This window comes from Toxotes jaculatrix, chromosome 4 (assembly GCF_017976425.1).
Source record: "Toxotes jaculatrix isolate fToxJac2 chromosome 4, fToxJac2.pri, whole genome shotgun sequence".
Taxonomy (NCBI): domain Eukaryota; kingdom Metazoa; phylum Chordata; class Actinopteri; family Toxotidae; genus Toxotes; species Toxotes jaculatrix.
This window is the reverse complement of record NC_054397.1, coordinates 13,800,527-14,088,884: the sequence shown is the minus strand read 5'-3', so window position 1 is coordinate 14,088,884 and position 288,358 is coordinate 13,800,527. Positions and strand designations below refer to the sequence as shown.

The 288,358-nt window shown below is 41.3% G+C and overlaps 10 protein-coding genes across 13 annotated transcripts; 6 read left to right on the top strand and 4 right to left on the bottom strand.

Annotated features, from left to right (window-relative positions):
* Positions 1–37,214: 37,214 nt before the first annotated feature.
* Positions 37,215–43,016, top strand: tyrp1b (tyrosinase-related protein 1b). The gene is made up of 9 exons (XM_041036252.1): positions 37,215–37,256; positions 38,207–38,565; positions 38,853–38,961; positions 39,722–39,935; positions 40,342–40,546; positions 41,819–41,986; positions 42,248–42,427; positions 42,525–42,671; positions 42,755–43,016. Exons 1-9 carry the CDS (start codon positions 37,243–37,245, stop codon positions 42,958–42,960), a joined length of 1,602 nt encoding a protein of 533 aa, XP_040892186.1. The 5' UTR covers positions 37,215–37,242; the 3' UTR covers positions 42,961–43,016.
* A 14,069-nt stretch (positions 43,017–57,085) lies between these two features.
* si:dkey-92j12.5 (multiple PDZ domain protein) lies at positions 57,086–91,061 on the bottom strand. The gene is made up of 44 exons (XM_041036245.1): positions 91,049–91,061; positions 90,031–90,197; positions 88,473–88,700; positions 88,095–88,163; positions 87,767–87,889; positions 87,377–87,460; positions 86,538–86,645; positions 86,245–86,347; positions 85,962–86,053; positions 85,294–85,507; positions 84,887–84,961; positions 84,195–84,274; positions 83,823–83,969; positions 82,576–82,761; positions 82,216–82,377; positions 81,521–81,730; positions 80,466–80,636; positions 78,622–78,745; positions 75,967–76,165; positions 74,451–74,492; positions 72,140–72,472; positions 70,131–70,331; positions 69,353–69,530; positions 68,510–68,620; positions 68,023–68,088; positions 67,521–67,592; positions 66,944–67,043; positions 65,433–65,641; positions 64,964–65,055; positions 64,726–64,855; positions 64,369–64,461; positions 63,751–63,825; positions 63,306–63,650; positions 63,002–63,085; positions 62,465–62,658; positions 60,937–61,084; positions 60,750–60,821; positions 60,501–60,624; positions 60,315–60,358; positions 59,878–60,000; positions 59,282–59,386; positions 58,649–58,752; positions 57,856–57,979; positions 57,086–57,232 (listed from the first exon to the last, which is right to left on the bottom strand). The coding sequence occupies exons 1-44, from the start codon at positions 91,059–91,061 to the stop codon at positions 57,086–57,088; spliced, it is 5,871 nt and encodes a 1,956-aa protein (XP_040892179.1).
* A 2,818-nt stretch (positions 91,062–93,879) lies between these two features.
* adgrl3.1 (adhesion G protein-coupled receptor L3.1) lies at positions 93,880–201,135 on the top strand. The gene is made up of 25 exons (XM_041035833.1): positions 93,880–93,986; positions 121,517–121,682; positions 127,447–127,660; positions 140,620–140,729; positions 148,120–148,134; positions 149,323–150,111; positions 161,826–162,254; positions 163,219–163,322; positions 164,034–164,219; positions 165,782–165,820; positions 171,640–171,823; positions 175,973–176,095; positions 176,306–176,511; positions 178,162–178,338; positions 179,321–179,530; positions 183,878–184,098; positions 186,905–186,971; positions 188,112–188,203; positions 190,885–191,053; positions 192,536–192,664; positions 193,241–193,334; positions 195,782–195,910; positions 196,705–196,722; positions 197,389–197,691; positions 198,586–201,135. Exons 2-25 carry the CDS (start codon positions 121,523–121,525, stop codon positions 199,227–199,229), a joined length of 4,812 nt encoding a protein of 1,603 aa, XP_040891767.1. The 5' UTR covers positions 93,880–93,986; positions 121,517–121,522; the 3' UTR covers positions 199,230–201,135.
* Positions 201,136–239,728: 38,593 nt separating this feature from the next.
* gtf2e2 (general transcription factor IIE, polypeptide 2, beta) lies at positions 239,729–249,695 on the top strand. Of its 2 annotated transcripts, none has more exons than XM_041036779.1 (8): positions 239,729–239,938; positions 240,712–240,872; positions 246,444–246,526; positions 247,186–247,293; positions 247,841–248,023; positions 248,168–248,261; positions 248,989–249,104; positions 249,270–249,695. In XM_041036779.1, exons 2-8 carry the CDS (start codon positions 240,713–240,715, stop codon positions 249,387–249,389), a joined length of 864 nt encoding a protein of 287 aa, XP_040892713.1. In that variant the 5' UTR covers positions 239,729–239,938; position 240,712; the 3' UTR covers positions 249,390–249,695. The 2 variants fall into 2 exon arrangements, with proteins under 2 accessions (XP_040892713.1, XP_040892712.1); XM_041036778.1 differs by having other exon boundaries at positions 240,708–240,872.
* Positions 241,705–245,397, bottom strand: smim18 (small integral membrane protein 18). Its single transcript, XM_041036782.1, has 2 exons — positions 245,184–245,397; positions 241,705–242,828 (listed from the first exon to the last, which is right to left on the bottom strand). Exon 2 carries the CDS (start codon positions 242,818–242,820, stop codon positions 242,497–242,499), a length of 324 nt encoding a protein of 107 aa, XP_040892716.1. The 5' UTR covers positions 242,821–242,828; positions 245,184–245,397; the 3' UTR covers positions 241,705–242,496.
* Positions 249,696–250,306: 611 nt separating the features above from the next.
* On the bottom strand, positions 250,307–252,344 carry LOC121181024 (dynactin subunit 6-like). Its single transcript, XM_041036781.1, has 7 exons — positions 252,224–252,344; positions 251,967–252,031; positions 251,698–251,803; positions 251,475–251,560; positions 251,311–251,358; positions 251,022–251,164; positions 250,307–250,650 (listed from the first exon to the last, which is right to left on the bottom strand). The coding sequence occupies exons 1-7, from the start codon at positions 252,250–252,252 to the stop codon at positions 250,558–250,560; spliced, it is 570 nt and encodes a 189-aa protein (XP_040892715.1). The 5' UTR covers positions 252,253–252,344; the 3' UTR covers positions 250,307–250,557.
* Positions 252,345–252,848: 504 nt separating this feature from the next.
* hgsnat (heparan-alpha-glucosaminide N-acetyltransferase) lies at positions 252,849–261,866 on the top strand. 2 transcript variants are annotated; one of them, XM_041036998.1, is made up of 18 exons: positions 252,849–253,041; positions 253,915–254,030; positions 254,207–254,343; positions 254,567–254,685; positions 254,831–254,900; positions 255,242–255,311; positions 255,811–255,914; positions 256,252–256,328; positions 256,443–256,473; positions 256,958–257,118; positions 257,275–257,390; positions 257,567–257,688; positions 258,096–258,222; positions 258,372–258,458; positions 258,610–258,687; positions 258,866–258,936; positions 259,520–259,632; positions 259,971–261,866. In XM_041036998.1, exons 1-18 carry the CDS (start codon positions 252,876–252,878, stop codon positions 260,150–260,152), a joined length of 1,947 nt encoding a protein of 648 aa, XP_040892932.1. In that variant the 5' UTR covers positions 252,849–252,875; the 3' UTR covers positions 260,153–261,866. The 2 variants fall into 2 exon arrangements, with proteins under 2 accessions (XP_040892932.1, XP_040892933.1); XM_041036999.1 differs by lacking the exon at positions 252,849–253,041 and adding an exon at positions 253,429–253,570.
* Positions 261,867–262,395: 529 nt separating this feature from the next.
* Positions 262,396–268,684, top strand: rbpja (recombination signal binding protein for immunoglobulin kappa J region a). The gene is made up of 11 exons (XM_041036791.1): positions 262,396–262,513; positions 263,339–263,377; positions 263,524–263,619; positions 263,740–263,905; positions 264,248–264,422; positions 264,623–264,760; positions 264,988–265,100; positions 265,873–266,013; positions 266,718–266,873; positions 267,021–267,124; positions 267,207–268,684. Exons 1-11 carry the CDS (start codon positions 262,494–262,496, stop codon positions 267,547–267,549), a joined length of 1,491 nt encoding a protein of 496 aa, XP_040892725.1. The 5' UTR covers positions 262,396–262,493; the 3' UTR covers positions 267,550–268,684.
* Positions 268,685–271,142: 2,458 nt separating this feature from the next.
* Positions 271,143–281,808, top strand: stim2a (tromal interaction molecule 2a). Its single transcript, XM_041036918.1, has 12 exons — positions 271,143–271,949; positions 274,329–274,459; positions 275,498–275,609; positions 275,733–275,844; positions 275,973–276,088; positions 276,528–276,705; positions 276,804–276,981; positions 277,137–277,298; positions 277,427–277,527; positions 277,634–277,887; positions 278,216–278,402; positions 278,528–281,808. Exons 1-12 carry the CDS (start codon positions 271,826–271,828, stop codon positions 280,047–280,049), a joined length of 3,177 nt encoding a protein of 1,058 aa, XP_040892852.1. The 5' UTR covers positions 271,143–271,825; the 3' UTR covers positions 280,050–281,808.
* A 132-nt stretch (positions 281,809–281,940) lies between these two features.
* Positions 281,941–287,801, bottom strand: LOC121180035. Of its 2 annotated transcripts, none has more exons than XM_041035151.1 (5): positions 287,729–287,801; positions 287,161–287,547; positions 286,343–286,477; positions 286,107–286,168; positions 281,941–283,443 (listed from the first exon to the last, which is right to left on the bottom strand). In XM_041035151.1, exons 1-5 carry the CDS (start codon positions 287,763–287,765, stop codon positions 283,381–283,383), a joined length of 684 nt encoding a protein of 227 aa, XP_040891085.1. In that variant the 5' UTR covers positions 287,766–287,801; the 3' UTR covers positions 281,941–283,380. The 2 variants fall into 2 exon arrangements, with proteins under 2 accessions (XP_040891085.1, XP_040891084.1); XM_041035150.1 differs by having other exon boundaries at positions 281,942–283,443; positions 286,331–286,477.
* Between the last annotated feature and the right edge of the window lie 557 nt (positions 287,802–288,358).

The following is a 288,358-nucleotide window of genomic DNA, read 5'->3' as shown; positions in this document are numbered from 1 at the left end:
TATATAGAGGCAAACTCCTCATCCCTCTGTCTTAATTATCCATCCCCTGGGCTGTCATCATTAAGGCAAGCCAGACACTGGGACATATTTGGCATTATATTTTTAATGCTACAACAACCGGCTCAGCAAAAAAAAAACCACCACAGATTATTCACAGCATGTGTCTCGGCTTGGCTCCATATACTGTGACATATTATTATACTTTCAGCCCTCCCTTTCTTCCCCTCCTCTTCCCCCTTCTCTTCCCCCTTCCTCATCTACTCCCCTTCCCCTCCTCTTACCTCCTCCCTTCCTTCATCCTCCCTTTCCCTCCTCAGATGCTTTTCTTGTCCTCTCTGGAATGAGAGGAAAGAACAAAGCACCTTCATACATGTTCTGTTGATTCGCTTACAAGGTCTGTATTGCCATGTCAGTGTGTGCGCTCTTTCCGAGTGGGGCTGACGGTGCATTGTATGTGTGCCAGTTGTTTGTGTGCATCTCTGTGTGCAGCAGGAAATTCAAAAACTAGGCCATATCGACCACCCAGGGGTTTGAAAGCTCAGGGGGTACCAAAGCAACATGGTTTAAATAAGAAAAAAAAAAAAAGCGTTTCAAATGCCATAAAGGGGGAAAAAAAGACAACACATATGCACACATGCATACACACACACACACAGATAGACACCCCTCCCATCTGATAAACCCCTGCCTCACATTGTGCTCAGAGAGTAACATCAAACACTTAATCACACACATATCTAAGTAAATCTTATAGAGGTTGATAAACATCCATATTTCATTTATATGGTCTTCCTCCAGCTTGTGCTGGTGCCCAGCCATTTTCCTATAGATTAGGGCTTCCCCTGCTGACAGGCCCAGAGCGATGAGCTGCAGACCTTGTCACTATCGATCCAGTTCAGAGTATAATGGATATGAATGGGATCGGCTCTGATTGGTTTTGAATTTTATCTCAGAGGTGGTGATTTAACTCACCCTTTGACCACATCAGTAGTTGGACGCATTAAAGCCAGAGAGGTGTGTGCTGGGTTTGAAATTGCTCATACTGATAGGACATGGTTGCATTACTAGATTAAAATCTTTAGTGAGGAACATGTGAACATAAAGACTTCAGACACTCATTTTTTAGAGAGTTTATATATGTTGGAGAAAGTAAAAGAAACTACTATTAGTCTGAAAACCTAACAATGGCATTTGTATGCAAGAGGGCGGAGAGGGGGTGGGCTGGGATTTAAGTGTTTCTCTTTCAAAATGACTGGGTATATCAATAATGCCATTAATATTAGCCTATATCCTCTTCTGTTACTGCAGGTCATCGGCCTCCAACTGCATCTCCATTTAGAAATTGATTATGTCATTCCAGTGTTGACCTTAGGACCTTAAGCTCCGACACACCAGCAGAAAATAGAAGCCTAATGTAACCTCACACGGTAAGGTCAAGTCACCCTGTTGGATATTGGAGGTTTAAAAAAAATTATTTACGATGCCGCCTTTCAATTGAGGAAGGGGAGGCAGCAGCTGAAAAACACTGAGTCATCTTAGGGATTGTGGCCTCTAAGCCTTTCATGTGAAACACACTGTTGGTTATATAACACTTTTTTTAACCCCACTGTCTACAACCCATGCTTCTGCTGTTACTGATTCACCATTACTAAAGGTGCAATCAGTGAAAAACACTAGAAGATGATAACAACAGGACAGCTAAAGCTTCTCAAACATAAGAAGTGGTAATGAAAAAGTATCAATGGACAGAACGGCAGAGCTCACACTGTCACACAGACACACAGTAAAGTACAACACTATGTCTTTTTAAACTGTTTTATTATTAGTATGCTGCGGCTGTTTCACTACTGAAAGTAATACCTCTTGACTGAACTGATGTTTCTCACTTTAAGTCATTCAAGGTTAAGAAGATAAATGTTACTAACTTTAACACTGGCAAATAGAACAGTCACTGTTAATATTATCGGCTTCTCTTTAATAAGGCATCATAGTGTCTGTTGTGAAAAAGGCCTATTGCAAAGCACATGTGGGGTAGCTCTGAAAGAGAAGTTTGGTCATGGATTGGCGTGCATGGTGCTTTGCTGTCGCTTTCCCAGAAAATGCAGTAGACACAATCAGGCCAAATTTAAGTGAAACAGCAAATGATTTAACAGAGTAGCGAATGACTTTGGGCAGCCGCACTTGCAACCAATACTGATATATGAATTATTTTGTGCAAAGAGCCAGTGAAATATCACTGATAGCCACAGATTGGGAAAGTTACTAAAATAATCCTAATTTATTCTCTTCTAAAAAACTGAAATTACGTCACTACAATTCCTCCACAAGGTAATCACATTACTCATTCTTTCTAAAATTCACAGTAATGTGTGGTTGTCACTGGGACCTTGTTCAGAATTTATCAGACAGTCGCTGATTCTGCTGTGGACATGCACTTCACTACACAGCCCGGTCTCTCTGTAGGAACAATGTCCATAATGGATGCAGCATAAGATTTATACACAATACCAATGTTCAGTGGCAATGCATTAGGTGATGTTATATTTACTGTGGTGAAAGGTAACAGTGTGATGATCGGACACGTGTTGGTGGATGGCTGTGTTATACATTCTCCAATCTCAGACCAGCAACATTCATACTTTAACCCTACTTTGGCTGCCATGCCTTTGTAGGAGTAATTAATGAAAATATGCAGGCAATAATTATTGAAAAATGCTGCATTGAACAGGTTTTACAAAATCATCCAATTTCAGTGGTCTGTTTGGTGAGAGGGCTGAGGCTGTTACAAGCCTCTCCATCTCTCTGTGTTACCTTCTGTGCACATGGTCAAAAACCTGTTCAACAGTGGTTGAGGCAATCTCAATAATATCAGTAATAGGATGAAGATCTTCTGTCAATAAGTTTGATATATATATGTATACATTACAATACACAACTAATCACATTCAGCAGAACATTTAAATTTAAATACTGGAAATTAAACCAATTGCAATACAGTACTATGATACATGGAAGAATAACACGATGACTTGCTGATTGCACATTTATGATGTGGTCACAAATTACTACGGGGATAGGTGTGCAGATGAGGCTCGCCAAATTATAAAAACACAACATAAAACGTTCTGCTACTGTATAAACAGCAAGTGGCTCAAACTCAGGAAGAGGTTTCAGAGAAAATTTTCATTCCCTCTATGCAGAAGCAAACCACAGTATGAAGGGAAAGAAGAGAGTGCAGAAAGGGAGCAGATGAGTACATTGTAGCCCGTCTCTGTGGCTTAAGATGTTGTGCATTAATTCTCTAAGGGGCCTTGGGGTCCCAGTTTCCCATGTTAATTGATATGCCCATTAAAGAGATAAGTAGGTTCTAGGAGGAAGAGAGGGCCAGAGAGCAGAGAAGTTACTGCAGGGTGTAGTCAAAAAGAGGAAGGAGAGGAGGAGGAAGATGGGGATGAAGATGACAGGATGGAACGAGGAAGGAAGACTTAAGACGAGAGAGGGCAGGGAACACAGTACACCAGTCAGCCACTTGGAGGTGACCCCTAATATTTTAGGGTTAGTTTTGGGGAAAGGTGTGCAAGCGTCTCAATAAATGTCTGAGTGGGTACCCTACAGTGTGTGCTTATGTGTGTCTGTGTGAGAGAAACACAAAGAGAAATAGAGAACAAGAGAAGACCACAGAGAGGAGAGAGCGAGAGAGAGAGAAAAAGAGAGAGAGAGAGAGAGAGAGAGAGAGAGAGAGAGAGAGAGAGTGCTTATTGGCTGACAGAGCTGCTCTCACCTAGTTTGGGATGAGTCACAGTTCGCAGAACCGTTAATTACGCCGACGGCTGAATCAAAACTCGGAGAACGAGAGCAGCTGTCTGCGCATTTACATATCACACAGCCTACATGGAGAGGAAGGGAGGGAGGCATGAAAGATGGAGAGTGGAGAAAGGTAAAGGGAAATTGATACAGAAAAGGAAAAAGGACAGAGGGACAGGAAAAAAGATTCAAAGAGAAGAGAAAATTCATGAGAAAACGAAAGTAAAGGATCCTGATGGGGGGGGGAAAGGTGGTTGAAGGGACATGCAATGAAACAGTGACAGAACTGAAGTGATCAGAGAAAAATGCAGTGATGATCACTTCATCTACAGCACCAGTCATGGGCCCTTAATTTTTTGTTTTTTGAGTCTTTCTCCAGATCTCTTTCATTTTTGTATGATAAAGTCACATTTTTCAAGACCCCAAAACTTGCTCCTGGCCAGACCTGCTCAACTTAGGAAAGGAAAAACACACTTAGCACTTACCTTCTAAATGACTAGTTGCCCCATAGTTTCCTGAGTCTTTTGTCAATAACAAAAACTAAATTGGTTTAATGTCATTCTTTTTTTTTCATCGCGTTCCCAAAAACTGACAGCCTTAAGGCCAGCACTGACCAGAATAAGACTTTCTTTGATATCAAAGTCACAAACAAGGCAAGCCATTAGCATACAGCTGCCAACAGGCTAGCCTGCAGCTGCACTTAAATCCTTTACTTTCCTTTCAAAAATAAAGCTACAAAACAACGCAAGAAGCACAACACCAAACCAAGAGGCTGCTTTGTATTGGTTTACCATTGGAAAACCAAACACACTGTCTACATTTATACAAGTGGCTGGTGTATGTGGCATCAGTGAGTACACTTACACCAAGAATTTTAACAGTCTGATCTGAGTTACTTCCACTAGCTTCAAAAACATGTTTCCTCTGAAATGTGTTAACATGAAGATTGCACACACTTTGTGGTGTTGAGGAGAAGAATGTACCGCTGATGTACGATGTGAAATTTAGCTCATTGGTATGATTGCAATTCTTTATCCTTGAAATGACTGTCATTTTACAAATGTAAAACACACCTTCTAACTGAGCTCAGGGCTGGAGAGCTTTCGAGGAAGGATGAGAGAAAAGCAGAAAATTGGGAAAAAAAAAAAGAGGTGATAAAGAAGGCGAAGGACAAGTAAATCACAGAAGGAGAGCTGTGAGTCAGTGACGGCAGTTGTACTTTGCCGCTGGGAACAAATTTAATTGAGGTGATTTCCAGCTCCAACTCAAATTTAAAATGCCGTTTCTGGGAACACTTTAAAATCAAGTTTATGATCTGCTCTCATCAAACAGACTAGGTCACTGCTTTTTGGCCGCGATGTTTGCGGCGCGTGAGGGGAAGGCAGATGAGATAGTTGTGTCAATCACAAAGACTTCGTTCATGACAAACAGGTGGCTGCGGTGGTGGTGGTGGTGGGGTGTGTGTAGGGTCTCTAGTGAACAGTCTCTCTCAGTCTTAGTCATCACAGAAACCGCACTCAGCTGAGTTAGAGAGAAAAAAAGGACGGGACTCGATGTCCACAGACGTGGGTTTGAAACTCAATTGATGTTTTCTTTATGCAACAAATTTAATGTTACATCTAACATCGATATGCAACAACAGAAACGACATAACGTAATAATGATACACTTTCAATCGAAAAAAGTAAGGAAACTATAACAACAAAATGCATCTATGATTTATTTGCACAGCATGACTCCAGTGTGTATTCTTCACTGCACTTTTAGAAGTTGCACATCTTCGAAATATATTTTCTCAGATTTTTACATCTGGCAGCTACGTGCTTTGTCTTTATCGCTTCTTTTTTGTTACAAAGAGATTATGTTTTTTACAGAGTTTTGGACATGGGGTCTGGTATTTCCATATTCAAAAGATCGTTCAGTTGCGGGTCATTGCTCAAACTGTTAACAAAACAGAAACGTGATTCACTAAATCCTAAAACTCACAGATGCTGCCCCACTATCCTGTGAGTGAGAAAAAGCCAAAAATGTAAAATGAACAAATAAGAATAGAAAATAAACAATTTGAGTTTTTTTTTTCTTTTTTAAATATGGAAGCTAAGAAAGATGTAGAGGTGCAGCAGCACACAGTTCATGAATACGTTTCGAACATGTCAAAACATCACAGACATTAACACACTCTTATTAGAGTCAGCTAAACTAAAAAACAAACCATCTCCCACACCCTGTCATCCTCACACACAACAGATCAATCAGTCAAAATAAACAAATACACATCATCTAGGTGTGAATCACACTTTCCTGACAAGTTGCTGGTTGATATTTGCATTATTTTGCTTAAAAAAAAAATCACAGTCTGTCTTTTATTTTTTTAAACAGAAGCACATGTGCTGGGTGTAAGAAGGAAAACGTAAGAAGCTCAAGTAAGAAGAAACAATCAGAAAATAAATGTGTTCTTCAGACAAAAGTACATGTACAAGAATAGTCAATAATTCACTGACTGATATGAATAGTTGATGAATTACAAATTACAAGTAAGATCAAACACCTTAAAGGGTAGTTTACAATAATAATAAAAAATAAATAAATGAAAAAGAAATTGTTCCACAAATTGTTTTAAATTTTCTGTTTGTGTATGATTTAACCAAACAGGATACAGTGTAGTTAATTTGTGAACTTCAGAGGCATTGGTATGTGTTTTTTTTTGAGAGAGCCAGGATATGTGTTTCTCCTTCCTTGTAGCATTTATGCTAAGATAGGCTAATTATGGCTTGAGCTCAGAGGCATGAGAGTGATATTGATTTTCTCATCTCACTCTTGAAAAGGAGGACAGTAAGCACATTTCCCAAACTGTTTAGCTATTCCTTTGACACATTATGCTTTATCTGATTCAACTTCAAATTAAGAGGTAATTATTGTGACAGTCAAGTTAGTACTTTGATCTTTTAAACATTCAGTGCCATGTAGCTGACGTTTACACTGTATCTTTAATACAGTGCTGTAGTTTTCCAGCTTTACGAATATTGAGGAACGGTGGGATGAATCCAGAAACCACAGCGAGATAGGTGGTAACGCAAAAAAGTGTAGAACTGTTCTCTTTTGATGAATCATGCAAAATTACTGAAATGACAAAGGGTACATTGGTGAGACCTGCCAATACAGTTATGATGACAATGATTCTGAAAGCCCTCAGTTTAGCACTGTTCATCACACTGAGCTCCTGTTTCCTGTCTCCTGGTCCAGGTCGTACAAGTGCTCGAAGTGTCTCAACACAACAAAAGAGCTGCACCAGAAACCAGATGAAGGCCATAGCAAAAGACACATAGTGAATAGCTGGATATGGTACCCACATAAGGATTATACAACACACCAGCACTATCAGCCAAGAAGTCATACATCCAGCTAGTCTGTATCTCAATAGCTTGTACTTCAGGAATGTCACAGGATGTACAACTGCCAAATAGCAGTCCAAACAGACACAGCTCATGAACAGTGGACGCCCTGAAAAAAGGAATCCTAAGGAAAATCTGGCAATATACCAGAGGCAGGTAAAACTTGAAACATTAAACCTCATAATATATATTGCAGTTAAAAATATCCCATTTGTCAAACAGATGAAAACTTCACAGATGGCCTGGTTGAGAGAAAAGATTTCTGCAGTTTTATTTCCAGGTCCTGACAATATTAACCACATGACACAGATGTTGGCAGGGAGACCAATAATAATATTGATCATAAATGGAACCTGGATATCTGCACAGAGGATCAGATGAGATACAACAAACGGTAGACTACCATTTCCATCCATCTGGCCATCTAGTTACCCTACAAAAAGATGAGAAGTATTCTATCATTGGGCAGTGAAGACAGTTGAACAATCAATTCCCTCAGTGATTCACAAAATAAATATAATCAGATAACTTAAATCTCTTGCAAGCTGCTGACATGCAGCAAACCCCTGATGACTGCTGTTATACCCTGGCATTAATGTTGACATAATTAGCTGTTATGTCAACTACAAAATAGCTTGGTCAGATTTTTTTTTTCTTCAGTAGATACCAGTAGTCTTGACAAATGCTTCTGATATGTGTGCATTAAAAGTCATGGTTAGCCTCGCCTCCAGTATAGCATCAGAAAAGTCCTAAGTCCTAAGTACACTTAGGATGTGCCAGAAAGCTCATGAATTAAACCAATGCAGCCATTGGTTGGGTATCAAAAAGTAAGTAAGAATATACAATCAGAGTGCTGTGTTGGTTGATATTGGTAGTAGCCAGTCACAAGTATGGTTTGAATCTTCATGTATAATATTAAACTAAAATTCAAATAAACAAAACAATACAGAACCTCTGTGGTTTTACTTACCAGGGCAAAAAACAAAAAAAGATTCTTGGTTGTAACTTTGTCACAAAAATGGACAAACCTAGATGACGTTTGGCAGAGAGACTGCGGCTTGTGCACTCTCCAATTTAAACTGACAAGCTAAATCTTACTTTGCAGCATGTTACTTTGGTACCAGCACAACCCTGGTGTTTTTTTTTTTTTGAAAAGACAGTCCATCTGTTCCAGTGTGCTTCTCAGCTCTTTGAAACCGGAGCGCTGGTGTAAACTATTTTGCAAATGATATGCAAACACACAAAAGTCCATGAACTAAAGTCAGGATTTGATTGTTTGTGGCACAAATTGTAGTCTTGCATGAATATACAAAACTTTTAAAGACTCACCCTAAATCTGCTGCGCTATTGAAAAATATAAATTGTAAGTTTTTCATGATAAGGCTGAAATCAGAGGCAATTCGTGAAGAATGGTGTTTAGCACTAATTTTATATTTTATATGTCATCTTGAAAATGCAGCATCATGCAAGATCATTCAGGTTTGACACTCAAACTTACATGTTATGGCCACTTGATAAAAGACAGTTTACCAAACCTTTGGAGGAACAGAAAAGCCTGCACAAACTCTGAAAAGCTAGTGCAAGTATAGCACACATTCATCAGGTCCCTAAACTGTTGCCATGTCAAGTAATATTTAAAAAAAACAGCAACCATCAAGGGGAGATACATGAAAATAACTGATACTGTGATGGTCAATATTATCCTAAAAGCCTTAAGTTTGGGTTTGCTTACCCCCTCTCTTACTCCTTCTCCTGGACCACGCTGTTTTAGGACCACAAGACTAACAACACAACAATATAGCTTTGTTACGCAACATATTGTGATCTGCACTACCAAAATGTAGTGAAATCCTGAATCCATAAAGAAACTGCACCAGCCAGAAGCCAGTGTCGCCAACCAGATTGTCCCAGTCAAGGCCAGTTTGTACTTCAGTGTCTTTAACCCCAAGAAAAACACAGGTTTAGCTACTGCTAGGTAACGCTCCACACAGATTAATGTCAGAAGACTTGGCCGACCTGTGACTATGAATCCCAAGAGAAAGTTTCTGATCATTGTCAAGTATGTGTTATGACTGAAGTATGTAACCAATCCAAAAATGTCGTAGAGGTAGATGAAGATTTCAAAAATTGCCTCATTGAAAGTGTAGAACTCCGATGTGATCATGTGTCTTGATATTATCAGCTGCAGGATGTAGATATTGACAGGAAGTCGTAATAGGCCGACTACACTTAATGCCATTTTTACATTAGTGTTTAAGAGCTCGTCACAGCAGGACAGCAAGGAGCTGTTTCCAAGAGCAGTGTTATTCATCCTGACGGTCTATGGAAAGAAACAAGACTTATAAGCTTGTGTGTTCATTTGTTTTTTTCTTTTTAAAAACAAATCAGGAAACACTTTTTAAAAATAAAAAATTCTAATTTATTTGCTTTATGTTTATTTGACAGTTTGATATACAATTAGAACTGTCATTCAGCAAGTGTGTAATCTGATCTGTAATTTCAAATATACAAATAGTTTAGCAGTTTTTGTCCAAATTGTAATAAATTGCTTTTTGTTTTTGTAATATGTAGTTTACATTATATCATGTGATTATCATATGAAATCAGAACAAAACACTACATATTAAGGTTAAAACAGCCCATAGTAAAACTCATAGATATTTTAAAAACTGAAATAATAATTCTACTGCCAAACCTGGTGAAGGCGGAGTTATCTCGCTTCTCTTGAATATGTGTTTCTGTTGTCTTTTCTCAAATGTTCTCCAATAGACTGATACTTTCTGCACTTTCTGAAATCTAAGGTAGACACAGTTAATGGCATGCAAATACGTAGGGCATGGGCCATCACCAGTGACATGATTGATCACTCTGTGGCTGCATGGTCACTGGCCCAAGCTGAAGTTGACAACTGAGGAAGCTGCAGTGATTATGGTCTGACCATATCAGGACAGTGTAGAGAGATGAGCTGTTTATATATTTTGCAGTGGACTGTTTTCGAAAAAGCAATAAAATATCATATTAAAAGATCACAGAAGTAAAAACCAGATCATAAATTTGATAAAAGTAATTATTTAAATGGGCATACGGTTTATTGTGTATGTTCACAAGGAGAAAAAAAGTAAGACGTGTGGTGATTGATATAATTATCACTGACTCATCTTAATAACTCGTGATATAATGTTTTCATTTGCTATTACATGAAGACTTAAAATTTGTTTGGGTTTATCGCACATAATCTGTAGCGGCATAAACATGGTGTTTAATGAGGTGATGCTGTTGATAAACAAAAGTCAGGCTTAACATGAAATCAACAAAAAGTACAGATGTGTGTTTGGAGAATTCCCGATGTGTTTGAGGTTGTACTGGAAGGCAAGTGGCGAGTACTTCAGGAAGTTGGCGGCTGCTCGGTAGCTCTCCAAACAGATGAAGAACAGCTAGCCACAGGAGTCAGCATCAGTCAGAAGATAAAGTACTGATGATGTCTGTTTCAGAGGAAATAGATTTCATTAAAGGTACTGGGTGAGCTAGAGCTCACCAAACCAGCAAAGCAATGTCAAAACAACCAGCTTTGAGGGACCAAATACCAAACACCATCTGATTACAGCTTCTTACAGACTGAAGGAGAAAGATGAACTTGTTCCTGACAATGATTTGAGCCACCCAGGATTTCTCAGCAAATCCTTACTATATTGTGTGTTTGGATCAACCAAGCCTGTCCAACTCCACAAACACCAGTTCATCACTATACAGAAAACGCTGTACGGTAGATAAGCTCAGATCTCTTTATTTTAGTGTCCAGAATATACTGCTATCCCTTGTGTTAAACCACAGTGTTTTATGCCAGTCAAGCACAAGCACAAGGGGTGTCAGATCAGAAAGCACTTCTAAACAACCCATTTTGTCATTTAATTCTGAGCATTTGTTGTCTAAATCACCTGTGGACACTGGATTTACATTTAGGATGATAGGAAAACCTTATAAACACATACACCACCACTTCACATACTCATGCATATACATATACATATACATGGTCACAATATTCTAATAACATTTAAATCATGTCCATATCTCATGTCCTATCATACTGTACTTTTTGCATCTACTACCTATTAGCCTATTGAGATACCTCTGTAATGGGTCACTGAATTTAATCCTGGTCTTGCTGAAACACATTTAAGATGGCTCAATAATCTGTTATCTTGAAACAAGATATGGTACAACTCTAAGACTGAAGTGACATTTCCATGAAAATCTAAGTGTAAATTGTCCAAAAATGATTTGCAAAAACGACAGAGAACTAAACAAACACTGTTTTTCTTAACCTTCCAGAACAGAACATCCACATTTGCATACTTGACATTTGTGTATAAGTTCATGCAAAAACGGGTGGACAGAGCTCAGGAAACAAACTTTAGATGAGCAGCACAGCATTCACTAACATCTACTAGGCGCTCACTTGTTTGACTTAATGGATGAACAAAACCTTTGAGACTTTGAATAAGATAACTTTGTCTTTTTAGGCCTCACTGATCACAGAGATAGAGAGTAGTTTTACAGCCTTCTTGAGGTAGAGGAGAAAGTGGAAAAGCACACGGTAATAACAAATGTAGAGGCTAAGTCTCTTGAGATTAATACCCTCATAAGTTTGGGAATGAGTGATCACAATTTAAGGAACGTAATTAATCAGTGCAACAAGGGTTACTGAAATAATGAAACTGATGAAACTATTGTTAATCATTCTTCTGTCCTCACTCCTAAGCCAGCAGTAAACTTGTTGAACAGTTTCCAAGAAAAAAATGGTAGTATTATAACAAGTAGAGATAAACAACAGATGACAGATGACAACACATTACCATTAGGAAAGTGTACACTTTTAGGTATTGTAATTTTGTATGGAATATAAACTGCATGCAAAATGATCTTAGACACTGCCAGGTGGGTAGTACAAAAAACACTGACTGCACAAGCTTATTCCATTTACTATCAAGGAAATGTGCTTGACTAAATGCTACAAATAGGAGTTTATGATTGATATAACAGTCAGTGAATCATAGCCATGTGGGAGGAGAAACACTCTGTTTTGGTTGCCTGCTGTGCAAAAACTAAACTAATGATCCAGATTAATGATCTATGTTATTAAAAATTTTTGGTATGCTCAGTTGGTAAGGCACGAGTTTCAGGCTGGTTCAAGTCTGGTTTGGGTTGGTCACATTTGTTGCTTTGGGCCATTTGCTGAAACAACTAATGCAACTAATTTTTCTTGGGAGGGTAGTCTCCTGTAACAACATCTGGGAGAAGACAGTCATCCTTAGCACTCCCACAACAGGTTGCTCACAATAAATCGTAAACATCTGTTGTTTACTGACACCATGTTTATCAGGTATGTCAGTCCCCACAAAATGCTGTAATTTTACTGCATAAGCTACTTCTACCTTGATTCAGTTTTAACATTTATGTGCTTAGGGAGAGGAGGAGTCTGTCCAATAAGTAAGCCACTGAGTGTTAAGTTTTTTTGCAAGGTGACTTATTAATATTGCTGTGAATGTGCTGAATGTACCAAAAAATCTACACAGGTCTCTAAACCAAGTGCTCCAAAAACAAACCCAGAGAACTGCCAACCAGAGTAATAATTACAGTCCTGAGACAAGTCGGAAGGCCTTGGTTTATTATGTGAAACAGTGTTAAAGAAAAGGGAAAATAAGGAAACCGAAACAATATAGCATGACAAGATTTAAGCGGGAACACCACATCTGTTATTAGGTTTTACAATTCACACCCATTTATCATTTCACACAGAATGCTGTTTCAGTGACCCGGAACTGTCCAATCATTATCTGTGGATAGAAATATCTTTTCAAAGCTGGGAACCAAAACTAATCTATCATGCCAAACAGATGTACTGCCTTAAGCAGACAACAAAAATGTCTTATTTATTTTATTTAGTTTTTGACAGTTAAGTACTTCGTCTTAATGTTTGCAACCTTAGGAGGGCTCTATTACAAATATGCTGTCATACTGTCATTTCTAGAAGGGCAATGTAGTCCTAACATGTACATGAAATGTCAGATTTTAATACTGAAATTCAGTGCTGTTTCCATTTTATACTATGAATATGCCTAACACAGATGGGCTCTTTTGAGTAGTGGTACTGTACAGCTGCCATTAAATCCCTGACTAGTTAAATGGTCTCAGATTGCCAAAAGCAAAGTAAAAGCACTAGAACTATCATTTCATTACATTTCAATGGGACATTAACAGTATTTCCTGCAGGACTGAATATTATGTCCTCTAACATAAGACTTGCCTGTTCAGATAACCAGCCGGACTTTCTAGGTGTAGAGCGTTTCTCAATATTGTTTTACTATGGTGATTAAGAAAAGTTCATATTTAGATTGTAAAAGACAGTCAAGCTGACTCACGATGGATGAAATGTTGGAGAAAACACATCAGGTTTTCAACAATACATGTTAGATTCATGTGTGACAAAAGTTCATGAAAAATCATCCAAACTAAAAGCCCCGGAAACATCAAGGTATGAAGTTTAATGATAAAAAAAATTGTTTCATTATTTTCTCGCAGTTGGCTGATACATTTAAAAATAAGGAAATAAAGTGTATAAACCTGTAAACGTTTTCTGACTGAGAATGTTTTGTGTAGCTGCCAATATGGGGAAACAAGTTAACACACACATGCTGAGTGGGAAGAATGAGAAAGCCTCTCTCTTGTGGGCAGCAAGTTTCACTATTTTCATGATTATTATTATCTTGTCAGGATTGTTTACACCTACATTATTCTTTTCTTCAGATGCCACCAGTGATTTATGGCTAAGATGAGTTACACTTCAGTGAAAGACAACTCTTCATTAAAGACCACTGTGTCCAGCTTGATATTCTGTCATTTAATTTTCTTCAGCTACTTCACCAAATATCACTAGTTATACAACCACTATCAAACCTGCACTGTGATGACACGTCAAGAGCATGCTAGAAACGTAGGTTTCTCTTGTGTAAAGCAGAAAGGACTCGTTTAAAATGGAAAGTGGCCACAGTCAGTGCTTTTATTGTTTACTCACAATGAAAGCAAAATACTGATGATATAATGGAAACTCTTGTTCTGGTCTGAATTGTTTTTAAATTTGAATTCCAGGCAACACACCAATGTGCCCAATAATGATGTACAGTTACTAATGTCAGACCGAATTTTCCAATCTGTGCATACCCGCGTAATCAGCCATCATTACAGAGAATGCAGCTATTACAGGGTGTATTGGAAGCACCCTTTTCACTGGACGTTTTGACATGTCATTGCAGGCAAAACACAGGTGTAATTAAAAACACTGCCAACGACTGCATCCCGTTTAGGTTTCCCAGCTTCAGGGCCCTTTTATTGTGCACGCTGTTTTGCTTGCATGGCCTACTGGAACTATCACTGCTGTCACTGGTTACACCTGTGCGTTCACATGCCAAAACGTCTGCTGTGAGAACGGTCTACTGGGTGCCAGTGCAAACATTTCCACTGGGCGCTCAGGCCCTCTGAGCTGGCCAGATCTTTTAATTAGCCCACCAGGCCCCGGCACCCACACAGGTGTTTTCATGTATTGTGGCTAATTAGACCACTGCTCAGGAGAAAGCTGGGTGGACTTTTAGTGGGAATTACATGATGTCACCATCATGAGAGTGAAGGAGGTATTAACTAACGATGATCTGTGCACAGCCACACTGTTCAGTGTCTCCTGGAAATTATGTATATATACTACTAATTTGTTTTCCAAATTAGGTTGGGAAAACAAATAATCTCTGCCTGTTAGCAGACAACATTTTTTACAGTGCCACATTTATGTATCACACCTGGGTCCTAGGGAATTGATCCAGGTGGAGACTAGGGGTTCATATCTATGGTTAGATTTAGACAACAACAGCACTTTGCATTAAGGAAAAGATTGTGATTTTGTTTAAACGGTAACAGTCCCACTGTGTTTGAAGTCATTGTGAAGTTTTTTTTTTTGTATTAGTCCAAGTCTATGATCTTTCTCTAACTTCAACTAAATGCCGATACTGCCTAAATATGACTGTTATAATGTCAAATAATGTTCAATACAAGTGGATTCTGTATTGAATAGAATACCAATGGTTTAAATGTTGGTTTTTGTTTCACACGAAAAACGAATAGTGGTCCATCCACCCCAACACTTGTCCTCCTCCTAATATGGAATTTGTTGCTCTATACACTCGGTCTCGTAGCTTTTTCCTACAGCCCGTAGAGGTCACCTTGAAATAAAAAGTAATGGTGGGTTGTAATAAGCTGCTTGCACAGACAATCTTTGGTGGCAGGAAGACAGCTCTGAACATCTGTGTACATCAGTGGATGTCAGCTTACTGTGTGTAAGCTACCTAATAAGTGGCGCCGACTGAATTAGTGAACACATGGCACCTTTAAGGCACCTTCAGAGCAGCGATAGAGATGACACATCATCATACATCATACATCTGCCAGGTTGTGCCATTTTATGATTGCCATTGTGTCGAACAGATCATCTATTCAATGTTCATTTATTCAGTTGATCGTTTTTAGCATGGTTAGCCTCACTTTTTTGAGGCTAGCTATTTTTCTGTTGAGTCTGAGTACTGCAAATCATAAAAAATATTCTTACAGAGAGAAAATATGTCTCATGTATAGCATAGTTCCAACAAGGAGTTAACCAAACAAGATCTGATAACATTAACCTGAATACCATAAGATAAACTGGTGCCAGGTATCACGATCTACAGATAAAGCTCTGGAAGCTCTTGTATGTCTGATGAAAAGTAATATTGTGGAAAAGCCTGCATTTTGAAGGCTCCATGCACAGATTAAACTCCACAAAAAAAAAACCCTGAAGCCAATTAAGATGAAGATGGTCTTCGAAGCGGTTCGAATGAGAAGAACTCCCCTCTCTGCTCCACTTACTATCAGCCACAGGATGTAGGCAGTGGTGGGAGGACCCCGCATGCAGCAAAGAGAGTAGGCAACAGTGAAGAAGTACTTGGTGGGTCGCATGTAATGCTCCAGGAAAGTTTCTGAGTGGGAGAAAGTTGAGCTGTTGCCTGAAGAGATGCTCAATTCAGCAGCCATTAAAATGTTCCTCAGGTTCTGTGATCTTTAGATTTACAGGGCTCCTGGAGGCGAGATAGAGCGAGAGAACTCAACAGTCAGGGATCCCAGAGGCAAGACAACAACCAGAAAACAGTGTAATTGGATGAATCCCATTAGATGAGGATGTTTAACACTCAATGGCCGGAAAATCATTAGTAATCGTTGTAACTGTTTGCATATAGCAGCGTTAACTCAGCACTGTTATCATTCCATTTTGGATTGGAGTTTTTTGCTGGCATCCAGTCAAACTTTGATCAACCATTAATAATACTGGGGAAATTAGTGACAACGCAATCCAAGTTGGATGTCTTCTGTATTTAAACAACATGATCAAGAACACAATGCATGTTTCTTGTCACTTCTACATAAATTACTGATGTCTAAATGAAAAATGTAGGTTAAACTTTTGCTTAGATTGCCACTGCTTTTAGGCACAAAAGGCAAAAAGCTCTTATGCTATACTGACAGTAAAACATGTCACCAAGAAAGGCTTCATCATATGTTATTGACTTTAGTGTTGACTTATGTGTTTGCCTAAAAAGAATCACCTATTTTTATCTCCATGTGAAAACTACATCCATGAACTTTACAAGTTGTTTTGCTGTCTTAATAAATCTTGCTGGACCTGAATCTTTAAAGGCTCCTGTTTACTGTACCACACGAATCAGGTTAGTGGACAAAGGTGACTTTCTGTGTTTATTTTTGGGGTGTGACCCTGTAATGTGACACAAAATAGTCAAAGGTGCTGATTTTATGAAACTGAATTTTAACTATGTTCCCCCCAAAAAGTAGAGTTACTGTGTCGAATCTTTCAGCCAACAGCATTTCTTCTGTTCACTTCTACAGAAACTACACATTGGAGGGCATCACGCTGATAAGTTGAGAGCAAACATCCGGAACAATGAACAATGTTGAATTGTTTTCTTCTATCTTACATCATTTGCAAGGTGTCTCATTGTCAGTTTCAGGGAGGAACAGTACAGAGAAAGTGTGCCACCTGTCAGACGATATATTTCACTCCCTTTTGCTCACTTCCTTGTTTGCCTCATTGTGCCTCTGTGTTTTCCCACCCTCCCGAGCATTACTGCAGAATTACCTCTTTCATCTTCACACCTAGCAGCTCGGAAAGTACTCATTTTGTGAGAAGGATATAATTTAAATGTTACTTTATTTAAAATGTAATGTCAAATATGTATTTGTGTATTTCACAAAGTTACACGTGTGATATGCCTTTTATTTGCTGAAGTTGTCATCCAAGGTTGACAGCTAAGTGGTTTATTTTTTATATCTAGGTGAGGCATCAGGGACACTTGTCAAACACACACACACACGCACGCACACATGCACACACGCACGCACACACATTTACATAAAGAGATACAGTGCACACACACAGACACACACATGTACTGGTGTCAATGCTGCGTAACAGTTAAAACTGTAGGGAGGAGAGAAAGTGACTGATTGCTTAATTTTTTTTTTTTTCTTATCAGAGGAATTTTAGAGAGACAGAAAGCAGAAGAAGAGAGAGCTGTCATCTCTCCTCTGCTGGTGACGGGATATAAATAGCAAGTAGGTTCTCTTAAAAGTCGAGATGAAAACATATGCTTTGTTTCCGGTGCGTAGCTGTAACACGGCTTTGAAACCTGAAGTAGGGAGAAGATGCTCCTTCATGTCTCCCTCAGTAAGCTAGAGAATAACGAACAACAAGAAGGCTCCTCTGAAATGCCTGACCTAATATTTGACAGATAGTCAAGACATATGTATCCAGGGACCAAAAACAGATTCAAGGGAAAGATGAGCTCATATTATATTTTATTGTACAATTTTATTAGGTTGCTGTGTCTGAACCACCAGTCCAAAAGGAAAACTATTGCCTTTCTTCTTCTGTTGTCAGAGGAAAACCCAGCACATAATCAGTTGCGCTGTGTGAAATGAAAACACCCATCAGTGCTCATGACATTTCCAATCTGGAAGCCGTTAATTCATCATAAATGATAAATATTCCAAATGTGTATCATAGCTACGACATAGGATTTCCTCACTTGCCCTGAGGTAGCAACAGTCTGTGGCACTTACCGTCTAGCACAGAAGTAGAGTTTATAGGATTCGTCAAAAGTAAGGGGAACCCTCTGAAAAGAAAGAGTTGGCGGAGTACATAATGAGGCAAGGTATTCATGAGATCCACCAGAGTTTCCTTATCATACTCCCTGTTGTGTAATTGACTAATCAACATCATCCGAAGTACACAGTCTTTGTTCTCTGGTTAATGCATTCTGATGGGTTCAAAGGCATCGAAAACATGGAATGAGTGAGCAAGCATGAGAGTAAGTGAGTGAGTGAGTGTGTGTATGTGCGTCTATGTGGAAATGCATATGTCAGGAGACCAATTACATGTCCAAGTTGTACTTCAAATGAGGCTCAACCAATCACTGCCCTTCACTGATTTGGCTCCTGCAAAAAAGAAAGCAAACCTTGGCTGTATGTATGCATGCGAGCACACGCATATACAAACACACACACACACACACACTCACAGAAACCTGTCCTTTGTCTACAGTAAATCATCTGTTCATTTTGGCGGGCTCCATACTGAGTTGCATAAGGTCTTTTTCCTGTGATGGCAGCTGCTTTGCTTAGCAGGTGAGGATGTAACAAAAATATTGATTCTGGACAAACAAATAGCTACCGACTCACTGACTGAGCAGAACTTGCAAGTAAACAGAATATAAAAATACCAATATTGATCCGGAACAAACAAATAGCCACCAACTGACTGACACTGGCTCAACTTGTAGGTAAACAACACGGCATGATTCAAATTTGAAATGGAGAAGGCGTATCTCAACAGTTTGTCATGTGTCGATTTAGATTTGCTGACTAATCTTCCCTCCATCACTCTCTGTGTTTGAAAGGCTCAAAGTGCCCCAAGTCTCTGAGGTAATCTCACCGCAAGTAATGTTTAAGATGTATGAACATAGAAGGAGTAAGGCCCTGGCTTCAGAGCACATATAAATGCATAAGTACACATGCTGTAGGAACATAACCCAACACTGTATCCATACATCCATTAATCCTTGGTGGTGAGTAATCCCTGTGTGTTTATGTACTGGGCTAATCTCCCTCTCTTCTGCTAAGGGAATGAGGAATAGGCTCCCACTCGCAGGTAAGCCTCATTCCCATACCTCGGCCATAACCACTAATCCCACTTCCAGATACAGAGGAAAGGAGCTGGAGAAAGAGAGCGAGAGAGAGGCAGCTTATGTGTGTTTGCGTCAGTTTTGTTTGTGTGTCTGGCAAATAGACACCACATTCAAACCATGATTCAGTGGCTGCTGACTAATTTCAGTGACTTCTGTCAGCAGGTTAGGACCTAGATGTACCAAGATTCACCATTAAACACAATATCAGACTACGAAGTTAAAATTAAACTAGTCTGTGAACTTAGTAGAACATGAATAACACTATTTTGTCTACTTGTAAAGCTATGTGAAAAATAATTTCAGTCTTTCAGTAGAAAGATGGAGGTTTAGTTTCAATCTTTTAGTTTATGTGATGAGATCAAATTCATAGTTCAACCAGCATGAGGCTCTTGCTCTGACAGAAAGTGCCAGTTTGCTTACCCCATCAGAAAAATTGGTTTAAGACACTGGAGTATTTTGGGGATTATTCTAAAACAGACTTTCTGAATTCAAATTGCTGTCACATCTGCTTGTGTATTTAATGGTTGGCAGGCAGGATTTTAAGCAATCATTTTCTAAACTTTCCCAAAGTTAGCTGAGGACATATTTAAAATGAGTGAAAATATTTTGGAGAAAAATTATAGATTATGTCACAGCTTTCTGTTTCAACAACATCTATAATTAATGTTCAGAACTATGAGTCTAAAACAAAACCAAAAACAACAAAGCTAGAATCGTAATAAACATGAACTACTTTGATTTATGGGAACAGAAATGCCAAACAAAATAAAGCAAAATAAAACATTATTATTATCTAGATTATTATTGTAATAATTTTCAGATTTCAGGGTAGCCTCATCGATTACTTCAGTGATTTTTCTTTCCCATGCAGTCCATGTTGTCAGCCATATATTGTGGTCCCAATGTCCAGGAGATGCTACTGATGGTCTGTGCTGTCCCACTGCACGTTTGCATCTAAACTATGATTAGTTTGTTGTCCAATCACACAGTCCCATGCAAATGCCCACTTGTGGTGGCAGTGCCATGTCCAATCACATGCTTTAATGCGAAGTTGACCTTTGTTCAACACAGTGTTACTGAATTTCTGTAAAACACACAAAAATTATAGAGTAGGACACAGACTTTGTCTCTGTATGTTTGTTCAGTACATGTCATGTTTTGTATGGGCTATTATTATGGTAATATAATGTAAACTGATGGCTTTTTTTGCATTAGTTTTACATAGTTGCATGCCATTTTGTGTACTGTACATATATGTAAGTAGTGTGTGTTTGTGTGTGTGACAGAGACAGAGATACATAGAGGCCAGCCTCCCTGACTCTAGAGGCCCTGAGGCTCTCTGACCTATTTTTGCCTGGGAGTAGCTGCTTCATCACAAGCAGACACCAACCACTGCACCTGGATGGTGTGTGTGTGTGACTTTGCGTGCATGTGTGTGTTGTGTGTGTGTGAAACGATGCACCCCGTGTCTCTCAGGTATTACTATACAGCTCTGTTTGTTGCTCGCTGATGTGAATGCACTCTCACTCTCTCCTCCTGTCTTCTTTCTCCTTTTCATACAGCAGCACTTTCTCACCACACACACACACACACACACACACACACACACACACACACACACACACACACACACACACACACACACACACACACACACACACACACATACAAACACACATACAGCTCCTTTTCTCAGCCTCTCTCAGGTGCTGCCTGCTGTGATGTCCAGTGCTGAGTGTTGCTGTATCTGCGTTCACAGCAGGAGATGCACACACGTGCGCGCTCACACAAACCCACGCGTACACCCACGCCGATCCTGTTACACTAAATGTGTTCACAGCAGGGTAAACCTGATTCAAACAGCTAGCGAGAAAGTCTAATGATTGATGATAAGACCGGAATATCCGCAGCCACAGCAAAATCACACAAACAGGTTATCTGGGACCTCCAGGCACTGAGCTGCTTTTACATGGCAGAGGAGGAGTGCGAGGGATCATTAGCCCCCACTCACATAGGGCTGTAAAACCCTCAACCCACATTCACATGCATGCATGCACCAACAGACCAGGGCAGTGAATATGCACAATTGTCTGTACATGTCAACCGACTCCCCCCTCCCCAACCACCTTCCCCCAGCACACACTGGAACTCAGATGCTCTCTGCTGCTGCCTCCTTTTCTCTCCCATTCTCTTGTGCACTTTGAGACAACTTTCTGCTGAACTGCTGAGGAGGCAAGCAGGTAAGCAGGCACATCAGCAGCGGGGCAGAGGTGCTGTTAGTCTGATGAGCAGTAAAGCTGTCTAGAACACCAGAATAGCTATGAGGAGCTGCATTTGCTCTCACGTTTACCATCCTGAAATCCATCCTGCCTCGTAACAATCCCCTTAAAGTTACAGTATATTAAAAATCATAGTTTAAACTTCAGAGAATGTAATGTGCGGTGAGTGATGGCCAAATCTCGCATGAGCCAAAGTGAATGCCATATATCTTCAGGAGTGTTAGGAGCTGTTAGGAGTTGAAGGACTGTGTTTGTTGTTGTGTTATAGCATGATGAAGGTGTTGCTCCTGTACCAACAGTGTGATTGGAGTCTTTCCCACTGACGTAAGCCCGAGAGGAGTATTCTCATAGAGAACAGTGATGTAATGGACTGTGAAGGTACTAGTCAGGCTCCTTCTTTTCGCTCCCTCCTCCTCTCTCTCTCTCACTGTTTCACCCTCCCTCCTCTCTCTGTTCCCATCTCTGTGCTTTTTTCTCTCTTTCTTTTTCGTCTTGGCAGGCTACTCCTTCTACTCCTCTGGGATCACTGAATTAAAACCCAACAGCTCCCTCGGTCGTTGAAAGAGGGGAACTACAATATTTTCAGAGATGTCAGCTGCCGCTTGTGTACTCCCTACTGTATGTCCATCTGTGTATACATTCCATAGATCCATAAATATGCTGGACACTCCTCCTCCCTCTGTCCTGTATTTTCCTCCGTGATATTCCATTCAGTTGCCAGTCACCACACTATGATACCCAGATCGGTCCTTGAATGGTTTGTCAGATACTTTCTAGACACAGACAGATTTTTTGTCACATTAACTGTCAGAAACGTGAAACATTTATTAGACTCAAGTTCCCACTAAGGAGTCCCATACTAGTGCTCCTCCTTCTCTTCTTCTCTTCTTGTTCGCTGTCTACTTCAAAGAAGAACCACCAGCTCTGTCTGCCCCTGGGAGACACCACAATGAGACAGACAAACCTCCCAGCTCTCTCCTCTACTTGACCATCCCAGTGTGAGGCGAAGGAAAAAAAAAAAAAACAAAAAACATATGCACACATAAATGCAATAATAGCAGCACTGTTTCATCTGCACGCACACAGACACGCACACTCTAGCAGTCTTGACTTTCTCCTGTGGGGGGCCCTCCGTGACTTTCCATGTCCAGCATTACAAAGGATTCAAACCACCACACAAACAGACCCACACATGGACTTTGTATATCTCTTTTTGAATGATTCTACTACTAAGATGACTGCTGTTATTTTCCTTCCAAGAAAACTGCAAAAGCAAAAAAGAAGATGGGAACACACATACACACACACACACAGACACACACACACACAAAGCCCAATGCACACATGCAGGTGCACGTGCACATGCATGCACACACACATAGAGTATGCATGAATGCGTACATAGACAGACACAGTGCAACTATATATATACTATACATACACACATCCACAAATACCACAGTGCAATGGGGGTTTTGAGAGAGGAAGCCCACAACATAAATATCCAATTACCAAACACATCAAACGCACAGAGGATGAAATATTGATAACTTTGAGACATTTATGTAATCCACAATGGTGCCTTATATAAGTGTTCCATTTACAAGGAGAAGCAGAAATTGTGCAGGGAGGTATTGTTTTTTTTTTTTTTGTTTTTTTTTAACATCACAGAAAAAGAAAGAAACTCTGTTGTATGTTGGCAGACAACAGCGCAAGCATGTGAGACTAATGATTAAAAGCAGTTGGAAAAACTTGCTCCCTCTCGAGCTGTTTCTGTCTCCGTCATGGCATAAGCGCTCACATACCTGAATACATGTGCGCAAGCACACCTATAAAAACAAAAGATTCCTTCTTTGAGAAACTCTACATATCATTATCATGCTATCTAAACACACGCAACCCATCAGCTGGAAATGAAAGCAAAACGAGTGATGACTTAACCACTAGTGGAGCTCTGTTCTGATGTTGGGTGTACATTTATGAGGAGGAGTGACTGGGATATTTTATTTGGCAGTTCATGCGTAGCTGTCAATCGTTCAGTGATAAAGGCTGTTCCAAGCATATGGAGCTGACGGGGGAGGTTTTGGACTTCTTCACTGCTCTGCTTTGAGCCGGCGATCATACAGCCTTTGCAAAGGCATAAACAAGGACGGAAATATGGATTCTCTCTAATTAATTGTAAATTGTCACCGCTTGAAGTGGGGATGCTGAGTGATGTGTGCATGTAGAGTACGTGTTTGTGTTTTCATGTGTGAGCGAAAATGAGAGGGAAAAACAGAGGGGAAGACTGAATAATTCGACGTAACTTTCGTGCCTTATCAACAAGCCACTCTTCATGGTTTTTCCTTTGAAACTGCTGTTCCCCACTAAGGCCGAATAAATTAGAACTCTAAATAGGAATAATAATGAGAGCATACATTATTTCTGTTGTTGGTACTGGTTGATGTTGTTGTTTGTGTCGGCAGGAAGGCTCAGATCTCCATATATGCAAAAAAAGGTAACTTCTCTGCATGTTTCATAAGTTTGGAGGATCATTTTAATGGTGACCCAAAAAGATGTCCTAGATATTTGGGGAACATCCTTTTGAAAAATTCCTGAAACTACGGGAGGGAGAGAAAGAGAGAGAGAGAGAGAGAGAGAGAGAGAGCAGAGATGAGGAAAGAGAGAAAGACACTAGAGGAGAGACAGAGAAAAGAAGGAGAGAAGCGAGGGATGGGATGAAACAACCTCTTATATAGTGAATGACAATTTCAATGTCTCTGTTACAACGATCAAAAACACAGTTCTCTTTTCAAATGTGTAAGTCTTCAATATGTTTACTACGTTCTAGAGACAAAGCATGGTTGTATGTTACGCAGTTATTAACACTGATGCTCTCAAACCACTGCTTAGTGTGAGTAAGTGGTGAATTGCCAACGTTATTAATATCCATTTAAAGCTGATAGCCCCCCCTGCTGGCCTCTGGCAATGACCTCAACCTCAAAGGTTTCTTACCCCGAGTGGGTTCCACCACAGTGGCGGTTTAACAAACTATTGCTGACTTCCCATCTGCATTCCTCCTTGGGGGAATCCCAGCAGCCATTTTAAATACTGTTCCATTACTTTGAAAACCCAAGAGGCCATTTGTGCAGTTGACCCCTGAATGTCTAATGTCCACTCAAGAGGCAAATTTTATCCTGACTCCACTCTGAACCTTCACAAGGCAATATCTTTTTCTTCACCATCTGACATTGCCAATTAATTTTCTTTTAATTTTTTAAAAATTCTCACACCCTATAATGTCTTGTTTTACCCTAATCGCCATCTTAATACAAGTGTCCAAGGCAACTATATGTGTCATGTACAGTACTTTTGGTGCTGATGAGTAGGTAGTGTTGGTGAGTACAGCCACTGGGCCAAGGTAGAGGTTAGTGTGGATTACTCACCTCCACTGCCCTCTTTTCATGGAGAGGACGTCTGAAATTCCAATACTGGCATGTGAAATACCGACAGCTACTCCTATGGCCTCACAGCACTGCACAGGGTGCTGCTCCTCCCAGTCCTAAACACAGACCATGCACCAGTTTCACTTTCACAAAGAACTTTTTGGTTTATTAAATAACATGTAACAAGAGTGATCTAACCGCTGGGGTACTTTGAGGAAAATCATTACTTTGAGAGAGAGTAACATTTAATGGTCTGAGAGTGTGATTTCGTTTTTGTGATTTTTTTTCTTATTTAATAATATACAGAAATTTTGAATTGTTTCTTTTATCTGACTGAGAAAAGAATATTTGTTTTACACATCAAAGTCACAGATTACAAGCAAACATGAAATTAGGCCTCTGAAAGATTTGTGTTTGAACCTCCACTTCAGTTCAGCTTTTCCGATACTGCTGAGTGTTCCAGAGTTTGTGTGTGATGTGAGTATGTGTGTGTTGAGACAGAGAGGTAAAGAGGCTGAAGTGGCTGTGTGCATGTAAAAAATATACAGTGTGTCTCGTTCTAATAATCCCCCTCTCCAGCCCAGTCACAAGCCAAGTATGAAGTGCTACTGCCTGGTAGCACAAAGCACAATGTGAAGCTCATGTGACTGTATTAACCTTTCAAATCTAATCTCCTGCAGTCACAAATAAGAGAGAGAGAGATTGGTAAATTGAAAGTTAGAGGGAATTCAAAAGAATGCAAGAAAGTAAGCAGAGAAAAAAACAATTCAGATATGTTTTGTTGCTTCTCTGAAGCCCTCAAGTCTCAGTTTCTATCTATGGTTTGTTTTGAGACAGAGAACAGAGACGCCTGATATGCAGAAGTACAGATTTGGCTCTGAATTGTCAAGTAAATCGGATTGAAGCAGAGATCACTGAGCGGCACACCCTGTGGCTTCAAAAGCAACACAAAGACCACAGAGAAAACACTGACATATTCTATATCAAAACTGTCAGCAAAAAAGACTCTATTATTTCTGTTAGTCTGGAGCAGACTGTCAGAGTTCCTGCTGAAGAGCCAGCAAGATAATAAAACTGGTGGGTCAAGGAGTCTCAGTGGCTCCATGACACAGGTTTATAGTTTTGTCACGCTGGTCTTTTGGTAGAAAGAGAATCAATAGAGCCTTTGGTCAGGATCAGCTGATTTCATTGAAAGGCGAGATACAGTAAAGCGTCCCAGAAGGGCTACTATTATTGGCCAGATCACAGGGCAACAACGTATGACCTAACAAAGGCATGTTATTTATCTGGCGACAGATATCAGACAGAATTTTGGAAAAAATTATCTTTACCCCAGGGGCAAAAAGTCACAAAATTCACCATTCAAGTTAGCATTTCATTGCTTGGGCACATTAATTAATTTTAAATTCAACCACTTAACCTCGAGTACTTATTTCCCAATGACCCTATCATTAATGAATACAGCATAAATGGCTCTATTCAAATTCTCACAGTTGATGTTAGAGTAGTTAGCATGACAACAAATTATCACAATTGAATTAAGCAGCTGAATTTAAAATGTAAAGATGGAAAACTGATCCCATTACACTTTTATAGTATTACAAACAACATTTGAGATCATCCAGTTGGTGTTATTTCAAAAAACTGGATGATCTGGGCCTGGCCAGCATCACCTCAGTCCCCATTAACTCCACTGTATGTATAAATCCTTAAGTCTGTTTGGTCACTTCAGTCCCAAAGTCCTTAACTTCCCACTTCCTGCGTGCTTCCCTGCATTAACACAAGCATAACTGTCATCATATTTCCCATCGTGTAAAGACAGATTAGTGAGTAGAAAACACAGATGCTCAATCTCATACCCAGCTTTATCCACAGAGAAAATTTAAACACTTCAGTCCAAGTGCTTGTTGTGTACGCTTGGGATGTCTCAGTGATGCTAACCTGGATGTGAATATAAATAAACTGCTGAACAAAATCTCAATTGGGGATTTCTCATTGCCTCTAGCAATACAACATGGATGGCACTTTACCTTTACAGATAGAGCCCAATTAATGTAACACCTGTTTCCAATTTCCGTGTATTTGTACTGTAACCATGCCATTGTGAGACTGAACATGGACACGCCAAATATTCATGTAACAGAAACATTCTGTGTTGCATAACATGATGGACATGGATGTCTTTGTTATATTAACCTAACAGTTGGAAACCATGAGGCATCACTGTGCTGTTCTAATCCCAGCTATGCACACAAGACTGGTGAGATAGATGTACAGAGCATAGTGTAGGAAAAAGTTCACATAAAGAGATTAATAAAAAATATGTGTAACGCACAGATTCAAGAGAACCTTTATATTACATATATAGGAATGAATGTCAGATGCATTGTGATATTATTAACTTTTGTCTACAGTATTTCTGTGCTGCACTCAGATCTACTCCCTCTAGCTCTATGTCAAGTCCTAATGGTAACATCACTCACACCCCAAACTCACAGTCCACCTATAATTGCTCCACCAGAGTTCACTGTGTGTGTGACATGCCGCCCAAGCCGCTCCACAGTCCTTGTAAGGATCTGAAAAGCATTTAACACTGAAGTGCTACGTTATCCCCCCCCAACTCCCAGAGAGACACCTGGTGGTACGGAGACACCCCGGGGTGGCAATATTTAACATGGCGATGTTCGTTTTTTCACCCTCCTTCATTTTCAGCGTCACCTGCTAACATCACCCTCCCTGCCCAGGCCCAATTTACTGTCCAACCATCAAGAGTCTACACACTCAGTGTATGTCTTGTGGTGTTGTACACACACACACTTGACATTTGAGCAAGATTGAAGGAACAAACGGAGGTGAAGAGTGTTTCCCTGGGAGAAACTGGGATTGTTTTGGAGGATATTTTTTATGTTTTCTCTGACAACATGGAGTACTGCTTTTTGAAAGGATTCCTGGTGGTTTTGTTGACACAACACTGCACATCTGAAGGTAGGGTGGCATCATACAAATAGATTTGTTTATCTATGTGGTATTTTTGTATGACACTAAACCACAAATGTATTTATTTTTCCAATAGCTTTGCATATATGTGTGTGTGTGTGTGTGTGTGTGTGTGTAACTCTGAATGAATGCACTGATGACACAATCAATCAATCAATGTTAAAGACACTGATTGTCACTAGATTTCTTATGATTATGGCTTCACATATGGCATTACAATCAAACGTGATAATTATAACCCTTGCGTCTGCTCTTTGAACGGTAAGTATTCCTCCATCATCAGTATCAATGTAACACACAACACCACAAATCATATATTTCAGGCTTGTCTTGTGTTTAATGCGGCCACAACCCACCAAAAATGTCTAATATTTCCTTCCTAGGTCTGGCATCCTCCATTCAATCCTCCACAGTGGTCACCCTCCAAGATGGCCAGACCTCACCCCAGGAATCAGAGCTGCCCCCTGCGGAGGTAGTGCCAGTAGTGGCCCCACCAAGCCTGAAGGAGGTGCAGCAGGCCGTACAAGAGGCCTCAGAGCAGGTGGAAGGTCGTGGGGCAGAGGAAGTGCTGAAGGAGCTGCTGGAGAGGGTGGTAGGGGCAGCTCTGGGGCAGGTGGAAGGAGGGAGTGAAGTGAAAGCAGATGAGGCAGCAGCAGAAGAGGATGCACTGGGAGTTGAAAAAGGGGAGGCTGAAGCTGACACAGAGGCAGAGGTGCTGGAGCAGGCTGTGGAGAAGGAGGTGGAAGGTGAAGTTGTAGACATCAAGGAAGGAGATACTGCGGCTGGGGAGGAGCAGGAGGTAGCAGAGGTGGATGCATTTGAAGGTGTAGCTGTGGAGGGGAAAGGAGTTGTTGAAGGAGAGGGGGAAACAGCAGCTGGGTCTGTGGAGGAGACCACAGCAGGTGCAGAAACTGGAGGCAGAGAAGCAGATGGAGTGGAGGTTATCGATGAGTCTCCGGACAGTGAAGTCAGTCAGGAGGTTGCAGAGGGAACAGTAGCTGCTCTAGAAGAGACAGGAGGGGATTCAGCATTAGAGGAGGCAGGGATGGAGGACAACAATGAGCAGGTTGTGTTATCAGAAGAAAAAGGAGCAGCTGAAACAGAAACACAGGAGGCAGAGGAAACGGCAGCTGTTGCGGAGGTGGCAGCGGGCGCAGAGCCAGAGATGGAGAGTGTTGAAAAGTCTGACCCTAGCCTGGCTGTGCTTGATGTGGATCAGGTAGGGGATGTTTGGGGTAAAGAAGAAGTTGTGGAGGAAGAAACACAGGTAGATGAATTAGAAGGTGAGGTGACAGTATTGCCTTTTGGTAATTATGTGACTGAGACTACACACACTGTAGTAGGAGAGCCAGTAGAGGAGGAGGATGCCACAGGACCAGAAGTAGAGGATGAACAAGGCCATTTAGTGGTGGAGGGAGGAGCTGCTGAAGAGGCAGAGGCAGAAGGTACAGATGTGGGGGAGGCAGCAGGAGGTGAAAGAGATGGAGAGAGTGACATAAAGGAGGTATCTGTGGCATTGGTGAATGAGGAGGGTGACCAACAAGTAAGAGAAGAGGAGGAGGTTGCTTCGGAGACCTCACATGGCAATCAAACAGAGGATCAAGGTGAGATATGAGGTAGAGGTTGCAAAAATGTAGAAAATGAACTGTACTGGACTGAAACCAGGCATAAAGAAATTCGGCTTCGGTGCTGCGGCCTGAACGTGGCACCATGCCCCCGTGTAGGTTACAAGCAGTGTCTGAAACCTCAACATTTCAAGAAAAATCCAAATCTTATAGTCAATTTTCTCATCATTTCATGGATGAACTCCAAATTTTAGCCACCCCATTCAATTTACTGTGAGCACATCTCTATTAACCGTCTAGGATGCTGAATATGTAACACTTGTTCATAATTTGGGTCACAAAAACCTAAAACTGCAATGGTATTTGTCTTTAAACATTCAGTTGAATTAGACTCAGCAGCTTTGGTTAAGCTTGCATTGTTTGCATCTTAACCTAATTTAAGAGAGGAGAGCTCTTAAACACAGATTATAAGCTCCTTTAATACATTTTACAATAATACCAGTTGCCAGCCCATGTCCTGACAAACTAAGGTAAAAATGTCCGACATAAGCTGCTCCTGTTGCTTTGGCTGTGCAGTTTGGTTGGAAAATGAGCGAGGTCTTAAAATGTTTTTCAGTGTCAGAACGGGCGTTAGCAGAGAGCACTCGGCAACATGTTTACTCAGAAAATCCTGACATGGACATTAATGATTTATCAGGCTAAACTTTTAAAATTCTCTTATAGCTTGATGATGATTGTGACACATGCAAAGGTTGCTATGTTTTCATTCATTCCACACCGCAAATGATACTCACAAATGCAGACAAACCATAACCCACCTACTGCTCTCACCTACAGCACATCTATGCATTATTCTACATTCCATAGGTCCACTCGACAAACCCTAACCCTTGGCCTCTTGGCTTCATTTTCATGTGTGTGTCACATACCAAACCCCTCTTCTAGAAGTGCTGGTGATCTCTGCCCCAGAGCCTGAAGATGCTGCTGAAGCTTCTATAGAGCAGATACCTGAGAACCAGGCCCCCACTCCGAGCCCATCCCTAGGTGGGGTGGAGACAGGAGAAAATACACCTGGCGACGAGAAACCTTACCATGGCAATGAGATCATCACCCCTACCCATGACCTTTTGCCACACAACCCAGTTGCGGCCCAACCTACACTGGATAATTTTGTGAAGGACGCTCTGGCTGAACCCCCTCAGGCAGAAGGGGAGGAACCAGGGGAGGCCAATGAACTGGTGGAAGATATAGCTGGAACCACAGGTAAAAATGGAATACAGCATTCAATACGTACACAGCTGACTGTAAATGTAGACAAACGTGTAGGGAATTCTACTCGTTTTCTAAAGAAAGTTAATATGTACTGTAGTTCTCAAGTGCGGTTTCAGAACTGCACCTTAGGCTATAAAAGGGCTCGGGTATGCATTATAGCAGATTTTCTGCAACTCAACACTCAAAACAGATCTTGATCACGATTCTGACAACAAAATATGGAGATGGCAAAGTGGGTGTTCACCCATTTGAATAAGCACTGGAGCAGACTACCTGCACACTCTGACTGATGGATGAAGATGAGAAGGTTGGGACCATCCTGTCACAGCACCGTATGCTATTATCTGCCTCTCTTAAGTATTTGCTTTATACTGTTTCTAGGTCCCTATGTATCACACACATGCTCCTTTGAGCTGGCGTAATTTAAAAGAGTTAGATAGTGGAAAATAGATGGGACATCAGAGTACGGCTTCCTTTTAGTGCAGGTGAGGAACAGCTGGTTTAGTTTGTAGCAAAGATTTCATGTTTTTTTATGGGTAATCAAGTACTTAGAGATGAGTACAGACTATTCACCTCCAATGCCTCCCTCTTCTTCTGCTCTCTCTCTGCCTTAATGTATCCGTTTAGAGACCAGTGAGCTGGGCCTGGAGGCATGGAAGATTGGGGCCATTTCTGCTGCAGTCTTCCTGGTTTTAGAGACTGCTGTTATCATTATCTATATTCTCAAATGTCGTAACAAAAACAGGTAGGTTGCACAGATTTCTGTGCTCTTAATCGTCAGGAAAACACATTCAAAAAAGTTGTCTCGTAGCCCGAACATTTTCTGGTGATCTTAATTCATAACCCCAATGTACTTTACTTAACATTGCTCAGCTTATAGCCAGTATTATTTTCTGTAGCCTGCCCTCCATTGTCTTAATTTGGGAAGGCTGGGCTACATTATACATCCAGCAGCCTCATACAAAAATAGATTTCCATTATAACCCTAATCTTTCTGTAGTGTAGCATGAATTTGTGTTCTGGCTTTGTCTTTGTAAAACACTCTTTTCCCCTCTTTATTTTTTATGAATAGGAATCCAAATAATACTTAGTCTGTATTCAACCGCATCCCAGTGCTTTTTCTCTAATAGCTGAAATAAGCCATCTGATTGCTAGCAATAGTACCAACAGTGCTACAATCACAGATGGGACTTACAACACATGATTGCTTCTGATGTTGCCCACGCTGCAGCTAACACTTCTGCACTAATAAATGATGAAATGAGGAGACTGTGCTTAATATTGGTTCAGTATTTCTCTCTTTGTTTCATGACAGTCTTTCATCAGTTACATGCGGTACTAGTTTTTATTATTTTACCACATGGCCCAGTGCAACAAGCAGATAATTTGTAGAAGAGCAGTGGTGGTAAGCAACAACAGTAATATCTGAGATTTCGTGTGTCTTGTTTGTGTATATGTGTGTCTGCAGTACCCGAGCTCTTCAGCGGGCATGTGAGGAAGGGTGTGTTGAACCAGAGGCAGCAACAGGAGGGGACTGCAGTGATGACACACTGCCTGCAGGCAACGGGGACACTCAACAGTATGTTCACATTTCAAAATATCTAAAATCGTGGCATAGATAAGTACAGACAGCACATATAATTACAGATAGGTTAATAATTAAAGGGAAAAAAATCCAAAAGTGTCATAAAAAGTGTCAGTGCTCTCTACTGGAGAGCTGAACACCATTATTTCCTCATTTGTGTTTTGAAGGTATTGGTGGAGGGTGACATCTAACACAGTGGTCTGAAATCTTCAGGTGCTCCGTGGAGATGAGCCCATACAGTGGCATATTACTCTGTTTCTCTACTTATTTTTCATGTTTTTCTTTTAGTTTATCAACCGTCTAAACATACAGAACACAAACATTTATACATTTACAATATGCAATTATATGGTAATATTTCTTAGACCATTCCAAAGCAGATAAGCAGTGTTGAGTGCAAAAATAAAACTTTTATATGAGCTGAATAAAAAATTTAAACTGAAGGCAGAAACCAGACAAAACATCCTGATAATAGTTCCTGATAAATTTAATAAAGCAAAGAAGAATGAAGATCTCATTGTCAGCCTTCACCCAGCTTCATCACAGATTGAACATGATAAGGACAAATATCTCTAAATATTGCTCTGCTGAATTTATTAGAATACACTGTGCAGGTCTTTTGTCTGATTTAAACCACTTCAAGGTTTCATTTCAAGGTTTACATGATCTCACTGAGCTCAGAGAGTACCTCTCTGCTAGGCCCCTCACTGCTCTCTCCCAGATTTCCTTCCCGGGTCAGATTTTCTGCTACCACCAAACTTACTTGGACAGTATCAGTCTCCTTGTCAGTAACACCAGCCAGTTGTCAGATTTGCCCATTGTCAGCCGACTAAATGTGGTGCACTGACCTGAAAACTTGTGGTTCATAGGAACCACCAGTTGTGTGCTTCTCAGCTGATTCCCTCCTGGCAATTTTAGTAAGTTATGCGCTCAGGAGGCTGCTCACTGCGTCACATGAGCGTATGAGTCCCGTGAACCCAGAGCATTAATGGGTAATACCACCATTTTTCCTAATCAGACTAGCAGGCTTGGATCAATAATAAGCCAAAGGTGTGCGTGTGTGTGTGTGGAGTGACTGTGTGAAAGTATGGAGTAACAGCAGTGTGTGGAAAAAAATTAGAAGAAACAAGACAGAAGTCAAGACAGAGATTGCGAGAGTCTGTGTGTAGAAAAAATAAACTTGTGCACACAAAGTTGAGTGTATGTGAAGCTGTGAGTGCGTGTCTGTTGCCTGTGCAAGTGAGAGTGCGCAAAGACACACAAAGAAATCTGATGCGTGCCTAGCACAGATGATAACAAAGCAACACTGAATTATTAAACAGTCGACAGAGTCATCTTGAAATGTGTCCTTGTTAAGAGACTTTACAGCAGCAGTGACAATCCAGTTGTCACTGGAAGAGGGAATCACTAAAAACACTGCCAACAAATAACCAAAGTCACTTTGAGAATACTATCTAAAAGTCACATCTCTAGCAGCAGCAGCATCATCTGAACAATGAAGGCACAAAGGGCTGCTCCTTGTACACACGAGGATGCCAGAAGCCATGGTGCAAAGAAAACAAATTTAACGAGTGTACATAAACCGTGGAAGTCAGGAGAAAAGCCATACGCATGTACATTTTACAAACTGTAATGTTCTACTTTAGCCTCTTCTGATGTGATGTACATTTCAAAAACTGAGGTGACTGTGCAGGTTGTGCTGGAAGCAACAAAATCAGTATTCACACAGTATCTTGATGTAGGCTACTCAGAATTTTACTGAACTCGATATAAAGTATTTATAATGGCTAAACGCAGGGTTTGCAGTCACAAGGAGGGCCTGCATCTGACTTTAACTGTTGCACGATCCTGTGTCAGGCCCGCTGAACTTGTACTCCATTGGCTATTTAACATGCCTTCCTTCATTCCTCTTTGAAACTCACTAATATGTAGCACTATACATCACACACGTAGCCGCCTGCAGAGTGGGGAGGGAGGATCTGAGGGGCAGTAAGGGATTCGTAATGCAAAGTCCCAACTGTGAAGCAGGGTTAATAACTTACAATAAAGAAAAGGGAGATTCACAAGTTAGTTTAATAAAGACGTCTCCTAAAATTAGTTATTACACAAAATGTGATTGAATTTTCCTTTAGACCAGACCAGTCTGAAACTGACTGGTATCTGTAATTTTCAAATAATTTTATCTTCTCCATATCTTAGGTTCTGCTTTTATTGTAAATGTTAATGTTTTCATTGTAAAGCACTTTGTAACTTTGTTTACAAAAGGTGATATATAAATAAAGTTTATTACAAATTTTTACCATCAAATTTGATGCCCAACATCAAATCAGGAACTGAAGCTACTGTATATGTTTGCTTTTTCTTCTCCATTACTGACCAATAGCGACAGAGACCAGCTACACTGGTCTCTGTCCCACTTGCAGCACAGTACATGGATACAATTAGACAATTGTTGCCAACAGAAAGAAAATGAACTTTTTATAATACATGTGAAAACAATGCAACGTTAACATGATGTAAGTTTAAAGCCCCAACCTTTCCCAAAAAAACTCATACTTTGGCAGGACCCATCATTTTCAGACAGCAGAGGTCTGTTGTGCATCACGGCAGATTATTTAAGAGGAAATGATGATAACAATTTATTCTAGGCAAGATGCAGCACTTCAGCATTCATGTGTTATATATTTGGAAAGACACAAAAATTGTTCCTTGGATAACCTTCTGAATAAATCATCTAGGGCATGCTGAAATGCAATTTCAGAATTTTTTTCACCCAGGACACCGTCACCTGCAATTAGTCAATAGCGTGCCATGTGATCTATTTATATCTGTCATTACCTCCCAGCGAATCTCCTTCCACCACAGTTTGTAAGCTCCTCCATCTGGTGTGGAAGTCATTAAATAAACAGACCTTGCAGTGACAATATTAGCATTTGCTCACAGTGGCATTTGAATTTTTACTCGTACCTTAAAAGTCCCATCAGAATGAGCCTGTCTGTTTTCATATATAACAAATATTTGTCCTCATTTGGATCAAGTAGATCCTCTTGCATGCATTGTCAGTGATTATTATTGCTACCAAACAGCCCTGTCTTCCCCCTTTCTGAAATGTATCCATTACAACTGTTAAATCTCTGCCCTACTGTCCTCTCCACCAGGATAGCAGCACTTGACCCATCTGATGTGGCTTCAACCCTGGCCCAAAACAAAGAGCGGCACCAAGAGGAGCACGCGATAGCCATGTCAGACATCCCGCCCAGCTCCAGAGACGAGACGACCAACCCTGGACCAGGACCAGACTCCTCACAAGACCTTAGGACTTCCACTCTCTAGGGGGTCTAACTGTTCATCTGTTCCTACTGTATCTAAATAAAAGCCACTCGCCACCACTGCACCCAATCCCAATTTACCCAGTGACACCCAGTGAATTGCCCTGTCTCAAACCCTAACCCAACACAGACTGCCTTGGATTCTGACTGTAATAACTACTGTATATGTAACACATTTGTATTTGGTGTGTATGGCTCTTGACTGTATGCCTGTCTGTGTGAGTGTATGTGTAAGCTGAAAGAAAGAGATACTGTAACACATTTGGCATGTGTGAACGTGTGGAGGGAAGGCGTGTGCATTAACAGGCGAGCACGGTCTCGTGTGAGTGAGCGAGAGCATGTTTTAAAATACTCTGCATGTATGTGAGAAGAAAAGTGGTAAAATGTTATGAATCTAGTTTGATGTCTGTACGCTCTTTGGGGTACAATGAGCTTGTTAAATATTTTTCGTACTGACCACATTAGTCAACCTGTACAGAGCTGTTAAAAACTATGTAAAAGGGGCTTCTGTTTCAGAAGTACTCTGCACAGTCTCATTAAAATGTACAACACAAGCCTACAAGAAAAGAAAAAAACAAACTCCCCAAAAAGCGGATTTTTCATTATCGACCTGAAGTTTAAAACTTTAAATTTAATTTTTATTCTACATAACCCCTGACCTTTGTATCATCATTTCTGATTTGAGAGTACCAAATTAAAAGGATAATATTGAGTGTGTGCTTTCCTTCTTGCCTCCCAGTATGGATTTTTCTGCAGCTGCTCTGCAGGGTACAGTTTAAATTTTCGATTATTTAAAACACACAAATTAAGTAATTATAGGAAACAAATGACTAATTTGTGCGCACAAATTATCAAGAATTTTTCCCCAGACATCTGTCTGCCTCCACAGATAACAAACCATTACCATGTTTTTATTTGGCTGAAAGGGAGTAAATTCTGTATGACTTAAAAAGTGTGACTTAAGCATGAATACTATCCCACAGTCGAGCCTTTTATTGTGCGAGTGACCACACAGACAGACATCATTTGGGTTATGATCACAAGGCATGTGAATGAGTGTTTGAAAAAGCACTTGAACCCTCAAGTGTATCCATGTGTACTGTGTATGTGTGTGTACAGTGTGTGTGTGTGTGTGTGTATGTGCTTACACAAGCTCCAGAAAGGTCTGGTCATGCGCTCTGATAGCTATTTAAGCCAGGAGAGGGGAATGAGCCGACTCTTGGGGGGCTACAGCTCTGCAGACAGAGAGGAGCAGCATGCATAGTGAGAGGTAGGGGCAACACGTTACGCTGATGCTTTTTCACATGACGAACTGCAGAATGCAACAAGTCTTACGACTGAATAACTGCTTCAGCACAATGTACACCATTTACTCCGCTCAAAGTGAACATCAGGCTATTGTACAGTTAAGCTGTTGGCAAAATCAAAAAGAGAAAAGTTTTATTTCAGATGATATACAACGGACTGCCACAAAACAGCCCATGTTGCACTGAGTATTAAATTCTTAGCATAAGCAGTGCATTTAGTCATTCATAATATTCTGTATCTCTGCAAAAGAGCAACACATAAAACATTTTACAAAGGTTTTTTTTTTGTTTTTTTTTATTAGTAACTTCACTTGGGTGGTTATCATTGTTTTGTTGTAAAATAATTGCTCCTGCCAAATTATTAGTCTCTCCTTCATTCATTCCTAATCATCAAGCTTCAAAAGGCAAGCAAATCTAGCTACAAAAAAGGTTGAAGCAAATTGTCTCTTTCCATCTATTGTTGAAAGCTTTTCTGAACATGTAAGAGTTGAAAGCTAATGGCTTCGTGAATTATGAATAATGACTTGTACTGCTTGCAGGGGCGTGTAAGAAGTGAAGTTTCAGAATAATGTTAAGACAATTGGCTTTAACAAGAGAACACAAAGCGAGAGCGTTGTTCTTGAGCTTAATTGAAGTGTATGTCTGCAGTGTATTGAATTTTTTTTTTTGTCTTCATCTTACAAAATCTGTGTTGGGGTTGACTCCAGTCCCTTACAACTCTCAACATGATAAGTGTTTAGAAAAAGATGGATGGATGGATGTAAAACGATAATTCTCAACACGTAAAACGTGTCCACTCTCTCTCTCTCTCTGTTTCTAAAAATTCCTAACCTAATTTTTTCTTACCTTACTTTCCCATCTAATTCACCTCATGTCCCCTTTTTTCACCTTCTTTCTCTCTGGATTTTGGTAGCATGTGGAGAGCAGGACTCTTGGTGGTGACGCTATGTGCCACCCTAACACTGGGCCAGTTCCCGCGGGAGTGCATTACCCCCGAGGGGTTGCGGAGCGGGCAGTGCTGCCCATCCCCTACAGGGGTGGCAGGGGACGAGTGTGGCTCCAGCACAGGAAGGGGCCAGTGTGTGACCATCGCGGCAGACAACCGGCGCCACGGACCCCAGTACCCTTATGCTGGGCGGGATGACAGAGAGAGGTGGCCGCTGAGATTCTTCAACCGCACTTGCCAGTGTAATGGGAATTTCAGTGGCTACAACTGTGGGCGATGCCGACATGGGCTAACAGGACCAAACTGTGATCAGAGGATCTCTGTGGGTAAGAGAACGAATGCCGTCTAAACTCAAAACTGGTGACCTAAAAATTCAGTGTCTATCTCCTACTGTACCCTTTAAGATCTCAGTGGGCCACAAAGACATCGGAAAGTACTTCAGCCATGGGAACGAAAGCTGCATTTATTGTTAGTGAAAGGAAATGTCTATGTTAATTTTTAATAACATTTTCCTTTCTCCCCATCTTCCTTCACCCCTCCCACACCTCAACAACCCCTCATTCTCTCTCTTCGTGCCCTCCTGTCTTCCTCTAACCCATTAACCTCACACCAGTAAGGAGGAATATCATGCAGATGAGCACGTCTGAGAAGCAGGCATTTGTGAATGCTTTGGACCGAGCCAAGAGGACTGTCCACCCAGACCTGGTCATCTGTACAAGACGGTACATAAGCATTTTCATGGTTACATAATTCTAATTATTCTGATGGGCTTCATTATAATGAAAAATAATATAATGAATACTTCAAAAAGATTTAATGACCTAATTTCAAAGGGAGATTGATCTTTACTTAGCCGGTCTTTGCTCTTGTATCACTACTGTGGAACAAACAGCCGAGCTTTGCCCGAGGACCTACAGGCTTAGTCTAGCTAAGTCTGGTGGCTGAAAGCTCAGTAATACAGCTATGGGTGAACCCATGCTGTGTTTTGAAAATTATCAGTAGAATCATAAAAATTTCTCATGGCAGCTTTCTTTTTAAGCTGCAGGTGGAAGAGCAAATTATCAGTTTAGGCAGGAGTAAAGGGATTTATAGTCTTCTAAGTAACAGCACATAAATCTGTGAATAACTGCCTTCCAAATCAGCTGAGGATTGTAGTAGATTAATTTTTGAAGCAATTTTCAGCTGCAGGTAGAACAACCCTTTTAAACTCCTAATCTAAAAATTAAATTTCTCCTGTCTTTAACGGCCACGTCCAGGTTCTGAGCTACAGTCAGTCCCCCTTGGCATCTGCAGACAGAAACAAAATGTACATACAGTCTCTACCAATTTGTAGTTCACCTAAAAGCATATATCCTCTCTCTCTTTATAAAATCAATCAAGATGACTTTTGGAGAAGGTTTCTGCATTGGATGGGATAAGCAAGCTAACTTAGAGCAGTGTGGAGGAGAAATAAACAAGGTGACGTGTCCCTTCCCTCTTTAGGTACCAGGAGGTGTTTGGGCCCGATGGCAACACCCCACAGTTTGAGAACATCACCATTTACAACTATTTTGTCTGGAGCCACTACTACTCAGTCAGTAAAACCTTCCTGGGGCCAGGCCAGACCAGCTTCGGAGGCATAGACTTCTCCCACGAGGGCCCAGGTTTTGTCACCTGGCACCGTTTTCATCTGCTGCAACTGGAGAGAGACATGCAGGTGAGAGTAGAGAAGGTAGGGCAAAAAAGGGGGGGGGGGGGGGGGGGGGGGGGGGGTGTAGTGGAAAGAAAAAGAGGAAGGAGAGGAGGCTTTGGGGCGGATGGAATGATGATGAAGGAAGTGAGGAGGAAAGGAAAGAGTTCAGGGATTTGAAGAGATGGAGACAGAGCGGAAAGCTATTCTAGAGGAGTAGGGGGAGTAGGGAGGGAGGAGGACAGACGGAGAGGTATGGGAGAAATAGTCTGAGGTGAAAAGTGGGAGAAAATGCTATGAAAATGTGAAAAAAATGTGGGATTTAAAGTGCAAAGAAAGTGCAAAGGAGCTTGAAATGTCTTTCTTCACCCACATATCTATCAGTCAGTCCATCCACGAACACCTGCCTTCCTCCTTTACTCCATCTATGCAGGACATGCTGGGTGACCCCACCTTCGCCCTACCCTACTGGAACTTTGCCATCGGAGGCGGCGAGTGCGACATCTGCACCGACGACCTGCTGGGATCCAGGAGCACCTTTGATATGAACTCCATCAGCTCTAACTCTGTGTTCTCCCAGTGGAGGGTCATCTGTGAGAGTGTAGATGACTACGACTCCTTGGGCACCATCTGTAACAGTAAGGACAGTCGCAGAAACACACCATATCTCACTCTGCAAGGGAGCGGTGTTGATATACAGCGTAGTCTCAGCTGCATCAGAAAAGAGGGCAAAGAGCTCATAAAGAGAGCATGTAGAACATAAGCTGCTATAAATAATACCACACAGCTGTTGTGCTGAATTTGATATTGCTCGCTATTACTACAGTTTGTTTGAAACTACTCTACTTGTCAAACATCACCTTCTGAATTGCTGTGTGCATCTTAAAACACTGGATTTTGAAACATTTTTGATTCAGTTACCTTAATTTCTCTGCAGCAGACAGTAGTTTTTCAAGCGTTAATTCCCAATGGGTCAAGCAGTTCAGACTACAATAAGAGAACTCTGTGTGTAACGCTGCTCTAAGCTGGACTTTAGGTGATCAGATTTGCGGAGATTGGATCTTATTCCACACTGGCACCAGATCACAATCCTAGATCCGTTTTCAAATACCCCTCATTCATACAGTATTTTCTTTTCATCTGGAAGTGTGGAATAATGAAGAATGTCAATCCGCTTTCACCGCACTGCTCTGATACAAACAAATGAAAAGGGGGGCCTTTTCAAACAACTGCATGTGCATAAGGAAAAAGCTGAGGAAATTCAGTTAACAGGTAGAACACGTGAGTGGCCGGCATGCGAGCGATCTATCTCATTAATCCTCCTTAGAGAGTCATGACAGGCCTGGTATTTCCTGCGTCAACAAGCAACATCTCCTTAAATGGGTTAGGGGGGGTTGCCTCATTTGTGCATGTGCTTGTTTAAGACAGGAATCTAGCAGTCTACTGGTTCCTTTGATCTGAGGGAATAGTCTTCAAACAGACAGACAACTCAGTTATGTAGCCTTCTGTTTATGTAGCTTGTGTGTGTGCGTGTGTGTGTAGGAGAGTGAGCACAAAAAAAGAAAGCTCATGCATGCAAGAGAAAAAAAAAACTTCTGTTCAGTCACAGAGCTCCCACTCACTACTGTTGACTTGTGGTGAATAATTAAAAAAGAAAACTGCCATCCTGTTATGTTTAAGACTGATCAAACTAGTCTAGTCTCCCACATAGAATTAGAAAGTGGTTAAATAATACAACATTTCTAACCATCTTTCTTTCCATTTCTGTGGGGACCACTGGCATGAATCTGAGCTACGATCTGAGTGCCCCACTAACAAAAAAAAAAACTGTCACTGTTCAAGTTATCTTTTGTCTGAGTGTAGAGATAATTAGATTTCACCTCAGTTTGAGTTCTGTCCCTATCATCCAGACACAGAAACAAGCCCCATCAGGAGAAACCCAGGGGGCAACGTGGCGCGACCCATGGTGCAGAGGCTGCCGGAGCCCCAGGATGTGTTGGACTGTCTGGAGCTCAACACCTTCGACACTCCTCCTTACTACTCCACCTCCTCTGAGAGCTTCAGGAACACCATTGAAGGTGCGCAGTTAATGTTCAAGGGTTAGAATCAAAGCAGCACTTAATATTTAACATCCCTCCATCAACCAAAGGGGGCTATTCAGATCTCAGAGCTGCTGAAGTTACTGTGTGACTGCACAGATACAAACACAAAGCCAAAACACACAAACTAGATCTTCCACCCACATGCACATATGGTTAGCTCCAACACAGCATTTGTTGCTCCTAATTTTGGTAAACCAGTGCTTTCATTTAATGGCTTTGTTGTTCTGTGTTCTCTAGGCTACAGCGCCCCGCAGGGGATGTACGACCCGGTGATCCGGAGCCTCCACAACCTGGCCCACCTCTTCCTCAACGGAACGGGTGGACAGACCCACCTCTCGCCCAATGATCCCATCTTTGTCTTGCTGCACACTTTCACCGATGCAGTGTTTGACGAGTGGCTAAGCAGGCACCAGCCAGGTAAACACAGGCTGAACTAGATGCAGATAAAGAAACATAACTCACTCTGAGGCATGACTAGATAGATAAACCTTTTTTTATTTTTCTCATTCACCAGGTGAAATAGTGTACCCTGAGGAGAACGCTCCAATTGGGCACAACCGCAGGTTCAACATGGTTCCTTTCTGGCCCCCTGTCACCAATGCTGAGATGTTTGTCTCTGCCCCAGAAAACTTGGGATACTCCTATGAAGTCCAGTGGCCAGGTGAGTTGCAGCGCGCGCGCACACACACACACACACACACAAAACCCAGTTACCTCAAATGACCTTCCTTTCTTTATTCATAGCTCGTGCCTACACCCTGTCTGAGATCATCACCATAGCTATTGTTGCTGCGGTGCTGGTGGTGGCAGTGGTGGGTGGCGTCATCGCCTGTGCTGTGCGTGCCCGTTCCTACCGCTCGGCTGAGGCCTTGGAGCCGCTGCTGGGAGAGACTTTCCGCCGCTACTCAGAGGACGACCGGAGGTTGGACAAATCACAGTCTGTTGTCTAAATCCATGCCTTTCTGGAGAGGCCTTAACATTTTCATGCGTTTGTTTTGCTTTTTTAAATACCCCTACTTCTTCTAATAAAGGTTACCTGGTTACAGACCCAGAGTCTGTGTATCTGTGTCAACTGCATTTGCTATAAATTGTAGGGCTGGCTACTGAGTCTTTTGTTTGATACATACAGAAGAAGAGATCAGGCTGCAGCCAAGGAGGCAGATGGCCTGGAGCAGCTCAGCTTATAATGAATGAGAAAGAAGCTACTAGTATGCATTTATTGGCCTTTTTCACTGGATATCTAAAATCATTGATGACTCTTGTCATCATTTGGTGACTCTAAAACATAACTGCTCCCTTTCATTGTCCCTTCTTCAGTTCTCAGATGCATAATACCACTGTGTTCATACGGATATGAGTGAATAATATGCTGTAACTGTATGAACAGACCACAGACTGGTCTTAATACCAGAGGCCTTTTGCTGCAGGTGCAAATTTGCTTGTCTGAAGCCTGAGGCAAATTACACCACTTGTAATGTTGCTTCTAACCAATGAGTCAGATCTAGTCCATGCAAATTTACATGGGTTCATAACAGCACACACACACCGCCCTCAAGTGGATATAACACGTTACTGCGACAGGATTCAATTTACAAGTTATTTGCTTTTTCCACAATCTTTGGCCATGTAGTGAACTCATATGCAAATAAGGACCAAAATATCTTGCTGCTTGAAGGAAATAACAGTGGACCAAAGCAAAAACTGAAGAATAACTAATTTTGCAGGATTTGGACAACTTCAACTATGAGCAAATGATCTTAAACTTGTGAAGCCTGATTAAATAACCACATTTTCAACTTCTGTCTCTTGATTAAATGACAACCCAGAAAACTACCCTGTTAACTATGACAAAGTCACCACAGAGCTGCTACATAGCTCACACACACACTGTCCACACTTGTCATAGTGGTACAACAGGGTCAGGGTCAGAGATGACTTCAGTTTCAAGGTCAGTGACATTTTGTACTGTACATGAATCTGGCCACACTGCCTTTGTTTTACATTTTTATATGAAAACTTGCCTTGACATCACCAAAACAAATGTAGATTATGTTTAAGAGACATTACCTAATGCAAGTGCTGAACTGCACAATGCATGAAGGATAAATATTTTCCCTGTCCTGTTAAGACCTTTACATCTGTAAGGAAACGACTGGCTGAGCCTTCGAATCCAGGCCTCTCATAAATTGCCACCACCTGTCCTCACAAAACAAGCGTGCAGTATGCACTGCCCTGTTAGGATCCCATGATGCATTTGTGGAAACTTCTGAGCCAGGGATGTGGGTACCACTGATGTCACACAGGTCACGTCCTCCCTTTATTTTTTTCTTGGGGATTTGGGAGGCTGAGGTGCACTTTAACTTTTATGCAATTCCATTTTATTTATGTGGCTCCAGATCAGAACATACATTATCTCAAGTCACTTTACAGGGTAAGGTTAAGACCATACAACTCAGGGTGGATGGCCTGCATCAATCAGTTGGGTTGAGAGGGGAGAAAAAGGGGAAAGAAGAGAAAGTAGGGAGAGACCAACGTCTGTATACACTGCTGCATTCAAACACTTTCAGACTGGTTGTTGTAATGGTAACATTAGTGATACTAATCAAAGTTTTTAGTGTTATTGATAATAACAGCACTATGACACCAGCACCAGTTAATTTAAAATTTTACTGAGTTTTTAAAGGACAGATATAAATATTTTTTAGACTCAATGTGTCTTAAATTTGACCATTTTAAAACTAGAATCCAGTTTTTTTAAGCCACATTTTACACTGTGCTGTTTTACCAATCTGTTTTAAAGATTTTAGTCATCTGATGCTCGGACTTTAAGTTATAAAAATCTTCGCTCGTCGCTAGCGAAAACGCTGCTAGCACAGCGCATCGTGTTTTTAGCATGTGGGGTAGCTAGCTAACCCGGTCCCGCAGCAACTTAACCCCAACATGGCACCACTCACCTCTCCACCCGGGTGCCACGGGTGTCTCCGATTCCACAATCCCGGTCGTCCAACACTCGGCAGAGGACTGCTGGCTGCTTCAAGGAGATGAACCGAAGAAACCGGTGAGCTCCGCTCCAGCGCAGATGCAATGGTCCATAGTCCATAAGAACAGCCGGAGAACCCCGTCATCCTCCACCTCCCTGCCGGCTCCAACTGAGTAACAGGTACAACATCCTGGACGAGCAGGACTCCCCTGCTGTATTGTCGCTGCCATCATTACTCCTCTGCACAGTCATCACACGGCCATGCACCACTGCCCGCTGACCTCCCGGCTCTGCCAGGCCGCTCGGCAAAGCAGCCAAAGGCCCTGCACACAGCTCTATCTCGATCCTGGCGCCATTTCTGGACTTCTTGGATACATTTCCTGACATCATTAAATCCCACCCGGAGGCTAACCAGTGGCGGTTTTTTTGGCACGGGCGAACCGGACAGCCGCCGGGGCGGCATCACATTGGGGGGCGGCACAACCACGTGAAAAGAAAATCATCTGCGCCGCTGTTTTCTATTATCTATCATATTACTGTGGGGGGAAATTGGCGAATTGGTGCCGTCCCCCATCTCCCACCATGCACCACCAGCATATGCATGTAGAAACGGCACCCTGACTTAGGGTGTGGGAGTCGTCCCTAGTGATGGTTTTCTAACACTAGAGGCTCCGACATGTGCGGTAGCTCATGAGACACTTGTATTGAACCACTGTGCCGAGGTGTGGTTTGAAGCACTCGAGTGACGTTCGAAGCAGGTGAGTGCCTCGGACGTCATACGAATCACCTGATTGGTTCGGTTTGTCACGTGAATCACGTGGCGGGATCGAGTGTGTTCAGAGATAGAATAGCTCTGTATAGTGGCGGTCATTTGAATTTTTCTTTGCAGACTATGTCGGTTTGTTGCGTTTGTTAGGTGTTTTGAGAGTTAGTTGTGTTGATAGTGTATTTTTGGAGAATCAGTGTAGATAGAGCAATAGATATATAATATATAAATTAGATATAAAGACTTATATAGATAGGTATATAGATATATAATTCTAAATAATGTTAGATATTGATAAGACATATAGATTCATTACATGTAAATACACACACACACACCCCAGCCTCATCTGTGCCGTCTGAACGGGTTTTTTCCAAGGCTGGGGAAATAGTTTGTGAAAGAAGAAACCGACTGAGTCAAAAAACTGTTATTTCTTAATAAAAACTCAGTTACAAATAAACAGTTATACAAGCACACCCACTGCCCTGTTCTTCAAGCACACCCTCTTTACCCACGTACGCATAAACCTCTTTACCAACAAAGCCCAAAACCATACCATGATATAATCTGTATTTGCACCAGTACCATGTGAAAATGACAACAGTCTGTATTTGTAGAGCACATCTCACGAATGTACCAGCACCATTTCAGTGTTTCACTACACAAAATATAAGTGAAGATTATGTAGGGTTACAATCAGCCAAGCAAAATGACAAACATGGTCTTCTATTATTATTATTAATAATAATAATAATAATAATAATAATAATGATAATAATCCACTTGAAACCACATTATCATCTGGTGCAGTCAAACAGAAAAGTACTATTTATCTAGCTCCATGACAGTCAGACTCCCCATCTCCCAGCATATACATGTATAGACGGCACGCTAACTCAGGGTGGTGACTGGCTTTATGGAGAGTGTGGGAGCCATCCCCATCTCCCAGCATGCCCCAGCAGCATATGCATGTATAGACGACACCCTGACTAAGATGAAAGTGCACAGGCTCTCAGGCCTGTGCACAGGCCCGGGGGACATCGCACAGCCCGAGAGAGGAACATGAGAGCGCCTGGAGGATATGTGTTGTCAACCAGAGTACTCATTGTTGCATCACCTATTAACCTGTCCATAATTGTTGGCTGTGTGCATTGTTCTGTTTGAGTGTCAGGCACCATGGGGAAGTTGTTTAAGTCCCCTGAGTGAAGCTGCAGCTCAACAACAGATCTATGAAGCATGCTGTCCTCCTCAGAAATTCCAACTGCTAAATGAGAATAAATGCAGTTAAATCACAGGATTTCAATGATTTGGTTTTTTTTTTTTTTTTTTTTGAAAGCAAACTTACTTTTCTTGTTATCTGTGAAACTAATCTGCTGGCCAATGGGATGATCATCATATGACCCCTCCTTGACAAAGATGAGATCAGGTTCCCTTTCCATCAAGTCTATTGCCTACCGACAAGACAGGTGACAAACAGCTATGAACATAAAAATCATTTGATCATCTCTGTTCACTAAAGAAGTTATTGCACTGAAGATGAAAACCAAAACCAGTTGGTAAATGATCCACTGACCTGTACTCCCATGCTTGTCATCGCAGCAGGCTCCATTGTGCCTTTTCTGTGAGAGAGGTGTTTCTCTTCTCTCCAAAAGTCCATACACCAGTCCTTTCCAAAAACTCCATCGATGGCTGGAGCAGGCTGCTGCTGCTCTGGAAGAAGAAGGAGATATGAAATTGTAGGCTCCTATAGAATGTTATCATAGTGTAAATATATACACCAAGTTCAAATAAAACTTCAGAACAGGTGGCCTTGGCTGAGGCCCCTGTCAACAAGGTCTTCATGTTATGTGGCAGCTCTGCTGCCCTGGGGTTTGTGCTTTTTTTTCCTTCTTTTCTGTTTTCTCCTTTTGTTCTCTATGTGTGTGTGTGGGTGTGGTTTGGTGTGTTTTTTAGTTCCAGGATTCCTGGGCGGTTCCTCCCCACTCCTGCCTCCTGCTCGGGCTGATTGGACACACCTGAGTGCAATCAGTCTTCGCAGGAAAGTATAAGAGGCTCAGCATTCCAGCTCTTCCTCGCCAGTTCGTTTCGTCATGTTCCTCGGTGACTAGACTGTGCTTTACTCCTCGTGAGCGTATCTTGGAATTTACTTACCTTTTGAACTCTGTTTTCCGGATCCCCTCTAACCTGTGTGCTCTCTCCTTCCCCAGTTCCACCGGCCGGATACCCTCACCACGATTCTCGCTGCTCCAGCTTGCTCTGCCACGCCGCCCAGGAATCCCTTCACCGCCCTGCATATTCCACTAGATCTCTTGCATTAACTGAACTGAACGGCTAATAATAAACCTTTTGACACCCATTTCCCCTCGCCTGTCTGCTTTTGGGTCCAGGCCTGATTAAGGAACTCAGCCCTAACAGAACGAACTGGCCAGAACATGGACCCAGCAGACGCGGAGAAACTCCCGCAGGCGGTCTCCTCCCAGGGAGTACTCATTGGCCGCCATCACCAGATACTCCAGGACCTTCAAGAACAGCAACATGCCCTCGGACAACAGGTGACTCAGATCAGCCACATCCTGAGCTCCCTCGCCGAGCGGATCGCTTCCTCATCACCGCCCTCGGCAACCGGCGGCACGGTTCCCGCACCCACCAACCCTGCTCAGCTGGATGTGCCAGTTCCCACACCCGAGTTGTTTCATGGAGATCCTGACAAGAGTAAAGGCTTCCTGCTTCAATGTCGCCAGTTTTTTGACATGCAGCCGAACACTTATTACTCGGATATGAGCCGGATCGCTTACTTCACCGGTCTTCTCCGAGGTAGAGCACTGGCGTGGGCAGAATCCTTTCTGGGTGAGGTGGGGGCGAGCAGGTATTCATACTCACATTTCCTGTCAGAATTCAAACTGGTTTTTGCTCTTCCTAATGCTCCTGCTAACGCCTCCAAAAGACTCCTTAATCTCCGGCAGGGTTCCCGATTCGCCGCCGATTACGCAATCGAGTTCCGCACTCTGGCAGCAGAAGCTGGCTGGAACGAGGCGGCGCTCCGAGCCGGCTACATCAACGGCTTATGTGAGCAGCTAAAAGACGACCTGGCAGCTAGGGACGAGCCAGTATCGTTTAACGATCTTGTCACACTAACCATCCGCTTAGATTCCAGACAAAGAGAGAGGAAACGTGAACGCACCCTCCGGCCGCCTATACAATATGTCGAAGCCAGAGCGGGAGGCTATGGAGAGTTACATCCAAGACTCTCTCCAAACTGGTTTAATCCGTCCATCCTCCTCTCCCCTGGGAGCCGGATTCTTCTTTGTGGAAAAGAAGGATAAAACTCTCAGACCCTGCATCGATTACAAGGAGCTCAACAACATCACCGTCAAAAATAAGTACCCGCTACCCCTCATCTCCTCAGCCTTCGAGTGTCTGCACGGCTCCACCATCTTCACTAAACTAGATCTTCGCAACGCCTACCACCTGGTAAGAATCCGAGAGGGGGATGAATGGAAGACAGCATTCAACACCCCTCTCGGCCATTTTGAATATCTAGTCATGCCATTCGGGCTTACCAATGCTCCAGCCATTTTTCAAGGCCTAGTAAACGATGTATTAAGGGACTTCCTGAACCGTTTTGTCTTTGTCTACCTGGACGATATTCTAATCTTTTCCAAAGGTCCCCTCGAGCACCGTGAACACGTCCGCCTGGTCCTGCAGAGACTCCTGGAGAACCGTCTCTACATAAAAGCGGAGAAGTGTGAGTTCCATGCAGACACCGTTTCATTCCTGGGCTTCATCATCAAGCAGGGCCAGGTTCAAGCAGACCCCAGCAAAGTTCAAGCGGTGGTAGATTGGCCTACTCCTGCTGACAGAAAACAACTTCAGCGCTTCTTGGGGTTTGCCAATTTCTACCGCCGATTCATTCGTAACTACAGCACTATTGCTGCCCCATTAACCAGTCTCACTTCCACATCTATCCCTTTTCAGTGGACATCCGAGGCTGAGCAGGCGTTCACCCAGCTCAAGAGGCGGTTCACCTCCGCACCAATCTTAACCCAACCTGACCATGCTCTCCAGTTCATTGTGGAAGTGGACGCCTCCAATGTGGGCGTGGGGGCCGTCCTCTCCCAAAGGTCCTCCACCGACCAGAAACTGCATCCCTGTGCCTTCTTCTCCCGTCGCCTCTCCCCGGCAGAACGCAACTATGATGTAGGCAACAGAGAACTCCTGGCAGTGAAGTTGGCTTTGGAGGAGTGGCGACACTGGTTGGAGGGGGCTGAGCTACCTTTTGTGGTGTGGACAGACCATAAGAATTTAGCGTACCTGCAGTCGGCTAAGAGGTTAAACTCTCGACAGGCCCGGTGGGCGCTGTTCTTTGGTCGCTTCAGATTCACTATCACTTATCGCCCAGGCTCAAAAAATGTCAAACCTGACGCTCTGTCCCGCCAATTTGACACAGATCCCAGTCCATCCACTCCCGAGTCCATTTTGCCGACTTCCTGCGTGATAGGAGCCTTGACATGGCCATTTGAAACTGAGTTGCGTTCTGCTCTGGTGGATGAACCTGATCCTGGCACTGGTCCCCCCGGCAAGCATTATGTTCCCCAGTCTGTACGCTCCTCTGTCCTCCAGTGGGGGCATGACTCCAAGCTGTTTTGTCACCCCGGGATCAAAAGGACTCTCTCTCTCCTTCGCAGCCATTTCTGGTGGCCTACTCTGGAAACAGACACCCGGGACTACATTGCCGCATGCACCAACTGTTCCAGAAACAAGCCCTCCCATCGGCCCCCTGCTGGAGAACTACTACCCCTTTCTGTCCCTCATCGCCCATGGTCTCACATCGCCATAGACTTTGTAACAGGATTACCTCCCTCCAACGGCTATACCACCATCTTCACTGTTGTCGATCGCTTTTCCAAATCTGCCCACTTCATTCCCCTACCTAAACTCCCCTCCGCCCGTGAAACTGCTGACACCCTGGTTTCACAAATATTCAGACTCCATGGCATTCCTTCTGACATAGTTTCTGACCGAGGTCCACAATTCACTTCACAAGTCTGGAAAGCTTTCTGTACTTCCCTAGGTGCCACTGTCAGCCTTTCCTCTGGTTTCCATCCCCAGTCCAACGGACAAACTGAAAGGACTAACCAGGAGTTGGAAGCCGCTCTCCGCTGCCTCTCCTCCCACAACCCCTCCACCTGGTCAACGCAACTTCCCTGGATTGAATATGCGCACAACACTTTGGTGTCATCGGCAACTGGTTTATCCCCATTCGAGTGCTCCCTGGGCTATCAGCCACCTCTCTTCCCTGAGGATGAAAAAGACCTCGCTGTTCCTTCTGTCCAGGCACACATGCATCGCTGCAGACGTGTTTGGAGGGATGCTCGCAAAGCACTGCTTCGAACCAGCGCCATCAACAAACGTCAGGCTGACCGACACAGGAATCCAGCCCCTGAGTACATCCCCGGACAAAAGGTGTGGCTGTCTACTAAAGACATTCCTTTAAAGGTGGTCTCCAAAAAACTGGCTCCTAGGTTCATTGGCCCTTTTGAGGTAGAAAGTATCATTAACCCTGTTGCTGTCCGTTTGAAACTGCCTCAGTCCCTTCGCATTCACCCCACATTCCATGTCTCCCTGCTTAAACCACTCTCCACCAGCCCTCTCAGCCCCCCGACCGTTCCCCCACCTCCCGCCCGAGTGGTGGATGATTGGCCCGCCTTTTCAGTCCGTCGGTTGCTAGACGTCCGCCGCCGGGGTCGGGGTCTGCAGTACTTGGTGGACTGGGAAGGTTATGGCCCCGAGGAGCGCTCCTGGGTGTCCAGGTCCCTCATCCTGGACCCTCAGCTCATTAAGGACTTTCATACGGCTCACCCTGACAAGCCTGCTGGACCGCCTGGAGGCGGTCGTTGAGGGGGGGGTACTGTTATGTGGCAGCTCTGCTGCCCTGGGGTTTGTGCTTTTTTTTCCTTCTTTTCTGTTTTCTCCTTTTGTTCTCTATGTGTGTGTGTGGGTGTGGTTTGGTGTGTTTTTTAGTTCCAGGATTCCTGGGCGGTTCCTCCCCACTCCTGCCTCCTGCTCGGGCTGATTGGACACACCTGAGTGCAATCAGTCTTCGCAGGAAAGTATAAGAGGCTCAGCATTCCAGCTCTTCCTCGCCAGTTCGTTTCGTCATGTTCCTCGGTGACTAGACTGTGCTTTACTCCTCGTGAGCGTATCTTGGAATTTACTTACCTTTTGAACTCTGTTTTCCGGATCCCCTCTAACCTGTGTGCTCTCTCCTTCCCCAGTTCCACCGGCCGGATACCCTCACCACGATTCTCGCTGCTCCAGCTTGCTCTGCCACGCCGCCCAGGAATCCCTTCACCGCCCTGCATATTCCACTAGATCTCTTGCATTAACTGAACTGAACGGCTAATAATAAACCTTTTGACACCCATTTCCCCTCGCCTGTCTGCTTTTGGGTCCAGGCCTGATTAAGGAACTCAGCCCTAACACTTCAACTCCCATCTCTGGAAGAACTTCTCTTGCTTGCCAAGGGTGGTTGGGAATATGGAATCTAAGTGGACCATGTTTAGAGTCTCCACTTGGAGGCAGCTCTTTGGAGCTGCGATCTGAAAGTTGTGGCAGCAACCTGCTGGTGGACACCAGTGGTGAGGGAGACCTTCAATTTGAAGAAGGAAGTGTTTTTGGCATGGACACTGAACCCTGGTGTGGGAGGAATTCAGGGAGACTATGGAGAAGGACTTGTGGTTGGCTTGGAGGAAGTTCTGGCAAACCATCAGATGACTCAGGAATGGAAAGCAGGGCTTGGCGCAGATTGTGTTCAGCAGGGGAGAAGTGCTGACTCTGACTGTGGATATTGGCGTGCAGTAGATGGAAGGCTTTGTGGAGCTCCTGAACCCAGCCAACACATTCACTGAGGAGGATGCAGAGTTTGAAGACTCAGGGGAAGCCTCAGTCATATGTGTAGCAGAGGTCACTGTGGCAGTCAAAGAGCACCTCAGCGGCAAGGCACCAGATGGGAATGGGATTCATGCTGACGTCTTTGCTTGCCTATTCAGTGCTGTATGGAGGTTGGGAACAGCCCCTTTGGACTGACAGACTAGGGGGGACCAGAGGGGGTGATGCAGTTGTCAGGGTATCACACTACTCGGCCCTTCTAGGAAAGCTTATGCCAGGGTGCAGAAAAGAAGACTCAGACTGACTGTAAAACTCAAGCTCTTTACCCTTCACCCTTACTGGAGGCATTGTGGGAGTTTGCTCATCCAGCATGTATGTGTTTTTTAGACTTGGAGAATGTTTATGATCATATCCCTTAGGGGGTCTTATTTGGGGTACTTAGTTAGACACCTTCACAGAGTGAACCATCTTTTCAGATTTTTACAGTGTAATTATAGAAAATAAAAGAATGTGGAAATAAACATTTTCCACTTTTTCCAAATTTCTTCAAATTTAATTCCCTGAAGCCTCATTTAGAATGTGATTCTTTCCATTTCAAAGATTTTCTAATCAATACCACACTAGTCCTCAATAGATGGGGTGTCTGACTCTCATTTCTTTGTAATTGCCTTTCTAGCAACTACAGTCAGTATTCCAATTAAGTATTTTGCTTGTAGATGCTGAATGTAGAAGCCCCAAAAGGAGTTTGTCCTATTTTAAACTAACTTTTGTCCTAAATACAATGACTAATTCTGCACAAATCTCACGAAAGAAGTCATTGTGATTGGCTTCCTGGGGGCCACAATTCCTCCAGCAGTTAGTAGAACCTGAATGTTGATACTTCTGAACAGGTGTAATAAAATATCTACTAAAACTCTTCCAGACAAACACAAATGCTTTTTTAATAACACAGAGCGATTTTATCACTCATAACCAGATGATATGGCATTTCATTCTGTGCTTCTCTGCTATAACTGCATGACTGCATCTAATTATTTCTTGCTTCAGGCTATGCCACTGAATAAAATGGCATGACACTGGCATGCATGCTTCTCTATGAAATATTTTCCCATTCGTCCAACTCATTTGCTTGTGACAGCCTAGACTCAGTATTGGGACATGGCATGGAAATGGTGACACCTAAATTGATAGCTGCGATTTACTAAAACTACTGCAGACCTACAGTATAGTAGTTACAGTCAATCTCCTGGTGGTGATATTTTTATCTCGCTTTAAGGAAAGCAAAATTTTAAGACTCAGCACTGGCTTAAATTACTTAGGATTGGCATTTTTGCAGTGCAGGCTGGTCTTGAAAAGATTCTCATGGGAATGGATGGAGAAGAAGAAGAGATTTTTTTTTTGGATCCACCATCAGTTGGCTGTACTCTCTGTACCAGCAGGTTACTCTGACAGCAAAAGACACAATCCTGTGGATTTATTAATATGGATAGATGTGACAGTCACACATAGAACAGTCATTTGGCCACTGCTATCCTCCCGAGAGAGAGGATCATTAGTGCCTTTCATGTCAAGAGTGCTCTCATGAAAGTCATCTTATTTTCTACTGTATAAAAATGCATCACAGTTTTGCAGCCACAGTATCTAGGCCCCACAGTAGGTTTTGCATGTGGTGGAAAAGAAGGTAAGAAGGGCCATGGGGTGGAAAAGGTACCGGTTGCCTGTGGCCTGCTGGCATATTCCTCATAAATGTTTGAGGAAAGGGGAATTTGAACCTGGTTGTGAAAACCAGCAGATCAGTTCTCTTGCTTAATGAAAGAGAAGAAAGGGAGATGTCATTGCTTCTGCCCCCTGCTATTCCTATGAGAGCTGAATGGAAATCCATTGAAGTTCACATGTTAAAAATGTGGTATTAATAAATATGTAGATTTACATTTAGAAGCCGAACTAAGTAGCAGATATAAGAGGTTTATTTTTCATAAAAGAAGAACCATTACTTTGTCAGAAACGCGCGAGTTAAATGCACAAAAAGCATTGTGCAATTTATCCATCTTAAAACCCTCTTCACGCCAGCCTTTAGGCAAGGCAATTGTTCATCTGGAGAAGGATAAACCAGACTGTGATGGCTGGGTTTCAATAAAGCTTGCAATGTGAACAGATGGCTTTGATTAATGCGGAGGCTCCAGACAGGATCTCCCTAGATGCCTCCTATTTCCTAAATGAGACATTTGTGTGCAAATGTATTGTTTGTCAAGTTGTCACCAGTAACTCCAGTAATTAAAGGGAAAGTTCTGTGAATTTACAAAACAAAATTGGCACAGGTTCAGTCTCCTTTGGTGTAAATCGGGTTGAAAACGTCTTTGTCCCAACTTTGGACGGATTTCTTCAGCTTCCTTTAAGATGTTGTACATCGCAAATCCTTCCCTTCTGTTGTCACTCCAATCTCTACTCCTTGATTTAGTGCTGCCCTGTCATTCCATGATATACACACACTGCGTCCAAGCACCTGAACCTGAAACCTGAGCGATCCTGAATATGTATGCATGCAAGAGAGAAAGAACACGAGCTAAAGACAAAAAGTATAGCCATTTAGCCATAGCAATAAAACATCTCCAAGGCAAAATGCAGTGCACTGGTTTGGAAACAGATGCGAAAACATGCAAAACAAAAAAAAAAAGTCTTGCATCTATCCTTAAAAATGTGACTTCAGGCCCAGATGTCCTTGTTTAACAGTTCAGGAATCTCAGATTTTCTCAAATTCTTCTTACTGCTCTGCATCTGTGGACTTTAAAAGTCAAACAATGTGATATCCACTGGCTTATCCTACTCAGTGTTATTCCAGAGAGACAGCACAAAGCATTAGATTAAAAGAGAGACTCCTTGGTTGTTGTCATTCATCATTAAAATATAATCATATTTAAGGTGCCCGCTTGTTTCACTGTAACATTTTTCACAGAGGTACATCAAGTAAGTGAAAAGAACAATGGAAGTCCTAAAATATAAAAAGTTGCGGATACAAAAATTCTAACAAATGAACATTTAATAAGATTGCTTACAGTATATTCAGTTATACAATGTTACACAACTCTCAGTGCTACTCACATAAATGAAATAATATAAATGACGGTGAAGAAATAACACAGTAGATATAAAATTATATAAAACAGGAATGAGAAGGTTTCTAAATGAAGATCGCACATTATGCTATTTCAATTCTCCCTTTAAGTCCTAAAAAACAACTGATCAGATTTAAGATCATGAAAACGTAAATCAATAATAAATCTGTAAATAAATCAGAATTAACCACACGGCTGTTATTTAAAGTAATTGGAATTAGCAGCTGCTTTTAACAGATGTCACAAAATGAGTTGTTGCCTATTCTACCTGCTTAACATAAGGTGGTTAGAATTGCTAATCACAAACATGTCATGGAATACGCTGATAATTCAAGGAATCATGACACATTTTAAATGATTAGAACATGAGGATGAGGAATAAAAGTAAAACACTCTTATATAAAATGTCCTAAAACCTTAATGCCATACAAAAGATTGGCAGAAGCACTTGGCATGTCTTGGGTCTTAGGAGCTTATCACAGTAGTTAACTCTGAATGAACAGAAGTCAAGAGACAGCAGTAAATATATGTCACATGTCTATATAACAAATACCTTCAACAGGATAACTAAGACACAATATATCATCATGAGCTGGGACATTGTGGAATTGGCTTCTTTATGATACGCTTTTGGTGCTTTGATTTCTACGAGTATCATCTCCATGGTAATTTAAAACATGTTCTGTTGTTATGAATGCAGAGATATTCATTATTGCTATATGAAGATTCATGACAACACATTAGCTCAAATAACACCTTCGCTGGAATATGAGTTTATATCCGGAATACTGTGTGCTTGTAAACACACCTGGGCTGTGTTCGCAGTTAGAGGTAGCTTCCCCAGACTAAACGCAGATAAATTTACACTCACAGATCTACTCTTCTTAAGATTTTAAACAAAACTACATCATTTTAACAATCCAGGTCTTTGTGAAGACATTGTACAGGAAGCAGCTACATCACTTTAGGGCTACTTTGCTAAGACGTAATCAAAATGGGACAGAATGAGCCATGTCTCATGTACATTGTTCATTTCATGTACATATCTGCAAATATTAAAATATTAAGATGTCTTATTTTTTCTATTTTTTGTATTATTTGTATATATTGTTCTGTTTGATTTTGGAGTTATTGCAATATTTTTACTTGATTTTCATTATACTATACTTTTATTCTTATTTGGTTTTTTCACTTCACTTATTTATTCTAGAATTTTTTTCTCTTACTACACACTATGTGCAATTTTTCCTTTTCATTTTCAACTGGGAGTTAAGTAACAGTAAGAATTTCCCTACGGGGATCAATAAAGTTATTCTGATTCTGATGTCTCATGAGAGAACAGTGAGGACTACACTTCCCTTTGTCTTCTTGAGAATGTCCACGGCGTCAGCGTGAGTCACACCCTCCAGGCAGCGTCCATTCACAGCAATGATCTGATCTCCACGCTTCAGCCTGCCGTCCTCTATGGCTGCCCCCTGCAGAGTCCAAAGACAGGTCCATCACCATGTGCAGATCAGAGATAACAAACTGTTTACACCAGCATACACTGCACATTCGATATGGGAAATGTAGACAGAAATACAAAATAATACTGTGATAACTGACAAATTGTGTCACTGTCAACAACTGGTTATATTAAAATGAAATACTCTAATGTATTTATATATTCAATATTCAGATTAATCATTTGAACCATAATTCAAATGATTAATTCTAAATATTTAACATAATAAATAGCTTAATAATGTAATAATATAGCATTATTGCAGCACAATTACACACTAAACCATTTTTTTATTTACAATTCTGAAAATTTACAATTCTAGTAAAATAACTCACAACATTCTTTGTGCAAGTATAAGGATAGAGAAGTTCCATTATTAGTAATAGTAGCCATGTCATTATGATTATTGTACTAAGGAGTTCAGCTGGTACAAACCTTTGGCTCTTTGTAGTTTATAATTGTGCCTTCAAACTATTGTGTTCTCGTCTCTCTTATGACACTTGGCCAGTATAACCAAACCCCAAACCGTGTAGAGATTAGATTTCTGAACCAGGATTCCCATGAAAGATGTCTCCCTGCAGGATGTTCTCTCACCTTGTTAAAGACAGTTTTGACATAGATTGGCAGGTCTCCGTGAGGGCTGCCGAACCCTCCTACGATGCTGAAGCCCAGGCCCGAGGAGCCTCTCTCCAGAGTGATGGTCTTATACATGCGAGCACTGTGGGAAAAGAATGCAAAATAATGTAGGTGTGCTGCTCTGCGTGGTTATGAAAGCAAGTGTTTCGCAGGCTCCACGCTGCAAATTTGCTGCGTGTTTGTGTGTAGGTGAGAAGCCAGGTGAATTTCTAATGTGTCGCATGGTTAAATGTGATGAATCCCAGAACTATTTTGGAGACATTTTCAGAACAAAAGTGCAGTACTCAAGAGCACACTTTCTTAATCTTGGGGTTGAGATCCCTGTTGGGTTGCCTGTTTTGCAGAAACGGTTTCAACAGCTTTAAGATTTATATACTAATACCTCTTGAATAACATTAAAATGTCAGTTACTAGATGGGATTCTAAGGTTTTATGGTATTTTCAAATGTATTATTTAGTTTGATAAGCTACCAAAATCCTTGTGTTATTTTCACAATGAAATGAAACAGAAATTTTGTCTTTTTAGCAGGAAATTTCTTTACAAAATTACCTGAAAACAATCAATTGGCAACAAAGCAAAACACAATTCACAGCCCCTGTGTGCTTCACACACACAGTGGCTGCACTTCCTCACTATTGTCAAGGGGGCCCGGGTTTGCCTTCGTCACTCATTCAGTGAATAAACCAGGAGGGAGCCAAAGTAAGATCATAAAGTACAATAGCAGGAGAATGTCAGCAAACTGATTCTTACCAGAGGTTGTTGTGAGAGCAGGGCAGGGTGCTGGGTTGGCCTGACGACCGGGCATGGACATCACGGTGGTCCTGTGTGCTACTGCCATCAGAACCCGCTGCCACCTATTTACACACAGACAGACATGACAAAAGAAATATGGAGATAGACAAACATTTTCAGTAATAAAATTATAAAAACTGTAGATGTTTTTTTTTTTTTGGTTTTGTTTTAACACACAATGCACTTGTCAAGAAGAACTAATACCCCAGTTCCTACAAAGTTCCCTTTTTTTGTTCTTGTAACAAAAATCTTTCCAGAAGCTTATTAACATGACGACAAACTGTGTGAAATCAGTGTCAGACACGCTATTGTCTTGAAATTACAGTATAGTGTTCACATAGAAAATACTGATAATGAAGTGACAGCTGAAACTGAATAAGCTATCTAATTTCAGTTCCTCATTAAAGATATGATGTTTGAGTTGTTTGTCTGTGAAATGATGTCTTGGTGTCTTTTACAAAAATAATAATGGCCAAGACGAAGCAGGTTATGGTGCCTGGTAACCCTGGACAAAAACTTGCTGATGTTAACACAGTAACGTGGTGCCTCGCAGGTTTTATACGACAGCTGCATGTCTCACTGTGACATTACCTGCAGACTGAGGGTTCCGGTGGCGTTCTTCAGCAGGACTCCGGCATGGGTATGAGACATTCCCTCAGTGGACATACCATTGATACTGAGGATCTTGTCTCCTGTCTGATGGACACACAGTACTTGTTTTCTGTTCTGTCTTTCCTTTTTTTTCCTCCTCCTTTTTTTAATAGGCTATTAGTGTGCCTCTATCTATACACCATAACTATTTCTGTTTTTGCAACTATGTAGTATATATTTTATGTCCTTACATGTGTAATTTGATTGTACAAAAGAACTCTGTATTTCTAAATTGGCCATGTGTGCCCAGGAGAACTATTGCAATCCTTATACATGACCTATAAAATCCATTTTTAAACCTGGACAAAGACAGTTTTACCAAAACATTGATTTTTATCACAATTATCACAATAAACAGAGCAAAGAGGGTGTTAGGCTTTACCTCCTTTTTGCCAAACTTTAACCTGATTCTACATTTAGCCCTAAAGCCAAGTCTTAATCAAAGACCTTTGTGCTGAGTACATAATACACGCAATATATGAAGGCGCATATTCATGGACCACCTGTAATTGCTGTGAGTTGCACATACTCCCCACCTGTAATTGCTGTGTTTTGGCAGCCAGTCCATTGGTATCCATGGTAGCAATAAAAAGAGGTACGTTGCCATGGGGACTGCCCACTCCTCCTGCTACACTGATGCCCAGGGAGTCACATGGACCCTGTGGTGATACCACACACACATTATAGACCCTGTTAGACAATACCAGTGAATCACACCGCAGACTCTGCACATGCAGCACATGACATTGACACCCACTGTTATATAAGCCAGGTATATATAAATATCATCGTTTGAAGTGACAGACCACTAGTAAAACTCTAAGACCAAAACTCTGAAAGACCACTGGTAAAACTCTAAGGGGTCACAATTAAATTCAACCGTTAAAATATTCATTAAAATAATTTCTCCAAGACAGCATGGGGCAATAATAAAAAAAATTATGGATTATTATTTCAAGATTTTATGCACTACCTTTTGTATTATTACTTTTCTGATGTCAGCGAACTCCTGAAACGCTGTGGGAGGAGAGAGGATATATGTTTGCATAATCTTCTTTGAGATGTTGAACATCATACTTTCCACACAAAGTAAATGTTGAACATTTGAAAGGCAAGACTTGATGATTTATTTCTTGAACCTCTTGAAAGTGCCACTCACTGTAGCTACCTGTTTTGTTATCTGTCTCCCTCTGGTGGCCAAGGGAAGCATCACATCCGCTTGAGAGGGTCAGGGTGGAACAGTCAGAGTCTTCGCTCTGGATAAAACACAACTTAAAGTACTCCTAAGTTCACAAAGTACCATTGTTAAAATAGTGCATAAGGGTAATAGTTGAACTACAGACTACGTTAAAATGAGTGAGCTCATTTAAGAACATTAGTTAGACGAAGCCGAGAGTAAACCATTTACCTGGCTCCGCTGTGAGTACTGCACCCCAGCTTTAAACCGAGCCACCTCCAGGTGGACCACTCCACTGCAGCTCTGAGAGCAAAGTGTCACATTGTACATAAGATGATGAATCCATAAAAAAAAAATCATAACCCACAACTGATTCACTTGTAGACTTTTTATATGTGTAAGTGAGAATGTGTCAGACCTGTAGAAGCTCCTGTGCATGTTCCTGTGACGCCGCACGGACATCCTCTCCATTGACTGACAGAATCTGGTCACCTAGCAACAACCTGCCATCTGAATCTGCTACGCCTCCTCTGATGATATCCGACACAAAGATGCCCGTGTCATTACTGCTGGAAGAAAACATAGGTCAAAAACTGTGTCTGTTCCACGCTCATAAAATAAATTATGTGACCTGTAAGCCTGCTGCTTTGCATAACGTCACACCTGTTTGTGCAAATACATAAAGCTGCATGAAAACCTTCACCTAAACTCTTTAGAAATAATGTGTCCTCCCTGCAGTGTTACACTATGGCCCGGCTCTGTAACCTTTATGGTGATTATTGGATGCTGTAAGGGTGTGTGATTTCATTATGTGCCTCCTTTTTTTTACCGTGTTGCTACAGAGTCTCTGACCTCTAACTAGGCAAAGGCCTCGCAGCTTGAGAGCAGTCTCCTCTTCTGATAAAGTGGGTTGAACTTTACATCATTGTCATTATCAAAGATTTTTCATTATTATACATCCTTAACAAAAAAAAATAGAAAAGACCAGGCATGGGTCCTAGTATGGTTGAAAATTAAACCAAGAGATGCTAAATCAAAACAAAAAATATCCTGCGTTCTGAGAGAATTTTGGCGATAGGCAGAGCTTCAAAGTCTTTTTTGATATTTTTTTAAATGTAGAACAAAAATGAGCATGGCTGTCCTTAAATTAAACTCACACATCCAGCCTCCCAAACTGGGTTAGGTCTGGGGAGACCAGAGTGAAACCTGACTGATGAGTTTTACTTGGTTCAGAGTCCTTATCAATACGTGTACATAAAAAAATCCATTGTGGCAGTTGATTAGCCTTTAACAATCCAACTTACAGAAGACTGGAGTGTTCTTTTCCAGTGAAGCATTAACCTGAATCATTCTTGCTTAAGTCCACTTGTTCTTGGGTTTGCTGAAGAATTTCAAACTATACAAACACTGTCTCATTCGGGAAACACCAGCATTCAGTTCAACTAATTAACCAACTATCTTCAACTTACCCATGAAAAGTGGAATCTGATTAAATATGAGGTCAGAAATAGGCCATGCATTTGCTGAATCATTTCCTTATATAGCAGCGTGATTCAGCAAATGCATAGCCCAGTTTTATATCTCACCTATTTCTCATCTTCACAAGGTGTTAGAGCTGACAGGTGGTGGGTTTGCATTTATGTCTAATTTAGAATACAATGCTACTTGTTGATGTCTTCATCAAACTCTGGCCCCGACAGGCATATAATGCTCAGTGATCTAAAGCTCCTAAAGCCAGCCTAGAACCTGTTTTAATCAGGACTCTGACAATGAAACTTCTGACAATTATGTCTTCATTCATTTGATTTGGCTTTGCTACACCAAGGATTTGAACCACAGCGTCTCATGTCATCTAACTGCTAGCTGAATTTGGCCAGACATGTATTCCTGCTGTGACTATAACAAGTTGGAGGCTTCTCATTTGTTGAGGAGCATCATGATTCTACCTCTTTCCCACAGTAGTGAACCCCAGCCCCTCTCCAGGACGCGGTTTGAGAGCCACGCTGAAGACGTCCCAAAGGTCCTCCTCCCTGTAGGTCTCCTGGTGCCTGAAGACACACAGGCGAACACACTGGGTGGTGAGCCGCAGCACGCCAATAGCCTCATCGTGAGTGGCCTGCCGGAGGTCTATACCATTTACCTGGGAGGAAATGAAAGAGGGGGGCACAGGGGTCAGTGGTGTGAGTGGGGACGAGAAATTAAACATTTATAATGTTTTATAGGAGTATCAAAAATTAGAGATACATGGCAATCATTCATTAAAACCTTGGTTTTAATTTTGATAGCCAAAGTTAAATTACAAATTATTTAATATACCTTAAAACACAAACAAAAAAAAGTTTTATTTTTAGTCATCTGCTCACAAAAATAGTTCTTTGTTGCTGGGTTGAAAATGAAAGATAGAGCAATACTTTTAAAGTTGTGTTCATATGATATAGCTATAATATAATATATAATGATGTGTTTCTGTGTACCCATAATACCTCTAATATCTGGTCTCCAGCCTGCAGCCTGCCGTCTCTCTGTGCTGCTCCTCCGTCATTTACTTCATGAATTACTACTGCCCCCTGGTGGGGAAAATTAGAAAGCACTCTTATTATCACAGACACCTGCAGTACAGTCCAGCTAAACCAAATCAGCCCTATTATACCTGATATTTTGGAACACCATGCACTTAAATGCTTGATACTACCAGATAAAAAAAGTTGGAGGAAATACTGAAAATATAATTTATTAATAATTGTTTTATATAAATGTTAATGTCAAATGTCAGTTGGTTGATCATACCAGCAGAGTGTCATATCCTCCTACAATGCTGAGGCCCAGGCCTACATTTCCTTTACTGAACTCTATCGTGGTTTCCCTGCCAGCTACAACTGGGCAGCTCAGGGGGTCAGAGGCTGTGGGCGTGGATCCTAACCAATCAGACTGTCCTGTGGGATATGTCTGCATGGTACTGAGGGATGAAGACGAGGGGGAGGATACAGGGACGGTTAGGGTGGTTGTGGGAGAGACAGAGCAGGGACAGGAAAGAGATGCAGGGACAGGTAGAGTGAAAGAGGAGGAGAGGCTCGTGGAAGGACTGATGGAGAGCTTGACAGTGACCCGGTGTTGGAGAATCAAACTGGACACCTGAATACAGAAACGACAGGCGAGTCATAAATCATTAAGTCAAGATGACCTTGAGGTGCATATTGTGTGTGTGTGTGTGTTTGGGTTTGTGTGTTTGTACCTTGTCCACTGACAGTCCGGCCACACGCTCATCACCCACTGCTACAATTCTGTCTCCAGTCTTTATTCTGCCATCCTGCATGCAGACAGAAACATGAATAAAAAATGAAAGTTAAGCAAAATTTATGAAAGCGTATGTAACAGAAAAAGAGAGGAAGTGAGATTAAAAATCAAACACACCCTCTGGACAAATATCTGAATAATCGTTGCCTGGGGCACTACATGAAAACTTATTAGTGCATGATGACATCACTTTAAAACATGGCAACCATCATCTTGAGGTTAGTCTGGTTCACATCATTTGAAATACCCAGAGACTGGAACCATCACATAACAGTTTACATATACTGTAGAGTAATGTGATGCTTACTCAGGCCTCCTTATTCTAATAGGTTATTGATTGTCAAACTTGCAGACTTACTGTAAGTTGAACTTACTGTAAGTTGAATAAGTAATGATAATTACATGCACATTTAAGTAAGAGAGGAAAAAAAGAAACTGAAATATAATGAAATATAGTTTGCAGGCTGGATAAAGAAAGAGAAACATATTTGTGCTACTGATGAAGACATAGAAAATTGCAGTAATGCTATTGATTGATTAATTAAGGATGCCGCACCTTACTAGCAGTGCCGTTCTCGATCAGGGACCTGACCAGCACTCCATCCTTAGAGTCGTCCTCCATCAGGCAGAGGCCGAGACCTACATGATCCTGGACGGAAATGTGACAAAGAAAGGAGACAACAACAGACAAAGGAGACAATAACAGACAACTATAACTCTGAACAGCAGTCTTGTAGAAAAGATTTGTGTCTCCTATCACGTTCACAATAGGGTGGGAAGATCTTTACATTTCCTCTAGTATAAATGCTGTTTTTTCTACGGAAAAATTCTGCTGCAACTCAGCCGGTTGCTTAAACTGTGCAGCTGGAGGCCTGACAATGGTTAATGCCGAGATGTACTCAAGGTATTGTACCTGAGGTAGGATGATATGGTGGATGTCTCTGGATAATCCTCCGTGCTCTGCAGAGTCTATCTGGGAGTCGACTGTGTCCTCACACTCTGTTCTGGATCCCTGGGCGTTTTGACTCTGAGCTGCCTTATTCCTAGTAAAACAACAGCAAAATCTGGTATTATCCCTGAGCTGGTCAACATCCTGTTTAGTAAAAGCCTGGGGGAAAAAAATGCTACGAGAAAATCCCTCTGCATGTTACCTGATGAGAATGATCTTGACTTTAGACGGAGCATTATTAATGATGGTGGAGGCATTTTGGTGGCTGCGACCGTACAAGATCTGACCGTTGATCTAGAAGAAAAATAACAATCTTGTCTTTATCCCATCCATCTCCATATTAATCTGACTCTTCGCCATCTTCGTCCCTCTCCCCCTCCACCCCCCTCACACGTCAGCTTCTCCTCTCCCTCGATTTTCCTCCTCATCTCTATTACACGGTTGCTCGTTGCAAGAATCTAGCTCAACACCACCCATCCCTCAAATGGTAATTTGCCTGATAAATCTACTGTGCAGGTACTCAATGCTCTCTGCTCATCCAGACCTTCTTCCCACAACCCACTGCTCTCCTTTCGCAGCTCTCAATTTTGACTGTGGGGATTTTGTCTCTCTCCAGGACTCCAACCCTTCTTGGCCCTTCTCTTACCGTTCCCATTCATTCTGCTCCTCACCTCCAGTAACTCGTCTCCAACCTGTATCCTCCCATCTAAACCAGCAGGACCTTGAGGGTCTATATCCGCCACATAGACACTCATGCGGGCCCTAGAGCCATCCTTGTTCCCCGTGAGACTGATTCCCAAGCTGTGAGCAGCAGGGTCCTTTTCCAGCTCAATCATATGCAGCTTCCCAGACAGGCTGCCATAGCGCTGAAGCATTTTTTCTAGGAGAGACAGAGTTAGCAAACAAGAGGCTATTAGGAAGAGGATGTGATGGGTAAGCCAAAAAAAGTAAGGCATGCTACATGTAATGATTGACACATGTGGAAAGGAAGCATTATACCCTAGAGGAACTTGTGTGTGTGTGTGTGTGTGTGTGTGTGTGTGTGTGTGTGTGTGTGTGTGTGTGTCTGTGTGTGGGTGTGTTGCAGCAATTTGTTTAGCAGGGATGATATCAGTCAAGTTGAAGGAAGGTGAAGGATGTCTGTGTTTCTGTAAAATGCCCAATACACAGTATTTATCTATGTGTGCATAAATGCATGTCTAAATTACTGTTGCATATGCATACAAGTAGATGACTGACTGAAATTTACATATGTGCAAATGAGCCCTTAAAGGTATCTTCTGGAGTTTTTGGCACAGGGTAAAGCTATGGATCGTTACTTTTATGAATGGGTCCCTATTTTGTTTTTTCTCGTGCATCCGCATGACATGTTACACATTCCTGTCTATTCCATTGCTTTACGTTACCATTGGTAACGTGCCAACAGTAACATCAGCAAAGGCAGCGATGAAGACATGGATACAGGGATGCAGTTTTCAAACTTGTAAAAGAAATTGGTTTTGCAAATGTTTTATGAAGAAGGAAATGTATTCAACACATTTGTTAAACCTCGAAAATACACAATGCATTTTGATGAGTAACACTAAATGCAAATAAAAGTTTCGTGTGTTTACAAGAAAACTCCACAGGGCACCTGTCATTAGTGCAGTGAGCAAATCAAAGAATGGAAAAAAACTTGAATAACAGTTTGTTTGTACCCAAGAAGAAACAGAAAGTCTCAGTTGTCATCTGAAAACTAAAACCCATTCATATAAATGAAAGCTGCTCTCCCAGAACATATTGTACAGGAAAACTTTCTTAGACTTTTATGTTCTTGGCCAATAATGCATGTGCATTAAAGTCTGGGACTAGCCAGCTGGCTTCACATGTGAATAGCATGGGAAAAATTTGCTCGTATGGTTCTTAGTGACTTTCAAATGAAATGATGTCTTTAAATGGTGTTCTAAATTGTGATAATGGTATCCCTAGAGTCTGTGAGACTCATGATATGTTGTTTTATAATAGTATTACAGCTTTTTCTTGCTCTGTTTAAGTTTTGTTAAGTTTTTATGGGCAAGCGGGCATCAAATGACCTGCTCAGTGTGACTGTGGCCATGTTAAAATTGCCACACAGCTCCTGTTCCTGAAGGCTTTGGAGGATCCCTGTCTATGTCTGTGTGATGTCTTTATGATGTCAGCTTACTCCTGCCAGTGTCGTCCTCGTCTTCAGCTGCCGCTGTGATTGGTGCTGTGACAGTTAAGGGGCTTCTCAGATCCTTTCTATTGGATGCTGGCGAAGGTACCTTGGGAGAAGTTTTGCATTATTGAACAGGCAGAGTTGGAGATGCCTCAGGGGTCCTTCAGGCATGAGTTGGACTACCCCTGAGGCTTGTTCAGTGTGCTTGATGTAGCAGTGGGAAAAACTGACGAACAGAATGAATTAATGAACACAGTTTTAATGTCAGCTAAAAATAACATGAAAGATGACCAGAATCATGCATTATTTTGTAACCAACTTACAAGTGCATGGAAAAATAACTTCAAAAGAATGCACTGTGTATTTAGAGAGTTATGCATCTCCATCAAAGAGAAAAACAAAGAGCTTAAACAAACAAGGTAGCTGCAAGGGACTTTGAACTACAAGGGTTCTATCTACAAATATGCACGTTAATTAAGTTTTTGGAAGTTGGCTTAGTGCAAATGCTAATGCAAGTCTGCTTTTAAGATCCTGCATACCCATGATAACACACACAGACATATACAAACAACAATGTACTAACCTTAAAGGGGGTGGGAGTGAAGGGGTTTGTAGGGGAGAGACTAAGGAACAGACCACTGAGAGCCTCTGCTTCCTACGATCATAAGGGGAAACACAGATACAGTCCTGCATACAGTACTACCAAAACAGAAATCTACCTCTCAAAAAACCTTTTAAAGCTTCTTCAGTCTTTTTGGAATACCGTGTAGGTGTTAATGACTCATCACTCTATATATAATGTAGTGTATACATAACATTCTCTATACACTACAGCCATACACAGTCAAACAAAGTGTGTGGGAACAGAGAGAGAGAAAAATGACTTCACAGCTTGTCATCTGTTCCAATGAAATCTAAAGTGCTGCTCGTGACCTTTAAAACACGAAAAAGTAGCTAGTGCTCTTTGACTGTGTAGGGTGACATAGAGTATATATTTTATTTTATATCCTTGTCTATACTAGAAAAGTAGTGAAAAAGTTTCATTAGCACAAGGCTGAAGTGAGTGTCTTGTAGAGGAGTGTTACCTTGCTGCTGTGTGAGTTGTACTGTGGTGTTGGAGTTGGTCTTTCATGGTTGGTGAGCATTGGAGACTGTGGGCGAAACACAAAATTCAGAGTAGGCAGATGAATATCTACTGCATACGACTGAGACACATTTGGTTTATATGCTACATCCGATTTGATAAGTTATATGATACGAGATAAGTTTTCAGTCAAAGATAACTTTGTTCAGTTTGCTTTGTGTCCAGAGGATATCATACTGTATTAAAATGCTACGAACTCCCACGCACAACACTGCTGAAACTTCTGATGGAGTTGTCTAATAGAATATACAACCTCTCTTTGCATACTGAGATTCAGTGGGAAAGAATCTGGAGCCTCAAGAGACTCATATGCTACACAGTGTAATGTGTGCAGAGAGTACCTGCATATACGCTACACAATGCATTCTAAGCCAGTAATATGTGCCAGAAATGTATAATTTTTATGGCTGGTTTCCAAGATGAAATACCTGAGATCTGAGTTGTCCGGACTGGACCAGGAAGACCACAGTGTCTCCAGCCCTGCGGATGGCCTCCACTGCCTGCTCATGGCTGGCATCTCTTAAGTCCACACCACACACCTTGACCAAGTCAACACACACAGGAGATACCAGTCATGAAATCCCATCCCCAATGTTTAATGCTCAAATAATGTGTGATAATGATGTGTAAATAATCTGTGTGAGTGTTTATGGTATACACAGTATATACTGTACATAACTGCTTATTTTAATTTTTAGGCTACAACTGCATTTCATTCTGCAATCCTGTATTTGTATAAAGACAGTAACTCTGAACCTTCAACCTTAGACTTCCAGTAGATAATGGATTGGAGTGAATGAAATTTTCAGCTTATTTAAACGACAGAATTGTTCATTACTATATCATATTATCATCAAATCATCATTTTTCAATACAGCAGAGACTAGCGACAATGCCAAGTTACTGCACATACAGCCACAACACACATATTTCAAGCAGTGTACAGTGTGTGTGCATGCTCATGCAGAAAGACAGACACAATGTCTGTGTTGCCTCAAGACACTCATATAGACATGCACACAGTCATACACACGCAAACACACATTCTTGTTTCCTGTAATTTCTAATAAGCTAATAAGTGTGTCTCTTTCTCTGGCTCTGCAACACACACACACACACACACACACACACACACACACACACACACACACACACACACACACACACACACACACACACAGTTAGGCCCAAACACACATACACATACACATACACACACACACACACACACACACACACACACCCACACCCACACACACACACACACATACCTCTAGTATCCTGTCTCCAGTCCGGAGGGTGCCATTATGTGCTGCCGGGCTGTCGGGACTGATGTGCTTGATGAAGACTCCCCTCATCATCTCTCCACTGCTCAGTCTCTGGCCCATGCCTCTGCCTCCCATTATGCTGATACCCAGGGACTGGCCTGGTGCTCGAGTCAGCTGTACACTGAAACACAAAGCAGGATACAAGGGACATCTGCACACACTGTAGAGCTGAAAATCCTTCTTACAGTATGGGTAAAGTAATGATGAATTCAAGTCTTCTGTATGCCTGATGAGGATGTACTCGGTTTGAAACATTACTGCAAAAGAAGGAGAATTAATCCAATAGGTTTGCTTTTTTTTTTCCTGAGTCTTTCTCTATCCGCTGCTTAGGACCGCGGCGGATAGAGTTTCAGAGATTAAGTCAAAACAATAGAATATTATACCTGCCAGGGAGAGACACACAAAAGCTGGTCTTTGCATGCAGTGCAGCTTATGTGATTTATCCAAGCAGGATACAGTCATAAATGTGTTAAATACAGGTTGGGAAAGTAGTCTCTTTCTCTGGGCCTAAGAAATATGAGCGGGTTGTGTGTGCGCTGTGCTGCTCTTCCCCTGCTGTGAACATAACCTGAACACACTAGGATTTGGCTAAGCCTTCTCTGGCACAGAGAGGATAAAGGGCATCATGGGCAGAGTTTTGAAAAGAGGCTGAAAATGGACAATCTGAATGAAATCTAATGACGAGAAAAGACATTGTTGCTGACATCACTGATTCACTAACCTTCTAGGTTGATCCCAAGACACGGTGGTATGAAGATGGAGCTCCCCATCTCCCTCCTCTTTACCATCCACCTTTACCTCCACCTCCAGCTTTGGTATTTTCCCATCTGCACTAATCTTGTCCTTTTTCTCTTCTGCAGTGTTGCCATCTTCTTTTCCTTCTCCCTTATTCTTGTGAGGTAGAGATTTTGGAATCTGCCAACTGATGATGAATAAACATGCAAGTATAAATAATGTGGAATTAATGAGTGATGTTGAATGGAAACCTGCTATACCATTGTCTATGGTCTAAATTAGATTTTTTTTTTCCCCAGTTATCTCTCTGGAGAGGCATTTTGCATAAAAAAGCATGCATTAAATTGATATTTACTGCTCAAATAACATTCTGCGTAGAGATGATACAGTTTTAATAGATAATTGATAGATGTAAAATTTATTGGGAAAAAATGTGTTCTGTTTAAGTCCATTATCGCACAAGTATACCAATCATTCTCTTATTCCAGCTTCTAATGTGAGGATTTGAAGCTTTTCTCTGTTTTATGTCATTGTAAACTGAATGTCTGTTGTGTTTTTGACTGTTGGTTTGTCAAAAAAACAAACCAAAAAAAAAACAACAACATCTGAAGCAGTCAGAATTATGAAAAATTCTTGTCACAGTTTTCTGACATTTTATCCACTAATGATCTATGAATTAATCAAAAGTGAAAATAATAATTTGTCTTCACAGACTTCAGTCTGAGAGTTAAACAGCATTCGACCAGATCACAGCGGCAGAACTGCTGTGGATAACAAGGTATCTTGGAATACTTTGTTATTTTTTTCAAGTCCTGACACACTGTGACACTTTGCCAATAGTGAGTTACATTGGTGGACCTTGAGAAGACACACGGCTTTAGGTGCAAAAAGCCCTGAAAAGACACATTTTCCACCATGGAGGTCACAGTAAGGGATTGTGTTTGTGTGTGCATGTTAATGCATATATATCACACACACAAACACACAGACATACTGTACACACACACACACACATATATATATACAGTATCTTTGTATATATACGCTGTGTATGTGTGTGTGTGTAGGTGTGGAAGAAAGTGGTAGAGAAGGAGAGAATTTTTTCATGAATATGTTTAACGGTGGAGGGCTGTAATAAGCCCATGGAGGTGAGTGATAGTGGTGCTATCTGCGCAGCAGGAGCCTATAGCCAGTTAAGTTACAGAAGAGGGCAGAACAAATGGTTCCACCAGGGCTGAAAGAGAGCGGCCAGGAGAGAGGGATAGGACCCAGGCAGGGAGGAGAGGGAAAATGAGGTAAAGAGAAAACGACCAGAGCAAGATGACTGAGGGAGAGAGACATGAGAGACAGATGTAGACACAAAGAGTCAAGAGAGAGGTCCAGCAGAGAAAAAGACAAAGACAATGTATTGAAAGATAAGAGTGAAGAAAAGGCTGCAGAGAGAAATGGGAGAGAGGGAGGGAGGGAGGGAGGAGGAAGGCAGAGATACGAAGATGGAGCGAAAGCAGGGACAGACAGAAGCGAAACAATTCATTTTCGCTGACAGTCAGCACTGAGATCCATAAGCGAGCGGCTAAATATAACTCAGAGATTCAACATTCAGAGAAGCTTTTGCCTTTACCACAGAGAAGAATGGAGAGGAGAAAATACAGACTAGGAGAGACTCACACTGGGCTGGTTGCATACTGAAACACATTGTTTCTCCATGGATACGGTTAATTAAAGTGTCAGATAATAACTCGGATCATTAGTATAACTTAAGCCGCTGAAATGTGTGATGTGTTACAGTAATAAAAAATCCTGGCTGCTATAAAAATCAGAAGTTTGAGATTAACACATTAAAGAACTCAGAATGTAAAGCGACTTCACAGTCTAAATTCTCTGCAGCAAACATATGAACATGTAATAAAGCTGGGGCCTTGAATTCTAATAAAGCCTGAAACAAGTTTATCTTGACAATAAATAAAAGGCTGAGACCTTTGGATTTTACATTACCTTGAATCTGGGGCTGGGGTGATGGTGGGGACTATGGATGGGACTTTGAATTGAGCTTTGAATGAAGCAGAGGTTCTGACTGCGGCTTGTTCTGGAGCTGCAGCTTTAAATTTAACTGAGGCAGACGGTTTGAGGGTGGTGGTGGATGAAGCTGGAGTCGGAGCTGGAGCTCTGACTGGACCGGGAGATCTGACTGGGGCCGATGCAGGTTCTGGAGAAGGCGTTGGTGGGATGGGCGAGGAAGAGGCGCTGTCTGCTGCGATGGATGCCAGAGGGGGCAAACACAGACGAGTACGGTGCTCATCCACCTGATGGGCTGGGACATAGGTTATACTGAGGGTAGGGGAATGTGGGAAAAGAAATGTGGAGGGTGGGGTGAAAACATTTGAAATATTAATGTGACTTAAATTTTCTCATTACTTTGTTTTCATAGCTGCACATTCATTTCACTTTCAGCACAAAACAGTGACTTGTATTATGACAAGGAACAAGACAAATGACATGGCACTTAGTGAATGATTTCTATATATGACAGATGGAAAGATAGATGGCTGAGAATAATGGAACGATATGGTTTAAAGGAATAGTTTGACATTTTGGAAAATGTACTTATTCACTCCCTTATCAAGAGTTAGATAAAAAGACTGATACCACTGTCGTGTACTGTGGAGTTCAAAAGTCTGATACCACTTTCCCGTTCACTTGAATGTCAGACTATTTGTGACTTGCTGGAGCCTTTTTGTCACCATGAGGTTGAGTGAGAGTGATATCAATCTTCTCATCTAACTCTTGTTAAGAAAGCAGATAAGGGGATTTCCCATCATGTTGAACTGTTGCTTAGAGCTCTATCTTTTTGTCAGGCTAGCCTCGGGTAGTCAGACCTATCAATCAGGCCATTTGGTGACAATCTGGATTTAAGATTTACACCATTAAACAGTCCCTTAACCGTAATAATTATGCAGCACTTAATAAGAGAGGGGGAAGCTGGACACCTGAAGTGATGTTTAATAAACTTAACAAGTCAACTAAGAGCCATTAGCAATTACTACTTCAGCAACTAATCAATAAACAAACAAACATTTACTGAGGCTGCTGTCTTACATGTCACAGTCATTTTTAAGTGTTCTAAAATTATAGATTTGCCCCACTCCATCAGCCCATCAACATTGTTTATACTGCCATTTGCACAACATGAAAAGAAAATTGGGTGACTAGATGTATATTTTAATGTCATTAATGTAGATGCATTTCTGATTCAAGACATTTTTAAGAGTTTCTGAAACAGTTGAAGTTAAAAAAAAAAAGTGTTTGGCAGAAGTCCTCCTCCAAGTTTTGGCGTACTTAAGTGTCAAGGACATCATTAAAGACCGCCCCCTCCCACTTCCATTCTTGTGTGACGCTACCAGCAGACATGCTGTTTGAATACACGGAAAGAGCCAATTTCTCTGTTCCACTCATGGTGGCAGATTGAATATGGAGGTCTTCCACGCTAAGCTGTTGTGACTGAGCCATGTGGACAGCCTGTCTTGTCTCAACAGAGGCAGTTTGATAGTGACAAGCCCTCACCCCACTATGCTTGTCTTATTCTGAGGCTGCCAAAGCAACTCATCTGCCTCCACTCTCTGTTAGTTTGTCTGCAGTGCTGTCAGGAGGATGCAGTGTGAGCGGGTGAGCGTTTTGTGCGTACGTGTGTGTTCATGATAGATAGAGAATGTGTGCGCTCGTCTGTGTGTGTATTGTGTGTGTGCATCTATGAGAGGCTCTTTAAAACGCTCTTTTATTCAGAAGCGCACTGTTCAAGGTGAGATGAGGGATGAATTATTCAGAGATATTTCCCATAGCAGGAAAAAGGTGTTTTTGGAGGTTAGACCATTGAATGACTGTGTATGTATGTGTGTTAGCGTGTGCATATGTGTGTGTGTGCCCATAAAAGCAAGAGAGAGGTGGAGGGAGAGAAAGACACAGAGAGGTTGAAAGAGAGTGAGTGGGTGTTTTGCAAGGCAGCAGGGTGGTGGAGGTGGGGCACAGCTCCAGTCGCCAAACAAGCATTGTCAGTGTGGAGCCATAACTGCTGATGTTAGAACAAGTAATAATTTACCCAATTTCCCCTCAGGCAATCTTTAAAATTTCATCATCTAATCTAATTTAACATGACTGCAGTGCCTCAGTCAACTATGACTGCAGTGTCAAAAACAAGGTGGTAATGAAGATCTAAACTGAGACAAGATCATTTATAGGTGACGATGCAGTGAAAGTCATGTTTGTGACTGCGGACGGCACATGCTTATATTTATGATGCACATATACTCACTCATTCGAGTCACACAGACTGTCAAGATCTGCATGGGTAGATCTAGAAAATGTGAGCAGTATTCAATTACTTTTCTTTTTTCAGTGGTTGATTGCTCTCTGCATTCCCAAAGGACCTTTCTACATTCCCTCGCAACTACTAACTCTGGCTTTTTCCTTTTTCCAGCAAAGACGTGTTTGAACTATGACATGAGGAAAAGTGCGTATGAATGTAATATCAATAACTCTGATGCTGGGCCCAATGCAGGGACTTGTTATAGTGTCATAACTTGGTGTTTCACAACCTTTTCTGGCCACTAAGTCCATTTTCAGGTCTTTCAAGTTTTCATATTTCAAACATTTGTTATTTATCTTATTAAATGCATCACTGAAATTCAAGATATCTACCTTTAGTGATGCAGCACACTTGTGGCACAGCTGGAAATTTGTAGGAATAAGGAACCCTGTTATTAGTATTATTAGTGGGTGTGTAACAGGTTGGGATTAGGGAGTGTCATGGCCAATCAAATCTGTTCTTTTAATTGCTTTTGAAAGCAATTCACCCCCTGTGCTGTGATGGCTTATTGATTACTTTCTAATATTGCATCAAGACTGGCTTCTCCAAAGAGGAAACTTTAAAAGGCACAAATATATATGGGGAACTTAATGTGAACTATAATTAAAATATAAATATTTAAAATAGGGCAGATTATGACCCGTTGGAATTTACAGTTCAAGTCACAACTATATATTTTTGTGTGTAATGATATAGAGTTTTTGTTTGTTTTGTTTAAGCAACTAAAGAGGCATTTAATTAAACACAAATGGCTTCATTTACCTATACCTTGACTATTACTTCACTTCTCCTTCACTTCACCTATCCACAGTAAAGCCACTACTGCCAATATTGTGGACACAGAGTGTTGTCATGCCCGATTAGACGCACTCGGTGTATTTGCTTGGATCTCTCTGATCCTTTAGCTTAGTTGCGCCTGAGCTTCACTTGTATCATTCTTAATGGTTAGAGTAGTTTGGTGACCTCACGTTAAGCAAATTAAGCATAGCTGTGCCCAACTTCGAGTTGATACTAATAAATGAAAACACCTATTTGTGTACAAGGTCTTTTTGCTAATAACAAAAGAAAATATCTTCTGTCCTGCAACTGTCAGAACTGCAAAAAAAAACATCTTGTGCTGTAACTGCACTTGATGATGTCATGTTGCGTGTTATAGGTCTTTTTCTACAACAATTATAAAATGCGAAGGTTCAAGCAGCACTCGAGCAATCGCAAAGAGGATGACGCACGCAGCGCTGCACATCCAGCCACCCAGTGCTTTTTGGATGGATTACTGAGAACAGGTGGTCCAGAGAGAGTTCAGTGATGTAGAGTGCAAAAACTTTAAAGTGCCCTGTGCAGTCATACAGTTGTGTGAGCTACACAGTGATGTAACAATAAGCACCATGTTTTTTTTCAGGGCTTTTTTTCAACAGAACTCTTTATATTTTGTAATGCTGTTGGACAGTGACTGGCTCCTCACCTCATTTCTGGCCCTATGACAGAGTGTCTGCGGAGCATGGCCCTGGCCTTGGCGCTGGTCAGGTTGGAAGTAGGTTCTCCGTTGATGGCCAAGATGGCGTCCCCCACCCCCAGCCTGCCATCCTGGCTAACAGAGCCCCCCTGGACCACACTGCGCACCAGCATGCCTGAGCCGTCCTTGATAGCACTCACCGACATCCCTGCCAACACGCACAGACAAATACACACACACACACACAAGCACAGGTGAGTGGAGGGTTGGCTAAGGCTGCTTTGAATGCATGCCAGACAGACAGACAGTCGCCCAAACAAACACCTGACAGTGGCATAATCAGCATAATCAAGACAGACACTAGGCAGATTAGCACGCAAACATGGCTACACATGCTTGACATTTACACAGCATCATTCTCCACAGACACACTCACATAAGGTGCACAAACACAATCACACACTCACACCCACAGAGAGCACAGGGCAAAGGTGACTGGAGGGGTAACACATGCCAGTCGTACAAACACCTGACTTTGGCATTATCAAATTGGATGCTAGGCGGATTACACAAACACTTCATTAATGCAAACTGGCAGAAGCAGGTAAATCAGGCATCACACACACATGCACGCACACCTCATGCACACACATACACACACTGCAAAGAGGGACAGCTACAACAAATTAGGTGGTCTGGCCTACAGCGCCTGCGCACTACATTTCTGTCTAACATACTATGCACATCCACAACACTATGGTCGTACATAATTTGAAGTTGGTCAAAGAAATGACTTTGTGCTTATTTTTGATCAAATAAATAGTTTATTGTTTTTTGATTTTACATTCAAATTACAATACAATCATAGTGCCTGGAATACAATCAACTGGAGACACAGCTACTGACGCTGACAGGACAAACAGAAGACACACATTTCAAAGACATAAGAGGAAGTTTTGAAGAAATTATTTTGAACGTCTCTAAATCCAAAGGTGTTCAAATACTATAAAACAGCATCAAAATACATTATTCTATGACTCTGCTGCAGAAAAGTTTAATGATAATTTATGGTATATCCCCACATGAAAATTTCTATATGAAAATCAACTTGTTTTGACTTCAACAAAATGTCATTAGGGTACCATAAACTTAGAGTAAGTGCAACAGGTTCACTCCATTCAAGAATAAGCAAAAACCTCTAAATAGGCTGCTTATATTCATGTTTTTAGACAAGCAAGGCAAGAAAAAAAAAGACCTCATTTTAGTCTATCGAACATTTTCCCTTGACCACCTGCTCTAAAGGCCATACAGCCATTGTAGTACAAACCAGCCATTCACTGTACACACATGTCTCGTCTCCAAAATTGGGCATAAAGTCATAGTTAGGTAATAGATAGAACTGTACATGGCACCTAATAATTGGAAGAAGGTAAAGTAGTACGAATAAATATCGTACTACAATACTATTGCTCATAAAAAAAATCCCCCATATTCAAGCCTTACAGATACAGACGGTAACTCTGCCCATGTTTAAGCTTTTGCTTCAAATATTTTGAAATTTACAAGACCAAAATCACATAAAATCTGTAAACCAACCACATTTGGATTTCCAGAAAACTATGCTACATTAATATCTCAGCAAATAAAACCTACAATATTTTAAACAGATGAAAACCAAAGAATGCAGTGACACACAGACTATTGGTTATGACCTTGATATCCTCTACCTATTACTTACATAATTTCAAACTTTCAAACACACACACACACAAGCAATGTGGTGCTTATAAGAACATGAGTCTAAAAGAATAAAAATGAGTTTGTTCCCTTATGTTTTGCACAGTACCCTTAGATGAAAGTGCAGGAGGAGCCTTACACCCTGATGTTTGCTCCCTGTCATGTTTGAATAGCCAAACACCGGACTTAGTCTTGGAACATGTTAAAACAATGTGCTCTCAACACTGGAGTATAAAAACAAATGTGTTTAGATCAACATTCAAGTGAATATGTACTCATTGGCAGGTGTTAAAGTGGGATTTGGCAGGTGGGGGAGCCCTAAGATGCTAAGTAGTGGTGCAGCAGAGAGAGGGGGGGCGGGGTGCGTTGGGTTGCATACGCCTGTGAGTACAGTCCCTGAATGCGTACACAGTATGCTCTCATGCACGCCCTGAATGTCAGGCACACAGAGAGGGCCAGCAAAGACACAGACAGGGTCAGTGAAAACTTTACATATTTTTTGACGGCCCACTGGCCGGCATCAATATGTATGAAAACTGCCAATCAGATTTATTCACTTATTAATAGAAAGTGCTGAAACACTGCACTGGATTCCTCCAGGCCACTTTAACTACTGCTCACTTGTTTCAATATTATTTCACATTACTTTGACCATTCATGTACCCCCGCACTAGTCTCTCAGACAGACAAATACACTTAGCACAGACACACACACACACGTACACACCTACACACATACACACCCACACCCACACCCACACACACACACACAATAATCATCTCCTCTCTCAGGTAAGAGGAACACAACACTTCACCACTCTTCTTCAGGGCAGTCGTCATCACCACCGCCTATTAGCGTCATTATCGCCATGCCAGCGATGTACACACACCAAGACACCATCACCATGAGAAAGACGGAGAACATACCAAGGCTACGGTTGCCCCGGACAACAATGATTGTCCTCTCAAAGCTGGTGCGGGGAGGTGGAGGTGGGGCTTGCTGCCTATCCTCGTCTTCCATGATGCTGAAGCGATTACGCAGCTGGTTTTCCTAAGAAAGAGACAACGGGAAGCAGGAGTGAGTAAGAGCATGAAGGTGGGGTAACAACTACATCAAACAAGAGTGAAAAATCTTAAGCCATGCTAGCGGCTCTGTGAGGCTATTCTTAGACACAGTGGTGCTGATGTGTAGCAGATGTAATTCTTAACAGGTTCATCAACTTAGCTTAGAGTGAAAGTTTGACCTAACAATTGTGCAAATAGCAAGGTCAGAGGATCAAAATTATTACAGTTCATCTTCTGGGGGACCATGAATGTGCCCAATTTAGTGCCAATCTGTCAAGTAGAGGTCGATTTTTGACTGAAGTGAAAACTTTGATGTACTCGTGGCGCTAGAGGAAAAGATATTAGAATTTATTCTCGAGGGACATTAAAAATCTGCAGCATCTGCAGCTTTCATGACAATCGATCCTATAGTTGTTAAGATATTTCACTCTGAACCACAAAATTTGGCGGCCCTAGAGCCTCGCTGCTAGCAGGGATAGAAAGTCAAGAGCAGTGCTTGGTAAACAAACAAACAGGGCTGTATAGGAGCAGAAATAATGGTGGACAGCTGCAGATATCCACCATTGTAAGCTTTGGTGCCCATGACATGGAGCGCTAAAGTTTTAAACAACTATCATGATAGCCGTCATATTTCTGGTGTGACAAAAAAAAAAGAAAAAATCAAACAACTATTAACTCCCAGGATGAAGGACTTTGGAATAATTCTGAGATGTAAAACATGAGGAAAGGTAGACTTCTTTGGTCCCTCCGGGCACTTCACAAAGAAGAAGGGCAACAAGAAGATCTTCTTTGAACCTTCACAGAAAGTACAAGCAGCACTGAAACTCTGAAGCTACCTTTGCAACAAGCCTGTCTTTGATGAGAACACTCTGACACTTGCTGCTCTGAGTCTCTTTGTGTGTGTGTGTGTGTGTGTGTGTGTGTGTGTGTGTGTGTATGTGTGTGTGTGTGTGTGTGTGTGTGTGTATATGTGTGGGAGAGAGTGTGGCAGAATGGTATGTCCTTGTGTTATACCAGGTGCAATGTCACGCAAGCAGTAAACACTTTTCATTGACAGGCAATTGTTGGTAATTAAGCAAAAGCGAGTACAAAAGGCTGCCTTAATAGTACTGAGCTGAGGCCACAATGGAGGAACAAGTCTTTGACACTGAGCACTTTCTCTATACCTGACCCAGTGATACTGATACAGCCACCTCTAAGCTCCCCATTATAGAATGTGAGCAGAGAGAACAAACACTGTCACGGTAATCTCCTTTAGAGCAGCCAAAATGGCTACCCACAGAATCTCAGGTTTGCATGGTAATGAGCAATGCTTTCTGTGTGACGGACAGCAAGATTCAGACTGTTGCAGTGTTACTGTTAGATGATTGTGCACAATTATACAACATACTGTATTACTCCTAAGTTCATGCCTCAAATTACACATTTTGACAACTGTGACAATTCTATTCATTCCAGATCTATTTCCTGCAACCAGTAAACACAGGAAACTGCTGCTGTTAAAAATTATTTGACTAACTGAGAAATATTAGCTCAACATCTGTTCTATACTCCCCTGTGCAACACAGGGGAGTACAGGGGCCCACATTGTTTTTCCATCCACAATAGCTAGAAAATGAGCAGTAAGTATGTACAAAGAACATAAGTAGTATAAATGTTTTTTCTTTTTTTTGTGACTGATGCTAAATTTATATGGTCCGACATACCGTTGTAGTGTAACACGGCTGGATGATGCTGTTGTCCTCAGAATTGAAAGTGTTGGTGGTAGCCTCAGCTGCCTCAGCTAGCAGGCTGACCTGAGTGTGGCTGTCAGTGTCATCGCAGGAAGCCCGCGTGCTCCTCTCCGAGATGGGCGTTAAGCCGCCGCACAGTTCCAGCTGAGAAAACAAAAAGTTCAAAGTTGAAATTACGGTGTTTGGAAAAAAAATTGGCAGTTTGCTTCAGAACTGAGCAAATTTACATGGAAGCAAATAGGCTAAAGAAGGTGACTGTAAATTAGACACCCTCTACTCTTCTCCCCTTCTCTCTGCATCTGTAGTGTGGTCGAGCATTGTGTTCATCTCTCAGCTGCATTAAAAATTCAGACGGCCTGTAACTGGATTCTCTGTTCCTTGTTACTAAGCCACAGTCCAAAACAAAAAGGAGAAGAAATACAGTACTCTGAAGAAAAAAAAAACATACATTTATGTAATTATCTTGTGCAACTGTTGAAATACCAATTGTGTTTTAAATTATAAAAAGTGAGTTTGATGATAATTTCATTTTTGAATTTATGGTCTGCATACATGTTGCAGCCTATGATGATGAATATGTTACATTTAGCCAAAAGTAAACTCTCTTGTCTGATTATATTATCTCTAAAAAGTTTCTCAACTGATTTTCAAAAAAATACATATACATACAATATTCATCTTGCATTTTCCATTCAAGTGAATGGGATAGTGGTTTTGGACCCCACAGTATTTCAATACAGCTATATGAAAATACATAGACTGTGATAGTAGATTGGGCCGCTGCTTGTTGTTTCATGTCGCAAATATTGAACTAAGATTTAGTCAGGTGTCTCATACAAATACTGAAATATACTCCTTATAAAATTAAATGATGGGTTGCCCTGGTAGCCTATTGGTTAAGGCCCTGACTGAGCTGCAGTGTCCCCAGTTCGTGCCTAGCTATTGCATGTCATTCCCCATCTCTCCCCTCATTTCCCTCAACTGACAGATATCAACTGAAATAATTTAATTTAATTATCTTCACGTACTGGCAGGGGTTTGGCAACACCAATGCGGACAGGGCCATAGCCTGTGGACTTTAGGACGTGCACAGCATAATCCAGGCTGGAGCCTTCCAGGTCAGTTTCATTAACGAACATGAGTCGGTCACCAGGCAGCAGACGACCATCTCGATCTGCTACGCCTCCAGGTACCAAGGACCGGATTACCAGAACTGTTTTAGTGGCATCCTCTGGATCCTAGTGTTAAACATAAGGACGATTTGGAGGATTTACAGAAGACATACTTGGAACATCTGAGACAAGTTAAATACATTAACGTAAGTTAGATACATGTTAATGCAATTAAAACAAGAGATGAATGCAGGTAAATGACAGGATAAAAAAGAATTGTAATTAATAAAAGAAAATGGACTTGGTGGTCTCATTGGGGGGCAACCAGCTATAATAAAACTACTATTTGGTAACACAGTTGAAAGGCTTAGCTCAGGTCTTTGCTAAATAGTAGATGTGTTTTTAGTCTAAAATTTTAAACAGAAACTGACAGAGCACTTTCCAGTCTTAACAGTTTAGCGCATAAATATACAAAATACAAGAATTCTCCCTGTAGGATATAGAAGTCCACCTCTCTGCTTCACCCCATCCAACCTGACACTAATATTCTTAGACTGCAGCCTATTCCAGTCTGTTCTATTTGTAGAAAGGCTCAGGGGCATGTCTCTGACCTGGTAGTCCAGGATACTGAAGCCCAGTCCCGACTCGCCTTTCTCCAGCTCAACCACCTGAGCCTCCCTCTCCCACATGGCCAGAGGAGGTGACATGGGGGGCACGCCACGCTTGGTGATGTCCTCAGCCGTAGGACAGGGGATGACACATCCCTGGTCCAACTGGGACAAGCAGAAAAGAGAGAGGACACACACAAGGAGATAAGAAAAGTATAACATGTCAGCTGCATCTTGAGGTGTCGTTTGAAATGCAGAGGATGTGTAAAATTTCTAATATGTTTTATATTGTTTAAAGGTAAAGGATTTAAACACTAATGCTTAATTCTTCCCATTCATCCTGTCTTTAATATGTGCCTTCACCTTGTCATTGAACTCAGCCAGCAGCTCTTTCAGGGTGAGATGGACATCATCACCATCTTCTTCGTCACTGTCTGGAACTGAAGGGGGTACAATGCGAGAGCACACCAGGCATACATGCATCGGCAGCTCCTTCAGAATACTGACCACCTCCTTATGTGTTTCTCCAATGAGAGGAATCCCATTCACCTGCCAGATAAGATAAATTATATATTATAATTGTATGTACGTGTGTGTGTGTATATATATGTGTGTGTGTGTGTGTATATATAGGGAAAGAGAGAGAGAGTATTTAGAGTACTGGATATTATTGTATGTCTGTGTATGTTTTTAACTGTCAATGTGTCTGTATTTATAATACGTCCATGACTAAATTTGCCTGGCAGTTGTTAAATTTGACATTTTTAGTGATATTTCAGTTCCGGGAATCAAGGAGCAATTAGCAGCCATAGCACATCAAGTCACAGCAAGAACAATTAAAGCTGAAAGCAGTAACTAAACCTAGTGTAGCTCATTTAAAAGCAGAGATGAACGTTGGCTTTGCTATGCCGATGTTGTCTGAAGGAGATCAAAGGGCTGAGCAGTGACACAGATGCTGACTTTGTACACTCAAAGGCAGGAACGACACAAGCCAGTTTGCAGTGTTTTCTACATGGCAAAGCTAAGCTACTGTACATTGTCCAACCGTTCATCAGACTGCTTATCATGATGAGTGATAAGTGTGGGTGTGTGAACTTGCCTGGTGGAGGGGGAGGAGGGCAAGCTCTCCTACAGTACAAGCACAAATGCACAAAGCCACTCACACTTACACCCACATTCTCATGACTGTTTTTTTGCTGCCTTAAGGGAAAAAGTTGCATACTGTACTTGACACTCTGTGTTGAGAGCTCTAAACTATACTGTATAGTTTAAGTTTAAAAAAAAATTGGATGTCTGCTGTCTTATAATTCTTGATAAGATATGAGTGGGTATTCAAAATGCAATATGCCAACCACTCCAGGTATCTGTTCTAAGAGTGTTTTAAAGAACATAGCTGACTGAATGAAAGCTGGAAACACGAGAGACTGAGAGAACTGTGGTGCTGTGAATCAAAGATAATCCATGAGGGAATCTTGTTATTAGTCATCCATTTATATCCCACAGATGTGGCAAAATAATCAGTCCCACACAGATCATATCGTTATCAAACAACAAAAAAAAAGGATGAGCAGCAGAACAGTTAGCCGGGAGGATTAGCATCAGTCGGTTACCTCCAAAATCTGGTCCCCAGTGAAGATCTTTTCGCTCTGGCCAATAGGTCCCTCAGGTAAGACAGAGCACAGGTAATGATGTCCTGCCCGAGCCTCCAGACTAACGCCCAGACCACTTGTCTCGCTGAAACGCTCCAGCTGACACACCTAAAAGTGCAATGGGTGAAGAAGCAAAGGTTGTGGAGGGCACTTCCTGTTTCAACATCATACTAAGAAGTAAGCATGGTTTTCTACTTTAAATCGGTACCTAAATGTAATGTAAAGGGTGAAATAAAATATAATAAATTTGCATACTTAGAAATACTATAATAATTTCTGTGTTTTTCTATGCAAGTTATATTTAATGCTTATCTTAATTGCAGAGCAACGTACAATAACTTCATATCTGGGTCCAACCGCACGCTGCCACCTCTTCCTCAGGTCCTCCTCCTCAGCCGGGGTCAGTTTCACACCTGTAATGGACACACATACAAAGACAATCACTCTCATATCACACTCACATGCAACCAGTGACAGACACACATCCCCCTTTACATTATTCCTAGCCCTGGATGAGCTACTGAAAAGAATAGGATCCTATGGGAAAGCATCACCTCTGCAGTTTTATAGAGAGAAGACAACATAATTCTCCTTGTGGCAAAGCAGGATGTCACACGCATGCACGCACGCACGCGCGCACACACACACACACACACACACACACACTACAGGCACACAGGCATGCATATTCACGCCCACCATCTTATGATTTTTTGGCAAACTAATGTTTTCTCGATCATCTATTAAGCCTCACAGCAATCAGGGCTTATTTGACTGTGCTCTCTAATCAAGCCCAAAAATCCTTGTCTAAATAAAGCCATACATGCAGGCGGGGTGAGAGACAAATCATCTGGAATGAGTTGAATGAGTTGGATAAACACATGACTGCACAACACTATAAATAGACTCCCATCAAAGAGCATGCCTCGCTGCCACATTGCTGTTCCCTGGGCCCAATTAGCATATCAGACTAAGTCCCATGATCCAGTTCCAGACTGCAGTGCAGTATGGGAAGGGGAGCTTACCGTTTCTGGAATCGTGTTGGGGTTGTCTGTTGGCGTATGCTGCTCGGCGGGAAATTTCACGCAGAGAGCAGATCCCTGAGAGACCGGGAAACACATTTTAGCACAAATGCGGGGATTGAAGCGCACTCGAGATGAAAAATGATAACGTGCACAGTTTCACAGCAAGCACTTGAGAGGTGACAGCATGCTAGAGGTAGCAAAGTTCATCAACAGCCCCAAGAAGCACCAAAATATGTTTAGTCCTAGTTTATTTTTGTCTTTATTTAACTATTTTACTTGTCAGATTATTTACAGAAGTGTATATTAGTGCAGACTGTCACATCAACATTTGCTCAGTTACTTCAAAATGAATTCCCTCATGATGATACAAGTGAGCCAATATGTTCCCCACTGTCAACACAAAGCACCTGTCTCTTGAATCTTGTTGAGGCCCACTCTGTAGGGATTGCCCTCATGGAAGCTGTGGGAGTGTCGAAGGGGCTGCAGGGGAGGAACCGGGGGCAGGATGTGACTCAGACGGACGGCCTTCCTCAGCAACTTCAGTCTGACCAGGGGACCTGTCCTCCTCAGCACCTCCATTGCCCTCTGCTCACTGCAGCCCTGCAGGCTCACCCCATCCACCTGTGGGAGGGGACAACAGATGTTAAATTAGAAAGTAGGAACAAAAGAGCCAGGGTGACAACAAAGATATGATGCAGACAGAAGCAAAGCGTTTGTGCATGGAGTACATGGTATGGAGGTACGACAAGTGCTGGTAAAATAAATGAGAATGTAAAAAGAAATCAATAGTAATCAAAAATAAAAATAGAGCAAGATGGAAAGAACAGGTAAAAACGAGAGATGATGAAGAGATGGATCGGGGTAAAAGTAAAACTAGAAGAATTCCCCTTCATCAGCTAAAAACGACTCTAATTGGTGTGTATGGAACTACTAAAAGTTGCAAACTGTGCAGATTTTGAGATGCTGAAATCGTTAAGATTCAGCAGAGAATACATTTGAGACAACAAGGTATTTGTCTTCAGAAAGCACAATAAAAAAAAAAACAGCTATCTGTTGTGTTTTTAGTGGAACTCACAGAGAGGATGATGTCTCCAATGTGGATGCGTCCATCTTGATCAACAGTGCTGCCTTTCACTATGCTCTTCACTATCACACCGGCGCTGTAGACTGAAGAGGGCGATATAAATTAAAAGAAACTTACCATTGATTATGTAAGTGCAGCTTCATCAATAATACCTTGTATTAAGGAGGCATTCGTCATAATTTTATTACTTCCCCACTTTTTTCCTTCAACTTAGCAGGGAATAATGATAATTGCCTCATTTTTCACAAAGTTAAAACTTGGTAGATATCATTACCTGAGTTTAGGTCACCTATGTAGCTAGAGATGGTGAATCCCAGGCCCCGGCTGTTTTTAGTGAACTGCACACTGAACTCATAATCATCTTTCAAGTCATTGAGCTGGAAAGGAGCACATATGATTATATTTTGTGTTTAAAGAATACTGTATCACATGTTTGATGTCAACGATTAGCCAATTATTTTACGTTCAAAAGTTTGTATTTGACTCTAATTATCTTAGGTTATTATGTTATTAGGTTTATTATTATCATTTACACACATATTCATACACACAAAAACACACACATACCTTGCCATCCAAGCTGTCCTGGCTGAGGACAGGAGAGGAAAGGTGGTTGCCCTTGAGAACATCCCTGGCAATGAGCAGTTTCACCTTGCTACCAGCATTTCGCAGCACCTGGTCCAGGTGGTCATTTGTGAAAGGATAAAAAGTAGGTGTGAATTTAAAAAAAAAAAAAAAAAACATGAAATGAAAAATCTGTTAAGAGACACCTGCCCTGAAAAGACAGCATGGCATAAAAAACTCAGTGAAGCAGCTCTACGCTGCTCTTTAACAGAAGTGGGGCGATTAACCAAACATACATTTTCTAAACCAGCCAATCGCTCATCATCCTTGAAGTCTTTTCTCTTGCTATTTCTTTTTAAAACACTTCTGATGAAACCCAAGTCTCACCTTTGTTTCACTTTTCCATGGAAGTTTTCAAGTGAGCAGTCTTCTTCGTCTCATAGTGGTATGCCAAGTCTCAATAAGCTCATTGCTGCCTCCTGAGGCCAGAGGGTGGAAAACACCCAGTGGTAAGGGTAAGAACTGCAGGTGGCTTTTTTTTCTCCCAGTGGCCACAAGAAGACACAATGAGTCCATTCCACGCTTCGACAAGGTTCTGAAGGTGGTTTCAAACTGCATTTTTTTAGGCTTATCAAAAGACTTCAATGATAGAGCTTAACATGCTGTTTTGGCGAATGTATATTTGGTTAATTTTCCCTACACTGTTAAACAGCAGCGTATTTCCCTGAGCTTTTCTATGGGGACTGTTACATAAAGCATTGCCATTACAGAATAAAAAGACTTAGGGTGAACGAAACACTTCATCATCGAGTTTTGTAAAGTTTCTACGAAGGATGCCTCACCTGTGCCACCTGCTCACTGTTCATGCCTGCCAGATCTGTATCTCCAATGCGCAGGATCTGATCTCCACTACGTAGGCGCTTATCCTGAGGAGCCCCAGTGCAAGAAAAAAAACATTTGTTAGAATCTTTAAATACATTCTGCAGATTCTATTGAACACATCACACTTAAATACAAATTACAAAGTTGTGAAACACATTCATTCGTCTCCTTGTTGAGAGTTAAATGAGAGGATTGACACTGCTCTCATGTCTGTCCACAACCAAAATTTTTTGTTGCTACACTTTTCAGCTGTTTCCCTCTGTGTCTCCAAGCTAACAAACGCCTGACTGTAAACTATTCTTTTATTTAAGATTTATTTAGCCATGTGATTGATTGTTTGGTGGATTTACCCGGCCGGCAGCTCCTCCAGGAAGGATGGTCTTGACCATGACTCCTGTGCTACGCCCCCCTATGATCCCAAAACCGAGCCCCTTCCCATCATTGGTCAGCTCAATCATCTCCACATGACGCCTCTAATGTTGCAAAGGTTAGAAAAAAAAGGGAGGGAGAGAAAAAGAGGAAGGAGGGAAAAAAAATCTATTCTAATTAAACTGGTAAAAAAAACTGAAATAGCATTAACAGGTTGAAGTGCTAAATGTGCTTGATACATGTGTTTATCCACATCCACAGACACACATTTAGCTCTACAGTAACACCTCATTCGAAAGACTACTGTACCTCATGAGCAATAGCAGACAGGTTTCTCCCCATCGACATGGTGCGGGAGATTCGAGGGGGAGTGCAATACTAAAAAATAAATGTCACGTGTAAAATAAAAGCAAACCTTAAATGACATTGAGTTAGCTCAGCAGCCTCTTACGATCAACTGAAACCCTCGGATAATGTGGCATCCAGCTGTGATCGAGTTTTATAATGGAGCGTAATATTCTCAAATGTAAAATGTGGCATTTTGAATAGTGACGTGTTACATTTTACAGTTGAAAGAACAAAAAATTATTTGCTTAGTTCATAAGCCGAGTGCTATAAAAATAAATCGCTCCCTATTACTAATCTCCTCCGGAATTATCTTTCTTTTATGATGGATATTTTACGTACCTGTGATTCGGTGTGAATGCAGTTGTCTGGGAAGATGTCCGTGAAGGACAGATCCTGTGAACCCAGAGAGGAGATGCTGCCTTCCCTGTGGAAGGATCTGGCAGTGCTGGGCCTTCGGTTCTCCATGGCCCATGTGTAGGAGTCACTGTGGCTCAGCGTCTTCAACCCCATCGCCATGCCCGGGCACGGTCCACAGTTCATGGACACAGATTTGGAAATGCCCTTCCCCTAGAAGGATAAGGGAGGGACAGATACAACACATGGAGAGATGGAAAGAATAAGATAAAAGTGTAAAAATGGAGAGGATGGAAGTAGGAGAGATGGATTGGGTGGGATTGAGAGGGAATAGATGAATCGGAGGAGGATTGAAGGATGCAAGGGAAGGGAGAAAGACAGATTGTTAGGAAAATGGATGAGGGAGATAAAGAGATGGGGAAGGGGGTTGATAGAGAGGTGGAGACATTAATTGAAGAAAGGAGATATGGAGACAGAGAGGAATAGGATGAGAGTGAGAGAGTGATGGAGAGAAACAGAAAGGATAAAGAAGTCGGGAAAAGAGATCATTGTGAGACAATGAAGAAAGATGTGGGAGAGAGCAGGGAAAAACCAAAGGAAAAAAATATATATAGGAAGATAGGTTTAAAATGGAACAGAGAGGAAAAAGATAGGACAGCAGGAACACAAGGATCTCAGATAAAGGCTTCTGTTCAATACCACATCACCACAAAACTGATCCCTTTTGTCTTTTAGATTTTCTTTCTTTTAGGTTTCAAAGTTTAAAATGGTAGGTAAGTAGATGCTTATTTTTGATCTGTATGTGATTCCACTCACTCAATGAACATCGCAGTAGTGGAATAAAAAACAGAACACTATCAAAATACTACAACTTTAGAATTTCAGTGAATAAAAACTGTCAGTGTCTGCCACCCCCCCCCCCCCCCCCCCCCCCCCCACCCCACCCCACCCCAAAAAAAAAATCCAGAAACCTCTGACGTAATCCAGTGCCATGTTTCCCGGAATGCGGAGATGCTAAATGGCTACAGGCTCACGCCACATTACTAATGTAGTAATGCTTGTGTGTGTGCAGACTGTGGAGCTTATAGGGTTAGCCTATTACAGCTCACCACAGAGGCAATTACCTAGCCATGATGCTTACTGCTGACAAACAAGTTAAATACCTAGACAGTGTCAGAACTGTCATACAACAGCATATGCACGCACATATATGTCAGCCTTGGCTCAGCAGTTCTGTGTGAATGCATTTTGTTCGGAGATGTAATGGTAGATCAGCTACCACCATAACCACAACCCATACGGACACACACATACACACACAATGTAACAGATGACTTCTGCAAACTCCTCAGCATGATATACAGTCACTTCTTCCTTCCCCTCTCTCTCTCTCTCTCTTTCTCAGGGCTTTAGCGGTAAGCTTAGGTAAGCTGATTACTCATCCAGTTTGGTTCCTGCATTCAGTATTTTGGGAATGATTCCGGCTCCTTCCCCACTATTCAATATACACCAAACACCTACGCGCTCATGCTCACGCTTGTACCTTTGCCAGGGGCTTCCGCTGTGCTTGCTGTAAGATGAGTATATGATGGAACAGGGGGCTCTGCAGGACAGTCTTTAGCAGGGAGAGTTTCTCCTGCGTGGGGGCCTCCCCTCTCTCCTTCAGTTTGGCTTGCAGTCTCTCCACAGCTTCCAAGGCACGCTGAGTATCTGCAGAGAAATTGTATATCATTTGTGTCATACAGTAACAGGATTTCTCCCGTTTGGCTCTGCGTTACTTTTCACATGTTGTAGCAGCTCCTGGGTGACCCCAACACAAACCCAAACCTTTCCAAATAAGCTATGAAATGTCAACACTTGAAGAGCGCTAGTGGGAAAATAAAGGAGTTTTCTCAAGATTTGCAAAATGACTTTGCTGAAATTCAACATCTGTGTTTACAATCCAAAATGACATCCTCCATAATATTGAAAACAACTGTGTTTCGGAGGTTTGAGTGGACAGGAGCCGTGCTTGTCTGAAAAACATCCCTTCTGTTCCAAAGTTTTTTCTTTTCTCAAATGCTGCCCCATTCTCCTCCTCTCAATATTTTGGTAAAAGTTAAGTTTCACAAAGAACACTTTGGTTCACTTGTGGCCAAAACATAAGCAAAATGTTCTTTTGCAAGACGGCTTTGAAAACGTAATCAAGAAACATTAAGATAGTACTAAAGGAGGGTGTACTACCCTTTCACTAAGAACAAAAAACCCCACTAAAAAGCAGAAAACTGACGTGTTGTGTCAGGTCAAATTGCCCTTGTTTATTTAGTGGAGCAGCAGCTAATGAGCACAAGCCACAACTGCAGTAATTGCATGTGGCAGAAGGTTAAGACCCTGTAAACTCTTCACCACAAAGTTTTGACTACCGACCAGACTGTGAGTCCTGCACCACCTGCACATGTAACTACTCCTTCCTGTCTGGCTGTTGCAGCCACGCCTGACACCTTAAGCCTCTCATGATGGCTGTGGTGGGGAGTCTTACTGAGGTTACCGGAACATGCTTGCACGTCAGCGAATACACTTACCCATGACTTCCATCGTAGCCTGACCGACTGCTCAGATGAACTGCTGCTTTGTGACTTTCTGTCTTATTTAGACGTCATTCTTCTCTGTTTAGCACCTGCAACGTGAATAACAGCAAACCACAAAAGATTTGTGCTTTAACAAGACCTTGCACAGACTGCATATTTACACTTTGGTGACAGTGCATTTGTGAAAAATGACAGTATATTTGCAGAGTACAAATGTCAAGGTGAGGTTTCACCTTGAAGACATCTCTACTGTTGACACATTTTATTACAATTATGGCAGAAAAAAAAACCTTTTACTTGATCTTCCTCTCCTTTATGTGTAAACAAATATTTATTTCACATCTCTTCAGCAGCTTGTATCCGTTTACCTCGACGTCTTCACTTCCAGGGCCTCTGCTTGTTTGCAGGCGTCTTCCTTGTCAACTAATGCTCTTTAGCGGGATTTAAATCTTCTCCAAAAGGCTTTATCAGCCAGTGATGGTAATTAACAGCGACACATGGCCTCCCGACCATTCTGACTTGAGGGGAAGCCTGTATTGCTTCAAAACATGATACCAATGACATGATTTGATTTGCAAAACGATGGGCTGGAAATGACAACGTCTCATCTGAAATCTAATTAGGGTCCATTGATAGGCACGATGGGTATCGCAGTACTTATATGCCCTTCACGGCAGCCTAATGAAATCTTTATCTTATACCTGTTGATAGTAAAGCCATGCTGAGTGCTTCGGAATAAAAAAAAAATCAGATGACTGATTTACAGTAATTATCTAGGCCCTATTAGCTTCTAATTTGATATGTAATCTATAAAACAATCTGTTAATCTGTCTTTTAAAATGACCCGGGCACATTAGATCTAATACTGTGACGAACAGGAGCAGGCGGACATCATGGACAGTTAAAAAGAAAAAAAAACCCGCTTGCTGCAGAAAGCCTCATCTCACCTCCATTGCATCGCCGGTGGGCTATCAACAGGTCCCCACTGAGTTCCAAGCACAGCACGTCCACCACCTCCACCAGTCCGCAGGGTAAATTTACCTTCACCGAATGCTAAGAATGACACTTTCCTGATGGGACAAGTCATAACAGCTTATTGAGAGACGGCACGATATCAAGAAGCAAGCTGAGCGCTTTATTTTCCAGCATTGTGTCCGCGGCTTGTGTGCGCTCCGGCCAGTGCGCATGTCACCCTCTGATCTTCATGCACAGAGGGCTCATCCCTAATGAAAAAGAACTAGCCCGCAGTAATCCTGTAATATATTTCAGTGGGGGGCATTCAGCAAATAATTCTTATACATTTTATGGTCAAGTAAACTCCAAACTCTGTATAGCCTAAAAAAAAAAATCCATATCTCAAGTGATATTAAGTGAAGAAAATTGTAAAACCATGAAAAATGAAACGAAAGAATATCATAAAAATACGCTGTTAAATATACTAATAGATATGAAAATATCAAGTTCCCATCCCAGACTGTTCCTTGTAATACGCCTGCCACTGGAGCCAGAAAGGATGGTACACTTTGATTTTATTTTGTATTTATTTGTTTATTGCGATTTACGCGTATAGTCTGGGTTGAAATACAACACTTAAAAAAAAAAAGAATTTTCATGTTAGACCCAATTTTGACTAGCTTTTTATACTTCTAATAGCATTTTTCAGCTCATAGATTTGTTGTATGGACGACCTCAAAACCGCTCTGGACTGAACGGTCCACATTTTAATTTCTGTCTTTCCAAATCCCAAACTGGGGGTCCTGGGACCATAACAAGACATTTAATGGATTCCGGGAGGTCGAGAGCAGCCTAAACGAGATCTGTGATTTCACTTTTTTCTGCTCTTTATCTAGCTGAGAATGTGACAATGAGTGGAGCTGTGCCAAATGTTGGCTACATATTGCAGTTGTCACCCAAAGGCAATCATGGCCTACATGTCTAACGACAGAAAACACCGTTCAGTAATGGCTCCTACTGTCAAAATCACATCCAGCGGGGAGTTTAACGTGGTCTATGTAAACCCACCGTGAAAAGTTTGGGAACCCCTGTGTTTTCACACGGCAGGTGGAGCCCTAGGTCCAGAGATTTAGGAGCCAGATCCAGTGCCGTGTTTTCCACCAGACACCCCACTTCATCTCTCCCTCTTCCTCTCTCTGCATCCCCCAGGCAGGAATCATCACCCCCTCCCCAGCCTTCCACCCACCCTCGGCTCCCCGCCCGCCTGCAACGCAACGCTCCTCTCGCCGGGCTGCGCTCTGATCAACCGAGCATCCACCTCGCCTCCAAATTGGTTTGTCATTTCTGACCCCTCTCTCTCTCTCTCTCTCTCTCTCTCTCTCTCTCTCTCTCTCTCTCTCTCTCTCTGTGCGTGTGTATGTGTGTGTGTATGTGTGTTGACCACGGTCCTCTGCTCCGCTGCGCTCTGCGCCTGTGGACTTCAGCAGAAGTCAGTAAGAGCATAAGACAACCAAAAAGATAAAGAGAGCTAAAGGGAGGGAGGGAGGAAGGGATACAGACAGACGGATAGAGAGATACTCCTCTGTCCTCCTCCAGCACTCCACTGGTCTCAGTGCATTTGGACGGACGCGATACCTCATGTGTGAGCGCTGATCGGGATACAAAGCACACAGCTATTGGTTGATTACACCTTTAGCTTTATTTCCATCTCTTGTTCAGGTTTTGTCCACATCGTTTTTATTTTATTTTATTTTATTTTATTATTTTTTTTATTTTGCGACAGCAAGAATTACCCACGGAACCGGAGTCGAGGCGCCAATCAGTGACATTATTTAGGCTATCGACTGGGAAGATATATTTCTGTCCAAGATCTGCGTTCTGGGGACTGTATGAAAGAACACAGAAAAGGTTATTCCTGACTCGTCTCTGCGCTGGATGTGTATACATATGCACTTACATCGCTGCGACTGGTGATACGGTAAGGGTCTGCTCTCTATTCCTTCGCAAATGATGTAGAATTTTTTTTTTGCAGACATCGCTGGTGAGCGTTGGCAAACCTCTTGACTACATGTCAACCTGTGTCTGTCACTGACCTGAAAGCTATATGGCAGCGCTGACTTTGGTTCTCACGGATGCCCGTGGGAATGTGGCCTGCGATTATTGTACTTAAGTAGCGCGGAAACTGGTCCTAATGGACGAGAGGGGTAAAATGTAATGTAGTCCTGTGTAACGTACTAGTTAATATATGGTCCGGCGGCTTGCGGCTGGATGGGCGTCGCTCGGATGTGCGATGTCGCTAAGGCGAAGTGATAAGCAATGATACCTATTACCTCTCCAGCAAATAATCAATGCAATCACATTATCCCATGACGGCTTCGAGGCCAGGGTTTACACATAATTATTATGCTGTAGCCGCATGTATCTGCCTCATTGCAGGGCGCAGTGACAAATCACATGCTTTGGCATGATGGATGACAGATAGACTGTGAGTGTTCACCTCTTCAGGTCCCCCCCCCCTTATTTTATGTGGCTGTCATTTGAGTACGGGAATGCAGTTATCCTATTTGGGGCTGTGCAGGTTTGTCAGCCGCAGTCTGAAAATCCAGAGTAAATCCAGCTACTCTGTAAGAAAAGGAGTATCCAGCAGGCCAGTGCACCCCAGGATACGTCAATCATGCGGATTCACGAGTCAAACGCTATGGCTCTTATTTACAGAAGGCATCCAGGGTTGCAAATGACCTTGATGTGCAACTGAAAACTACTGAAGGTTGCTCAATTCTTCAATCTTGACCTGAACCGAGAAGAGCAGCCTGCCTTTGATTTGTGTGACCATAGATGCACAGTATACTCCTTGTAATCAGCAAGCTCTCCTTTAATCACACAAATAATCCCATAGCCTAATAGTTTGTGACTCAACACTGATGGTAAACTAACCTGTGCAGTTAATCATGAGTCGTCTGCCTTACAAATAATCACAAAAGGTATCTGGCAAAACAAAGCACCCCTCGGTGATCATTCGTTGTGTGTGCCAGCTTGGGTGGCTGTGGGACTGGCCCTTTTGAATCACTAGTCTCAACATCCAAATGACTCTCAGCGAAGACATTGTGGACTAACTCTTTGTGTAGATCTCAACACACAGAGTGGATATAGGCTCTGTTGGTTGGAGTGGTTGACAGTGTGTTGACTCATCTGTCAGCGCTGCAGCTCAGAAAAGTGTCTCCAAGGAATCCACTGAGCAGGTGGGAAAATGGTCAGTGTAGGCAGTTATACGTATGTCTGTGCTGGGGAAAATTTTACATAGATTTGCTTGGCTGCCATTTTGGTAGCATCTGTTAAAGCACAGGCCTGTCTCCAAGGAGATTATCATGTTTGTGGATGAGATGACTATCACTAAATCGTCTGTCATCAGTGCATCTGTTTGTTTCTAAGTGATCCTACGGTTCATCGATTGAATTTGTATGCAGAGTTTATGATTTGTCCTAAATGTTTGAGAAAGGAAAAAAAAAAAATCTTGTCGTTTCCTGTCCAAAGCCTGCATTGTTGGCTGTAGGCATTGCTTATCTGTTTTAAACTGTGGGGAAGTACCTCAAGTAGCCTCAATAGTATTTGTGTTTTCCTTTCCTTTCCTTTCCAAACTCACATCAGCTACTGCCGATGTTTTTGGTTTACTTTTCTGACAGGCTTTAATAGGGATATGAGGTTTGTCAGACATCGCACCGCGAATGCAAGGTGTTTCAAAGAGCGTCTCGTGTCACGTTCAGTAACGACACCCACACAGCACTGATGTTGTTGGAGCACCTGAAGCTGTATAATGTGCCACAGCAGCAGTCAAGCAATCTGCTGACTGTAGGTCTATCTGTCCTCCTCTAATTAGGTCACTGATTCATTTCACCTGTTATGATGCACAAGAAAGACAAAGCTCCTTGTTGGGGAAAACAGGGTGCAAATTAGGATGGTTGTGCTAATTCGGATTGTTCTGCTTGATTAACTGAGGCCTGGCTCTCTTTGTTTGGAGCTGTTAATGTAACACAGTGTTTGGTTTAGATTTGGATGGCTCCAATAACAATATCTAACCCTGTAGTGGGAGCAGCCTGTGATTTAAATAAGGGATCATATATTAAACAGCTTGAGCTCATATTTAAACCTTGAGATAATGAAAATAAACCTTTGCAGACAACATGATCCACTGCAGACGTAGAATAACAGACACAAATACACGCTCGGATATTAAGACAAGCAGGCATAAAATCAGCTGTAAGTGTAACTATGCTTGTTACTGGAGTCTCTATTTCCATTGTCAGGGATTATTAGAGTCTAACTTCAGCACTTGTACTATTAATTCTGTTTAGTGGGAACATAGAACCTAAGGGCTTATTTACACTGAACCTTTTTTAACAACTGTTTCCTGAAGAATTTGCAGTTCTTGGACTCCAGTCCTCTATTTAGTTAATTTATGTTTGGCAAGGTAAAGGTTGGTGTCACAAAGCCTTGTAGATAAGCAGAAGGTGGTGTTTATTGTGCTCACACAGACAACCAACCTGCCTGCATAAATAAATTGTCAGTCTTGTAGCTTAAGCTGTGAAAAAAAACCCCACAACAAATCTTAATGCTTCAGTAATAATATTAAGTTTCATGGAAAGCAAGCTGTTGAATTTCGCTGCACTATTTCCTAATGCGGTGATGATTCACATTCTTAGTCTCAACCCCACTTTGTGTGCCGAGTCTAACCTAATTCAAAAGCCTTTTCCTGCGCTAGACGACATCTCTCTCTCGTCTTGAAATAATGAGGCCAGATCCTTGCCCGTCTTCCTCATCCACCTAAAGCACTCGGTCATGTGTTAACACATCCTTCCTCCTACCCTTCCCTTCCCTCAAAGAATAACCCCGGCTCCCCGCATTTTCCACCGTCGACTGGAGCTATCAGCTCAGTTCACCTCTCTTAATGTGTGAAACTCGCCTCCCATATCATTCAACCCTATTAGAGGTTCAGTCCACGCGAGAGGACTACGCAGTTACTTTGCTACCTGATTAGATATATGCTTTGGAAAGTGGAAAACCAGTAGTAGACGACTGGCTGTCAGATCTCAGGGTATTCATTGACTCATTGCTCCTATGGCCTCGACTAGAATAGCCCTCCAGAGATAGATGTCTTACTCTGCCTAAATATGGAAGTGTTGGATGGCTTTCTGCTCAAACCACCAGAGCCTATTATCTTTCTGTATTTTGAGGCCGGTTTGGAGGAAATGTACATTGTTGGCCAGAGTGCTTATGCCGTGCGTTAACTGGGCTGTTTTTGTGAAGTGCTGAAAGTGATACACGCTGTAATCCTGCTCACTGGTCATTTCATTTCATTGTTTAGCAGTATGTTGTAATCATACCATTAAACAATATCAGCTGGGCTGTGATGCTGTACCAGCTGGCGGTTCTGAAGTGTAGGTCAAATCACAAAAATGATGCTGCATGATGCACCGGCATGGGACTAAATTTAATAATCAGAGCTGAAACAATAATTTGATTCACTGAATAGTTGACAGGCATTAAATCAGTTGGCAAATATTTTGATATTCAATTAATTGTTTACGTAATATTTGAGAGAAATGGCAAAAAGTCTGGCCTCTAAATTCTGAGGATTTACTTCTTTTCTTACAGCTAACTGTGTGTGATAATTCATTATCTTTTTGGGGTGTGGATTGGACTGAATTGAGATTGTTTTAAAAATGACTTTTTGATATTTTATAAACCAAATGATTAATCAATTAAACAAGAAAATAAGAGGCAGGTTGCAGCCTGTAGTTGCAGCTCTGTTACTACTACTACCAATAATAATAATAATAATGATAATGATAATAATGCATTTTCTTATGAAGGACTTTTGAAAACAGCTACAGCAAAGCTGTTGATCAAGGTGAAAACTTTTGATTGCATCTTGTTTTAATCAAAGTTTTGTTACAGCCAAATTAAACAAGCCTAATGACCTTAGGTTGTGATCTGTCTCACACGGGATAAAAAGTTATTGAGAAATCAATCAGGGTAAATCAATTCTGAAATTACCCGACAGACATTTATTTGGATATTAAAATCATTGGCGATGGGATGATGTCTTTTGCCTTTGCCCTACTTTTCCAACCACAAGAGAACAAATATTAAATAGTATGGATTGTCCACTGTCCACTGTCTTTAAAATAACCTAAATACTAGACAGAAGCTGATGGCTAGTACTTCGCCATCTCACCATTGGCCTTTCCTTTGGGCAAAATCAACCTCTCGAGTCTTTTTTAGAGACAGGCTTTGATTCATTTTTCTTTGACCAGTTGATCACTCTCACTCTTTTATTTGTTTTTTAGGCAGCCCTGAATTTATTTCATGTCCAGCTTTTATGTTTGCCATCATTGGCTTTTATTTATTGTGGCTTTATTGGTTACAAAACACCTTGTAATACACTTTTGAAGAGGGCTATAAAGTGAAGATGAAGGTTAGTATAATGCCGTTCTGAATTGGAGTGGGGAGGTTTTGAAAAGGTGCATTTCTGTCACTTTTATAAAATTATTGTAGGCGACAATCTGAGAAAGACAGCTGTATATTACACTATTGATTGCTCATCTTAACCTGTCTATATAATTTTGACTTAAACCATTCTGTGCACAGTCTACAATAACATTTGAAATGTCTGAGCAGTAAAATAGAATTAAATGTCTGAACCTTTGTGTTTATGTCTGCAGGCTTATTCTGTTTTATTCTACAAATGGCCTTTACTATCAGCACTCAATTTGTCTATGGACTACATGTTTAAGCAGCTGCTTTCTGTATTAGCTACTGTATCCACAGTCCATTGTTCTTTTAAAACCCCTCTCACTCAGTAGTTGTTGTGCCTCTTTCACGAAGAAAAAAACACTTGTCCTTCCAGTCAACACATCTCCTGTCCACACTTCTCCTCTGTGCCCTTCACCTCCCTACACCCCACTCAAAGTTGTCACCACTCAATAGAAGTACACACACACACACACACACACATGCACGCGTGCATTTCTTCCCACAGATACTCCAAACACACAACAATGCAGTAGACATCAATTACCACCACTCTCTCACACACACGTTCGCACTTGTATGCTAACACACATGCATAAGCCAACACATCCAAAGAGAGCCACACGGACACGGCCCGCAGCTGTATATTTAGAGACACACACACAGTGCCATTAGGGAGCTGAATGGCGAATCAGCGTACAAGGCCGGAGTGATTGTAAGAAGCTCACTCAAAGGTCTGCCGATTATTTTAGTCTCCGCAGGAAATCATTTACAATAGCACTCGCCCCCTCCTCTCCTCTTCCCAGTTCAATCCATTTAAACAGTGTGTTGCTGCGTGTGTGTGTGGTTGTGTGAGTGTGCGTGCTCTGTCTTAAGTCTTAAGTCAGTCACCACAGTATTGATGGGGAAATTCTTTGCTATGTTGTTTGTGTGGTTCACTATAGCGTGCTGAGGAGGCCTTGCTTGTTTAGAGAATGGGGTGCTTGGAAATGAGTCATACACAATGTGATGCAACACAGCGGAGCAGATTTGAATTATGGGGCAGTGAACAATGAGGTCATTGCAGGGCTGGGGGCACAAATTTCTCAGTGCCATGGCATAACACCGAATTTCTTATCAATGGAGGAAACTACAGCATGGTTTGAAAATGCAGTATTGTCTAAGACTGATTCAGTGTTGCAAATAAAGGACTGTGTTGGCTGACTTCAGTGACTGAGACAATGCAAGGGGAATTCTGGCTTGATTGCAATGACATTGTTTCTAAGTACCACTTACTTCAACCAGGTTGTTTATAGATTGTTCAATTGTTACAATTTTTCTCTGTCCTAGTGCTTTTCAAGTGTTTCCATGCCTCTTATATCCTCCATGCTGCATCCAGTGATATTTTCCATATCTTTTTCTTCTTCAGCAGATTGTCTACAATCAGCGTCTGCTGTAATACCATCATCCCCAGGCCCCTCTTAAATTTCCTGCTTACTGGGCTTTTACTTTAACTGCATTACATACATCTTCCACTCCCTGTTCATCTGGTTCCTTTCAGCATAAACCAGGGTGAAAGATCTGACTCGAAGCACTTTGATGCGACTGGCGGTTTGATGGCAAATTAAAAAAATAATATTGTCATTTATTGTGCCTGTTCAGTGGTACAGCTGTGATCTTGATTGATATCGAATGGCGTTTTCATTCCAAGTCTTTGAGAGTGAGAATATGTGCCAGGGAGTATTGATCTGGAGCTTAGTTGATGGTGCAGTATGATAGGCTGAAGGAGGGCGAGGATGACCAGATGGTCATGCTTGATGGAACAAAGATATTAACAGATATAGTAGTGATCAATGGCTTGATAATGTATGTTTACATCATTTGCGCGGTTTTGTGTTTTTCTCTCATGTTATTGAGCTGACTAGCCTCGTCTCAAGTGTAAATATAGCACCTTATGCTGCCTCAGGTTAAATCCCCTTTGACTGCCTGGTGAATAATTCTGTGTGAGAACGGTGCTCAAATCTGCTAAGTTACTTTTAGCACATTCACAACGTGTGACTCTAAAATAAGCGGCATGGTTTCGTTTCTGCCAAGGACATTACAACTCACTGGAGATGAAAGCACCATGCCCCTTTGGCATGTATCAGCACCCGTCAATTTGTTCCTGACGTATCTTTCGCATTTTGCAATAAAACCATTTTACCACCTCTGTGTTTTGCAAGGGAGCCTGATAGTGTCACACCAAGACAGATGAGTACCACACTGGCCTGTGGGCCTGCGGCAATAACTTACATGGACCACGTGTCTGTTTTCTAACCATGTGAGAAATTGTATGCGTGTTCTCCTGCAGTGTGCTTACGTGCGTTTTGAACCCTCGGATTGGCTCTGGCTCAGATGGTATATGTATGATAGATGAGATGGCATCCATCATATGTATCAAGATGAGAGTGAGAGGGTAGTGGTCCAGGGCCCTTGTTGTAGAGTAAGGGTGTGCTGAGGCAAGCCTTTGATAAATGATATTTGGTATTTTAAAACCAATCTTTGTGTAACACCAATGTCAGGCAATTACTGTGAGCTGGTTTTATGGTTATGGAATGATATATGTTGGTGTCTTTGTGTGTGTGTGTGTCTGGGTGTGAATGTGCACCCATGTATTGAAACATCTCATTGTGTAGGGTTGAGTACAGTTGATTATGGTTCAACAGTTCACAATAACTGGACAAATCAACTAGTTTTTTTTTTTTGTTTCATTGTGCACACCTCTTTTCCTTATCCCATCTTTCTCTTTCTCTTTCTCTTTCAAAAATTTATGTGCACATAGACAAGAGTCTTTAATTTTACGCCTGGGTAGACCATATACACTATTGCTCCATATTCTTCATGCTTATATCGAATCTGTCGAAGCCCGGGGGGAGAATTGTGGTTTAAAATGAACATATAGGGGACCCCACCCTCACATTGCTTCATTTAGAAGTGCCATAAATCTCCACCAGCAAGCATCAACACAATTTCTGGTGTCTTATGGCGCAATCTGTTGTCTAAGGCATAATTACAAAGGGTAATACATGAAAAACCATCATGAAAGCATACTGTATAGTCATCCTAATTACATACAGCAGGCTCATGAGTAATGGGGGTGACACGAGACATCAATACAACTACTGCCTCTCATAATAGAAAACACCATTGTTTTACTGTGAGAAAATGGTCAGCATCTATCATGTGAAATCCACTCCATTTTTTTTTCTTTTTTCAGGAAGACACTGAGCCCAGAGACTTAAAAAAACTCTTCCTTCTCTTCATCACGTGCAAGCATTGTTCAGCCAGGCTAAGGCACTCGCTCACTGAAAACCCTCTTAGCCAGAGCCCCTCCTCACCTCTTAGTGAAAGCCATAAGCGTTCGCCATTTTCCCATCTAAATCTCCCTGTCTGTCTGTCTGTCTGTCTGTCTGTCTGTCTGTCTGTCTTCTTCTTTGCTCCTCTGCTGGTTGCTCTCAGAGGAGCCCTCTCTCCTTCATTTGATCAAAATCTTGCTTCTATCTCCTCTTATGTGCTTAAATCTTAACCTGACAAAAGTTTTTTTGCTACAGCTTTATGATTAAAGTTAGAGAAAGGATCTGTTTATTGCAAATAAAAAATAAAAAAAAAAGGAACTCTCCCACATGAAAGTTGGACCTCCACATCTTTCCTTGCCAACAAAGGGCACACTGCTTCCTGCACTGGCACTGAATGTTAGCACTACACAGAGATCATGAAATATGGAATCGTCAGATATGAACGCAGTCACTAGGGATGCTAGGCTGATGGGGCTATAGGCAAAAATGAAACAAACATTATTTTTTTCATCCAGCTGCAGTTTTCCAGACTGGAAAGTTGTTGACCTGTGGCTTCTGACTGCTGTAAAGAGAACAAAATTAGGATTTAATGGAGGATCCCTCCTCAGGGTAGAACAAAGCGATGGTGCACCACTGATGTATGCATGGACTTCTGCAATGGCTGCATCTTTAATCTTGTCTTTCCTCTTTTCCACTTTGTTCTCATAAATGAGTCCTAATGAAAAATCTCATTCCACGCTAAGGTCCACTCCTTATACAAACTTGTTCCTTCACCACCTCACCTCTGCATTCAAACCTGTTTCTCCACCCCCCCACCCAACTTTTCCTCCATTCCTCATTCATCGATCCCTCCATTGTTGACCAGCTCCGTGTGAATAATGTATACCGTGTTCTGAGAGAAGCAAGCGAGACATGAATGAAGGTGCTGTATAGGTAGGGAAGCTTAGTGCCTGACGTGCTCAGCTGCCTCTGGCAATTCTGCTTCACTGTAGTCTGTGGTATGCACAGACACATAACACTGGGGGTATACACCCATTCACATGCATATACGTGAATACATGCAAACACATCCATGTACACAAAAACAGCACAGTGACTCCATCTTTTGTTGCAGTCTCTGTCCACCCAACCATAGAGATATTGCTCTCAGCCTCCTGTACTGCCTAATAGAACCAATTACTGCACAGCACTGCCTGAGAGCTTCACAGAGGTCCAGGCTCTGACACTCTGTATAGATGTGTGTGTGCGTGTGTGTGTGTGTTACAGTATGTTAATGCACTTGTTTTTGTGTGCCTGTGAAAATCTTGCATGGCACGCAGGGATGCTGGAACAGAAAATTCAAGGCCAAAAAGATATATGCTGTTTCCTCTGCCCCCATCAACCCTCCCAGTAAACAGACGCAAAACACACACACATACACGCACGCGCACACAACTACAGTTTGCATGCCGGGAGGTACACGCACAAATCCACGTGCAATGTCAGTCACAATACAGACGCTCACATTGAGATTGACCCTGGTGAGATGAGGCTGCAAAGTTTACCCTCAAGAGAAGTAGGTTTGGCGGGGGGGATGAAGAGCGAGCTGGAGAGAGAGGGAGGGAGAGAGAGAGAGGGAGAGAGAGAGAGAAAATGGAGACAGGGAGGGTCTTTCCAAAACAGAAAATAAAAAAAAAAACAGAGCAAGAGAGAGGGAGAGATGTGAAAAAAAAGTACATAGTGATGGAAAACAAGGAGCGATGCAGAGATAGGGAAAGGGGACAAGGCACAGATAGAAAAAGATATAAGACACATTCTAACTGTGAATAACTGCCACTCTGCATTCTAGTAACAGAGCTAACAATTTCCCTTTCTGAAAAGTGTCTCTGGCATTTGGCAGTGAAATGCCACCCATATAAACCAGTTATCATGGCATGAGAGAGCTTTTTAGCTGTAAACTGCCAGCAAGCACAGAGATAGACTATTATAGACTTTGATACCCTGACACTTAAGAGGTCATTATGAGGCAGAGCACACATGCACACACGTGCATGTGTACGTGCGCACACAGACACACAAACACTAAACAAGCAATCATGAGCGAAAATGGCTTGTGAACTGTCTGGTTCTTGTGTTTGAGTGGGTTATGGCTATTCACACAATCTGGAGGGGGCCATTATTCACATTGCACCCCACATTCACTACATATTATGGCTATCTGTCTCTATTGTGAAAAATGACAGGGATTTCGGTTCACCGAGCTCGAATAACCCCCCCCCCCCCCACCCTTCTCCCCCTCTGTATTTCTGACTCTCTCTCTCTCTCTCTCTCCCTCTCTCTCTTTGCCTTTCTGTCTCCTCTCTCTCACTCTCTGTCTGTCTTTCCAGGGCCAGGACGTCCAGCTGCCATTGAGATGTGATTCTCTGGGGTTTCATTTCACTTTGAGAAAGCAACGTACATTACAACAGGTAAGAACATGTGCGCCTGTATATGTGTGTGTGCAGGCTTGAATACACACTATGTTGCTACCTACTTTTAAACATATTTAACCAGGGATGCTGACTCTAAATGCATTCTTATTTACTGCAGGGGGATAGTCACGAAAATATATACACACACCTGGTGTGTTGTTTTTGCCGACTCTACAGTATGCATTATGCTTTTTTAGAACCCAAATATGACCCAGCGTCTTCCCTGGAGATCTCAGGGTTCCATCTGTGCCAGGAAGTGCTCTAATTGGCCCGACAAATGTGTCCTCTCAAACTGCTAATCCAATCAGATATGACCCATCGAGCTTCAAAAAGAATACAGAGCAGCCTGCAATATGCAGTGAGCACAACAAGATGTGAAACAGAATGGAATAGAATAGAATAGAATAGAATAGAATAGAATAGAATGGAATAGAATTGAATAGAATAGAATAGAACAGAATAGAATAGAATAGGTAGTGTATGAAGCAAATATTGAATTAATTGCAATCCGCTTGCTGTTCTTTGAAGGCATCAACAGCAGTTTAACCACAAACTCAGACCTTCATCTGCCCATGAAGCCTCTCACTGCAACTTATTTACAGTGTATTTACAGGCTGAGCCGGGCCTGTAAAATGTCGAATTTACGAGCTCCTTTTTAATTAGAAATACTGTCTCCTAGAGTCGGGCTGATGAATTGCACATTCAGTTTATTGACGATAGAAGAGGGTGCAGTTCTTGGGTATTGACAGCCAGTCAAAGTATCCCAGCAGACATCAGTTTTTCACTAAGAGGAGAAATATGTTGCATCTTTGCTGTATAAAAACCCCGAGGCCATGTTTTCATGTGGGATCCTATTCTTTATTGATTGAATTGGCTCAGAGTAATGTCAACGAGGGGTTCTCTCTCTCTCTCTCTCTCTCTCTCTCTCTCACTCTCACTTTCTGTGTGGTTTGGCAGTTCGCTGTGTAGTTAGTTAAGTTTTATCTATTTTATGGTCAAGGTCATTTCACTCAAGTGTCCTGCCTCTTGAATATAAAATTAAAAGAAATTCACAAGGACATGTGTGGGACAAGTAATTTCAAAATACCAACTGTGTGAAAAGACTGACTAGTTTGGAGATAGGCATAGTTCTTTTTTTTTTAAAACAGGTTTTACAGCAGAGGTTGAGTCAGTGTAGGTGATTAATGTGTTTTTGGTTTAAGCTTGTATTTTTATTACTTTATTGTAACCTCAGTGTGCATGTGTGGTGTGTGTGTGTGGTGTACATGAGCTTTTATGTCCATTTTAATGCACTTCCTGTCCAGTGTGTGTCACCCTGCATGCTTTCCTTCCTTGACTCTCATATGACTCTGAATACTTGCTTTGAAATCTAATTTTGTTATATCAAGGCCGCATTTTGTCTTCATTTCTCTGGAACAATGACTGAATAGAAAGAACAACAGGAAAGGGGACATATCATTCTTCGTATGGGGGATGTGCTTTTTTCTCACACTGAAACAGGTGTTTCCCGCTCCGCATGCACAAACACACAACCTTCATTTACCACATTACTAATGAGAGCGCAGATTGAAATACAATCCGTATCAGTTTCATTGGTTAAACAACAGTCACACAGCAGTACGGTACATAGATGCACAGAGAGATAAGCAGTTAAACACTCATCTGGGCATGGTGCATTTATTAGACGTACAGCTGAAAACTATATTTGAAACTGAACTGAAGAAAAGCGACTTTCTCAAGTGTGTACAAGTGGTGAAAAACTATTTCATTGACAAAGTCCAGGATAGAAAAAGAGACATAATCCTGGGCACATATTTTTTTAAAGAGATGAAATAAACATAAATAAAACACTAAATAAAATTAAAATATTAAAATATTAAAATAATAAATAGTGCAGCTGTGGCAGCCCTTGCAGAGTCACACGCGCACAAACACACACAAACCCTCCTTTGCTCCCCTGTCACCACCCCCAGTGAATACAAGCTTATTGTCTTATAATGTGACCCCTGCCTTGAGAGGAGAGGCCTTTGTCCTAAGACAATAGAGTCCATATTGTAAACCATGCCAGTCAATGCCGAACACACAGCTGCCAGAGAATGGGTGCAGATTGTCCAGGGTCCAAGTTGAAGGCTTTGAGGCAGGCACTTGTGGCTGTGTGTGTGTGTGTGAGTGTGTTTGTTTGTGCCTGTGTATTTTTGTCTGTACTGTTTGTATCTGTAAGATGCAAGCCTGTTTCCCAGAATCAGCAGATGGGCCTGTGCAATTAGGCTCAGCCTTCTTCCCTTGTGTGCACACATGTACGCGTGCACACAAACCCACACAGCCACACGCATCCACACAGAAACACACCCAGGGCTGGGGCATGAAGCAGATGTCTCTGAAACACTAGACCTGACAGATACTGTAATGGAGGAGGAAACTGAGGAATGGGAACAGAGTTGCCAGGGCAACAATGAAACATCGCTCAAAAAGTTGATCTACCTATCTGCTGTCTGTCTGTTTAAAGCTGGTTGACCAATCAATAATATAATTCACTGACTTTCAGCAAAATCATATGATGATGACATGTTGTTCAAGTTAATCTATCTATCTATCTATCTATCTATCATAAACCGAGGTAGAAGACCACCTGACCTATCTCAGTACACCATCTCCACATTTAGCCTCACCATTCTTGTATTGACCTGCAGTAACAGATCAGGCTCAGAGGACATGAGCTTGTGACTGAAAGGTCACGGTTTAAAATCTGAGAAGTACTGTGAAAATCCTGGCAGTTTTAAATCCCTCAACAACTGCCATCGGGGCTGTGACCTCTGGGCACTTAACCTTTAAATGTTCCAGTGGAGCAGCTCAGTGCCCAATAGTGCGAGACAGTGTGGCTGTGCTGCGCAGTTCCCAGGTGTGATTGTGTTAATGTGGGAGTGCGGTCGGGCCTTCTTTCCCCTCAGCTACAAGCCCTTAGCCATTCATGCAAACATGAATGTGTTCTTTCTTAGTCAATGAGCCACGCTAACTTATTGTTAATTTGGTGTGCCGCATCAGTGACAGCGTCAGGATAAACAACAGGATTCTGTTGATCCTAGGTTTGCTGTTTATTGTCGATGTATGATATTTGACCATTTCTGCTGCCTGGTGGCTCAGTATCCTGTTGACTGTGCTAAAGATACCTGTCTGTCCCTTATGCACTTTTTTCCCCTCCTAAGATCAAGACAGGGCACCAGGGGAGCAAGCACGCCCACACACCTGCACACACACACACCTTATCAAACACACTGACGTCAACGCGTGAACAAAGACTCACACGTACACCACTTATAAACACAAATACATTGCCACCTGAGTGCAGTGGTACAACCCCCCACACACCCTCCACAACACAGACACACATGTACACACATGCACACAGACACACACACACACACACACATTTGACAACAGGGAACAGCCCATAGAGATGCTCTTTGTCAACAACTTGGAAGAAAGCAGCTATTTAGGGCCACTGTATTCCTGGAAGGATAAGCCATCTTATTTGTGTGAAGAGCCTGTGTGAAACAAAACAAGTTATGGCAGTTACTATCACTCTCTCTTCCCTACTGTCTCTTCTCCTGTTTGTGGTGTTCTGCTTATGAACCGGTGCTAATTATGTAGAGCTGTCTATATTGTGAATGTAGATTTCCAATGGGCTTGGTGTGATGATTAGCAGATGCACTCACAGATGTTTTCCCTCCATGCGTCTGTTTACCAGTTCAATTGTCCCTGTCGCATACTGTAGAGATTTGTTGTTTTATTTGGGTGCTTCAACATAGATTTCAACAAAAACACTAGTTAGTGAAGTATTACAGGCTTGCGTTAACTCTATTCTTGCCGGCTCCAGAAAACCAGAAATAATAAGAAAATATTCCAAAGGCCTCTGTATGTAACCCTCAAATTCAGCTCATGTTTTCGGAACTTGAATCTATCCAGATTTACTACAATTTTGAAGGGGAATCGATGTTTATGACCTCTAGCTATAAGCTGAATATGAGATTTGAGCAGCATAAGATACATTTTTGATCAAGTACTCCTCACTGGTACAATTAAGCATTGATGAAACAAGTAGTGAAGTACTTTTGCACACCCTAGTTTTCTTTTTTTTTTTTTTGACTTTTTTTGTAGCTCTCACTATGCTCTCAGTATTTCTGTACTATAACACTAAAAAACAATAATATAAATTGTGCACAATACACAATAAGTGAAAAAAAATATATATATATGTGTGTGTGCAGGAGAAAAGAACACCAAACAAAGCAAAAACAACGTAGTGTATATAAAATATTGCATAGTACATGTAACTCAACATCACATGCAGAACACGATAAACATTCAAAAATCTATTACAGAATGGAGATACACAGTAACAGTTGGGGTCCACCCACTGCTCCTTTGAATTACTGTATTTTCAATGCATCTGCCTGTGCTGGTTTGTTGATTGGAATACATCAGCACACCAGGGATATGAAACTGCAATAAGATCCAGACCTCTACCCTGCGTGATTTGAATATGAAATGATTAGATTATTGATTTTGGTTATTTGGGTCTCCCGCCCGAGGTGATATTGTGGCAGCGCAATCACTATAGCTGACATTTAGCACTGTGTTTACCTTTGCTGTCTCCATTGATTGCTTCAAAATCACCACCCATACATCCTGCTGGAGCTCATTGTATCATCAGTTTATGCTATTTCAGAAAAGTGATGGATACAGCTTATCAAAAATGCAACAGTTGTGGTCTCTGCCGGTGCAGAAAATAACCACATTGCATGGCAATCACAGAACAGTGGTTCTTACAGGTTTGCATTTCAAACACCATTGAATAACATTATAAATGCCATTATAAAGATAGTGGATACAATGCATATAGGGGTTGGATCACTGTAAAATAGGTCTTTAACATATGTTTGATAGCACAGAAATGATATTTACAGCTTTCTCCAGGAGACTGGTGATGGTTTGAGCTGAAATCCAGTGATATGCCAAACCATTTTTACCCTGCAAGCTGAAAACTAAACTAAAGCTCAGCCACAGCCCAGCAGGGAACAGTAATAAGTTTTGATTTTTATGTATTAATGTTCCAGGTACATTTCTTGCACTGAATAAGCACCGCTGCACCTCTTCAATCTCAGTAAACTTTGAAGAAAATCTCTTCTTCAGTTCAGATTTTCGATTTTGTTTCTGGAGAGAAGTGAAAATGTAATATCTAACAAAAGTGTTTGCTGACAAATATTCCCATATCACTGTGGACATCTGTCATGGGACATTTTACACAAATCATTGCTCTGAGCAGCGCAGCCGTCAAAGTGACTCAAAAAGATTGTAGTTTTAACGTTATTCTACTATATCTGTGAAGGAAATATTTCTTTTTGTGTCCACAGCACATTTTCTTATGCTGGAGCCAAGGTGACAGTCTGCAAATGAATGTACTCTCCTCTCAGTTAGATCTCTCTGTATTTCCAATGCCATTTTCTCTGCAGTTAGACAATCCAGCGTTAAGTGCCTCCTTTTATATTTATATACCAGTGTTGGTACTTATGCATTATTAAATTATGAACAGGTCCCAGTAAGCGCCCCAGAAAGGCCTTTTTGAATAAATATTTCAAGACTCTGATATACACAGTTCATATCTGCTCTGTAATGCAAGAGGCAAAGGTTTGGTTCTAATGTCTTATGCAGAAATCACTTTTTTAAAAAACTAGATCACTGATTCTACATTCAGACAGAGTTTTTGAACTTTAGTTTGCTGATTCTGAACAAATCTTTTTGTTTGCATGTATTTCTGGGAATGTATCTAGCATTTGGAAATGCAAAAAACAAACTGCCTGAGTAGGAATCTCATTATCTAGTTCCTGAGAGTCTTCAGAAGTCGTCTTTGTGAGGTTATTTTGAAATGGAGAACAATAGGTTTAGAGGACCTGAAGGTGGCAAACATTTTTAATTTTCTTTACAGAGCAACAGAGGGAGCTGGATTGACAGGGTGCATGGTAGAGGGGACAGAGGAGGCATCATGAGAGAAGAGAGAATTAAAGAAAAAGACAGCAAGCAGAGAAGTAAACAAGACTGGTTGGAGGATAACAAAAAGGGATGAAAGTAAATGGAGGAAGTGAATGGAACTGAAAAAAAGATAAATGGATGGAAAAGCGCAGAACACGAGCACATTTGAGCATTTCAGAGTGTTGTCCTGCTAACGGAGCCTGGCACTTTCATGAGGGTTTAAATTTAGGCCATGAGTGTCATATCCTGCCTATTTGTCTGCCTCCTCTTTAATGCAGCATCATTCACTGCTGAGGTGGCTGTTCTCTGTACTGTACAGCACAACTTTCTCCCTTCTCTCACAAACACAATCACATGCACACACAAACTTTGCCTCTCTCTGCCTCTGGCTTTAAGGCATGGCTTTGACGGATCCATTGTGACAGTACTGGGTTTAGAGCACAGTGACAGAGAGGAAGAGAGGGAGATGGCGATGGGGGAGAGAAAGGGTGGTATGAAGGAGAAGACAGATGAATCAAAGGGAGGAAAACAACAGCAGTGGCAGTGGAATCAGCATCACTGCATCTCTAGTTGACATAATTGATTGTATCAGAGGCAGTTTTGTAAACCATTAACTTCCCCCTTATGGGTTACCCGGCTGCACTGTCATGCAGAATTGAAAGGCTGCACACGCGTGTGTGCAAATGTATGACTGTATCCTTGTTTGTGTATTTGCATGTGGCTCCATTGTTTGTTTTGTACATTCATTTATTTATTTTTGTTTTGTTTTTCTTCCTTTGTCTCTAGCCAAGGATACCTGAATGAATCAACCCATTCTAGAAGACAAATGTTGGTCAGGCACGAGGAGTGATGAGAAATTTGCTACAATGAAATTTGCTATATGCTGCTATGCTAGATTGCATTACAAACTCAGATAACAGTAACAGGAACAAGGTTAGAAACAAGTTAAGGAAAAAAGGGTTTGAAGCTGCATAACAGATAAGCAGAAATAAGTAATTGTCAGATGAAATCAGACACTGTACGGACGATCTAAAGGGCATCTCAGCTAAGCTAATTAGCTTTTAACAAGACTATTTTATTTGTTGTTACTTTTTTCTCCATTATGATTACATTTAGTTCCTGCATATTTATATGGAAAAACAAATCCAAAAATTTAAATTAAAATTAAAACAAATTTATATATGGTACATCAGCTCTCAAATTCTTCTCTTAGCTCAATTCTGACCAAATATGTAGCAAATCTCTGTGTTTTGGCTATAGGGCAATGTTTTTTCGAGTTGTGCCATTTTATGTCATACATACATATTTGTTCTGTTAGATGCAACAATTGATCTCTTTAAACCCGTTTTATCCGTCTTTAGATTTTGTTTTATGTCTTATTTATCTTTGTCCAAATATTAGCTGGTACAGATGGACATCAGGGAGGAAAAAGATTAACGCTTGAGGTTATGAACTTGTTTTAAGATTCTCCTCAACTCACTCTGATCGCTTTTGGCACTTCCTCCCTCCCGCTTGTCTCTGTCCGCATCCCTCTGTCACTCCTCCTTTATCCCATCTTTCCATCTCTATCTTCCTCAGCCTTTTTCCTTTCTGACCTCATCCATGTATCTCTCCCTTTATCTACTTCCCCCCTCTCATATCCTTCATCTTCTCTTCTGTCCCCACCCCTCCTCTCTCCTCCACTCCTTCGCCTTGTTCCATTCTTCCTCGCACATCTCCGCTTTAGCCCGTCTGGTCTCATGAGGGAGGGAGGGCGCGTAGAGTTGATTAGACTGGAGCATTAGAAAGTTCAGAGCAGAACAGAGCGTGGTGTCTAGCCCGCCAGGCGGTGAGGAATCAAAACGGCAGTGCCTTACAGACGAGGTCGTCGGCGGTGGATTTTCAGGGTGGTTTCGGTGCATCGGATTTCTGGGAGCGTCCTCAGAGCAGCCAGAGGCAGCCATGCGGAAACTGCAGTGGTCCAGTCAAAGCCAGAGCCTCCCCAGACGCAATTTTCTGACGGGCATAGAATGTCTAACATGGAGGGAGAGGATGAGGTGCTCAGCCCAGAGCTTTGAACTATTTTGAGTGAAAATGATTTTAAAGGGATAGATCTTTTTAAAATGAAAGCGTACCAGAGTTTTTCTCATGCTAAATACAAAGGAGGGCAAATTCAGCCTTGCTCTGTTCTGTCACAGTCCATTATCCATGATCATAACACGTTGGAGCAGAATAAAGACTTTGATTAAATTATAAAAAAGGGGCTATGAAAGCATAATGTGAATGAAAATTAAAACCAACAAAGAGTGCGATTACAAATATCAACCTTTGTAGTATACAGGAGTACACAGTGCTAAACTGCTGTCATTCATTTTTCAGTGAGGATTTTAAATTGAGATCACCATGACCAAAACATGCCAGACCGATGTGGGGGTGACCTATACCTTTAAGGCTACACTCCAGCACTCTGCGGTTATTTGCTATGAAGCCGCACAAAGGATTTACAACCAGCCCTGTATGAAATAAATTGCCAGCCAGGCCACTTGTCTTCAGGGGATGATGACAATTGTGCACATTCGTACAGTGAACCAGCCCCTCACCCACCTACTCCATGTGTGCACACTCGCCTTTGTGGATATACTGTCCATGTTAGAAAATAGCCAACGGGAGCAGCCATACTGCATCTGGCTACACCAGCAGGTTGTATGGATTCAAAATGAGAAACACAAGCTGACATGACTGTTTGTCTTGTTGAGTTAAGACAAACATGTGACATTGACTCATTATTAATTGTGATTTTAATGTGGTCCGAGCGGGCTTGTATGTGAACCCTCCCCAAAAGATCCTCGCACATGCAACAGTATGGATACATGTTGTGGCCGACATGTCAAGACATTCAAACTGTCGGGAGCTGACAGTATGTTTTCCCTTAGCCTCTGGTCACTCGCTACTAATCAGTATCTTAGGCTTAATCAGAGCAGGGCAATTATGAGGGCGGGCTTTCTATTCGAAATCACTCATGGTGGTTTGAGTGTGTGTGTATGCATGTTGCATGTGTGTGTCTTTGTTTGCATTGTGCATACTTGCTGTGGATGTGGGCACATGTGCTTGTTTTCGTGTGCACGTGTGCGCTTGTGTCTTATGTCTCTCATTATAGGCCACAGGCCAGACTCCCACCAGGTCTTATCCTGATTAGTCATCTCTTCAGCTCCACACGGCCAAATTAGCTACCTGAATCTGTGTGTTTGTGTGTGTCCGTGTGTTTGTGTTTGAGTGTGTGCGTGTGCATGGTCACTCTAATCAAAATTCTCCCAGCCTGTCTACCTGTGCTGATGATAATTTGCCACACTACCCATTCCCACTCACACTCTGTCACCCACACAACCTCATTCCAAACCTCTCCATCACACACACAAACAAAAGCTCTCACTCACACACACACAGACACACAGAAATGGTCCATAGTGGTTAAACCTACCCTAGCAAGCCAACTGGAGGTAATTTACCGTAGCTTGGCGGACACATGCCATTTTACTGAACATGGTGCATGGCCCCCTGAGCTTTGTTCCGCTCAGACTTCTCTCCAACAGAGCAAAGAATGAACAACTGAAGAGACTAAAGAGAGGGAAGGAAAGAACAGGTGAAGAAAAACTAAATGAAGAAAAATGGCAAGGGAAAAAAAGCATGCTTAAGCTGCCGAGCTTCCTCCTGTGCAATTATAACCTGGTATGCACGGCAAATTAGTATGATGAAATATATATGTATCTAATAAAACATTTGAAGATATACAGCGGGGTCCAGCAGCCTGAGACTACATTGAACATCTCTAATATTTTCATGTAAACCTGGAAATAATCAGAAAGTTTGAGAATTCAGAAACATCAAACATAAATAAATAAATAAATAAAAATAGTTAAGTCATTTAAAATAAAGATGATTCTGCACTATTTTTAAGTCAGCAATCAAATTTAAGCAACTTTGTGGCATTAAATGAACACTGTGCAAAGTCAGATTTCCCTGAGCTGTACCCCTTTCATTGAAGCATGCCGTCAGATGACACTCAGGTGGATTTGATTTCCTCGTCAGAGGCTCGTTCAAATAGCTCAACTTGCAGCCCGTGTTCACCTGCTATAAATAAGGCTGTGCCTCAAGTTTCCAGCAGATCTTTGCTCACTAAGTAGCATTGCAATAGTGGGGAAAAATGGCATCAGAAGTAAAAGAAAGTGTCAGAAGTCAAATTGTTATTCTAAGCAAAGAGGGGCTTTGTCAGTGTGAAACCATGGCTAGACTAAAGGTTTCTAAGGGGGCAGTGCATGGAACTCCAATCTGCTTTGCAGAGACTGGATCAGTTGTATCCAAAGTGTGATCAGGCAGACCAAAAGTGACCACACCATCAGAAGATCAATACATCAAGCTTAGTTCCGTCAGAGGTAGAAAAACAACTTCACCACAGATACAGAATGTGCTAAATAAAGAACTCAAGACTCCAATCAGCAATGGTACTGTCAAAAAAAGGCTCCAAGAATCCAATTTTGAGATTTATGGCAGTAACAGAAGGTTGTATGTAAGGAGACAAACGGGAGAGAGAATGATACAGCAGTGTATCAAATCGACAATGAAACATGGTGGTGGAAATATTCAAGACTGGGGGTGTTTTGCTTTCTCTGGAGTTGGACACCTGCACCGAATTGATTACACCCTGACCAAGGAGAAGTACCTCTCCATTCTTCAGAGACATGCTACACCCTCAGGTTTGTGTGGAGAAGGATTCATACTGCAACAGGATAATGACCCCCAAACACACCTCAGAGCCTTACAAGAAATACTTGAAGACCAAAGAAGACCGAGTCGTGACTGTCGTGGACTTTCCTCTACAGTCACCTGACCCAAACCCCAGTGAACATTTATGGGGGCACTTGAAGACTGAGAAAGCTGAACATTCTGTGACACCACAAAAAGCTGTATGGAACATTGTCGAACTTGTGGAGTCTGTGCCAGCCTGAGCTTAAGCCGATATTATAAAAAAGCGAGTGTTACATTTAAAACAAAAAAGTAGAATATCTTAACTTGTGGTCTCAGACTTTTGGACCTCACTGTATGCATCAGTGTTTTATTATTTTTTTGGACAAACATCCGATTCCTCCTCTGACTGTATTTTGTCAACAAATATTTTAGCAAATGATTTCCTCAGACTGAGGGGTTTTTATTAATGATGAGCATGCTTCCTCTCAAAACCATCAAAACTGAACAATCCTTCCTGGTTTTCTTTCCCTCTAATTAGGGAAAGCATGTAAACACAGTTACAGATGGACTACAGAATTTTTGTGGCATTTACATGTTTTTCGGTTTTAGTTTTTATTATATAATTATTTTTCTTATTTTAGTTTTTCAGCTACTATGTTGACAGCTTTTTACTAAAGTGACTTGAACACACACATACACACAGTATTCTTTAAGGCATACGTACAGGGTAGACTACAAACCCAGCATGGACACATTTGAGACTCTGTGCCTGGAGGCTGAGAGAGCAGGGCATCTGGTCTCCTAGTGATAAGCGTGTGTGTGTGTGTGTGTGAATGTGTGTGTCTGTGTGTATGTTTGTGCATGTGTACACGCCTTTCTATGGCTGTGTGGACAAATTTTGGTTTCTAACTATTGTGGTGAGGACACTGGCTTTGTTCGGTCCTCAAAACTTCAGAGGGCTGTATGAGCGTTGAGACTTTAGGGTTCAGGTTAGAAATAGGTTTAAGCTGGGGCTAGGGAACAGTGTTAGGGTTAGGCATTTAATTGTAATGGTTAAGGTTTGGGTAAGGGGCTTGGGAGTGCATTATGCCAATGTGCGTCCTCACAACTATAGAAATACCAACGTGTGTGTGTGCCTCTGTGTGTGTGTGTGTGTGTGTGTGTGTGTGTGTGTGTGTGTGTGTGTGTGTGTGTGTGTGTGTGTGTGTGTGTGTGTGTGTGTGTGTGTGTGTGTGTAAGACTTGCGTTGACAAGGTAGCCCAGTCCGGTCAGCACTCATTAGTGAAAGAGAGAATCCCCGAATGAGGAGTGCTGTGACAGGCAGGACTCTCGTTAAGGGACTGTATACTCACACACACACACACACACACACACACACACACACACACACACAGGGTCAGGCTGCCTCGGTGCACAGAATCAGCCTAACATCAATTAGTTCATGGATGCATGCAATATAGTCTGTGAGTGCAGTGGCCCCAGCAACAGCTCTGTTTATGCCGACCCTGTAGGAAATGAAGATTCAGGGCAGGAAAATAAAGGACATTGAAACAAAGTCACTTACGCATGCAACCCTATTGAAGAGCAGATTGTCCTAGTGGTACACTAAATAATATGCTCCTGTAGAGAAACAGCTAACTATATTTAATAAAATCATGCTAACCTAATTTAGATTGGATTGTTTTGTCACAGATATTGTGAATTTTAGGTACTATAAACTTTGTTTGCAAAATAGTCTGAAAGAAACAACAATTTAATGTATGTTTATATTTGTGGTATAATTAATAGAAGCCTACCTAGCAGATATAACTGGGGCAGAGATGGATGGAAACAGCAGGTAAATCAAAGGACTTGGATCCGGGGACGGCTATTTGTTTTGGTCTGATCCTGCTTATTAGTTGATGTTTTGCTCAGTTTTATGCAGATGCTGCTTATCTGCCAGGCAGGATCTCCACCGAGATGTAACTAGCTCAGGGTAGGAAATACTCAGTTCATTTAAAATATATGACTCGATTATTTCATCATTTTAACAGTGAGTGGATTCAGAAGGGGCATGCGATGTTTGCCAAACCTTATGAGCTCGATCGACCGACGAATACGGGGCCGTGTAAACACATCACATATGTTCTGATAATTAGCACCATTACTGGCTGTTTATTCATAATATATTAACCAATCAACACATTAAGATAATGAAAAGGAACATGTTGGAGAGACAGGGAAATGCTTTGGGCGATCACCATTGTCAATGCATTGTGGACTCTGTAGATGGAGCATATTTTTACGTCATTATCTGAACATATGGGAGCACGTAGCCCTGCTGAATTATGAACATAACTTGAGTGATTTGAGTTTGGATTAGTCCTGGACTGCTCGAGGCTGTCACACAACTATTGTCTGTGAAGGCACTGTGAGCGCGGTGGAAATGAGAGGGTTAATTAACTAATGGGTGAGATGGTGGTGGAGCATACGGTGTGATGGAATAGCTTTTGAATTATGGAACAGTGGAATGCTGTGGCTGGTGGCGTTCGGCCATATGTCAGTGTATGCCTCCTGTGTCTAGCTGGGGACAGCTGGTCAGATTGCTCATGTTCAACTGAGTTAGGGACCAATCAATCAAAATGGGGCAGCTTGTTGAGTTGTTTAAGCGGGGGCAAGAATAAAGCACGGGAGTCTATTGTGATTCTATCACTTTGGTGCCATTAGGGATTTGTCAGGGACTGTTAGCAGATATGAAATCACTCTCCAATGGAACCCGTTGCACCACCTGATATTTATAAAGCTGAATATAAAATCTCTCTCTGTTATTTCTGTTTTGGTGTATGTAACAAAACTGTGCTGCCATTTTGACCAGAAGCTTATTGAAAAATAGATTTTGGAATCAAGAGACCAGCCTTGTTAAAGAGAGGTCACATATGAAGGAAAAATGTCAGGAAGTTGTTCAGCATCTTCTCGATGTTTCTCACATTCACAGGTCAGTGTTGTTAGATTTTAAGCTCCTGAAAAGAAAATGGTAGTTAAAGTTCCTGTTCTTGCCTTTTAGCTGATGGCAGACCTTTACAGCCTTGTGAAGTGGAAATGTATGGATTTGTGCCAGTAAATCGGAGGTTGTATTATGAAAATAAAACAAAAGAATGACCTTCCAGTGCATACTAAAAAGTCTTTTTCCACTATTCAGACAAAAAAACATATCTGTATCTATCTATATCTATATTTATATCTATATATAGAAATAGATATTATGGCATGCCGTTTAGGAAATTATATATATATGGAATGAAACTTGAATACATGGAATTAAAGTCTAAATATATGGAATGAAAGTTTCACGTCACTACCGCCATGTTGTGTTTTCGATGGGATTACAGGCTACGGATGAAGGTGGCACACCATGAGCGAATCAGCTAAAAATTTAGTGTCGGCATTTTTAAGCAATGAGGAGATAATAAACACACTGGCGACTGTATGTCCGGGTCAAAATACAGGTAACCGAACCCAGTACCGTTCTCCCGATGAAGAAATTAATTTTCTTTTTCATCGTGGAAGACCGAGTGCAGGGAAAGTCCCCGGTCAGGCTGTTCCCGTTCCTTCAACCTCACAGGTACCCCCCACAGCTCCTATCTACAGTCTGCGCCCGTCCACCCGGAAAGGCCCAGGACACAGGAGGTAATAGCAGAACAGAATGCATTTCAATTGAAAGAGTAATATCCCTTCCAGCAGTAGCCATAATCTTACTCTCTTCAAAGCCACCAGACTCCATTAACAAAAACGGCAATTTTAACGTTACCGCGTAAGGTTATTGTGCGACTTTGAAGTCTTTAAGATTGTTGCGAGACTTTTGTCCGAACTAATCTTTTAACCACCAAAGTCACACAATGACACCGGGAGAACGGCACTGGATTCGGTCACCTGTATTTTGACCCGTACATACAGTGTATTTATTATCTCCTCATTGCTTCAAAGTGCCGACACTAAATTTCAAGCTGATTCGCTCATGGTGTGCCACCTTCATCCGTAGCCTGTAATCCCATCGAAAACACAATATGGCGGCAGTGACGTGAAACTTTCATTCCATATTCAAGTTTCATTCCATATATTCAGACTTTCATTCCATATATATGTATAATAATTTCCTAAACGGCATGATATCTATATATATATGTGTGTGTGTGTGTGCGTGTATGATCAAAGTCCAGAACAAATTAACTGACTGGATAAAATGTTTGATGATTTTATGCTAGAATGCAAATAGAATTTTCTCCTACAATTGTAAAATTAATCTATGCCTGTGTTTTTTATCACGGTAATTTTAAAGTAATTTTCAATTTCAAGAATTTATTTTGACATCCTAAAAAGAACAGAGTCAATAAAACCCCAGATGACTACACAGTTTTTATCCTGCTGTTTGTCTCTGGTATGGGTCTGTTCCCAGAGATTCTGATTCTGCAGTGTACATGTGCCTCTGGGTATATCTGTCTATCTGTCCTGTCTGCAGCATGAGGCTTTTTGTCACTGTAGATGTTCAGAAGATGCATTATGCATATGTGGTATGTCTCTGGTGGTTATAGAAAGGTCTGTGTCATTCTGACAGTTTCTGTACATAAAAAAATATGGTATTCATGTAACGGTAGTTGTAGCTATCCAAAAATATCTAAGGGAGAGACTGTGCCAAAGGAGCTTTTTGCCTTCACAGCATGGCATGACGGAGATAGCTGGCTATTGTCTTAGTCTCTGCTGGGCCAAAATGATATGGTCACACTGATCAATAGTCTCTGTTACACATGATGTATTTCCCATGGCTCTGGCTGTCTGTTTCACTCCATCTGTCCCTGGCTGTTGCAAAATTTCTGCTGCCTCTCTCTTTCTCTCTCTCTTTCGGTCAGACGCACACACACGAGCTTGACATGCCTGTTTATTTGGAGCTTGGTATGGGTTCCCCTGAGAACAGCGAACATGTAGGCACAAAATAAGGCTGCTGTTACCTTTGAACTGTTACTATAAAAAATTATGTTTATTTGACGTCAGCCAGGATGATTGCATAATGACTTAGGGATGCACTGGCCCCTCCTGCTAACTTAAAAAAACGCCAAACGCGCAGGAAATGGGTAAACATAATTTTTTCATTATTAAAGAACTGTGAATTTGTTAACATTGGAAGAAAGTGATTGAATTAGCAATTGGATGAGCAAGTGGGCGAGTGAGCAAGTGATTGAACAATGTTGGTCAGTTTAATCAGTTTAGAAAAAAAAGATGGAGAAATGATGCTTACCAGTCTGTCATTGCTGTAACTAATCTCAGAGACCATCCTTTTATTAATTGTTTATCGGTGATAGACCATGAAATGAACAATTAGATTGGAACATCAATACATTTCACACTTTGATGCTGATGTGGAAAACCAAGTGAAGTGAATCCTAATACAGACAGCAGCATCATTATGCAAACATTAAGCACAATTACATTATGTTTTTTTTTTTTTTCTTCAAGGTCAGCGTTTAGCATTTAGTATTGTATTTCTGTCACAGATTTTTGTTTATGATTATTTGGCATATGGCCTTTTGTGTGAAATACGCATTTGTTTCCCTGTTTTATTAGTGTTACACGAACAGTATCACTTCATTATTATTCCAGCTGTATTGGAGCTGTAAATGCTACAAAAATCAGAACAACGCTTGACACTTTTAGATACAGTTACAGCATAATGTAAGATCTGAGGCCTAAACACAAGAAAAAACAACTCAGGGACATATGAACTACTTAGTTGTGTCTCATATAAACGTATATGGAGTTAGAATTAGTTCTGCAACTGTTGTAAGCAGCAAAAGGTACAGTCTTTGCAATATATCAGTGTGTGCACATGAATTTGAAGGGATCGGGTTGACAATTTTCAACTTTAGCTTATTGTACTTTTCATTGATTGACACCTCTGTGTACAGTGCACTTATAAATATTCTCTATAGGAAGAGTGTATTCGCCACCACTATTGCAAATGCACAGAACAATTTCCTCTGCATATTCTAGAAAGGTGAATCATACTGTGTTAGGCTGGAGTTGTTATAGGGTTTTGATAACGACCATTTGAGTTACTATTAGGCAGCTTAATCATACCACGCTCACTGTATTTCTCTCAGTATCGTTTAAGATATTTATAGATTACTGTCTGGTCCTCTGTGACATATGTCTACAGGAAGCTGCGCTGATCATTGTAAAGTGCTGTTTGTTAAAACATCAATCTGCCATAACAGAGTAATAGAGTGTCAGGGAAATCTTTTCCTTTGCTGCATAAACTTTGCAGGTGTGTGTAGGTGTGTGTGTGTGTGTGTGTGCGTGTGTGTGTGTGATACTGATAATGTGGATATGTGTTCCTTATACAGATACTGTGTGTCCAATATGTAGAGATAAGACCTGTTAACTTGTTTGGATGTGACACCCAAATGAGCAAATCCTATCTGTGTGTCAATTTGCAGGCCTGTATGGTGTCAGGAACACTGAGCTGTGAGAGAAACAGCTCACCACAAGACCGTCTGGGCTCAGCAGGAAGTACCACCATATCTACTTCCAGGTCAACCTCAGACGTCATGTGGATCAGATGCCTGCTCTTCGTCTCGACCTTGTTTGCTCCATTTGCCATCGGTAAGATACAAGATCACACATGTATATATACATGTATACAGATAAACATACACTGACGTCCCGGACATTTTTTGACACAGTGTCACAGAGGCTGAGAAGATTTTGTAACATGTCACAGTAGCAAAGGCACAGGTGGAAATTATAAAGTGAATGACAGCTGAATTCCATTTAGGTGTGCTTCAGTTTCAGGGTGCTGGTATCAAGCATGCTGACTCACTGCCACACTGTTGTGGCTCATAGAATGTTATTGGTAAAACCTGTGCTTCTGCTATGAAAAGTCAAAATTAGTTTCTATGTCTATTTTTCTGGTCACTTTCTCCCGTACACTTGCATATGTTTGTACATAGATTTGGTTCCACATGTTCAGATTTACTTTATATGTCAACAAATACAAATTGATGTGGTTACAGTATATTTTAACAACCCTCACACAACCAAACCAAGGAAGCACAATTCACACTCTTGTTCATTTTACATGTATCTGCTGTCTTTTGCTTTGCACACTTAAATCTTTAACACTCTCCTATATTCCCGTCCTCTCTCTCTCTCACACACTCATGCACGCGCGTGCGCGCACACACACACACACACACACACACACACACACACACACACACACACACACACACACACACACACACACACACACACACACACACACACACACACACACACACACACACATTTAAACTGCAGACACATGCACAGTGCAGATGCAGCCCCAGTAGGTTGTCTGCATGTTTCCTCCTCTCCCCTGTGATGGTGGGCTTTGAAGACTCCTAGAGGGAGCTGTGGCCCACTTGGACTTAATCCTATTAATGGCTGCTGTCAATCACACAGTTGTGAGGAAAAACTGCCACACACGTGCAGACACATAAAACACACACACACCCCAGCATTTACTTGTTCACATGACTCCTGACATACATGGACTCAGATCATATACTTTAAACACTGAAATAAAGAAGATCCCCCTTAAAAACACACACGCATAAACACACTCAAGCACACAGTGCTCACAGGCAGCCACTTACACACACAAACACCAAGGGCTTTGCTTTAGCACCAAGAGATGAGTTTCAGTCAAAGGTATTTGCATCAATGTCTAAAGAATAAGTCGACATATGCAAATGATGCTGTTTATACTTAGCAAGGATTAGTTGAAACAAAGACAGTTTAGCTTGAGGACACGCAGTAGCAAGCACTCAATCTTCTCTGCCGAGCTGTGTGCTTGTCATTATTTCAGGGTTATGGGAAGACATATACTGTAAAAGAGAATGGGAAAGCATTTTTTTTAACAAAAATCACAAAAAAATGTGTTTTGTTTGTTTTTTTGTCCCAGGGCTTAGAGATTTTTTCTGGAATGAACACTGTTAAACCTGACAGAGTGGACTTGTTGGTCATGTTACTGGAAGTTGGAGATGGAAAAAATGATACAATCACACAATGAACATTACTGCACAGGACCTCAAACAAACTATGACAAATATGTGCACATTTCACAGTGGTAAAGAGAGGATAAGGCTGTTGTTATTCTTTATTTTCCTTGTCAACAAATACCATTAAAAGACAACAACCAACAATATGTTAGTCTGCCTCACAATACTTTCTGTCTTCCCAGCTCTTTCTGTGTCCCCGAGGCTATTTGTTCCTGGATAAATCCTCCAAAACAGGTCACAGATATATGATTTAATTTAAATAAAATGCTAAGTAATTTCTCATAAACAACTGGGCACTGCAGTTTTAATACTCCGACAGAAATAAAGAGTGCATTTGTTGCATCCCATTTTCTGCCATGGAATAATACATTTGAAAATAAAGTAGAATACCCATGATCAACCCAGTGAAGAAACTTATCACTCAATGCAACTCTTTTATGGGTTTATAATAGTTTTTGGACAATGATACGAAAAACATCTGCACACTCTGATCTGTGCACCACTCATTTACTGAGGTAACTTTGTAGTCAGCGACCTTCTTTAAGCATCCCAAGGGAAGAGGTTCCCTAACCAAGAGTTAGCCACAATAAAACTGCACAGGCTGGATTGTGCAGATGGTTTTCCTATCATTTGCTGAATCACAGGTCCAGCACGTCAAATAAGCCTTTCTTTCATGAGAAGTGAGTTATACTTGACTTAAACGTTCTTTGTTTTGTTTTGGGTTTTTTTCCTAATAGCTATGCAGGCACAGAGGCAAAAGCTAAATCAGGCTTTGGCTACAAATGCAGTACTTGTTTGTAGATTGAGTTCATTGTTGTTTTTGGTCTTTTCATGGGATTTATTGACAATAAGAAAAACATAGAATATTACCAGCCTTATCCTTTAAAATCGCTTTAAAAATGTGTTGTTTTTGCTCTAACTCAGAAGATCCCCATTTCAGACACCATCACTGGCCAAACACTTTGGCAGTTCAAGTGAGAGATCACCTTTTAAATCTCTCTCCTCTTCCCTCTCACCCTCTCCTTCTCCTTCTTTCCATCTATCCACCTCTTTCGCCACTCTCTTGTTCTTGGCCCAAATGTAAAAATCGATATCCTTTTGTTTCAGCCCCCCTGAGGCAATGAGAGTGTCTGAATAAGATTGTCTGTACTGTCCATGGCTGCCAAGTTTCTGTCACCACTTACGCAACTAATGACAGACACATTAACATTCACTTGCCAGCTCACACATTATTGCATGTGTGCAAAGACAGAGAACTAAATATTGGCATGCACTGTATGTATGTGTACAAGTGTATGTGCATAACATCTATGTGTGACTGTATGACTCCACGTGGCTGTTTGGAAAAAGTGACAGAAATATGTGCGGAACAAGTCCTTCAGAGGCAGATTAAACACAGCGCAGTTTTATAGGTGAGGCTGCCGATATAAATAGATGAATTAAAAGGTGACAAACGAGACAGGACGGTGTGTGAGAGCCAGATTTACCGCTGCTTATGAAGGCAGAGTGGCTTTTAATTGGAATACAGATAGACCCCTCATTTAAATTGTGCGTGCGTGCGTGTGTGTGTGTCATAATGCTCTCTTTATGCCCAGCAGGGACCCTGCAAGGCAACACTGTAAGACATCTGATCCAAAGCCAGTCTAGACAGCTGCCTTACAATACTGTGTATTGATCTCCGTACGCTTCAATTAACCCTCTCTTCAAAATTTACATTCATGCTCACGAAGGTGGACATGATGCAGGCATTGAAAAACTAATAAACTAACATATTAACACAGCAACAACCCACTGCCCTAAGCACTCACCTCTACACACACAAAAATACATGAGGTCCCTCAAATCCTCAAGCTGCTACTGAGACACACATCCTATCTTAATGTGTGCTTAAGGTCTAATCATAGCCTGCGGTGATATATGTGTGTGTGTGTGCGTGTGTGTTCATTAGAGAGGACATTTTCAGTAAATGTCACTTATATATCAGTCTTATCTCTAAGCTAGTGCCTGCTATTATCAATGTGGTGCCCTCAGGTGCCAGCACCATACAGATATTGGCTACACTGGCTGTGAATTTCTTCCTCCACATGCCATCACTCCGAGAATTTGTATGCGTGCGTGCGTGCGTGTGTGTGTGTGTGTGTGTGTGTGTGTGTGTGTGTGTGATGTGGTGAAGGGCAGTATTAAGTTGAGCTCGGGCAGAGTGTCATTGAGCTCATTCAGATTCTTTGCGGCATTCGTGTAACCATGACGCTCCTCCAGCCAATGAGGGAGCCAAGGGAGGGAGGACGGGGTTGCTATGGTTACCATGACAGGGAGAGCAAGGAAGGTGGTGCTGTGCCTCGCCTTTCAGGGATGTTGTAGGTCTGTGTTTGAAGTGCGGGTGAATGTCTGTTCATTGTGTGTGTTCGTACATGCATTTGTGTGTGTGTGTGCATGTGCTTTTAAGTAATGATTTGGAAGGCCCTGACAGGATGTATTCAATAAAAACCAGGTGCCATAGAACAACAAGCAGTCACAGTGACTGGACCTTAAGCCACAGACTACAGGCACTAGTTTTACTCAGATTTAATTCACTGTATTTTATTTGTTTATTCAACTGAGACAACACATATTATGTATATTGCACCACATATATCTAAAATTCTCAGATGTGGTCTTTGGAGCAGCGGTAGCACACACAATATGAAAGCTGTGTAACATTAGGCGCAACAATATCTACATTACAGTTACAGTAGAGCCAGGAGATACTGACAGAACGGAACAACACAAGTGAATACCTCAGCTATCTGTCAAGGGATGATGGCTGATGGCTCCCAGGGCTTGCTGCTCCTGAGAACAGAGAATAACAACATCCAAGCTACACCACAACAACCAAAATCCCTGGGAATATCCAGCCCCACACCACTGCTATCACAGCACCCAACTCTAATCACAAGACAATATGAATCTGGTGTGTTAGTAAACACACACCAAAGATACACACATTTGTACTACTGTGACTACACAGACAATACTTGTTAGTAGGATAAGATCTAACACCAGAATGCTGATTTAAGTGGATTTATAGGATTTTTTGTCGATACAATCTACATAATACAAACATCTGTGACAGTTTTATTAATCAATGATGAACCTATTAATTGTATACTATTAATAAAAATTCCAGTAAATTATTTGAAAAAAAATTAATGAAATAAAAACCAGGCTGACCACACAAGATCAGTGTCTCTAAAAGTCCTGGCAGACCTTTTTCACAGCAGCCATTTTGACTTGTCACAGCAGGAAATGCACAGGTGTGATTGATAACACTGAAAACGATTTGCATTCAGTGTAGGTGAGCTGGTTTCAGGGTCCTGCTGTTTTGCATGCTGGCTCAGTGTCACGGCTTATTCGGACACTTAATGGAACTGAGCCATTGTTATCGAAATTTGTTTCACTTGTGTTTTCCTCAAATCGTGACAAGCCAAAATGCCTGCTGCGAGAATGGTCTGGAGTGTGATAGCAGCACATGGTGCAAGGTAAGGTTTCCCAGAAGCAGAGCCACAAGCTTTCTTGAAGCACTTTATTATTTTTATTTTTTTATTTATTTATTTTTTGGTTGCCAAGTGTGTTGTCTTTTGATGGGACTATGACGAGCACACACCAAATCAGATGCTACACCTCTCTGCACCACAGATAACAACTGTGCTGCAAAAGCTTCTGCTGTTTCTTATTATGATGAATTTCAGGTTTTAGGTTATAGGATATCTAGACCTGCTGTTTGGTCTTACAGAAATTTCTTCATCCAAGAGGCTTCATCAATTCTACTCATTAAATGAGCCAGGAAGCAAAGCAACAGCACTAAAAAGATCTGGGACAAATCAGTGGCTTCAATCTCATTGGAATTAATGACATGTTTCCTTTTTCAGTACAGTAAGGGAGGATGTATGCATCAAATTTGCAACTTCTGAGAATAATTAATCATTGCCATCTTTGAGTAATCACCACTGCACTAAATGCCTGTTGAAATTGTCTGCTCTCTACCTAGAATGATGTCTAAAACTGCTAACTGCAAAAGTTATTATCAAGTCAGTTCATTTGCAACAGTGGACATGCATTTATGAAAAATCTCCTATTTTTTTCTATAGTGTGGATAATTAGTCTCCATGACAAGGGCACAAATACAACTTTAGTAGAACACAGCCTGTGCTTGTACAATTTAGGTCTCCATATTTTCAAGACAGCCTTCCAAATAAGTGGAGTATTCAAGTATTTCAGTGGGAAGGAGAGACATTTATCATTGTGTCAAGCAACATCAATATGTGTTTGTGTGTCTGTGTGTCCAGCCTACGGCCGTGCCCCTATCCCCATGGCAGTGGTGCGCAGGGAGCTGTCCTGTGAGTCCTACCCCATCGAGCTGCGCTGCCCGGGCACAGATGTCATCATGATCGAGAGCGCCAACTACGGCCGCACCGATGACAAGATCTGCGACTCGGACCCTGCGCAGATGGAGAACACGCGGTGCTACCTGCCTGATGCGTACAAGATAATGTCACTCAGGTCAGTGTGTATATATGTTTGAGTGAATGAGTGAATGTGAAAAGTGCAAATGATGTAGAGCTCTTGTGTCGAAGGTTTACTCCAAGTCTCACATTATGAGAGTACTATAAAACAAAACCAGACTACAATAGTGAAAATAATTAACTGTTGCTTTGTAAATTAAGTTTGTGCCATGGTATGCTTTGACACAAAATGTGGAAGGTTGTCTCATGGCGTAAAGAGCTTCAACCAAAACAGGAACACTTGAATTTCTTTGCTTATTTTTTACAAAAGAGGAAACAGATGTCTCTCAGTCCCAGAGACCCTAGCTACAGTAGGTGTGCAGTGTCAACTGTTCATTTAGTATTCATGTCAGCCAAAGTCAACTTCAACATTACTCACGTTAACCCACTTTCACAAAGTTGACAGCACACAACAGCAACATAAACTGACAACAGTGCAGTACACCTGTCAGACTTAGTGTAATAGCAAAATGAAAAAGGTGATGGAAAATCTCTGGAAGCCAGTGCAGCCCGTGACCCCTACCCTACACATTTCTGCTGCTCTCAGTTCCTGTACTGCATGCCATACAACTGCAGAACCTTATCAGACAATGGAAATTACTCAGGCAACACTTCCTCCACAGCTGGCCAGTGTGATCACCTCCTTTCTTGATGGTACAGCAGCTGAAGCCAGGAAGAATGCTCCAAAATGTTAGCAGTTTATGACTGAACAAAATTTACAGTGCGTGCTTTATTTTGATTTTCTTTAGTAATATAGCAATTCTTGAAATATTCACTGCTGTGAGATGCCAATGAGGTCATTAAATCGTGAGTTTCACAAATTAAACATGAGACTTGATAGATGTAGGTTAGATATCATAATTTTATTAGCCAAATATGTCCTGACTCTCACCCGTATTAGGGAGTAAGTCAGTCTCAGGGGCTTAAACTATATATATATATATATATGTGTGTGTGTATATATATATCTATGTGTGTGTGTGTGTGTGTGTGTGTGTGTGTGTGTGTTTGTAAAGATGAGAATTTTTGATGTTGCTGTCACCTTTCTCTCTCTCCCTGACTCTTCTCTATTGTCTCTCCATCAAACCACCTGTCATGTGGCGGTGCTCTGATTGTGATTGCTTTGGCCTGCCTCAGTCTCTCCACTCGCTCTGGCAGCTGCAGCTTGTGTGGCCACTCTCCTACAGGCCTCACTATCCATAATTTATACACATGCACACATGCAGCTACACACAGCACGTGCCACACACACAGCATACACTGCCCAGGGGCAACACTAGACTTTAAGCTCCAATTAGCAGAGCCAGAGGCCAAACTTAATCTTGAGGGATTCTCTGTGGAGGTGACTCAGACTGGAAACAACTGTTTATCACATATATTTCAGTGCGTGCATGTGTGTGTGTTGCAAAAGGCTATGAGTGAGCCTTTGTATGCGTCTGTGCGCATAATACTATGTGTGCACAGACACGAACACAGCTCAGCTCAGATATGCTCATGCACACAGTGAGTGTGTTTTAAAAGCACCAGTGTTTCATATAAAAGCGCACAGTGAATCTTTGAGTGTGTGCTAATGCACATGTCTAATGTGTGTGTTTGTGTGCTTATTAGTGCGTGTTGAAGGCTTTATTGGGGCTTTTGCACAAATTGCAGTGGGGTTGCGTGTGCGTGTGTGTGTGTGTGTGTGTGTAGCTGTTTCCCATACTCACTCACCCCTCTTCTTCAGTTGGTTTCAGCCTGTCTGGTTTCCACTCTCTCATTCCCTCTATGTCTGTATCGTCTCTGGCTTTCAAGCTCAGCTCAACTGGCTGATAAAATCAGAGCATGTTCCGCCTGCCCAGTGTTTCCTCAGTATCACATTCTCTCTTTGTTTTCTTCTCTACTACTCTCCAAGGCCAATGAGTGTGTGTGTGTGTGTGTGTGTGTGTGTGTGTGTGTGTGTGTGTGTGTGTGTGTGCGCACATATGTTTGTGTGTGTGTGTATGTGTGTGTGTGTGTGTGCACCCATACCACATAATTGGTCTTGATATCAAAGCCTCATATCTCCAGAGGGTCTCACAAGGCTTCTCAGGCAACCTAGAGAGGACCTGATATCGCTGCATTTCCCAGATTATCTCCCCATTGGGATACACTGGGTTGAAGGGGAAACGAAGCCGTGGCCATGAAAGTTACGCTTAATCTGTTTTAGCGATATACTGGCCTCAGTTCAATGACTCACTCCTTTTTATCGGGTTTTGAACTGAAGTGCTTCTATTTCAAAATGGCTACTGAGCGTTCTTTGTTTTAACTTCCATTTTAGTTTACTAGTTACTTTTATTATTTAATTAGGAAAATGTATGTATGATTCCAGTTTTATTGCTTCATTAGGCTCGCTCTACTGGAACAAGTCTCCAGTCTTCCACTGCTATGTGTTTTTCTAAAAAAAAAAAAAAAAAAAATCAGGATCATTTTCATTGTATTTCTTCAGGCAGCCGTGCTGGCTACAGCTAGGGTGTGCTGAGGTTGAGCGTACATTTAAGTGTCACTGGGGAGAGTTATATCAGGACAACAGAAGCATTTGAAGGTTTGGGTTGTTCAATTCTGCACAGGGAGAGAGCCGCAAGCCAAAATGGTGGAATGCCTGCAAGTTATAGCGATCTACTGACATAAAAGTGACTTGATGGCTTCTACGGAGATGCTTCTCAATGCACTCCTTGTCCCTTACTGATACTTGAGTGCTTCATGGACCGAGTACCTTTCAGTGCACACTCTCTCTCTCTTTCTCTCTCTCTCTCAATCTCACACGCATGCATTCAGGCACTTGAGTCTGTAAGTGTGGACACTGAAGAATGTGTAGGCAGTGCACACAGGCACACAAACTCTGTTTTGCTACCTCTGCCACAGCTACCTATGTTAGAAAATTACTTCTGGACTTCAAACAGACTTTCCCTTGACACCTCTATACTGCCTCTCCCACCTTGTCACCTTGTTTGCCCTTCTGCCTTTCTTTCTCTCTCTTCTCTTTGCCTTGGTTGCTCTCCCTTTTTCCTCTCTCTTCCCATCCCTCTTGAAGAAGTCCCTCAACACAAAGGGAAACCACTTTAACAAGAAAGACAAGGGTAGAGAGTTGTTCCCCCCCCTCTCTTCCGCTCCCCTTCTCTCCCTTGCTTTTGGAAGTGTTAAATAACAACATGCTTTATTTATTATTCTCCTATCTGTCATTCTCTTGGTATTCCCATTTTTATCACTCTGTTTTCAGTTTTCTTACCCATTTTCATTCCTCAAGTTGCTTCTCATTCCCTACTTTTCACCCTTACTGTCACTTTTCCTTTCTTCCTCACCATTTGTTTTAATTTTCATTGCGGTTTCCTCTTTTTCATACACTTTTTTCTTTCCCTAGCTCAGGGACAAGGTGGGCTTGAGACTCAGGCAGGCAGGGGCTTAGATGGTGCAGCATTTTGTCTGTATTTTACAGTGTGTATTTTATATTTTGACCTCCTCTTGACCAAATGTGCCAGGTCTGAAGGCTATAGAGGCATCTCTAATCTCAATATGAAGCCCCAGCCTTCAGTGGCCCCAGGGATCCTAGGTGCACGATCTTTGTAAACACACAACTATGCACCAGCCCGGTGTGCACACACGCCAATAAATACACGTGCATGCATGCATGAACATGCGTGCTTGCTCATGCATGCGTGCTCACACACTCTCATGCCAATGCACAGAAACACACACTCGAAACTCGAAACTAGAAACTGAGAGAGTTGCTCATCAGTTCCCAAGCTTGGTCAACTTATTCTGGCAGGCTGTCTCTTTAGAACTGAGTCTCAGTCTTCAAAGCACCAGGCTAGTGTGCTAGTGTGCGAACGCATTTGTGTGTATATGCCTGTGTGTGCACGTGTGTAAACTTGCACATCAGTAGTTGTATGCTTTTGTATGTGCGTATGTGTGTTAGCAAGTGTGCACCCGCATGTTTGAACCATTCACACAGGAGACTGCAAAGAAACCCCTGAAGTTCCTTTCCTTTGACTGAATTATAGAAAAGCACTTGAATCATAGACTGCAATCTAGCGCTAGCCATGTGCTACAGTCCAAGGGTGTGTAACCAGTGAAGTATGCCATACAGTCTGGCACTTTTTTTTTTTTTTCAGGCATACCTGCACTTCATTTGTCTGCTCCATGTGAGTCTAATCTGTCTCTGTAAACACAGAAGGAGAAGAAGTGAGAGACAGGACGCAGAATGACAGAAACAGATAAATAAATGCTCTAACCTTACATAAATCTTACATTTTTATCATTATTCCAGCCCAGTGGCTCTAAGTACAAAAACAATATTATCTGCTAAATTGAAGTTTTTGCACTGAGGCAACTGAGCCTGTGTCTGCTGTGTGTTTTGTATGTGTGCGTGTAATGTCTTGTAGAGGTGGACTCACCAGGATATTAACAATTATATCTTGTTATAATATCTGTCTCTGACTTTTTCTGTCTCTATCTGTTCACTCGTCTTCTCCCTCCATTAACTATCCTGCTTCTCACTGAATGAGGTCATATCTGGAAATGTCCTACTTAGTGTGTGTGTGTGTGTGCGTGTGCGTGTGTGTGCATACTGCTACCCTCATATAGTCACCACGGTTGCAGGAGATGCCCTGCGGCACCCTAGGGGCCCAACTGTCACCCTTGCTCAGTGCGGTAATTAGGGCCCACACACATGCATGCATATGTACACACACACACACACACACACACACGCACACATACTCACAGATAGATGCATGTATTGAGAGAGAACTTAGTACTGAAGCTGCACTTAAAATGGGCAGATTCTGGCATACAGTCACTTCTGAAACACATACTGTTTATAGAAACTTTCCCTCAGATACGTGACAGCAATGAAAACAAATGTTCATCACTTAATATTATTGTCTGATTATTGTGCGCTACACATAGCTGCATTCTCCTCCATCCACCCACTCACTCATCAATATACGTTCACCCTGAGTGACAACTGTTATTCTTCCAGAACCTCTGTATTTCCACATGTCAGAGTCTCCATTGTTTGACCCTTCTCTCCTGTTGCCACAGCTCTGCTAACCTTAGTTATCATGCTTCACTGAGCACCTAAGCTACATGCTGCCTGAGAATGGTTTGAGAATGGTCTAGACACCACACACCCCCTCTATTTTCTTCTCTCTCTCCCACATACACATACAAAGTCTGACACATCCAGAGACTAACATGTGAGTCAGTGCCTCGGATACGCTGGCATGTAGACAGCGACTGACTTCCTGACTGACTTGATACTTTGACATTGACACTGAAGTACAAAACCAGACCAGGACACAAGAAAAAGCCCTCCTGCACATACATGCATACACACAACAGCATGCAGTTTTTGTGCATCATGAGGTCAGACTGACTAAATCCTACAAGACAGTGTCTCGGTTTGGCTCGGCTCCATCGTCTTGACGGCGATGCTGTCTTGCACGGTCCTCTGCTTTTTCACCAACCGGGAGAGACAGCCCAGCTGTCTGAGATCTTACTCGTCTTTTAGCTTTTAGGAGGATTTGGAGTTTGTGCAAGCAGGTAGTCCGGGATTAAACTGTGGAGAAGGAGGTGTCACATAGAAAAATGCACACATGCACACACTGATGTATGACAGAAAGAAACACAGAGATGCTAGCAGAGGAATGTTGCTAGGTGGAATCAGAAGACTCCCTGAGTGTGTCCTGGAATCGGACGACGTGGAAGTTGCCATGGTTACCAGTGGAAAAGGAAAGGGGAGGGGAGGAGAGATGGCGGAGCTCAAAAACTGTACTTGGCTGTCAGCCTGCTAGCAAGATAGAGGGCATAAAGTGTTTGTGTGCATTACTTGTGTTCCACTGTGTATGATAAGGCGTACAGTATTATTATTAAGCACATTATTTCTTGCGAAACGGCTCACTATCCCCAAAAATGATGTCCTGTAGAAAACAATATTATTCAAATATGATTCACACATATCCAGTTTCAATCCAGTAAGGATTTACCATTAATTCATTTTAACCTAAGCAGCCATATAAGATTAGGATTATTCTTTCCTCAGCAAAAAAAAAAATTAAAAAATAAAATTGGTGTTGACACCTTTACAAATTTATCCACACATTTCAAATTCAATGCAATTTTTTTTTTCGCGTCATATGTTGTCTTAACAATGCCACAGGCATTATACAGGGTGCAGAGATGTATGCACTGTTGCATGCAGCTCACCCTCTGAATGGAGAGAGCCAGTTTGCAACTACCTGATTTTTCAAACATCTTTTTATCTCCTCACCAAAATGCGGCAGAGCAAGCGGGTGATTTTATTGGCCTGACTGCAATTTGTTGGATTGGAAACAGAAACCAAATTTTATTTACTGTTCAAGTACACTTGACTTGAGTGGGTTCAGATCATCTTCCTATCAGTCATTTTCCATCACTGACATATTTCAGGCTACAATTCATATCCCCAAAGTGCATGCATGAGACTGTCAAGTTTGCAGCTCGTTTGACAGAAGCTACATATTGGGCACACAGCATGTACATGACATGCTCAGAAAGAATGGGAGGAAAATGGGAGAGAGTGACATCCTCCAGCCAAATATTAATAATGCAACACATTTCAAAGCTTTTTCCCAGTAGGGAAAACAACATTATTTTACCTGTGGCTTGTCTGACAGGCTGTTCGTGAGCTGACAGACACACAGGGACCGCCGAGAAGTGTATTAGTGTTTGTGTGTATGTGTGTGGGAGCAAGAGAAACAGAGAGACAGATCTGTCATTTCTTATTTTAACTGTGGTATGGTGGTGCTGGCACAGGATGTGATGCGTCTGCTTCACTATACCCCATGGTATACACACAGGTGTATGCTAGTCCCATTCATCATGTGCATTTCCATGAATGAGAAAGTGGTCTCAGCCTTTTGGACCCCTCTGTATACACAGATCTACTCACACAAACGCACACAAAGACACCTGTCTGTCTTGCTCCTCTTCTCTTTTTTCGATCACAATCCCTGCATCACTCTTCAGTTATTACATCCCAGTTCCTCTGCATCCCTCTACTCTTTCCCCCACTTTTTATTCCTTCTGCCCAACATCCATTCCCATCACTGCATTTGTCCATCTCCAAACAGCCTACTGTATATGTGCGTATAACCACATCAGGGAGCTAATAAAGTTGAAACGAGGCCAGTAGCAGGAGGAATCTCATATGTGGTGTGTGTGTGTGTGTGTGTGTGAGAGAGAGAGTGAGAGTGTGTGCGAGTGTGAGAGAGAGAGAGAGTGAGAGAGAGAGAGAGAAAGAGAGAGGGAGAGAGAGAGAGGGAGAGAGCGAGAGAGCTAGAGGGAGAGAGAGGGTATGGCCAGCCTAACAGCTTTTTATCCTGTAGCGAGATACAGTAACTATGCTCTGTCTGCTGTCAAATGGCTTTCCTGAACTCCCGCAGGACATAAAGAGCCCTGTGAAAATAATCTCTCCCCCTTCCTTTTGTTATTTTCACAAACTGTCTTTTATTTTATGCTTTTCCAACTGCTCAGCTCCCTCTGCTTAAATTTTCCCAGTTTGGGGATTTCAATTTAATTTCCTTTCAGAATGTGTTACATGCTTATAAAATCTATCATTTTATTTTTACCATGGGAAATATTTTTAAGCTTACGAAAGAAGCATTTTAGCATTGCTGGATTCATTCTATTTTTTTATGGATAATTTGGAGGACTGATATAATGTAACTTACAGTGGTAATATCTAGCAATGAGTCCTGTCAGGTTGTGTTTACTGTGATTGTTTGTGGAGCTAGATGCTGGCTAAACATATTTTTTTATTTCCTGTTGAACTGCAGCAAAAGGAAATAACAGTAAACAGTGGAGAAAACATAAGGGATTTACGCAGAAACAATCTCTAAAGGTCACTACATTTTACACACCACTGAGAATGGGCAAAATATATTCTTGATTAAACAAAAAGCAAACACTTGATCACAAGACAAACACATTTATGCGATACATAACTGAATATCAGTATGCAGTTTGACATCTACTCCTTTACTTTCCACTCTTTGTATTTTTCCTTCTGATAAATCCAGTCGATGTGGAGCCATCCCAACCGTCCCCATCATTTCCCCCATAGTCTGCCTCATTCTGGGTTTATGTATGAGTCCAACTGTCAAAAGCAGAAAATGTTTTTCCAGTCTGTTTTCTGCAAGTTACCTCACAGTGTGGGTGAACAAGCCGAGAAAAATAAGATGGTGACATTATGCGCACCATGAGTCCATATTGCATGTTCCGACCATTGCACAGCTCTCAGAAGGAGCTGTACCAAGAGATTTCTCAATATTCTGAACCATCAATGTTCCTGCTGGTGTGAAAAGAGAAGCCAAAAGGTGCTCAGTAATGCAGTTAGGAAAGGTGCTGCAAAATAGTGTCGGGATTGTAAGCTCTGTTCTTGAATATTTCGTTTTTCACTTTTCAATATGTAAAAATAGAATTTTTATAAAGAAAGAAAAAAAATCTTAGCTGTGTCCAAAATCCTCTCATCCATTCATTCACTATTCCCTACACAGTAAAATAGACTCTCAGTAGTTTCCTCTGTAGTAAGAAGGACTAGCTTGAGGTTCTTGAAGACGCTTCACCTCTCTTCAGTTCTGGGAGCTATATTTTTTTCCTTTGCTCACAAAAAGTTGCTAAAGTTTGTTAAAATTGCAAAGGTTTCAGTCTCTAATAGCGAGCTCTGTCGTGGATGCAGATTTGTCTCAGAAAATGGAAAGTAAACCCCAGGAACAGGCTTCATTTGTTTTTTTTTAGCCAGATTTAGGAAACACTGAAAGAGAGATTGCACTGCACTGCATTAACATCATGGCTGCAAACAATTCTGTTTACTGAATTATTCATGGAGTTAATGCTAAAGCTCTCAAAAATAAGATCTGAGGCAAGCTAGTGAATATTTGAGTGACTTGACAAAATATTTTTAACTCAAGGTCTGCATACTAGCTTTTGTACTAGCTTTCTACCATATGTTATGGTTTTCATCTACAAATGGAATTTCCACAGTTGTCAGTGGGTTCAGTTAAGTTGATGTCAGATGTCCTGAGGAGTTTAACCAAACTTATGTATTTACATGCAGCTCAATAATGAACATTATACTGGTTGTAGCTTGGATTGAATGGCAAGTTGGTCATTAGCTCTGGAGCTAGCGGTAAAGACAGGGCAGTTTTTTATGTATGTGAATGTACTGTGTTTGTATGTTTTATAGAAGTTTTGGGGCACAGTCTGCTCTATGTGTGTATGTGTGTTTACAGGATTCAAACACCATTCCGGAAAGTTTGTATGTGTTAAGCATGTTCACACAGTGTCGTAGATGGCACTGACAGCATTGTGGAATGGTTTGACTGTATTCGAATGTTGATTCCAGAGGACTGAGCCGAGGCTTTGTGCGTCACTCACTCTCAGACACCTCTTTCAACTCATGCGGCTTAGTTCCCAGCTCTCACTTGCTCTGTAATTATATAGTTCTTCAACACATCTGCACTCGAGCACAGGCGGACGCGCGCACGCACACACTCGCAAATATTTATTCCATTTTACATCTGCTCACAGACACATGCATGTGCTAGCGCATATGCACACACATACCCACACACACACACACTCCATCAGCCAGCGTCAGCCTCATCAAATCATCAGTCAGTCAGTTATGTTTATATGAGGGATAGAGACAGAGAGACAGAGACGGAGTGAAGGGAGGTCTGCCAAACAAAGTGAAAAACATCAGAGACAATAACAACAGCAGCACCCACTGCAGCATCGCAGCTTTCTCTTTCCCTGCCTGCCACAGCTCGGCTTTTTTAGTGAATAGTTTGTGTGTGTGTGTGCGTGTACGTGTGTGTGTGTGTGTGTGTGTGTGTCTGTGTGAGTTGCACATTGCGGGGAAGAAAGCCAGCAGGCAAGGCGGTATCCAGGCCACTGCCTTGTTTTGATGTGGCCATGCTAATTAAAAAAAAAGGAGCTTTTCTGCCAACACTAAGAAAAACACGCAAGAAAACTATAGAGTCGTTTTGGTGTTTGAAAGTGTGTAAAAGAAAAAAAAAAGCAATTGGTTGGAAAGGTGTGTGTGGGGGGTATATGTGCATGTTCTGCATCTGCATTCATCATGGGTCAGAATGCAGCAAGGACATGAATTCAGAGTTTTTGCTGATGTTTTTATGTTTCGTTAGGCTGCTGGATAAACACATTGGCAGAGAAGGAATGAGGGTAACAGAGAGAGAGAGAGAGAGAGAGAGAGAGAAAAGAAGGAGCGGGAGGTACTGGGGACATGAGGGAGTCTTTTTTGGATCTGACTCAGACTACTGGCTCAGACAGAATGGTGACGTCAGCACAGGCTTTACTGAGGATGGAGGGATTGAGGGAGAAACAGAGGGAGGCTAGAGATGACGCCCTGAGGGAGGCAGGGATGAGAAAGATATTAAGGAGGGAGAGAAGACAGACAGAGGGAGAAAGAAGCCAGCAATAAGAGGCCTACCACATATATCTGGGTGTGACTTCGGAAACTGCAGCTAAGTGGGTTTAAGATAGATAAACAGACTGAAAAGAAAAAACAGACAGTGGGAATGAAAGACAAAAAAAGAGGAAGGGATAGGAATAATTCCGTGGTTGGAAGGATGAAGACAAAGCCTAAGAAAGAAATTGGTTTATTATCTTGGCTTAGAGAGTATGAGGAGAAGAAATAGAAAGGTAGTTCAGGCAAAAATAGACAGAGAAAGAAGGAGTGATAGCAGAGAGATAGAGCGCGCAAGAGATTATGTCAAATCTCTCTCTATACCCTCTATTTAAAATACTAGTCAATAACCTTCAGTGTTTTATGACTCAGCCGTGAAAGTCCCGAGAACGGAGCTTTTTTTTGCAGTATCATAAAGCAGAAATAAACACACATACACACAGTTCGTGCAAAACCTAAATTTGCTCCCTTTTGCTTTCCTCGAACACATTTGCATCTTTTCTTTCTTCTACACCGCCTGTTCCCTGCATCGGGCCTTTTTCTTTAATGTATTGTATTTCAGTTATTTATGCATTCTGTTGACTTTGTACAATGACTTTTTGATGTCATTTGGTTTCACTGCCCAAACAACTAGCATCATTTTGTGTCAGTTGGATTTTTTTTTTTTCTTTTTTTTTTTTTTACCCTTCCTCTTCAGGGATGAGACATTTTTCTTATACAGCCCATGGGATTTCTTGGTGTTATCAGAGTTCAGGTTTATTCTCCTGAAAGATTTTAATGTGTAGAAATAATTATAATCCTGCACTTTAGCCTGTGGCAGTACTTTTGAGCCCAAAGTTTTAAGTGACACAGGTAACTCTAATCGCCTGTCTTCATCTCTCCAGTGTGATGACATCATAACTAGTGGGAGGTTTTTTGCGCTAGCGAATATGTCAGGCCATTAAAATGGGCTTTTGCGTTCTGATTCACCACTGTGGGCCAGCCATTCGTGTCCATCGGTGGGTGTTGTGAGCAAAGTTGTGGCGCCGTGTCAGTTTTGTGTCCCCCCCAGTCCACACCTTGCACTGATGACAGGTGACCGATGATGAAGGCACCGGGGCAAGAAATTAAAAAGCACAGAGGCGAGAAAAAAATGAAGGGAGGGAGAGAGGAGAGAAGACTGGCGGGTATTGTTATTAGAATATGACAGACATTGAAACACATAGAGTTTTAAACCTTTTAAACTCCAGTAACCCCTCAGTTGACCACGGACACAGTGGTCAACAGTAGACACCAATATATGTTACAGTAGCCTACATTAGTTCTGTGCGTTATATCTGAATATTGAATAAAAATTAAATTAGCTCTCATGCATATTTCATTATGCAAATTTTTGAATGTGATACTGAAAGAAAAGACTTGAGGGGTTTGGCATGCTCATTAAAAATATCTCAATGGGAAAATCTGAGTGTTTTTAATATAAATGTCGCCTGTTTGACAGGTGCGCAGAGAGGGAAAGAGGGAGAGACAGAACAGTTGTACTAATTGAAAGGAAATATTCAGATGAGAGGAGAAATGGCTCATCAGCCTTCTTAAAATAAGCCTTTTCTCCTTTGTCCCTATTCTTGCACATAATATATTCTTCATTCACATTATTTCGACAATTTATTTAAACCACAAAATGCCATTGAGGTAAAGTGGCACTTCAGAGTGGGATAGCATTTTATGTTATTACATGTGTCTGTCATGGTAATATGTGAGACTCCAACTGTCCCCTAGAAAGTCATCTTTGGTTTGTTTAATTACACTTAAAGTTACATATAAATGTCATGTAAGTGTTTTTATGCATTTTTATAACTGCACACATGCAAACACGCAAACCCTCAGAGGCACGTAGCACATGTACTTAGTGTGATGCCTTACGTAACCTGTGTTATAATGTAATAAGAGTAAGAAGTACTTACTTTTTGTGTGTCAGAGGAGAGGGCCCCTCTGATAATTAGAATTAATTATCTGGAGTCTAGGGCGAAATTCTCTTAAAGCCATAGGTTGTTGTTCTCAGAGCGTGCACACACACACACGCACACGCACATTCTTACACGTACATGCGCACACACACAAACACCAGAAGTGTCCTTGCGCAACAGCTCTTCAGTAGCCATTGAGGATCACCCTGTGTACACCCAAACGCAATGATTCTATTAGTGCAATGTTCACTCCAGGTGTACCAGTAAGGACATATTGTCTGCTCTTGTCAGGCTAAAGGGTCCTTAAACACAGATGACTCTTGAGTGTTAGGGTGAATGTAGTGAATTATGTAAGTGAATACAATACATCCCACTCTTAATCACATACAGAGTCTGTGTGCTGTATTATATAGTGCCTTGCACTATATACACAAAAAAACACACACGTGCATCTTTCAGTGGGTGTTTGTGAGCATCTGGATGTGCTTAACTAACATATCTGCTTCTTTACCCATCTTCCCCATGTAGATGCAATAACCGTACCCAGTGTGCTGTGGTGGCTGGACCTGACGTCTTCCCTGATCCCTGTCCTGGCACATACAAATACCTGGAAGTCCAATATGAGTGCGTCCCTTATAGTAAGTATTCTTCTTTATTATTTCAAAATGGCGCTACTGCTAGTCGCATATCTGAGATCTTCTGTAATATTATTCATTATTAACAGTGAAATGTGCCAAAAATACTGACAAAGTCTTATAAGCTGTCAAATTTTACGATCTTGATACATATTAGTTTTCTATACTTAGATTGTGAAAAGCCCGCAGTTTTTCATATTGACTTAACAACAACATGCAGTTTTAATAAAAAATGAACATCAGTAATTTGAGTGCCACAGTAAGGTCATATGGGAAGCTATGATGACACAGCTCTCTGGGAAAGTCCGAGGGACCGACGGATGAGAAAAAGGGATGGGCTCAAACGATGACAGATGGTGATTTGACCTTTGGCCGTGTGATAACAGACTGGGAGGTCATATTCACTGAAGTGCAATATTCATGGGACAGGGTTGTAAAATATCCCAGAAACTGTGAAACCTTTTTTTTTATTTTCCTTTTTTTACTAACAGTTTCCCCCCAAATCTAGGTTATAGCACACTGCATAATAAATACATAAGGATTCAGTTTGGAGGCGTGGATTAAAGACATCTATTTGTCCTTGATGTTTATTTCACACTGCACCCCAGCTGAGAGGGTTTGTCCAAAGGCAAAGCTAAAATGCATCTGCTGTGTTTTATGAAACAGCTAAATCTCAAGTGGTTCCCCAAGTGCTTCCTCTCACTAGTCACTGTACTATCACAAGCGGTTATTAAAAACTATTTTGTTCACATGGCAGTTGTGTTTAATTTTTGTAACATGTTGGGGTGGAACACGTTACCAGTATACAACAATGCATACACAACTTTCTCAGGCCAATAGTAGACATATTGCACTTTATTTTGTAGCATTTTGTTGCAGATTTCAAACATAACTTTCAAATAAAATAGATGTTTTAAAGTTCCGTATTACATGGCCTTCACACATTTTCTCCATTTTGAAGCTCACTTAAATATAGATTCAAAAAGTAGCGTGTGTGCTGTGGAATAAAAATTTGTCCATTTTTGTACACATGCAGTACTGTATGTCTAATTACTGTTGACATGTTTTTTTCACTGTAAACATCTCTGCGGTAGAACACTTATAAGTCATAGATGACAGGAGACATACTCAATTGAGCTATAATTAGGATTTGTTAACAGCAAAAAAAGGCCATTTAATCTTTTGTGTAAGTCTTATTTTTGCCGAAAATAGTTGAAAAAGTGGACTGAGCCTCAGACATTTGAAGTGAAATGAGTAAACTGGTTTGTTTTGAGTTATTGTCAGTTTCAGCATTTGTTTTATGTCTATTAGGGAAACTTTTGAGTTAGAATATTCAACTTTTTTCATCTTCTTACAATAAGAAATGTCACACATGAGCTCTGTCTCAAACTTGACTGATTGGGAGAAATATTTTTCATTTTTGTTTTTATGCATATTTCCTCCTGAAGTGCTGCATAAATCGCCGACACGTATTTTGAGTTTTTTGTCTAACATTGTCTGAGTGTACCGCCTTGGCACCATGGTCCATACAGACGGCCAAGGTGATCTCCCACACTGAAGCATTCAATTATGTCTGGCTAAACGGCTCTTGCCTGGCGTCTAGAATGACCAGCAGATTAAATAATAGGACTATCAGAGCCCTCTCTGGAGCAGATGGAAACACAACCTGATACCTGCTTAATGCCCCACCAAGCGCGTGCACACACGCTCACACACCACACACACACACACACACATACACGGAGGCATCAAAACAGAGTGTTTGTCAGTGTGTGTTTTCACTCCTGTCTCATCCATTCATTTGAAACTTGTCTGCATGTTCTGTCTTTATCTTCGATAAACCCTTTGCAACTGTGTGAAAATATAACAGCTCTTAATTCATAGATTCATCACTGTACAGAACAAACAGCAGCTTAGGAAAAAGTGAGTGCATAGGGAGATGAGTTGCTCAGTGATCTGATAAACAATGGGTCCGTCAGGGTAACGTTTCGCCCCGCAAAAATAGACAGCATCTGAAACCGAAGTCATTAGAGAGCTCAGCTAACAGAGGGAGGGACGTGGAGACACAGAGATATGAAGCATTGGAGAAAAAGACAGAGTAAGAGAGTGAGAGAGAGAGAGAGAGAGAGCCTTTGACAGTACATTAGCAGTTTCCGTGTACTGACTAAGTGTTCAGGCTGGATCAGGTAGCGCTGTGATACACTACCTGGCTCCTGTGGGTGTGTTTAGCCTTGAGAAATGTTGCACAGCGTTGCAGAGAAAAATATGTTGTAGAAAGGTGAAACAAATCCTTGGGTACCATGACTCACCTTTACCTATTGTTTGGTCTGTGAATACACCAAGCTTTACGTGGCTCTTCATAGACCCTTCATAAAACCCTTCATAGAACCCTCATATCCCATCTTTCAAATATTTATGAAATCAATTTTCTCTAAAAGATGTAATAATGTCTGAACCTCAGAACAAGATACTCCTGTTCGCAGGACATTCAGATCCAGCCGTCTACAATCAAGCTGACGTGCTTGACATAGCAAATCAATGCTGTCAGCTGCATTGTTGTGAAAGCTACATTTTGTAAGACATTAAGCGCTGAAATATCCCCGAAATGTTGCCATAAATCAAGACAGATCAATAAAAGAGGCTCGATTTCAGAAATATATGACAGTGTACTCAAACTGTCGCACTCTTAAAACACTCTCAAGCTGCAACAACTAACAAATCATCTTATTTACATTCGAAGGCTGGGTTGGCTTTAGTGCACTCAAATGACTAACATCAAGGGACATCCATAACTCAGACGGGTCTCCCTCGACATTAAGCACGCTGCTAGTGCTGGTTGTTGAGTGTAAACACCTGACCCCTAGCGATCACCTCTGAGGCCAGGTGTTGCTAATCACAAACTTACTGCACAGGAAGAAAATGAGCTGAGCTCCAAAGAGACACCACTTCATACTGTAGATGTACTTTTCCTGAACACTCATGTTCAGGTAGAGCTGGTAGGTTTCCCACTACACAGAAATTGTAAACAAATCTCAAAGTGGGTTGTAGAACAGGTAATTAAATTATGTACGGTTCATTTTTCTGGGAAATTTTGTCCCTCCACCTCCCCTCCTTTTTTTTTCTTGAGGTTTTTTGGCTCGCACTACCTTCACAACTCTTCATCTCTCCTCCCTGCACTGCAGGTTTTTGGCTGTTTTCCAATACTAAAATCAAGTGCTCTCTCGCTTTCTCTCTCTGGCTCTCTGTGGTATGAGTGTGTGGCAGTCGTGTGCCAAACTAGCCAGCTAGCTTTGGCAGTAATTAGCCACCTGTGTATACTTGCTCATAGCACTGCAGGCAGACTATAAATATCCATACATTAGCACACTACCGTATGAAGTGTTTCTCTGAGGCAGCTCTCGCACATGAATACATTTAATCTCTACAAATGTGCTATATGCTACCGAAAAAAGATATATGATGATATGTATTGTTTCATTCATGTTCATCCATTAAAAAAAAAAAAAAAAAAAAAAAAGGCAGGAACACTTGGGACCACGTCTATCCATTCCCTCATCTTCATGCAGTAGACTCTGGCTCTCCAACTGCCGTTATGAAGCAATTAGCCTACTACCACATTTAGTGTATTAATCAGAAAAGCCAGTGATATGTTATGCAATACCCATGCAGTCTATTTTGGACAATAGAACTTGGCTCCGTAGGAAAGCTAATTAAAAGATAAAATCACCTTCTTGTCTGTCCAATTAAAGACTTCTGTCAGATTGGACCCTTGGAATAACTTCATCATGATGACATGAGAAGATCTGTGTGTGTGTGTGTGCGTGTGCGTGCATGTGTTGTCGTGGAAACAATTGCTCACAGCTAAGATTCTGTCCTTGCGTGTGTGTGTGTGTTGGTGTGAGTCTCTTTGTATGTGCATGTACAGTATATGTATGCGTGTGTTTGTGTGTACACATATGCAGGCGTTCTTGTGTTTCCCGGAGAGAGCGAGGGAAGATGGAAAGGAACCAAAAAGACAGAAGGAGAGAGACAGAGTGAGAGAGCAAGAGCGGCAGCTGAAACTGAGATAGAGAGAAATAGGTTAGACGAGGCCAGCAGACGAGGAACAGAAAGAATGAATTAACTGATAAAAGACACAGTGTGAGAGGTGGACAGGGTTTGGTTGGGGGAAGTGGTAGAAATGAAGAGGACGTAGCCGAGAGAATGAACGAGGAGAAAGGCACAGCATGAAATGACGAAAGAGAATGGCAGGTGAGGATGAGTGGACAGAGAGAAGGACGAGAATAATGGAGAGAGAAAGATGAAAACGTCTGTGTCCATAAATGACCTTGGGCTTTAGCCGGCTGAGCTGATTGCAGATCAGAGATAATAGTGGTAAGGCTGCTGTCGCCACTCGCTGTCTGCAGAAACATGCACGCTACTGTGCCCGTGCCCCACTCACACACACACACACGTGGTACACACTCATGAGCATATACACACTGCCTTTCCTCCTTGACAAATACCTCCTTAATAAACCATACGTTTTCAATAAAAATGCTAATTATCTTTACACCGCAGCACAGTCAGATTAACACTGCTTCCGTGTGTGTGTGTGTGTGTGTGTGTGTGTGTGTGTGTGTGTGTGTGTGTGTGTGTGTGTGTGTGTGTGTGTGTGGTATGTGTATGAGAAATAGAAATGGAAAGAAAGGGAAAGAGACAGAGAAGGCACCCAGGGTACAGTGTCAGAGCTGTTCATGTGATTACAGAAAATTTGAAAAATTGAGAAGATACTTACACAGATATTAATGAATATTTAGATTATTTTTTTTAATGAATGTGAAAGTAGACGGGCGACACAATCTCATAACAGGGTATTGCTGTTAGTGTTATTGTTCTGCTATTGTTTTCTAATATTCATTTAAAGCCTTGCTCGGAATAAATGGGCGAAATGATTATTTCTTCTGTAGCTGCAGAACTAACTATTCAATAGTGCAGTCTAAGTGGTTTTGCAAATGATCAGTCAAAGATACTGGATAGATAAAAACATGCAGCACCTCTGCAGAATTCAATTATAAGAAGAAGATCGAGAGAAGATGCTTTCTTGTTGACGTTTTCATGGAAACAAGGACATTTTCTGGCAAGTTGTCAGAATCCATATTTTCTCTCTTCTTCCTATGGCCACTCACAGTGTTTGAATTAGCACAAAAGACTCATCTCTTGCACCACGGTGCATGCTTGAGCTAACCTTGACAAAACCTTGGGGTTTCAACAAATGTCTCCCCAACCTATATTCATTCTGTCAAATTCTGTGCGCTGAAAGATGAATGACTGTGATTTGTGAAAAAAAACTTTCATTTCTTACCCTTGTCATGGAGATTAAAAAGAGATGCCTCAGAAAAAAAAAAAAAAAAAAAAAAAACATCCTGCAATGAGCTCACCAACAGAGGCATCCGATAATATAGTGAAACAATGAGCAGCAATACAAATTGAATGACATTTGTTTGACATTTTGTGTGCCATTTGGTATACTTGTTGCTGCCACACTTTTTCATTTGAAATCTATTAGTTGCGGGCAACCTTGAACTCTGCTTGTTTTCCTTTTGTGTCTGGGAGGTTGTATAAGAGCCTCAGGTGATGTGCAATCCTTGTTATTTGGTGTCATTAATCCCTGTCTTCTCAACCACAATGTGTCTCTTTGTGTTGTTTATATGTGCACATGTAAGTGTGTGTGTGTGTGTGTGTGTGCACGTTTGGCACATTGATATCTGTCGTTCCATCTCGCACACACCTCTGTTTAGACACACTATCTGCTTTCTTTCCCGGCTTTTCTCACAAGGGAACTGGTTCCTTGTGGTGAACCATTTTATATCTTAACTTGTTACAGCACACCGACACACACACAAACACAAGCGCACTCACGCATGTACACACTTGTTTTAGGTTTAACACGATCTCCTTCCAGAGATTGCTTATTTATCGGGAGTACTGCTAAGCCGCACCGGTTACCATGCATTTTTCATGAGCCGAGGATTTAATGGCTGCTTGTGTGTGTGTGTATGTGTATGTGTGTTTATGTGTGTGTGTGTGTGTGTGTGTGTGTGTCCATCCATGTGTTTCTGTGTGTCACATGTGTTTGTATACATCCCGTGGTTGATGATGAGTTTTGGCTTTAATGTTTTAAAGAATTTATGCGTATGCAATATGTAGTGCACTTGTGCTATATATAAATATGTGCCATTCGGAAGTCCTTCCAAATGTTTTTCCTTTGAGGACTCTGCCTGTCTCTCTTCTCTCCTCTTCTGCTATCCTCTCTCCTCTCCTCTCCTATCCTCTCTCCTCTCCTCTTCTCTCCTTGCTTCTTCTCTCCGGGGACCAGTTCCATTCAGCAGGTCTCTAACGGTCTTGAGACACAAGGGCATTGCCTGCAGGATTAGGTTTCTGCCATGTTCACATTCCACTCAGTCCCCTGGGGAGCAAGGTGGAATGGAATTCATATGTTTAAGAGGCTCTGAGCAAGTGTGCACATTTCATTGCGGGGCGACATGAACAACCCCTCCGTCGCAGCTCTAAGGATAACGCTTTGAATATAATAGACAGGGAATTGGTGTTGAGGCTGAAGCAAACCAGTGCATTCAGTATGCTTCCACCTCCACACGCAGATGCCTGCACACTCATACACAGAGTCACACAGAGTAGGTGACATACACAAAGCATTAGCTCAGTCAGTCACTGTGCATCAGAAAGCATTTTAATGTCGCAGTTTTGGCTGGTCCACTGAAATGCAATCCCAGTAATCAAATCAATTTTCTGGTTTTCATTGCTCTGTTGCTATTAGCATACATTAAAGAGCTCATTATATCAGGTCATTTTCTATTGCTGTATTTTGTCCTGCGCTAGGGATAGGACCACCACGGATACTATAAATATGTCGGTGTTTTTGCATGCCATGCCACAGTCTTTGCTCTCTGTATCCCTCTCCCGCTCTCTGTGCCTGCATGGCACATTTGTGTCATTTTCCCCCCATATGTGTGTGTTTGTGTGTGTGTGTGTGTGTGTGTGTGTGTGTGTGTGTGTGTGTGTGTGTGTGTGTGTGTGTGTGTGTGTGTGTGTGTGTGTGTGTGTGTGTGTGTGTGTGTGTGACATATGTGAGATGCATTGCTGTCAGATAGCTTCCCCGTTGCAGTGCAGTCTCCTGCACGCTTACGTAATGTTATTACCAATCACACATGGAGAGCATCCTGGCACTCTCACAAGGTTAGGATGAAATATGAGAACGATTATGGAGATCCAAGATTGTATTATCATGATTTCCTTATTATTGCATCATTAATCTATTTTTGTCTCTTGTCTCTATCTCTTTCTCTCTCTCTCTTTTTTTTTTCTTCAAATGTTTTGCCTATGGCTCACGCAGAAGTGGAACAAAAAGGTAAGTGTGAAACATGCAGGCCCACATTCACACATGTACACATGTTCAAAGGCCAGAGTCGGGTGTCACTTTTTGATGCCGGTGCCTGAAGCATTTCGTACCTCGTGGCACAATGACATCTCTTTCAAAGTCACTGCAGCTATATTAAGACAGCTTGATCTCAGCATATAGAGGCAATTTAGAAACACTGGTTCTCATTAGACACACTCTAGGCCCATATTATTCCATGGTATCGTGTAGAATGTCACTTAACAAACTCTCCACGGGTTGAGCACATTTTTATGATGAGCCAATGAACACAGAATTACATTGACATTTAATATTTCAAATGCTTCCCCGTGATATGAAAATTATGCCAGTACTTTGAATAGCCAATGAAAATTCAATCAATATTCCCAGGCCTTTGTGTGGGATCTGGAATTATATTACTGAGGAAGAATGGAAAAACCACAGCGCACATCTGGTCCGTCTGTGTGTATCTGCTGTGTGTGTGTGTGTGTGTGTGTGTGTGTGTGTGTGTGTGTGTGTGTGTGTGTGTGTGTGTGTGTGTGTGTGTGACAACATTCCAGTTAAATTACAAAGGTCCCTATGACTCCGGTCGCACTGGCTTCCCAGAATTTACAACATCTCCCACATCACTCGTAAAACATGACCCCAGTATTCCAAGATGGGAATACCGAGCATGGAGTGGGAAATGAATTATTGTAACAATTGAAGAAACAGCAGGCGATAAAAGACATGTTTGGTTCTACAGTTGGTTGTTCCTGACAGAAATAGAAGGGAGAGAAAGGAAGAAAGAGCTATGAGACTAATGAGGAGCCAGAGAGGGAGGGAGAAATGGGAATAGAGGGAGAGGGGGGGGGGGGGGGGGGAGTAGAACAAAATGTGCCATTTTCTCTTTTTCTCTTAGCTGTGAGAGCGGGGTATTATCTGTTGAATAGGAGGTATGGTGTTGTTGTGTTCAAGAATGACAGTGACTATACAATACTCAAACCACAACACAGTAATCCTATCATGTCATCGTCACTCACTGGTGTTTAAGGTTAAGTTAAAACACAGTGTAACATTTATGAAAAGAGGCAAACATTTCACACGCGCTGTCGGAAGATCTTGAGAGAAGAGTTGACATTTTACAGCAGCTGCATAAAAGACTTGTTTAACGTGAAAATGTTGTTATTTGTTCCTCAGTATTTCTGTGCCCTGGCATCCTGCGAGGAGTGTACCAAAGTGAACATCTCTTTGAGTCAGACCACCAGTCCGGTGCATGGTGCAAAGACCCGCTGCAGGCCTCAGACAAAATCTACTACATGCCCTGGACGCCATACCGCACAGACACGCTGACAGAGTACTCATCAAAGGAGGACTTCATCGCTGGCCGTCCCACCACAACCTACAAACTCCCACATCGTGTGGACGGAACTGGCTTTGTTGTATATGACGGTGCACTCTTCTTTAACAAGGAGCGCACACGCAACATTGTGAAGTTTGACCTACGCACACGCATCAAGAGCGGTGAGGCCATTATTGCCAATGCCAACTATCATGACACCTCACCATACCGCTGGGGGGGCAAGTCAGACATCGACCTAGCGGTGGACGAGAATGGACTGTGGGTTATCTATGCAACTGAGCAGAACAACGGGCGCATCGTGGTGAGCCAGCTCAACCCATATACCCTGCGCATCGAAGGCTCCTGGGACACCAGCTACGACAAGCGCTCTGCCTCCAATGCCTTCATGATCTGCGGAGTCCTGTATGTTGTCAAAACCGTCTACGAAGATGACGACAACGAAGGGACAGGGAACAAAATTGACTACATGTACAACACTGATAAGAGCAAGGAGACGACGGTTAACATACCGTTTCCCAATTCCTACCAGTACATCGCTGCAGTGGATTACAACCCGAGAGACAACCTGCTGTACGTATGGAATAACTACCACGTGGTCAAGTACTCGCTGGACTTCGGCAATAATGGTAAGTCCCACCTCTTCCTCCTCCTCCTCCTGTCAGTTTTAATGTCTTTATGACCTAGTACTATGTGTAATAAGAAGAAAAAGATGCTGGTTTGAGTAGTTTACCCCGTAAAATTTATTGAACAGGCTGTGATGGAATTTTTTTTTTTTTTTTAATTGTCAAATGAAATACCTTGGCATATTTGTAATGCTTTTAATATTAATTTTAATGATAAACGCTTTTTTGTTGTGACATAAGGGGTACTTACAGCCACTAATCATCCTCCAGTAATTAATTCTGCAAAATTACTTAAAAAGGAAGAAAAAGAAAAGCACCATCTGTGCTGTCACGGTTCTCAATTATGACTGTTCCCCCACCACCCCACCCATGGTATCTGCATGTTTTCAAAACCTCAAAAAAAAAAAAGAAAAAAAAAAAAAACAAATCTTGAGAACACTTTAAGAGTTGGATACAGCAGTGTCGTTGAAATTACAGATGTCAGCAGAGTTTCTATTTGTGGAAATTGTTCTACTTTTTTAGTCCATCGAAGAAAAATTCACAAAGACATCATGAAGACTAGCTTGATCTCTACCTTTAGAAGAATATCTGATGTTATGCTGAGTATTATATACTGTAAATACCTCTTACCCTTTACTGTACCACTTGCCGGCTTTCTTTTTAGATTCCTCAGCTGCTTAACAAATCATTATTCATTCCACATCCTTGTACAATGACAATCTAAAGTCACTTCAACCTGTGGTTTCTTTTTTTCCCCCGACCCATTCATGTCACCATTCACAGTGACTGAAGTCTGCAAATGTAGTTCCATACATATATCACTGCCAGAACACAAATTCAAACTCAACATCAGCTATCTTTATAGATAGCGTTTCTTCAGTGGAATGGAATTTCAATGCAAACAATTGACTCTCCTGGAAACACGCTCTAGACTCTCCAGAAAGACGCTTTGATTTTTAACTCTTTAAAACTGCGCTGATAAATATTTTTAGATTTACAGTAAGTCAAATAAATACATGTATTGTGAAAGGAGCTGCTCGTGGTGATGAACCCACATAGAATTATTGCTCAATTCTGCCCTGAACTTTAATGGTTTGGTTTATTCTCGTTACTCTCATGAAACTGTTTCCAGCAACCGCAGTCATCTGTTTTTAGCAAAAAGCTTACACCACCTGCCCGGCACCAAACAGCAGACAAACAAAGTTAGAAACCAGCTGATGAACACAGGGAAGCATTTAGCAGTTAAAAAAAGTTATGTATTTCCCAGCTTTGTGCTGGTGGTGGACGCCAGCACAAAGCTAAAGGAAGAGTGAATTTTGGACTTATATTCATCTACTTAATGTGTAAATAGGCAGTGATAACATATTAAAATGGCCTAAACGTTAAGTTATTGCTGCTCAAAGTTTAGTTTTTAAATCCTTTCAGCAACAGAGATATAATTCAGGTCATCTCTATATTTCGTTGGTAGCAGAAATCTCACAGTCAGAAACTTAAACTCACCACAAAAACATATATATGTCATTATGAACTGACCCTTTGCACTGAGACAGTCATACATGAATTAAAATGGTAAGTTGGGTTAAAAAAAAAATCATTGTCAAGATACGCCTGTTTATCTGACCCATGTTCGGTTCAGGTCAGGAGGGTCATGAAACCAAGCTGCACATTGACTTGTTCAGATCATCCCACAACACCAAACGCTAGGAATACTGTCTAACCCAGAGTGACTTTCCTTCAACTCTGGGGTGATGTCAAGAGTCCACCCTCCCCTCCTTCTTTCCTCTGGATGGAAGGGCTTAGGCCCCTGGAGCTTGAAGGGCTATTTGCCCAGCGTAATTGCCTTTCAGCACCTTTCTATGGAGTGGTCAAGGCAGTCTGACTGCGTGTCTTATTAAATGATGTCTGAATTAACGCATGCTCTTACACGCAGTTAGGAGGCACAGTACAAGGAATTATAGAGAGAGGCAGCATTAAACTTAGTTTCTACCGATCAGTGTGTGTGTGTGTGTGTGTGTGTGTGTGTGTGTGTGTGTGTGTGTGTGTGTGTGTGTGTGTGTGTGTGTGTGTGTGTGTGTATGTGTGGGTAAAGGAAGGTCGTGGTGTAAAAATGTGTGCATGTGTGTGTTTATGCATGCATAATGATGTGCATGCCCATGAGCTAATGTGCTAATGTACTTACAGTATGAGTTTGTGTTTCTCAATTCATGAGTGTGCATACGTGTTTATTGGTGTACACTTGAGAGTGTGATCACTCTCATAATGGAGCTCTGGGTGTCTCAGGAGGCTCTAAAGAGGAGATCAATGGGGATTCAATGTGGAGAATGACCTCCAGTGCACAGCAACAAGCCAGATTGCTGACCAGTGGGAGATAAATACATACAATCAATGCCGCCTCGCTCCTTTACTCTCCTCCTCGCTCCACTCCCTCACTCAATGAAGACAAGGAATAAATTAAGTACCTTAACTGCATGATTTTCTCATTGCTCGGAAAGTGAGGTGACAAGTCAATTCATTGAAGTTTTATTCTGTTGGTTGGAGGTGGAGGTGTTGGTGTGCCTTTCACTCCTTCCAAACTTGCCTAAGAAAGATGTTTCTCTGTTTAGATTCATTATAAACATATTAACAATATACTATAAAGTGACTAGGCTCAAACTTGCTATGTTTCAGTCCCGGTGTTTTTTCCTTTTCCTTAGCCAGTTCAGGAAACAGGCCTCAGAAAGGGGCCATTCTGAGGGTTTCCACTCATTACTGGTGTCGCTAATGCTCTCCCTGCTTTTGTTTCAGCTCATATGGACTTCGTAAAGATATAAAGTGAGACAGGAAATGGGCCATTGAGTAAGAAAAGGCTGAGATAGGCCATCGAGGACTGAGTGTAATTGGGGTACAACACAGAGAGCACCAATTACTGTGTTGTGTCTGTCCAACTGGGTAGCGCAGGCAGCTCATTGGACGCTTCAGAAGAGGTCATTGTGAGTCATTCGCAGCCTTCGGACCAGGCAGTTTATCTTTTAGGACATATATCCGAATGTGAACACAGTTACTTTGGCACACTCAAATGTTTGAAGAGACATGCATACCATTACAGATTCTCTATCCTTTGCTAACACACAGTAGGGGTGGGCATCAAAACTCAGAACTTCAAGTACTGAACAGTTCATATCTCGATCTGATCTATCTTAAATCATATCTTTGCCAATTGGTACGACACTTCAGTAAAGTTTTAGTATTGGTGCATCTGATAAGACAACATTAAAAATACTTGGGAAGTTTGCTTAATTTTTTTCTAAATAACCCCAAAACAAGTGTTTATATATACAAGGCATTGAAAGAAGCATTGAATTGACCCCAGTGTTGAAAAATGTAAGTGTCTAGCACACACCCATGTATCACATGAGGAAACCTCATGTGATACATGGGGAATGGGAATTTAAAGCATACATTCTGTGGGGGAAGAAAAAAAAAAACAAAGCAAGGTTTCATTCACCTTAGACCAACAGACTATTTAAAGATTTGCTCCCATGTATTCCATCACATCGTTGATGCAGTGTGCTGCAGAAATTGATCTTTTTGAAATGCATATTCTTCTTCCCATGGTGCTTTAGAAGAAAGTGAACTGCCTCTCTGCATTTATTGTTTCACATGTCTGTTTGTGTTTCGTCTTTGTCTGTTAAATCCCTATTCTTTCTCTCCGTCTCACACCCAAACACTCACAATGGCAGGAATCTCAATATTTCCCCTTCTCGTATGTCTTTCTCTTTTACTCCGCGTTTCTCACTGTTTGTCTCTCTGTTGTCCTTATCTCCCGCTTAATCTGTCCTCCTTTTCCTCTCCCAACTCTTTCCCGTATCACACAAGGCTATTTCATCGAGTGTTCTTAGATGTATATATTATAGAGGCTTGGCGCATGAATGCCTACATAAAGACAGAGTCAAAGTCACTTGTCTCTGCATCACCCTTTCCTCCCTACCCCACACTCCCCAAACACTCTCTCACTCTCTTCTGTTTATGGAGTTGTTTCATCATGTCTTCTTACATGCATATTATAGAGGCCTGCCCTACGCAAGCGGCATGGCTCCGATGAAACATTTAAATAATTTATCACCTCCAGTCTGCCTTGCCACACTTTAGAAAGTTTTTCCAACAAAGTCGCAAAATTATTCATGTTATCTGCATCTTTGGGAAGGGAGGGGCCAACAGGGCTAAAACCGAACACATCCCGTCTTGTTCACACTGCTTTTCCTATCAGTGCTTCATTCTTGCAGTGTTTCTTTCTCTTCTCACTTTCTCTTTGCTGCCTCACTTCTCTGTTTTCTTTTCTTTTCGTTTTTTGTTCTTTCTCTGGTGCAAATTTTCACATCCTCTAAAGTACTATATGTTCTAGTGCTGTTTCGTTTGCCCTTTAAGGTGATGATCCACTTAAGATCTTAACTTCAGTTGCGATAATGTGGTTGCATATTCTAAAGGATAACACCAGCAACCTGAAATTGTTTAAAATAATGAAATTGTAATGAGCAACCCAGGAGGTATTTTTGTTCTGTGGTATATAGATGTTAATTAGAAGGAAACAATAACACACTGTAGTACACTTATAATTACCTCAACTTTATCAAAGCAACTTCTACAAGAGCATTTTACACACATGCTTTATTCAGTTTGCATTTTTTTTTTATTAGTTGACTGTTCTGTAACTCAAAATCATCATAGCTCAAAAATACCAAACCTTTGCACACCTACAGTCCAAGTTGGCCTCTTAACAATACCAAGAACAGGACAAATGAGATAAGCTATAGATACTCTGACAGCAAGCTACAGTAGTGATCTCTGTTTGCCTGATTTTAGTGTTGAGAGTTACACAGAGTTTTGATAAATAAACACTCAGTTATTGCTAATCCATGGCTTACAACAATCAAATATTTCAAGTGTCAGAAGTCCCCTTTCTTAATTAGAGAGGCATCAAGCTCTGGCCTTCTATTCTAATCTATTAAATACAGCTACAGCTACACGATGACCTCTACTTGGCACTCTTGCCACTCTGTCAGTTTACGGAAATTTAAAGGTTCACCTTTGAACTTTTAATGGCTAGAATCGCTGAGTTCCATTTCCTAAGGAAGTCAAGCATGGAGTATCTATTGTCTTTACACCCCCTCCCCCTCACCCTCCCCCTCCTTTCCTTTCCTCTCCTCGCCTATCCTCTCCTCTCCCCTCCTCTCCTTCCCTCTGCTCTTTGGCACCAGATTGCAATCAAGCGGCAGAGCCAAGCAATGCAGGAAATGTTAGAAATGACATTTCCTAAATTGAAGAGAATAACAAGAGTTAATGGTTAAAGTGGAGACCCTCTTTCACCAGATCATGTGTCTTGTCTCATTTCTAATTTCGAAAATAAAATGGTCAGTCATACATCTACAGTCTCATCACAACAAACTATGCTAAATAGAAATTTCCAGACTCTCCCTGTGTTACCACAGTCTTGTGAACAGTATTATAGCAGCATCACACCTTAGTCTACACACCTACAACCACTTCCGTCCTCCCCCTTCTCCATGTTTTCCACCTGCATCTATTGCCTGTCCTTCCACCTTCTTCCTGCCGACCTATCTCCCTCCTTCCCAAATGGATTACGACACAGCCATCTCAGCAGAGACTGAACTGTGCTTCACAGAGTCTGGTGCACCTGTTCTTTGCCTGCAGTGTGTCCTTATCGATTGGATTGCCCCAGCCAGGCCCTCTGCTTGCATTTGGCCTCCACACTGCTTCCCTACTGCCAAACAGCAGATGCCAAATTAAGCAGGCCTAGCCAGGACGACAGGGTGGAAGGGAAACCCACAGCCTTGTAGGGAGTAAATACTGAAAAGAGCAGCGAGCAGATCGTGTAGCCATAGCAGTGTGCTATTCAGATTTTATTTTTAAAATATATAAAATTTGCAGGAGGGCAACAGACTGGATACCATCATAATCACTAAATGATAGGGCATGGTGATAAATTATGGGGAACAAAATATTGAATAGCCACAGGGTCACTAGCTAGAGGATACTACTCTCATTCTAACACAGAAATAGGATTTAGCTGAATGCCTACTATATATTCATACTTGTTGTCCTCATAGAATTGACATAAATTTGATGCATGTCTGGAATAGCAGATGCTGCAGTCTGGACTTTAAAGGAATATGCTGATGATTCCTTCCATTATTAAAGAGAGAAAAAAAAAATCGGTCGTTCTCATTTGCTTTTGCTTTGAACAAGGGAACTTCCCCTGATTAAGAGCGAAGCATGTAATTGGCAAAGTTGCTGCAGGTGTCTCCAGCCTCAGCAAAGGGATGACATGATTATGCAACTGGTAAGCCAGCAGGGCTGAGCGGTGATGTGTCTGTTTGTGAAACATTAGCTGTAGAACGTGGCGGTGCCTGGCAGCCATTTTGAGGGAGGCTCTATTAGCTGAGGTTGTTTTCTATCTCCAAGTATCACTGCTTTGAAGTACTCCATTCTGTCTTATCAGCAGGCTCGAGCCACTCGCCACAAGCTCTGTGTGCATATGACTGTGTGTATTGCATTGCACATGAGTGAGTGAAAAGTAAATTTCTGTTCAAGCGTGTGTGTGTGTGTGTGTGTGTGTGTGTGTGTGTGTGTTGCTTGGTGCACAACTGAGGGAAAAGTGTCTGTAAGTGAGTGTATGTACGTCTGTGTGTGTGTGCTCTCCAGCCATAGGGGCAGTGCGTTATCGCAGTATGCAGCCCTATTCAATGTCTGTGCTACTATCCAGCCTAGAAAGCTTTGTGCCCTCCAGCCAGATTATCATTTTGCTGTTACCCCTCTGGATCTATTCCTCCCTACTGTTCAGGATGTGTGTGTGCGTGTGTGTGTGTGTGTATGTGTAGAGGCAAGGAAGCAGTAACTTTTAAGGAAACTGCAAAAAAGTAATCATCTTGCATATTAAAGAAGTATAATAGACGGTTCGTCTCAGCTATGTGAAACTTCTCTCAACTCAAATCCCTCCTCTTTACTTCCATTTCACTCTTCTTCTCTCTTGCAGTCTGTTTGTCCGCTGCTGTTTTTTTTTCTTTTTTTTTGTCAAGGGAAGTTCATTTTCCCTCTCCTCTCTCCTTTCTCCTCCCTGCCTTCCACTCTTTGTGTTGTGGATTTACAGTCTCTCTGTTTACCGAATGAGAAGTCAACAAGAGCATTCTCTGCAACAGAGCAGAGGCAGAGACAGGCAGTCTTACCCACACAGAAAAACATCGCCACACACAGCTGTACACACACATTCACATACACACAATGTCAGTCTGCATGTCAGATGATCATGTGCTAGCATCCCAGCCTGACTGACAGCATGTTTATGGCCCCTCCAGAGTGGTGACAGATAGACAAGTCCAGGAACAAGTTTAATGCCAGCCTGCCATTGTCTCACCTTCCCGTGGGCTTGCTACAGGTCAGGAAAACAAACAATAGAAAAGCACAGAATAGAACAGAACAGAACAGAATAGAATAGAATAGAATAGAATAGAATAGAATTTCCTCTCATAAGCTGTTCCAGAGCTTTTGATGATACCCAACCCAAAATTTATAGTTCAGTCTTGACTTTGGGAACCACAGAAAAGAAAACAGTCTCACCACGGGGTCCATTAGTAGCTGTTTTGCAGCTTTTAATTGTATTTCATAATCTTCTGTAGTGAATAGAGTTCGACCAGTAGAATAGAATAGAATTAGGGCTTATCAGCCTTTAGTGGTATTGTATCATTACGATATCCTCACATTGTATTATTGTTTTACGAACAAATATTGTTAAAATGAATTATGCCAAGTAAATTGTAATTAAAAGAGCATTGTCTCATGGAACAATGGAGCACAACTCATTTAATTCATCATTAAGTAGATTTTTACTTGTGATCTCAACTTTATCTTGACAGACAAAGTTTCAGTACCAGTTGGATCTTTGTCGTATCAAAATGTTTAAAGATGGTTACATTCCTGTTCGTATGACGATCTGGTCTGAAGCATATTGCCCAGCGCTTAACAGAATAGTTAATGCTGCAGAAGGACATTGTGCTCAGGGTGGAGAACAGTGCAGCAGCCGTGTTGCAAGAATATAAAAAAAAAAAAATCCAGTGTCTTACATTTCTGCTGCACGGTGTGGCTGTGTGCCATGTTTATCATAAAACTACTGGTACATGAAGTGTCATGTATATATGTAATATGATTACTGATGTTTCTGTTTGTCAAAATATGTCACCCTCAAGCATGTGCAGGGCATACACACAATGTAAAATCCTTAAGTGAACAGATCATACTGAGTTTGTGACTATGTTTTTCCTTTGTGTCACGATTGTTCTTGTGGCATCGGCCTCAGCGAAGAGCACAACGTTTAGGCTAGCTGACATCATGAAGTTGTCGTAACGCATTTACTCACAGCTTCCTAAGCTTAAATGGGGGGAGATATGTCAGTCCCCACGAGTGCAACCTCTAGCCTTCTTCTCTATAAATGTTTCATGAAGCTGTTATGTTCCTGTAGTTCCCTACAGCATCTTTCACAGCATCCTTAGTGATGCCAGTGATAAATTCATCACATTACAAGTCCTTTATTCATCTTAATGCTGCAGAAGAGCAAGCAAAGGAGGACAAAATAAAGACACAGGCAAGCACGCATAAGAGAGAGTGTATTAAAATCCAGAAATCAAAGTAGGAGGAATAATAAAAGTGGCAGAAAGTGGAAAAAAAAGTTAGTGAGCAGTCAAATCAGGTGGAAAATGTCAAGAGAACAGCCAAGGAAGGAGGAGAGATAGAGATGCATGGCTAGTGAAGTGCTGTGGCCCCTTGCCTGTGATGCTTGCAGGCTTTTGTGTTACCTCACCCCAAGCTGCCAGCCCCTGTGTTTTCTGCCCTGTACTCAAATGACAGCAGACATCAACCTCAGACGTACAAACACACACATACACACACACACTCACACACCATTACTCTTCTATTGTTGTGGCAGAGCCTCTAATGGAGCTTCCCGTTTGAGTGCAGATAGGCACACACACACACTCAGCCTTTCGTAAGGACACACATACACACACGCAGATTGACAGCTAGTCCCTAGGCCACTGCTGCCACGCATGATTGATGGCAATGTTCCGTGGAGAATGCATGAGGCAGGGCGGCAGTGATTCAGGAACGGGGAGCAGCACAGTTTAGGTACGGAAACACTCCATTGAATTGTGGAGGAAGAGAACAGAACGTACGGGAGGAGCGGGAATGTTACATGACTGTCAGTCAAGCAGACAGACAGACAGAGGAGAGGAGAAAGACAGAGAGATGGAGCGAGACAGAGAGAAGTACGGTGTCTTTAATTACTTGAAATCCACAGGAAGGGACAACTTCACTTCACAGTAAATAATATAAACACCCAGTCTGTCTTAGCACCCACACATCCACACACACACACTTCAGTCTGCACACTCACACCTTCACTTTATCCCCAAAGGAACAAACATCAAAGAATGATAAGATTTACCAAAACGCTACAGCAAGAAGAAACTAATTCTGTGCATATCACACTCCAAATAAGACCTTGAGGAAATCAGGTCCTTTCAGATCAAACACATTTTGATGACCTTGATTACATCCTAACAATATACAGTCTACATACATTACACCGAAAACCCATTGCAGTTACGCATACGTGCAGTTATGCCAGTCTGTACTGATTACATTCATACAGTCACACTCCTTTCCTGAGCAAAACACACTGCTCCATTGAGAAACGGCTCTGTAAACCTTCAATGTCAATGACCAGCATGTAGTACATATTATGGCCTAAGGCGCACCAACTCCTTAGACAGAGAAACACAAGAGCCTGTGCTTTCCATTGAAAGGCTCTGAAAATCATGGAGAATTTAAACATCAAGGCAGGCTTAAAGCTGAACGAGGCAACTTTACACTTTTGCTTCGGCAACTGGCAGAAGGCGATAGCTGAATTTTTGAGAGCTCGAAGGACTTCATTACCCAGAAACCATGTAGCGTGATGTCGGTATATTGCACACACTTCAAAAAAAAAAAAAAAAAAAGAAATCTAATCCATATTTGCTGGCCGGCATGGAGATGGTGAGGAAAATGCTTTTAGGCAAGTTCAGCCAGGTTCAGCATTTCTGGACAGAGTGTAGAAAAAATATTTTCAGTCAATGACCCAACACAGAACCTAAGATTATAAAATATAAAAATGTATAAAAAAATATTAAAGATATTTCTGTTGTAAAAGTGGCATAACATGAAACTGTGAGAATTCATATTTGAGTAACTTTGTAAGAGAGTAGTCTGTGTTTCTGTCTGTGTTCTTGCCTTCATGTGTACTTCAGGGCATACACATAGGTTTTTAATTGGACGATGAAGCCAAAAACATCAGTTATAAGCTGTATAGTCTTGCAAGCAAAGTGTCACTCAGTCGTAGTTGAATCTAGAAGAACCAGGTGCAAAAGAATAAAGTTTATAAAGTGTAAAAACAAAGTGTGGAGCCATCCATACTGATTTGCATAATGTGGAACCTCTGCTGGTTTAAATTTAATACACAGGATGTGGGTTTGTTTTCTGTAATTACGAATTTCTAAAAATGTTCTTGAGTGTAATTTACATATTAATTCAAGTGTTCGCAGTGACGGATAAAGCTATTCCCTGCTTTGTTTCTAAGTAAAGATGTGGCTTCAGAAAATGGGCTCCACCTGTATGCAGTATTACGCATAATGACTTCCAAATGATTTGAGACCAATAAAGTGATTCAAAGGGGAAGAGAGGGAAATGTGTAAATAGTTACTTCCATCTACTCAACTTTCGATCCTGCATTATCGATTTGTACCACGTGCGTCTGAAAGCAATGGGAGGTTACAGGCAGACCAGACAGGCTGGTGGAGTATGTTGACAAGAGGACACAACGTTTCACAAACACGTGCTCTATTCCTCTCTTTTTCCATCATCTCATCCATTCATTCTTTATTTCTGTCCCCCTGAACAGGGTCAATGTGAATAATTGAGTCTTTATACAATGAAATATTGACAATAAAAGAGTGTGCCATATGCATTTAAATGGCCTTTCTGCCTCTCGTGATGTCATGGTTTTATAAATCATGCATGATAGTGAAAGAATGTTTTTTTCTGCCAGGTTAAGCAGCAAGAACCACTACTGTGTACCAGTCCCATAGGAAAGACTGGTAACCTTGTGCACTCCTGCTGGACAGACCAATTTTTGGTCTTGGCGATTTTGGATTTATTTACCTGTTGTTGACTGAATTGTTTGGAAACATGTCCTGGATTTTGCGAGTAACTGATAAAGAAACAAAAAACCCACAAAAGTTTGTCATGTGACCACAGTGACAGGGGATGAAACACTAACACTGGGAAGTCATCAGAAACATGAGCTACTCCCTGTCAAAGCCAGTGAGTGCTGTGTAAATGAATGCCTGCAAATGTGTTTTTGTCTGTCACAATAATATTATTAACACTTGTGGGCCATTGCTCGCATCACTTGGTGCTGATGCAGATGGTTTGCTTGATCACTGTTCTTTTAACACCATTGTTCTTACATTTTTCATGATGGGAATAAATGTTCAACTCTTGTCCTGGCATTCAGAGCCCATAAAAACATTGCCACTCTTGCCATGTTTGGACCCACAAATCTGCAGAACACATTTTGGGTCTGTGCTGGGTTTTTCCCAACTTCATGTCTGTTCTTTCGCTTTTCTCTTTAGAATTTCGCCCACCTCCCGTGATGCCCCCTAATCGAGGAGGGGGAGGAGGAGGAGGAGGTCCGATTGGTGGTGGAGGCTCCTCCTCTTCATCTACCAGCCGCACCACCACCACTCGTTCTCCTCCCTACTACACCACCCCAAGGCCTCTTCTCACCACCTCCCCTGGACAGCGGTACCGAACCACCACCACGGTTCGCCAGCCCGTCCTGGTTCCTGGCGGTGGTTCATCATCCGACACCAATCAGATCCCTGACACCAACCAGAAAGCTGGAGGACGCTCTCCACCAGTGCAAGTCCCTCCAGCTGCCCCACAGCCTCCTGCTCTGCCACCGCAAGATTTCTGCAGCCCAAGGGTGACAGCCGACATATCGTGGCCCCGGACACAGCAAGGCCAGACAGCCAAACAGCCCTGCCCTGTAGGGACACTAGGTAAGGGGGATGCATTTGTGGCTGGAGAGCAGAATATACAGTATAGAGGAATAGGTGAGATAAGACCAGTGAATGGGTGGTTAGAGTGTATGTTGATGAGCAAAGAACAACACACAGCCTGAATCTGTATATTAATATTGTAGTTAGGTTATACACCCGTTCAAACCATGCATCAGATTTTATGAGCCATTTGTGTATTTGTGTGTGAAACCTCGCCCTGTAAACTAAGTGGCTGCTATGTCCAATAGATAGATTCAGTCAAGTCAGTATATTTATGGAGCACATTTACAAATGATGAATGCTGACCAGAGTACATTACAAGAGCAAAAAAAACAAAAAACTTTTTCATTAGCAGTTTAATTGTATTTTAGATTTATTTTGAAAACATTGGTTAACATTTGTTGTTTTTAAATGTGCTCCATAAATTAATTGACTTTACTAGATAGTTGAACAATTGAAATGAAAACAAACAGATAAATGTGGGCTAGACAAAATAAAATAAAAGCACTCATGTAACCTCAGTAATAATTGTAAAGTCTCAAAAGCAACTCTCAAAAGACAGGTTTTAAGATAAGATTAACAAGTGGCAGTGCATATGGATAAACCTTTCCACGGCATGCTCAAGCGCCCTTTGATTTTGATTTTGAGTGGGATGGAGAGGAGTACGATCTAAGGGGTCTTAAGGGGCTGTTACAAAGTAAAACATAACCGTATATTTCCCTCTGAAAATGTAGTAGAGTAATAGTATAAATTCTCACAGCGCACACACACCTCCTTAGGGCAAATTCTCCCATTTTAATCAATTAGCTCACATGACAAAGATGATTCCTGAATCCTCCAACTGCCATCCACACACACACATAATGCACAATCTGCTTGGTGAACCCCTGACACCTCAAGAGTCTTCGGGTCTCCTGGTGAATGTCAGTGCTGTCTCACCCTGTTTGTTTTGCTTGTTTTGCAGGCGTGGCCACGTACGTGTGCATGGCCCATTTGGGCTACTGGGATCCCCAAGGCCCTGACCTCAGCAACTGCACGTCGCCCTGGGTCAACCACATCATGCAGAAAGTAAGTCTGAAAGCTGCTGCCGGCTCTCATAGCTACCATCGAGCCCTAGTTTAAGGGTATGTGTTATGGAAATAGTCCTGGGGGAACTTCTCATGCATGAGGATGCAGTGACCACAGGGAAAGATTTAGGCCATGTATCCATCTTCATTTGTTATCTCTAACTTGTGTTTGAGATCTGAGAGATTTTATATAGCTGCGGGGGAAAATGCTAGCCTAGTAACTTTCTGCAGTTTCAGTTTATGGCTTTGCGTCTGTTCTCACATGAGCCGAAAGGCTTTAGAGGTTTTCTTTTAAGAGACAAAACATGGAAAATGGTCCCTGTGAAATAAGCACAGGGAGCAGAGGTACTAAATTAGAAGTCGTTTCTAAATCTCTTTATGAACACTTTATGAAACATGCCCCTTCAACTAACCTATTCACTATTTTTTTTCTCCTCTTTATACTTTACTCATGACTTCCGCACCTCATTCCTCTAAATTACCTGTTTCACTCTGTCTGTCCTTTACCTCCCTGTCCACCCTATCACGTCTTTTTTTTTTCCGTCTATTGCTGTGCTCTTCTCATTCTCGTCCCTCTCCACTGGCCTCCTCTTCATACTCTAACTTTTTCTCCTCTTCCCAAATTTTCCTTTGCTTCTCACCTCATCTGACCTCTTCTCTTTCCTTCACTTTGTTGCTCTCTTCACCCCACATCACCCCGTTTGCCTCCCAGCTTCGTTCGGGCGAGACGGCAGCAATTGTAGCCAGGGAGCTTGCAGAACAGACCAAAGGGCTTCTGCGCCCTGGCGATGTGCCATCCACAGTGCGAGCCATGGCCCAGCTGGTTGAACTGCTAGACGTCCAACTGAGGAACCTCACCCCTGGGGGCAAGGACAGCGCTGCCCGCAGCCTCACCAAGGTACTTCCTCAAGAAACACTTGTGTTATGAGATTAATGTGTAGTGAATGACTGAGTGGGATTCTCTTGTAGGCACAAACGTAGAAGAATGCAAGGTAAATGACAGAAAGAAGTAGAACAAACGAAAGAAGGATGAGGGAAAGAAAAGGGAACAGATACAGGCACTCTTCAGAATTAATAGTCAGATGAATAGCATCAGTGGTTAGTGTTTTTGTCTTACACTCATTCTTCAAGGGTTAGAAAAGGCTCTATGTGCAGAGTTTGATGAAGAACCATACATAACACTGCAGATTTCCAGATGATAAATAACTGCTTTTAGATATAATTTTATCCTCCTCTGTATGTGAGTCTTTGTAACAAGTTTTGCTCAACATTATGGCTGATAGATAACTGCTTTTAGACTTTGGCAGGGTTCCTCAACTCTTTTCAGATCAGGACCAAAATTTAATAATAAAGCACTGTCTTGCCGTGGGAGTTATTCTCATTAAAACACGCGGTACTTGAGATGAAAACAGGCTTGGGACACATTTTACGTCATAGCTCGTTGTTTAATGAACTTCAGTCTATGAGCTACAGCTATGACGACGCTGTCGACAAGCAGGCTGGAGTGCTTACTTCAGGATTACATTAATGGAAACTCAATCCTGAGTGGGCAAAGGATCTGTTTTACTACAGTGGTAGACAAGGAAAGAATTTAGTTCTATGCTTTGTTCATGTAGGCATTCAATTAAAGTGAGTTAAATCGTTGGGGAATGGCTGACTGGCTGGCTTGGCTGGCTAATTGACTGACTGACTGGATGACGGACTGTTTCTTGATGGTCTCTGCTGAGGTCAACAGAGACAGGCGGGGTTTAGCAGCCAGATTGACAGCTGCTGCCACCTCTTATACGGTCACTGGCTTTTTTCTTTCAGCTTTAGCTTCTGAATCATTAGGTCTCCTTTATTTTCCCGTTCCCCTCCTGCCTTTTTGTCTCACTATCACACTCTTTACATCTCCCCTGCTCCCTATGTGTAATTCAGTAACACGACTGAAGTGAATACATACTGGAGCATGTGTGAGTGGAAACTGTGTTTTGCTGTTGACCAAATGGCTTGTTAAAGGTTGAATTTGTTGAAAAAAAGTCCTCGTAGAAGAGGAAAAAGCTTTCCTCTTGATTTCAATAATGACCCAATTACATATAGCTAATTGAGTAATATGGCGGCTTATTATGTAAATTTTTGTTAGGAAATCGAATATGACCAATCATGCACGAGTTGCATAATAATTAATGCCATCAATTCACTTGATGGTAGATACTGAAAATGAGTAGAAAAAGGACAGGAGGAACAGAGATTATGAAAACAATCTGGAAGAAAAAGGAAGGGAAGAATAGAAAAAGGAGGCATGAAAAAAAAAAGGAGGCGAGTGAGGAGAATAACAATACATTTCAGCCACCAAAGTCTTTTTGTGCAATGTTAATGAAGTGGGTGTGACTGCCTTTGTGTGCCTGTGTGTGAGTGTGTGTGTGTGTGTATGATTGAGAGGTGTTACCTCGCTAACAGATGAATTGTTTGAATTTGCAGCTTCAGAAGAGAGAAAGGTCCTGCAGGTTTTTCACACAGGTATTTCTACTTCCTGGTATTGTTGATTACCGTGCCACACCATAGTCCCACGTGTTTTTTTTTTTTTTTTTTTTTCTTCACACTCAGCATGTAATCTGCAAAGCAAGCTTGTGTGTGTGTGTGTGTGTGCTCACACATTACAACGCTCTACGTAGAATTCTAATTCTATGCTGCAGCAGTTGTTTTATGATTTGCATCCCAACCCTTTGAGGAGCTCTGTCATTTAGCTGTGGTCCTGAACTACACTGTGCATAAGAGTCACTGGTAACTATCCACTGGTGTCTGATAATAAAGTTTTAGTCTCCTCAAAGGGTTTGCTGACATTTTTTTGTTTTCAATTTCACTTTTTTTGCATTCTGAATCAATGGTACTGATAAGAGGCCATGATCAATATCAATAACAGCTCATCTATTTTGCAGTTCTGCCTGCAGAATTGTAAGCAGGCCTACCTGGAACCAAATGACTTTCTATCCATCTCTATTCAATGAAATGTCCTCTTTTCTGCTGTATCAGAGAGACAGAACTGAGTATGATGGATATCCTGTTGCGTAGTGCTTGATCACAGCTTCGGTGCCTTAAAAGTAACACCAGCTTGTGTTTGTGGCTCACTATTAATTCATTTTTCGTCCTTGTTGGTCTGCTTGTATTGATGTTTGTTCGTGTTGACGCCATGGGCTCACACCGTGAACAGAAAATCTAACATCATTTAGGCATGTTTCTGGTCAGCTAAAATCATTATTCAGAACATCAAAGGACCCCACCGCCCTTATCCATGTGCTGTACATAGACTGCAGTGTCTCTCTTTTTCTCTCTCTCTCTCTCTCTCTCTCTCTCTCTCTCTGCACCCCCCACCAAACACACACACACATACACTCTCTCTCTCTCTCTCTCTCTCTCTCTCTCTCTCTCTCTCTCTCTCTCTCTCTCTCTCACACACACACACACACACACACACACACACCCTTGATGGGCTAGCTCTTTTTCTCCTGATGCAGGCTTTTTTCCACTCTCCCCTGAAAAGTCTTAACGTCAGCAACAGTCAGCAATGTCACATCATAGAACATGGCTTAGGACTATATGCAGGCTGACACGCACACACAGACACGCACGCATACACACACGCACGCATACACACACGCACGCACACACACGCCCGCCAGAAATATATAAATATATTTTCAACAATGATCTCATGCCGGCTCATCAGAATAGTCAGACATTTTGATGTGTCTCCTTAATCCAATAAATGCTGCATTTCAAGGAGTGGCTGTTTTCAGAAAGCTAGTTATAGGTTAAAATCAAAATGTCCCACCACACACCTTGGGTACTGCAGGGGGCTGGGAGTGATCGATTATATAATTAGCCTTAGTAATGTGAAACAAAATTATACCAACAGTCCCTTACTCTGCCAGATAGAAATGTGCGTGATTAGGGATGTGGTGTGGTGCTGCCCTCTCCTCGTTAATTATCTACAGCACTAATTGCCAAGTGAAGAGAGTGGGCAGGAGGTTTGGGTTCTTAATAGAGACAAAAAATAATTGAATTCTCTCTCTCTCTGTCTCTCTCTCCCTTTTTCTGTCTCCCTCTCACTTCATCTCTCCTCCTCTCTCACTTCGTTTGGGGAACTGGGGACTCGTTTCATGTATACTAAATTGGCAATTTATACATGATGAAGTTGGTGGTGTGGAGTGGCTTTGATGCTGTAGGGCGGATTGATGGTGGGAGGTAGAGTCTGCAAGGTAGACTGAGAAAGAGAGAGTGGGATGGGGGGGCTGAAATTAAACAGAGAAAGAGAAGAGTCACAGAAACAGAAATGGAATGTTAGAGAAAGAGAAAAACAATAAAAAAAAAGGGCAGTGAGGAGACAGTGATGCTCAATGACAATGTCTAATTTGCCCTCTATTTATGGATGGTGGGTCAGAAGATGGCATGCTGTGAATTTAAAGCCTGATTTAGCTGCAAACTCATCCTGTCAGGGAAGACAAACTCCAACAACAACTGACAGATAAGCCTGCTTCTCTGATGAAAACATTTTCAGAACATGTACTTTCACAGAGCTCAGCCGAGCGAGTAAAAGGAAAAAATTCCATTCTTCCCTCTACTCTCGCCACTTTCCATACTTCTAACATCCCAACTTTGCGTGTCCTACTGTGCGTGAGTGTACACATACTGTACATCCATACACATGTGCTTGTGCGTGTGTCCGTGTTCCCCCTGTGTAGCAGGGAGTAGAGGAGCAGCCCAGCTCTAGTCTGTCTTGCCGCTGCTGTTTACGCTGGATCACCCCAACGCTTCAAAGCATTTCACTTCTGCCCCATTTACTGGTGTGTGTATGTGTGTGCGGGCATACTGTGTGTATGTGCACGCACACGGACGCATCTCCTCTGTAATACATAGTCACACATAGACACACACACACAAACGACACCCTTATCTGTCTCTGCAGAGTCTCTCCCCTCTTTGAAGACCCCTAAAAAAAAAAAAAAAAACCTGTCTCCATTTTAGCCCTCAAGTCCTCATACTTGTGCGGATAGAAATGTCACCAACTGCACCAAAGCTTACAGGCACACACACACACACACATACACACACACACACACACATAATCACGTATATTCCATCTCTGACTTTCTGATGTGGAGATGTCTGGACCTCAAGGAAATCACACCCCTTCTTCTCCTTACCTATCTCTCTCCTCTACAGATGCAATCTCCGCTCCAGTGAATTAAATTTCAATGAAAAAATTATATGAAATTGAAAATGCAAGATAATCAAAAGTTCAATAAAAAGCAATGAAAAGTTTAATGAGAGTAGAAAAGGGGGGTTATCTGAAACACATCAAAGTGAGGATTTTTGGAGAAGCACCACCAGCACGAGCCAATGGATAGCCGTGCCACTGCTGTTATATCTGCTGTGCCTACAGAGCATCCCCTCCTCTGTCTTTCTCTGTTGCCTGGACTGCTACTGTACAGCAAGTGGAGCAGAATGATGCACTGCAATGCTTCCCCCAGCCCCTTGTGCACACCCCCAACTACACACACAGCCACACACAGCCACACACAAGCACACATGCCTCCCATCCCGTACACTCTGCAGCACACATACTTTCACATAAAACGAATACACCCACACGCTGTATGTATGACATATATGTCAGTGCATATGGACTTACGGTTTATGGTTTCAACAACAACCTGGTTCTCATTTATGTAGTTTTTCCCACCATTCTTATCAGTGAAATTAACACTGTGCTCACCAAGTTAGCCGCTGGGGATATGGTGGCCTTTGCTAAGAGAAGGCTGATGGGACGGGAAACATGAGAAGTGAGACACATACACAGGTTCCAAACAACTCCACAGGTGAGCCAAATTAATATGGAAGAGAAAACAAAAGCAAATGCTTAAATTAATACAGCAACTGTATTTTGTACAAATGTGTTATTCATTTGCAGTCTGTTCTCCTTTTTCAACTTTGACCTACTACCTACTGTGAGGGATTATTACCAACATTTCAGGTGTGCTCCTTATCTGTTTTACTTACAAAGTGGTTTGGATATATTGGACAAACTGTTGCCTTGTTTAAGGGCTACAACTAATGATCATTTTTTATTTTTAGTTAGTCCGTTGATTGTTTTTATGATCAATGGATTATTTGTTTAGTCAAGATCATGTGGAAAAATGCCCATTACAATTTCCAAGAGATCAAGGAGACATCTTTAAAATGCTTGTTTTAGCCAACAAGCTAAATAGGCCAAAACAATTCTATAAATCAGAGAAAAACAACTCAAACCAGCACATTTAGCATTTTTCCTTGACATGTAACTTCAGCAGTCAATCAGTTGTCTAAATTGTTGACAGTATAATATCAGTTGATCATCTGACCACCCGTGATTCTTGTCCCACTTGACTTGTCACTGTATTCCCAAATCTCAGCAGTTGCTTTGGTGAGAACAATGTTATCATTATGGATAGGAATGAGGGGGGGGGGGGGGGGGACAACACACAATCCAACTTAAATAAAGCAGAACTTTCCTTTAAAGGCGAAACACAGCTTGGAGTCTGCTGTGACAGTCAATGAAACGATTGAGATAGAGACAGATTTGTGGGTGTTTGCGTGTGTGCTTCACATCCATTCCTGCTTATTTTGGTTGTTTGCCGAAGCAGTGGATTAATTAGTTTTTGTTTACATGTAGCCCTCCCAAACTCATCCGATATGCATCCCAGCTAATTAGCTGCTTGTGCTAAAAGAGGACATAATATTATCATATTAGCTTGTTGACTAAGCACCCATTTCATGTGTGTGATATACTGTATCCACATGTGGATATCACACCCCCTAAATAAACAGGTAGGGATTAGTTCTAATTCCAGAGGCCAACTGCACGTTTTGTAGCACATGCTATCAACACTCATATGAGTCATTAGCTACAGTCTTTCTTTATCTAGGATGCTTTCCATAGCCATTGCGCACACACACAAACATACAGAAAAACACACTTTACTTCTTGACAATTGCTGTCACTTTCATCCCTCCTCCCTCCTGGTCTCTCACTTCTCCTTAAGCCTGAGTGAAAGGGGCAGGGAGGAAGTCAAATGGTTGATGTGCGAATGCCAATAAACAGATGTCTCTCACTCTTCCTCCCTGCCCTCGCAATTCCCATCTGGAGATCCCCTTTGCTTGTACAATGGCACCTGTGTTCCTTTTTCCACTTTTCCATCCACCCACCTCAAGAGAGGGAAGCATTGAAAGAGCGCAAGATAAGTGAAGGATGGGAGTGCGTTTGCGGAAAGTCTGGTTTACAGCCAGAGCAAGAGAAAGAGAAAATAAAGAGACAGACGGGGAGTGTGAGATGTGTGTGTTTGATAGCACCTGTATTCGCTTTTCTGCCTCCCTTGTTCCCAGTGGACGCCTGTCACCATGGACTCACTGGACTGTTTTATCGCTCTCCCATGCTCTCCCCTTCCTCTCCCCCTCTCCAGCGGCTCTCTTTTCTCTCTGTTTCTTTATCTCTCCCAGGGTCTCTTAAGATGTGTGTATCTGCGTATGTGTGGTGTGCATTTCTGAAAATGAGGAGGTGAATTCTTAAGAGCATAAAGGAATGTGAGCTGGAGACAAAATAAGTATTGTTTCACATAGAACATTTCATCTTTGGGAGCCAACTCTTCTCCGTTTAGTTTGGTAATATTTTTGGATTCAAAACCGTTCTGCACGGCTGGATATGACCCAGCAGACATTATCTGATAAAACTCTAATTTCTTCTCAGACCCTCAAGCAAAAGTTTTCCAACTCGAAGATAAGACTGTTGCTTTAAAAGGAGAAAAAAAAAAAAAAAAAACTGAACCAGGTTTGGGGGTGTAGACACATGGTGATTGCAATCAGCTAATTAGCTTAGCTTGATTTTTAGAACATCTGTGCTGGATTTTCTATCACAACATCCTTTTACAAAGACATTAAAAAAAAGGAAAAAAGGCGGTAATGACCATTACAAAGTGTGGAGTACAACTTTGAAATGTACTTTTTATTTAATAGCTTCTGTGCTTTTGCCTTTGTTATATCTGCATGGGAATGCTACATTTGCATCGCATTTTTTTTTTTTTTTTTTTTTTTTGTTGTCATGATTTATCAACATGATAAATGAAAAGCCACTGTATTCTCACTGTTGCAACCCATGGACTGCTTTCCTCAGTAGTTATGGTGTAATGATGTGAATTGCACTGCCGTCTGCATTAATTCTCGCATTGGCATCATTGATTGAAAACGATAAAACTGTTAGCATTAGCTTCCTCCTTGTGACTTTCTTGTTTCTACTGCTGCCCCAGGCCATGGTGGAGACGGTGAATAATTTGCTGCAGCCGCGAGCCCAGACAGCATGGAGAGAGCTGCCCACCAGCGAGCAGCTACACTCAGCCACTCTGCTCCTGGACACTGTGGAGACCGGGGCTTTTATGTTAGCTGACAACCTCCTCAAGACTGACACTGTGCAGGAGACCACTGACAACATCCGTGAGTACATTTTTTTGGTACCTTCCTGTCCTGTAAACTCAGTTGAATGAACCCTGTATCTGTCAAGCAGCCTGTTGAGATGCCCCCGAGCAAGGCATTTAGCCTCTATTTGCTACAGTGGATCAGAACAGTGGGCAAGCGTTGAAGGCTGTGGCTGCACTGGGCATGTCTCAGGTGATGAGTTGTAGAAGCGTGGCTCAACAAGAACAAGAACACTGGTACGTTTTGTTGACTTAACCTGAATACAAAGTAATAAAGGGAAGAATTTCTAGAATGTGCCCTCATTTTGACAGAAATGTGGTTCTTAGATTTCACAGTTTTCTTTCCTTTCTTTTTTCTTCTTTTCCAGATCTTATAACAACATAAACCAGCTCAGGCATCTAAAGATCTAAGAATATGATGTAATATCGGAGTAAGAGGCAACATTGACAGCAGGCGTTACTGATTCTCCCGCCTCAGATCTATGTTTTATATTACAAATGAGGAACAAAATATACCACCTAACCTTGCAGTGCTTAAAAAAAATAACATCATCCTTCATATGTTCAATCACACACACACAAATTATACATGTGAATGGACATGAGTGGACATGAATGGAAATGGGGCAGAATAATGCAGTTGTTTCAAGGCTTAGAGGCTTAAGAGAGAAGCACATCTAAGTGTTTGTGCACTTGATTTAGTTAATATTTTCCTAGGGATGTGACGAATATATGAAAATCTTCAGTTTGTTGGACAGGTAAACAAACGAACAAACAAAAAAAACTTATGAATTAGTTAACAATAAAATACCGTGACAGAAATTCTGCACAATGGATAAACATACTAAACATCTTTATAATACTTTATGGAGCATTATGTGTTTGCTGAAGTACTTTATCACCTTTCAAAGTTTAGTTTAATTTAGTTTAGTTTAGTTGACATTATGTATGTATGTATTTACACACATTTTCTAAAAAAAAATACAACACCAAATGCAGGTGTATTAAACAAGACAAGATGTTTTAGGTGTAAATGTTTGATCATTTGAGTACAATACTCGTGATTGAATAATTTGTGTGCATGAATTAACAGAACAGAAATCTGTTATCCGATGAGACATTACAGTGATGTGAAGCACATCGAGGTGTGATACAGCCAAAATCTGAATTATTCTCATGTTTCTCAGTCCAAAATCAAAATCACAGTTTTGAACAAAACCACCATATTTTGATTGTGTGCGACGTGACACCTTTCACTGTTTATTTTGCACTGCATTACACAGTAATATAATGTGCAGTACTAAAGGACTGCTGAAACAATATCTAATGTTGTATCAAAACTGTATGAGATTACTGATATGAGGAGGCCTGTTACAAATTTGTGCGCAAAAATTATCAAAAACATTTCCCCTGATACATGTTAGGCACCAAAAATACAAAAGCAAAAACATAGCATTCACCTGACGGCATGTATAATAGACTACATGTATGCACAGTTTTGCATATGTAGAGCTGGAGCGTAAAGCTGTTAAAGACAGGTCATGATGAAGAGGTCCAGGTTGTTGTGTGAGAGGCTTTGAAGGGTCAAATCCACAGAGACCCATCCTAAGCTAAAAAAAAAAAAAAAATAGAGAAAAAAATAACTGGCATTGAGGCTTCTAAGGCAGTGATGAATTGTTTGTCAGAGACAATCATTTTTATTTATTTATTTTTCAGTTTCCCCCCCCTCCTTCCCTCTACTTGTAGGCAGAATTGACAAAGCAGAACAAAGCTAGTTATTATGGTGCTGTGCACATCCCCTTCCTCTCTTCTCTCTTTCTCCTCCTTCCATCATCTCTTCTCTCATCTTCTCTAACTGATCCTCTCATCATTGGGCCATGGAATAAGGCAGAAATACTGGAGAGCAAAAACCGTATTTGCTTTTCATGCCTCTGGATGATGATATATCTGTGGGCCATCATTTCATCTGCGCCCAGACCAGCGAGTTGCACGCAACTATGTTTCCCTTGATTATCCTCCTGTTTACTGCCCTTTTGATTTAATATTTCAGAATTTCCTACACATAATTCGCCCATTACTAGGATTCACTGAACTTATGTCACTCAGTCAGACATGAAAAGTCGTGGAGGAGGAGCAAGAAAGGAGAGAAAACCGAAGATGATGAGTAGAGAAATAAGACTGGATGAGTGCATGCTTGAGGGTGATGTTGGTAGTGGAATGTCAAATGATGCTCTGAGGGTTGGTTTTGCTCATTTTCACATCAGTAAGCAATGAAATCACAGCTATTTAAGTCGCACAATCTGGTGATAACATTACAGCATTTTGTTCCTATCAAAGACAGACTGTATAGACAGATAGGATGCCACCGATTCAGTCCTTCCAACATGACTTTGTCTTGTTCTCACTCGAGTTTAAGTACAACAGTTCATTCGACAACAACTGCCCTCCTACACTATTTTACCTTACATAATGTCAGACTTGTATCTCCTCCAATTTTTTTCCTCCTGAACACACCACATAAATATGGTTACATAAACAGTCATCGAGATGTAGGCTACCACATCTCTGAAGAACTTAAAACAGGAAATTATCTTTTTGTGGAAAATTTTGTCTCCGCTTTCCTCTTCTTTTTGTGCTGTTAATCTTCCCTTCCAGCTAATCCAGTGGGCAGATCCACCGTGATTATCTCTCCCCTTTATTCATAACTGGCCCGATACCACCTCTCATCTCTCTCTCTCTCTTCTTCCATCCTCACTTTCCTCTCTCTATCTCCATTTCCTCCCTCTCTACCCTTCTCCTTGCACTTTTTAAGCCCCCCCTCCATCCTTTTTTTTTTTTTTTTGTTTCAAAGGAGAGCGAGCGACAGGAATGAATTATTTGAATGACACATTTAAAAGAAGCCACTGCAGCTACTGGAGGTGATATTGTTGCGTTAGATTGAACGTGTGACTATGCAGCGCAGTAATAGGCAGATGAATAAATAGTGTTATTATTAGAACCAAATCAGTGATTTGAAGGTAACAGCGGTAACTGCGCGCGTGTGTGTGATAACGATAATGAACAAGTGTGTTTCTTAGGAGGAGGATTGTCATGACAAGGATGCTTTAATTAGATTAGACTCAGCGTGTTTTGATACCCTGCCGCTGTGGGTGGGTGTGGATGCATGTGTGCATGTGTGCGTGCGTGTGGGTGGGTGGGTCGGTGTGTTAACGTGTGTGTGTGTGTATGTGTTTGTGTACATAGCTTGAATGTTTAGTTTGGCTCATGTGCAAGTGAGGGACACTTAAGCAGTGTTTCTCTTTCTTGCTGCCAGTATTTGCATATCTTTTATTGCATAGTGTCTGTGTTTACGTCTGCCTGCTTCACTCTGCCTCCATCTCCTCTCTCCCATACTTTAGTATCTCTTGCCTTTGTGCCCTATCTATTGTACTCTGTGAGAGAACACAGTCTTCTCTCTGCCTATCTCCACTCCAGTCCACTCCTCGTTTCCCATCTCTCATCCATCCTGCTCCTCTGACTACCCTCTTTGTTTTTTACCTCTTCCCAGCACTTCTCCCTGACCTCCTCAACTTCCTTTCCTTTCACCCTCCTCTCCCACTCCACCTCCTCTTCCACTCTCATTTCCATTTTAGCATGTCCTTGTGTTGTTTATTTGATCAGGGAGCTGTTTTTACCACGAAAGCAGTGTCTAAATCACCAAATCACTCAGAAGCACGAGATAGCGATACACCAAAGGTATAATTAGTCCTTAATTAGAAACTTTATCTAATACATTACACAGCCGTAATCAGGAATGTGCTAACGAACCTGGATGGTGAAATTAGATTCCCACAATCCAAGGGAGAGGCTGGATTATCCACCTTGAAATGTTGGACCAGTTGCCTGGAGACATTGTTGCCTTTTATAGTATAAAAATCCAAGTTATTTCACTTTAATGCGTGTCAGCTTTTTTTTTTTTTTTCTTTGTTTAGGAAAAGCTTGAAACTGCTTCAGGATTCATGCCTGTGTTCAGCTGTGAAGCACTTAGTGAGAAAACATGGTTATTACAAGAGGATGCAAAACAAAACCTGATGTAAACTGCTATGCGATGAGTTGACATTAGGGTGTGTGTGTGATTGTGTGTGTGCGTATGTGTGTGTCTTTGTGTGCATGTGCACGTGTGTCCCAGAGCTGGAAGTGGCCAGGTTGAGCACGGATGGGAACCTTGCAGACCTGACATTCCCTCAGTCAGAACTACATGGAAACTCCATCCAGCTGTCAGCCAGCACTCTCAAACAGCACGGCAGAAACGGTAGAAAAGAAATCTCACTCTCTTTTCCTCTTACTCATAATAAAGTCTATGACCCCCTCTCTTTCTCTCTCTCTCTCTCCCGTTCTCTCTGCCTAACCCACTTGCTATTTTATTTCACACTTGCAATCTTGCGGTCTATTTCTGTCATCATGGTTTAAGCCAACAATTATCAAGTGCACCTTGGCTATGTTCCCATGTGTCTTCTCACAGGTGAGATCAGGATGGCCTTTGTCCTGTACAGGAACTTGGGTTCCTACCTGTCCACAGAGAATGCCAGCGTCAGACTGAGCAGCGAAACAGTCTACCCTAATTACTCTGTTATCGTTAACTCCCCGGTCATCACAGCATCCATTAACAAGGAGAGCAATAAGGTTTACCTGTCCGAGCCTGTGGTCTTCACTGTCAAACATCTGCAGGTAAGTAAGGTGAAAGTTGATGACCTCTTTTTTTAAAAAAACAAATAACAAAAAAACAATAACTAAGTAATGGAGTAATAGAAAAAGAGTTTAAAGAATAAGGCTATTGATATTTTAAGTCAACAAAATCGAAAAAGACATCATCAAGATATCATGTTTTGAGAAATCAGGAAAACAGTCAGGAAGAGGAATCAGGCAGATAAGCAAACTAAGGTTTGATGGAGCTTGGCAGTGAGCATGAGGACAGTCTGACCACTGGTGAGTGGAAACAGGGCGGTGTATATACAGAGGGGATGATTAGGTAAATGGGAACAGGTGTGCCCAGGGCCAGAGAGGCCAGCAGACAGGGGAAACTGAGCAGAGGTTGCGTGGCTGGGTCTGAAATGACATAAGAGTTGCGGAACCGGCAGATCATAAATAGAATGTGAGAACCATGACAGACCAAAACCAATAATGAATTTTTCCATCTGTGTCGCCAAAGCATGAAGTGCTTTTTTCCTCTCTGCCACAGAGGTCCATTTTTGGCCAAAAACTTTAAGAAACAAATAAATGAGCCATACTGTTGTACAGGGTGTACATGCTCCTTCATCACCATCAAGGAACATGTCAGTTTTTTGGTTTATAATAATATTTAACAACTATATTTGTGGCCCATTTTAGAGACTTCAGTAGAAAAGAATGGGCTTGAGTGCCACGGGCAGGGTAGGGAAGTCGGAAATTATCTGATAGACGGACTGACTCATTGTTGGTTTTCATCATGGAAATTTGGGGTCTTCGTGGCATTTGTTGACAGTAACAGAGTCTCAGCCTTATCATTAGATAACAGCTGTAAGTGGTACTAACCAGAGCTGTAGACTTTAGACATGGATACAAGTCAGACTGCAGAAATATTCAGGTCTCATGTTTTGACCTGGAAAAATAAGACAGTGACAGACATAGCCATACAGCTTGAATATTTAATTATTGTGGCTACGCACTGAAAGTTCTACCTCTCTCGACTGTCTTTGACACATCCCAGGTAAAAACAGATCTTGTAATAACAATAATAAAGCTGTAATGGATTCAGGTTTCTTCATAATGTGTGTAATTGTGGTGGTCAGTGCAGCATTTTTATATTGAGTTTCTCATCCAACAAGCAAATGCTGATCCAGTTGGTGATCCAGCTTGTTGGAAGCCAAAAGAAAAAAAAATCAAATCCTCACTGTTTCAATTGCTCATTTTGAGATAACTTTACTAACCCAACACACACACAGCCTCATCAGTTTACACTCAGAATCTCACACAAGAAGCATGGATGCCGCACTGTCACCTCCTGCCATGGCTCCATGTTTATTTGTTGCTGCATTCTCTCATTCTGTCCCTTCTGTTTGTTGTTTTGTTGGTATGTGTGTTTGACTCCCTTTCTGTGTTTCTTCTTCTTCCATCCTTTCTCCACCAATTCCTCCCACCTTTTTTCTCACTTTCTGTTGGCTTTCCCACCACTTCATGTTTCTACCTCCCACCTCCCCATGACTAACTATCTGTTCTCTCTCTTCCTGCTCTCCCACCCCTCCTCCTCTTTGTCCCTCTCTCTCTCTCTCTCTCTCAATTTCTTCCTCTTGTTGTCTCTCTTTTTCTCTCTCTCTCCTCCTCCTCCTCTTTTGCCCCTAGCATTCGGAAGAGAACTTCAATCCCAACTGTTCGTTCTGGAGCTACTCCAAACGCACCATGATGGGATTCTGGTCTACGCAGGACTGTCGTCTGCTGGCCACCAATCGCACACACACCAGCTGCTCCTGCACACACCTCACCAGCTTTGCGGTGCTTATGGCCCATGTGGAGGTCAAGGTAGGCGTTTATTCTGCCGTGCCTGCCAGTGGGGGATGGGCAATATCAAAGGGTCAGTTGTTCATCATTTGATTAGCAGTGGCTGGCAAAGCTGGTCAGCAGATCCTGGAAAAAAAGAGGAAGGAAGGAAGAGAAGGAGACCACAACATCTGGAAAATAGATTATAACTCTCCAGTGTCTTCAGTACTGAGTAATCATACTTGGCTGGGGAAATTTTTTACAATTGATTCGTCAAGCCGGATGATGACGCTGGGCTGACAAAAAAATATGCACTTAAAGCATTCAGTGTATGAAGTTCTGGATTACCAAACCAGATACATTTTAATTTGCCATAGAAACTCTCATCATAAACAAAAGCTGCTGGTCTCATTTCATTGCAGAAATTCTATTTGACTGATCAGAAAGTGAAAACATTTAATTTGATACCCATGAGCCACAGTGGGCAGTGAATATAAACCTTATTGTCCCGCTGTGTGTGGGATAAGAACCTTTTGTCTCCATCTTTTGTGACGTTAAGACCGAGTTTCTTTTCTCAAATCGGCTCTTGTAAGTCTGGATAATGTGTGACACCCCGTCGCTCCCTCTGGGCCAGAGGATGTGTGTTACTTCTAAAGGGGTCATGGTCAGAGCTGGTTTGGCAGCCCCGTGTGAACACAGTGTGAGGGTTTGAGCAGTAGATCCATCACAGCAGTGCTATGTTGAACATTGCTCTGCCTGCCAGGTTGCAGGACACTGATGGATAGAGCCAGCACACCTGTGCAACGCAGCGTAACGCTGTGGCCCTGAACGCTAAGCGACACACAGCCAGACTCGCATCAGTCAGGGGAGGAGAGATGCATGTCGGTTTCTACAGCACTTTTCCTGTTGCAACAACATGACTCGTGTGTTTTTAGCAAACCAAAGCTAAACTTGTAGCAGCTGTTAAGTGATTATTAAACAATCCGCTCAATCTAGTCTCTGTCTTTTCTTGCACTTCTCACAGAAGGCAGACAGCATGCACGACCTGCTCCTGGACGTGATCACATGGGTGGGGATCCTGTTGTCGCTGGTTTGCCTGCTTATCTGCATCTTCACCTTTTGCTTCTTCCGTGGGCTGCAGAGCGACCGCAACACCATCCACAAAAACCTCTGCATCAGCCTCTTCATCGCTGAGTCACTCTTCCTGGTCGGGATCAACAGGGCCGATCAGCCGGTGAGAAGGGCGGGGTTTTCTTTGTATGTGTGTGTGGGACACACAGCATCTGTGTGCACACTCTTTTAACTGCAAGCTGTGACAAGCCGATCAATATTAGAAAATGGAAAGATAGATAAATAAATAAAAATAGCAATTTTGCTCACAGGGTACGTTTCAAACTGTGCCTTTTTATTCATGCTGTGCTGGCACAGTCTTGGCATAACTGTCCACTGACCAATGGCATTGATTATACTACATCGTTGGCAGAGCAAATCGTGAAATGTTTACCAACTTGTTGTCAGTGGTTGACCACTTTACTGCTACATGAATAAGAAACAGCAGATTTGGTACACACAACGTTCCCAGAATAAATCGAAAACAGAAACTTCTCTGGGTGGCTATTCAACAAACCATGTCTGTGTATTCAAACAGCCGGGATTATGCAATGTTTTTCTCATAAATTGTGGAGGGAGAAACCAACAAAAATAGACTTCACTGGCATTGTTTTTACTGCACATGCTCAGTTTTCCATGACATCACCACTACACTGAGTGGTAGAGGTGCTAGACAACGTCTCCGATTAATTGTATTCAAGTTTTCAGCTAATTCGGAAAGCATTGCCAACCAAGACAGAGAAAGGAGATGGAATCACTGCAACATTAGTTTACAAGCATATGTATACATACATGTATTACACTAATGCAACGACAAAGTAATCTAAATGTAATAAATATGGATAGAACAAAAACTAATTTGGCTCTTCTTTTTCCCAGTCGCAAAAATAATTCACCATGCAAAGTGCACAATACAAACACCTGCTTATGTGCTAGATGATCTATTAAAGATTTGTATTAGCTTAGCTGATGTTATTCTCTGCTTCAGTCCACACTTACATTTGTTAGTCATTTCACCCCTCAGGCAACAGCAGCAGGGAATCCTGCTGGTTGTGAGGAGGATGTTTGTGAAGTAATAAAACTTTCACAAACAAAGCCCAAATGAGGCAGGATTGTGAATATGGGTTCAGCATGCATTTGACCTTCCTCTGCCTTCAAAGTAGAGTGCTGTCAGGCTGATTCACACGAGATCCGAGTGGCCTCACATCACTGCTAAACTGTAGAATTACCTTGTAGATATGCAGCCCCGTGTGCTTAATAGAATTGTGGAATTTCATTTCTTCTAAAGTGAGAGTGAAATATTTCTTCTGAATATTGATCATGACGAAGGCAAAGTAGAATCACTTCGTTTGGTCTCCTTATAAAATGCTGACGTTATGCAATCGGTTGTTTTAAGGTAATCCTGAGATTGGACAGAACTGATGTTTGGAACATAGAAGTGGACAGTAAAATACAGAATTATTGTAGACGAATAATTTCACATACATTTTACATAAATTCCATTACAATTGCAAACGCCTCACGCGCGGGGGTGAGGCCAGGTCAAATAATGCATGTTGACATTCAGACCAACCTTAGGGTTTATTCTGAGTCACTGTGTCAGTCTGTATTGGCTTTAGGTCATTGTGTGCAAAAGCTGTTGATGAATGCACTGTATTCTACATCTCTATGGGCGTAGCAGTTGTTAGTCATGGCCTAATCTCTCAAGGCCCTGTATCAGGGCGACTGGCTCAAGTGAACCTGTGGCTTGTGCAAATAGACGTAATTTAAGTTCACTAGCTATAACCTAATTGGCCTCTACTGCTCGTGTGGAACTGTGCTACACTTTTGCAACTCACAACGGCAGAAGAGGAAGAACAGTAATAAAATCTAAAGCTATTTGGAAAAAGACTTGCTCGACCTCTGCAATGAACAAACTAACCCATTTATTAACATCTTGCTGGGTGTCGGCTTGTTAGCCAGCCAACATTAGCTTGTTACCAGTGAAGGCTGCAGGATCTTTGTTCTACATTAAATACAATTTGGACAAGCTGATAAATCTGACTGTTTTGTATCAAATGTACCGTCAAATGTACTGTCATTTCATACAGTGTGCTCTGCTGTTGTGTTTTGTGGATGTGGAATAGAGATGTGCAGTTTCAGTACAACAAATGCATCATTAACTGCAATGGTCCTGATGACACCCATAACAAATAGTCCTGCCCCTGAGAGTGTGGAGGGTTTTTAAAATCATCCAGCCACAATTTGTGAAGCAATTTTTACATATCAGCAAACCAGTTAGCATCAAGCTCCTTCTCTAATGGTTTCCAGTGCAGTGCAGTCTTGGCTTAGCCATCAGGGCCCACATGGTCTGCATTCCAGTCACAGCCCATGTTGTATAATCCATATGGTCTGCATTCAATATGCCAATCATGGATTAGGACTTTAAACCTCACTTGGGCGCAAGCATTTCCACCAAAATCTAACGCGACAGATTCTGAGATGAGATATTCTCTTTTAATTCCTCTGGGCAAGGTCATCCAAATATCAGTCAAATCACAGTGTAGTTTTGGACTTTGCAGACGTCTTCGTGCTAGGTAGCCCGTGTTTGTTTGTTCGTTTTTCTGGGTTTTGTCTGTGAACTGGTTCAGTTGTTATGAAGTGTGTATCTATGGGGGAGTAAGTGCTCAAGTCTTTATTTTTTTTTATCTCCCCAAGAGTATTCAAGAAGTCTTAGAGCAGCCTGAGGCCTTTGCATCCCGCAGAGCGCTCAGTGAGAACACATTCTTATTGCAAATGAAGAGACAAAGCAAATTTGATAGAATGTGTTTTGACATTGAGGTTTGTGTACATCTCTTTGTGTGTGTTTGTGTGGGAGGGATCATGTTTCTTTGTATGCATGTGTACTGCTGTGTTTGTGTGCGCCATTCTCCTGTTAATTACTGGTGACTATTTGTGACCTCCATTAACATCTTCAGCGTCACTTAGCTCACAGCCGGTTAAGCCAGTAATTCCAGCAGGAAAAGTAAATGACTTTGCATAATCAGCCACTTTTTTACCTGTGTGTGTGCGTGCATGTGTCGCTGTGTCTTTGCCTCTGTGTGTGTAAGCTACACTGTGCGATCATTAGAAATGGAAATGAGTGACTCCCTCGCCCCCTAAACTCATTGTCTCTCAGACATTAGGTAATTGTCTCTCGCTGCAAACCCCTCCATTATAAAAGTCTGTCTGTTAGCTCTCCCATTCAGTGATTTACGAGTGACTCTTTAGATTAGAACATTGCCATGAACGTGACAGGCCAAATCTCGCTGCTCATTCTTTCCCTGACTTCTCTTTTCTTCCTATCCTATTGCTGAAATTCTTAATGCAGTTGTAGGTTTGATACCCCTTTTACATTTTCCTGCTGCTCATCCTTTGATGCTCTGTTTTTCTCTTTTTTTTTTTAAATATTCAAGATGGCATATAACAGGGTTTTCTAAGTATTTTATCATCTGCCTCTCTAACTTTACATCCCCTTGATCTGTCACTTTTCACTAGCTACTAACATTGTGATTTAAAATCCATTTATTTGCTTTCAGTGTGGCTGGTTAACCACTGGTTGGTACAAGCTGTTACCAATGTTACATTTTTTATTTGATACCTGATAATTACCATTTCACAACAAACTAAATTAACAGTATGTACAGTATTTTGATTATGTAGTTCACTTAAAATGCACGGTTCAGGTCTTGTAAAGGCTTAAAAACAGAATTTTTCCCCAACCATTCAGAATCTAAACTGAAGTTACTGCCGGCTTTTTCCAAGCTCTAAAATGTGTCAATTTTTATGTGTGCTTTGTCTCTTTCATACCAAGTTGCTGAGTCATTTTTGCAGCAGTTCCACTTATCTTGTTCATCCTTGGCATTGACAAAAATCATATTGTATTTTCAACAGTGTTGCCAAGTGATTCGCCCTCCTCGCCAATCCAGCCCCCCCCCACCCCCCCCGCCCCCCCGCTTTCTATCAGCCGCCTTTTGAAAGTGCTTTGCTACTTCTGTTTGAAATGTGGTCAATCAGCACAGGCTGCCACACTAACTTGTCAGTTGTATTTCCCCATTTATCTTCTTAGATGACTTGTAGATGTAGATGTGAAGTAAAGTGTGAAGGAGGCTCAACTAATATTGCTATCTTGAAGTGATTTTGAGTCATTCTGTCGTGGGTAATTGCAGTTATCGTATGCTATGATTGTGAGTTCCCTTTATTCCTTTCTGCCTCATCCTCTCCCTCTCCTGTCTATTCCAGTATTGGTAGCCCAATTTTTAATCCCTTACATTTCCTTCCTTATGTGAATATGATAAAGTCTGACTCATACCCTTATCGCCTGGAGTGTTTGTGTCTTTTTTCCACCAACTCATCAATGCAAGTGTCCACCAGATTAAATATTTCCTGAGCCTTATTGTGTGTAGTGTAACTGTATTTTTAAATCCTCTCCATCTTCTCTTTCCCTCACCAGATTGCCTGTGCAGTCTTTGCGGCCTTGCTCCATTTCTTCTTCTTGGCAGCCTTCACCTGGATGTTCCTGGAAGGGGTGCAGCTCTACATCATGCTGGTAGAGGTGTTTGAGAGCGAACACTCCAGGACTAAGTACTTCTACCTGGCAGGATACGGAGTGCCTGCTGTCATAGTGGCCGTCTCTGCTGCAGTGGACTACAGGAGCTACGGCACTGACCGAGTGTAAGGGTGGCAAAGAGAGCATAGCGTGAAGGAAGGATGGATGACAGGGCGAGGGAGGAAAAGGAGGGAGGCTGGAGTGCCTGCTGTCAGTTTGGCTGGTGTCTGCCACCATGGACTCTACAAATGGTGGCACCTCTGAAGAGTCAATACAGAGAGGTTGAGAGGGGAGAGGCAGAGAAGGATGGAAGAGGGGGAGGGAAGTATGGGGGGACAAGCATAGGAGGATGCACCACAGAGTGCCTGCATGAGCACAGCAGCAACAATGTGTGAATATGGAGGGATTTAACTGGCGGAATAGAAGGAGGTGGTGCACAGTGGAGCAGATTGAGGGAGAAAAGGAGTGGTGTAAGTGCGAGAGTGTGAGAATGGAGGGGTGGAAAAGGGAGCAGTGGCGTAGTCTGTCAGGGTGTGCACACATCCATACTGGTCTGAAATTGTGTGTGTTAAAAAGAAAAAGCTGGCTTCCCTGGAGGAAGTGCAGGGTAGTGAGTTGGATGAGGATGTACATTAAGAGCACATGGTAACTTATTCATGCATGCTTGACTTGTCCAACTGGAGACACAGGGTGAATCCAAGAAAAGGAAGCCAGCATCTCATTCATATGAAGTATATGCATAATGGGCCACCTAGAAATACACAGGAGTGAACAAAAGAACAGTTTCACATGCGTGACCTGTCCACTTCATTCATGCTGTGGCTCTGAAATGAGGCCATAAGAGGCCAACATTTTATTCATACTGTGCATATGCATATTATGTGCATAATTTGCATAAAATGTACATGGTGCACTGTACATGTCTGTGACCTGACCTTCATTCTGTGACTGTATAAAAACATAAAGACTAAAGAGGACATTATCAATGTATACGTTGCATTTAAATATTGCATCAGAAAAATCTCTTTCCTTAATTGTTTATAAATGAGCCACTCCGTATAGAAAAAAAAAAAAAAAAAATCACGGGACACTATAGGACCGTTAAATGATTCACATACTCAAACGCTCACATTTTCTGCTGCTCCCGGAGCCTTTTGTAGATCAGACCTTGCAGTTTTCCTCTAGCTACACATCACCTCTTGGAGGTTTGAAGATGAGGAAAGGGTTGAATTTAGCAGTGTTTAACCATCAAGCCACACCAATCCGTATGCCACTTAGATCAATATTTCATTGTGGGATGATCATTAAAACATGAGAGTCTGAATGCCAAGCTCTGGATGAATAATCAGACTGCATGCCGTTATCCAACAGACTAGAAGACTTGCCTTGAGACAATAGCTGTGGTTTAACAGTAAAAATGCAAAATGAAGCGATAAGTTTCAGGAGAATAACATAGAGCTTATCACACAAATCTCTCTGAAATCAGTGAGAAAAATATACTCTTGTACTTCAAAATATTATTTCACCCAAACAACTAATTTGTCTGCTTTTAATGGCCCTATGCCTCATGGATTTGAAAGGAAACTGACACAACTATTTTCATAGCAAAGTACCTTTTATTAAAAGCAAAAACTAAGTTATGTGACTCATTTATCAGTCTAGCCTTGAAAATGGCACTGCTTATCATGTTTGACATAACACATTGAGACAAAACCTCTGCAAATATCATCTGCCATCCCTGCTGTGTCACCTTGACACACAACGCGCCCCATTCTCCCCCAGATTAGCCAGTGGCACTGAGTCTCTTTCACGTCCCATAATGAAGGTGGCTATGACTTAGCAAAGGAGCCCTAATGGAGGATACAGTGACACAGTCAGGGACCCATAATGGAGGGCTCTCTAATGTGGTGGAAATTGAAAGATTAATAATTCAAAAGCAGCTGGTCATGAATCAGTCGGCCATTTTGCTCCAGTGGTTTTTCTCTGGCACCTTTTTCTGCAGCCCTTTGGGTCTGACCTCAGTGGAGGGCACTCTGGGACATTTTTTCCCCCCTCCCCTACTTACTTCAATTGATGAGTGAAGATGTTTAGGGTAATATAATTTAGCATACAGCGGTATATCTTTTACTACCATTGCTAACCTTGTGGTCAGAAATGAATGCTTGTGTGCGCCTGTGTGAGTGTGTGTGTGGTTGTGTGTATTCATGCATGTCCTCTGTCCCTGAATGTGTATGTGCATGTGTGTGCATATATGTGTGTGTGTGTGTGTGTGTGTGTATCTCCCTCCTCTCTCCTTTAACCTCGCCACAGCTACTCCCAGACTCCGTAAATAGCCTGGTATGAGGGCTGCATCCATAACTCAGTATTCAAATGAACACAGCCATGTCATATTTTTGCGACCGCAGGATGTGGCCATGTCATATATCTGTGCCCTAAGGGGGAAGTAAAGGTTTATTTATCACAGGTGCTCATCCCTTGCCTTCTCCCCCCTCTGTGTGTGATGTATATTTGCGGTGTGCATATACTGTAGTGCACTTTTTCTCCATCCTGCAACACCATTCTCACTGTTCTCCATCTCTTTCACTTCTCCATCCACCCCAATTCCTTTTGTCCTCCCTCTATCGTGATACATTTGATATACTGTACAGAATGTAATGTATTGCTTTTTTCCCTCCTTGTCTCTCTCTCTCTCTCTGTGTGTGTGTGAGAGAGAGAGAGAGAGAGAGAATGTGTGTGTAACTGTGATGCATGTCCTGTCCTCTGATGGTAAATCCTTGCTACCCTACATCCATCTGAGACTGGAGCATGTTTTTAATCCCTATGCGTCTTTCCTCTCTCCTGTTCTTCCTCCCTCTGTTTCTCATGCATGATATCTCTCTCCCGCTGTCTCTCCCTCTTGCTCACTCTTTATCTCCCTCTCTGTCTCTCTAGGTGCTGGCTGCGATTGGATACATACTTTATCTGGAGTTTCATAGGCCCTGCTACGCTCATCATTATGGTGAGATCCACATACATGCATGCTCAAACACACTTGACGTAGCACTGCATGCATAGAGTAGACAGGCCGCCACATGTTCGTGCAGGAACAAGGGGCTACATTAAGGTGTTTGTTAATCTCCTGCAAGTTCCCCCTGAGCTCTTCATAGTGGAAGTGGAAGCAGAAGGAACATTATGTGTCAGTTTAATAATTCTCACTCATGGATTAACTCTCAAGTGGGCACATATTCCAACAAGCTGGAAATCTTTGGAGGGACATACAGTAGAGCACCAACTGTTGTACGTCACACAGATTATGATAAGAACTCAACAAAGTTATGTCTCTCTTAGGCACTTATTTGATGATCCAGGCACTGTACTTCCTGCTAGCTTGGCTAATTTATTGCTCAGTAAAAAGGGGACTGCCAAAGACCTCAATTTGACCATTTATGTAGTCCATGCATTGCTTCATCAGTTAGCAAACTGTTTCGAGGAGCAGGAACACCCTACCCTGAACAAGTAGACAGAGACAAAAATAGAGCTAGACAAGAAAGAGCTAGAACAAGAATGCACATATATATATATATATATATATATATATATATAAAAGCAGAGTCTGAGGAAGAGAGAATGAAAGCAATGGGACATGTTTCCAATTAGGTGAATGTCAGCATGTACATTGATGCTCTGTACTCATTTTAGAAATGTCAGCCAGGCTATCACTGATCTAACTGGGGCTGTAAGTGGGAGCAGTGCAGGTGGGACTGCTCTGTTATGACTCTACACCCATTGGTAACATATATTGCCTTGGAGACCTAACACAACAACCCAGATGAGTCATTATAAAAACCACCCTATCTATGCATTAGCAGGCCAGTAGAATAGACAGCAACTGTGAGAATTGGATTTCTATTATAACAATGATCCTTGACGGTTGTAATGACTGCTGTATTTTCCCTGGTGCTCAAGCTGCTGTATTTTGAGCACATAAAGGGTTGTTGATTGTGGGATGATACTGTGTCCCCAAGCCAATTATTACTGGAAGGGAAAATGAAATGATATTCACTGTGTGTGAGTGAATTGTTGTGGTGACATTGTGTCTTTAATTAGGCTCATTGCTGCAGAATATTAACTTGTATATGTGCGCTCCTGTGTGTTTCAGCTGAATGTAATCTTCCTCGGTATCGCTCTTTATAAGATGTTCCATCATACAGCCATTCTCAAACCAGACTCTGGATGTCTGGACAACATCAAGTAAGTATATGTGTGCATACCGTTCTGGCACCACACTGGTGCTCCGGGTTTTGAAAGTGGATGTGATTTTGCATGTCAGTGTGAGTTAAGTTAAAGGAATAGTTTCCCATTCTGGAAAATACACCTTTTCCCGTTTTTGTCAGGATGAATAGACTGATACCAGTCTCATATCTGTACAGTAAATTTAGCTTAGTGTAACAGCTGGAAATGCTAGCCTAGCTTTGTCCAAAGGCAGCAGCCTTCTGTAAAATTGTCTCTCTCTCTGTTTTTGTATGGAATCAAAACACTAAAGGTAATGTATTAATAGTGAGCTCTATATTTTGCTACCTTTAAACAGAGCCAGGTTGTTTCCAGTCATTATGCTAAGCCAAGCTCAAAGGCTGCAGGCCCCAGCTTCATATTTACTGTAAGACATGAGAGTGCTATTGATCTCCTCATCCAACTGCTGGCAAGACAGCTAATAAAAGTATTTCCCCAAATGTCAAACAATCCATTTTAAATCTAACATCAGTCAGCCCTTTTTTTTTTTTTTGTACATTAGCATGAAGTGCATTTCACCTCTGTTTGACATTATTTCAAGACACTACTCACTAAGTCCATCATGTCACCATTTCTTATATCACCCCTGGAGAATATCACTGAAATATGACTTCATTCCCACAGAAACGCTGTCTGCTAAGCTAACCAATCAGGATTTTGTTATTTTCTCGTTCCAATGCAGCTCAAGACAAAAGGAGCAGTCTAATTCAAACAATATGCCATGGCTCAGAGCTCAACGCCTTACTGAGGCACAGCTCAGAATTTATAATGTAAATCAGAAAATGGCTTACTCATTTGATTTATCATTTAAATATTGCTGCCAATGTATCTTTCATGACAGCAGTTTTAAGTAGGACTTCAAGTGGGAGGCGTTTCAGACATGTAGACGAAACCAGCCGATCTTTGCTTCAGTGCAGCTCAGGGGAATGTAATCTAAAAGCCAGATGAAACATAAAATTAAAGAACCATTTAGAATACGACGCCTTTTGTATCCCCCCCCTTTTAACAGCGTTCCTTAGTCTTTCTGAGCACACTGAAGGCTGAATAGATTTTGATCTATTACACTTCATTAGTCATGTCTTATTGTGGTTCATTTACTCGTTAATCATCATCATACCGTTTTTGTCTTATTATTTTTTTCTTTCTTTTGTTTTCTTTGTCTCTTTAACTCCAAGGCATCATATGTTGTCTTTGTTGTGGATTGGCACTGGTAAGGCCACTCTCCAATCAAATGCCTGTCATCTTCCTAGAGACATTTTGATTGGTTTGCTTGTTGTCTTATTTGTCTGTGGAACCTGCTGAGAGTCTTTGCATATCCCTAAATTAACCATTAACCTGCCTCGTAAAATGGATTACTTGTTCACGTGTGATTTGTGAGCCCCTATGACCTATAGACCTAATGTGCTATTGAAATATTATAATGGCGAGATGTGAATGAGGGGAAACAGAGCTGAGAGAGAAACCATGACTCAAGGGAGCACTGGAGGGAGAGGTGAAATGGAGGGATGGAAAAGAGAGGGATGAGTGTACCCTTTATTGAAGAGGGTCGTCAGACGAGCTTTATTGGAGGTTCTGTCTCGCCTGAATGGTGCCACGGAGGGCAACATCGAATCAATCACCTCAGTCTCACTCACTTACTCTCCTCTTCTTTCTCCCTTCCTTTCTCCTGACTCTCCTAATATCTCCCCCTCTATCTTTTTCTCTTTCCACCTTCCCCTTCTTTCTTTCCTTACCCCCCCCCTCCCTTGTCTCCATCTCTCACATGAGAGTTGATCACTACCCAGTCAGCCAATCAAATTAACAGCCATCATCACGGCTGTGGCAGACCCGAAACCGTGACCTTTACTGGGAAATGTCATTTATAATGGCTGTAATGTCCATCTACTTACTGCCCAGTGGAGCCACTCACATGGCCACACACACACTCACATGCACACGCTCAGGCGAGGACTTGCGATGCATACACATGCCTCGACATGAGCAAATTTCTCTGACATTTGGCCTTTATGAGTCATTTCTGCATAGGCTGTATTTGAAATGGAGGTTCACAGCCTTGAAAACTTTTATGAAATTTAATTCCATTAAATTGTTATCGTCACAATTGCACTAACAGACTTCAAGACCCACTTCTGCCTGTGAAAAAGATTTTTACTGTCTGCCGTGTACTCGAATACTTGAATGACAGAGCTTGAATATATTGTGGAGTAAATCCCGTGTGCCGGACTTTCTCGATACTAGTGGCTGACGTCAGCTAGCTTATAACCTCCCCGGCCTCTCTCGAGATGATATCTAAATGAACAAATCCACTTCCTCTCTTTTCTCTAACCCCTTTCATAAGAGAATAATTCTTTTAGGCAAAACCTCCCACTGTTTTCCTCATCCCACTCCCACAGTGTTGGGACTCTGAATGAACCCTCCCTAACCCCTTTCTCCTGCCTCATAGTCCCACATGCATCAGCCTTGACTGAATAGTTTTTATGATCCAGAGAAAGAGACAAGCTGCTCGTGCTATCCGAACTTTACATATTGGGTGTATGTGTGGATGTAGCAAACAGTGATGTTATTGAGAACACAGGATATTTAATGGGATTTTAATTAACATGGACATACAGTAAGTGATTTCTCCCTCCCTTCCTCTGTAGGTCCTGGGTGATCGGGGCCATAGCTCTGCTGTGTCTGCTGGGCCTGACCTGGGCTTTTGGCCTAATGTACATCAACGAGAGCACCGTGATCATGGCCTACCTTTTCACCATCTTCAACTCTCTGCAGGGCATGTTCATCTTCATCTTTCACTGCATACTGCAGAAGAAGGTGAGGGAGACACACAGAGACAAAGCTGGATAGAAATAGACAGACAAATACAAGCACACACCAACACACACACACACACGTGCTAGCACTGATCAGCAGGGACACCAAAAATATCTGCAGAGCTGTCACAGGTTTGATTGGTCATTCAGTTACCCAACTGGCTGCTCAGTTCTCATATTTTCACTCTCACTGCCTCACTGTCTCTCACTTTTCACTGTCGGACAGCAGGTAACAAAGAGCTGCTAGTCTTACAGTGTCTCTGTCTTCCCACAGCAGAAGAGAAAGTTTTTCATCACCCAGCAGGATCATTAACCCTGAAATAGCATTTCCAGAATTTTGATAACATTTAGCTCCAATTATTTTAAATTTTGCACACATGCAGATGAAAAATGTGTTTGTTGTAATGTCTAAGTGGCAGCCGTTGTAGATGCTCTCCTCTGAGGATTTTTGTGATTTAACACATGGACCTCGTTCACATCGACACACAGCTCCCCCTTGGCAAACTCCCCTTTCATTTTGAAAAGTCAACCTTCTTTATATATATATTTTGGGTCTGGTTGACCTAAAGGATTAGATGCGTTTGTGAGTACATATGGACCACTTTTTTTTAAAAATTTGAATCATATGAGGCTTCCAGGAAGAGCCTACACATCCTGGGATATTTTTTGCAGTCTCCCACACACTGTCAGTGCCTGGGAGTACAGAAGAGGAGCAGGATATGGAAAGAAAATTCATCAAATGCTTAATACTCTCATCTGGCTGCAGTCCCACAGAGACTTTTTAGTTTTAAGTGTACGACCAGTAAACAAGCGCAATATGTGTGTGTGTGTGTGTGTGTGTGTGTGTGTAGATGTGTCAGTGTGTATTGTACTTAGGTATGTCTTAGGCCATGGGATCAGGTATCCTGAGAGATGTCCTCAGAACAGTGCTGAGGTTGTCTTTGGCTGTGGCCCAACACGGTTCCTCCCAAGATGCATGGAGCAACTCACCACACAGCTGTTCAAACAGAGCATGTGGCAATACACGTCTGCCAGTCCAACAAGCTTGTTAAAAAGCAATTACAGTCTTATTTGTTCTAACTTGATTGGGATCTAAATGCAGATGTTTTGTGTGTACAAGTGCATCATATGTCCCCCCAAGGAATATGTCCATCTCAGATGGATATGTAGCAGTGATAACATTTGGGGCGGATGTTGACATTGAAGTTCATGAAGTTAATCCTTTAACGTCTACATTTTTATGGAGTTAGTGTTTGCACAAAGAATTATTGAAAGAAAAGATGTTAACAGGGAGACCACTTGGGTAAGAAAAAAAAATTTAACAAGGACACTATATCAAGTTAAGCCCTTCCAGTCTGTCCAGTCTGTGTTTTTTTTCCCCCGGTATGTCATCTTAAAAATATGCTTCGGTATGTGTAAGGCTAAAGTGCAGCATCAATCAATGCCTCGTCCTTCATGTGTGCTTTTCACCTCCCCTGCCCAGGTGCGCAAAGAGTACGGCAAATGTCTGCGCACTCACTGCTGCAGCGGCAAGAGTGTGGAGACCTCCATCTCCTCCTCCAGTAAGACCACCACCTCACGGACTCCAGGCCGCTACTCCACAGGCTCACAGGTGAGCTTACCTGCCTGCACACCTGGACGCTACAGCACAGCAGACTCTCAGGTGAGGCCAGAGCACGCCATAAGGGTTTTGGGTTATCACTGTTCACTTTCAACTAGTTTTATTTTAGGCAGATTTGAACCATAAAAAAAAAATACAGTTTGATGTGCACTTTGTATTTGCAGAGTTTTTTTTTTCAGATTTTGTGTTGAAAGTGAGATAGCCCAAGCCCTGACTTTTACCTTGACATACTGATGCTGACACACAGGTACATGGAGCATAAATGGCATTGATGGGTGATTATTTTTTTCCCTGCCTGTTTCTCTCTTGCTGGTCGTTGCTTTACTTTTTTCCTTTACTGCCTCTCCTGCACTAATTTGCCCTTTTTTTGCACACCATACCCTCTTATATTATGTTTCTTACCTTATTTCTTTCCCTCTTTTGTCATCATGTCTTTCCTGCCTTGATGTGCCCCCGTTCCTTCGTTTACCCCCCCCCCCCCCCCACCACCTCTTTGTCTTTGTCCATACCTTCTCTACCTCTTTCTACCTCTTTCTATTTCTCTCTCGCTTCTTTTCTTGTGTATAGAGTCGTATCAGGCGGATGTGGAATGACACTGTGAGGAAACAGGAGTCCTCCTTCATCACTGGAGACATCAACAGCTCCGCCACGCTCAACAGAGGTAACCATGGGATACCTACCATTTGCATCCTCATCACTGTCACCATATCTACTTTCTTAATAGCGGGAGGTTCCGACTGCATATGCTGTCATTTAGTAGAGTGGTAGGAGTCCAAACTTCTGATAATGGTACTGTGTTCTCGTAGAGAGGAAGATTAGCAGATAGAGTGTAAAGATCACTTACTACTTTTTTTTTTTTTTTTGGGCTGCTTCAAAGGATGACTTTATAGGAAAGCAAGTTTGGAGCCCACTGTTGTCAAAACTGAAACATCAACCAGTGTTTGTGGTCCCATTATAAATCTACAGAGTGCAGAGATGACTGTGCTACACAGGGCTTCTATACTTCTTTTTTTTTCCAAGGATAGTCCCCTTTTGAAGTATTGTGGGTGAGGAATCCTTTAAGTTAAAAATAAGTGTTCAAGTCTTGAGCTAAACACCAGTGGCCCCTTTTATCATTATTATACTCAGAGTTAGGCAGAGTCACATTAGATTAATGCTTTATTATCAGCCAAACGTGCCAGTGTGTCACTTCAGGTGAAGTTACTAGCGCTAAAATCTAATGTGAGTCTGTTTTCAGCACATTACAAGAAACCTACGGCCGTATGGTAGTAGAGCAAAGTTTTGCAGTGTTTTCCACCTTAGAATCTGTGTGTTCAGCTGAGCTTATCTTATTATATGAAGGGCTACTGTAGTTACCAGGCTTTCAAGTGAGTATTAGGCTTAGTTCACTGTATTTTCACTGTATTCGGAGCTGTCTGTTGCCGTCCCTCCAGTGTAAGCCACAGTAATGGACTGTAAGAATGGAATCCATAAGCATGCCTTTCTGAGGGCTAGGGTAATGAGGACATAGACACCCAAATGGCTAGACAGTTTGACACACGCAGATACACTCACACACACACACACACAGGAACGCACGCGCACACACTGCCATTTGTTAGTCTCTAAGTCGAGGTGTGGCCCTCGCTTCCTTCAGGCCACTAATAAGCTGTTAGCATGACAGATTGATGCTAAAGCAGACACGGTGTGTGTCAGTGCCTGAATTATCACACACTTAGTGAGGCAGGGCTTAAGACACCCCTACCTCCTCCTTCCCTCACACTTTAAAGTGTGGTGCAGAGAGCTACTTAGCCAGTAGATTTCAAATGACTACATACTGTGGCTTAGTGAATAAGGATGGGATGTAATAAACTGGATATTCTGATAAGGGACTGACTTGTTGAAATTAGGAGAGAGTCAAGTGGAAAAGGAATGAGTTCATTTTAAGACATTTAAGACTTTACTGTGTCTTATGTCCATTTGCTGCATTTGGACTACAAGTGCAAAATTACAAATTTGGTCACCCTGACATATTTACCCTGATGTTTTTATAATAGTAGCATTAATTAATATGCATTGTCCATTATAAATAAACAAAAATGTGTATTAGAGTAGTTATGGTAGTTTCTTTTCATTTTTTTTTTTAAACCGAGAGTTTGACACTGATGCCCAGAAATCATTCAGTATTCTACCACATTCTCCATTCTGTCTAATTTATTCTACCTAGAACTCTATTTTGTCAGCCAAGTCCAGACAGCTTGCCAGCTTCTCGGTTCTGAAAGGGAAATGGTAATGAAGTGTGAAAAATGAAGTGAACTGTGGCATCCCAAAACACAGGAGTTAGATAGCTAAACTGTTGTGGTATTTTCTTTTAGCTTAAAAAAAATGTCACCACAGTTTTAGATTTTTCAGTGTCTTTTCCCTCCTCCAACCTATGTTTTGAAGCTGGATAACATACATCCACACTTAGGAGTAGTGGTAGAGGTGGCGTGAGGATGGAGGAATGTACAGGCACTGTCATGGTCATTCGTCTTCTGTTTTTCCGCAGTGTCTTAATGTGTACATGATCTGTCTCCCACCTGGGGAAGAAAATGCACTGAGAACTCTTTTTTTGTGGCCCCTTTGTCCATTAACTATCCTGTAGTCATGCTTCTCTGCTCAAGCGTATTGAACTGCAGCACAATCTTCTCCAAGCTTTGCTACGTTCTCTCTCTCTCTCCTTCTCTCTCTCTTTCTCTCTCTCTCTCTCCCTCTCCCTCTCCCTGTCTCTCTCCCTCACCCCCTTCTTCGGCCTGTTTGCAGTGGCTGCAAGAATGACTTGTCAAGCTTTTCCTTGGCTTTCACCTCAAACTATGTTTGCTTGTTTGATTTACTTGTCCTCTTCTCTCCCTCTTTCTTCCACACACTCACTTTCCATCTCACTCTCCCTTCCTCCTCTTCCTTCTTGCTTACTTCCACTCTGCAACGTCTACACGCTCTCTCCTTCAACCTCTATCTCCACTCTGCCTTTCTTTTCTCGAGTGCTTCTCTCTCTTTTTCTCTCTTGACTTGGCTGTTGCTTTTCCTCTCTCTTCCTCTCTCGACTTGGCTGTTGCTCTTCCTCTCTCTTTCTCTATCTGCCTGTACCAGGAGCCATGGCTAATCATCTTATAACTAATGCTCTCCTTCGTCCCCATGGTACTAACAATCCTTATAACACTCTCCTGGGGGACTCGGCAGTCTATAACAACCCAGCCGTGGGCATGTACAACACCCAAGGTGTGCCTGATGTTCCTATTATAAAAAAAAATATAACATTTGGAAAGTTAGATTTGAGTTATTTTTCACCACATTACATTTTAGTTTTGCATGGTTATTTCATTTTAAGATGTTTGCCTCTGTAATACACTTTAGCCTGCATATCTGATCTAGCCTTATTATGGCTCCCAAGTGAGGCGATCAATCACGTTGCAATAATCTTTCACAGAGGACACCCACTGGGCAGTTCTCACAGCACATAAATGCAGAGATGAAATTCTGTTGATGATTTATCAAAACAGCATAACAGTTTCACATGCTGATTTACTTTATGCTATAGATGCACATTATATGTTGCTGGTTGCAAATTCACCGTGTCTTTTATAAGCTACTTGGGAGCCATGAAATATTTGAACTATTTTATGTGAATGTTCTGTTTTATACAGTAGATTTTAAACAGTGCTTCATTTTGAATGCCAGTTTGTATGTGTGATTTGGGATTTGTGTATTGCTTGTGGTGCTGCATGTCTAGTGTATCTATACTATGTCTTGAATGTAATTTGTGAGGTGCGTTTTTCTGTTTTCTCTGTGTTAAATAAATAAGAAACCACAGGATAGCAGCCAGTTAACAATAAGGCCCTGAAAAGCAGACTTTGATTTAAAAAATCAGACAGGCCTTCTTTGTTAAACAGTTTTCATCAAGTCTCCAGTTACTGTGCAACTGTTGATTTTGTAGCTACTGAAATTTGTTTCTCTCAATGTATGAACTCACATCTGTGTCTCTTTTCTCTTCTCTCCCTCATGCTGTCCATTAGCACCTTACCGAGACACAAGTATGGGCTAAATTAATACTCAACTACTTCAATAACATCGACTTTCTTCTCTCTTTTCTTGCTTCCAAAGCACTCTGCCTAACATTTTCAGTCCAATATACAAAAAAACTGCATTTTTTTTTTTGCTTTTTTCCCCAATTCATGAGTCAGTCCAGTACAATACATTTGTCTTATTTGATTTGTCACACAGTTTTAGATTCTTCAGAATTCTATTTAAAAGTTTTTTTTTTCCTGAACAATATATCTATAATATATTTAAAAAATTAGCACTGAATCTCATTGAATGGAAATATTGTGGATCCAATTTGCACATTGAAATTTGAGTTATATTTGCTCTTAAAATTACTTGCACTGCAATTACTTTAAGTGACACTTCAAAACATTTATTTTGTAGTGAAACTCTAACTCTTCTTTTTGTATTGCTGTAGTGCTGGCAGTAATTGAGAAAAGAAAGTACTTCTGAGGTTTCTCCTAAATGAATTATGGACGCTTGAAGCATTTTTCCTTCCAAGAAAATTATCGTTGCTACTTTTTAATCCTCAATTCACAGCACACGCTATGATATCAAACAATAATTAAAATCTTTCTTCTGAGAAATCCACTTAGTTTATTTAAGGATCCTAATAATTATTACTTTTTTTTTTTTTTTAATTATGTGCTCCTCAGAGGGCATCCTGAACAACGCAAGAGACTCCAGTGTTATGGATACACTCCCTCTTAATGGTAACCATGCCAACAACTACAGCATGGCCAGCAGCGAGTACTTGAGTGACTGCGTCCAGATTCTAGACCGTAGCGGTGGCTACGGCACCCACAGCAACCACAAAGAGACGACCCTGGAGAAGAAAATACTCAAGGAGCTGACCTCCAACTATATCCCGTCCTACCTCAACAACCACGAGAGAGCCACTACTGAGCGCAATCACAACTTGATGAACAAGCTGGTTAACAGCAGCATGGCCAATGGAGGTGACTGGTCTGAGTGAAATGGTTTGATGATATCACACATAAAGACTTTTAGTTTAGTACCAAGACACTGACACTGCTTCAAAAGCACATGAGTAGAACAAAGCTGCCCTCAGAGAGCTTCCACAGGTGGGGTGCATAAACACTGATCTGGGGGTGGAGTCATATTTGTTGCAGCTGTAAATTTTCCAAACCAAACTCCTGTGCTTTGCTCACGATATTTATACTATAACTGATAGACATGAACATGTGCAGTTAAACCTGCAATAATTGATTTTCTTTTTTTGGCCACTTGCGGTCAGGCTGAAACAAGCTGTGAACACAATCAAGTTTCTGGCCACCTGATGAATGCTTTCAGCTGTTTGTTTATTTTTATTTATTTTATTTTTTTTGTCTCCAGCAGTTCCTGAGACAAATATGTGGCTCTTAAGCTCCTAAATTCTCCACTACTGTATGTTTGGTGCCATTTGGTGCTGGCTGGGAAGTGTACAGAGGGTTTTTAGAGCTATTTCACTGAAAACAGCTGCCTGCTGTGACTGAAAACGGCACTGAAGAGTGGTGAACTGATCAAAAAAAAAAAGAAACAAAAACAGTAAGGTTGCACAAAACAAGCAAAAACAGTGAGATCAAAGAGGCTGAAGCCCCTCTTTAAGATGAGGGGAAATTCAGCCCCTTTCCACTGGTACACTGGAATTTGATCCACTGTTAATATAAAAGTGATGATTATAGCAGCTTTAAAAAGTTAAATAACATTTTTGACTAGTTAGCACTGAAATCACCATTGTGGAATGCTAAAATCATCACCGTGTACCATCACACTAGCAGCAGCACTGCTCCTTGTTCACTATTAACTATCAGCAATATGCTATAACCATTATTCCTGCTTGGTTCTTTCAGGGAGCATGGCAGGAGGCAGCAGCAGCAGCAGCAGCAGTGGAGTTGGTGGGTGTGTGGGAAGCAGTAAAGAGGACAACGGTCCCATGGTGCTGGACAACCCTTCAGCCTTCCCTCATGAGGAGAACCTGGGATTGGAGATTATCAGAGAGGAATCCAACGCTCCACTCCTGCCGCCGCGGCCCCCTCCGCCAGACAGCCACCCACCGCCGCCGCCTCCTCCCCACAGCTTCTCCCGGCCACGCCGCATTCCCCAGGAGACCAGCGAAAGCTTCTTCCCCCTCCTGACCAATGAGCACACCGATGAGCACACGCATTCACCCAACCACAGAGACTCACTCTACACCAGCATGCCAGTGCTGACGGACCTCCCGGATGGGCAGATGAACGGTTTAACAGACGGAGAGGAAGATAGTTCGGGGGAGCTGCAACCCTGTAAGAGTGCCACTGCTCCAGAGCTGGATGATGTCTATTATAAGAGCATGCCAAACCTGGGTTCCAGGAATCACCTTCATGAGCTACAGAGCTACTACCACATGGGCCGTGGTGGCAGTGATGGATACATGGTGTCTGGGAACAAGGAGGAGTCTGATTCGTCGCCCGAGGAGCCGCCCGTAGACCCTTCGCACCTGGTTACCAGCCTATAGAGCCAGTCAAGAGACTTCTGTCCCTCCCCAGCCCACTCTCACATTTCCAACCTTCCAATGAAAACATTCTGTGTTATTGACCGACAGACTGAACTGGCCCGCCCCTGGATTGATGAACTGTTTGTGACATTAACTATGGTTCATGACAATATGGTAGAGATATTGCTGGTCAAATGAGAGCAGGGACTGAATGTATTGTCATAAATGGTGCAGACTGAGCAGGGCGGTTCTGAGAGACTTTTTGTGAGCATCAAACAGAAGTGGAACTTTTAACCTGGAAAGGAAAGGAAGGGGGAGGGATTCTGTAATTTTACCCTATCTGTTACTTTAATTTGGAATCTTGGATTGACCGTAGCCCTACAAGTTCCCCAATATGGACCTCTAGCAGATCATAGCATATAGTCTCCACTACCACCACTAAAGGGCCGTGGCCCCCAGCCCTGGTTAAAGGAGCTGCCTGTCTATTTGTCTGTATGTCTGTCTCTCTGTCTCACTCTTAAAGACACGTACTGGGATGATGTCTCCACCTCTCCAAAGGGTAGAGCAGGATATCCAACTCTGGTGTTCATAACATGAACTGGCCCCAAAGAGGCCCCGCCCCACTACCTGCCAATCAAGTGGAGGATGTATGATATATGCCCTCACTACTGATCATCCCCAAAACTATTTTACTGGACAACCGAGCTGTAACCATATCACGCTGATGTTCTGAATTCTCTTCCTGTTCGTATCTGCTAAACTGGAGTTGTGTCTGGGCTGGTGTAACATTCCTGCAAGTTGTAGTGACTGCGGCTACTGTGTATTTCACTGAAAACAAAGAAGGAAGATCATATTACAACAGACTGAATTAAAAAAAAAAAAAAAGCAAAAAAAAAAAAAAAGAATGGGTTTCGTTTCTTCTCCTTTCTTCTGTGGAAGTTTTCAGTTCTCAAAGGATTACGAAGAAATCACAAACTGTTTCTATGTATTGTACAGAATACAGATACAGATACAAATGTTGCATATGACCAAGTCTTTTATTTTCTAATTTTACGTTGCAAACCTTTTGTCCGTGGAACCGTTCTGAAATGTCATGATACGTTCCAGTCACGTGTGGACTACAGAATGAGCAAGGAACAATCTTTCATGTCACTCTTTCGTAAATACAGAGACAGTTAAGCACTCCTTAATTAATACGCATATACCCTACGCACACTTCATTCTGGTCCTTTTATAGCAACACAATGTCACTTACATTTTGCAAATCAACTGTTACTGTATACTTTACCACTGTGTTGATTTAAAACTAAAGGGAAAATGAAGCGCGGCTCGGTTTTGAAAGAGACGGTTACTATGGAAATGCTACATTTTAGTCATTGCAAGAAGGGGGTCTCAGGAGCCTGGGGAGAAAAAAAACATATTACAAAGATACCAGATATTTGAAGTAACACAAGAATGGTTGATGAAGCATATCCTCTCTATTGCCAAATATTCTACCAATTGACATTACCTTGCTGTGCTGGTTGAGATTTTAATGTACAGGAAAAAGAATGCAGAGAATAATAAATGTCATTCTCTGAAGTGAAACAAGGCGGGTCTCACCTGTGAAATGCCATGATTACACCATATATGTGTAATGAAGATGTGAAAACTCTGCACACGGCCGCACTGTCCAATGTGGAAAGCCAATGTTTACTTATTTAGGAGGAAAATTTCATAAGTGTATGAAGTGTAGCTTGCACATGTATCCCACAAGCCCCCTCCATGTCCCCAAGAGAGAAATTATTTATTTATCTGTTTATTGGTTTAAAGACAGCAAAACATGCTTGGAGGAAAGAAAGCTGGCTTTAGGCAGGAGTAAATAAAGTGGCACTGGGTTTGTTTTTTATTTTCAGGTTTTTTTTTTTGTTTCTTTTTTTAAATTATTATGATCATGATTATTATTACAATATTAATGCTAATTATTTATTCTTTTTGTATGGGTTCCAAGTTGAATGATCTCATAACTAATATTTGTTGTAACAGTGAAAGTTGTTTGCCAACAAATAAATTACTGACATAGCTTTGCGGTTTACCGCCTCTTGAGTGTTATCAGTTATTACATCAAAATCAAACGCAAACACACAGTTAAACCCGGCAGTGTTTTCAATTCAAATATGCATTGCTGGCTATTTAGGGAGATTACGCACTGTACATACACCAACAGATATTTTGCTACATACCTTTCTGTATTTCTGTTTCATTCTCAGATGACGTGTAAACATACTATGTGTGCATGCATCAGTTCTCCATGATATTGAGCCCCATTCTTATATATCCCACATGTATAGAGGACTGACTTACAACAGTCAGGTTTCTGGCAAACTGCCTGTGAAGTGGCTAAGCTCAATATAAAAGAACCAGTGCAGGTTGAGAGTAGGTTGATGTGCACTTAATTTGCACTGACAAATTAAGCTAGTTGGTCTGTCCACACCAAGGTTACTGCCAAGAGTGGGAGTCAGAAAAATAAAGTAGCAAAGTAAAGTAGTAAAATAGAACAGCATTATGATCTTGTTGGTAATGTCTAATGATCATGCTATTGTTAATACATACATTCTAGGCATTTGGGGTCCGTAATTCATTTCAGAATTAGATGCATACTGTGATGTACTTGCATGGTGTACTGTTTTTTTTTTTTTTTTGTTTTGTTCTCTAAAAGATACAAGTTCTTTTTTTCTTTTTCAACAGGCAGTCTAATTAACTTTAGGATCCCATGTGCTTCTGCATGCAAATGGCCCTCAGATTTGGTTTGTACCTCTGAGGGTGGTCCATGTTCAGGGACCCTACAGCAGCAGATTGACTGACCAAGAAAAGTCCCAGGCCAGGAGACTGGAAGGACAGACTTCTGTCTGCTGCTCTTCTTTCTAAGGACAAACCTACTTAATACTTATTATTAGAGACACAGAGCAAGTCTCTGAGTGGACTTAGCAGTTTGCCACTGTGCTGGCTGGTACTTGCTGACATATGTGCCTCTTCCACTTGGTCTGGTCTCTCTACATTTGTACAGTACTACCTGCTTAATGTGCTGTAGCGGTTGGCACCTCCTTTGGGGAGCAGGTGCTTAGTGTTGCCCAGCAATAGCCATTCTTAATAATTCCCTGGGTGGACTGTGGTAAATCCCAGATGAGGGATGAGCTAGCTGTCTTTTCCAGTCAGTTTTGCCTCTGGAGGGCAGGACTGAGCAGTGTCTTCCTAGTAGCATTTGAGTCATTTGCTTTAAATGGCAGTCGTTTTGGTGTGTAAATAACCTTCATGCCATAAGATTACAGTCCCGCATGCATATTTGCACACTTGTCTTTTCTTATGAGTGGTAAAGGTATATTAGTGTAACCTTCACTAGCAGCGTCATCCAGTGGCTCATTGTTGACACACATCAATTGACGCCTTTAGTCGGGGTAAAGGTGATTCAACTGCTGCTAAAAAAAAAAACCAGCACAGTTGCATATCCTGGCAAGCTGACAAGACACTGCAGGTGTCTGTTGGTCTTAGGGGAGCTTTGGGTTACACATATAACCACCGTTCTCCGAGTGAAAAGACTATTTCTTCAGCTTGAGGCCGCTCTGGGACTGGGAGAGTTTCTTACGCTGCAAACTCACAGGTGGTTTGTCTTAAAGTAATTATCTGTCACCCAAACCCCCTGACCCAGTAAATCAGTCCCTCATACATATAACTACACTGAAAGACAGTATTTTCACTCAGAAAACCATGGTTACATGCAGGGCACTACTGTTCATACTTATTTGTACTCTCTACCATCCATTTTTATTATCCAGTTTAAAAAGAACTAGAGAACTAGAACTAGCCTACGTAGAGTTGTTGGTGTCCAGGCTACTAATTTCGAGCAAGGCGTTCGGGGCTCAGTATTTCTAAATACTTTCTGGGAGACTGTAACGAGGCTGACACAAGAACCACTAAGGAAACTTCCCCCATCCATACAAATTTTCTCTCACACTTATGTTGGTTTGTATTTGTTCTAGCGGAGCAGTGGATTTTCAGACTTGATGTAAAATTACACTGAATACTGACATGAAAAAGTGAGAATTTATGCTCATAATTTTTGGTCATATCCTAACCAGCTAGTATCAGTGCAGGGGGAAAAATGTATTTGGCCCAGGATAAATATCAAAAGTTTCATGAAATTACAATATGCCCTTTTATTTGTAGCAGTGCCCCCACAACCGCTTCTCTTAACTCAGTTGGGTATAATCTCTGCACAGTATCTGTGTATTATTGAGGACTTTCACCATTTCTTATCTGCTTTGATCATGGATTCGCTTTATGGGAAGGAAAGAAAAGAAAATAACAGAGTAAGGGGAGTTAGAATATAATGAGAAAAGGCAGGGAGACCAGTAAAAAGTGAGGGGGGGACGATAGTGTGAAGAAATGAGTAAAAAGAAGCGTGGAAAGAAACTGCTTTTTTTTTATATAAATGTATTTTAGTTTTCTTTAAAACTAACTAGAGCCACCTAACGCTCACACTCATCCTGTCTCCCCCCTCCCTCCCTCTCCCTTTTCCCCCACCAGGCTGCCAGTAGCAGGCTGATTAAACGAGCATTGGTCTATGTGGGTCATATCTCTGCTGGAGTGCTCTGATCGGTTAGTGCTGCCTGGCTGTGTTATCTTCCCGCTCTCTCTGTTTCCCTCCTTCAAGGGAAGGCATTCAGTATGTCTTACAAGGTGACATGTCTCACAGACTCAGCTCATAGACCAAAGCCAGAAGACTGCAAGTATGAGCAGGAGTATAAATTAAAGGGAATCAATCTGTTTATTGTCTATGATTAATTAATGACTGTGGCAAGCTGAGGGAATCTAAATGTGGTAACCATAATACAAGGACTACAAAAAGCAAAACAGAGCAAGAAGTGCACAATAACAGTCCTTCCTGGAAAGCCGCTAATAGCTTAAAATACTTCTGAGCTGCTGGAAAAGTACATGTTCAAAAATGTTCTATGCTGAGTCTGTGCTGAGAAGTAGCAATATAAAAATTCAAATCAAGCAAGCCAGGATGTCACAGAGCACAATTAGAAGACACACTGACAGACTGAGGAGTGAAATATTCAGTCAGTTACTGAGAGATAATATTATGGATGTGGTATATACAGCACAGGCTTTGACAAATAACTGAAGTCCAGTTAATGGCTTTTGTCCTGACCGTGTCTCGCAGTCTTCATCGGTGGATGGAGTTTTCTCATGTCATGCAGATGTTTTTAATTTCACTCATCTACAAGCAAAGGCTGATTGACGGACTTCGTTTTAAAGCTGATCACTGTGCTCTTTTCTTGCAGCGAGTCCCTAAATACTCTGTGATGGATGTGGCCTGGTATGCCAGTGGAATCCGGTGTTAGCGATGAATGTGAATGAACGGCCTGGTAACAAGCGGCGCCCATTATGAAACTGATATTACATTGTGGTCTCTGTTAATTAAGGCAACTATGGCATTTAAAGCGGGGGTTTGAATTTGATTAAATGCGGAAAATCGGCCCATCCATATACAGTATGACATTTCAAGATTTCCATCCCATTTCCTTCTTCTGCACTGTTAAGCACTATAAAGCACAAGAGGCATATTTCCCAGCAGTTCTGGAATCTAGTTTAGGTTCCGACGGAACAGAATGGAATGCAGCACATGACCTCACACTCTAGAATTCCTGGCCTGTCATTGGAATTTATTGTATTAAATTACACTGTTTTAATTGTATTGTCCGGGAATTCCATCTATCATAATGTGGCCGTTTCTCAGAAGCTCGCTGTGAGAGAAAGCTAATTAGTCTTTCTCTAAGCCACATCGTATTAGCTTCTGAATGGCTAGCCTTGCCCTGACCTCTGGAAACACATCAAAATGCACAAGGGGTTCCTCCACTGACCTGTGTGTGTGTATGTATGCTTGCGTTTGTGTGTGTGCACAGCCATGTCTATGCCAGCTTATCTGCTCGCGCTGGCCAGTCTGTGTGCTGCAGCATATGCACTCCCGCTCATCGTCTCCTCACCTCAATTTTCCGTGAGAGTGCTCATTGGAAGGGAAACACTTAACAGGTACGTACCGGCCACCCTGAATAATTCACTGTAATTGGCTAAAAGGGAAAAAAAGGAAGGCCTTGGCAAAGGAGTGACAGAGAATGAGCTAAAGAGTGGGACAGATGCGGGAAAAGACTGGCCATCCATCCATCCACTGGCTTTTTTTGAGGTCACACACACCCCCATGCATGTTTAATTGGCTTTGGGGTGGCATGGTGTTTCTGCTGCCTCTGCTGTGAGTCAGACTCACTGTGCCTATTTTGGAGCGTGTCTTTTCATGGAGGCTAAGCAATGGAGATACTATTTTAGGCACACATTAGGAGCCAAGAAAACACTGATATTTAGACGGGGTGGCTGGGAGAGGGAGAGGGCTAATCACTGGTGTATATGACAGATAGACTCTACGTTACTGCCTGTGTGCTTTATGGAGAGCTAGTACAGTAGGCCAAACCTATGTCAAATTACTTCCTGAAACGGATCCATTTACTTCTTTTAAACTGATGGCGTTTCACTGGCAAAAGAACTGATCAGATTGTCCCAAATGTGTTCTAGCCACACAACAGAGCAAAGGCTGAAATGGGGAAACACTTTCAATTAATAATTTATTGTGGTCACACAAGAAGAAAGCCAGTGCAAATGAAAAGATGTACCGTCAACCCTCAGGACACTCAAACACTTTCCTGCAACAAGGCATCAGGGTGCTTTTTAAACCTAGACTGTGCAGTTTCTTATGGAAGTATGCTCTCGTTTAGAAATTATATCAGACCTCCGTGATAGTCTGTGCAAAAGCTGGAACCAAAAGGTCCAAAAGCCTATGGTAATGGTGCCTTGCAGGTTCCCATGACTCAAGTATACCTGTTGCTCTTGGTTAAGAGTTGAATGAAAGGTGTTACAGTACTACTGCCGCTGCTGCCAGTCAACCCACATGGCTGCATGGAAACCAATGTTTAACCTACTGCAGAGTCACTGTATCAATACATCACGATTTAAGACGAATTAATTAAAAAATACTGCTGTTTTAAGTATTTAACATTAAAACACACTGAACACTTTTGTCATTTAGTTTAACATTTGAAGCCCTCTATAGGCACATAGTGACTTTTCAGTGGAAGCACATTGTGACTTTGTGACCATAGTGTATTTTTATAAAACTCTCTCTACTTCATATGAACAATGCACAGAGTAACTTTGGGCCTGTTACACTGGATTATCAGGCTCAAACTACAAACAAAAGTCTTACCTGCCTCATTGTAGTACAGAGAACTGAGAAACCAAACCATTGTGTCCTCAGTCTCAGTTCATCATTTCTTCTGGTTGCTAAATTGAACCAGTGCGTCTGGCTCTGCTGTGCCTCTTCCCCTTTGCTTTTGATCTCTAATAACACCAGTCTTGTAATGAAATTAAATTACAGATAATATGTATCATTTAAACCCCAATACTAGGTAATTGCATGTGTTAGTAAGCTATAATAAGTACTGTAGCTGATGACATAAGTGTTAGGTCTTGTCTAGAGTTCATCCAATGAATCTGTAATGACATTTTCCAGTGGACGGAGAAGTAACTCTGGTTTTATCATGAACCCATAATGGAGCAGAATGAGCCCAAGCAAGTCATTATGAAAGGCTATTTGTCTAGCAAAAGAAAAGGAAGTATGTTTCCTGTCCACCCATTTTCTATTGTAGTACAGAGACACAGCACACACAAGCACCTCACACTGTTACCAAGATAACCTCTCATTTTATTTACCTTTTATATTATTTTTTTCTTTCTGTCAGAATTTGGAAAGCTTTGAAACTTAACTTCAGAGTGCGTCTGTATGGAACTCCGCCTTTAACTTTCCTTTAATTTATATTTAGTTTGTTGTTGCTTATGTAGCTCATGTGCACTACTATCTGACCCCAGTCATCAGTAAAACACGTACACACACACACACACACACACGAGGACACACACACACGGACACCCACTTTGCTGGATTCGTTACACCAGACTGAAAAGTGGACGTGCAAAATAAACACCCAAAGCACGTAAATTGCTCTGTCTATCTTAAATGGCTCTTTTCAAAGCATTGCTGCGAAGCTTAGTAAGAAATATAAATAAATAAACAAGGAAAGAAACAAAGATAAACCATGAAAGGCATGTCAGAGGCATTTGACAAAAGGTAATTAAATGTTTAGAATAGTTACTTTTGTGAAGTGATTTAAAATGTGATGGAGAATTACTCACCTATGATTTTTAATTTACTAGGTTTTTAAACAACCAATAGGAGCCTGCATGTGTACCCCAGACTCTGTTCCCGTCATGTTTACCATGATGTATTACATCAGGTAAAGCAGCAATATGACTCTGTGACTTGTTTTTAATGTATTTTTGAAAATAACCGGAATGTAGGGCAAATCTGCAGTAGAGCAGACAAAAGCAGTTTCTGACTGTAGCAGATACTTTTTTTTTCTTTTTGGTTTTCATGGGCAATAATTGTGATGGGAAAAAAAAAGAAAAATACAGTTCTTCTGGTGCTGAATGAAGAATTGTAGAAACAAAGGAAGCAAATAATGAGAAGAAGCAAAGGCACCTAGCAACAGTTCACAGAAAGAAGTAAGGTGTGAATGACGTGCAGATAGAGAAAACAGCATGAGGCAAACAGGAGAGGAAGAGCAGCCTCTGTGCTTTATCTCCACATAGCACCACAGTCCAAACTGGTGTCTCCCAGGGGCCCTGTCTCCCTTTTTCTTCTGATTGGTAATGAGGCACAGCTGCCTTATAGTGGGCCCAGCAGGCAGGGCCTTGATTGCTGCTGCTTACTTGAGCAGGCAAAATGTGGCAAAGACGCCCGGATTGCAATATGAGTGCAAGTACGGGGGACTTTTGGTAATGAAGAGATCCCAATCTTGGTTATTATAATTCAGAACGGTATTCTCAGCTCTGCTAAATGCGTTTCACAAGTAGTTCTGGCTTGCTTATTATGTTTTCATTGGCAGTAACTGTGTTTTTTTCTTCTTCTTCTTTTTTCTGGAGGCTGTAAATGTGGCTGTTGTTTCTGGATAATAGTTTTGGAGCAAATATAGAAAATTGCATGACTGAAAGTGGAATGAAACAGCTGCAACTGCACGTTGCATTTGCATGTGTTTTGTACAAGAACACAAAACAGCGGATCACGGTTTTTTCTCCCACTGGTTCTTCTGGACAGTATGCATATCATTCTCTGATTGATATAGAAGTCCATTGCATCCTCTTCATTTATCCATTTCCTCAGCGGGTGCATATGAAAATCATTTGAGTTTTGGTGTGTAACCACAGGAGCTGACTCACTTGCAAAGTTACCAGTCTCACCTTATTCCGTCCTGCTGGTGTGACAAAGTTATTGCTACTTACGGTCAGTGCAGTTTGTCAGTACGAGTCAACATGACTGAGATCACAAGAGGCAAACAAAAAAAAATGACCACAAGCCATGTGCTCAGAACGAAGCGAACGGGGGGATGAATTTGATTGTTTTTGTTTGTTTGTTTTCTGCTTGGCCCCTCCTCCTCACAGCTGTCAGCTTGACTGTCTGGGGGTGGCGGTTTACCTCAGTATATTTGGATTCTCAGGCTGTTGTTGTTTGGATATGAATCATGAATCCTTTTCTCATTCCCTTCAGGAGATGCTGGGTGCCAGTTGCTATGGCTACAGAGAGACACCTTGTGAGATGGAGATAGTGAGACTTATTTCTTTTGTCTGTCTTTCTCTCTTTCACTGATGCTGTTCTAGTTGGCCCATAGCCTCTTTCACTCTTCAGCACCTGGTGAATAAACCTTGTATTAAATTGAGGAAGTGTTGTAAAGACTAAGAGTTCAAGTGCAAGGTTGAGTAGGTCACACATTCAGTGGGTTTTTTTTTGTATATACCATAATTGGTCTTGACAACATTTAAACTCTAAATTAGATAAAAATACATCTTGAAAAAGACTTCATAAATCAGTTAATGGAGAACATGTTGGCATGATTTTCACATACAATGTGATGAGAGTTGTTTTGTTGTTTTGTTTTGGGTTTTTTTTGTTCTTTTTTTGTTTTTTTATATATATGTACATGCACATGCAGCACCATGACTCTGAATCTCCCGTCCTTCAGTCAGGTCAAAGGAGATTTGTGTGAGCTATTGTTAGCTCACTTAAATCACTGAATGCAAGGATACTGCGCACCTACACAAAATACTGTTTGGCCCAGTACTTTAGGTGCTGCCCCGGTCAAGTATGTGGTTTGAAAATTGGGTGCAAACATTTACAGGCTCATATCTCCATCCCGCATGTACCCGCATTATTTGCATATCACAGATATTTACACAGAGTCAGTGGGTGAGCTGAGTTGGTACAGTAGACTATTTACAATAACCAATAGGTATTTTGTATGAGAAGAGGCTATGTAAATGTCAGAGTTTACAGAAGAAATTGCAGAAGCGTCATCAAACATTCAGTTTGATTAAATTTCTGCTAGCATGATTACCTGCTATAATGGATGTGCCTGATTGAAAAGCTGTTAATTAATTTCCACAGCCCAAAAACTTAACATAACACTGGCATATGTGCGAGCGCGCACACACACACACACACACACACACACACACACACACACACGCACACACACAAACACACACACTATATTTCTTACTGCTGGAAAGCAGTATCTGATTATCAAAACCTGGCATGGGGGTGGTGTTCAAAAATGAAGTGTTTGTGTGCATTTTGATTGGCTACTTGGTCCTTCCTGCAACTGCCTCTGTGGTAGGAACCAAAAGCTCCGAGCCCTACCTCAGCGAACAGGACAACGCATTTGTCAGCTAACTGAAGCAGCTCATCTAAATTTAAAATGTAATTTGAGAACCATTCAAATGTATAAGCCGCAATGCACCTCACAATATTAACAATTTACCAACACGCTCTCAGCATGAATGCAAGTCACCTGGGGAGATGCGTGTGTGTGTGTGTGTGTGTATCCGGGTTGTATTGTGTACATCCCTACGTCCATATTTGTATGTATTTTGATGAACTGCAGCCATTTTTTTTTTCATTGTTCAATATCCTATTGAGATCTGACCAAACTCAAACACCCTGTAACTACTATGTGTTGGTAAATATTCAACCCTCACAGACAGGAAAAGGATTAAAAAGCTGGCTGTTTTTCAGTAGCATCCAAGGACTCTTCATTATGTATCTGCTGCCTCTTTTCAAATCACTCATGCAAGGAGTACACTCTCATATGACAGTGAGAGAGAGGGAGCAAGAGATAGAGGAAGGGGGGGCATGTGTGTGTGTTGTGTGGAGGAATGGAGATCCTTGTACTGTTATGTTCAAACAGTATGTTTCCACGGCAACCACATGCACCATTAGTCCCCTTATCAAAACTCAGGGATGAAGCGCCTCAATTACCCCTCATTCTCATGCACGCACACACATACGTGCACTCATACACCCTTAACCCTCAGATCTGCAAGGGTATCGCAACCTTTGATTGAGGATCGCTTTGTACAAATGGTACCGCTGTATGTCGAGGGACGGAACGGGGGAGTTGATCTCCTGGCTGGTTGACTGAGAAGAGGCTCTCAAGGACAGGCGACAATGGCTGATTTATAGGAAAACAGCGTTTCCAGAAGAAGAAAAAAGAGACTTTCTCTAATAAGGACAAGTGCTGTACATTTCAAAATAAGTGTCAACCTTATCGCCTCTACAAGATTTGATTCTTCTTCAGATTACTTAAAAAGAGAGACTGCAGCTTCTGCTGAAAATCAAACGGTCTTGACAAAGTGACAATAGTTTACTTGAGGTTTTATTTGAAAGTGTTCAGAACTCCAATTTCGAAACATTTTCTTGGTAGGAAGTAGATGAATCAAAGCTGTAAGGGTGAAAGAAGGCACTGCAAAGGGGTTACAATGAAATTTGCAGTAACAGCCAGTTGCTTTCTAGTTACTGTATTTTGTAGTTTAATTACCCTGTTTTTGACAGCTCTCTGATCGGTACAGTTAGTTAACAAACAAATAAATCATCCTCACTGCACTACTGAAAAATGCAACACAGTACATACCATTACGTCACATCACATTCTTCCAAATATCACTGTTCCTGTTTTGAAGAGTGCTGTTGGCGGCCTGGTTGTCAAAACTAGAGTAAGGTGCAGGCTTGCTGTATTTGGTGAAATATTTTACACTAACATCTAAAAACCAAAAACATGATATGGATGTCCTGGGCAATGACAATTTCCCCATAATGCTGTGCAGTGCTGCTATACTCCTTAACACCTTTACCATTATTCATCATTTAGTGGTGATAATACATTAATTTACTGTGTGAACAACAGAAATCCTTTACACTTTGGTCAGAGAAGGGGGAGGAGGGGGGGGTCGGTTTAAGAAGAGAATATTACTGCTGAATTTTTTGAATTAAAAGCAAAAACACATTGCTTGCAGCGACAGACCTGAAGGTATGCAGATTGGTTTGTCAGCTTAGAGCTGTGCCTATGCCAGTTCCCAAGATCCGAGATTTTATCTTTATTATTTAAGGCTTACAGAAGCTTAAAGCCAGGAAGTACACAAAAACTTGGAGATACACTATATTAACTGGATTTGAATTTGCATATTGTTAATGTGAAAATACCCAGTCATTTATCTAGCATGAGCCTAGCCACTAAAAGAATGAGGAACTGATTTATCCCCTTTAAAATGAATTTGCCTAATCTACATATGTGATAATGAAGCATGTACTGGTTATATTAAGCTTTGGATTTTGCACAGATGGGTGTTTATTATTTGTTTGTATGATTTATGCATCACTCCCACATTAGCTTTAACTTTTCTTTTGTTTCTTAATATGTGTTCATGTCATTTATGTATGTGAAGAGGGTTTAAACCTTGTCTACAAGCTCAGTTTCCCAACCAAAATCAAACATATAATTCATTTATCTTATTCTGAATTCTAACTTGAATGTGATTCCCAATCGTTCTATTCTATTCTATTTTATTCTATTCTACTGTTACCACAAGTCAGGCCTATCTTTTGGAAAATAAAAGAATGAAAGCTCAGTTTACAGTTAAAGACCAGAAAGGAAGAAGAAACAGCAGGGGAAATATGAGGGTCAAAGTTTTTACTTTCAGGTCATATACTCTCACATATGCACACAGGAGGAGACACAACACACAACAAATCACACACAGAAACACACACAGAAACACACACAGAAACACACACCAAGCCTGCTGATCCAATCATAGGGCCTGGCATAAGATGAGAATCTGGGGATTCCACCGTCATCAGAACAAATCCAACCCAAAGGATCCCAGCTCTCATCTGGACAGACAGCTGCCTCAGCTCAACAGGTCAGGGGCAGCAGACTGTTGGGTTGAGTACTGATACCCAGGAATTCAGACTTCTGGGCTGAATACCAAAAGTTATCCTATGATATCCTCTCTCACTAGTTTGGGCAGAATAACAGGAAGGAGGAAACAGGTCTTTTGACATTACTTTGTCCTGTTCAACAGATGATTAAATATTGTCAAATTTATCTACAGTACAAACCCACAGAACATGGAACAAGTCCGGATTTTTCTTTACAAATGAGTTTGTTGCCGTATTTGTGTTTGACAGATTGATGACTGAGCATAAACACTGTCACAGATTTCCCCTTGTCCTATTTGTACCATTACAACTTTATGTAAATTTTTGGGCCTATGGTTCTTATGCTGTCCAGGGGGTGGAGGGTGGTTGTGGTGGTGGTGGTGGCGGCGTACCTCTCTTTTAATTGCTTCCTGCGAGGTTTCCTCCATTTTTAGCCACACTAGCGTCATGGCTCTAGGGACGGAAGTGTCAATCAATGCCATTCAGTCAGTCGGTCGGTCGCTCAGGCTGCAACATTTCAACAAACGTCTGATGAAATGCCATGAAATTTTGTACAGACGTTCATGGTCCCCAGAGGATGGTGATTGCTTGACTTTTTCACCAGTGCCATCATGATGTTGACATTTTTGGTTTCAGTAAGATGTCTCAAACATTATAGGCTTAGATTGCTGTGAACTTTCTAACTCTGATGCTCAGAGGTTAGGTCCTGATGACTTTGCCTTTCATCTGACTTTCCCTCCAGCTACACCTGCAGGTTGACATTTTTGTTTCAGACTCAAATATCTAAGTACAGTATTGGCATGAAATCTGGTGCAGACATTCACAAGTGCCCCTCAGGGTGAATTGAATTAACTGCAGACTCTTGTTGCACTGTTACGGCATAATGTTGATTCTTTTCTATTTGCCTTTTAATTCCCTATTGTTCCAATTGCTGTCCAAGGAGGGGGATCTCTCCTACCCCTTTTTTGTCTTTCTTTATCCTTATCTTCTAAGAAAGCATAGTGGGAAGCCTTACTGACATGTGTCTGTGAAGCCAGTTGACGTATTGTACATGATATTATGATTTGAGGCTATACAAATGAACCTAACTGGACTTTCATTTGATTATAGATAACAACAGTAAATACAAACCAGTCACACTGCAGCAGAGCAGACAGCATAACCATTGTTCCCTCTGTGAATGTGAATCACCTTTTCTGCTTGTGTCTGTAATGAGCTAGTGTAGGTGGACAATAGCCTTAAGGAAAGGGCTTACAAAAACAGCCAATACAGCCCAGTGATCGAGCTGTGTGACCTGTTGACCTAATGGCATTGTTGACCTTCCTTTGAAGATCTGTAATTCATCAAAGTGGCCTTTTTCACACAAGGATCATTCAGCTAGCACGAGAACACACAGACTCTGAGACCTCTCAGATGTATTTCTGTTCAAGCCTTCAAAAAGTGAGTAAAAGAAATGAAGTCTCTTAAACTTCAGGCTTAATTCACCATCAGTGAACTTGGCAACCTTCAGCTCTCGGACATACAGCAGTACACTGTAAGCCGTCTCTACAACTCACACAAACATTGACATACGCCCACAACGTCAACATGCACATACAAACAACCTCACAAACACACAGTATCACCATGGAATCTACAGATTGATTGATGGCTTACAGATCTGCTGCGCTAAGCTTCAAATATTTATCATACACTCTCATGGTCTCTCATCTGCCACATGTTCATCGACCCCAGTGCCCCTGCCGTCATTTGTCTGTGTGTGTGTGTGTGTTTGTGTGTGTGTGTGTGTGTGTGTGTGTGTGTGTGTGTGTGTGTGTGTGTGTGTGTGTGTCTATGTCAACTTTTGTCACCGTGTGGCTATTATGGTAGAGGTTGCTCTTTTCCTGAATGTGTGAAATTCAGTAGGCAACCTTGTTTGTTTTTAAACAACTTTCCAAATGCTTCATGCAGCATTTTACCATCAATAAATGATTGATTCTGAGACCAAAAATAAAGAAATTAGATCATTAACATGAGGGATGAGAACCTCATTGTGTCCTACAGGGCTGGATTTTATAGGAAACTGGCTAGATAGTTTTACAGTATGTCTTTGATTGCATTATAGCTTCAGCTCTTTTTGCTTTACAATTAATACAGAATGTCATTAAGGAGCCTTGTAGATTCATCATAATCCACTTTCATATTCACATTTATCAAGGCCAGTGGACAAGAAACACTCTTTTCAATTGAGTATTCTTTCTCAAATGAAACAATAAACATTGCACATTTGATTCACAACCAATTGTGTATGAATTAAATTGTTCAGTGTATTTGATATTACTTTCATCACTTCACTGTGCATTCAGCCAACTTCATGACCTCGTTGTACAATACAGTGGAAGACAAGTGGTTTAATGTGCTTGTGTGTGCATGAACACACACACATAAATGCATATGTATGAATGTGCATATGTGTACGTGTGTATGTGCATGTAGTATATGTGTGTGTGTATTTTAGGTGTGTTTGCAACAGCTCCAGCTTTAGGGGCTTCATGCTGGTGGAGGCCTGTGGGTCCAACATCTGCTCACTGCTGGTGGGAGACGTGCGGAAAACCCCTCTGTTTCTAGCCCATTTTTCTCATCTTCCATCCACTCGCACCATGGCACATCTCCCCATCTTTTTATCCCATCCTCCTCTTTTTATCCTATCTTCCTCCCCTCTTTCCTTTAATCCCAGATATCATCTTCCTTGCTTTATCCAACACTATCCCTCATGTTCTTTCTTCTCCTCTGTATCACTTCTTTGCCCATGAGCTCCCGCACTGTACAGGGACGCATTTTTTCTAACGAAGTCATGGAAAAAAAAAAAAAAAAGATTGGGACATGGCATTAAAAATCAAGGATTTATAGGGAGCAAGAGACCTGAAAAATTGATGTAATAAGAGACCATGGATTGACTTTAATGGCTCTAAATTCTCTATGAATATTAAAATGATTTCTTAGAGTGTACATTCCAAGAGCTATTCCATTGCAAATGCTGCCACAATAGTTTTCAGCATTGTTCTGGGTTTTCAATAAAATCTACTCCAGTAATATCTCTGTAGGAAACTCTGGGATCCTTGTGAAATGGTGTTTAAGAAACCGATTGAAAGTATGTGTGGAAACTTGAATGTTATTGTTAAAGAACAGTGCTTAGAGAAGTAAGTATCTCTTGTAAAATTGTAAAGAAGCCCCAGGTGTGGTTATTAAGTGGAAAATACGGAAATAACAAAACTCCTCAGATGGTCATTGACCCTCCCCACCCTCTGCCCTCACTGTCAGGCAGGTGGAACAGACAATTACAAGTGCTTTGTGTCAAATGCACCTCCTAATGTGGAATGTAAATACATCACATTATCAGAGTAAAAGGGTGTGATTTCAGCCACAAGGGGGGTTTGTTCATAACATTTATTGTCACTGGCGAGGTCACACACACCAGTGCCAATTTAAGATTAGCAGATTCCTTTAACATCAACTTAAATGCAGCATCTCTCGAAAGCCATTGGAAAATACATTCTCTGTTTTGGAAACCAAACGGAGCCAAAGCAAGTGTCCAAACTAATACCCCAGTGTCCATCTGGCCGCCAGTCAGCTGGCTTTGTCTTACTGTCTTTCCTTATCTGAAAAACAACTGGATCCATCCCAGCACGTGTAATACATCTAATCTGTTTCTGGAAGGGTAGTGGCTTGCTCAGTCTGGATTGTCTTTTCCTGGTATTGTGTTTCCCTCGCCTCCGCTGACTTCAGCCCACCATTTTGAAGTGTCCCACTTCATATTTTGTTGCTTCCACTTAAATGATATGACCTTGGATGACAGAGCCTCCTACCAAAGACATGCCAAGCTAAAACTGGCAAGCTCGATTTGTTGCTGGACCGCATGCCTGAAAGTGATATTTTTCTAAAATAAGTGGACTAGTCTGACTCAATCAGTCTTATGTTCTTTAGTAGTGCAAATTTCTGTTGGTAACTTTCAGAATGAATCGTGGACAGCAAGAGTCCCATGCATTTTGAACAATATCAATATGTTCTGTGTGACCCATTGAAAACTTGTTTGAAGATTAATGTCTAAAGTCTTAATTGGCCCTTGGATGAAACTAACACAAACTATACACTCTTATTTTTATAGATATATTGAGAGGCCCAAGCAGCTTGTGTGAGCCACCACCAAGAAGGTCCAGGTGGCCGGCACAATTCAAATGGCATTTGATTTCTGACTTTTGCCAAAACCAGGCACTGTTGTCTGCCCACAAATTCATTCTATGTCTCACTTTAAATCGGAGAGTCCACCAACACACACAAAACAACACCTCGGGCCTCAAAGAGTCTCGCCTACAGACACCATGGATCCCAGCAGGCACATGTGCATTTTAAAGAAATAACATTCAACTTCTATACACAAAGAAAGGACAAACTGAGCTTCACTACTGTCCCCTGCTGGTCTTGTTGGCTGGACAGTTTATCTGTGCCTTATGAAACTGTTAACATCCCAGTTGGACCTGATAATGCTATGGTTAAAGTTTGGTCAGGCACAAAAACTCTTGGTTAGGTTTAGGAAAAAATCTTAATAGTAATTTTGAATTAAAAATACTACTTTATTCAGAATATGGGATCTTCATCATTACAGTTATAACAATAACCACATGGTTAAGGGCTAGGAATAAGAAACGCTGACTATCACCTCACACCACTGATGACTGTCTCATCAGTGGAGTGATGAGTGAGAGGTTTCTATGACTTATTTTTGTTAGCAGCCGACATCCTCTCCCTCCTTCCTTTTGTTTCTGGTGTTCCCCCTCCCTGATGTTTCTTGATTGTCCCCTGTATGTCTGTCTTCTTGTTTGTGTGTGTGTGTGTGTGTGTGTGTGTGTGTGTGTGTGTGTGTGTGTGTGTGTGTGTGTGTTTGTGTGTGTGTGTGTGTGTGTGTGTGTGTGTGTGTTTAGTTCCTGGGTGTGGCTGACCTACTTCCAGTTTTCCTGCCAAAACTCCTGCTCACCTGTTGGCAATCATCTCATCAGACACACCTTCAGCCTCCAGTATAAATACACCAGTTCTTCACTCGTTACTTGCTGTGCCACAGCCACCCCCAAACTTGTGCTCATAATTGTTTCTGCTGTGCCCCCGGTTCACCAGTACCTGTGTCTGTGTGCCTTATCACCACACTCAGTGCCATCTCTGTCCTCATCAGTCTCCAGTGGCTTTCCTGGCTCACGAGTTCCAGTCCTCCATCTTAGATACACTCTCCACTGCCTACAGTCTCAGTCAGCTTGTCCTGCTCCAGGACTAAGGACTTTCATTACTTTTGACAATAAACTGCAATAGACTCTATTCTAAGGCCCAGTCACAGCATTTCGTTTTGCAGCAATTTGAATTCATTTCAACAGAATTACTGCAATCAGATTTGTTCACAAATCTGAAGTGAAGTGAACTTTGACATGTAATGGTACGTCGATTACTAATAGCAAACCATCTTGACAGCGCCAGCCTCTGAGGGAATGGAGAGCCTGAGAGTCAGAACAGAAGATGCTAATGTAGCTTATTAGCTGTGCTAAACAATTCACTTTCACATAAACTGCTCCAACAGAGACTTCTTGCTGCTTATGAGACAGGGTTCTGAATGGATTGCCAAAACACAGAACTCTGATATGGGAGACTGCACTTTGTTTCCCTTTTGAAACCAATAGTCATCATTGTTTCTTTTATTGATGGCGGTTTCACAGCCTTAACCATGTTTATTTTTGTAACCGCGATGATCAAGGTCGCCTGCAACAGGAGCCGCTATTTCTATTTCTCTCTCTCTGATACAACCCATGGGACGCTCCAATGGATCATATCTGAGAGTATAAGACAAACGACCAATATGATCGTTCAGGTTGGGAAACTCGGCTGAGTTGTTGGTACAAATACTTCTTAAATAAACTGTATGAACTAATTGTCATGGATTTATTAAGAGAAACCTTCAAGTCCCATGTTAGTTGCTCACTGGACACATTTCGGCTTAAAGCATGCACACCAGAGTCCTTCTCCGCCCGAGGCAGTTGAGAGCATAAATGTTAGAGACTTCCTCTGCTGTGCTGACAGTCATTTTGGGACACTAATGATTGGGAAACCACCTAAGGACACCTAAGGACATGGATGAACAACAATGAAAATGGCATACAATCTGAAAACTCTTCATTTGAGGGTATGAGAATTTAAGGTTCTGTATGTGTCGAAAATAGAGAAATGTTTCACTGAACATTTCAGTTGAATTAATGTTGAGTATAATCATTTTAATACGCTGCCTGTGCTTTTGATATCTGAATTCTAGAGTATAAAATACATCATACACAACGTACTGTTGTGAAGAGGGCATACATGTTCACACGCAAGCACACACATACAAAATTCGGCATAACCTGCACAGATGGCTCTGCACAAATCTCTCTCTCTTTCTCCCTCTCACGCCATCCACCCCTCCATTTCTCACTCTCCATCTCTGCCCCTCCTTTGCTCTTGCTCCATCTTTTTCATCCAGTCCTCTTAAACACCCACCTAGTACCACACTCTCCCTGCCACCCTGAGTTATCTGTACTATGCCACATAAATTTTCTGCATAGTTAAAGAGAAAAGGAGGGATGATAGAACATACAGAGAGAGAGAGAGACAGAGAGAGTATGCAGGTAAGAAGAACGCCTACGATACATGCATACATAAAGGCACCAGCACAGGTTGAGATATTGACACCCACATCCCTTCTGTCACACAAGAACCTTACACCAATAATGACGTTTTTCCCTTGATGTGACACTTCTCATAATCCTTTGCAGGGAAAGTTGTGTTAGTGTGTGACCAGAGCAACACACACACTGACACACTATCCCACACACAAACAGGAAGTTTAATAATGAAAGTGCTGCCTTCGCTGTCATTGTTGATCTCAGAGCAGCACAAATCTCATACAGCTGCAGTCACTTTATTATCTATCTATGGGTCTATCTATCTATCTATCTATGAACAGTTTACAAAAGTCAAAGCCTGATTCATGCTTCAGGGTCACAGTTTCATTTTCATATTCATTTTTTAGCACAGCTGGGAAAATAAAGAAATATATAATAAATAATGTTCCTTTTATTGATTTTATTAAGGCACATGAACGTTTGCATGTGGTCCGATAGTAATCTAAAGAAAAACAAGAGTAAAAATTTCCGTATGTCTTAATTACAAAAATATTAATTAATGAAGGATCATTATAGCTGGGCTTAAGCACCTCAAGCATAACTCTTAAATCCTGCGGTCTGTACTCTATCTGCACCGACAAACACCAATGATCTTTGCTGGCCTGGCCTGAATCTACAGCCAGAAGTAATTTGAACACTAGGGAGACTTGTGCCCCAAAATCTGAGTTCACTCACCTGGGGAGTTCACTCAAAGGGGGAAAACATGCAATGAACAACATAATTTGTTTAAATTTATTACCATGAAGCAAATTTGCGGCAGACTCTTCCATCAGTCTGCTCTTCTTTTTCTCTCTGGTTTTGTGTGTTCATCAATGCTGACGATAATCTTGCGGTGAAGTACACCGCCTCCAGAATCACCGGAGAACATGGTGAACATGGATCGAATCCCAGCAGCAAGCACACAAGGTGAAGTGACTAATAAAAACAGCAATTGAAATTTATCACTTCCAGAGCATCCAATAAGACTGAAGGACCCTCTGAAAATGTGCCGTTCAATCTCAGAAAATGCTAATAAATAAATGTCATACTGCAAAAAAAAAACAATCCAAAAATAACCAAGAAAAAAAAAAATAACTATATCAAATCAAGAAAAAAAATGAACTGTAACAAAGAAGCTAACATAAAATCCCAGCAATAAATATGCACCTGAGTATGGAAGTGTATGATAAGTACGTAACAGAGTGTTTTCTGATTTAATCCAAAAAAAGATGCAGTGAGTGATTGGAGTGTCAACAAGTCATCAAGAATGATGAAGAAGCAGATGGCAACATTAGGTAATCTGCACCACTGTGCACACTGTCTTTCCTACCTAGCCTGAACGGTCACAGCAACGCTTCCCACAGCAAACTACTCTCCTCAAAACACCTTAAATATTCTTAAAAAGCCAAGCAAAGCATGGGATCTCAGACAGATAGAGAACAACGTTTTTGATGACATTTTTCTGCCACCCCCCCCCTTCCCCCGGGCCCTCCTGGTGGAAAGTGGAGGCAGTTTAACTGGACTGGGGTGCATTTGACAAAAAAGAGAAATACGGTGGGTGTAGAGGGAGGCAGGAGGAATGATAGAGAGAGAAAGAGAAAAAGAGAAGCAGCACCCACGCTGCACCTCATTAAAGTTCTGAGAAAGAGAGATCAAAAGACAGAAAAAAGAAAACATAATAATATAAACAGGGGTTTTTTGTTTGTTTGTTTATTTGTATGTTTTTTTTGACAAGTTACGTGTCTGCTTTACCATATAATATTTTACAAAGAAGCCATTTTGGTCAAAACGGCTTCTTTGTTTGCCAAGCAGATGGAGATATTTCCTGCTATTACCTCCAGCTCAAGTCTTTCCATGACAACGGCACTGAATAATATTGTTGACTCACTTGTGTTCAGGTTATTGCATTTGAATAGGATTTGCATATTGCAACACACACGTTGTGTCCTGTACAATAAATGAGCACTGTGCTGTCATAATGTTATGTAATTTGTCTGCCCCTGTGTAAGATGTCATGTGTAGTGTGTGTTCAAGGCAGTTTATAAAGGCTGGTGTTTGAGATTTAAAAACTAAGCTTTGGAAGACTTTCTGTTTTCTCAGGAGCCACTTCTTCCACCTCAAACCAAGAATCAATCAATCAGAAGCATATTTGCATCACTGAGTGCCTACCGGTATTTACAAAAATCAACATAATCCAGTGTTGTGTTTGTGCTTGTGTGTGTGTTTGCATGTTTGAGTCTATGCGCCATGAGTGTGTGTATTCACTTGCACATTAAGGGGGATTCACCGTGTGTTGTTTCCCCTGACAAATCCCCCAGGTCGACAGTTTTATTACACTCCCTCTCTTTCTCTGTCACACACACACACACAGTCACATGCACACACAAATGTGCTCACACATACACAGCGTGGCGATAGTTGACTCACTGATTTTCCCTGCTCTTTTGTTCCTGATACACCTGCTCAATTTACCACCGCCCACACACGTGCACGCACCCGACACACACCGACACGACACGACACACCAACACATACACACACACACACACAAACTGGTAAACACTCACAGCACCTCCAAACAGCTCAAGCAACTCAGAACTTTGTTCCCATGAGAGCAGCAGTGGGGGAGAGAAATAGAAAGAGAGATTGAATGAAAGTGAGAAAAAAATGAGAGCAAACAAAAAAAAAACTTCTTTGCTCCGCTGTGCTTTCTCTTTTCTTCCTTTTTCTGCTTCCTCTCTTTTGTTTTTTCCTCCTCCTTCCCTCCCATTCCCTCCTCACTATTTCCATCAACCTTTTATTTCTTTCTGCTCTCATACTTTGTCTTCTTTATTCCTGCGCATCCTATTTTCAGCTCTTCTCGTTGCCTTTTCACCTTATTCCTTCTCATCCTCCATGCATCAGGGTACCATTCGTCTTCAGGTGATATCGATACATTCTTCCATGACAGAGATTTTGTTTACCTCTGGATCTGGAGAACTCATGCCAAATTTAGCCACCTCACCCTCTATTTCTAAGGATAATAGGACAAAACATGAACATAGAGTGAAAACCTTGCTACAGCCAGATGTCATCCATTTTACATCTGCTACCGTGGCCTGCTACTTTATAATACGTACGTGTGTGTGTAGCCACTCCAGCGAACATGCTAGCCTGCCTGTTCGCTCCGTTGGCTGCCAAACAGTTAGATTTGCTCTCTGAGCACAGACGTTTTCCCCTGCCAGAACAGTTTGTCCCAGTTTCCCACTGAGAAACTCTTATAGCGTTTGTTGGGAAATGTGTGTGTGTGTGTGTGTGTGTGTGTGTGTGTTTGTGCGTGTGTGTGTGTGTGGGCACGTAAAGGCATTTGAATGTCTGTATATGTGTAGATGGATGTAAACTGAGGTGCCGCTGTGTTTCTCTCTGTGTGAATGATGTCAGGTGTGGCGTCCTCAGGGGATCAAGCAGAGAAGGTACGAGGCGTCGCTTGCCTACAGATAAAAAAGCCAAACTCTCAGAACCACATTAGAGCTGCCTGGCGCTCGTGGTTTCGGGGGCTGTCTCCAAGGCTTGTAATTGTGATAGGCTTCAATCCATCCAGATCCTGTCCTCTGACACTCCATCCTTCTCCTTCACACACACACACATGCTTGCACACTTCTCTACCTCACATTATCGTGTTATTATATTCCTAACATACCATCCCCACTTGCCTGAAGCTGAAGTCATTACTGTTGTTACGTCAGTTGGATAGGAATGTATGGCAACACCTCTAACTGGTGCTGGACATTAATATAATTGCACCACTTTTTCTTCTTAATAACACCGCAGTGTAAGGTATTGCTGTTTTATTTCCAGTTGCTGTAGTTACTTCCATTAAATTAAAACCTGTATTAGTATCTCTCTAGGAAAATTGATTTGACTTGGCTCATTGTCCTCACTGTCAGGAAAAAGATATTGTATATTGTCGTTTTTTGAGCTTGTACAGAAGCTGAATCCAGGTGGCTTGGTGGTCTTTGGGTTCGAGATGTCGATCGTGGTCAGAATCTCTCCTCCCTCTCCTTTCATTTCCTGTTATCGTTCTTTTGTCACTATCAATATAAATGCAAAAGTGCCAGTGGGTTTGAGAATCCTCCATCTGCTGAATGAAGCCTAAAAAGCAATCTGTTATCGGAAGACGTTTCCACGTCAGACTGACGGCAAAGAGTGTGGTCCTGCTATGGATAACAGTGAGAATTCCTCCAAGCCTGCTGATCAGGCTGAGATCAATTTTTGACAGGTAGAGCTGCAGTAACAGAGAGAGAAATGATGCCTCGTGTCAGGTTGTGCGGTGGAGGAAATGCTGCCCATGTCTACTCCGCCTCTCAAATTCTGAACAAGATACCAATGACAGGAGACGGGTATGAAATAAAACAGAGAAATGTGAAAATAAAGGAATTACATTTTTAGTCACTTATTATTGCTCCACAGTGACTAACAGCTAAAATAATCTTAATACAATTTTGAGACTTTTTCAAGACTCCATCATTTGGCATTGAAACACTTCCGGCAGCTCTAACTCCCAAAGTCCCCGGCACTTCTTACTGATTGGTCACATGTGTCCACCCACAGAATGGCAGCAATGTGCTGACTGTCTGCTGGATGTGCTGGATGTGCGGAGAGTTGCCTTTACATCTATTTTGATCGGGAGTCCATCTGTCAGCGTTGACTAATTTGATAGAGTGTAGGCTAAGAGAAGGAGATGAGAGAACTATAAATAGAAATAGAGCGTATTAAATGAGTAACTGATTTCACTTATATACACATCGTGTTACCGAATATTGCATTTTCTTGAGTGTTGGGTTTAAAAGATCACCACGCGGGCCTTTTCATTTTATTTTTTTTAAACTGCAGATGACAGTCTTAATTAGAAACAGCAGATGCATTTATCTTCCATAACTGCTTACAACTATTCAGACTCTCAGAAGGACTGGTGTCTGTTGCGCACCTGTTGGATGTTGGCTGTTAAAGGTGACCAGAGCATCTGGTGCAAACATGCAGAGAACGTGTAAACTCTTCACTGAAATGACGCAGACTCAAACCTAAGAAAGCGAGATTGGTAACCACTGTGTCAGCTGAGGTGTTTAATGAGACAGATGTTTGAAGATGTCATTAAAAACTAAAATATACAAAAACTTTTCGTGTTTTAAATTCATCATGACTCAGTACAGATAACAGCCAGATAAAAACCAAATGCAGCAATCCTGCCATTTTGATCACATCAAATTGGATTTGGTTCAGAGAATACTTTGAGTTTAATAGTGTCTATTGCTTCAGCTGTTAGCTACTTGTGTTGGTTGGCAACCTCTTAATGCATCATGAAGTATGGCACTTACAGAAGGTCCCAAGTGATTTTATAGACAATACTGACAACTTGGCAAAGACGCCTGTCTCTTAATCACTGAGAGTGTGACTGTTTTATTGCAACAGAAAACACTTAATAAAAAAAAAAATAATAATAATAAGCTACATGTAAGATAGACAGCCCTCAACGCTGTTACCAGTTTGTCATGAAGCAACAGGGGAGGATTCACTGGAAGTGGAGCAAAGAAAAAAGAAAAGAAAAAGTTTTCATTTGCAGCTGCAGATGCCACCAAAATGTTATTGTGGCGATAACTGCAGAGAGAGATGCTTCATTAAAACCACCCTAATACCTGAAACCTTTTACACATCCTGACTCTCCTGGAGAAAGATGCAGCACTTTAAAAGAGTTATTTTTCACACACTGAGTATGTGATGTATTTTCCCAAACTTTAAAACTAGGTTTGAAATAGTTGGAAATGAGACAATGAAAATGTCACAAAGTGACACAAATACACACCACGCACACACAGACATTACAAAAACTCAATAGACTAATACTCTTTTTTAGACTGACTGTGACTGACTGCTTCTCTCAGCAATATTCTTTTGTTTTCTACATCTATTCTCACTTAACAAAACTGAACCACCTTGTGGGTGTATGATTGTAACCATGGAGATGAACTTGAAGGACCCAATCAAAAGGAGCCTTAACTTTACTCAACCAAGCCCAGCTGGCAAAGAATAACAACATCAGCGGTCCCAATCCCCCGCCACTGCACACACCTAAACCCATGTGCCCCACACACACAAACACACATGCCCTCAAAAACATACACTGATAAACTGCATATGCAGAAAGGGAGAGCGAAAAATGCTATGTGTGTTTATTCATCCCCCATACTGCTGCAGCATAAAGAAATCACCCCTCAACATCCCCGCACCTGACCTTCAGTATTATTAAGGAGGCTTCTTTATCCCTGACACTCTCACAGCTCTTCCCTGAAGAAAGCAATTCATCCATTTTCCAATAACTTACCACCCTAGGCAATTATGTCTGTTTTTCTGCCACCTCTCTGCTTCTCAATAAAGTGCTCATAAATGGGGAGGGCAAAGATGTGAATCAAGGAAGTGATTTTGAAAAGATTGCTGGGTGTGTGAGGAAATGAGATAGTGAGAGAGAAAGCGTGTGCCGGTGTGTGTGTGTGTGTGTGTGTGTGTGTGTGTGTGTGTGTGTGTGTGTGTGTGTGTGTGTGTGTGTGCAAGAGAGTGAGAGAGATGGTTGCGTTAAGAGATGCGTGAAGATAGCAAAAGTGAAAGTGATTAAAAAGCAGGAGTTAAAAGGAGAGAGCGAGTGGAGGTTGGGTGGCAGAAGTTGTGAATATGACATGTCTGAAGCACAGACGCTGTGTTCAGCTCAGCTGGGTCCAGAAATTGCTTCAGCATTGCACGCAGTCAAAGAAAAAGTGTTATACATTTGAAAAATTAAAATCCCAGCTACATTAGGGTCACCCACATGGTTATGTTATTGGCTTACCGGGTTTAGTTTTCATTCAAGCAGTCATTAATAACAGTAACTTTATTTTTCTTTTGTTGCTTTCATTCTTGGTTTTTATTTTTTTCTAACTTTACATTAGGAAATAATAATAAGTAGGTGCTTTATGCCAGACTCTGTTTATATGCCTGGAACATTAAAATACAGTGGAAGCCATATACTGTCCAGATGCTCTTTTATAGAATTTTAGAATGAAAATCTGACAAAAGAAGTTTGCTAATCTGTGAAAGTAAGAATGATTCCAGGGGGTCCTCATCTGAAGCTGCACGAGAAGACATGAAGTGCTGAATATTATCTGAAATTATATATTTATATATGCATGAACTATCACACACACACACACACACACACACACACACACACACACTTTGAACCAGTGTTTAATGTGTGCTCTGTTCTCTCAGTGACCAGAAAAATGGAAACTCCTGTTCAGTATCACCTTTGTCTCTGATAACAGCTGCCACATGCTGTGACACTGACTCAGTTAGAGACCTGTGTTAAAGCTGACCATGCAGACAACACTGCTTCAGATAGCCGAAGTTGATTCCATTAAGTACAATTCAATGTATCTTTTATGTCCCTTGGGGGCAATTTATATAGAGGCTTAAGTGTGCCACGGAAATAATTATAGACTCTGTCAGTGCTTAGTTATAATTGATTAATTCATTGATACAGTGAAACAAGTTATTAAGTGATTAATTAAATGTGTATTTAAAGTATGCAATTAAAAACAATTAGTAAAATTTAATGGTTTCAAACTATCATTACAATTATGCCAATTATTTGCACTTTGTTATTCTGTCTTTAAATCATAAACAGATTCATGAATTTTAGATGGTTTCTAATGTTTTGGACTTCCGCTTGATAATATATTTACATAATACCCAACGACTCAACAACAATTTGTCTCATGCTTTAAAGTTTCTGTTTCGTCCACACTTAAAATTCAAAGATGCCGCTCTTTATTTTAAAGACGCCTATATTTAATTTAAAGATGTGAATTTAATGTTACATGCTAACAAATAAAGGACGTCTAATCATTTTTTCAAGCCTTATACCACACTTAAAATATGTCACCATTGTTTCTATTCTTTGAACTGCCAACATTTCAGTCTCCCATTTAACAATTATAAGAAGCACATAAACATTTAATAAATGCTACACTGTAATGCAGTTGTCAGGAGATATAAGTGTTTGTCAGCAACAATAGCTCCTCCAGATATAAACAGATAATGAATGACATGTAGTATACAATAATACAAAATGTGTTTTCATAAGCAAATTTTAACGGCTGCACATTAATAGCAAATAAGCACTGAAAACTTACTGAAAACTGTTCTTATAGCTGCTTATTATGGTGTTTTCCTGAACCATTTATTTAATCTTTAAAGCTGATATATGCTAAATAGGGAGACTTAAAGTGCAGTGTTATCTTCAGGTTTGAGATCATGGTGAACAGAGGATTAACTGTGTCCATATTTTAAACCCTACAAATTACACTAAAGATTTTATGAAGAATTTGAAATGCCAGAAGATAGGGTTTGAACTTCACAGAGACTGAGACATTAAAACAATGTCAACTCATCAGTAGAAACACTTCATTCTACTCATTTACACTTAGTACTTCAGTTTTTTTTTTCACTAGAACATTGAAAGATAAACCAATCAGCATTATTCTCATGTCCTGCACAGTAATAACCAGTGACTTAGCATCAGGATAGTGACTTCAGCTTTGAGTAATTTATACAAAAATGCTAATTTTGGGAGAAGAGTCCCCTTAATATTTATCGCAGTGTCTTCCCTATGGTTATTTTCTCGTTAGTGTGCTATTCCCACTGCATCCCCCGCTGCCCATGTCTCACAGTTGGTTTCACCTCCTTCTCTGACAGTGGCATGACTTGTTTACAGGTGGAGCTCTCCGGAGAGACTAATAATACCCACATCTGCGATATCAGTGCTGCCTACACCACACACCCAGGCTCAGGCAGGGAGAGATGGAGATGGAGAAAGCGAGACGGAGAGACAGAGTAGCATTTGTGGGGCTAACTTTGCAACAGGAAAAAGGAGGGACCCGTGAGAGGATGAGGAGAGAGTGAGAGACACAAAGAATGTGGCCAGTATCATCATTTGCTTTAATAAGCATCTAGTATGTGACACCAAGCTGTATGGTGATCCTGACAAGCCTGTAAGCTTAAAACATTTAATAACATTGTCCGTACACTGTCAGTCACAGATGAAAATCATAAATGTGAGGTTAACCATGTTTACATGTATTATGTAAATGCACACACGCATACACACGAGTGAAGAGATTCACAGGAACAGGAATTTTTCATACAACTTTTTCTCAGCTTTATTTTCTGTCTGTTTGCTTCTCTCCCTCACTCTCTCTCTTTCTCTCTCTCTCTCTCACACACACACACACACACACATCCCTGTGTTAATCTGTTTTCACACTAGAGTGTGTGCGTGTGGCTCTTGGTTCACAGGCTTACACACACATATATACACACTTATACACAGCAAATCTACACAGTAGTGAATAGGTAGTTATTGCAGCGTTTTCTGAAGGATCTGCGGCTGCATGTGCTCGACGTGATGTGGCAGCTTCAATAAAGAGGGATGAAGGGGAGTGTGGGAGGAGGGAGCAATGCTGGACAGAGGCAATCATCTCCTCATAATGGCTATTAAATCTCACCCAAAATGGAAGAGAGCTTGATCCTCCACATTCAGCTTCCAAGGCCGGAACACTAACTTTAGATGACTGTCTTCTTCATTATGCAAAATCATGTGCAAGCTTCCTATTACCATTCATCTGGTGATCTAAATATTGTGGGTTTTAGTCATCATTCTACCCATGTCAAAAATTAATATCTTTACAGCATATTAATGACTTAAAGCTGCACTCAATCAATATTTTTGGTAATGCTGTTGGCGTAGCTCCAGGGATGGCAACTTTGGTCTGTCAGCCAGTTGGTTAGTCCACCACTTCAGTCCATACTGAATTATCTCAACAACTACTTGATGGATCGTCATGAAATTTTATACTGACACTGAAGCTTTTTGGCTTATTTTGACTATTTGTTAAGGTTTCCAGCTCATAAACTCAAAACTCCCCTTTTATCAGCCTTTCCAGCAGCAGGTACCTGTCTTCAACAACATAAAATTAAAAAAAGAAAATGACAATATCACTGTACACTATCTGCCCTGCACCAAATAAGAGACAGACAAAGCTATTGGCTAGCGGGTGAACATATTGCAGCAATCCTTTCTCAGTTGTTGGTGGAAACAGCTAAAAGAGAGTGAATATTGGAGAGAAACATGTCTATGTGTGTGTGTGTGTTTGTGTCTCTCAAGACTTTTAGTTCTTCTGAGACACACAGCTGAAAATATCCCTTATGAAGGAAGGTCAGGCCTCTATTGTGAAGGGTTGAGTACAATTCAATCTTCTCGTTGTATATTCCAGATGTGCAGTGGATCATGACTCTATCACTTGTTATTTGACAAAAAGCTATTGTAATCTGCAACTGATAGACATAAATAATATGTCCTTTTCATGATGGAAATTTGTGTGTAACAAAACACAGAAATAACAAAGAGGATGCCAGTGAAGGATTACAGTTTTGTACTGATAGAACTTTAAAATATCCATAAATGTATTTATTTAAAATTTACATAAAATATACATAACAGCACAACTGCACAAATGCACAAGAATGAGAATGCAAAAAAATGTGTTGTGTTATTGGGTTAGTAAAGGGCTAGTAGTGCGCTGAAATTCCTCAGGCGGATGACTGTTTATTTCAAATTAGAATACGGGCTTGATGAATTTTGTGGATGTGTGCTGTACACACACTGTGTTAATGGTACAGTAAAAATAGAAAGTAGAGAGATACTGGGTAAAACATGTCTCTTTTACAGTTTCTAAAGCGATGGCTTTTAAATTATCCATAATGTCCAGTCTAAACAGCCTATTAAACTACCCTGTTTGCCTCATTAGTGAGGATGATAAGAGGCAAAATATGTGAAGTATTGTATCAGATTGTACTTCATTATTCAATTGGTTTTCCATTTTGGTCTGGGAAACACTTATGAAAAGGGAAGAGGATTATGAGAGAGGCTGGGAAAGTAATGTGTGCCAGCTGATATCAGGGGAATTCCTGAATAAATTAAGCACACAAACACACACAGGCAGATATACATGTATAAACATGCAAGTACATACACAACCACACACACACACACACACGAGTGACCCTTACTGTTCCCACGACATCTGCTACCACAGAGTCCAGTTGGTCGAGTAGGAGAGTCACCCTAGAACATAAGAGGAATTCACAAAAAAAAAAAAAACATGATAGTGAGTTGGCCCAGAATAGAAATAGAGTGGAAATTGGTGGGTTTAGTGAAACTGTGCAATTTTAGTCATTTTATGAACAGGTGATTAGTAGTAGTCCTAATGTAGAAATTCAAAGAATAAAGCAGCAATATGCCATGGATGACTCAGTCCTTCTTACCTTGTTAAATACCTAATTCTGGTGAGTCAATCAAAGCATAAGGGTAGACTCTCTCTCTTTGTATATATGTATTTTTATCATCAACAGATTCCATGAAAAGAACAAAACCAGTCAGTGTGTTAGTTTGTCTCTCAGTACTTTCCAACTTCACTACCACGTCTGTGGCACACAGCACCAGGCCGTTTCATTCCAGTGCTGAAGGTGGAAATCTTTAAAACTTTATGTCGCAAATATACAGCTTCATTAAATGTCAGCAGCTCAGTAATGTGGTAAAACAGCCAAACACTGTAGTTTTTAGCAAGAGTAATTCAAACATTAGTGACTACATAGTCAGTTTCTCAGAGACTATTTGCACCTGCAGATTACTGCACATTTGATCAGCTAGTATTTGTAGAGTATTTGCAGACAGGTCAGTGTATGTGAGATAGATATTATAGTATAGTATAGTATAGTATAGTTTACTAGTAAATAAATGTTAATAGATTAATAGTTCCGGACAACAGTGGGCCACACAGACTTGTTTCTTAATGTCTGCTGTAAAAAAGAGGAATACACACACAGCAGTAGAATGTAGTGTATTGGGCTGTTGCTAGACAGGCAATGCTTAATAATAGGATCAGTTCATTGTTGGTTTTGCGCTTTTCACAGGATTATTTTACAATAGGAAAAATGTAGAATATCAACATCCCTATCCCTTAACCGTTCTGCATCTTGGAAGAGTACAAGTGAAACATATATTTCTTGTGGCTGTAAGTTGTTTTGTTTTTTAACATATATATAAACCATTAGTGCCTGATCTGTTTCTTTGATGGTGTAACAACAAAACTGTAAAGGCATTTTCTGCCCTTGGTAAACTTTGCAAATGCACTGTGGTGGCAGTTTTTCTGCGCTAATAATGACAGTATTTTTTAGTTTGTAAGGATTCAGACAGCATCATTATGGGTTCTGCCCATGAGTAAGACAACCCGTTGTGTGATGATTGTCATAGAAACTGTTTTATAAACTGCACTTTGGCTTTATGTGTGCGACCCCCTACCATCAGTACACCACCACCACTCCCAGTCCCCAGCAGAGTTTGACTCTAAAAGCTGTAAATATGCACCTTTGTATCAGGATTTACAAATGAAACAAAGACGCGTTGAATTGCTTTTCGTAATGTTTTTGCAAATTAAAGCTTACACCTGAGGTGCTTCTAAATATAAGGTGTGCAGTTTGATCTGCTGTGCAATTCAAATCATTCTATTATTTGGGCTAATAATTAGAGAAAATGATACTTGTGGTGGCTAAAGGGAAAATCAGTCTTGTATCATACCTGCAACATATAATATCACACACAGCCTAATCAGTGTTGGTAACACCAACAACTCTTGCTCTTTCTCTCTCGCCCTCTCTCTCTCAAATGTAGAAACCGACCAAAAAAAGCAAGAGAAGAAACCAAATCTGAGGCACAAACAGTGAAAGAGCAGAGAAGGAATTCATCACATGTTTGCAGTTGTTCATTGTGTTTAACACACTCCCAGCTGGCAAAAATGATGTGCCGCTGAAATGATGTCCCCATGAAAAACAAACATTAGCATCATAAAGCAATGCTTGACACATACGTTTTCTGTTTCTATTTAGCGATGATGGTAAAAAAAATAATTCTCAGGCATGCACTGTGGCTCTGCTAATTGTTTTTTTTTTTTTTCTTTTTTTTTCTTTTTTTGTTTTTGTTTTTTATGCCATGAGGAATAGAATAGGACAGACTGGTGACAGACTGTAGGCGGACAATGCTAGCCTGAATCCAGCACCATGGAGCATTCGTTTTTGTTTTCACCCACATTAGTCACATGGGTAAGGAATAAATTTGAGTGGAAACATAAATGGGGATTCATAAAGCTTGTAAATTGTTCATGTTGAATTTGACAGTGTTTTTGTACATGTGTGAACTGATTATTTTATAGCGGCACCAGTTCTCCCACAAATCATTGAAAAGTGTTGTGAGTGTGACATAGCAGAATAAGTGGGCCTCAAAGTGACACTTGACAGCCTTACAGAACAGTTCTCTGACTTTCTTATTTCTAACTTTAGGAGATCTGTTTATGAATACAAATCAAGTCTTAACTATAAACCACTTGGGAAAAATATATGAAAATCCATTTTGAAAATTTGTGGTAAGCAGATGTTGTTTTGAAGACTTTGTTTGGGAACCGCACTGTGCTGTGGACGGCAGTTATTAAAGATGCAGTAAGAGAATAGAGAATGGGATGCAGAAGAGAGAGTTACACGCAAACAGACTGTGCACACAAACGTGCGCACACTTTCTTGTCTGCACGCACACACACACACACAAACATCAGTAGAAATGATGCGTTTGAAGGGCTTAATAGTGGAGATTACCATCACACATGCGAAAACACAAACACATCCACACATGATATGTGGGCCCACATTATGGGCCTGCTCCTCAGGAGTTGGCCCTTCTGTGACATTTGGAAAGGGCAAGAGGAACATCATTCACACACACACATACACACACAGCTTTGACCTCCACACCATCAGGTGTCAGCATGGCCCCCCCATACAGAAGCTCAATACTCAGATTAACATCAGGAACCAGGATTAGCCTGCCCCTGCAGGGTTTGGACAGCACACACTCGTTTCACCTGGCTGTCCTAAAGCACTCGGGTGCCACCCACACAACCGCACAGCACACTAACACATATGTGCATCTGCTGCTAGGACACACAGATGTGTTTGCACACATATGGATAGGGAAAGACACACATTCACTGAGTTATGTGGCATTTACTGATGAAGGCGGACATTAGGAAATGAAGCTAAGGGAATTAATATAGTCAGTCAATGACCTCAAAAATATACTATATAGATGTATGTGTATGTTTCAGCTGCAAACACTGGAAAAGGGGATGAGAGCCTTTAACCCTTGCTGTACATTCACCCCCCAGTTACATAAACAGCAGAATAATGCATTAATATCTGTTCGTCATCTCACATTCACAAACCTATAAAACTCAATTCTGGGACATGATTTCTGCTACAAAGTACAGAATAGTTGAAAAACTGCCTCGGCAACAAAACTCTGCCCCATCCTTGAGTATCTGTGTTGTCTTACATAACGATGCCTCACCAGCCACCTCACAGCATGTGAGCTTGTTCAAAATCCTTAAGAGGCATCGTTTCCTTCTTTTAAATTGTCAGATTTGGCCGAGGATTGTCTGGCTTGACCAGCACACTTTTCTCCAGTCATTCAAAATCAGACCACTGGTCTCTTTGATGCAAGGTTTCAAGAAAGGGCATGCTAAAAAGTGTCTGAACAAAGCCACAGACGCTGGCCTGGTTTAGTGTATGACAGCATGTCAGACCTTTACGTCTCCTCTATTAGAGATGCTTTGTCCCAAGATCTCCTATATTTATATTTAACAAGTAAATCTTGATGCCTCTGTAGCCAAGGTGTGCTTTTCATTTGGAGGGGTTAGAAGAGGAGCTACAGCCCAGAGACTGGGGTCAATACAGCAGGTTTGGCTGTTTTTATCTCCTCTGTCTGTCTGAGAGGCTGCAGCTCCGCCAGTTCGATGAGTCACTCACTGGGCTGCAGTAGAAACTAATGCTGTTCTACTGCCACCTCGTGGTTACTGTAATTACAAAGTTCAGCTCCAGAATCACTCCTTCTCACAAAATCACCTCATTACAGTAAAACAGTATTTGGCACTTTCACCTTTATAAAACGGTACAATGTTTGCTAACACAACATAAACATAAAATAATCTCTTAATAATTACTAATTAATGAAACGCACCTTGAGCTTACTTTGATACCAATTCGAGATATACTGAAATTACAGTTTTATTGATGTGCACATCATTTCTTTGTGTACTTTTGGTCTGGGGGCTGTTTTTCTGTGGTTTAAGCTTTAGGTCCAGTTAAGGGAAATCTTAATACTCCAGCACACCATGATATTTTAGACAAGAGTGCTTTTCCATTTTTGTGGCATCAGTCTGGAGAAGGCTCCTTCTTGTTTCAACATGACAATGCCCCTGTGCGCACAGCTAGGTGCATACAGAAGCGATTTTCAGAGTTTGGAAGGGAAGAAGTTGACTGGCAGTCATAGAGTGCTGACCGCATCCCCATCCATCACCTTTGAGATGAAGCGGAACAACGAGTGCAGGCCAGGCCTAATCTACCACCATCAGAGACCGACCTCACTAATGCATTTCTGGCTGAATGGGAGCGAGCGAGGTACTAAAAATCTTGTGGACAACCAGAGGAGTGGAACCTGTTATAGCAGCATATTCATGCTCATGGTGTTGGAGTGAGTTGTTCAGCTATCACACATAGGTGTAATGTTTGTATGTCCACAAATTTTGTTTGGGTGGTCATATACTTTTGGCCATGTAGTTTATTTTACAGATACTGGCCAGGTTTTATTTGTATTGTGGCAATGACTTGCTCGTACCTGTTCAACGGCAAGCCTGGCCAGGAAGGAGGGCTGCAGATTAGATTCAGCTAGACCAGTGGCTGTCAGTGGTTTTTCTGACATGACCCCCCCCCCCCAACACACACACACACACACCCAGGAGCCGAAAAAAAGTTCATGCTCCCCTACCCCGCAATTTTTATCATTAACAGTAACAGGGGAAGCAACTAGCAACTAATTTAAAAGGATCTAAGTTCCCCCCCCCGAGGTGGATCTATGGCTCGCCTGGGGGACCCACCCGCAGTTTGAGAACCACTAAAGTAGATAATCGATATACTGTACATGTGTTGCATTTCTTTCCTTCTTTCCTGTGTAATATATTTTTTTCTGCACTGTCCCTACTAAATAAACTAACAAATAAATAAATATGTCATAATCCTCGCTTGTAGTTTGTTTGCTCATGGCCTTTGCTTTCAAAGTAAAGGCTGCAAAACAACAGTCTATATCCATGACATACTCTCAAACACTCATGGGCTAGAGATTACATACACCCACACATTATGTACAGTAGTACACTGAGTTCCAGTGTGCAGTATATGCCTTTTCTTTCTTTGCCTTTTAGATAGTCCAACAGCAGTTCGACCCTGACACCTGAGAATACAGCACAGACTAATGTGAGAACCAGACAGAGAAAGGAAAAAAGAGAAACTGTGTGTGTGTGTGTGTGTGTCTGTGTGTGTCTGTGTGTGTGTGTCTGTGGGCTTCTTTGTGTGTACATGAGGTAGGCTACTTTTGATTCAGAAGCTGTGACATCGAACTGTCAGTGAAGCCCAGAAGTGCTGACAGGTATACACACACAGACACACAGACACACACACACAAACTTTCTCATACTTTTGTAATTGAATGCTGTCATTTTGAGATTTTCTCCTCCACAGGGATTTGCACAGGGGATCTTCAGCTCCAGGACTTCACTTGTCTCTTCTCTTTGATATCACTCCTCACCTGTAGATTACACAGTTTTAACTTTCTCATTTTGTTACCACAGTAGTGTTCATACACACATGAACACCTCCTCATCGATCGTTTTCTAATTGCATACACACCTGCTAATAAATGACCATCTCTCACGATTTGCTGCTGTGAAAAACAACAAAAAATAAACCTCTACAGATTAATAAAGAGAACACGGTGACTCTTAAAATGGATCTAATCCTGTCTCCATTCCAGTAGTTATACCATGACTTGATTGTTGTGGCCTGTAAGTGACTGCAGCTGAAGTGGTGCGTTCGAGTTTTCCAAAGCAGAATAATTGATGTTCGTCACTTCATCGTCTAACTATGCTCTGATGTCCACGTCTTTTCCCTCTCTCCTCCATTCTCTCTCTGCTATGACTAAACAGTGTAATTCATTCATTATGGATTAGGCCCTAAATTAGGTTAGCACATATTTAATCATTCATGTGGGCTCACTTCTTTGACTGGCCTGCTGAATCATTAATTAGGAGTTTTGGAGATGCTAATTTGTTCTATGATCCGCATGAACATCTGAAAGTTGGATGAGCTGATGCCTGCTTTTATGTTCTATGCTGTTCTGTACCTGCACATAAAGAGTTTTTGGCAATATTGCTTGTCATGGACTAAGGATAATTTCTGGAATAATAAACCCAGCCAAAGACTTATGTCCACTCACTCATCCACACACATGAACAAACACACCAGAGATCACACTGAGATTCGGTGGTGTGGAGGAGAGGAACAGATGGAGGATATTAGATATAATGAGTTTGTACCAAAAATGTCAAATGTACACAAAACATGTACATAAGGTCCTGTTCCAAATTCTTTAAATTTCCCAGTGGAGTATCTTATAATACACTTTATATAACACAGTGTGTTGTGTCATTCACAGAAACAAAGAAAAAAAAAGGGGGGAAAAAACATCCGGCAGGGCTTTTCAAAGAGAGAATCCAACACATCAAAAACTAAATCCAAAAAAAGTAATCAGAGGGATGTTGCACCCAAAGCCTTCATCACACAACTGAAAACACACTAAAGGAAATCTAATTATAACACTATTAACAAAAACTAACAAACTAAAACTAAAACCTGACCTTTCTGGCCTTCCTTGATGCAATTTCAATAATGTCATCATATGAAATCTGCTCCCCTATTGAGTGATTGATACTGATGACAGCAAGGCCAGTGAGCCGTTCCTGACACATGGTTGACCTCAGGTACAAGTTGATCAACTTTAGCTTTGAAAAGCTCCTCTCTGCTTCAGCCACAGTGACTGGCAGAGTAAGTGTGATCCTGAGAGCAGGATTATCAGGAAAACAAAACTGTGCAGCAATTATAGGCCTGTATTTATAATATGAATGAAATGTGCATTATTTGGAAGAAAGTTGAGGTGACTTTAGCCCACTAATTCCATTAGAGTACTTGTTTACATAACCTTGGTAAAATCTTTTGGCATCATGACACATAAACATAGCCACTTTGTCATATGTTTTCTGTCCCAGTTGGCGCTGGGCCTGGAAGAATAAATAATGTAAAGATGAAAAATACACAAGACTAAAATGCATGCAGCATCTCAACCTATGTAATCATATTTTTATAAGAAAGAGATTAAAAGTTATCTCACATAATTGCTAAAGGAAGAGCGCAGCATGTTGAACGTGGGAGCAGTCCCCATAATCATTCCTTCCCAAGCATCCTTGAAAAATTCAGGCAACTTAAGAATGACACCTCCGTTGGAATTGTGGAAAAAGGTCTCTGCCTGTGAGCCTCCTTCAATTCTGTCTTGAAGTCGCCCATGACGCTGCAACCAGTCATACTTGTGGGGACAAAGGGGGAAAGCTGCTTTCCCATGGTGCCCTTCGGTCACGGGCTCATCCTTTATGTTAAATTCTGTGCCAGTTAATATATTTCTGAAAGCCTATGCATGTGCAGGAATTGAGAACTAATTTGGGCAAAATGCCCTCGATCCTCCTTCTACGGTTTGAACTGAACACCGCGCTCCAACTCTACTCTGTGGCTTATGTTCCACACTCTGCTGCTGTCGGGTGCTTAGCTCTCTATTTGCCTTAGTGACCTGATTATACAGCAGCCTTATCTCACCTCTTCTCTCACTTGATTACCCAGTGGTGGAGTTGCCTTCCCTCCTCAGTCAGCAAAGTCCAGCTTCAGTTGGATGAACTCATGTGCTCAGTTTCAGCACAGTATGTGTAGTACATGGTTATGGCCCTTTTTAAACTTGGACCAATTCCAGACTCCCATAAAGCATGCCTCTGGATGAAGTGAGTAATGATTTATTGATATTTATTGATGAATGTGCAAGAGAGATTATAGCTTGTCATGGCCAAGGTTGCACTATGTACATAATAATGGTCAGTCCCCTTAGGAAATGGGTTTTTCTTTCAAAGGAGGCAACTTGAAGCGTTGTAAGGGCCTTGCATCTTAACTCCTGTAGTCCCTAGAAAATGTTTTCACCATTAGTTCTAATGGATCCCAATGTTTTCATTAGTGCAATCAGTAATTTTCCACACAAACAAAAAAAGTCACATTTATACTTTATTGTGCTCAGGTGTCGAAGTACCCATACTCTTAAAATGTTGTATGTCTTTGCCTCAACAATGTGTTTTTGTTTTGTCTGTTTTGTTTCTGTTTAATTGCTTTTTAGCAGCTGAAACAACATTTAACATATAACATCACTGATTAGGTAGCATGAAAACAGTGCACTGGTGGTAGACACATGAAAAAATCAGCACATCATCCACCACTTTTCCAGACCAAAATCATTTTAAAATACCTGCCAGCACAAGTAGAATTTCAGAAGTCCAATGTATAATTTTAATGCAACCTGCAGGATGGGAAAATGATGTCTCTGTGTGTGAGGTAGTACCTCAAAGGAACAGCTAAGTGGTGCCCTTGTATTTGCTGCCCGAATATATCCTGCATTTGTCAGGATTTCATTGACATTGTCAAATTTCTGGACAAGAGGTGTAATCAGAGGTACAGTGATTAAAGAACTATACACTGCAGTAATGCTGTGAAAATGCATCCAATAAGTACTCACTACAACAATATGTATTGATGTGTAAGAGTAAGATCTTGCAAGAGTAAATGTTAATATTCTTAATGAGATATCTTTGCAATGAATTTCTGCTCAGGTTTGGCTGCAATTTACGTGATTTTTAAAAAAATATATATATTTAACTAGTTTCTTTTTTAAAGTGTGTGTTGACAATGTTCCTCAGACAACCAGAAAATCAAAACATGAGACTGTACTGACTTCCCTAAAAATCTGCCTCCTCTTTTTCAACATGTTTCTTCAGTCGTTCGAAACACTATCATCACATGGAACGGGTATAATATATCCCATATGTGTTCTCGTGTTTATTTTTGATAATCAGTTTTCAGTGATTCCTAATTATTTTTAAGTGATTCCTGTTTTAAATCATATTATACGTGTATAATATAACGTGATTTTTCTTTGTCTTTTTCTTCTTCTTTTGAATTGTGAATTGTCAAACGTGATGACGTTTTCCAAGGATTAACTGTCGATTTCCGACAAATCGAACAAGAAGCGGAAGCTCAGCGTGAGAAGGAAAATGAGATGTTTTGTGTATGAAGTTAGTCAGCTAGCGTTAACTAATATTGTTTTTGAAGGGACCAAGTAAAGAGGTTATTTCTCGAAGGAAGCATTTTCCTTCTGGTCTATATCCTCGGAAATTAGATAGTCCTCCTGGACAACCCCGTCACTTTCTCTGAGAACAGGAACTAAGTGTCAGGTAAGGTTCACTGAGATAGCGCTGGATAAATCGGAAAGCTAATGCTAACGTTAACTAACAAGTGACAGACTGTGTCGTGTCGTTTTGTTTGCTTAATTATGTTGGTATCCAGATAACCAGAATAGTAAGTGACGTTTGATAAAGTAAGTTAACGATACTAGTGGCTGTTTTGGTGGGGTTTATATCATCAAAATAAATCAATAACGCCAGGCTAACTTAGAACCATGCCGACTAACTAGGTATTTGCAACCCGGCTGCTAAATGAACTGGCTGCTGTTGATGTTAGCTAACTTAGCTGTTACATTTTGGGGGCCTGGATCTCTGAAAGGCCTAGGTTCATTGATTGTCAGTGGGTTTATGTATTGTAGAGGAGCCCTGTAGTAATCTACAGGGCTAGATTACTAGTAATCTACTTCTAGTAAGTAAGTAGATTACTTACTAGATTAGTAGTAATCTACTAATCTAGTAATTTACTCAGATGGTGCATATTCCTAAATAAATGAAATGATCAGAGGCTGACACAGAGAAACCTGAGGGCCAGGTACTGTGACCCCAGCATGGAAGTACATGTCGGTCTCTGGGTCTGTGTGGAAATAATGAGTCTGTTTTGTGCGCTCTCCTGGGTGCATTGTACTTGAGAGGAACATGGGTGTGACGAGGTACATATATGAAAGATACATCTCACTCTAAAGGAAGCTCTGCTGAATTGCTTTTTGTTGAGACTGAAATCAAATTGTTGCTGTTTTTGATTTATTTTGATCCCTGTCAGCCAGGATGGACCCAGCTCTACTGAGAGAGAGGGAGCTGTTCAAGAAAAGAGCTCTGTCCACTCCAGCTGTAGAGAAGCGACAGGCGTCCTCAGACTCTGGCTCGCACAAGAAGAAGAAGCCCAAAGTTGAAAAGGAGAGCTCTTCAGGGTCCAAACATAGCGCTGGTAAGTGAAGTGGACAGTTTTAAACCTGGATTATAACATGTTAGATTTTTACAGTAAATAGCTTCTTCCTGGTGTCGCAAGTAAGTTATTTTGGATGGAAGCCACGGTACTGCTGACATATCATGTATCTTTGAAACACTGATTCTGGTACCTATCACCACTGCACTTTCACTATCAATAGAGTTTCATCAGTCAACATATGTAGAGCTGATACTAGATTATTATGTCATTATGCTGGCAGAGGCAATGCCATTCACTAAACTCTTCAAAACAAACATGAGACCCTGTTAAAGATTACAGATTTTGCTCTGTGTCATATTATGTTCATGATTGGAGTAGCCCCTCCAAACTAGTAAGGTTTGCTTCTATATACAGGGTACGTATTTCAAAATAATTGTTTTACAAGGAGCAGTAACTCACTAGATCTTGTTACAGACTGAATTCTGCAGAAGTCCTCCACTGCACTCTCCTTCAGTTGATCAGACAACAGCTTGAAATTAAAAATGATATTACATGATCCACAACCAAAAAGGAGTTGCTTGTCATGTAATTTTGGCAGTCTGTTATGTAAATGGAGTAATACAGAATTGGATGTTGAGCAGTGGCCTCTTGTCGCTTGGCGTTTTATGTAAGTTTGCATTCTCATAATCAGATCTCTCAGTATAATTACCAAGAGCCAGCTACTTCTTTTAACAGAGAAAAAAAGACGGGTACATAATTCAGTGACAATTTATTAGGCATTTTGTGGTAAGGCATATGAAATTATACATTGTGCTCAAAATGACATGATAAAGTACATCACTGTGCAGCAACCAAGTGTCATTTATCATCAAATAATGTTGCCACTCTTAACATGTTGACAGAACTGGCGCACAATATACTGAAGAACAGAGAAACACAGGCTTTAATCAGTTTAAGTAACAACGATGTCCAGCTAAGCTCGATCAGTGTCTTTGTTGCCTTTTTAGGAAACGAGGATAGTTTGAAGTTTTTAGATTTGAACAGCATTTTCTGTCTCTGTACAACATTTTACCGTGTCTCATAGAAGGTCATTTGTATCCAACAGGGTATAAGTTTGAGCAGTACTTACAGGGCAGATGTTGCTGAATAAGAAAACTTAAACTCGCTGATATGGGCTTCAATTAGTGCTCTTTTTTTATGTTAACATGTTTTGACCATGCAACTTAGTACTCCATAAAAGAAAAAAGGAAAGTGTAACCCACTGTGCCACAGCCTCCATTGTCAGGTGTTGCAAATTTGTGTTTTTTCCGGCCATACAGTTGAGACTATTTCTACTCAGGTGCTCCCTCTACCTCCTGATGATTGCCCTCTGTGCAAAGTGGTAGTGAATGTAGATGTGTGAATATTGCCCCGTAACTGAAATGCAAATCTGATTAGACTCACTCCAAAATTGGTGAAAAATTGCCTCCTTCCTTTTTGACTTTGTTCTTTTACCTCATTTTGTCTCTCCCCTCTGCATCCACCTAACTGTGAAGAATTGAACTACTATTACGCAGTTTTAGAAGTTCATTTCTCAGGGCATCGGAGTCGGTGCCGTGTTATTGCCCAGCTCAGCCATGACACCCAAATTCCCGCTATTCCTTTTTCTTCATCATTGCTGCCTCTATACCACCTCAGTGTGGGACTCTGGCTCTTTGCAAATGCTGGTCATAAGCTTGCTGCAGCTTCCCGGCCCCTCCTCCTGTAGCTGGTGATGTGTCTTCCCTTTGGCACAGCACCCACAGTCCAGTAGCTCATATAGCACAGCCAAGGCAGCCAGGGACAGGACAGTGAGGATGAAAAGCAGAAGGATGACGAAGCATGCCACATTCCAGCCGTCGTGGAAGGGGTAGACTTCCTGGACCTGCAAGGAGACAAGGGGGAGCGGGACCGCCCCTGGGTGCCATGGAAGATTACTTGGGTGTATAGTGGCAGTGATGTTGGCCATGATTTCTCCTTGGAAGCAACAAGAACAGAAAGAGAAAGACAGATTGTTAATGCCTGTGCCTGTGGTTCTGGGTTTCACTGCAAGGCAGCGACAGCAAATTAGAGACTGATGGTTGTGAAATACTTGTTTCCATGGTGAGAGAATGATTAAAGAATTCCTCTTTAGGCCATAATATTTAGAGTTGTCTCACTTCTGAATGTAAGATAATATTAAACCCGCTGTACCAGGATGTGTAGTGCCAGAATTTTAGAAGCATTTGCCCCTAAAAACAATAAATATTAAAAACAAAACAATGTCTGTTTGCACTGCTAATGTGCTGTTTGAGAAGGACAGAGTCTCACTAAAGACCACAGCCAGAATGGGGAAGCCATTTCCTCTTTTCAAACCACCATGGTTTCTCTTAGGTAATTTGCTGTAATGTGATTATGGGAGCACTACATCGTTATCAGTCATGGAGGGTATCGTGCTGTAAAAATTTGCAGTGTCAGTATGTAGACAAAATAAACATCTGGCCTGTATCTGTCATTACAGAAATGTTTGTTGCTTAAATGAGAAGCCAGTGTGTTATTAGAGCAATAGGTTAAATTGCTAAAACGCACAAATGCTACTCAGGCCATCTGCTCAGAACCAAAATAGACTTAGAAGCCTGGTAGAAAAGGTTGAGTGTACACTGAAATGTGGCATCTGTGCTTGGTTTGCAACTCTTGGGTCACAACACTTAACAAAAACGCAAAACACAGCTAAGCAATTGCAATAAAGTAATGAAGTTAAAAGATGTGCAGTGTGCATATTGTCAGGCCGTTTGCCTTCCTTCAGCTATGCTTTCACATTTTCAGCCAACGCCTACCATTTTAAATCCTCAGGGAACAGTGCCAGTATCTCAGCCCACACACACACACTCGCACACACGTGTGTGCATACATGCTTTTAAGACACACTTGTATGCGCACACACACACACACACAATCACAGACATTTTATATCACCTACTGAGACCAAGGCAGCTGACCCAGATTACTTGAGTCAACCACTGAAAGGAGTTGAGAAGGAGGCGAATAAATGCTTCTTTTTACAGTAGACTAATCCTGTAATTTTCTTGCAGGCATTTCTTCCTTAGATCTTAAACAGGTGAAATTCTCCTTGTGTGATTGTAATTTGGTTTCCCATTACCTGAAACTGTAATGTGATAGAACCTGTTGTTGTTGTTGTGGCTTCAGTTGTCTCCAGATCACACATTTTCAACCCAAGACCAAAGTGCCCAAGTTATAGTCTTGCACTGTTGCCCATATTCAGCACAATACTGCACGATATTTTCTTAATAACATGGGAATGTCAGCTATAAATTGGAAGTCTGTGTGTGGCTATTTGTTTTAATCTGCTTGACAGAGTTAAGGTTAGCATTTGTTCCAAAACATGACTAACAGCTGTTGCCCTGAAAATTGCATGTGACCATGCCAGTCAGTCTTTGTGGGGTTGTATCCCCAGTGAACCTGTTGTGGTTCTTTCAGATTTTAAGGTTAGATTGTGCCCTGAAACAGTATAATACATTTATGTTTTGAAATAAATCAGTTTGTCATGAAGTTGGCTCACAACAACTTAAGTTGGCCTCTGTTAAAGTTGAAAATTGGCAAAATTCACCTTTCCTGCTTCCACTGTGGCTGGTGTGATCCCTACAGAGCCCCACCCCAGCCAAGATCTTAAAGGTGTTTTAGGACTGGATGTTGCCCCCTGGGTAGACAGTGGTTGTCTCTCACTAAATACACAAACACCAAACACACTTATACACTTGTAGTGCCCCTGGTTGGCTCCTCAAAGCTGTCAGTCCCTCACTGATTTGTCTTGAGAGCTGCAGTTTGCACCGAGTCATGCATTTCCACAAACACAGACCGACATGATGCACATGAGTACACCCACAGACATAGAAACACACACAGAGTTTCTGATGCTTGGTATTCAAGTGGCACAAGTGCAGACAAGACAGATCCATGTTAATTTAATCCAATGCGTGTTTGCTCATTCTTAGCCTAAATGTTAAAATTGCCATGTAATGATCTTAGCGTAGTAGTTGTTACAGTGTAAATTCCATTTTCCATACATAGTTGTTAGATGCGGTGATTTGCAATTTTACATTTTTCTAATGCAGAAGGAATTAGCTACGCAAATAGATCTGCTGCATTAAAGATGTATGATTTACCCAATAAATGCTGGATTACTCACACAAAAAACCTTCATAGTCATAGCTGCACATTGTAAGCAATAACACCCTGCAGCTTAAATGTATATTGTGGATAGTTGTGATCTGTTGATGTAAAGCATGTACATGTTATTCTGAGGATGCTACTCTGAAAAATATGCAGACTCACCTGTGTGTCTGGCTCAGTCTTTAGAAGATGCAAGGCAACAGATGCACTCTCCTCTGTTTGGTGCTCCACCTATCGCTCTGTCTTCCACTCTCTCCCTCCTCCGCGTTCACTCCTCGACCTGTTTTCCTCCTTAGCACTCTCATGCACTTCCAGCCGTCGCTCGCGCACTCGCTCTCTCTCCCTCCGCCACTCCTTGCAGCTCTTCATGTCTCAGCTGAACGGCACGGGCTTCTCTTCATCATTGGCTCTTTTCTTTTAGCCCTGCCTCTGCACCGTTCGTTAACCGGCCTGTCACAATTTTCGGCGTCTTGCCCACAGTGCAGCTCACAGCAACAGAAGCTCCCGCCTACACCATGAATCATTCATGAATCAGTGTCTGTTTTCAGCTTTGATTGGCGAGTGCTGAGTCCAGACCTCAGATAGTCTCCCTGGGGGGAGCAGCATTATTGGACTCCCAGCAGAGAATAGGACGAGCTGCCTGGACCTCAAACCACTCTTATCTGATTACTCTCATATATTGCCCCTGCAGTATTTTTAGATTAATTTTGTTACGTTACAGGAAAAAGCAGGTAATATTTTTTATTTTTATCACTGCCAACAGATCCCATGAAAAGACCAAACCCAACAATAAATTTATCTACCTAACAAGTTTTGGCTGTAGCCGACGCCTGGTACAGCTTATTCCTCTGTACAATAGAGCTCAATTGTTGTCCACAAACACATCAATGGTCCACATTGTTGCTCTGGGTGATATGTTCCTTCATTACCATGAAGGCATAAACATGGACACTAGCTTGTTTTGAAAAAATCCCACATACATCTTCCTGCAGATGCACTGAACATTTACTGTATCAGTAAATGTATCGCAGCTGGAAATAGTCCCCAACAAGTACACAGTTTCCGCCCATTTCTGTAAAGTTTGCTTATAACAGCAGTGCACTGCTGTTTCAGGAAATACATTTTTTAAATTTAAGTATGCATTTGTGATCCATTTTAAAGAACTACATCTTTGTTGGGAATGAATGAAATATATGGTCACTTATATTTATAAAAAATAAAGATAAGTGGCTGCATAAAAAATGATGGTTGGTTATTTGATCATGTCCAATTAATTTTTAAACAGTTGTTCAACAAAGGGTTTTTCACAAAAACCTTTGGCTTCTGTCTGTCCATATAGTCCCCTGGTGTGGGTCCTTCATGATGAATAATATAACATTTAAACTGTTCTTTCTTTGTTTTTTTCTTTTCTTTTTTCCACAGAGTCTAGTAATGGCACCTTTAACATCAAGGCAAGCTCTGGGTACAAATTTGGCTGCCTGGCCAAGATAGTTAATTACATGAAGGTAAGCCTCTGTGGACAATTTGTCTTTTACAAAAAAAGGACCTTTGTTTTGTAATTTAGTGGTGATTGTATTCATCTTTGAAGTTCCTGCCTCCCCGAACAAGCTCTGTTTTAGACATTTCGTTCTCATGGACATTGTTCCCCTCCAAGCCCCTTTAAGCTCTCACAACAGCTTCCAATTAATTGCTAGATTTCAAGCATGCCGTCATCTCCATCAAAGCTCTTTAAGAGCTTGACTTGTTGTCTATTGTGTCAACTGAGTGAGTCAGTTGTGTCCGCTGCGTAACATTTGGTCCCCGGTCTTTCTTTTGGTATGTAAACAGCTTGTTTATCATGCTGTGGCTCTGCAGAGAGGCAGCCAAGCCCTGTCACACTAGCTGCCTGACTCATCCCTCGCTGCAGAACTCACACTCAACTTGACAGATTTTCTTTGAATGTGTGCCTTTTTGTGCCATCTGTTGAATAGTTTAAAACTGTGTTAAATACCCCGACAGTTGGATGAGAGGCACAAAATCACGGTCGACACTGGGCAAAAGCTCTGTCGGAGGTGTAGGATTAAGAATTGCTAAAGTGCTAAGGAAGATTTTACACTGTTGTTGACTCTGTGTGTGTGTGTTTCCTTTATGTAAGTCCATGTGCTTCTCTGTCCTTGACTCTCAGACAAGGCATCAGAATGGTGACACACACTTCTTGACCTTAGATGAGATCCTGGATGAGACCAAACTTCTTGACATCAGCATGAAACAGAAACAGTGGCTCATGACTGAGGTGTGTTTTTCGTTTCTTTTAGTATCTTACATTATTTAATTTATTATCAGGAGTACACTTACCCTTGTCCTACACCATTATACTGACCTATTTTACACATGAAACCCACAAATAATACTTAATTTCCCTCACAGTCGTCTGTAGGCTGATGTTAGCCACAGGCAATTCTTTTATAACAACATCCTGTATGTTGCAAAAGAACGAAGCTACTGAGTAGCAACTGAGCGATCATACTGATAAAACACATCACACCACATTCAACACCTTGTTGAAGATACTTGTGTTAATAGCAACTACATGACCTGAAGAGGAAATTGGAGCTGCTGTGGCTGAAAATCAGCCAAATAAATCAGCAATTATTATGTCCTAATATTTTAAAGATATGTGCTATGTAAATATAAGATGCAAGTTTCTAACTTATTTTGTTTATTTTTAATGGGTATGAAAAAGAAATGAATACCCCTGCACATCTTCTAGCTTGTCTACCACTTAATTAGAAACTTTAAACTTGAAATGTACTGCTGGTCCATCTCCCTGCCGATATCAGGCCTTGGTCAACAACCCAAAAATTGAGGTACGTGATGGGACATATGGCTTCAAGCCCAAGTACAACCTGAAGGACAAGAAAGCCTTACTGAGGCTGCTGGACAAACACGACCAGCTGGGTCTGGGAGGAGTTCTGCTGGACGATGTGGAGGAGGGGTTGCCCAACTCAGCCAAGGCCATTAAGGTAACACATAACAACTACAATTTATATATATGTATACGCAAATATCTGACCTTGTCTCACGCCCCTGTATGTTGAGTGAACACTGTGGTAACGAAACATTAAGGACATATTAGCAGAGAAACGAACTGTCGTGATCGTTCACAGGCTTTGGGAGATCAGATCATCTTTGTGACAAGACCAGACAAGAAAAAGATCCTTTTCTACAATGACAAACACTGCCAGTTTGTGGTAGATGAAGGTGAGAATTAGTCAGCTTTGTCTGTCAATTGTGATGCGGCTCACTCTTAATCTGTGTCAGTCTTTCTCTGCGTGTCAGTCTCTGTCTTGGATGTCTTTCTGTCTATTTGATGACTTCAGTTGAAGTCATCAAATGTAAATACAACTTTGGCTCTTGAGCTTCCAACAGAAGATTTGAGCTGAGATTGGCCTTTTTCCAACATCATGGAAGCACGTCTTTTTCTTGTAAAGGAAGTATCTGTTTTAACTGCTGGTTAGACAAAATAGACCTTTTTTCTACTTTTTTGATGTAGTTAATAAACAAAAATCGACATAGATAAACAATCAAAACTAGCTTTACACTCAAACCAATAAAAATGATAAAGGTGTAAGCTTTGGCACCCTGACAGGTGCAACTAAAATAACAAGAGGGTCAGACTGATTTCCATCAAGCAAAGTCTACACACTCAGTTCTCATGCTGTATTCATTAAGCACCTGCACACAAAAAAAATTCCATAGGACCTTTAAAGGCATTTAAAAAAGAAAATGAGGGCGTATCACAACACTTCAATATTCATAATAGACGTGTATCACTGTCATTTACCAAGCACATTTAATTTTGTCCATTCAGACCTGCACTTACTTTGGTTTGAGTTATTTCCTGTGCTTCATCAAAATCCTGAAATAATTATATGTCTAGGTCTTTGATCATTGTGTTTGTCTCAAAAACCTCCTGTCTAAATTGCAGAATTTCAGAAACTGTGGAGGAGCGTTCCAGTCGATTCCATAGATGAAGAGAAGATTGAGGAGTACCTGAAAAAACAAGGCATCTCCTCTATGCAAGAAACGGGGCCAAAGAAAGTGGTCGGTGTCTCCATCTCCATCATTCTGCTTGATTTTCATTTTACCTTATCAGGTTTTAATAACCTTGTCCTGATTTATCTCAAGAGAAACACTGAATACTGACATTTGTACTCAGTTAATCAAGCATCATAATCAGTGCTGATTGCGTTTCTGTGCTTCCTGCAGTTACCAGTTCAAAAGAGGAAGAAGCAAGGTGGGCAGAGGAAGAGACACTTCAAGACCCACAACAACCATTTGGCAGGAGTACTGGAGGATTATTCGGATGGCGTTCCTGTAAAGAAGTGAAGACCCTTCCGTCACTGCTACATGCCCTTGGAGGAGCAATGTAGAATCTGTAAATCATAAATGGCTGCAGATGGAGACTCTGGCCACACTACAATACAAAGACTTTTCATGGGTGTCTGTTATATCAAACAAAATAGCTTCTTTTCCTTTATTTTTTGCACTCCTCTCAGTGATCAGTGGTCTTGTATTACATGGAGTGAATGGCACCTGTGTTGTGGAATCCTTTTCAGTTTGTTTATTGATCAGTGATAACTGAATGGCACTGGAGGGAAAAAAAAAAAAGAGTATTGCGACTATTAAGGACAATGAATGCTCTTACTAAGACCATCATCCTTAAAGGGGGGCACAACAACCTTACTGTTAAAATGTAAATGATTTGAAGAGTGTAAATACTTTTTTCTTCATTTGATTTAGTATATCGCATAGAGGTGTGTGTGTGTGTGGAAGGTTTTATTTGAGAGGGCAACCTTCCAGCCTTTTATTAGGAATTGCAGAAGACAGGTTGGTGTTTGTGCAGTGCATCACAGTTACATCTCTCATCCAGCATGAAACATCTTGGACAGTACTTCCTGTGAAAATTTCAAAATATTTAAGTTCTTTTACTTTGCAGCATCATGCCATAGTGGTTTAAAAATACTAGAATTTTTTTGAACTTATTTTAATAAAGTACACTGTTAAAGGATACTGCGTTGTCACTTGATTTACGTGCACTGCAATGGCAACAGCTCTGTAGACCAGTTAATTGCCATTTTAATTTGCTAACATGAAACATTCAGTTGCTGTATATAAAGTTTGAATTGAGAGTCAATGTTGGTATTTTAAACCCATTTTCAAAATGTGGATATACACTAAAAACATTTTGTGAATACATGTGTAATCTTACTGCAATATTAGAAAACTTGAGCTGAAATCACAGATAACTGTTTAGCATTTTTGAAGTTATTTAATTAATCATAGAAAACAGTACATCAGCACAGCGAGATAAAGATGAAATGCTTCATCTGTTGTGGTTAGAGTAGAAAATATGAATCAGTGAGAAAAATTACTGATGAACTTAGGTACAGATTATAGTATTATATACATTCATGCTTCCTTCCAGCCAGATCTAATTAAATACGGGGTTTGCTAGCCATTTATAGTTCAACTTAAAAAATTTTAAAGCTAAATTTTAGCTAGTAGTGTGGCCTGCTTTGACAGTTTTCTTTAAATGGTGGTAGTTTGGCAAAATCTTCATCAGAAAGTCCAGCTGAAGAGTCTGCGGCTAGAAAGACAACAACAAAAAAATGTTTTAATACACAAAATACACAGAGGTGTAGGCGACTACTAGGCGTTTTGTTGTTTTGTTGTTTTGTTTTATTTGTGAAGTGCCCAGAATCATTAAACAGATGCTGCCTGCCTATACAAATCCCATACGAGGTGGATACAGTAGCACTAAAACCTACACAAATACGCTACCATCTACTAAAACACCATCACAAATTACAACCACCATTAACCACAGAGTTAAATCAACACTTCACAGACCCAAACCCATAAATTGTGATGGAATGCTTTTGGTTTTGCGATTCTAATTCTAATCACAAGCCTGGGGTATGCATTTACACCCCAAAACATCGCAAAACATGTCCATACCTGTGGTCTCTCTGTCTGAACCCGTCTCATACACCCAGAGCCGTAGATGACCGTGTTCTCAGGTATGACCTCACACGTGTTGACCTGACAGAAGGCTCCAATGATGCAGCCACTGGTGAGGATCACATTTCTACCAACGTCAGCTAGAAGACAACATAGGTGATATTTGATACAGTTAGTCACTGCGTTCATCTAAATGCTCCAGTTTCCTCTGCAGATGTGGGTTTCACTTCCTAACATCTCTACACAAACACACACTGGGAGCCACACAAAGACGCAAACATCCCACCTTTAGATTCTATCACATTGTTGTCCCCAATTTTCAGAGCTTGTGATACTGTGAGTTGTCCATTAAGGCAAAATAGTAGCCTTGGTAGATAAGAATCATCAGTGTTAAAACATGAAAACACTTCACTTATAGAATAAGACTTTTCAAGCTAGTGAAAAGGATACCACAGCCAACTTCAAATACATTGTTGATGCCAATGGTCATTGTCTTTGGTTCCACCTCAGAATCTGGTGTGATGTTTTCTGGGTAACTGAAGGGTAGAACAAACCACTTTGTAGATATTATGCAAGTAAGGGCGATTACAAAACAGAGACAGTGCCTACGCAAAGACAGGTAAGACAGTGATTATATGATATACAATTAGGTACATGTGGAATCATACATTACCCATTGATAATCAGAGCTTGCTCCTCGATCAAATTGCCTTCTCCAATCACTATGGGTCCCGCCTCAGCAATAATGCGAGCTTTTGGGTGGACCACTGTCCTGGGCCCTGGGGAAATATGGTATAAAAGTATAGTTGATTCACACACATAGTAAGTACACTTACAGAATTCGCTGAGGGTCTGATCCGCTTAAAAAGTATTAAAGAAATATGCAGATTTTCTCAACTCAGCAGTATTTACTAGCCAGTGTCGAAAAACGAAATATCTTACCTATGGTGACATCTCCCCTGATTTCACTTTCAACACAAACTACGGCTCCAGCGGCTATTTTGACACTGCAAAACAAAAGAAAAACAGCGAGAAAAAGATGTGGAAATGTTAGCAAAAGCTGCTAGTTAGCCACTTCGCTAAGGTGTCTAAACTAGGTGCATGGTAACTTCATTTTGGCTATTTAGTCGTCATAATTTGATACTATTAACATTTAACTAAGCTGTTAAACCTCACGTACGGGTTCATGTTTACATTACCTTTTCTGAGCATTTTGTTTATCTGCCATTGTGGTGGATGAAGTCCGATGGGAGGCGCCGTTGAATCACTCGATAGTCGATTTGGAATCCTTACTATTACAGCGTATGCGCATGCGCCATTCTATAATTAAAAAAAGATGGCTTTGATGACTGCAGCATGATTTCTAATGTTATTTGGTTAAAGATGGTAACCGAGAACAATTTATCTCATTTGAAAAACTTCCCTAGTCTGTAAAAATGATCAGAAATAGACACTTTCACTTTACATAGCCTGTGGTTTGGTTGAAAGACTAGATATTACCATAGCAACAGACAATATACCCCCCCCCATTCATGGCTTCGGCACTTTATGCTGCAGTGATTCGGTTTCATTATAACGTTAGCATTAGTTGTACCCTTCACTGGTATTTTCGTGATCCCACAGATATCTGTTTGTTTATCAGGAAACTTAAAATGCTTGTGTGAGGCGAAAAACCAACGTGTAAATCCAACATTTGCTTAATTTCTGTCCACCTATCTGCCAATCCTCTGCGGAGTGCAGTGTGTAGTGACGCGTTGAGGGCAACGAACAGGTATCGTTAATGGTGTACTTTGTCCCTTCTCGCTCCCACTACAATGTCAAAACAAGGAAGAGTCGGAAGTGGAATATATTATGGCAAAAAGGAAACAAAAGAGAAACTCGAAAAACACAGTCGTAGGGGTGAAACAGTCAAGGCAGAAAGAAATGACACAACCAGAGAAATATATGTTTTCCCTCGCTGCCATTGCTCTAGTTGTAGCCGTTTGCGTGGCACCACTGACAGCTGAAATATCTACCTGTAAGTACCCAGAACTGTTGACAAGTGAAAACTAACAAGATAGTGCTAGATAGTTAGCAACCTAGCTAGTGACCTAATGTCAAGAAACAAAACTGCACCAACTCCCATGTTTGTTTAAATTACATTGCAGCAATTACGGTGAATTTGGTCAAACGTCTGAAGATTCGCCTCGATAGATATGTTGTTTAAGTATTTAACTATTAAGCCATAATATCTGTTAGGTCGGAGCTAACTGTAGACTGGCAGCAGCTGGAGAAAACAGCAATGCAAGAATGAGTCCCAGTCGTTTGAACTTCCCTCCTGGGGGTATTTTACGGATTAATTCAGCATGTGACCATGGGGCTCTGCAGCCATAACTTCAGCCCTCTCACATGCTTTCCTCTTCAAGGCAGCAGTGGTAGCTGGCGGGCTCTAGCCTACAGTCAGGTCGGACAGTTTTATTCGCTTTGACTAACCATCTACCTACTACACACTTCGGTATGGAGTAGCTTTGTCGTCCATAACTGTAGCAGTGAATCATAGGTTTAAGGTAAGTTACTGAAAGCTGGTTGCACAGCTGTAATCTTTAAAGCGCAGCCTTCATAGTATGATTATCTCTCTCTTACATAATATCTATGTCAACATGGAGTTATGAAAGTAGGAATTATTTTACGCATGTACGTGTGCTTTTTGTTCATTCTGTAACATAATGTTAAGGGTTTCTAATTGTTGAAATAATGTTCAGAACGTCTGTTCAGAGAACAGAGGCTTCACAGTTGGGTGTGGTCAGCTACAGACACATTGTAAGCTGTAGCATCTTCTGCATGTTTTTCTCTTTCTGTAAAGCAAATGGAATTTGATCTTCAAAATGTGTGCTGCTGTTTCTTTTTCCAGCTGGCTTTTCGCATCATAAGCACAGAGACCTGAAGATGGACGAGGCATTGTTGACAGTCAGCAATGAGCTGGACACTGAGGTGGTGGTGTCCTGGATGTCAGAGCGCTGCTACCAGGTAGGCTCGCACACACCAAATTATTCTCCTCCCGTTGATTCTGTGGATGTACAGTGTCTGACACCACTTAGCCATTCTCTTCTGGGAAAGTGGTGTCTGACCCAAGTGTGGGCCTTATTTCAAAAAGAGGTGGACGATGGTGTTCTGATCTGGACCCTTGTTTCCTTGTGTGCTAGTGTTTGTACCAGCAGCTAGGGGTGGTACCGGCGGCACCCAGTCCTGGCCAGCCCAGTTCAGTTGCCTTTGTTGTGAGCACACAGCATGAAATTAAGCTACAACTCAACAGCACTCCTGTCAACCTGGAGCTGTGCACGTAAGTTAAATAATGCAGAAATGTTTCCCATACACCAGAACTGGTAATACATTAATATGTATACATATGTATATGTATATATGTATATGTATATTACAATGCAGTTCAATCTTTAAGTGTCATATTTTTTAATATTTATATTTATATGAGACTCTGTGCATATATATGTTGATCAGTTTGACTGGTTTGCAAGGTGGTTAGCATAATCGTCTTTAATTCTCAGGGTTCCATTCCACTTTGGGGAGCATGGAAACTACTCTCTGTGGGTGAAAAATCTGAATGACTCCTCAGTGGTCAACTGCTCTGTAGTGACTGATGCAGACCCCGTCAACAGCTACATACGTGAGTCTCACATAAATAAATGCATTCATAAACTTGTGTGACACTGACATATTTTACATCGTATGAGCGGCTGATGCTATATTCACCCCCTCCTCCCTGTACAGACTACACACTACATTTAATTGATGTCCCACTCTTTTCACAGCGATACTGGTAGCTTTTCTTATCTTTGCTGGACTGGCCCTGGTGTCTGCTATTGGAAGAAGATTATTAGGGTATGTCATTTTATTTTTTTTTTTTGTTGTTCTCTATTTATGCAATAAATTCCTAAAAGAAGTGGTGATGACTTTTGTACTGATTAGAGAATCTACAGAATACATACACAATCACAATCAAATCTAATAATGATATATTAAATGAATGTCATTAGATTTGAATAATGCGTGAGGCATTTATTTGTGGTGCGGTGGCATAATATTATTTTGTGTAAATAAAGATCACTGCTAAGCACAGAGAGCCACTGCTGCTGTATATTTGTGTTTGAACTGTGAATTGCATCTTGCGATTGTGCGTATTATAGAATTACTCCTAACCTGAATGGTTATTTCTTGTCCAGGCTTGATGTAGTGAAGAGTATCCTCCTCCGAATTGGCAGCAACATGGAGACAGAGAGGCTCATCAACTCTGTGAGTTTTACGGGGCAAATTTTAATTACACCACTTAATCGTTATGGTTTGACCAGTACACCGTATTTGTTGGTATATTTTAAACTGAGTGATGTCTTGATACCCTATATTTTTTCATTTTGCATTGAAAAGCACTTTGGACGTTTGTTTTGGAAAATGTTACACATGTATGATTGAAATATTTAAAATAATATATCCTGCATCCTTAGGCAAGGTGGCTCACATGGCTTGCTGGGGCTGTTGACTCAATAAAAAATTAAAGATTTTAGTGCAGAGGTTTACAACCTTTTTTTACAGAGATTTCATTACTCTTTCAAATCAAATATATTGAATAGTTGCTCGATTTCAGTTGCAGACTTTTTTCTGGAAATGTTCTTTAATCATTTTCAAGCCCTCAGGGAAATGGTTTTAACCAGTATGTATGGCTCTGTGCATAAGTATGTACCCTTCCAATTCCAACACAGTAATGTTAATATTTAACTTTACTTTCACCTTCCAGGAACTGGGCTCCCCCAGCAGGACCGTGACACCACTTACTGACAACATCCTTCCTCCCCCATCCAGCCCCAGCAAGAGGCTGCGATCTCTGGACACATTCAGAGGGTAGCCCCCCGCCCCTTAACCTTGCAGCTCATCTTACTCAAAGAATTACATTATCTGAATTGCCACTTGGTCTGATCTGGTCTGTGATTTCACTGTATCATGTGATTCTAACTGCAGTGTGACATTTTGGCAGCTGTCACCGGAACTGTCAGTCAATAATGAGACCCTACTAATAATACTAACATCCAGATCCAATGCTGTGAAGTTGTACTATTTGTTTCAAGGGATTTTTTTTAATTCCAAAGTGAACCACTTACAGTAGCTGTATTTCTGTACTCTTTTGCCCCTAACGCTCAATGGTTTTCAGTAATGTTACATTTTCTCTGTTTCTTGTCAGTATTTCCTTAGTTGTTATGGTGTTTGTGAACTATGGAGGGGGACGGTACTGGTTCTTTAGACACGAAAGCTGGAATGGTGAGCCCCAACTGGTTCTTTTTACCATGTCACTTATTATTCACAGATCTTTCTAACCTGCCTTGGTATTGTATTTGATTTTGAACCCTCTGTTCCTCTTCTGTCTCCTAACAGGTCTTACTGTTGCAGACCTAGTCTTCCCCTGGTAAGCTCACTTCATATTTTTATTTTACAGATTTTCTCTAGCATGTCTTAGGTCTGCGAATTAGTTTACCCCACTCTAGAACCAGACAGTTATTTATATATTCTACTCCTCCACTCACACATCAAAGTAAATATATAATTATAGTGTTATTTTATGAAACAATAGTGGCACAAAATGTGTGTATTAAAAGAGTGCCAGACCCACAGCCTCATTCAATCCTATCCCAGTTACATTGTGGAATTCGCACATTTAATACAGGTGCAATACATTTTCCATTTATTACAACTTAATTGCAGGATTCATTGCCTCCTTTAAGTGTTTTTAGTACTTGCAATAAAGGATTGAACTTTCTTCATGGTATCTGGATTTGAAAATGGTCCCCAAACTAAAATTTCTTCTGTCACTGAAAACTAACAAACAAAGAAAAATCATACTCCTCTTTTGGTCTCATTCTCTCACACTTTTTTTTTCCCCTCTCCACCAGGTTTGTGTTTATAATGGGAACATCCATTGCACTGTCGATCAACTCCCTGCTGCGTGCAGGCTTGACCCGCTGGTCACTGCTGAGGAAAGTTGTGTGGAGGAGCCTGCAGCTCTTCATCATTGGTGTCTTCATTATCAACCCAAACTACTGCCAGGGACCATGTGAGTATAAATACGCTTCTTTGATGCTGACTATAATATCCCAAACAATTTATGCAGATTATTATTAGACCATGTTCTTGTGGACTTGTGTGGTTATTTCTTCCTTTCTTTCCTTCCTTCCTGTGTGTTCACACTCCATCCTCATCCACTCCACAGTATCTTGGGACAACTTGCGAATCCCAGGTGTGCTGCAGCGCCTGGCCTGGTCGTACCTGGTTGTAGCCTGCCTGGATCTGTTGGTGGCGAGAGGTCACCTTGACATCCTTACCCAGGTCAGCCAACAGCTCCATTTTACTCTCATTCTTTAAGTTTCAGTTTAGTGCTCCACAGGTACAAGAGTCCCCTCAAATGTCCAAATGTCCATATCTACAGTGGAGACATGAAAGCACAAATTCATTCTGATATTCTGACAGTAGTCTCTTTTTTACTTACTGTCTGTGTTTTCCAGGGTGCTTGGTGGTCCCCTGGCCTTGACATCTTGCTGTACTGGCCAGCTTGGCTGTGTGTGCTTTTCTTAGAAATTATCTGGCTGTACCTCACTTTCCAGCTTCCTGTGCCAGATTGTCCAACGTGAGTCAAACAGGGCATGTTTGTGTGTGTCTTTTTGTATCCATGTGAGAAGGGAAATGCTCAGCATGCTACACGCTTTTGTCCACCTCTGATGAGTATTTGTTTCATGTGTTTCTTGGTCTTTTTGTATGTGTCTCATGTGTCTCACTTTACTGGTGTCTGGTGTCAACATTTGACATAACTGAAATGTTAAATTATTTGCTTTTACTCAAGAATGATGAAACTAGAGTGCAATTAAATTCAACATTGAAATCTGTATATAGATTGTCTTAATGTATTATTAAGGAATTGATAAAATAATTGACAAGCAAATTGTAAACTTCCGCCTTGCCCTTGATAGCCTTTAACCTTCATGAATAATACTGACCCCCCCCTCCCCACACACACACACACACACTTTTGAACAGAGGCTACCTGGGTCCAGGCGGGATTGGGGACATGGGCCTGTATGCTAACTGCACCGGTGGAGCGGCCGGTTTCATTGACCGTTGGCTGCTGGGAGAGAAACACATCTACCAGACTCCCTCGTCACGGGTTAGTAACCAGCAAACTGCATACTGACAGCAGACACATTCAATATTTTTATAACTTGGGATGTTAAGCTTTAGCTTGCTTATCAGGTTTACCGCTCAGAACATCAGTATGATTTTCAAAAATTCACTTCTGTTTCCATTTTAATTAAGGTGATTTATGCAGCTCGCATGCCGTATGATCCAGAAGGTGTTCTTGGCAGCATCAACTCTGTCCTCATGGCTTTTCTGGGATTACAGGTTTGTAATGTGTGTTTGTCTGATTCTGTCTTTCTTTTTTATCTCTTGCTTGTATTCATTTTTCTGATTTCAGTTTTGATAATAATAAGAATAGAAAAGCCAAAGGGAATCAATTTGTAGTTTTAAATGTTGTTTTTTCTCATTTTTACAGGCAGGAAAAATAATCTTACACTACAGAGATTTCCACAGAAGCATAATGTCGAGATTTCTTATATGGGGTCTCTTCTTGGTAAGCACACGAACCTGCTGTATCACATCTTGTACTTCTACTATATCTGTACTCTTGTATATCAGTTTGTCGTTGCTTCTGACATTGCAAAGTAGTGCATCAGTCACATTGTGTTTGATTTTTAACAAAAACCATTTCCTCCTCTTGATTAAATAATAAAGCCTCTTGTAACACACAGGGAGCCATATCAGCAGTTCTGACCAAGTGTTCCACAGACCAGGGCTTCATTCCTGTCAACAAGAACCTATGGTAAAGTTTGCTTTTATGCACTTTCAGATGGAACACAGTTTGCTCAGTTGCTTTTTTCACTGCTGTTGACAGAATTTTTTTTAGGAGTTTGCTGGAAAGACTATGGAGGATTTTACTTTTTTACCTGTAGTGCTTACATTTGGTAGTCCATTCTTTCCTCACTTCATTTTCAAAGGTTTAAAAATATGCTATTTATCCAGGTTTTCCATATCTGCTTTTCATTCCTAGCTAGCCATCTGTCTGCTGCCAAATATTGAACACACAAGTATTTCATCAGGAAATGTAGTCCAAGAGTGTAACTAGGTTAAATTTTAAGCTCAAGGCCAAGCTGTACACTGAGCCATTCCACTGTGTTGCTTAGCACAGTCAGACGTTGTTTACTTTTAGCACAAGCCACTGTGAATAATCTGCTTTAAATTGCAGGTGCTGAGTTGTTGTGTGTTGTATGAAAGTAGCTTTGTGAACACAGACCAGAGAGAAATTATAGAAGATCTCCAGACAAAGGAAAACTGCCCAAACCTATAGGGAAATCCTTGATAAATGCATATTTTCACTAAAAGACACCTGTCCCTTTGACTTCTAGGTCTCTGTCCTATGTGACAACACTGGCCTGTTTTGCCTTTGTGCTGCTAGTGATGATCTACTACACAGTGGATGTGAAGAAGTGGTGGTCAGGAGCCCCTTTCTACTACCCTGGTGAGCACTGTTATCAGACATAACGAGCCCGATTAGTGGACAGTTTCAGGAATGTGAATTTTTGACCTTTAAACCAAATTCTCACCAAGACAAGCTTTGATTGTCTAAATGAAGACGGTTTTTAACGGAGTTTGATATGAATGTAGAGGTCAGGGTTTGTGAAAAATGTAGTTTAATATTGGTACTTGCAAGATAAGTAGGTCCACAAAACCATCTGTCTCTGTTCGGTACTGAGAAATAAAGTCTACTGAATGTACAAATTGTAAATTCTGTGTGAATTTCTCTGTAATCACCATGACCTTTGCTCTTCTCTCACCTGCATGTGTGTGTGATTGCAGGCATGAACTCCATCCTTGTTTATGTGGGCCATGAAGTGTTTGAGGAGTACTTCCCCTTCCGTTGGCGCATGGCAAACAGCCAGTCCCATGCTGAACACCTCACCCAGAACCTTGTGGCTACTTCCTGTTGGGTGTTCATCTCCTATGTGCTCTACAGAAAGAAGATTTTCTGGAAAATTTAGAAGTGGAGTCCCCAGATGAAGGGGCCCTCAGACAATAATAGTGGAGGACATTGTTTACATCAGAATTGCTGGAGTTATAATCTGAAAACATTTGGAAAGTGTAAAACGGGATACTGATTTGTTTGGTCAAAACTATGATGGTGTCTGTCTCTGAACATACATGGGTTTCTTCTTTCAAACAGCACTCTTTTTTTGATAGTCACTACTTTATAGGCCCATAAATGTTTAAAGACTTTTTTTTTCCAAGGATATGAAGCAGCTGATCCCTGCCCGATATCTTAACTGACTCAGGAAGAACTGGTCCAAGAACAGTTTAAGAATTTGAGAACTACGAAGGCCGACATTGTTAATCTTCTTTTTGCCTTGTATTTGCAGGTTTTCATTCCTCATGTTGTGAGATTACAGCAGCAGGATGTTGCAGTAATGGTTTAACAAACCCCTGTTGACTTCCCCTTGGGAGAATCCCTGCTGCCATCTAAATTACTGCTGTGTTACCCTGAAAGCTGAAGTGGGTTTGTGAGACGGACTCTTCAAGAGCGGAAGGAGACAGTAAATGATGTACACTCGAAAGAAAAGGCTACCAAGAAAGCGCTGTGATCTTTCATCAATTCCACTGTACAACAGAAGGTGGAAGTGATATTTAAACAAAGGAGAAACAGTGTGTTGCGGTTTTTAAAATAAGAAAGTTCAACATCTGCAGTATTTCATTTGTCAGTGATCTGCGTAGATTGAATCGTTTATTGTCATCAGTTAGTAGCCCGGTTCAAGTGTGAGTGTTTTCCATTTGCAATCATCTGTTCCCTCCCAACCCTCACTCGCTCACCCAGCAAGAGTCCAGTGGCGTGATATATGATGGTGCGTGTTACCAAATGCTGAGGGGAAGTGAAGGAGGGCATGTCAGATGATGTTGAACCCCACTGGGGATTGCTTGTTTTGCATTTTGGTTAAATGCATGTGTGTACCCATTTGATGAGGTTTGGCAAAAACAGTCACCGAACTGTCGTTTTTTTGTTTTGTTTTAGTACACATGCACATTTTTATGTTTGCATTGGCAGAAATGATTTGTCTTAATCTTGCCCAAACTTTTGTATTTTTGAGTATTGAGTTTTCCACATTGTGTGAAACATGTTATGAATTAGAAGACCTACTGTATGTTGGCCATGTACAGTACACACTAAGTTGTAAGTTTACTAGCTACACTTAGCTAAAACTAATGCAGTGTAATGCAAGTCCTGATATGTGATATAAATGGTATGGACAAATTAATAGAAACACCTGTTTGTACAGTGCAATTCAGTTCAGCATTACAAACTGAAGCATTATAACATTATAACCATCATGAAAGTAGGATTTATTGCAGGACTGTTAGACTGCATTTGTTTTAGCCAAATTTTCCAACACTCTGCCAACTGAGTGTATATTTGATGTTTTATCTCACCATAAACCTGTGTTGTCTTTACTCCTACAATACTCTATAAATGTGCCCCATTCTGAGATCGACAGTTAATATAATTCATCAACAGATTTCGCAAAACCATATGTTCAGTATGTATCTAAATGCTGAGAGAAGTTTTTGGATAACTGCTAATCTAGTACTGTGTTAACTGAAGGAATTATTTTTTTCTGACTTTTATACCTTTCTTTTTTTTTAATTTTTATATTCACAATTTGAAAATACAGTAAGTTTATGCAATAAATCTTATTCCAAAATATTGCTGCTTTTGTTTGAGAGTGAGTTTTGTTGTAAGGCTGTTCTGATGTGGTCAATAATTGTTTCTGATCTGGTTTTTCATCCTTGTGAAAAAGGGGACAGTCATTTAAGTCACTCTAAGAATAATAATTGTTAGTCTCATAAACGCCGTGTGAAGATTTTATGTAAGATTGTGTTTTCCCAGTTTTACAATTCATGTAATGCTAATATCGCTTCTATCAGTTTAAAGGCAGAGAGGTGTAGTTTGCTTTATTACTCAATAAGGCGTGGGAATCGAGTTACAGTGCGGCTGCCTTGAGAAAAAAAAGGCAAGTTGTGAGGGTGCCTCTTCATCTCGCGATATGATTGGTCTGCCTTCATTCATGTCTATTGTGAGAGTTTTTCCGTTCTCGCGCGACTTTGTAACTTTCCCACGCCTGTTGTTTTGGCGTCTGCCCTCTGCCCGTCGCCCCTCCCTCCCCCCCTCTTCTCACCCCCTTTGCCCCGTCACACCTCCCCCTCTTTTTCTCCCTTCTTTTCCTTCCAGTCTGGTTCTTCTGTTGTGCCGTTGGCTTTGGTTAGGGGGCTGTGGGAGGGATCTCGCGATTGTTGGACTTCTTTTTTGTCGGGGGGGGGAGAGTTATTCGGAAGATGGCGCCCGTTGTTACGGGGTAAGTGGTCAAGGCATAATGTTATTTCTTTTTTTTTTTAAGTTTTGTTTTCTCGTGGTAAATTGTTGCCAGTTTGTAGTGTTTCTGAATGATGTCTCGGTGTGTTAACACTGCTGCCTTAGCCTCAGTAAACCAAGCCCATACAGTGCTACTTAGAGGCTTGATGTGGGGTCAGTTGTGCAAAACTATTCTTCGTAGTGTCGCTCGGTTTCTCTGCCATTTGTTGAGCTGTCTTGCGCTATTAAATCAGTTTCAAACTATTTCAGGAACTTTTCTGTCAGGCAACAGCTTTGTCTTGTTGGCTTAACTGCTCCTTTTATGTCTGTTTAATTTCAGTTTCAGTGAGTTGTGTAGAAACACATTGTGAAGTCATTTCAGTCTCCTCAGACTGCAGCATTGATACATTAACGTCACTTAACGTCAAAGTAGTTATATCAGATTATTGCTAGATTAGCGTACATTTAGCATACACTTATTGGTTTCATTTACTTTTCTCTGCATCACAATGTAGCTCAAAAAAAGAGACTGATGAGTTCACAATGTGTTTGCACCATTGCACTTTTAAACAAATCATCTACATTATTTTGTTATCATATATTGTATATTAGTTCAGACCATATATTAGGGCAGACCATTTTCATATGTGAGTCTGTTTTTCTAAATACAGAATAAAAACATAAGCACACCTGCCTGTACAGGTGTCACTGAAATTGTGCACCTCAGTTTTGTTTTTGTTTTTTTGTTTGTTTGTTTTTTATCTCTGCTACAGTAGCCCAGCTAAGCCCACGTGTAAACACTTTGCACTCTCATGTTTTTGTTTTGCAGGAAGTTTGGTGAGCGTCCTCAGCCTCAGCGCTTGACAAGGTAGATGGAAGCATAAGCAACCTTTCACAGTGCAATCAGCACGAAACGTTTTAAATCAGTGCAGGAAGCTAAAGGGAAACAGCTTTATGAAACCGTGTTGTACTAGGCTGGCTAAGTGTTAAAATGTGTTTCCCCCTCAATTTCAGGGAGGCGATGAGGAATTACTTGAAGGAGAAAGATGATCAAACAGTGCTCATACTTCACGCAAAAGTTGCACAAAAGTCATATGGCAATGAAAAAAGGTTTGTATCGGACTGTTAAAGTTGATTCTTGAAGTTCCTGTGAGTGTTTGATAGAGAAATCTTGTTTAAAGTGGGTGCATTGGGACTCCTGTGTGCTTTTTTTGACCTTGTGTCAATTAGGTTTTTCTGCCCTCCGCCATGTGTGTATCTGATGGGCAGTGGCTGGCAGAAGAAGTTAGAGAATATGGAGAAGGAGGGTTGCACAGAGCAGGAGGCCCAGCCGTGTGCGTTCATTGGGATAGGCAACAGTGAGCAGGAGATGCAGCAACTCAATCTGGAGGGAAAGGTGTGCACATATATCCTACTGATGATTTTAGTAATGTCCTCTGACATACTCTTTGCTCACCTCAGTCGTTCTAGCAATAAGCAGTTCACTTGCACTACTGGTAAACCATACAAAGTAACCACAGCATGAAATGTACAGCTGCTTTGCAGTTCGACCATATCCTCTGTTTGTCACTGCAGAACCCTGTTAACTATGTACACACTGTAGCTGTTGTTGTTTTCTTATTTCACTGATGTCATTAATGAAACTTGTTCTCAGAATCAGATGAGAGGGAAGTCAAAGGGGGGGGGGAGAAACACACGCTCACAAAATCCCCTGACTTGTTTATTTTCCCTGTGTTAGCACTTCTGCACAGCTAAGACACTGTACATCAGTGACTCAGACAAGAGGAAACACTTCATGCTGTCTGTGAAGATGTTATACGGAAACAGCGCCAACATAGGAGTTTTCCTCAGCAAGAGGATCAAGGTCATCTCCAAGCCCTCCAAGAAGAAACAGTCCTTGAAAAATGCAGATTGTGAGTTGCAGGCTGTGTCCGTATACACACGCACACACTCAAGGTCATGTAAAGACAGTTGTGTGGTTTCACCGCATATTGGCATTTAATTTTGATGTGAAAAAGGTTTAGATTTCCTTTTGCGTGCAGAAACACTTCATTATCTCTCATCCTTTATCTCCTTTCTCTCTCACTCACTCTTTCTCTTTTTGGCACTGCAGTGTGTATAGCTTCTGGGACTAAGGTTGCGTTGTTCAACCGTCTGCGTTCCCAGACGGTTAGTACCAGGTATCTTCATGTGGAGGGGGGAAACTTTCATGCCAGCTCCCAACAGTGGGGCGCTTTCTACATCCACCTCTGTGAGTTACACTTTTTCTTTATCTATGTTTCTTTGTTGTTGTTTTTTTTTTCTTTCTTTTTTTTTTCTTTGCCATTTTATTTTATCCTCTGTGCCCACTGTGTACAATATGTTGCTTGCTGTGGGTACACGCATTTTAACAGTATTGTTACACTTATTGGGGCACTTATTCAAAGGTAGAGAGGCAGTTATAGACACGTTATATTGTGTTCTGTCATTTTTGTTTAGTGGACGATGATGAGTCTGAAGGGGAGGAGTTTGCTGTGAGAGATGGCTACATCCATTATGGCCAGACGGTCAAACTGGTCTGTTCTGTTACTGGCATGGCCCTGCCCAGACTGGTATGCATGTGTTTATGTCAAATAGTATGTGAGAAAGTATGTGCAGTCATACCATCCATGTATTTGAATATATATATAGGGATGTGTGTACACTACCAGTCACAACTTTTAGAAGACCTTTCACCAGTAGTGTAACTGTGCAATGTTTCCTAATCTGTGCCCGATTCATCGATTCATAGATTGATCGTGACACGACACTTGATGATTCAGCATTGATTTATAAATGTTCAAAAATCGATTCTTTTAATAACGGAACGTAAGTGCAGCGGTCAGAACAGAAAAAAAGTTGCGCGTGCCCCCCACACACACACATATTAGGAGACGGACCTTAGTCCAAGAGATGGCGGCGTGTAATGTGTCACAGCGTGCAGTTCACTCGTCTGGGTTAAAAGCGCCAGTGTAGAGACATTTCGGTTTTTATGAACATGAGGACAAAAAGGGCCTTGACAAAACCTACTCTGTATGTATTTAATAATAAAGAAAAGATAGAAATAAACGTGTTTTACTTCAATGAATGGATATTTAAAAATATACATTATTTTACAAGTAACTACAGAGTGAGAAAAGAAACATTCTATGTGGGGAAAAAAAAAGATTAATCGAGATGCATCGATAATCGGTGAATTGTAATCGAATCAAATCAAATCGTGAGGTGACTTAGATGGCACAGCCCTAATTTGCACACACACATATATATTATTTGTTCCTGTGTATCTATGATGTGTGTGTGTGTGTGTGTGTGTGTGTGTGTGTGTGTGCCACAATACTTCAGATCATTCGGAAAGTGGACAAACAGACGGCATTGATGGATGCAGATGATCCAGTGTCCCAGCTCCACAAGTGTGCATTCTACCTGAAAGATACAGACAGGATGTATCTCTGCCTATCACAGGAGAGGATCATCCAGTTCCAGGTGCGCAGTGGCCCATTCATGGGTTTGGAGTGTTCAGTTCTGTTTGGTGCCATTGTTGCTGAAATTCATTCAAAATTTAACCAGAACGTGAACTGGTTTAAGATGCAGATTGTATCCTTAATCTACTGAGTGTATTTTCAGTTTTCTCCACAGTGTAAACTTTTGCTTCTGCCACATTATTAAGCTTGGTGGGTTTTGCCAAAATGCACCATGGGAGTCTTAGTTTACTTCTCACCTTACATTGTTACATAAGCAAGTTTGCACTTTCAACTTTTTTTAAAAATCAAAAGTTGTTCATTTTTTGTTCTTAAAATGCAACTGGGAGGTTTCATGTTGATCCAAGCCCGGGAAGTCCTCCGACTATGAGTCACTGTATAAAGTCCCCAAGATTCAGGATATGCAAAACAGGCTAACTTTACCATCTGGCTCACATTTTGAATTGTAGATTATTTTATTGTACTTTTTGTAAGAAAGTGTTCATATTGTTGCTGGTAAGTAAAAATGTATAAGCTATTTCTGCCTGTAGCCAACAGAATGTTACCCTCTCTGCTTAAAGTATTTCTGTAGTGTGTGTTGTGGAATTTGAATATTGTTTTATTGATCTGCTCTGGAGGCTCGCACAAATGAGTTTTTCCCCCTCTTTGGCATAAAGTGAAAAGTGAAAGTTATTTCTAATTTATTTAGTTTGATTTTTTTTTTGCCAGGCCACACCATGCTCCAAAGAAACTAACAAAGAGATTATTAACGATGGGGCTTCCTGGACTATTATTAGCACTGACAAGGCAGAGTACACCTTCTATGAGGGAATGGGCCCTGTCCCCACACCGGTCACACCTGTCCCTGTGGTAGAAAGTCTGCAGGTATGCGCACAGCCCTTTCTGTTGAAAACGTGTTTATGTTTTTTTTATCAGTAAACATGAGCAGCGTTTCAGATTGCAAACCACTTCCTTAGTGACTTTTTTAAAGGCAACACATTTTTTGTTTTGTGTGTGTGTGACTGTGTGAAGTTAAATGGTGGAGGAGACGTGGCGATGCTGGAGCTGACAGGACAGAACTTCACCCCTAACCTCAGAGTGTGGTTCGGTGATGTGGAGGCTGACACCATGTACAGGTGAGCGTTTGTGTTTCTGAGTGCACACTAGTGTGTAACAGCTCAAATACTCAGACCTTTTCTCATCTCTCTGCTGCGTAAGATGTGGCGAGAGCATCCTGTGTGTGGTGCCCGACATCTCTGCCTTCAGGGAGGGCTGGCGCTGGGTGAGACAGCCGGTACAGGTCCCTGTCACGCTGGTCCGCAATGATGGAATCATCTATGCCACCGCCCTTACCTTCACCTACACCCCTGAACCAGGGCCACGACCTCACTGCAGTGCTGCCGGGGCTATTCTACGGTCACATAGCACCTCTTCGTCATCACCAGCATCGTCATCTTCACCATCATCCTCACTAGGCGGCCTCGGCGATGGCCAGGGGGTTTATAACAGTAGTGACTCAGGAATGTCATCAGGAGCATCGACCATGTCGGTGCTGTCATAGTGATACTTATTCCTGGTGTGTAGGTGTGTGTTGTTGTGTGTGTGTGCGCTGTGAGTGGCTGAGAAAATGTGTGTGTGTACTTTCCAAAGAGGCTCATGGACCTGTGAAGAATTGCACAGAGACTCAGAAACTCTTCATGAGAGAGCAACTGAGGAATGCAAAAGATAGCTGAAAAAAAAGACAAGTTCAAAGAAAATACTTGGGATAACTGACTCTTCTCTTTAGCTCCCTCTTGTGGATTGTTGTGGACATGTCATGAGCCCCACTCAGAGGACCTTGATATCCAAGATCTTCACCTTAAAGAAGATGAATCTGTCTTCTAACTCTCACAACAACCAGATTTGTAAAGGAACCACTTCGTTTTTATTCCCCTGTGGGTTTGAACGCTATTTTCACTAAGTTTTTTTTTTGTTTGTTTGGGTTTTTTTTATGTTTTTTACTGTCAAGGTCATGTTTTTACTGAAAAACTTGCTGATTTATATGTTGTGTGTAAGGGAAACATTTTGTCGTAAGAGTAACATAGTTTTTACGGACCAAGGAATATTATTATATTATTTTATTCTTATTATATTTTATAAGCTTTTGCTGAGGTACATTTTGACATTTTTTTTGTATGATAATACATAGTAAGTTCAATTTTGTTACCAAATAGAGTTTGTCATGTTGTTTGCTCTTGTTTGAGTTTTGTCTCAGTGGAGTAATTAAGGTGGAAATGGCTTTTAGTAAGTCTCTAATTGTCTGACTGCAGCTTCTCTACTTTACTTCTCACCTCTCTTTTAATATCCACTGCTGTGTTTTCAAACTAGATACCCAAATGCACACTTACTCAATTGTCATAACAGAACCTTTAACAATTCTACATGCTGTATATTAATGGAAAAGAAATGATGAGACTGGCTTTTTAAGGAGGCACTTTAGAGAATTAAGACATGCACACACGTGGCTGCAGTTATGGGCTTAGCTGCCTGAGATCCACTGATCAGTCTCTTGCTACTCTTTATATCAAAGATGACATTTTTCATGTGTTTGATAATGTATCACACTCTCAGTGTATTCTGGGAGACTTAAGGTCTAAGTTTTCTAATCAGTATGCTGTTTTTGTACCACAGTGCTTAAAACTCCAATCGAAACGTAATCAGTCCCTCCTCTTTTTTTTTTCACAGTAGTGATGCCTTTAAACAAAATTCTTCTCTTGGATGAACTTGGGGTTCTTATCTCTTGCATATTTGCTGGAAGATAAATCAAGGAGCAAAGAAGGAATGTCAAAAATAAGGACCGTAAGGATCGAATCTTTAATGTCACTTTTTGATTCTTCAATATTTTTCATTTGGAGGGGCCTTAGGAGTCCTCCTGTGATTGTGCTTAAGTGTTGGAAGAAAAGCTTTAACACTTTCTCTGCCTTGTAGCTTGCAGTTCACCTGCAATTGCTCAGTAACGTCACGTTGGGATTGAGTCTCGCTGAATCGGGTTTCGTCAAACATGACACATGACTGCATATGTAGTTGAACTAATGCTAAAACAATCAGCTGCACTTGTGTTTGCTTTGGGTTTTGTGTGATGAGGCGGTTGTTTGTACGGACTCGAGTTCCTCGTTGGTTCTGCCTCTCTATCTGCCTTGTGGAGCAGGTTGATCATAAAAGTGGAACTATAGTAAGGAATGACAGTTTACCTTGGCCTTAAAATCACCACCTACAGTACCTGCTCTTCTTTAAATTACTTACAAAGTACCCTGATTTCCATCATTCTTTTTTGTATCATACTGTACATCATGTTTCAAGATTGACACAGAAGTAATATGTGGTTAGTAAATGTGATAGATTGGCTGGCTTGTTGTCCAATTGGACGTTTTCATGACAGCGATCTGAATCACTTAAGTTCTTGCGTATGTGTTTTCAGCATGCTTAAATGTAGATTTATTGTTGTGTAGATACGTATTTACATCATAACAATCCAGCAGCACCTCTCTGTGGTACCATCGAGCTGCACCTGAATATCTGTTGTGACCATTCTCGCATCATTTTCTTTTCCACGCTCTCATTTTACAATAGTTGGGTTAATTCAAGTACATACTGTAGGTGCATCATCTCTTGAAGGATGTAAAAACATTTTTACGTAAGTTCTCTTACAGCAGGTTTGTGCACTTTTCAGTGTTACATCAACACTGTGGTCTGATCCCTGCCTGGTTCTGCAGAGGTGGAGGTCTGTGATGTTTTGTGTCTTTTGCACATCTTAGAAATTCTTTGCCTTTTTGGGGGGATCACTGTGATGTTGATCTTCATTTCTACCTTTTAGTGTCCTCTTTGTGTCCGCCTTCTCAACTGTGCCTTACTTTGATGTCTCGGTCAATGAAGTCACCATTTGTATTACCAGGCCAGGTGTGATGCAGAGTAGTGTAGCTCATCATGTCACCGGACTGGCAGCTTTATGAGCATTAGTCTCTTTACTCTCGTATTCTGCCTTTCGGTTCTCGCTGTTCTTTCCCTACATACTATCATCCCTCCATCTTTCAGTCTGGTGTAATACCATTAGTAAGTCAATCTGCCAGGGTCCTTCAGTGAAAGATCAACAATAAATATGAGCTGAAGCTGAACGTCATTTATACATGTTCTGCTCTCGTTTTGTTCGATTGAGTTGAGCGTTTTGGAGTAATTTTGATTAGCTTTCTAATTTTTTTTTTCTCCTGTTGCTTCCCTCCCATCTCTATTTTCTGTCTCACCATCATCATGAGTGTGCAAAGCAGGATCTCTAGGACTTATGGTTGGATATAATCATAAACACAAATGCACATACGCTGTATACTCACACAGGTCCCCCTGAGGCCTTGCTGGACACTTGCCACTTGGGCATGCTCCACAGGGTAGAGGTCAAATCTGCTTCACTATTTTTAAACTGGGAGCTGGATTGCTGGAATGAAACCTGACACTTTGTTACTCTTAGCGTGTGTGTTTGCGTGTGTGTATGTATGTGTAAGTCTGTTTGTGTCCCTCACTCTGTTTCTGCTAATAATTTTACTTTAAGCAGACAGACTGTGCGCGTTCAGTTGGTTCTGTACAGGGGTTTCAAAGAAATTACAATCACAATGCCACATGTAGACGTCATTAGAAACCCAAACAGGTGTACAAACATTTGCTAAGTCCATCCACATAGCATGAAGATCTGTGAACAAGGATACAACTGTCAGACCCGTACAGCCGGGCCATGACGTGACAGATGACATGCTATTCCTGGCATGGGAGCCTTGATCTCAAGCAATGATTCTCACAGTGGGGGCTTTAATTGATCTTCCACCTAAACAAGGATCAGTTAGGCCATAAATATGGTTTCTCTAGATTGCTCTCCAGGTGGTGTTACCCCTCAGTGCTACAAACAGTTGTTAAATTCTGTCACAAATGTAGAACTTAAAACCCCAAATCTGCATATCGAGGTCACTAGACCAGCACTGAATAGCAAACTGGAATTTTTGTCCTTCCTGCAGGGTTGGAGAGGGTGTTAGGAAACATAATAAAGTGTTAGGGGCCCTGTTGCTAGAGAGAAAGGGTGGGGAGGGAGGGGTCCACGGGAGTGGGGGGCAGTTCCGCCGAAGAACGTCACTTCTCGACGTCTGTGTTGGGAAAGGGCTCTGACAGAAGAGAGTACAGGGAACCGGACAACTACGAGTATCTGGCTTATAAAGAGACCGATAGCCGACACACAACGGGCCGGACTCCACCTGGACACGAAAAGGTGTATGCGCCCTGAGAAGGATTATAAACCTACGTTTCCTTCCCATTTAGACAGCATCTGACCTGTTTTTCTTCGCACTTTAAGTCTCCCGTTTGTGCGGTTATTACTGTGGATTTTATTAAGGATGGCTCAGTCTCAGGATCATTTATTCTGGTGTTTTTATTCGATCTAGTATGGATTTATCATAAAATAAAACACTGTCTTTTTTTTCCGGATTACCCACTTTTGGAGAACTTTTACGCACAGCCTTGGTGTGTTTGGATGACTCTGCAAATCGTTGCTGCTAGCTTTTTGAAGTACTTTGGAAACTTTTTTGCAGACTATTATTCATTTCAGGCTACACATTAATGCAGGTTGACTGATTTCTCAAGTGAATCATCAGTATCACATCTCGCCTCTTGGCTGTACCCGTAATAGCAACACAGATCGCTTAACACTTTTCTCAGACTGACACTGGTGCCTCCTAAACTGGGGTTGGTGCCTTATATGATCTTTCTCCATTTCTTTTGAGAAGTTTCTCAACTCTGGGCGACAATATTATCTGCCGTCCGAAATGCTGCCTCTGTCCCCTCTGTTGCTCCTTGTTTTCCCCGCTGCGCTCTTTGTGGCCGCGCAAGGCGCCGGTGACCTCCAGGGTTTCACCCTCCCCGGTGGGAGCGCAGGTTTCGACCCAACAGGTATGTGTTGAATGATGCATTGAGCCAACAAAAAACAGACTAGATCAAATGGGAAAGTCGGACATCAGCTTTTACCCTTGTGTTTATGTCGTGTTCAGATCTGCCCTGTTATCGCTAATAATGGACCAGTTACTATGGGCAGCACTTCAGTCTGTTTTGTACATTTCACTGCTGAGAGTGACAGTGAATGTGAGTCATGCGTCTGTTTTGAAATGTGCTCCCCAAATGGATGCATCATGATTTGCGATTTATTTTTCCTTCTAATTAGTTTTAAGTTTGCATTCTAATAATTAAAACAACAATTTCTATCTCTCTTTGGACTGTTACACAATCCAAACAAGTTTTTTTTTTTCTCTAACTTGACCAAGCCTTGACCAACTTAACTTATTTCAAAGCACTGTTATTCAACATGTAGCTCATCTTAGCTCAAAACTTTTTCTTCCTTTGCATTAAATCAAACGTTGTACGATGCTCCTAAATCTCACAGGACTTTGTCAAAAAAAAATTTTTTCCCCAACAGTCTGTCTTCAAGACTCACAGTTAATCTAGTTATTCCAGGATTGTCCCCAGCACAACAGCTCACCAGTGAAAAAGGGCTAAACCTAGGTTGTATGTAGATGTCTCCCAGGGACACAGACAACACACACACAAACACATACTGTTCAGAGGACCTTTGCATACACCACTGATATTTAATAGCAGGGATAGAAATGCAAGTTTCATCAACAAACAGGGGATCAATGCCTTCTAGAGTCACAGAGACAAATATGGCCTCTGACTCAGTAGACTGACAGATGACACAAAGCTGTGCGTCATCTTCCCATGCATTAGTGTTCCCGTATAAGACTCAGGTCTGGAACACACTGTACGATTCAAAGCCTAATTAGAACAGCTGATTTTGCCATAATGACTGAGACCAAGGGCGGCACGGTGGTGCAGTGGTTAGCACTGTCGCCTCACAGCAAGAGGGTTCCAGGTTCGAACCCCGGTCTGGACCCTTCTGTGAGTTTGCATGTTCTCCCTGTGCCTGCGTGGGTTCTCTCCGGGTACTCCGGCTTCCTCCCACAATGCCAAAAAACATGCATGGGATAGGTGAATTGGCCCCTAGGTGTGAATGTGTGTGTGGTTGTCTGTCTTTGCGTGTCGGCCCTGCGATTGACTGGCGACTAGTCCAGGGTGTACCCCGCCTCTCGCCCATAAGCAGCTGGGATAGGCTCCAGTTCCCCCGTGACCCTGATAGAGGATTAAGCGGTAGAAAATGAAATGAAAATGAAATGACTGAGACCAAGTACATTTAGTACAGATTGTCTTGTAGGGTGCTGGAGTCAGTGTTTTTTTTTTCTTTTTTCCCCAGTTTGATCCTCAAACTCATACACCCAACCAGTCAGAGCTGATCATCATGTTTTTTTGTTGTTTGTTTGTTTTGGCAAAAATGCAGTATAAGCAGTGTTTTTCTCTACAAGTGTAATGTTCATGTGCTGGCCATTTATTTATTTACAATTTACAGTTGGCTAAAACTGCAAATGTCTGCCGGTGTGTTGCTGGCTTCAGTGCACATGATGAAATGGTAACTTCTCAGTCTCTTGATTCAGTGGTGTTTGCCTCCTATTAGTATTTGTACAAATAAATAACAACATAAGAGTAAGTACGAGAAGAACCTGAGAGCTCTGGTTGCAGACTGACTGGGCACTGGTCCCCAATACGACTCAAATCTTGAAAAACAAAAGGTTAAAACTCTATTTTAAGAAAATAGTTTTCTTGATAATGATGGTAAAAATGTTTTGAATGACTTATGTAAACACAGGTAAAATGGGATGGATAGCATTGTTTCTATGACAAACATTGTATAACAACAAATAGATAGAGGTTCATTCTTGTCCTTGGCAGTTGACAAAACAGTCTCACCTCATGGTCCATTTAGTAGCTAATAAATGGATCTTGAAGAGAAATTGTTTTGCCAGTGGATTGTACTGATCATGTAGCTGGTTTATTGCGCATATTTATCCAGTTCATGAGGACAGAAATTATTGTATTTTACAGGTATTTTGGGTTCATTTGAAACTTTATTGACAGCAATAAACAGACAAAATAGGGAAAGAAAGAGGAATGCCATGCAACAAATGTCTGAACAGAACTGAAAAACCCTGCAAAGCACCTTTTGATAAACATGCAGTAAATAATTTCTGACCCAAGCTGTATTTTAAGAGAAACCGTGGCCACCGTGCTGTCATCTGTTCTTGAAGAAGCTGTGAATATAGAGAAAAGATAGCACTTAACCTATAGGTCAGCTGACCTGGATTGATGAATGAATGAAAGGCATTGGATGTGTTGAGTGAAATAATGATTCATAAAATGTCACTGTCTTCCCGACCTTTGTAGACCCCTGCATGGCGGTGTCTCCACCATGTATGAGCGAGGCAGATCGCTACAGCCTGGAGGCCCTGCGTAGCATCCATCAGATGATGGATGATGACCAGGATGGAGGGATTGAGGTGGAAGAGAGTGTGGAGGTACAACTCACTCTTCATGAAATGCTTACCCCCATTTTCTTAGATGTTGTAAGCTCCAGTACTTGTATGTTCTTGCATGCAAGAGGCAGACAGGGTAAAGCAGTACAACAACAGGTGTCCTGGCTGGTGGTAGAGTCAAATTCTACTTCAAGGATAGCAACGGTATAACTTTTGCTTTTGGCTTAGTGACAAAATTGGTTCGGACTAAAAGAATACTGGAGCACTGGTGACCTTCATGGTCATACTTAAGAGTACAACTCCTCTTAATGTTTCCTGACACCAGCTTCCCCTGTTCTCCCAGTGAGTTTGTCGTAGTTGTCACAGACATCTCGAAACAAAGGAGGGAAGAAATATTTATCAAACTTCATTTATTTGAATTTATTAATTGCATGAGTTTCTTTTGTCAAGGTAAAAACAAATAATAATAAACCGATACATTCCTAAATATCATAAAATTATGTTGCAAAGCAAGGTTTGACGTGTTGCTTTTTTGCACACACGCCAGTTGTTGTAAGTGAAGAGAGAAGTCCAGAGAGTTTGTGGGTCTCCAGTTGTATGCAACATTGGTAGTAAACCCAGAATTCTAGAATGCCTTCGCCTTCCAGAATGCAGCACAGAGATACAGTATCCAGGGGTTCAGGTTGCGGTTGCCATAGAAACGCCAGGGGAGGGGCCTGGGCTCATCAGAACGCAGCCCCGAGATTCCTGTAGCCATCATATGAAGCCTCCGTTTACAGCCAAGGGCACATTCCAAGACAGCACTAACACACACAACCACTTACACGCAATCACTGAAGTTTGCAATACACAGTCATGCTTCTGCATCCATTCTAAATAAATACAGTCTCAGAACTCCCTCTCCTTATTCCTAGATTGAAATCCAAGGACACCACACACTGCAATGCCCACCCAATTTATTTTGGACAGGGAGGTTGAGAGTTTATCCTCAGCTAATGTCATGTGACAGTGAGGCTTGAGCCTGCTCTTCAAAGTCATGCCTGAAAAAGTCTTTATTCCTGCATCCCTCCATTTTTGCAGTTCATCATTGAAGACATGAAGCAGCAGCAGACCAACAAGCACAGCAACCTGCACAGAGAAGACCAACACATCACAGTTGAGGAGCTCTGGAGGGGCTGGAAGTCGTCTGAAGGTGTGTGTGTATGAGAGCGAGAGGGGTGTGTTTGTGTGTGTGTTTTTTCCAAAGCTGTCAAGCTTTACTTTGTCTGACTCTTTGTCACTTTTTGTCTTTGTCTTTCCTTGTCTCAACTTTCAGTACACAATTGGACTCAAGATGAGGTGCTTCGTTGGCTGAAGGAGTTTGTTGAGTTGCCACAGTATGAGAGAAACTTTAAAGACTTTAAGGTCAATGGAAACACACTCCCCAGGTGAGAATTGCCAGTGAGGATGCTATAGTCAACCAGGACAAACTCTCTTGTGCGCTGCTGTCAAAGCAAGGCACTTTAAAAACAAATGTTGTTGTCCAGACTCATACCAACACTCTGTCTATACACAGGATTGCAGCTAATGAGCCCTCATTCCTGAGTGGCCATCTGAGGGTTCAGGACCAGAGAGATAAACAGAAGCTCAACATCAAAGCTCTGGACGTTGTCCTGTTTGGGCCACCCACACGTAAGAACAAGTCCTCACCTCTCCCTTTCTGAAAGTTTCTGTTCCAGTTCTGTCTACCTGCCTACTTTAGGTCACAAACCCACTAACTCTCCCTGTTTCCCCAGATTTTTCCAGTATTTGAAGGACAACAACTGGCAATCCCCTACTGTACTGTTTCTCTCAGAAAGCTCCAGTAAAAAAAAACTGTATTAAAAAAAATGACTTTTAGACATAATAGAACAGAGTCGATGTTAATGTGATTAGTAAGATTCCTGCTGTACACGTGGACATTTATGAGGAACAGTGCAGAGGTGCTTAGTCTGCGCTTTAGGCTTACTCCATGTTGCTATCTTTATGTTTTCTGAAACCCTTTATTACCCATCCTCCCTTTCAAATGAATTAGTCATGATTCATTTATGATACATTCACCACTAATAATCATCCTTCCATTTCACCATAGGCCCTCCTCATAATTACATGAAGGACCTGCTCCTAATTGTGTCAGTGGTGATGGGAGTTGGAGGCTGCTGGTTTGCCCAGGCCCAGAACAAAGCCAGTAAAGTCCACATAGCCAAGATGATTAAAGATTTGGAAAGTCTCCAGAGGGCTGAACAGAGCCTCATAGATCTACAGGAACAGTGAGTATTCAGCATTGTAGTTTTTCTTTGTCTGTTACCTGCTATAGATTATTTCAGTGACTTGTTTAATTGCACTAATGACAGTTTCACTTTCGTAGACTGGAGCGAGCCCAGGAAGAGAAGCGTAATGTTGCAGAGGAGAAACAGAACCTGGAGGAGAAGATGAGGGATGAGATCATGGGAGCACAGGAGGAAGCTCACCGTCTGCATGAGCTGAGGCAGGGAGCTGTCACTGAGCTCAGCCGCCTCCGATATGCAGAAGAGGAGCTTGAACAGGTGGGCACTTCGTACCATACATACAACCAGAGGAAACACCTTCACATTTGCTGCGCCAAGGTGGCTTGCCATCATTTCCGCAGTTTAAACATGTGAAAACCCATTTTCAATTCAAATTTGTAATGTCCAACATTTGACTGATGGCATCGGTTTAGGTCCGTGGTGCACTGAAACAGGCGGAGAAGGACATGCAGGCAAGTTGGACTGCTTCAGGGGCTCTCCAGCAGTGGCTGCAGCTAACGCATGAGGTAGAGGTCCAGTACTATAATGTCAAGAAGCAGAGTGCCGAACAACAGCTTGCCACTGCTAAGGAAGAGGTAATGCATGAAGAGAAAAGCAACAAAAGAATAATTTAATACATGGAAAATATAGGCCTCATCTCTACAACATTACCTACTTCCTGTTGACTTCCTTCCTGTTAACCATAGCCTATACTTCCTTGCAGGCAGAAAGGATTAAGAAGAAGAGGAGTTCTGTGCTGGGAACTCTCCACGTTGCCCACAGCTCCTCTCTAGACCAGGTTGATCACAAGATCCTTGAAGCAAAGTGAGTCCCAAAACTACCTGTGCAGCTTTTGTTTGTGCAAACATGTCTGCTCCACTAAATATGTAAAATGTAATGTATGCGACAAACACCTTCGTATCTCCCAAAGGAATGCTTTGTCTGAAGTGACAGCCTGCCTACGGGAGCGCCTCCATCGCTGGCAGCAGATCGAGCGCCTCTGCGGCTTCCCCATTATTAAGAATCCTGGTCTAGCAAACCTCACCGCTCAGCTCTACTCAGACTCAATTACCCTGGGTTTGCCCCGGGTTTCTCAGCCATCTTGTTCATGCCATAGCTCTCTTCATGGATCTATAGAGGATCTGTTGGAAGAGTCTGCCTCTCCAGTCTTATCACAAATGGCAGGTAAATAAGAGGAATTGTGAATTTGTGTCCATTTGGATTCAGTCAGATGACTGTTGGGGGCCATGACATATGATTCACATAATTTTTAGTCTCATCAAACCATTCAGTGACCCTTCATGTCCTGGAACATCTGCAATGGTTATATTTCTCCACTTGTCTTTAATTTGTTGGGTAAATCAGAGGGATGTACAGTACCATTAAACAGACTTAAAAAGAAACACATATTTCACAAAGACATGGGGATGAATTTTGCTGTGCCACATTCTGGTGTTATCTGTTATGTATGGATAGATTGTTTTTGCTGATTGGTTCACCTGTGGCTTTCCAGTTCCAGCACTGAAGCGCTCTCCTCGAACACAAGGATCCACCATATGTCGACCACGTCGTTCTGGTGTTATCGCTCAGCCACCAGCTGCCTTGATCTCCCCAGACCCTGACCTTCTCATCCCCATTCGAGCCCCTTACCCTTGTTTTGATGAGGAAGAGGGGTTCTTCCGGAAAACTATAAAGAAACAGTACGTCCTCTTGTCCATAACTTTGAGTGGCCACTTTGTTTCAGCAGCACTTCTTCCTTAATATCTTCCTTCTTCCCTTCCTTGTTTCTTCCTCCCCTCCTTCCTTTTCTTTCTCTTTCCGACAGAGACTCCCAAGAGATGTTCCCAGACACAGATTATATGACATCACCTCCCCTCAGCAAAATATTCCGCACTCCCGCTGTTGACTCTTCCTCTCAAAAGCTCTGTCATGATGAAACTGAGCTGCTTTCAGACACCTCTATTACCAAGCCTTTGAGTAAAGAAGCAGAAGCTGTTATTGAATCTCCAGTTCGTAAAATTTCTGTAGAAGAGCTTGAAGCTACTGTCGAAGCTGCCTGCAGGAAGATGGGAAAAGATAAAGTGCTGGATACTTCTTTGGAAACCCCTTATTTGAAGATGTCCAAAGAAGAGTCCTTGATAGAGGCCACATCAAGAAAGATATCCCGAGACAGGATGGAAGTTCCCATGGATGTTACAGTAAGAAAGGGGTTTTCTAGTGAATTGGATGTAGAATTTCCATCCAGGAGAGCAAAAAGAGATATGTTAGGGGATTTGATGGACACTGCTTCAAGGAATATTTACAGAGAAAGAAGTGATTTACCTCTGGATGTGAGAAAAATTCTTTGGAATGAATTAGAAGCATCAGCAGAGCAACAGGCACCAAGGAAAATATCAAGAGATATGATGGGTACTTCAGTGGACAGCACCGCAAGAAAGATAATACGAGATGATGCTGAGCGTCCGTTTGACTCAGTACCCAGAAGACTTACAAGAGATTCTATGGGAATGTCCCTAGACACTGGTTCTAGAAAGCTTCCATGGAATAAAGGAGAATGCCAGCTTGATTCCTCTGTGAGAGTGTTAGCAATAGAAAAAATGGTTGACAGCACTAGAACGCCACCGAGAAGGATATCTAGAGATGAGATGGAGTATAGTACAGATACTTCTTCCTTAAAGATGCTACCCAGAGAGAAATTTGATGCACTTATGGATACCTCATCTAATATAGAGAAGCAAGAGTTTGATTTAGAGCCATCAGCAAGTAGGAGAGTATTGAGAGATGAACTTGAGATGTCGGCTGGTTCTCTCAGAAGGAGAATAGCAAGAATACCAAGAGATGACAGGGACAGTTCTACAGACAATCCCACGGGAAAGATCTGGGATAGAGTTGATGTTCCAATGGAAATGCACAAACACTCCACACTGAGGGAGGAGTTGGGAGCATCTGACTCAAGTTCATCTCCAGGTCGAACTGTACAGCCTGACCTTATGGTAACCTCCCAGGTGCCATGGAAATCTTCATCAGACCTTTTCACTGTTGGCCCATTGAGCCAGCTTGTGTATGATGGGATCCTTGAGAAGTCCTGCAACTCCATGGCAACAACCCCAACCAGTCTGTCTTCCTCAACACCTAACCTGCCTCATAGCAAGCTGCCAGCAGAGGTGGACCCACCTCTGCCACCACCAAGGGTTGCCTTCTCATACCATGCATCACTCCCCGAGACTGGAGATGAAAGGAACAAGGATAAGGAAAAGAGCAAGAAATCCCTGAAGCTCAAAAATCTTTTTAAAAAGAAAAATGAGCCAACACCAGAGAAGCTTCAAAGTGATCTTCAGAAACTCTGACAATCAGCAGAGAATAATTTCTTTTTTTCTTTTTGTTAATAATTTATTGAACCAGAAAATGGCGTTTTCAAACCGCATTGAAGACACCAGGTAGCAGTTTTAGAAAGCACAATCTTACACAAAGCTGGACATTTTTCAGAGCCAGTGGTCAATATTCACATGAAAGCAGAGTAAAAGAAACAATTAACGTATTGATGTTTCCAGTCACAGTTTGGTGTTAAAATCACTGACAGAATCATGCCACACATGTGATGTCTAATATTTGCCTGTAAAAATGTCAGGAAGAAATAGTACATTTGTGCACGAGTCAGTTGCATATGTATAGCGATCAGTCTGACACTCAGCAGAGAGTTTTTACATAACTTATTTTATATTTGAAGATTATTTCTTTTATTAAGTCTTATGTAGACATGTGGTTGATACCATATATTATTTTAGATGTTGATTCTTTTGATGCTTTGCCTATGGTTGGAGGATTAAATGGTGTTTGAACAGATGCTGCTTCTCTGTATGACAGAGGCAATGAATTCAATTTAAACCTCCAACTAAGTAAAACTAAAAAAGCATTCTGTTCTGAGAGAAATTTGGTTAAATTTAACAGTGTTTTTTATAACAGTTTTATCCCTTGATCTTGATTTGAATCCCGTCAATTTTGTCAATTACCTTTTTATTATCAATTATCAATCAATGGAATCCTGAGTAAACAGCACGTTTAAAACAGTTGTGATCATTTCACATGAGAGATTTCTAAATTTGTGGGTTTTTTTCGTGGTCTCCTCATTAGGTTAGGTAAGTTAGTGGGAAAAACTTGACATCATGATGTTTTAGCAACATTTGAATTTGAAAAAGGGTGAGTTGAACATTTCTTTGACCATTAAATTATCAAACCACACTACAGTACTGCTGTATAGTATAAGTTTTGTGAAGTATTTTTTTAAACGTTCTTAGACTTGCTTTTCTCTTTACTTTATATTTGATTGTTTTCAGCAGCCTTAAACATGTTTGACAGCTGAGAAGATCAGCACTAAGAAAACATGACCTGCAGGAAAGAATACTTAGTTTTATTTTTTAAAAATGTTCCCTTTCATAGCTTCATTTAATATTTTATCTAGATCGTCCAAAATCCATACTGAAAGAGATGTGTTAGTGTGGATCTGTTGTAGTTGAGAGCTTTGGGCATGGGTTTAGAGAGCCTCTTATTATCTCAAGAATGATCAAAAATTCAATTACCATTTTACAACCAACATCAGCACTTTTAAGGTGTGATTAACTTTCAGAATGTTGCAGAAATAGATACAAAATAAAATTTTTATTACATTGCTCCCTGAAGCACATGCTGTCATTACTGAAACTGCTAGCTGTTTTATATTTATCTTGTGTGCACTACCATTTAGCGCGGCGGTAGTGTTTTCTTGAAGTGCAGTGGGGCATTTTTAATAATTGGTGTACATGTAACAAACAATTCTGGAAATGGCTCAGTCTCATCATAGCCAGTGTGGACCCATTTCAAAAAGGATCAGTCCTGATCCTGATCCTGTTGATCAGCTTGGGACAACCCAAGTTTTATTGAAAACTTTCATCCCAGGTTTGGAAAATGCTCAAGATTAGTTTACTTGCTAATATGGTAAATGTGAAAATAGTATAGCTGTGTTTTTATTTTCTATGAGTGCATTTAAATGCATATTTTGAATGCTTGAATTGTTTGTTCATGGAGGATTTATGTTTATCTTTCATTGTTTACAGGCAAAAAGCCGGTATGTTGGCTAGTTTTTTTTTTTTTTTTTTTTTTTTGTTTTGTTTTTTGAAGTTCAAATAATTAAAACATTGCTAATTAATTGCTTAATTGACTTAAATGTAAAAACTTAAACTGAATGTTTGTATAAAAATATGATTTCATGGGCTGTTATCTGCTGATTTATTAACAACTGGTGAAAGAGAAAATAAACTAGAGGAAACTTTGGAAATCCTGTGCATTGTTCTACAATTTAAAAAATCCTAAAAATTGCCAGCATGTAAATTCTTTCAGTCCTTTATTAAAAAATCTGAAACGTTAAATTGCAGCTTAAACAACAGACATAGTCCTGATAGATTATGAGTTGAAGAATATAACCTTCATGTTCAGTGATAAGAAAACTTTGATGGTTAATGTTTTTGTCTTATTATTTTTTATTATTTTAATTACAGAAGCACAGAATAACTCAGCTTGGACCATTCAGCTGTAAAATCCTTTTTGTTGCATTGCATTGTCTTTAACCTGGAGATAGTCTGATTTACTGCTCATTTATTATACAGTCCACATTCTTTGCACTTTGATTTGCCAACAAAACAGTTTTATTAATTTTCAGAGAAGCAAGGAATCTTTCATTTTACACCAGATGAAACACACAGTAGAATAAAAAATACAACAAATACAACTATTAAAATGAGGATCTTCAAGGACTGACATGATCTCATTGGATAGCATTTAAACAGCACAGCACTTCTGGGGAAATGTGTCATTTTTACACATATTAAGCTTTTCACGTGTCATTTAACGTCATTGGTTTGGGGTTAGGATCAGAGATCATCAGAGAAATGACGTGGCATGATATGACACACGAACAGTGAAAAATGTCTAGTGATAACATGATGCAAAATGACTTCACGAAATTGGTGTGTTATTCATATTACATTTGGTTAGACCACGCAGGACACACCAACTCTGTGTTCCCTAACAATTAACTACAATTTACTTAGACTGACCAGACGTTAAAATGGCCATTTTGATGTCAGTCATATTAATCATCTTATTCAACTTTATACAACAGTGCCTACTTTTTCAACAGGGGGGTTAACCAAAAGATTATGTGTATGAACTATCATGAATAACCCCAAGACAAGCAAATGCTGACAAATGCTAAACTGAAATACATGCTGGAAATATATGCTTTGACACTATTTAATTATTTGTAAGATACAGCATTAAAAAAAGATTATTCAGTAAGCAAGCAAGCAAGCAAGGGTGCATTTTTAATGTATAAACACACAGAAGTCTTCATAAAGTACATGTAATAGTTTTTGAATTTTGAATAAAATAGTATAATTAATTGCTTTTAAATTTGATCAATAATACTCAGAATATGAGATGCGAGTCAGTGGATGACTGACAAAACACAGGACTCCAATCAAGTCATGAATACGTATATTTGTTTGTTGGTTTAGCAGGAAGACAAAAGGAAAAGACAAGGTAAACTGTGAACCTGAATTGTGAGCAGTTTAATTTTGAGCTCCTTTAGCGCTGTGTGGTGTCTTCTCATTTGATGCAAATCCCCTACCTCTGTCCAGCCTCCACCTACTGGTGTGTTTGTCCATTTTGAGCCCAGAAGATAACTTGTGTCATACACATATCTTCATCCTGAGAAACAGTTTAACATTTGTCATTTTAGTATCACTATTGTGTCCATATCATTACTGACAAACAAAATATAATTCCTTTAGATTCTCTTTGTTTAGGCAAAGATTTCATTTAGTGCCATTATTTGTGCTTTATGAGTACAGCCAAAGACCTCCGGGAGTTTTCTGGCTGGTCATTTTGTTACACCAAGGTTGTCTGTGTTCTCACACTGATTTGGACAGAACTAATACTTTGACTTTCTTTGGAAATTATATTGGATATCAAAGATACAGATGCACAATTTAGAAGTAAGAGCACAATGTAATTTAATTTTGACTGTTGACAGCTTGGAGTCTAATCTTTTCTTGCGACCTTTTTGGATCACTGTTTATCAACTCCACTAGAGGTCAGGAGAGTTTTAACTGGCACTAGTGAATCTAGCTGGTCAGCTTATACAGCATACCATACACCATCACAGCATCACTCCATCCTCTTTGTCCCAGCAAAACTTTTCAAATTCAGAGCTGTTCTCAAATACCCTGGGAATCTCTGAAAGAAGTTGCCAATAACAGCTGGTGTACAAATTGGTGAGAATTTAAAAAAAAATAAAATAAAATTGAGTATAATTTTCTATCAAGCTTTTGAGAAATGTTCTGTACCAAATGCAACAGGGGAAAAAAAAGAAAATAAATGTCCATTTGTGATCCAGATATATGGATGCAGAGAAATGGCCCATCTCTAATATGATCTCAGTGATGTCTGCATCTGCGTGAAACCAACGTACACCCACACAAAGTGTGAGCAGAGCACTGTTCTCAGCTGAGCTCAGGCGTACGAGGGGAGGAGATTTAGGCGTGGGTTTCCTGTGACCTTTACTGATCGCATGGACTTCGTGGTGTGGTTGAGGTTAACTTTATTGTAACTGTAAGATATCTCCTTGCATTCATTTATTGTTGGCTGTGAAGAAAGGCTTCTATTAAATGCCAGTTTTCAACAAAGGGATGATTTTTTTTCTTTCTGAACATGCTGTGGATTTTTCTAATGTTGTTGCCCAGAGAGTGAATTGTCTCACATTTGATATTCGGAGTATACAGGTTTTGTGTGTATGCTTGAGGTGTGATCTGGGGGGGGAAACCACTGACTGTCTGCCATTTTAAAACAGCAGCTCTTTGCTCACCATTTGAACACTGCTCTGTCAGACAGAAGTTTGCTTTGTCCAACTGACACCAAAACATATTTTTGATAATCAAAAGGTGTTTTTTTAATAGGCAGCACTTTCATAGGTATACTGTGGCATAGTTTAAATCAAGTATTGTTATTGTTTCTCTGTCAGTCTGCTGTTGCAGTTTGACAGAATGTGCCACTTCCAAAACCTCATTGAGAAAACCATCTGTTAATAAGGTTAATCATCTCTCACTGCAGCCATTCTTAAACTCATGTAAAGCATTTGGGCGCCAAACCCTGCGGCTTCAGTGTGCCTGCATGTTTAGCTCTCGTTGTATAAGGGGCTGTTTGTCAGTGTGGGTTTCCTGTGATCTTAGCGATCACATAAACTGCATGATGGTTAAGATCAGATATAGCCACCTCTGTGTGGTCTTACCTTCTCTGAAACTGGATGGGGAGACATCTTAAGTATAAATAGTAAAGAAGTTTTAGTTTTTGTGTGACATTTGCTTATAACCCAACTTTTAGTCTTGTTCTCTGTAACTGAATCAGCTGCAACGTATATTGGAGTTGTGTAAAACTCACTTGTAAAGGGTCAGGGCCGATGACTAACCTGAGACAACACCAGGAAATTGTTTGAAAGCAGCTATAATGTTAAACTGTATAAAGTCATTATTCTTGTAAATTAAATGTAACACATAAATTTCAGTCTTGTGTTATATGCAGCAAACGAACACCTTTTCCAGAGATTTCTGTACAGCTCATCAATTTTTAGCCATACTAGACATGCAGCTCAATGAATGGGCGGTCAGTCCAGACTGAAATATCTCCATAGCTATTGGATGGATAAGATGCTCATAGCCGCGAGACAAATTCTCATGACTTTTGTGATCTTCTGACTTTTTCTCAAGCTTCCATCCTGGCTGTGTACTCTTACTTTTGTTCATTTGTTATTGATGTGGCAAGAAATTATAAAATGCTGAATTTTCTGTTGTAAATATTTAAGAACAAGAATGATTTAATTTACTGTGTGGTTCAAGCTGCCAACTATCTGGACAATTTTAAACAATCACCAAAACTGTCTGAAACAATGTTTTGTGTGACTGATTTAAAATGAAATTAAGTTATTTTTTCAGAAATACCAATGACAGTGAAGCACACCCTAAGTTAAGTTTAAAAAACGCTTGATGATAATTTTTATTATCATTATTATAAATATTTGATGCAGCTGATGTGTGATTTCAAAATGCATATTAAAGTATTCAGAGGTTTTATTTATTCATTTGTAGAAACATCACTCGCAGAGACAGTCGTCGGATGCAGATTCTCTCCTGCTTTGTCAGACTAAAAGATGAAGATCAGTGCACTGTGATCTCAGAATATTTTAAATTAAGTCTGGGCTGTAGTTTAATATGGGAAAAAGTGACATTTTGATTTGTCACAACTCACTGTTGAATCCACAATTTAAATGCTTTTCTTTTAATGGCATTGTGAAACAAAAATAAAGTGCTGTAAATTACCTGATTTCCCGTTGTGTGACCTCTGATTGCAGATCGTCTCTCATCAACTTGTGGTTCTTTAGCTGCAGAAATGAATATACCATTATTACCAACCTCATGATACCTTAATTAATAAAATAATTTCACACACTAAATAATAAAGATATTTCTGGAGAGTATATCAAATCATCAGCAATACAGAGAACTGAGGGAAGAAGCTACACAGTAAAAGTGTCAGATGGTACCTGTTTTCTTACAGAGGTGATAAATCTGAAGAGAGTAGAGGAGAGAGCAGAGAACAGCAAACGCTGGACATGTGGAAAAAGAATACACCAGCATCCAGCACAAATCACAGACTTGTATAGTCTCACGGTGATGAGGCTTGCTGGTATCTGAAAACACAATGTTCTGCCAATTAGCTCATTGAACACAGGGAACTGATGTTTTCACCTGCCAACACAGTATTTTCATTATGATCTGATCTGCCAACAACACTATTAATGTTTTTGGTATCAACCCTTTTCACTTATTTTGCTCGGTCTATCTTTTCATCTTTGGCTGCCATTACAACTGAACTGAAATAATCAATCAATTATCCTTAATATTAATATAACCTACTATATGCAGCAGGTCATAGGAACCAGAAGACTAGTTTATCGCCAAAGTAAAACAAGGGAAGGAACTCAATTTATTTGCTGTTTGGACTATATTGTATTTATTTCCATTTGAGCATTGCCTTTAATATAGTCATATTAATCTTGTTTACTTTATTTTCATCTTTGTCAAATGAATGCGAAACTACTTTTTTCCCTGTTCAGTTTTGTTTATGTCAAATCTTAAACTGCAAAATATTCGGTGCACATTTAAGCTTGACTCTCAGCACTACAGGTTCAAGAGGTCTGTGAGTTGCGAGAAAAACTATTACACGCCATATCTTCTACATATTGGGGGTTCTAGATGCAGCTAATTTTTACAGATGCACATTAATATCAGCACATTTACGACTGTTCAAAAATCATTTAGTCAAATGGTTACAATCACTTTAACGATCCTCATACACACAAAGGACACTTACCACATTTAATCCTCATTGTTACGTTGCCATAACTGTAAATCTTTCTTTGAGTGATGTATTCTCCTTTATCCATCTTCATCTCTTCAGTTCCACAGTAGTAGAGGCCCTCATCAGAATCAGTGATGTTCATGATCAGCAGGTCAAAAGATTTAGAGGAAGAGTTGCTCAAAAACTGAAACTTAGACTTCAGAGGATCAGTTTCCTTTATAAACGATATTGTTTGAAGAACAAGAGTTGACTGGTGCTCATGAGAGCAGTTTCTGTACCACACTATGTATACTCCAGTTGATGATTTGCAGTCACAGTAGAGAGTGATGTTGTCTCCTGGTGTGACTGTCACCTCCAATACTGATTGTGAAGTCTGATCCTGGCTGCAAAAAGCAACTCCTGAGATACAAACACAATTGTAAAAATAGATCGAAATGTGCACATTGTTACAGGATTTCACGACAGAAAGTGCTGGTTCCCACTAAACTCAAGGACAATGAGAATGTAGATATAAATTATTTTCAAAAAGAAACCTAATAAGTGTAATTTTGTCAACAAAATATTTTAACAAAAGAATTACCTAAGAGAATGACCAGAAAAATGAACAGCCCATCCATGTGTGATGATGACAGAGAGTTGACAGACAGCGAAGTAGATTTTACTGACAGATATCAAGACCCTCGCATACTTTTCCTTTAAAGGAAACATAAGTGGTGATTGGCCAGTTGAGTGGAACCTTTTGCTCTGTGGTTGTTTTCTATGGGTGAGATGGTAAATTACATTTTACATTGATGTTTCCTTCCTGAAACTTGATAACACATACAATCAGTTAAAACCCCGGCAATACCTTTTGTCTACTTGTGCAGTGTATTTGGTCCGACTTATTACAGATATGGAGATTATTATGAATGTAAACCAAAAGCAGGCCATCCTCCAATGAGGCAAGGTATGAGATAAAATGTGTGGATTTACGGTGCAGAACGTCTACCCGAGAGACTGTCCTGGGAAAACAATCGTCATCAGTGACAGAAGTTGGTAGTGTGGATATCTGATGTTCTGTTGATCCACTGCAATATGAAATGTATGTTTGTCTACACTTCCTCTGTTTCCAACAGCACAGGTTGCCTCAAAGGATGGTGAGGCGTGATGATAGAAAAAATGCACGAGGTGTCACAACAAAACTTGTGCCTGTGTATCTGCATGTATACAC

Bases quoted from the DNA above. Each gene is read 5' to 3' on its own strand.
- LOC121181024 (XM_041036781.1), bottom strand. From the start codon at position 252,252: ATGGCAGATAAACAAAATGCTCAGAAAAG. The intron at 251,804-251,966 runs GTAAGATATTTC...ATATTTCCCCAG, and splicing joins CAGGGGAGATGTCACCATAG to GGCCCAGGACAGTGGTCCAC. The intron at 250,651-251,021 runs GTATGGACATGT...TTGTCTTTCTAG, and splicing joins TTCAGACAGAGAGACCACAG to CCGCAGACTCTTCAGCTGGA.
- hgsnat (XM_041036998.1), top strand. From the start codon at position 252,876: ATGGCAAAAAGGAAACAAAAGAGAAACTCGAAAAACACAGTCGTAGGG. The intron at 254,686-254,830 runs GTGAGTCTCACA...CTCTTTTCACAG, and splicing joins CCCCGTCAACAGCTACATAC to CGATACTGGTAGCTTTTCTT. The intron at 254,901-255,241 runs GTATGTCATTTT...TTTCTTGTCCAG, and splicing joins ATTGGAAGAAGATTATTAGG to GCTTGATGTAGTGAAGAGTA.
- gtf2e2 (XM_041036779.1), top strand. From the start codon at position 240,713: ATGGACCCAGCTCTACTGAGAGAGAGGGAGCTGTTCAAGAAAAGAGCT. The intron at 240,873-246,443 runs GTAAGTGAAGTG...TTTTTTCCACAG, and splicing joins AGGGTCCAAACATAGCGCTG to AGTCTAGTAATGGCACCTTT. The intron at 249,105-249,269 runs GTCGGTGTCTCC...TGCTTCCTGCAG, and splicing joins AAACGGGGCCAAAGAAAGTG to TTACCAGTTCAAAAGAGGAA.
- adgrl3.1 (XM_041035833.1), top strand. From the start codon at position 121,523: ATGGTGTCAGGAACACTGAGCTGTGAGAGAAACAGCTCACCACAAGAC. The intron at 162,255-163,218 runs GTAAGGGGGATG...CTTGTTTTGCAG, and splicing joins CTGCCCTGTAGGGACACTAG to GCGTGGCCACGTACGTGTGC. The intron at 165,821-171,639 runs GTATTTCTACTT...CTGCTGCCCCAG, and splicing joins CCTGCAGGTTTTTCACACAG to GCCATGGTGGAGACGGTGAA.
- stim2a (XM_041036918.1), top strand. From the start codon at position 271,826: ATGCTGCCTCTGTCCCCTCTGTTGCTCCTTGTTTTCCCCGCTGCGCTC. The intron at 271,950-274,328 runs GTATGTGTTGAA...CGACCTTTGTAG, and splicing joins CGCAGGTTTCGACCCAACAG to ACCCCTGCATGGCGGTGTCT. The intron at 275,845-275,972 runs GTGAGAATTGCC...GTCTATACACAG, and splicing joins AATGGAAACACACTCCCCAG to GATTGCAGCTAATGAGCCCT.
- tyrp1b (XM_041036252.1), top strand. The intron at 39,936-40,341 runs GTGAGAGTAGAG...CCATCTATGCAG, and splicing joins AACTGGAGAGAGACATGCAG to GACATGCTGGGTGACCCCAC. The intron at 42,428-42,524 runs GTAAACACAGGC...CTCATTCACCAG, and splicing joins GCTAAGCAGGCACCAGCCAG to GTGAAATAGTGTACCCTGAG.
- LOC121180035 (XM_041035150.1), bottom strand. From the start codon at position 287,765: ATGGATGGGCTGTTCATTTTTCTGGTCATTCTCTTAG. The intron at 287,548-287,728 runs GTAATTCTTTTG...TTTGTATCTCAG, and splicing joins TTTTCTGGTCATTCTCTTAG to GAGTTGCTTTTTGCAGCCAG. The intron at 283,444-286,106 runs GTAATTTACAGC...ACTGTTTCTCAG, and splicing joins GTCACACAACGGGAAATCAG to GATGAAGATATGTGTATGAC.
- smim18 (XM_041036782.1), bottom strand. From the start codon at position 242,820: ATGGCCAACATCACTGCCACTATACACCCAAGTAATCTTCCATGGCAC.
- si:dkey-92j12.5 (XM_041036245.1), bottom strand. The intron at 87,890-88,094 runs GTACAGTAGTCT...TTGCAACATTAG, and splicing joins TGTCTGCTATTGCTCATGAG to AGGCGTCATGTGGAGATGAT. The intron at 74,493-75,966 runs GTGAGGAGCCAG...CACATTTTCTAG, and splicing joins GTCATAGGGCCAGAAATGAG to ATCTACCCATGCAGATCTTG.
- rbpja (XM_041036791.1), top strand. From the start codon at position 262,494: ATGGCGCCCGTTGTTACGGG. The intron at 262,514-263,338 runs GTAAGTGGTCAA...TTTGTTTTGCAG, and splicing joins ATGGCGCCCGTTGTTACGGG to GAAGTTTGGTGAGCGTCCTC. The intron at 263,378-263,523 runs GTAGATGGAAGC...CCTCAATTTCAG, and splicing joins CAGCCTCAGCGCTTGACAAG to GGAGGCGATGAGGAATTACT.